The sequence below is a fragment of the Acanthochromis polyacanthus genome, chromosome 5 (genome assembly GCF_021347895.1).
Source record: "Acanthochromis polyacanthus isolate Apoly-LR-REF ecotype Palm Island chromosome 5, KAUST_Apoly_ChrSc, whole genome shotgun sequence".
In the NCBI taxonomy this organism is placed as follows: Eukaryota; Metazoa; Chordata; class Actinopteri; family Pomacentridae; genus Acanthochromis; species Acanthochromis polyacanthus.
Window position 1 is genome coordinate 20,139,328 of NC_067117.1, and position 248,298 is coordinate 20,387,625.

Below are 248,298 nucleotides of genomic sequence, written 5' to 3' on the forward strand. Positions count from 1 at the left end.
TCTTTCATTTTATTTCACACTGTTTCTTCAACTTTAATTTTCTGTAAGACTTTTATTAGTTATATCAAAATCTCAGCTTTTTGATTGAGTCTGTGTTCTTCGAAAGAAAAAGCAACGATAAGATAAGATATTACTGAACAGGTCAGTGGGGAAAATCATATTCAAATCTCTTCCTTAAGTGAAAGTAGCCAGGCCACAGTGTAACTATACTATACTATACTATGCTATGCTATGCTATGCTATGCTATGCTATGCTATGCCATGTTATGCTATGCCATGCTATGCTATGCCATGCTATGCTATGCCATGCTATACTATGCTATGCTATGCTATGCTATGCCATGTTATGCTATGCTATGCTATGCTATACTATGCTATGCTATGCTATGCTATGTTATACTATGCTATGTTATGCTATACTATGCTATGCTATACTATACTATACTAAGTCATCTGCCTTTGGTTAGAAATGTACTCAAGCAAAAGTACATACACAATTATATCTGAATATACCAAAAATGAAAACTAGTCATTAAAGTACCAGTGTCAGGGATTTATAGACGTCACAAACTTATCACAATGCATTTGTTGATAATTTGTGCTATTACTTTTAAGACATCAAAATATCCAGTAACTAAAGTCACTAAATAGACCTGGTGAATTAAAAGTGGAGTGTAAAGTGTGGCTGAACCTCATACAGAACTGGAACTGCTGTGTCTTTAAAACCCTTTGTTGGCTCATTGCCCAGAAAGTTTATTTCCCATTTCCCATCCAGCCACATGGACTAAGCTCCGCCACGCAGAGAGAACAAGAATTTTCACTCAGAGAGCAACAACTCCAACAGCAGCCTGAACACAGGACCTCTCTCTCTTTGACCGAGGAGTTTTATATCCACTGAGCCTCCCAGCTGATCTGTCACAGCCTGTCAGTCCTTGCAAAAGTGAGGTAAGTTTCACACTCTGAAACTCAAAGTGTGGCAGCTCTCTGCCAGCCATCTGAACCGTTATTCATGTTATATAGAGTATGTGTTTGCTTTTGTTAACTGTGTGTTTACTGCTATTGATCTGTTGACTTTTGGACTGTACGTCAGGTGACTCACTGAATGTGCTGCGTCGAGTTTAAAGGTCCTGCTGCCATGCGGGAGCTATTGTCTTTTGCTTGAACACAAAGCCTCTTTTCACTAATCTATAATTCCCTTCACTTTCGGTCCAGCAGTTTGCAGTGGGTGTGATGTACAGACCCGTAAAGTAGCTCTGCTCATTAAAGCGTCTCTTGTGAGGACTTACTGTAACAGAGAGGATGCTGAAAGTTTGCACACATGAGATCTTGTTTTGCCCTTGGGGAAGAATTAGTCACAAAGATTTGAATGGAAAAAGCTGAAAGTTTGGTTTGTTCAAGCTGTAAGAGACGAACAGATTATATAAATGCTCACACATTTCCACACACAGACTGATGCTGCGGTTGAATGAACAGGTCAGAGCACCACCATCTGATACTGGTGGAGTTCGCTAAGTGAGATGTTTCTCTGTAAACTGACTGGTTTGTTATTGTGGACAACATGCACCGAGGCAGCATCATGGGAGTAATTGGGCTGCTGAAGTTTCTGGAGGATTTTCTGGGAAGATGAGGTCACAGGGAGACACACCCAGAGGCTCAGACTGTGAGCAGGAAAGACCAAAGGGTGGAAGACATTCAGCAGCGGCTTTCAGTGAGTCATTTGCCGGGGGTGGGAAGCTGTAGTTTAGTTGTAATTTCCATTCAGTTTGAAGTGAAAGAATTCTGGTCTGGAAGGGATATTTAAACTGCATAGGGTCAGTTCCCATTCAAACACACAGACAGAAGCCCCATGACTGTTTTAAGAAGATTACATAATGGGCTTAAATTTACTCCAAATCATTGTTTTGCAAGAAATTTGCTTTTCTAAATAGCGTACAGAAATCTAATCTCCTTGACGTGAAATGGACAATATTGTAAGAGCTTGTTTCATTAAGTCAACAACATATTGTCTCTGGAATGTGGTTGGAATGAGGCCTATTTCCTCTTGGCCAAAAAGAAAAAAGCCGGATGACCTGGGAACATTTAAACCTCCACTCCCTGACCTCTCCTCACGTGAGCATTCACATTCAACAAGTGGAATTTCTTTAGAGGCACAAAGAGGTTTTTAAAAAGCATACAGTCTTGGTGTTTTCAGCCAGAGAGCTGTGTCGAGATTTGGAGAGGCTGCAGATTTAGTGGCGTAGACGGACGTGGCTCAGAGGGCTGGCTGAGGCGGAAGTCGGGGGGGGGGGGGGGATGTTGAGTCAACACAGGACTGTTTCTCTCAGACTTGTCACTTCTGGTCTCCTGCCTTTCAATGGACTCACAGACGCAGACTGAGATTGCGATAATGGAGTCGCAGATTAGGGCAGACAGTGGTGATGTGGCTAAAATGAATTGAAAGTGAGTTGAGTCTGGCTCTTCCTCTGGATCAAAGAGAGAGGAATCAAGTGTGAGGGGTTGAGACTTCACAAAGATTATTAATACTCTTCATAAAGAGTGGAATATGTGCAGCAATGCATCTAGAGTGGCATATAAAAGAACAGAAAGTTATTAAAAAGAACTGGGTATGCAGAATAAAAAGCATGCTTGCATCATGATTCATAGCATCTATTCAGATTATTTACATGCTGTGCTCTTTGTTCCTTTTCATCTCCTATCTGTAAATCACATTTCTGCAAATTCCTGGCTGTAGAAATGTTATGCACTGTTGTGGAGAGAGGACTCCCATGTGTTTGTGGAGCTATTGTCTTCACTTTCTAGCTGTGATCACTCATGGTGCTCACTGCTGCCTATGTCCATACATCATAATGGACTTTTACTGCTACACTGCTGTTAGAATGACTTTTTAATGTTCTGTGTGATTAAAAACATCAAACTAACTTTAAAGTCTCCTACCAGTCACTGATTGATCCCTAAAATCTTCTCTCTGTGTATAGTTCCATTTTTCCCCCATAAAATTAATCCCACAATCTAAAGGGCTTAGAGATAACTTGACATAGTTTCTCTCTCTTGAATATGATGATCTATAATGTGCGTCTCTCTTTACTCGCTGTAGCTCAAGCACACCAGCTCACCTCTGCTCAAACACTGTAAAACTACTCTGCACTACACAATAACAAGTTGTAATAGTCTAGTTATTTAGCCATACATGTTCAAATCTGAACAGATTGTGAAGGAAAAAAGGAATACAGAAAGCTCCACTCTGCAAGCAGACAGGAGTAGTTCCCAAGTTCATGATGTTGGCCACTTATTTTGCTCTTGTTGTGTCTTCTGGCATATAAAAACATGAAATGGACATAAAGCCAGTGTGACATGTCACCTATTGAAACAAATTTCTGAGATCTTTGAATGACTATGACGAGGTTCTGGCAGTGTACCAGCCTATTAGTTGATGTTCACTTCATGACAAATAATGATAACCTGTCTGGACAGCTTTTTATTTTCATTACTTGGGTGTGAGAGATTAATGACACTGTAGTTTCGCCAACTGAATTTGACTCTGACATTAAATATGTCCCCAGCAAATGCAGTAGCAAAAATATTTACAGATGGTGCTATAAATACTAGCCTGAATATCAATGTAAGTGTTTGTGTTTTCAGAGAAATTTTTTTTTCCAATTATGGAAAATGTCACTGATAGTTTTTACTTGTACAGACACAAGTCATAGTACCACTAATCTAATGGTTCCCAGTATGTTTGGCATGAACCTCACCTGGACTTCCACAGTGAATGCACAGTCATGACAGTGAAGCACAGAGGTGGGAGTGTGATGATATGGGGCTGCATGAGTGCAAAAAATTCTGGAGAGATGATGTTTATAGACTGCATGATGAATGTCAGTGGATGTGATAAAATACTGGCTGACATGATAACTCCTAGTCTGCAGAGGCCAGGCAGAAGAAGAATACTACAGCGTGATAACGATTCAAAACACACAGCCAAAAATCAGAAAGAGTTTCAGAATCAGACAAAAGTTAAAAAAAAAAAAACCTGGTGAAGTCAGTGTCCTGATTTGAATCCCAACACGTCACTGTTCAAAGAAAAAGGCAGAGCAACACAACCCCTTCAAAAAGAAAAAAATAAATAAACCAGAATCTCTGAAGAATGGCAGAGCATATTTCCAGAAGTTTGGTATTTTCCATGCCGAGAAGCATTGAGTCTGACAAAAAAAAAAGAGGAAAAATGTGATACCAAAAAAGGGGATGGACTCACTTTTGTTGTACAGTTTCTCTATCAGACTTAGAAATGAATCAACCAGCCATAGTCACAATACTCTGAGTGTGGCTGACTGTATGCGCATGGTGCGATGTGTGGTATGAAAGAGGGATTGACTTTTCTTGCTCCTTGACCCTTGACCTGCGTACAGCTCAGAGTCAGAATGGGTGGAAGACAAGGCGTCTTTATGCGAGTTGGGAATCGCAATGGCCAGTTTAAGTGAAAGTGGAAGAATGTTCCAGCTTCTAACTTTCAAAACTCTTGTGATAACCGACGCTTCTCTGATTCCATGTTGTTCCTACTACTATACCAAAGTATTCTTGAAAATGCATCTCAAACTGCCTTGCTTAACAGTGCTGCTTTCTACCTTCTTAAGTCTTAAAGTGTGTGTTTAAATATATTTGTTTTGTTGCTATGTGAGACAATGTTATTCTGAATAAATCTTCCATTGACAATAACTTGTCTGTCCTATAACCCAGATAATATTCCAGCTCCAACCTTAAAGAGAACTTGTTTCTTCTTGCTTGTTACAGTTCAGTCCAAGAGAAAACTGTTGCCTGAGGATTTATCACATTTTCTCACTGAGACGTGACAGGTGAAAATATATCGTCCTTCCAACATTGATTTGCACTGGCACTGCTCATGTTGTGCAGAATACTCAAGCTGTCTCTATTCAGTTGGAAAACTCACTTCATCCTTGCCAACAAAACAGAGCATATTTTTACTGCTGTTATTATCAGTCACGTAACAGGCCATTAATAGAACTAAAATCAACAGAATTTTTCCAGTAGCACTTTGAATCGTGTTTTGTATAATACCTACTGTAAAAATATATTCTGAATAGCCTGTACTTGATAGAACAGTAGCCCTGTGTTCCTCAGTGTCAGGAACTAGTCAAGCCAGATCTTTAACCAGCCCTGAGCCACATCCCACTTTATCTCATGACTTGCAACATTTTTTTTTTTTTTTTACGGTTGAGACTTTCTACCCCAAACAACCGGGCAGCACAGGACACAAGGTGATCCCTCCCAATTATTTGACACTGCAGTATTACAGATCCAGTGTTTACTCTCCAGTAAGTGCAGTTAGGTGTGAGGGAGGAGACTTGAGCAGAGGAGGGAGGTCCTCGAGGACACACCTGTCAAGGAGGGAGGAAATCTGACAGCAGAGCACCACTGTTACCTACTGAGCTGTTGCAGAGGAGGTCTGCAGAGTATGTCAACTAGCTAAGGGAATATCACAGTAGCCGTGGTGTCGGTCCATCGATTGGAGAGAAAAACGAAATGGGTGGCACTATAAGTCAGAAGAAGGGCAGCAGGCGAGCCAGCTCAAGGAGTTACACCAAAAGCATCACGTGAGTCGAATCGCTCACCAGCTTCATGGGGATTTTGTAGCACATTAGAAAAACTTAATGCCTTGAGACTTTTGTTTTCTTCTGAACTACTGACGAAGGCTTTCACCTCTCTCATGCTACTAGTATGCAGTTATAAGGCTGTACCAGTAAGAATATTAAAATATTCTAATGCATTTTCATATTTGATGCCATATCAACAACAGTACTTACTTTGTAGCTACATTTTCATTCTCTTTGCGTTTGGGCAGAGACTGGCCTCTGTTCAAGCGTACACTTGCACACACATGCAAATATTCACACACCCTCAAAATGAATGCATAGATAAGGCTTCACACAGATGGACAGTTAAATATGTTTGCTCACTGAAGCTCCAAGTGTGTGCATGTGGCTGTCTGTGTACTTTAAAGCAAACACAATATAGAAGATCAAAAAGAAGTGAGGCGATAAAATGTAATATAAAACAATACCAACAAGTTGAGCAAGTTCAAAATTTAATGTGCCACATTTGCACATTGTTCCAGGCCGCTGCAACTAGTTTAACACGATCAGTTATGGTGCTGTCTGAACAGATCTACAGTTGTCTCCTCACAGCGTGATCGCATTGTGAGTAATACAGCTTCACTGTGTCAATATTTGCTTTAGGTGATTCCTGTCCTCGTGTTACTGGGAGGCCCAGTGGCAGCTCTGCAGTCTGTGGGTCAAACTGCTGACACGCTGGACTGTGAAACGCTGCAGTTCAATCTGTTTTTTTTTTTTTGAATAAACATTCCAAACAAACAAAGAAAAAGACACTTTACAGAGCCGCTGCTAGTGACTTTTACAAGTTCTGTTGACATACAGCACCTAACAACCTGTTTATAGTGTTTTACAGCTTCAAAAAAAATAAAAAATCATGACGACAGCTGTGCTTCGTTCTCTTAAGTGGTACAAAGAGGTACAAAAGAAAATCAGTTCAGATTCAGCTGGTTGCTGGAGTCTTCAGCAGCGTTTGCTCATGCTGAACGCTGGGTAAACATGACATATCACAGTTCTTCAAGGACCAGAGAGACTGCTTTTAAATCCACAATATGTACATTAGGCTGTGACTCCGTCCTAACTTTGTCCACCTGTTTCAAAGCTTGTTTGTGTGGCTTCTGTCGTTTCTGATTTGACAAAGGCTTTGGGGGACATGTTCTTCTGTGCTTTGGGTGGCTGCATGTCAGGCTGGCACGAGTCAGCGAACCTCTCACGTGCTTTCTCCCAGTTCTTCTGGGACTTTGATCTGGCCATAGACATGTCATCTAGAGACATGGCGGTACCTGCCCCTAACCCGGACTGAGACTTTCTGATTTTCAGTTCAATCTGTGAAGAAAGGAATGACAGTGGAAGAAAATTAAATCATTTTGTTGCTTCAGAACTAAACCAACAGCAACAGAATCAGTAGATCATCTTACCGGAGCTTTCATTCCTGTTCCCTCTTTGCCAAGTCCCTCTCCCTTCTTCCAGCCCATTTTTTCCAGCATCTTCCGTCCTTTATTGACTTCACTGATCTCCCTTTAGGGAAACGAGACACAATGCATGTTCAGTACTTAAATCTATTATTTCCATTCTGTAGCAATTACAGTCAGTGTCCGTATACTTACTCATGAACAGAAGCGGGAGCATCATCTCTTTGGAAAACGCCCTCACTGCCCACAGTCTGTCGTCGAGACTCTGCTCTGTCCTTATATTTTGGGTTCTTCAGGGCTTTGGTCTCCTCACTGGTCTGCATACAGAAAAGCCCAGAGATAAGCAACTGCAAAAAAACAGACGGCTGAGACATATCACAACAAGCTGAAGCCAGTCTACACTCACTTGCAAGCCATATTTGGCCTTCATCTGCTTCAGCTCTTTCTGTCTCAGTGATTCTTTGTCCTCTTTGGTGAGAGCAGGACCTTTGGGAAACAACAGTGATAACTTCAGCTCTGCAGTCCTCATGTCATGTTATGTAATGACAAAGTGAGACAAACCACAACCTACTAGGATCTCACGTGAGAATGGATCTAAAAAGTTTGTCAGGATTATTCAAGCATTTGCTCATAGGTTTAGGTCCGTTTCCATCAGTATAAAGAAAATGCATTTTGCTTCTCTCTGGATGTGTTTTCTCTTGAAGTCACTCACCAGTGTTCTCCTCCCTTCTGTACTTGCTGAGGTGAGCCATCACCTGACCGGGCTCACAGCCATCACAGGTATCTGTCCCTGAATGGATATGGAAGGACAGCACAGTCTCTCCCATTTTCACCTCATCGCCATGCATCAGTGCATGTGGCTCGCATTTGGTTTTGGGCTGCGTAAAGAAAGATGAATTGACAACATCTCTGCTCTGCTGAGTTGACGTTTTTACTGTTTAACTTAACAGACGGATATAAAATGCTGACCTGTAAGATTCGATTGCCATTGATGACCGTTCCGTTCTGGCTTCCTTGGTCCACCAGCATGTAGCTCTGCTGCTCCTGGTCAAAGTAAACCTCAGCGTGGAACTGGAACCAAACACATTTAACATTTAGAAAACATCACAAAACCCTGTCTGACACCAAAGACAGAAACGAGAGGAGGTGGGAAGGGGTACCTTGCTGACTCCCATTTCTGTTATTCGGATTGCATGATCCATATCTTTCTCTCTGCAAAGAGAAATACAGCATGTCGTCTTGAAGGAGACCAACAATGATCGACTCCTCCTGTTTGTTCTGACTACTCATAGTTCCACAATGTGTACATTTCCATTCTTACATTAAGCCCTTTGAGCCATTTGGTTCAGTGCTACAGTCACAGCTCTTAGAGTTCCCACCGTGACCGTTCATTCTTAAACAACAAAAACTCAGTTTTGCTTGGTAAGAAAGAACCAACTCTTGTTGAAATGGAAGTCATGGTAGCACATGACAACAGGAGAAACAGAGCACAAACCTGCCAATGGTGGCTGGAGAGTCAGCTGTGATGATGAACAAAGTGCCCACCTGCAGCACTGGAGACCTGACCACAGTGACTCTGACACAGGGAGGCCAGACTGCAATACAAAAAACATACCGGTAATAAACCCACTGTATTGTCATGGAAACATGAGTCTCACAAAGCTACAGATGATGATGATGGAACCAGCTTCAAGTTTCTAGCAGATTAAACCAACTGGCCTAAAAACAAATTCTGAAGATGTGGGTCTTCCACATGTGCTGAATTTGGCTTGTTTTTTCTCTCACCTTCTTGACTCTGTGTTTCCATATCTGACTCTGGACTTTCCTTTGAGGGTGAGCTCGAGGATGATGACATTGAAGAAGTAGACTCCCACTCTTCTTTTTCTGACTCTGTGATCTCACCCTCCTCTGGTTCACTGTTCCCCTCTGACTCATCGCTCCGAGCCACATGCTTTTTCTTTTTACACTTTTCTGACTTAGATTTTTTCCTTGATTTTCTCTTATCATCGTGGTGTGAGCCATTTTTCTGCCTTTTCCTCTTTGATGACGATTTGTCCCTCCTTTCCCGGTGTTTAGAAGAATCTTTTCTTCGTGGAGGCGCGTCTGGACTACGAGACCTTCGGTTCGCTTTTTGTGATTCTGAGTTCCTCTTAACTGTTTGCCGTTCCACCCATTCAGTTTCTTCTTCTTCCAGCTTAACATCATCATGTTTCAGTTCCTGCCATCAGACAGTCAGCAGAGGTTATAATCCAGCAGGTGACAGCAGGTCGGTTGACTTTGTATTGTAGATCTCAATATTTCCAGCACTGAATTCTAATAGATGGTCTCAGTCTTCAAAGACAATTTTTGAACTTCACCTAATCATTTCAGGCTTCACAGGAAAGTCCTCAGTGATCCAAATGTTGTTTTGCACTCAGATTTGCACACACCAGTGACCAAATCTAAAAGTCCTTTGAGGTTTATGACACTACAGCGCAACCAAGAACCCCTCTAAGCACATACAGTTGTTTGATTACACTAACAACTTTAGGCGTTATCCCATATAACGGAACTGAATGCTGGAAACCCAGAAATGGACAAACAAAACGTTTTGCCTTCAGCTGATCTTTATAGCTGCTTTGATTCATCTTATTGTAAGGGCAGAATCATTAAACCTAAGACTCAGTTGAAAATAGTCAAAATACTTGATATATTTATAGTATACCTCTGTAGGGAGCAGTTTTCCAGTAAGAGGAAATCTTCATTTTAGCCATAGAGTTAGTCACTTCTTGCACCTAGGTCAAAGGAATATTTTTTTTAGTCAACTACCCTCAAATTAATACAAAAAGAAACAAAAATAGAGTATTTGAAGACTGAGACCAATAAAGTCATGAGGATTTTAAGTTAATCTACAAAGTGAAAAGCCAGCTGGCAGCCACCAAATACAACATTTCAAAACCACAAATCAATAAAATATCTATTGCCACATACCCCCCATTCATCCTGATGTGGTGTTTTCTTGACCCCTTTCTTGAATTTCCTGCCTTTCTTTTCAGCAGCATTCTTTTCTTGGCATGGCTCCGCACTTGTCTGTGCAGCGGGAACCTCAATCCTGGAATGAAACTGGTATCGTCCACTCTCTGCGTCGTAGTAGTAGTATATGCCCGTATTGGCATCGTAGTACAACTGACTGGCCTGAGGAAGTGAAAAAAATGTTTAAGGTCAAAAGACTACTACAAATATGTGTTAAAAGAACTTATACTGTCTCTAAAATGAATTCTGCTACAAACTTAAAAAACTGTTGACAAACCGAGTCATAGTAGAAGCCTGTGCTGTGGTCATAATACATCCCGGTCGTCTCATCAAAGACAAACCCAGTCTGTGTCATGGCCTCCTCAGCAGTGGCTCTCAACATATCAGCAATGGATCCTCCATCACCGTCCTGAAACGGACAATGTCACATAGTAGTACGAGTGTAAATTTTAGTTAATAAAATAAATTTAAACATCCACATCAGCATACATCAATCAGGGAGTTCAACAAGTGAGTAATAACTATGGCTAATTAATGATTGTATAATAAAACATGCCTCTGTTGTTTCTGGAACACTGCTGTCTGTTTGAGCGGACACGTCTTCAGCTGCTGCTTCATTTGGTGCTGAAACCTCTGCTGTTTGGCTGCAGTCTGCTGCATCCACCACTTCTGCTGTTGCTGCTTCTGCGTTCTGGCTTTCCTGAGTGTCTGCCACCTCTGGGTTCTGACTGTATCCTCCATAGTAGTAATTGTAGTAATCTGGAAAGGATTATTGAAAAATGTGTAAAACGTCTTGACAAGTGGTACGAACTATCGGCTTAACTAATGTACATATGAAAGTAACGCACCAGTTTCTGTCCATACGTATTCTTCTGTCTGAGTTTCACTGTGGACTCTGTCTTTATCCTTCTTCTTCCGTTCGTGGATCTCTGCACTCAGCTGATCAACCTGAAGCAAGACGTCATTAGATAAAATGAATGGCTACAAAATTAATAAAGCTCTGAACAGTTTGTAGGTTTGTGAGCATTAACAAATCAAAACATATTGAATTAAGAGATTTCTGTAGTATTTAGTAACAGATAACTGCCAAGCTGCTCAAAAACAATTTACACATACCATTTACATAAGAAAATCTCTGCACTTTCATTAAATAAATTTGATAATCTTAAGAGAAAAGAATGGGCAGGCCCTATTTAATGAGACAAGATAATCAGTTTTCTGGAATGAACACTGCAACATATGATCGTAATGTTATAGTACATCGTTTTAAAAGAGCAAAAATATGAAGTACATGCTTGTTACTTTACTGTATGCCAAGTTTTTATTCTGAAATAAACATTTTCAATCATATTTTGTTCCCAAACCTGATACCATCTTGGCTCTAATCACTAATTGTTCAACAGCTGTGAGAAAACTAAACTAGTGACATGTTTAACATACAATGTGTGGTGTGTAAAGTTAATACGGGTTAGTATTAGTGTGGACTGACCTGTTTCCTCAGGTCTTCGTTGTAGCTCTCGGTGCTCCTCTGCAGCCTCTCGGACTGATTTAGCTGCTTCTGTAACTTAGACAACTCGGCTCGGCACTCTTTCAGTTCCTGCTTCAACGACTCTACTTTCAGGCGGAGCTCAGCCAGGTCGCACTCCGTGTCCTTTTCTTCGTGGCCGTCCTCGCTCTCCATAAGTCAAACTGAAAACAGCAACATTTAGCGGTCAGCTAGTTTTACAACTTGGTGGTAGACACAGAAGAAACATTGGAATAGCACCATTATAGGAAGCTAGCGCGTGTGTGCTAACCATTCCTCACGGGACGTTAACGGTTCTTTTAACACAACAGTAGTTGGCTGCTAGCAAAAAGACTTAAATACGAAATATTCGACAAACCTTTACACCTTATAAACATTGAGTACACGTGTGTATTTGTGAAGTAATGTATCTTCTTACCTTTTGGCTTCGTTTTCGTCTCCTCCTCAGTGAACCTGCTCTCAGCGCGGCACTAGAACCGACCTGAAAGTTGAACATAGACATCTTGTAACTGCGCTGCATGTTGGATACAGCCGAGTACATGTTTTGATGATAATTAGACAGTTACAGTTAGAACCGTGGAAATGTTTACAGTCCACCCTGTTCGAGACCGCCATTTACTACTACCCCTATACGTCACGGCGGCAGTGATTCTTCTTCGGGCTTGGAGGACCTCGGCGCCTGCTGTCAGTCAGTTACTATGGTTACCTCCCGAAGACCTTTACCGCCACCCAGCGACCAAAATTTTCACAGTTGTAGATGAAATCTATTACGTTTATATTCCACTTTCCTTCTTAACCATTACATTTTGGGGCAGACTTTTTAAAAATGTTCCTAATGAACAGAAGTGTGTTTTTGCAAAGCCTTTCTTGTAACTGCAGAAATGTAGGTAAATAAATGACGGTTTATGGCGTGGCCGGTCATGACATTTACATTGCAGCCAAAAGTCTAATATTTTTGTCAACGTTTAAGCTACACCATGGGTTGTGGATGTCAAATATCCTTGTTTAGTCTATACTTGAAATGATTTAAGAGAATATTTATGTTAAAAAAAATCAAGACATTACCTCTTTTTCACCTGTCTCTGACTGCTCAAAAAAATAATAATTAAGGGAACATTTAATCATCACAAACCAGTTTAAATACACGTCGGGGATATTGATCTCTCCAGTTAGGAAGAGTAAGTGATGGTAACCCCTTTCAGTCCATTAATAATTTTGATTTTAACTGTCCATTACATCATTTTATTCTCAATAAATAACACAGTGTATATAAATGATTTAAGTGTTCCCTTAATTATTTTAGCTGTATATTTAAAAGGAAATCCTCATGAATGAAATCAAGTCTTTCTGATGCATTAAATAACATTTCAGTGACCGTTTGGGGGTTTCAATCACCTTTTGACAGGCGGAAAGCTGCTTTATATTAATTGAATTGGTCTTTTAAAGTTATTACAACTTGTTAGTTATAATCTAAGGAACAAAGCAGGTAAAATAATGCAGGGACATAAGAACAACTGGATCACTTTTTGGCACTCAATTCGTTTTCGACTGGTAGTGGAGACTAGATGGAAGGAGAGAAACAGTGGTTTGACTATGTATATCAAATATAATTGACTTCAGTGTTTTATTTTTTAGACTACATTGAAAGTGTTCTATGAGGTTGCTCTAGTGTCCTAAAATTTTCAGGGATGAAGTAATGACAACATTGTGAAATCAAGTGGAGTGAAAAGTAGTAAAGTTGCATTTACATCCACACAAAGCATGGCACTGTCTATGGCACCAGGACTTCAATAAGTCTAATTTTACCAGTTTACATATGCTGCTGTCTGCTGTCTACATATAGCAAAACTGAGCACAATAGGGACACTGCTGGTATTTTTTTCTTCTGTTGTCCAGGAAGCTTTAGAAATGATCTCAACTGCTTTCAGCGATGATACAAGCATTATTGTTCAAAATGCATTTATTATAACAATAAGCTTGTATATGGTTGATCAGTGTGAAATACTTGGTACTTTCAAATTTAGAGTTTATGTTGTGTGTAATAGATTAAATTTTGCCTAGATACAGTGGAAGTGAATTCAAAGGCTTTAAAAATAACATTTAACTTATATGTACAGACAACATGATGGAATCATGTGCAGCTGATGCTGTGGTGGATGTTATGGTAGGAGTCTGTATTCTGTGTTAAATCTTCTAAACAATGAAGGGCAATAGCCATATCTTTTCAGTTCTTTGTGTAAATGTTATTATGCTCTTTCACCACTAGATGCCAATGCAGTACATAGATTATCATATTTGGCAGGTCAGAGCAGCAAACTACTGAAAGAAACTGTTAATGTCACATTGTTCAGTTTGTTTCTCTTGCAGCTTCTCCATATTTACTGTTTGAGGGCTGACATGTTAGTTTCCATCACAATGCAGAAGTGGACTAACATAGACTAATCTTTGCACACATCATCTGTCAGTTGCCGTTACTCCACTTGTCCTTCCTCTCCCTCCTCTGTTCCTCAATCACACAACTATTTTTCTGGCCGCATTTTGACTCGCTTCCTTATTTCTCCTCCTCTTGTCAGCTCTTCTCCCTGTTCCCTTTTCGCCCCATTCTTCTTACATTCACTAATTTCCGGGAACGTCTGATGCATTCAGTTAGTTTGGGACTTGCCAAGACCAGGCCACACTTATTTTAGGCTCCACAGGAAGGGCTGTTATATAATCACATGGCTACTCTATTGTCTCCTACTCTATTTATGGTGAGGGTGTATTTAAAGTGTTATACTGCAGGCACAGTGTAAACATAATTTGTACATTTTTATCTCTGCATTTTTTTAGACACTTGTAAGTGCATGTTAGGTGATAAGTGACACAGAGACTAAATAAAAATGTGTCATTAGTCACCTTTGTACTGAAACAGAAAGATTTTTGACTTGCTGTTTCAGCCTAGAAAATCTTCCCAATAGAAAAGGAAGCCAGATTGTTTTTCCTTCTAGTTTAGTGACTCTGTTTTCTTAAAAATGGCCTTTCAGGTTCCTCCCACTGTGTATGAAATCTGAGCCATTGACTTGTGTTTGCATTTTGGTGGAGCTCCTTGGCAGGAGTTCTGGGGTCTGTGGTGGTGGTGGCAGAGCAGCCTTTAAGAATGGGGTGGTCTTTTATCTGGGGACACACACAGCTGCTTCACGCTGCTTACTGATGTTTATTGATGCCATTTTTAGACAAGAAAAGCTCCAGTCCTTAAGATCTCCTCTCTGAGTTCAACCTACAGCTTGGTAAAGGGAAACAGAAGACAGACGTATTCAGTTCAGTGTTCTTACTTTGTTTTTGGAAAACTGGCAACAAATAGTTCAGATTTTTTTTTCATAAGAAAGTTATAGGAACCCTTCTTAATATAATCGGCTTATCCCTGCCTACTGTGACCCTTCTGCATTGTTGGAAAGAGCCAGTTGGAATAACACTGAATCTATGTAAGACCTTAATGCCATTTCCACTCTTGGGCACCGATTTACTGTTAAAAAAAAGTCCTCTGATGCAGCAAATACAGCACAATCTCCTTCTTTTTAAGGATTCTACAGTTTCTTTACGTTGCCTGTTAATCATCAATAGTGATTTGATCAAGGATTACCATTTGCATAGTGTTGAAAGACACTAATCTGAGGGGCTTTACTTTACAATCTGTCAAACTTTCCATTTCACCAACAAAAAAACATACTAATTCCAAAATTGAGGCACAAGTTAAAGATCTCTTTGTATGATCCCCAAACTACTACATGAGTGCAGTTAATGCCTGCAGTAGTAGTCCTCATCCCTAACTCCATGCAACCACAAGCTCCTCAACACCCAGACAGTAAATAAGTGGGCAGAGAACTAACTCCACCCTTTCTGGTCAAATGTGGAAACTCTGAGTCCGACTGAGGCACGTGTGTCTCCCTTCCTTGATGGGAATTTGGGAGGAGTTTAGCTGCAGCCAAACCCTTGGGTTTTTAGCATTGGAGTAGCAGAACACAATGCACACAGGATGCATTGTAATGTTGTTTGACAAGGCTCCCAACAACAAAGGGCAATGGTTTTGTAGCAGGTGGTAGAAACGGTACAGCTAAAGGATACTGAATCAAACCTTCAAACGCTGCTGGTGCCATGGGTCCTATTAGCTATTTATAAAGACATTTGTGATTTCCCACTATGTACTGCATGCAACTTGTTTGTCAAATCACAGCTTGCGAGTGTTGTTTCTTTTTTTAGTGCAGTTAGCATTGTGATTTTTGAGGCTCTTCATAAATTCATTTACAGGTTTCTTGAGACTGAACAACCTGCAAGTGATCCAGTTAAGTTCTAATCACTGTGGAGGTGTGTTACCTTTGCTTTGTTTTCATATCTCATCCATTTTTAGGTCTATTTTATGCTTAATTATGACTGAAAAGATCAGTGAGGTTGTTCACAACTGGTAAACTACTATGATAATCAAACAATTCTTGATTCAAAAATGCTAAATATTCTCTAGTTCAAATTAAACTCCTTATTTTCAAGTTCTTATTTGGTAGTAAACAGGATGTCTTGGAGTTTTGAACCAGGAAACTGACAAATTTGGGGAACATTTTGTCAGTCTTGTGGTTCTTTGTAAATGTTAACAAATGTGATTCTTCATCATTATGTTGACATTTTATGGACTACACAATCAATCGGTTCATCAAGGATGTCAACTGCAGGTTAACTGATCATGAAAACGCTTTAGGTCGGCTTTTGTTGTTAGAAATGTGCCACCTAAATAACGGTGACTTGATAAAACTTGAACATGGGCTAATCATTATTTGCCGTCATATAGTTAATCAATGCCTGGCATTTAAATAAGAACATTGTGATTATTTTGGGCTCCTTTTCCATAAGACATTCATAATATCTAGTAGAGCTTCGTTGGGGAGGTTTAGTGAACACCTTTGGCCTTGTTGCTTTCCAAGGTATTTCAGGCACAAAGATGGAGCAATTTCACCTCTTTCCCAACTTTTAGTAGACAACATGCAGTGTGTACTCGTGTAAGATGCTACTGTGGGTTTTTGACTGTGTTGCAAGCTACTGTTCCCTCTCAGTTCAGTGGTCTGGACTGCTACTTTAGATAAATTGAATCCAGCCAGGTGACTCTCCTGGGGCCATCCAACAGAACTGGTTCCCCTGGTCATGCATGCCTGCCTGCCACTGGATGAGTGAAGCAGTTAACTGTTAAACAGCCCGAGGGGGGGCAAATAAGGCTTTAAGATCCAGCCCCAACATTCCTAACCTCTCTCTGGACTATAAAATGTGGAGCCCCCACAGTTGGGCTCCTCCTCTACCTCCACCTCCCCCTCTTCTTCCTCCTCCTCCCTCAGTGTTTGTTTTGTGACTCCCTCCCTTTGCTTCAGAGTAGAGGAACAGTCTGACAGGGACGTACCATTCATCAACCACAGGGGACGTCATCTAGTCAAGTGAAGGGAACCTGCATTCATTTTTAGAGCTTCAAGTTTCCTGCCTCCCCTGCTGCATTTTCCAGTGGTGGTTTGCTCTGAGGTGGAGGGGAGAGAGTGGACGGGGTTCAGAGGAGGAGAGAGAGTGAGCGCAGCATTTGAGAAACCAGCTGATCAGAGCTGAGGTATTCTGCCACAGAGGCAGAGGCCGAAAGAGAGAGAGAGAGAACGTGACTGGAAAAAAGAAAAGGGGAGGCCGAGAAAGCCGCACAAGTCTTTTTGATTTATAGATCAGTGATATACAGATAGGAGAAGAAAGAAGAAATGTGTGCTGCCTTTCATGGGAAACTGGGAATGAAGGGTGAAGCTCTGTGGAAAGATGTAAGAGCTGCTGGCAGGGTGGAAATCTGAAGAAGAATCACATACAAGAGGATCAGTCAAGTGTTGGAAATCAATCCTGTCAGGGCTTTGGAAGAACCCAGAGGAATAAGAAGGGATGTCCTGGCTGTCACCGGTGTCATGGGCCAAATGGACGTGGACGGCGGTGAGAGGGGGAGAAGGAGAGGAGGATGGAGAGGGGCAGGAGGCCAACGAGGAGAGGGAGCAGTGTGGAGGGAGAGAAGAGGAAGAGGAGGAGGAGGAGAGGTCTCAAAGCTGCAGGCAAGTGTTGAGCTGGAGCCCAGAAACTACTGACAGGCTGATTCACACTGTCTGGACTGGAGGGGGAGGCATTTTTACAACCTGTCAGGTTTAGGAATTGTTAATCTTATGGAGGTCAGAGGAGAAGAGGAGAAAACCATATCTGCTGTGCATCGACATTTTATTTTTTTTACATGCTGTGCCTTCGTGCAGCGCTGACACATTTCTGGTGTGGCTGTGGTTAAGACTGTGACAGCGTTGGAGCTGAATGTTTTTCTCAGCCTCAATATTGTACAGAAATGACAAACACTCTGACACTGCAGTCAGACAGCTTTTAGTTTAGTGAAGTAATCATGGTCAACAAATAGACATGACACATGCTAAAGTCATCAGGACATCTTTGTCTTGTTATCTTGGCAATTGTTCAAGTAGACAAAGATTCGCTTCATTGTGCTTCCTTCCGCCCTTAAACACTCAGGCAGATAATGCATCAGTACTCAGTAGTAATAAGTATTTAAATTACAAAATGCATGTTTACTATCTCTGGTAATCAGTAGCCAGTGATTTGTCTTCCTGGAGTTATTAGATCAAGTGAAAATCACAAATCACAGTTGAAAAGAGTGCTTTGGAGTTGCAAATTCAATTACGCTGCAGTGTTCTCTACTTGACTGAAATTGAAAGCATCATCTACAGCTCATACAGCATGGTTGCAACAGGAACAGGAAATAGTCGGCTGCCCTGCATGTGTTTTCTCTTCTTCTATATATCTTTTACTTTATCTGTACTTCACTCTCTCTCCCTCGCTGCTTCAGATAGTGTTGAAAAGGCACACACGATAGAATAGAAGATAAAGTATACATGTATTTAGGGGACTCAAAATGGAACAACCCATTGCTTATTGTTCATGCTAATAATTAAAAACATCCATGTGTGGGTTTAGTTATACACTATTCACATTCATCTCCAAAATGTCAGTGGTGATGTTCTAGTGTCTTGTAGATCAATGATGCAAACACCAAGGGCAAAATGATACAATGTTGACATGAAATGCTGGACTATTTTAGTTCTTCAGGCTTCCAAAAATCATTCAAAATGGTCAGCACTAGACTATAATGCAATGTATTTTATAGTATCTGTAATCAAATAACGTGATTAACTGCACTTGGGAATTGTTCTTTTAGTGTTTTTTACATGTTGCAGTATAATTCCAGTAAGATCTGTTGCTATGCACAGTGCTAATGCCCTCTATTCTCTCTCCTGCTCTTAGTATATGTAATATGATCTCTTCTTCTCAGTTATGTAAGGATTTTTCTGTCCTCTTGACTCATGTTTTGAATGTTTGAGAAGTTCATGCTCTATCTCTCTCTCTCTCTCTCTCGCTGACTCCCACAGCTCTGACTCAGAGGGTCACTTTGACACTCCTGAAGCAGCGACTCCTGTCCGCAACCCTCCGACCATCCCAGGAGAGCTGGAGAACAACAACACCGATGCAGTCAAAACAGGTGAGCAAAGCACCGCTGAGCAACAGCAGACAGATGGAGAGAATTGTAAAAGAGAAGCAGCTGACACACCGCCCAAGACGTAAACACTGTAACACCTCGGAGTAGCTGAAGGTTCTCATTAACAGCAGAACTGCCTGTTCACGTACACAGCACATCGACAGTATCCCTCCCTGAAGTTGCCACGGAAACAGGAGTCTTTTGATGTTGCGCTAAATGCGCAGGGATTACCTGAAGGTTTATCCTCACTGTCAACAAAGAAAGAAAATGTGGAAACTAAGTGATCTGTTTATGTTAAATTGCCCATTTTAAATAGCACATTTGGGCTTATATGAATCACTCTGTCTGAACTGAGTGCACGGTGTATCAAGTTCACCGCGTCGGAGTAATTGGAGACATATGCTGTCTGACAGTTTCAAGAATGCTCAAGAATGTACCTGCCCTCTGCATTTCAGCTTTTAGTTTCAGCTGAGCACCATGACAGGTTGTTAAAGTTTTTAGGAGTCTAATGTTTTATACAAGCACGCTATAAAATACACAATGCCGGGTTTTGTTACAGGTAATACTTATGCAGGTATTGAAACATGTCCTGGTATGCAGGCTGGTATGCACACTCAGTTTTGGGAGGGTTTTGGGCGTGATGATGGCGGAAGCACTGTCATTGTCATTTGAATCACTAAGAAGGAGGAGCCTGCGGTAGAGTGTGGGAATGGCCTTTGCTCTGGAATTCGACAGGTTCAACAAAAGCTTTGGTTTGCCGTGTTTTGTGCTGGTCACTGACAGAGGTCACAATGAGGGGAGTGACTGAACAAAGCATGTTATCAGGCTGAAAACATCACGCTGCTCGCCTTTTTAAGATGATTTTTTGTGGGTCTGTGCATTGATATGAAGGCAGTTGCTGTTTTGTTAGAAATAAATCCTTCCTGTGGAACAGCTCCAGCAACATTTTACAAGTGTAATTGTGCTCATCTATCAGTGAAGAGGGAGTTTACTTTTGCTTTTAGCTGCAAGCATCCCTTCCTGCAGGTGGTGGAGAAGTCTGAGTGTTGGCAGACTGGAGCTAAAGTGAATCTAGAAACATCTCTGAATGTGTCCGTGCCCATACAAAGTATTATAAAGTTTTAATTATTTAATAATCTAGCTATTTGACGATTGAGTTCATGAATGTGCAGTTCATTGTCAATGCTATTTCACAGAGGGACGATTTTAGAAAAACTGGAAAATATTTTGAAATTCAAGATAATCAATAATATGATACAGATCTGTATCATAAGCTATTTCAGCTTTGATAATTGTTTGACCGCTGTGACCACAGTTCTCTGCCTCTTCCTTTGCAGTTGTTGGTGGAGCTATGCTGAGTTTCTTTTTTAAGGTTGTAATTGGAAAGCTGTTTTGCTGATTGCAATCTGGTTATCGATAGCTGGGTCATTGCCATGTCTTCTTTGAAGTATTGTTGAGTGATTATTTAGTTTTGGATTATTTGCAGACTTCAAAAATAAAACTTGTGCACAAACAACAGAACTCAAAAAGTGTTTTTTTCACATCTAGTTAGAGTTTTGAAACTTACAATACATCATATTTTTTAAACAGAATTTATTGCATGTGTTAAAATATCATGAGACTTTCTTATGTCTTTTAGAACATGCTATAATTATTTATTCACTAAAGTCAAATTCCTGTTGTGTAGACTTTGCAAATGAACTCACACTGAAATTATCAAAAGCAAAATGCAAATAATTTTAAAACAGCGGATTTGATTAATCCCATTAGATGACAGGATTTGTTTATTATTGCCAACAGGCGCTGCAGCTGAGTGAAATCTGTCTTCACTGTGACAATCGTAAGACTGAGAACATTAGAGGAGTGTATTAACATGTGGATGAGGATGTGTTTGTATGGGCATGTTGAAGTGAAGCAATATTTAAAAATTATGCTCTGGTGACATGGTAGTGTGAATGGAAGTAGGTAGAAACACAGCAGGCCGTGCTTGTCTCCTAGCAACATGAAATGACATGAACACGACTGGTATGACACTCACACTGAAATATGCAGTGATGTCAAAATGTTCCCTGGAGGTAAGATTTACAACATAGCGACCGCCATCCCTGTTGTCCTCAGCACACAACACAGGATAAATCACAGCTCTCTTCATTTCTATCTTCAGATGCACTACTTGGTTTAAATGTGGTTGCCGTCATAGTAAGAAATCACCATGGTAACAGTAGCAATTGGAACAGTTGACTGGTTACCAACTTGCTTTCAGAAAGCCAATCAGATATCAGCTACATCTGAGAATTGATATGATTGGAGGGATTACCAGTGGCTTCAGGAGTCTGTGTTAAGTTTTAGATTTTCGATCATATTTTATGGTTGTTTCAGGTGTTTTTTCTTTTATTTGTTTTTCAGCCTTGGAGCAGGAGGAGAACCTCATAGTGAGTGCTCTTGTAGCGGATCAGGATATTTTCCTCAATCACAACATGGGTCAGGATGAGCCTGCAGTCCCCATGGGTGGCCCGCTCGAAATAAACATCCAGACGCTTGAAGAAGAACAAACAGAGCACCTTCCTGAAGACCTGGGCTCTGTGCCTGCTCCTGATTCACCCTCTCTGAAGGAAGAGGCTAAATTTGCAGCTCCATCCTCTGGCCCATCCCAAGACCAAACTCCCCTCCCAGCTGCAGATCCCATCCCAGATCTGGCTCCAGGTCCTGCTCCCACCCCAGAACCAGACTCAGTTTTTAACAGTGAACCTGCAACCTCCTCAGCTCCAGAGGTACCTGAGGAGAAACCTCTTGCTAAAGAAGAGATACAGTGCAATGGCCTCTCCAGCCAGGCAGAACCTACTCGAAAGACTAAAACCAATAAATCCAAACCTCCGTCTCTAAAAATGAAGGCTTCACTGGATGAGCTTGCTGAAACAAATGAGGAGCAAGAACTTCCTCTCCCCAAGGCCACATACAACTTTGACCCGGACAAGCTGGACGACAGCTTTAACCCCTTCATCAGCGGCGGATCCAAAATCCAGAACTCTCCCCCACCATGCGGCCCAGGATCTCTCCCCAGACTGGAGCCTCTTGGTAGCTCGGTTCCCACGTCTGAGGACAGCTCAGCAGCACAGGCAGACTTGGGAATGATGGATTCAGCACCAGAAGTGAAGCCTGTGTTGTTGGAGTTTGGTCTGGATGAGGGAACAGTCAGCAAACGTCCTCCAAGGAAATTAGGGGGGAAAAAGACAATCAGCAAACTTTCTGCAAAGAAGCAGAAGCCCAAAGCATCTGAGGCTTCTAGCAAACCTGCGTCAGAACCCACAGTGTCAGAAACAGATCCTCAACCAGTGTTAGAACAAATTTCTCAACCAGAACCAGTTCCTCAATCTATATCAGAACCAGTTTCAGCTCCTACTGCAGAAACGTCTTTACCAGTTTCAGACTCTTCAGCACCTCTGAACCTGGATGACGTTCCCATTCCCAAGACTGGATCCTATAACTTTGATCCCAGTCAGTGGGACGACCCAAACTTCAATCCATTTGGTGGCAGTGGCAAGATGAGCAGCTCTCCGGTGCTCCCCAAGGGTTCGTACAGCTTCGACCCGGACAATTTTGATGATTCTGTGGACCCTTTCAAACCTTCTAAAAGCCTGAACATGGAGGAGTCATCCAGTAGCGCCCCACAGCCAGAGAAAAAAGTCAAAGATGGAGGCAAACCGAAAGCAGGGCAGCCGCCTGGGGAGAAGAAAGTGAAGCAGATTCCCAAGAAAAGCAAAGAGAGGACAATCACGTAAGTCTACAGCAAAATGAGAACTTTCTTTCTCGATCCAGGAGTTTGCAGTTTGGAGGCTGTAACAATATCAACAATAAAAAAAATCTGATTCCAGTTCTTATATTTTATATTCTCTCATGTAATGTTTAGAATCTGTTCAGCTTCAAGGCATGATCATTTACATCTGCGAGTGGGCGGATGCAAAGCAACCAATAGTTTGAACACAAACACTTAACACTGCATACTGACCATTAATGCAATTCTCAGACAGGTTATATATATATAGGCTGTTTTAAGTGCTTTTAGCTGCAAGACTAATTTCAGCTAGTGTTTATGCTCAACACTTTAACCTATCTGCTCTAACATGCTGAGCTGAGCACCTTCAGTCCCTCACTCGCTCTCCTTTGTCTCCTGTCCTTTGTTCCCTTATCAAAACCTCTCTGTTCCTTGCTTTATCCCCTCCATCCTCCATCTCTCCTCCACTTGTCTGTTAATCAATCCCCAAACCTCTGCTTTCGTCCACTTCTGTTGGCCTCAGGAAATCTGAACAAGTCAAGTTTCTCTGTTTTCTGTTGTAAGTACTCTCACTATCGATGCTCTTTTTCTTTCACGCATGCTCGCTGTCCATTTTTACTTTCATTACGGCATGTGCTGTGTCAGAACTGACTTACCAAATAAAAAAGCATGTGAGGGAAAGAAATGTCTTCCTGGCTTTCACCTGAGCTAACAAGGCCGTCCCCTCGTACATCAGCAGTTTAATTTGTTCCATCTTGTGATCCCTCTTAGAAGTTGTGTTGCACCAGTATGGTTATACATGTGTGTTGCTGCACCATATCTGATATCTTTATATCTATACAAGAAGGCGCAGAAATGCTCACAGCTTTAGGTTTATAGAAAGAGAGAAGTTTGATGGATCACACATCTCTCAATGCATAGATTCTAACTTGCATTATTATTCTGTGCTTGTTTTGCAGGAATTCCTGTAAACTACAAAAATACGATGAAAGCCAGTCCCTGGTTCTTGACGTGTGTAATCAGGTAATTTAAGGATTTGTGCGTGTTTGTGTGTGTCCGTGTGTGTGAGTAGTGTTAGTGTTGCATAATGTTTCACCTTACTGCAGTGTCACTGCAATGTTCATTATTCAGCAGCTGTCCAACCACTAGGCCTCACCTCGTAACACACACACAGGCACACGCACACACACACACACACACACACACACACACACACACACACACACACACACACACACACACACACACACACACACACACACACACACACACAAAGACGTTAACAGCAGCATCAGCAGTGTCTCTGCAGTGCTAGTTTGGCAAAGTGACAGATTTGTTACTCTGCAGTCAAATATTAGTCTGCTGCCCCGATGTGCCCTCAACAAAATCACTTCCTTCATCCTCAATAGATACTTAAGACACTTTATCTTTAGTGTTCTTTCTGTCATTTCTCCTGCATTATGCATTAATTGAACACTGTGTTAGATACCTGGAACTTTTTTAAGGTTTTAAATAATGTACTGCATCCACATTTATTGATAACAGTACATGCCTGAAAACTTTGTCTTTCTTTTTGCTCAAAATACATGTACTTTACGAAACCATATATATATATATATATATATATATATATATATATATATATATATATATATATAAAACACACTAGCACAATTCCATTGTAATATTGCTCATTTCTCACTCTTTTATGTCCAGGATGAGGATGAAGTGGTGGTTCAGACCCCACAGATCACTCAGCGAGTTCATCACGCCACCGATGAGGAGAAACTGGCTTCAACATGTATGATGGGTCAGACAACAGACAGCCGGGAGGATAGAGGAGAGCCTGAATGCAACAAAGCACCAGCGAAAAAACAGCCAATCAAAGATCTATCTGCCAAGGATGGTAAGTTCAACAGTGACGTTTGTCCAGACTTGCTTATCAGAGTTGAAATTGGCAACAGCACATACTTAAAGGACAGTTTCGCAGAATCGACTGTAAGTTAAGGTCATTATTTAGTGATGAGAGTGTACTGAAGCAGCAGGCAGCCAAGCAACTCTTAAATCAAAAGTTGTTTGGAATGACTGATGGAAAACTCTTTGGCACATTTTAAATCACAGTATGCTTTTAGACAAGTAGATGTGTCCATAGGATGATTTGGAAAACAGAAAAGATGGTGGATTATGTGATTGCATAATTTTCTACACATGGGAGACTGAAAGGTTGCAACAATGTGCCAGACTCTATGAAAAAGAAAAATGGAGCAAAACTCTTACCTAGATATATCTTACCTAGATATAAGAAAGTTACAAATACTGTACTGCCAACCCTGTCAGTGGAGAAATTATCAGCTTTTCACATCGATAACAAAACAATCTAATGATATTTAGAGAAATATATGAAGTTCACTTAAGTTTTTAGCTTCTGGCACAGATAGGTCTCCTTGTTGACAGTTAGTACCATCTACAGTTGCTACTTTTTGCTAAATTATTTGTTTTATCCTCTCAAAGGTCCTGAGACCAAGATTGCAGATGACCTGGAGGAGAAGGACTGCTTCAGCCTGAAAGATGATATAGTAAGTCCTGTACAGGAACCACAGGGGGGGAGAATGAATATTTTAACATGACCGCATTGTTTTGCATGAGCTGTTCTTCATCTCAGTTTGGCAGAGGATAGATAAGCAATAATGTGCCCTTCTTTCATTTTCTCGTACTGCAACAACATGTAGTTTGTTTTGCAGTCTCAGCCCCCTCTAGCTATTTTTACCAGAAGAATCAATTACTTTTAATTCACACACTATTTGTGTAAGACAACCACACTGGCACATTTGGGCTGAACAAATATTAGATTAATAAAATCAACACGTGTATGTTTGCTCAGAGCTCTCTGCTCAAAAACATTATGCGATGAATCCAAATGTCTAAAATGAATCATTAGAACAGCGGAAATACTGATCAGTGGCATAGCATTAGTGATCTGCATGCAAATTATAAGGATCAGGGGTGTTTTAAGTCTCAACACAGAATATGTTTTCTTCCACAGAGTGAGATATCCACGAATGAAACAACAAAAATGATCTGCAGTGAGGCTCCTGACACAGTGGCCCTGTCCCAGGATGGCCTTCCTCTGAGTGAGATGGACAAAGCTGCAGTGCTGACACTGATCAGAGAAGAGGTTTGTTACTCTCATATACTCACACAGAGAGACATGATTGCACAAAATAAAACTTAAACAATAATATGGCTGTTTGGATTTGTTTATCATTTTTTATCTTACTGCACTTTTTGTTCCAAACAGATTATAACAAAAGAGATCGAGGTTAACGAGTGGAAGAGAAAATATGAGGAGAGCAGAGCAGAAGTCATGGAGATGAGGTATGAGATGCGGTTTACATTCTATTTAAGTTCACTTGTAGAAAATTGTAAATAATCTAGCAAAACAAAATTGACAGGGGACTGCTTTCTGTTCTTACCGTGACAGGAAAATAGTTGCAGAATATGAGAAAACAGTTGCACAGATGATTGGTAAGTTGCTGCCATCTGGTGGAGATTTGTTCCTCATGGTTTTGCTTGTTTTAAGAGCCTCAGCCCTTTTTTTGGCTCCAGAATGTTATTATAAGAATTTTGTGTGTTATTCATGACTGCTCCCACAATTTTGTGACGCTCTCAGGATACATTAAGTTAAAGGATACAATACATATGCAGACTTTGCACTTACAGTGGGGGTTGTTCAGAAGGTTATTGTTGAATTTAAACAATCCCTCAGTGTCAGGTTGTAGCATCATTCTGAAATTTACTCTCAGGAAATAGTTACTGACACACCCCAGACTTTTATCAAAGCAAATAAAGTAACTGGAAAACGTTTTTTCGTGAGCTTAAATGTAATATTTTTTTGTAGTCAATGACCACATAAGCAGCACAAAACTATGAATATTTGACTCTCAAGCATCAGAGGACTCTGTATCTTTCCTTGTGATGCTCCCAGTTTGACCTTTCACTTGTTTTTGTGGCCTTTTGTCTTCACTCTTATCTTTAGGGAATAAAAACACATGATTAGTTGGACGTACAAGCTGCTGACTTCAGCCAGATAAGCCCATTAAAAACTGTTGTTTGTACGATTCAGTTCACTGTCCTGCCGGATTATCCTAAGATTCAGGGTTCACCAGCAAATATAAAAACAGCTGAGAGTCTCACACTGGACTGGAACTAATCTTACAGTTACTGGTATATTTTAAGCTCAGTTTGCACTTGAAAGAGTCTTCAGAGACATTACAATGGAAAATTGTCCATACAAGATCGGAAAAGTTTTGGATCTGCTCTTGGAAATGTCTCACTACATCTTGTGATTTATGCGCCTGCATCTCAAGGCTGTATTTGGCAGTTTTCTCACACAGAAGTCTTTTGGGTATAATATACATGTACATTCTGACTCATTTGTCTCCAGAGGATGATCAGCAGCAGAAGACTCTGACCAGCAGTAAGTCAGTCAGGCAGTTGACCTTAGAGAGGGATCAGGCCCTGGCCGACCTCAACTCAGTGGAGCGGTCCTTCGCTGACCTCTTCAGGAGGTACGAGAACATGAAGGGAGTCTTGGAGGGATTCAAGAAGGTCAGTAGAGCATCAGTGTGAATCTTATGTCTAGACTGTCTCAAGTAAAAGCCAGATCACTACATATGTTTTACATGAATCTCTGCAGAATGAGGAGGTGCTGAAGAAGTGCGCCCAGGACTACCTGATGCGCATCAAACAGGAGGAGCAGCGATATCAAACCCTCAAAGTCCATGCTGAGGAGAAACTAGACAAGTAAGTGTCATTTTTCAGAACACTGATTTTTTTAAACTGAAAAGCTGTTTATATTTCAAAGCCAGACAAAATCTTTCATTTTGTCAAAACGACAAAGAGAAGGTTTTTGATGTAACTAACAAGAACACTAAAGACCAGTGTAAGATTAGCAATGGAAAAGTGATCTGTGTCTTTATGATCGGTCAGTTTTTAAACACAACAACAACGTGGCTCATATCTTTTTTGATATGATTTTAGCCTTTGGCGATTTGTTATTCCTGTGCTTCATATGGAGAAACTATCTCATGTATTCAATTTTTAAAATAATGCCTCTGCAACAATAATAATAATAATAATAAAGTAGTGTCCAGGTTCTAATCTGCTTCATTTAAGTATTGTAAAATAATAACATCGTCTGATAAATCAAACTCTTACAGAGAACTTTGTCACCTTGTATGGTACTTCTAAAGATTGTCTCCATCACTTCCTTTCTAAAAGAGCTAATGAGGAGATCGCTCAGGTACGTGGCAAGGCCAACGCTGAGGGTGTTGCTCTGAATGCCAGCCTGAGAAAGGAGCAGATGAAAGTGGAGTCACTAGAGAGAGCTGTCCTTCAAAAGGTAGGATGCCTGCAAATATGATTAAAGCTGATCCCCTGTGTTGAACTGTGCGAGTACGAGGCAGGTTGTGGTAAAAAATCTACTCAGGATAATTGAGATCGAAACCTTTTCACAGGTATGGTTGGAATTTTTTGGGGGGGTCTGAAAAGATGCTGAGCAAGCCATTTTCAGCATCAGTGTGTTACTGTTTAATGAAAGGATTGAGTAGAATTGTCCCCAGAAACAAATAAAATTGTTACAATATTTTTATCATTCAGTTGATCTATCAATGTGGGAATTTCTGCCACTGTTATCCACACTTTAATCAAACAGTTTCTACTCTTATCCATACTTTCAGAAAGCTGTTTCAAATGTTTATTTACTGTTTCATTATTATTTATCTTTGGCTGTTGATTTCTACTACCCACGACTAGCTATTCTGCTCAAACCAGTTTAGGTCCACTCAATTCTGTAATTATATTATATATTCAGTTTATCAGATGAGTTGGGCTAATCTTTCCATGTACCCGCTGCATACTGTAGAAGTACCACCTGGGGTACTTGGAGTTCTGGTTTGCAGTGATCGCACAGCCTCTGTTAGTTTATGCAGGCTTGAATGTATACTAGCAGTTTAAATGCACATCTTACACTATGACGTAACTAAACAGTAGAGGGCAGTGTTTCATTTAGCAAAACCAGAATATGTTTGAAAACCAATAAAATACTATAGGCCCAATTCCAATATCCAATTTAAATTCTGAACAGTAAACCTTCACAATTACTAACATCACCTAGAAAGTGAATGAGTGAAGATTTAATGCAAATGTATGTTTCAGACATGTTTTTGTTTTGTTTTGTTTTTTTACTATTTTGGGTTTGCTACTACTTTCACAGTGAAGGCTTAAAGGGAAAGCCCATTTGTAATTCATCATCATGCCATCAAGGACAAACAACTACACACAGTTCAGACTATGAATCATCAGCAAGTTATGTGTCTGTACTTACATGTACATCTTTTTGCTTATGAGGTTAGCTTTGGTTGCTCCCTACATGCGTGTTTGTTTGTTGTTTTTTATTTTAATTTCCGGGCCTCCCGGGTTTAATGTCACAAGGCTATGAACTGGGAGGAATTGCTTCTTCAGAAATGTCTTTGTGTACTTAGCTGGAATGCACCTCAACGTCAGTCCATGAGTGTGGACGTTGGAATTGGGCCACGGACACTCATTATTAACCCCAGAAACTTTGAAGCAGACAATAGATCATATCTTTATATACCTGTTTTTCTGCACAGACATGTCAGCCTCACTTCTCTTTTTCTCTCCGTCTCTCACAGAATCAAGAGATCGAGGAGCTCACCAAGATCTGCGACGAACTGATCGCCAAACTGGGAACAGAATAAGAGGCCTTTAATCAAACTCTGTGGCACTTGACTAAACTTTAACACATGTGCTCCCTGCAGCGTGAGCCTCAGACTTTTCTCACATCAGCACGCAACTGAAATCCTATACATGATCATACTGCAGCACATTGGAACATATGTTTTAAAAAATATATATTAAGGACATGCAGAATGGTTGCACATGCTCATTTTCTCCTTTCAGACTGAAATATGAAACTAGAACAGTAATAGTTCATTTTAATAATCTTGTCATGGCAATTGAAGAAGCACAAAATCGGTATGAGGTGTATTTTTATTATTTTGAAGAATATTTATTCATCTTTGGTTGAGGATTCAAAGTAAAAGATCTTACGTTTCAAAGACTCATTCACGTTTATTGTCAGTTGTCCTTCAAAGAATTTCCATCACCGTTTTATGCTGCACGTGTGCAGGAACTAAGGGAAAGAAGAGGTGGGCAGACAGCGCAGAATGGATTCACCACATTACATTTACACTGTAATTAAGTGTGATAATGATCCAGCCTGCAGAAAACACAATCTCTCTATTGAGTGCCTACACTGATCACAGTGTATTTGTTTTCTGACCTTTAACATAATTGTTGATGGCATTTCTTTTGTAATACAGACAGTTTAGATCAGAATGCCTTTCAGTTTGTCTCATACAGTGTGTCCTCATGTAGAGTTTGAGTTTGAAGTTAAACCACAGAGTTTTGACATAACGGCACTAAAAGTTGAGGGGACTGCTCATTATGAAAGACATTTAAGAGAACCATATTTTACATTCAGTTTAGTAACAGCTTCTTCTTTTGATGAATGCTTTGCATTGATGGGTGACTTTACTCTCATATACTGTAATATTAAACCATGTGCCATATTTCACTTTCTATCACTCTGTGTTTGAGTGTGAAAAAGTTGCCATGTAAATACATTTGGACTGTATTCATATTTTATCTGTCAATGCAAATGTTGCTGGTGTGCCTTTATTTGGTCTATTTTGTAAAAAAAAAAAAAAAAAAAAAGGAAGTTAATGTTTCCTGCACTCTGTTGCCAAAGTGTACTGTACACCGTCTATTTCATGTGTGATCAAAATATTCTGAGGAGCAGTGAGCTATCATGGGCTTGCAGTTTTAATGCTTTACCTGCGGTGATCGATCAATAAGGCCCGTGTTTTAGGGAGCAGAGGTTCATCCTGTAGTTATATCTCCTTTGCTAACATCAATATTTTCTGGTCTGGTTGAACTTGAAGGAGCACACAAGTGCATTTTTGGTCATATATATATATATATATATATATATATATATATAAAGGACAGATTTTTGTAAGGAAACCTGCTTTTACTTCAGCACAATCAATTGCCAAATGAGTAAAGTGAGAAGGGTTCCAGTGTGACCACGTGTCCCGTTGATGTCTGGCGACGTGCTTTATCAGTCAGAACGTGCTTTTCAATGCAAATCCATTGTTATAGTACAACATGTGTACATTTTATACTTTATGAAAAGAACATTCAGAATTTTGTCGCTAATATTTGTATAATTGAAGAACTAAGTATACTCAGATTGTATGTTAACTGTTATATTTTGTGCATTCCTGAATAAATGGTTGAAATTTAATTTGCTGCTTTCCTCCCAGTTATTGAAGTTGCACATAAAACAAACCAGAAACTTAAAACATCTGTGGTGAAGTGGCCTCATTGCAGTGATAAATTCGTACTGTTGGTCATTGTTCAAGCCTACAGAGACGCCATAAGCCGAGTTTCAGCACTGCTTTCTCGCACCCAATGTACTGTTGCTTTTGATAAGCAAATAAACATTGATAGATCTTCTTTGTGAGTCAAAAAATGCGTCAGTTTCTCCTTGCAGTCAGGATTTAACAATAAGAATGATGTGGTCAGAATCGTATCGACAACTCAAGTCTATCTGAGGTCAGGTGAGGTCTTACAAAAAGCTGCCAATTTTTAAACATTTAAAAATTATATTAAATATTTTTTTAATTAACATACTGTGGATGTGAAAGATCACAGTTATGGCACTTTAGTCGCTTCTGTTGGCATTTGTTTTGCTGTTGTGTGCTTCGTACACTGCAACACTCCCTGTTCGCTCACGACAGATTTTTAGATCGTGTCGTTGGAAGTGTTGTGGAAATCTGAATGAGTCGCAGCAAAAACAGTCGAGGTGCAACAATATTTATAGATAGATAGATAGATACTTTATTAATCACGAGGTAAATTCAATGGAGCTTGAACCTTAACTGGTTTGTTTCACTGGCAAGACTGCTGAAAAAAATGCATGTGAAAGAAAAACTGCTGAGCTGATACACTGATTGAATGGGTAAAGTCTCTGTATAATCCATCCCTGCAGCTTAAGTCTGAGCAAGATTTATATGTTTTTTTTGGAATGAGGAAACCAACCAGTTTTACACTTTTGTATAAACCACATTAGCAGATAGCATCTTGTCACTCGAATGAATATTTCTTTGGTGGAAACAAAAGCATTACTCACTCACATTTACACAGCGTGCATATCAAACGCAGCACTTGGGGGAAATGCAGAATGTGTTAGTCATAATTCTTCTTATCTCACATGTGTGACAGATCACATTTTAGTATATAAACCGGCCCATTACCACCTCTGTACGTTATATGCAACATCAGAATGTGCTGTCAGCTTGTTGCATAATGAAATTCAAAACACTCTATTGACCAGGGAGATCTTGCACTCCGTTTACTTATATTTACATATATTTTGTTTTCCCACTACAGGCAAACAGGCATGATGAATGTATGGCCCTGCTGGGACACAGAGCTGGTCTGAGATCAGGCAACTTCCAGGCTCTACTGTAAAGTCTGGAGAGGGAACAGAGCTTGACACCCCTGGTCTACTTGTTCATTTCCTGCATCTGAGCCTCTGGTACCTGCTCTAACATGTTTTTAACAAATATACAAATAAGAAATCATATATATATATATATATATATATATATATATATATATATATATGATTTCTTATTTCAATATACTGTATTTAAATTAAAATTTTATCTGTAATAATTCTAAGATCCAGCAGGTGTCAGCATGGATCGACACAGCAGGGGCACAGTATCAGCACAGTTGGGGGGTGGGGAGCGCGCCGCAGCGCCTCGTGACGTCTCATCTACCCATCACCAATAGATACAGACACCTGGTGATGACAGTAAGAGTCTCTGCAGCAAAAGAAACATGATTATGATATTGAGAATCGCTCATCAGCATAGACCTGTTAATAAAGGAAACCTTGATGTCATGTTACTGAATGTGTTTATTTAAAAATGTATAGTAAAATATATGTAGGGGAGAACAGGTAAGATGAGCGAACCATCCCCTTGATCTTTAAAACTATACACGAGTTGTCACGAGACCCTAAAATAAGAACACAAACATCATTTCCAACTGGCTGAGGAATTCTTTGACTTTTGTGGTATAATTATTTTTATGCTAAAGCAAATGGACCCAGGTCTAAACTTATACATTTTGCATGTTAGTGATATTCAGTGTATAGAACTATGTGAATCATTTAGCAAAAGATCAATGTGAATCATTAAATTAATTAGGTTTTATCAAAACGATGGCCATGGGGCAAGATGAACCAAAAGCCTTGGGGTAAATTGAACCAATATGAATCACAATTCATATAATGTACATAAATTATTTGTTCAGTTTAAGTTTAAAATATGTGGGTCAACTTACCCCCTTATATTTATTATATGTATTAATTAGAAATATAAAATGTCAAACTATTAAATGTTTAACATAAACACTGACGATTTAATTTCACTGTATGTGTGCAGCTATGGCAGGTAATGCTCTATTATCAACTTTTTTAATTTAATATGAAAGTCCATGGTTATGATTATCCGTAAATATGCAATAACATAACTACATCTCTGGCGTTTATAACAAAACAAACCGTTTAAAAATGGGTTGAAAATTGAGCAAGCTGTGGTTAATTAAATAGTACATGCTCCATAGGCATTAATGTTATCAGTGAGCCAGCAGCCCCGAGGTTAGATGGCCGCCGCATAGCGACGTCAGCCCTCATTGGCTCACAGCGTCTGTAAGCTATCTAGCCTTTCTATGTATATCTATGCTCCAATCTGCCTGAAACTTTACATGTGTGATCAGAGTCCAGTCCTGATGACATCAATGGGCCCAAATACACTCTCGTTCGCAACGCCACCTGGTGAACATGCGTGGATTCGCCGACCAGCAAGAATGCAAGACATTTACGTGGGTCTGATGCTTAAGTTCCATCTGATGTTAGACATATTTGTTTTAAAATTTGTCTGAAATTGTGTTTATTTAAGCATTTATTCTGCAATGTCTTGCTCAGTCTCTGCTGCCCCTTCTGTCCACTTGGTGGTGTCCTTAAACATCACAGCACTATGCTACCCTCATAGCCTGGTGGTGAAGGAAGCTACCACATAAACCAACCCAATAACCACCACGTTTCAGCCAAGAAACTGTGTGACTTACCATTCTCCACTCTCTTCACTTGTTCCTCTACCTCTATGCAGGAACAGTCCTATTTACAAAAAAGGCAAAAATAATACTAAGTGTTAAAAAAAACTGAATCAGCCTCGATGATTTATTCTAACAGACCAAGCTGTTTCATTGTCTCATTGTCAACATGATTTTTAAGTGGACACAACAACACAGAGCAAGTGAAGATGTGCTTATCAGGGTTAAAATAACAACTATACCTATTGTTGTTGCATTTTTGACCATTGTTTTGTGCTTTTACCTCACTTACACTGTCTTTCATAGAGTCACAAAGGGCTTCACTGACTAAAATGAATTATATATTACATATAAAACGACAGACATCGAGCCCAAGAGCTTTTCAATGAAGAGATACTATTAGTGTCTAGTTTAAATATTATACCAGTCTTTTGGTTGATCTTATTACTGAAATGTCTTCTTCATTGGATAAATCCGTCATTCTCTGTCTATAACTCAGTACAACTACGCTGCCATATCAATTCTACTTTTAAAATGCTTCTACGTTTTCAGTTTATCTGACATCGTCAACAAGGCGATGATTTTTCTTTATAACTTGTCTTTCCTTAATTATGCAAGTGAGATGGAAAAATGCTAGGAACACTTTAAAATATGATGTAGTCCAGGACACTACCAGGATATACCAAACATTGTGCATATGATTTTTGATAACATCAACACAAATTGAAAATGTAGATGCTTTTGACTTTAAAGACAGGCTACTCAGGCTGAGTTTAAAACCATCAACAGCAAGATGAGACAAACTTTTTAAAAGGTTTAGGGTGCTATAAATACTGAAAACATGTCAGAAAGTGGTAAAAAAGAGAGAGAGAGAGAGAGAGAGAGAGAGAGAGAGAGAGAGAGAGAGAGAGAGAAGCTTTCTACTCAATATTATATCAGACAATAATCTGTTAATTAGATGCACACATTAATTTCTTTTCTAGGTGCTTTGAAAACAACTTTGCTTATAAAACCTGTATGAAGGGACGGGCAGCATCACGTACGCAAACAAACCTGTTTCCAAGTCAACTTGCAAAACAACAGCGTTATAGAATCTGGGGGTCTTTTTGGTGTGTTTTCGTAACCCTGGTGACGGTGCTGGAGGGGGCGGGTCCAGGATGCTGAGGCGGCCTCTGATTGGCTGCTGGCAGTGGTGAGGAGTGGGCCGGGAGCGCGCTGCCAGCTGTGAGGGGAGCGGAGGAAGCAGCACCGGAGTACTAAAAGGGACAAAGAGCAGCAGCTTCACAGCTCATCCCAAGCTGCTAGAAGTTTGGAAACTTCGGAGTGTTGGAGAGGATCCTGCTGTCTGTCTGTCAAAGTAAGTCCTTTCACTTTTTAAACCTCCCTGGATGAACTTTCTCGCACTTGCAGGAACTTTGAGATATCAGAGTTGTATCTGTAAACTGTCACATAGTCATTGTGTGTTCTCTCTGAAAGTATTTCTGCACGTTTAATGATTTTTAGTTTTCATTTTTTGATTTTTCACCCAGCATTTGTTTTCATATATGTAAGTGCTAAGATCACTAAACCTCACCAGGCTGCTGTTAACATGACACTGGTCCTCTTTCTGTGGTGCTGAGTGAACACATGTGCTGTAGAAGCTGCACACTTTGTAAACATCTTCCCTTTGTTCACTCACAGTGACCATTTGGATCTTGTTGGTCACTTGAAGGTTGATTTATGCTTTTCACAAATGAACAACAGGCGATACAAGGGCTCTGGCTTTGGTTGAAGTAGTAATAAACTAAGTATATGGGACTTTCCATTTGAGCTGACAGTTCTTGGCTAAATCTCACTGACAAGCAGTTTTCAATTATTACTGTTCCTATGTGGCTGAATGGTGTAAGTTGTCTTTACAAGCACCTAATTTTATTCTCTCCATTTACATCATTGCTGCTATTGCTTGTATCACAATTTTTAACTCTTAACTGTAAACATTCTTCTAAGAAGTTTTGTAAGCAGTATCATCTATATATATATATATATGTATATATATATATGGCATGCCGTTTAGGAAATTATATATATAATGAAACTTGATATATATATAATGAAAGTCGATATATATATAACGAAACTCGATATATATATAATGAAACTTGATATATATATAATGAAAGTCGATATATATATAATGAAACTTGATATATATATAATGAAAGTTGATATATATATAATGAAACTTGATATATATATATAATGAAAGTCGATATATATATAATGAAACTTGATATATATATAATGAAACTTGATATATATATAATGAAACTTGATATATATATATAATGAAAGTCGATATATATATAACGAAACTTGATATATATATAATGAAACTTGATATATATATAATGAAAGTTGATATATATATAATGAAACTTGATATATATATATAATGAAAGTCGATATATATATAATGAAACTTGATATATATATAATGAAACTTGATATATATATATATATATCGACTTTCATTATATATATATCGACTTTCATTATATATATATCAAGTTTCATTATATATATATCAAGTTTCGTTATATATATATCGACTTTCATTATATATATATCGACTTTCATTATATATATATCAAGTTTCATTATATATATATCAAGTTTCGTTATATATATATCGACTTTCATTATATATATATCAACTTTCATTATATATATATCAAATCTTTTTTTCCTACCGAGCCCCGGAAGGGACATGTCCGTATGGCGAAGCGACAATGAAGGACACTCACCCGGACGAGAATTTTATTGAGTTTTATTTTGAAATCGGCCTGAAATACACAGACATTCAAGCAGTGCGATGCGCTAAGAGTCTGCCATGCAGACCAGCGATCCTGATAATGGTAAGTTTTATTTCTCCAACATCCTGCTGTTATCCTACTATGAATACGCTAGCTACAACAGTCCCACATCAGTATTATGAACGTTCCGCCAGCTAACGCGGTCCGGACACCGGATCACTGATTAGAGGTTGGCTTTGAACTATTGTTTGCCAGCCAGTTAGCCGCTGGTAAGCTAACAAGCTATGAAACAACTCCTTATAAAACCGGAGGAAAGCAGCAGCAATATTTCAGTCCAAGACCTGTATTCAGAACCTCCCACGCTGTTACACAATGACCCATTAATCATATTACTGAACTATATGGTTATCATTGAAATTTTCCTTGAAGAACCAGTGAACTCTTTGCGAACACATTTTAATTTATGTGTTGATTATGTTTCGTATCAGTAATACAAGTCTAAAAAACTGATTCAAATGATCAAGTTAACACAATGAAGTAAAGAGTACTGGTAATCTGCAGCTATTTTCATAATTTCAAGGTAAAATTCTGATGTGTGATTTTCTAGCTTTGCAGATGTGGAAATCCAATGCACTGATTTCTTATACACAGATGCTTTTGGTGTTTTTTGTTGTAAAATAAAACAAGGCATTTATCACTGTTGGAAATTATTACAGGTATTATTTGTAACACTTTCTAACATTGTATGGACAAAGCAATAAATCAGTTAATGGATAAAATCATTTGTATTACAGATGCTATCAACAGCATGTCTTGTTCATTTTATTAAGTTGTCGGCCTTGGATGATGAGGTCCAGTTACCAGGAGCACTAGTCTGCAGCTTACTGGTTCCGTCCTGCAGCTCCTCCACGCCGTCCTCCTCTCTACAGACCAAATCAAGTAAGATCTGTTTAGACTATGCAGACATCAACATGATCAGTATGTTATCTTTTGACCCATCCTAAAATCACAAAATAGAACATTTACTTTAAGTTAACTGTGTTTATGAAAATAGAAAATAATTACTGACAACTAGTACTTTTTGGTGCTTTTATGCAGGAAAAGGGAACCAGGAAGCTGCTTTGGATCCTCTGCAGTATCTGGAGAGGTCAGAGGAACGGTTCTTGGAACAGATCGGAAGACACCAAGACGTGACCTCTGCCATTCTCCAGAACATCCAGAAGATGAATGAAAACCTTGGTTGCACTGATGGGACGCATGGTGTCGGTGCTGGAGCAACTGTCCCAGAATTAAACTGCATTGTTGACTATTGGCTTTTCTAGAAAATAAATCTTTTTTAGTACTTCACCTGTTTTGTATTTTACTCATGCACTTTGGGTGAATAAACAGAAATTTGTGATGAGAGATGCAAATTTTGTCAATAATCTACAGAGACTTTATTCAGTGTTCAGTGCACACTTTTGTTACACACATTTTGACAGATAAGCAGTTGTGCTTTTCAAGCAGATTTTAGTCAGAAACATCAGTAGCATATGTGTTTTTTTTTACTGTTACACCAATCTAGGTAGATAAACTGCACTACTGCAGCAGACATATTATTGAAATGTGCTTCTATTATGTGTCTACATACACTGCTCACAAATAGTTATTCAACTTTTGGGTGAAATTGATGGAAAATATAAAAAGTGCATGCTTTAGTGATATATCATAAAAATAGGGTATTTAACTAGAAACATGCAATAGTGATTTCCTCATCTCAAAAAAATTTATTGAATCAAAAGCTAACAACAGTGGAGGGTATGTCACAATAAAAATGTCTCAGTTTGGACAGAACAGCATCCTTCAGCTGAAATCCAGTACAATTGTGTCCCACCAGTGGCGTGATCATGGATGTGTCCAGGCAGCAGCTGACCTCTGCCTCGTAATTAGCCTTAAGACCAGCTATAAAGATAAACATAGATATTATCATTATCATCAACATATGGTGCATGTGTTTAACCTTTAAGCTATGTAGGGATGCAAATGTAGTCGAAGCTAAGTAGCTAAGCTAATGCTAACACGTTCAGTGTTCAGAATCAAAACATCTCTAAAAAGTACCTGTTTTCTCAAACGTAGTCGCCGTTCCCTGTGACAACCATGAAGACAGATAATCACAGAAGAGCTCATCTGAAGAGCAAATGTCCAATAAGGTTCCTGTTTTTGTTTGCCATGTCCTTCCAGGGCTCAGTAGGAAAAAGTCTGAATATATGGAATGAAACTTTGAATAGATGGAATGAAAATCTGAACATTCTATATTCCGACTTTCATTATATATATATCTCAACTTTCATTATATATATATATCAACTTTCATTATATATATATCAAGTTTCATTATATATATATCAAGTTTCATTATATATATATCAAGTTTCATTATATATATATCAAGTTTCATTATATATATATCAAGTTTCATTATATATATATCGACTTTCATTATATATATATCAAGTTTCATTATATATATATATCAAGTTTCATTATATATATATCGACTTTCATTATATATATATCAAGTTTCATTATATATATATCAAGTTTCATTATATATATATATCAAGTTTCATTATATATATATCAAGTTTCATTATATATATATCAAGTTTCATTATATATATATCAAGTTTCATTATATATATATCAAGTTTCATTATATATATATCAAGTTTCATTATATATATATCAAGTTTCATTATATATATATCGACTTTCATTATATATATATCAAGTTTCATTATATATATATCAACTTTCATTATATATATATATCAAGTTTCATTATATATATATCGACTTTCATTATATATATAATTTCCTAAACGGCATGCCATATATATATATATATATATATATATATATATATATATATATATATATATAACATGCAAAGTTGAAGAGAAGAGTTATGTAATTCTTGACGTTTCCATCAAAGTCATGTCCACAAGTGCACTCTGAACTCAAATTCATGTAAAACCATCAGAGTGTGTTTTTTTCTTTCACCCTCTGGCTCGGTTTCACTGCTTTGACAAGAAACACGCTGGAGAATAAAAAGCCAAATTAAAGTATTTCCGGCCTCTTGCTGAACTCACTCCTTTCATGGAGAGATTAACCAGAAGTTTCCCTCCAATGAGCACAAGTGACGTCTCACACAGCCTGACGATTTATTGACCGTGTACTCCGGGTCGTTTTAAAAGTCTGTGCAGTTTGTCTGGCTGTTACTATGACGTCAACTCGGAAAGCACCCCCCACCTACAACCCCTGGATGTGGAGGTCTCCTCTTTCACTGTCTATCTTCCCTCCCGTTTACTCCAGTAACATTCCACACCTCGGGGCTTTTGGTCCCACCATTGATACTTTCATGGTCTGTGATGAAATATTAAGGTGGGGCCGACTTTCCCTCCTGAAGCTCAGTTATGTAGCCTCCGGGAACTGATCAGGAGATAAATGAAAGAGGTGGCAACCTTCCTGCAGGAGCCCTCATTTACTTTCCATTAGGCTGTCAGACAGACAGAGAAACCCCTGTCTCCCAACCATCAGTCTTATCCAAACATTTCCCCAAATTCTCCTTGTCTCTCTCCCTCTTATTGGCAGTCAAATCCATTTCTTGTTTTCTCAATATACTGTAAAACTGCGGTGAATTCTGTTACTGTACTTGCGGTTGTGTAGGGGCCAGTGAGGAGTCTTTAGGAGCCTGATACGACGGCCAAACCAAGCTGTTACTGCACAAGATTTTATACTGACACTGCTCACTCTCTCAAATTATGGTCAGAATGACCACACACCACAAATTGCCTGTCTGCCTCTGCCTGTCTTCAGATATCATTCAGTTTAACCCTTTGGAATTGGAAAAAGACACTTAAAAACTCAAGTTTAAAAAATAAGTTCACTGCAACAGTCTTTTGTCTCTTTATCTCCCTTTAGGTCGTCTTTTCCTCCTTCACTCGGCATCATGTTGAGTCCTGTATCTGTCCATGGTCTCTTGACCACACTGCTGTGGATGTGGGTGCTGTGTAATGCCCAGTCAGACTCCGGCAGTCCTGTAATCCAGCTACGTCTCGCGGGTGAGAAGCGGAAACACTACGAGGGCCGAGTGGAGGTTTTCTACAATGGAGAGTGGGGGACGGTCTGCGATGATGACTTCTCCATCTACGCTGCCCAAGTGGTGTGCAGAGAGCTGGGCTACATGGATGCCGAGTCCTGGGCGCCATCCAGCAAGTATGGAAGAGGAGAAGGTAAGAACAATATCACAGAATATATGAGAAGTCTGTGTTAACCCAGTACTATCCAATCAAAACCCTTCAAGGTTCAACTCAAAATCATCACAGCTGATGTGAGGGTTATTGGAAGTTTTTTGAGCAGTCTGCCCAACCCTTCACCTTCAAAGTCTGCATATCTCTGCATACACTTTCATATGTTCCATGGAAATCCTTGAATGAGGTACAGGTTTCCCCCTGTCTGGCTGCTAATGCCCCTCAGACACTGGTTTCCCCATTAGTGGACAACCGCGACACACCAATCAGTTCAGAGCATAAAAGTAAGGGGAAAACTGGAATCACTGGGTGTGTAAACCAGACATAATCTCATCTCCTTTTTTCTGAGCTGTCTTCTTTCTCCATCATGTAGGATTTCCTCCATCACTGTAAAAGCCCTGATGAGATTCCCAACCCTGTCAAAGTGATAGCTGCTGGCTGCTGGTGGTGGATGTACGTTGGTAGCTGTAAATAAAATCAGGGTTCCTTGTTAAAGATGCGTTCCTTCCCACTGGGTTGGCCACAAGCTGCCAGCCACTTCAAAAATAATGTAATTAACTCCCCAGAGCAATACAGTCATTATGGAAATTTTGAGATTCACATTTGAGAAGTTATGTGCCCCATTCATAAAACGCTTCATGCACATACTATTTTAGGAGAAGCAATTAACAGGCAGTTTGATGTATATGGGAGCAGTGGCTGTGTTGAAGGGCGACTGTTAGCACTTCATTTCAGCAGTGGCTTAGGTTCATAAAGATGGAAGCCTTTAGGATTGAGTTGGTGTCCCCCCCCCACATGCACTAGAGAGTCAACAAAATGGCACCTTTTACAGTTTAAAAATTGTGAAATTCCAGTTTTTAATGATAGAAATGGAGGAAGTTTGGTATAATCTTGATATTCATACAGAGAAAGCAAATTTTGTCACTAAACTGAAAGCGGTACAATATGAAGTTAACATTCTCTTCTAATTTGTTAAAGTAGAAGGGAAGAGTCTGTCTCATATCCTGACAATTAGATGTTTGTAGGAGAGTCAGTTTGAAGTGGCTGCATGTGTGTCATCTTGTTGTGGATGGAGACACCTGGCTATTAAAATGATAAGGAGGATTTTCCATTTCCCATCTAATGTTATGTAATGGTAAAAGAAACCACCAAGTGTTTTTAATTGAGCACACAACAGCATAATAATAAGTAGGGACATCCTTTCTGGATGCAGTGTGTTTTTCCTACAGGGATTGTGAATCAGATCCCCAGCTGCCATTGCTCAACTATTATCTGTAACCACAGCTGGTAAAAAACAGAAAATGCAACAGTTTGCAAGTTTAATGATACAGTCTGCTCAACAACTAAATCCATTTTATTCAGACTTTTTTCAGGAACATTGCCGCTCTATCCTCTTTGTTTAATCTTAAGTTTTTGGCTATGTGGTTGACTATAAATCTCAGTGCACAAACTGAAAATTAATGGCTCCTTGTTCTTTTTAGCGGCTTGTTAAATCCATGCAAGACCTCTAAATGATAGATTTAACACAGCAATCTAGATTTATCACATCTGGCAACAGCAAGTATTTGTTTGGACAAAGGTGTACTGAGACCAAGCTGGTTCTCCGTCTGCCGAACACTCAGCTCTTATAAAATGTTCCAGCGGTAGTCGTCTCTCTGCCAGGAGGAGGCTACGTGACCGTATAACATGCAGTCACGTTCCTGGTATGATCACGATGTTCCTCAGCAACATGTTGAGACTTCCAGAGTGATGAGCAGCCCCGTTCGTAGTTTCCATGGCCACAGTTAGGTGGTTTCCCTCATGGCTGGTTCAGAACAGCCAGCTGGACAGCAGATGATCCGCTTCAGCCGTGACAACATTTATTGGCTGGGTTTGACTGAAAAAATGCGTCAGGTTATGTCGAGAGACCAAACACGACTCCACGTGAGTAGCTTTACTGTCCCGATGACTAGACTTCAGTGGAAATGCTGAAATGTAGATGTCAGTATGTTGTGAATCACAGCTCACACTGTCAAAAGATGATGTTTAAACCATTCTTTCATCTGTATTTTTAAATGAAGTCATGATCTCTTATTCAGAAAAGTTACTGGAAGTTGAGAAATGTGGCCCCACGGAGCTCAGTGGGAACAAAGAGTGCTGCAGTAAAAGAAGGGAACATCAACATAACCACATTGGTTGCAGAGTAAACATACAAGAATTTACTAGGGCTACAAATGATGATTCTTTTCATTGTAGAATCATTTGCTAGTTATTTAGGTGGACAATCAATTAATGCTTGGATTAATAAAATGTTATGAAATGGTTGTCTTGTTTTCCTAAAACCATAAATTCTGTTTTCAAATTGCTCATTTTAATTAGCTGTTCAAAACCCAAAGATGTTCATTTCACTCCGATATAAGACAAAACTGAGCAACAGATAAAGAAATAAGAAGTAATATGTGATGAGTCTCTGTGCATCAACTAATAAATCAATCATCTCAGCCTCATCCATCAAAAACTAGACTGGAAGAAACAAAACAAAAGATTAAAACATGCTGGATGGATATTACACAAGAAAGTCTCCTACATCAGAACTTGTGTTTTTTTCCCTAATATCTTTTCTTTGCTTCATTCCAGGTCGAATCTGGCTGGACAATGTGCACTGTACTGGTGCAGAGAAGAGTCTGGCTCAGTGTGAGTCCAATGGCTTTGGAGTGTCTGACTGCAAACATTCAGAAGATGTTGGGGTGGTTTGCACCCAGAAGCGCATTCCAGGATTCAGATTCATCAAGAACCACGCCGGCAGTGATGAGGTACATTCACACGGAGCAACACACACACACACATTCAAAACAGAACATTTACTTTATATGAGATATATCAACTCTGCTCTGCTGTATATTCTGCTTTCACAAAGTTATACATTATCAGTTTTTGTTGGCATTGTCAAAAAGGTGATATTTCTACTTTATGTGCATCATTAAGTTATGGTGTGGTGTACTAGACAGCATTACATTGAAAACATTATATTTTGATCATCTCATGTATGTAATAAGGTGTACCAAATATGAAGAAGCTTCCAGTAAACCACCACGACCACCCGCTATAGCCAACAAAAACTGAAAACATGGAAGCTTTGTTTTACAGAGCTGTCACATTAGATTTCACAAGTGTGCCCGATAAAGTGGCCGGTGAGTGTATGTGCATATAATCTCACACAAATGTTAACGACACGGCTTGGGATCACTTGATCTCAGAATTACAAACTCTCAAGTAGTATCCACACATGGTTCAAGTACCCACATGTAACCTGAACAGATGTTCTGCGCAGTAAAATCTGAACAAAAGATAGGCTCACGATGAAAGAGAAAGTTTATCATAAAGCGCTGCTCCAAATACCTCAAAGTGAAGTATTTTCTTCAAATCCTTCCAACTCTTCAAACTGAAATTGGGTTACGCTATTAAGATGCAATAAATATCTGCTCCTGTGACAAGCAGGTTAAGTGGCTGCTAGGAGGGATTTATGGTGCCAACTAATAAAAAAAGATGTAACTTGAGCAGGAAGCCACTGAAACTAATTGGAACATAACTTCCAAAATTTATAGTTTTCAAAGACTAACAAGTGTATGAAGCTGACTTAGTTGTGGGCAAAACATTATATAAAAAGTAGCACGTACACAACCCGCTTTAATTTAGCAACACATAAATCTTCCTATTGTAAACAGTGTGTCACCACTAGGAAAAGTGAATTACAACTTGGGAAAGCTTATTTGACGGCTCCTGTGTTATGTCATCAGTATGATTAAATAGAAGTAATTGAAAAAAGGTTCCAGTGGATAGTAAATCAGCATGTCTGGACTAAATGAGATATCTGTGTAGATGGTCACATCTTCTGTGGCCTGCTGCAAGTGAAGTGATCCAGAATGGTGCATGATGTTGAGGTGTCCGCTCTAATGAATTCACCAGGCTCCTATTAGTGTATTACTGCCCACAATAGACCCCCGGCTCTCCCACCTGGGATGACTCAGAGGGCTGGAATATCACCCTGTCTGGCTGCAGAATGCGCCTCCGTACTGGATGGAAAGTCAGTGTGGGCTTGAGAGAAAGGGAAGGAGAAGATAAAGTCTCGAGGCATTCCTTCAGCTTGTCTGCAAACAAGCTAATAAAAGACCCCGCCATCGAGGGTTTTCCTATCAAAACCACGCTGATAGAGATGAAGCAACAACTGTTTGGCAGCTTAGAAGAGAGTAATTCAACATTTGCTGCTGTGCTCATATTAGAGTTTTGGTTTGTTTTTTCTGTTTTTTTTTCTTTCTGGACGTGGGGTAGATTTGGCTCCATCACGCAACTCTACAGCAGCCAGAACAGTGAATATGTTTTTTACTTTATTCGGTTAGAATAACAAGCCTGAGGAGAGCATCTGAAATCCTTGTTTGTCTTTCCAATGCCTGGATCAGTCATGGGAACGGAGGGGCAGAAGAAATGAGAAAATTAAATGTTTAATTACGGACTGCTGAATCCTACTGACAACATTCTTATTTTTATAGGTTGGATATGTAAGCAGCAGTCCCTTGTTCCCTATTTGTTCTGTGTATTTAGGGTCTCAGGCGCGTTGCTGCAGTTCATGTCCCCACCCTCTAAATATTTCCTCGGTCTGGCTGAAGCCTTTCAAGTCATGAGGGACAGGAATGGGAAAAAGGTGTAGCTACACCTCTTTAACTATGCTTGAACTGACATTAGTAATGGGCCGCTCTGTTCCTGCAATCTGTTTATTCACAGCATGAATTGACAGTTTGTGCTCAGTCTGGAAAGTTAACACTCCCCACTTCATGCACTGTAGTCTGACTGAAGGTCAGCACTTCAATGATTAAGCAACTGATATTTTTACCACAGTGTAAATACTATTAAACCTTCGAAACTGCAAGCATTTATTTGAAATCTGAAGTGTTTCCCAGCACTTTGTGTCTCCTCCAAACACTTTCAGGGAAATGCTTGTTGATTTTTATATGAAATTTGAGTCACATGCTGCAACTTGTTTTACCAGCAACTTCTTCTGGTAAGCATTTATCAGTTTTAAGCGGTGCATGTTGGGGTAATTGCGAAGGTCACAAAGTGGCTTCCAGCAGCTCTGATTTTGGTTTTGTGAAGGTTTCATCTTGAGACTGTTTTACTGTATACAGGGATATATGAGCTCTTTCTGGTGAGTTCAGCTTTGACCACAAATAATAGTCTGCTGAAAAAATCAGCTATTCTAAATGAAAACAGCAGCTTCCACTGGCACGAGCTGCTTGAGAAGAATTTTTGCAGAGTCAGTCAAAGACATATAGTCCTATAAACATGATTGATATTAGGGGCATTAGCATCTATGAATTGAAGCCATTAGGCCAAACGACTGTCAGAACCTCATTTAACCTCTGACCTTCCCAACTTCTGCTTGGTGGAAGCAAGGTGAGTCGTTTTTACAGTCTGCTACTGATCTGACCTCTGGAGACAAAAGCCACGAGTCTCGCCAGTGCAACCGTTTCTCAGCTGCTTGTGCAACACTCCTAAAACAACAACAGGACATACATTCCTCTGTGAGCGAATCACTGTCATGAATAATTTTAGTTATTTTAACATGCAGCATCTAATACTCCTCCACCATTCCAACAACAGTTCCCCCGAGTCTGTTTAGCTTGGCGTGATGCATAGTTTTGATTTTGTCCGTCAATCCCAGCACAGTCACTTTATTATTATTATCGTGTGTTTGTTTCTCACAGAGGCGGGAGATTAGGACGGATGAGAGGGGGTACAGTCAGTAGGGGGAGGCGGGGAGGGTCACATTTGTAAGCAGAACCAAGCACTACGATGCCAGGAAATTTTGTTTATTCTGTGTCAGAACAGATGATTCAACCACCATGATCAGATGTTCATGTGGGATTCACACAGTGCATTTAAGGGTAGTGTCATTTAAGGATAATTATAGGTTCATAGTAAAGTTCGATAGGAGTCTTTCAAGAACGCTCTCTCTCTGCGTTTCTAAGAACTTGGCATCGCTGTTTAGTTGTGTAATCTTTGCCATCACATTGTTTCTCATGATGCTGGAATCACTTTAATTTGTGCCTCTTTTTATTATTCACAAACCAGTGCAGGTGAAAGCAAACAGGCAATTTTCACATAAATCAGTCTTACCCCGCTGCTTGCAGAACCTCATACAGGATCATAAACAGATGACGAGTCTCACTCAGTTCATCTTCAGGAGGGAGGTGAAGTGTTCTTCCTGAAGGGATGGGAAAGAAATGATCAGCAAAAGCAGCTGCAGTCAATCACCACACCATTTAGCATGTTTACTTCAGCCGAACACTCTCAGTTAAAGTCAGCAACTCAGACGTCAAAAGCCAGTCGAAATAACAGAATGCGGCCGTTAAAAGCCTTTAGATTCTTTACACATCCAAACAGGGCAAAGGTTGCATTTCTCCATCAGGTGTGACGGTGTCTGCTTACAAGAATTTCACTTCTTCACATTCTCTGCTAAACAACAAAAGGAAACCTGAGTCAAAGCTGGACTTGCCTTCAGTATGATGTATGCAAAGGCCTGTGAGGAGGAGAGTGGTCGAGGGGAGAAAGGGTTGATGCCTGTCAGGAGGCTGAAGCCAGTTTATCTCCTGCAGACAGTCAAATGCACCACATGTTCAACATGTGTCCTCAGCTCTCCTTTTGCTGCACAGTGCCCAGCTTCTGACTTTCATTATTCCTGCATACTTTGTGATGTAAAAACTGCATATTTTGTTTATGCACTGAAGTTGTTTCATGGTATGTGAACTGCAGATCCATATCAGGCCTAAAGTATGGATATTACATGATTTAACTCTGTGTACCTGAGCATTTTCTGGGCATTTTATTGCTCCTGTCACAATTTTACTCACTGTAGGATCATTTTCCTGCACTTCAATGGAAACAGTAGCTGGAAATAGAGAAAACTGAGAAATGTATTTTCTGCAATAAAACAAAGTCATAATGCAATAAATCTTAAAAAAGGAAAAAACTAAAATTGAATTTCTTTGAATATTTCTACAACGTTTTTGCCTACAGGTGTTACCATTATTTGAAAAAATCGGCTTTACATACCATAGATAACTTATTATTTCTTTCCATGCTTGTCTCTAATCTGCTCTTTGTACACACATCCTGCAGTGCAGCCGAAAAGTCCCTAAATTTTTGTCATCTCACTGTTGGTCACAGCTGAGTCACTAATGGTTTCCACGTTGCGCTCAGGAGCACATAGATTTTTTCCTAACAAATGCTGGTTAGTGTCAATGTTTTTTTCTTGACTATTTTTTTTATATAAAAGTGATTCTGGTTGAATATTATGATTTGAAGCTTACATTTGGTTAAGTTTCTCGACATAATGGCCTGTCACAGATGAGTAGTTCAAGGATCGTCGAAGGGTTCTTTCTGTTTGACGATTTTTTTAAAGCAAGCATATCTGTCAAACCTACCTTTGGGATTCAAAGGGTCAAGTTATCCCAATGTAAGTGTTAATGAATCACTTAAAATATTCTTAGTTTTTCTATAATGCACCAACCATTCTATTGTGTCCCCAAACTACAGTTTTGTCTCGTGTGACATTTTGTAGATAATCTTAGTCATTTTCTTGTCAAGATGAAAAGATCAATAACTCTAATATCAGTCATTTATGTTTTATATGAAGCTACAGGCAGTAGATGTGTTGCTTCATCAAACTTCGCTTAAATAAGCTACCTTAGCTGCATCAAAAGGTAACAAAATCAGCCCATCCATCATCCTTCAAGCTTATCTGGGAACATTTTGCATTTTTCCAGCTTAATCTGTGCAAGTGCTAAAGTCTAAACAACGGCAGATTTTAGTTTTGCAGTGAGTTTTGTGCTGGATTTTTTTCTTGGTCGTATCACGAGTTGGTGGTCTGGAAAACACGTGCTGACGAGACTCCTACCTGTATTTGAACACATTATTCCTACATGTCAACCACAAATGATTGTTTTTGCACTTCTCCTTTGTATTGTTTAAACAAACGAGAAACAGCGTGTCAGACTGTGTTTTAGTGTCTTTATTCTAAGCTAAGCTGTCCAGCTGGTGGCTGTAGCTTCACATTAAAGGCACAGACACAGGCATGCTCTCCAAAATATGAAAAAAAAGTTCCTTCGATTAAATGAGCAGGAATTTGAATGTAGAGAGACAAATCATAGGTCTGTGTTTTAATATCTTTTTAAAATCTATTTTATCTGACACAGCCTGTTGTGCTGCAGCCATGTAAGTCCAGTTTGAGATGAGCTGTGTGCGTTTCTTTTACTTTTCACTACCACGATGGGAGCAATATACTCTAATAGATGTTCCAGATGCAAAGCACACAAACACACACACACACACACACACACACTGGGGGCCGGTGAGGCTGAACGGGGTGGGGCAGATGTGAAAGTCATTTCAAAGAGCCTCAATGTTCTCTTGCTTTTCATCTAAACTGTGCTGAGATGAGCGTTCATGCTTGCCATGTATCGTAAGCAGGGGGTAGGTGAACGGGTGGCTGTGAGGGGGCACGTGCAGACGAACGTGCAGCAGAGCTGGAAGTCTGAATAAAGTGGAAGAAATGCACAGTAGTGGAAGCATTAGTCAGACGCTGGCTAGACCACAGCCTCATGTTCACACATCTACATTCTGAGGGGGACCCAGTCAGAAAAACAAGTCTGCTCTCCAGTTGGAAACAGTTCAGTAATGCTCGGGGCTCACTTCAGAGGCTACCATTGAGGAGATCTGAATGAAGAATGTTTTCTTTTCTTTTTTTTTCCTCAGTAGCCGTTTGCAAACATGAATATGTGACTTTATTATTATTTGTAGGAGGAAAAAAAGCAGCCAAATAACCAACTCTCTGCAGTACCACAGTCAGAGAGTTACAGTAAGATGAGGTAATTTTGTAGGAATGTCCAGTTGAGGATTTACCCCTGGATGACCTGCAGGATGGAAAGACTCATTACAAATGAGTTTGTGTTCACACACATTTAGGCTGGTCTGTTTGCCAAGGCGGTCAACTGTCACACTAACCCATCCTGAATTTCAATGAACAAGTTTGAAAATTTGATTTCTTGTGAAGCATCACAGTGAAAGATTGAGTTCATCATCTTAAGGCTCATATCTCTGCACAGTAAATGTGAAGCTACTGTCAGCTGAGTATCAGTTTACTTTAGCACAGTGACTGGAAACATGCAGAAATAGCTACAGCGCTGTTCAGAGGTGACAAAATCCAGCTACCAGCAACTCTGAAGCTTATTAACCGTCTGAAGCCCATGCAGTTTCTGAGCAATTTGTGCCCATCACATTTTGACTCACAGTTGGCTAGTTTCTTACCGCAATAAAAGGTTCAGTTTCTTTGTAGAAGCAACACAACCATGGCTAGAAGTCAAGATAACTCAAAAATGTCTTGTGCAGTGTGACACAATTGTAGCATAAATCAAAAGAGAATAAAACACAAAAGCTGAAATTCTTGGATTGGCTTTTTTTTAAAAACTTGAATCAATATGTACAGCATTTCTTACTATTATTGAAAAGATAGTGCCTCTGCATACTACAGATATTTTACTACTTTTATGCATTTCCATATTTGTCCAATATGTGCTATGTGTACACACAGCCTGCAGTTCAGCCGAAAAGTCACACAATTTTTGTCACATGACGGTTGGTCACAGTAGATTTGCTAATGGCATCACAAATCTGGTTAGTGCAAGCAGTTTATTTTTGGCAGTTAAGAAAGAGATGGGTAGAAATACATGATTTTACTGAAATATTATAACTGTATCCTTAGATTTGGACCATTTTCCCAATGGACTGGCACATCATTGATGAGTAGTTCAAGAACTGTCGGAAGGTTGAAACTCTTGTGATTCTTCCTGTTTCCACAGTTTAATTTTGGTGATAACACGCCTTTCGAAGCCGGCAGTGCATTTTTTTTGGGTTCATCTAACTCTTAAAAAAGAATAAAATGTCCTTCCATGCCTCTCAGCAGCTCTGTACTTCCAGTAACGGTAAGGTAATATTATAGATTTCTTGCAGTTTTTAGTCGTGAACCTGTTCATCCTTGTTCTTTGCACTGCAGCTGGATTTTTATAGTATTTCTCTACAAAAAGTGCTAAAAAAGTGACCAGTGTGTAGGTTTGGGCTTCAGCCAAGCAGGATTATGCTGACTTTAGGTCTGGTGGTTTTGGGGCGGTGGGGGACGCCCGGACTGCTTCCAGCTGTGCATATCTGTCTTTGTCTCACACATTCAGACAACCAGTTTCCTCCCTCTGAGCCAAACACAACACCGGTCAGACCATCTCAGTGCCCCTTTCACTCTCACCTTCGAGCTGTCTAATTTGTTAATCTTCACTTTAGTAATATTTTTTTTTGGATTGCATGTTCTTTATCAGGTGTACCTTCTTGTTTCTTGTCACATGTTTGTAATTGGCTTCACGTGTTTTTTATTATACTGGATCATTTCTTCATCATTCCCATCTTGCAATTACATCGCAGCAAAGAAAACCAAAACACTAAAGATAGGTTTTAAATTGAGAACACCAGCTCCCTGCTCACGATCACGTTCCTCACCTTCCCATCCTGCCAGCCACTGACGGAAAACACTCTGTCATGCTATGGTCAGCGGGAATCTCTTCATGAAAGAGTGGTTTTTACCCGCTCTGACTGCTGCAGTCAGTGGGAGGACTGGGGTCACAGTGGAAACAGTCTTAGTGGAGACTCCTCCTGCACTTTTCGTCTTGAATGTTGAGAGACCCTGAAGCCTTGAACATTCCCTCAGGCTGACGCCATCTCAGGAAACCACCCTGTGGGCAAACATTTGATATTCTGGGAGACGTGCCTGGATGTTGAGTTTTTTCAGCGTAAAAGAAACTGGCTGTTATGAAATTACTGAGATCAGCATTTGCATTCCACACTGGAGCCCAGAGTTTGGGCTCTTCTTGGCAGCCAACAGTGCAGCTTTACACCCAGTCAGGAACTGACCGCAGCATTGGGCTCTTGGAGGGAAATGAACAATGGCATGGAGTTATTAGGGAGCTGTTTTCTCAGGTCAAAGGTCCATTTCTTCCTAAATTAGGGCTCGTCAGGACACATGATGCTAATTGCGACCCTCAGTCAGACCAGCTGACATTACAACCCTGTATAGCAGACCATGGACCACCCATAGACAATGTGTCTTCAGTTCATTTTATCTTCAGCCTCTATTTTAAGTCTCATTTTACAGAGTTTCCTGGATTCTGTTTTATTTTGAACTTCTTCTATCACTGCTTACCCTTTTCAGATAATTTGTGAAATCCAAGACGCTCGAGGTGAAATCTTTGAACAGACATTTGACCTGGATTCCACACTTCCCCGAAGGGAAAAGATTTGTGTTTTTCTTTGTATTATCTACTGGTTAGTTTCAGTTCATTGTTGCAGCAGTGAGAATACGGACATTGATACTTTATCTGAACACCCACTCACTTATCATGCATGAAACATTCCCTTTCAGCGCTTTTTCTAAGGGAATCAAAGCGCTGTTAGCTGACTTTGAAAGAACTGTGCAGGATGTATGTTGCTCACAACACAAACTTCCTATAAGTCCTTACAGCACAACTTTAAACTACGAACCCAGTGAAGATGATGGAAAAATTCCAGACATTCATCCGACCTGCTAAGGCCTCTTTGCAGTACTTAGCAAGTTGAAACAAAATTTTATCTGCAGATTTCTCAACTTGACTTGTATTGTCAAGAACAAACTGAACTGCAGAGTCCATAAAAGGCCAGAGTGTGATTCCCACACAGCACAATCCTCCTAAATGACTCATAGGCTGTTGTGTATTTACAATACATCAAGTACACGTGAACTCAACATATACAAAGAAAAGCAGAAAAAGCTTCCTGCCTTTTTGACACATGATGGTTTGTGTGACCTTATGTTCACTTCACTAATTATGTAACTGTGTTTATAAAGCAATAGCACTCTGTCAGCACACTTTATGCAAACTTCAGCTGGATCTCAGTATGTTAAATGTATTGTAGCTTTATAGGTTTCACAATCTAATTCACAGGAATGTGATCCAGAGGAAAACGCCTCCTAAGAGTGGAACAGAGAGATTCTATTGCTCAAGTGATGAAAGTACATTCTCAGGGGAAATGTGAGGGTGATGTAGCACAAATGCTGTCTAAATATTTCACATAAAACCAAAAATTTAACCTTGAAGGAAAGTCAGTTAGGATTAATCATCTAGGGAACATAAATAAATGTTACTTTTTTGCTTTAGATAGAGTTTTCGACTTCATCGTAGTGGTGGACGTTCCACCCACAGAGCCGAGAGTGCAAAAATGACATGTAAACTTAAATCATTATTGCCTACATTCGATAAGTCTAAAAAATGGAGCATCCTATTTAGTAAACTCATACACTGTGATTTATGGTGAGCACAGCTGTCTCCAACACATTCAAACTGTTTATCTGTTACCTGGGAAACAGCCATTAAACATGTCTTCTGTTCTGTCGGTCAGGGTATGACGGTGCAGGTGGAGGATGTGAGGATCAGGGCCACGTACTCTCACAGGAAAAGGATTCCCATCACTGAGGGCTTTCTGGAGGTGAAAGATGGAGGCAAATGGAGACAGATCTGCAACGAGGAGTGGACGGAGATGAACAGCAGGGTTATATGTGGCATGTATGGCTTCCCTGGGGAGAAACGCTTCAATACCCGACCTTACAAGTGAGTCAAGGCCGAGCAGCAGCAGGATTCAAACAAATCGAATTAGATGGAATGAAAGTCTCCTCAGAAATGAAATCCTAACATAAATGTTTCATGAATTCATTTCATGACCTGCTTCTTCCAGTCTTTTGGAAGTCTAAATTAAACCTATGACCACCAAAGCACACAGGTAAATGGATTAAATACACACCCCTGTTAAAAAATGGAAAACAAAGTGTAATTTAAAGTACACCACACATTTTTGTGCAATATAAAGATGTTGTTAAAGATATTGCTTTTTTGGGATGCACTTTTAAAACTGTTTTTTGATCTCAGTCCATTTAGAAATGTTTGGTTTATACCAAACCAATGCCAGAAAGCGTTACATAATTGAATTTGTTTACTCTGGTTATCACTTACGCCTTCATCCAGTTTCTACACTGAAGTTAAACAGACTTTGGTCTGTGAATTTTGACAAGGAGCCAAACATTGCCAGAGGAAGTTTTAGCAGATGAAAGATGAGCCTTGCTGGGAGGTGCAATACGAAACAGTGGCTCTTTTGGCTGGGTCTAATTGTTTCCCTCTGAGCAGGACTTTTAACATGCTGCTTTTCTTAAGTGTCAGAGGCAATATGTAGCCAAACACACTGAAGTACAGCTGTTTTGTAAAAAAAAAAAAAAAAAAAAAACTTCTGATTTGCCATTTTTATCCACTAACATGGGAACTGAAGATCCAAATCAAACAGATGCTCAATGTACATGAGAAAACAATCACATGAACAAATCCAACTTGGATGTTACAGTCTGCAAAAGCATCCTAGAACTTACATCATGTAAAAATAGTGGAATTAGAATAGATGTATGTACAAATACCAATAATCAGTGGGATGGCCATGGGTGATGTGACCAGGTCTGGATTTGTCTCTTGCTTCTGGTAAAGATCACTTTGATTAAACAACTTCTATAGTTCAAGTTTTGGTAAAAATGATGTCATTTGATTTGATACTAATCTTACATATGGATGCTTTTTAACTAAAGGAAACATTGGACACATCAAACCAGCCTTTAACTTTGTTTATCACTGGAGATCACAAAGCTTGTGTGGTTGTAAAGCTCGTGACGCTGCTGTGGTCTCACATGGTTCACTGTTTAACGGAGGTGAAAGATCACATCCAGTCTGTTTTTAATCTGAAGCAACAAAGAGCAGTTCCAAGAAAATTAAACACTCTCAATCTAAATCGGGCATCGGTTCAAATCTCCGCGGATCACAGTTTGTTCTAACCAACATTGAGCAACATGTTTACAGCACGTGAATAAGCTGCGAGGACTGAAAAGGCTGTAAATATCGCTCCCGCTGCTTTCATTACATGGTCTGCTTCTTCCAAGGCTCGGACCTGCTTCAAGGTTCGCTGTTGTTGGGTCTCCTCAGTGACCCTTAGCTGATGACTTCCATTCAAGTGTGGGGTCATGGGAATGTTAAGCTATTCTCCCAACAATACTCCTATTGTGCCTCACAGCATAGGATGAGTATTGTTTAATTCCTCACGCTAGAAAAATAAATTTCTCACTTCCCATAAAGCAGCTATTAAATATTTTGCAAAAGCGTGAGAAAGAATGGTAAAATATTTTATGTGATCTTCTACAGGATGCGGTGGTCATTTTCAAACCATTTTTGTTCATGGCATTTCTGAATGTCTTTTATTCTTACCATTCTAGTGCGGAATGAAAGTATTTCTTTTAGACATCGTACATAAAGTAGAAAGCCCTACACATCCATTCATTACCACTGTTAAGTAACTCTGTTTTGACAACTCTTTCAGTGAGTGATGACTAATGTGTGTTTAGTTCAGGGTCAGAGCCTAACACTTCTCAAAACACTCTACGTAACAGCTTTGCCATGCAGTGATGACAAACCAGAACAAAAAGACTGACTAAATATTGACTATAAAGGATCACCTTTCCAAAGCAAGTTTTAAATCTGCAGCTTTTGTTATGAACTGATACTGACAGCTTCCCAAAAAATTAGAAAAATGTCCTTTATGAGCCCTGAAAGCAATGATATGGTCTCTAATGTGGCTTGTAAGTTTTCTGAATTAATAGAAAGTTGTTTGTATTATTGTGTTCTTCCCTCTCAGACTGCTGGCCAAGCGGCGTAAGAAGAACTACTGGGGTTTCTCTGTCAACTGCACTGGGAACGAGGCCGACCTTTCTGATTGTAAACTGGGCCACGAGATAGAGCTGAAGGGCAACGACACCTGTGAGCAGGGTATGCCGGTAGTGATCAGCTGTGTGCCAGGACGGGCCTTTGCTCCGAGCGTCAGCATGGGTTTCAGGAAAGCCTACAGGGTGGAGGTTGGTCAGATTACACACACAAACACACACACACACAGGCTATCATTAGCTGCTTTAACAAAAACTATACAGAAAGGTCTTGGCGGTAATGTGGACTGATAGAACTCTTATCTAATTACTACCGGGGTGCATTTTGACATAATCAAACACAAGCATAAAATCTGAGCTTCAGTGTTGATAAATACTGTATACTGTATGTACAAATACAAAGAGCATGTCTGTGTGACTTCAGGCAGCAGATTTTGGTGCTTTTGTTCGACTAATCAGAGTCAGGCGCATGGAAAAAAAAATCAAATGTTTCTAATACAAGAGTGATTCCTTCTGGAGGACTGACTCTTCTCTTGTTGGAGGACAATTGTAAACTGAACAACATCAACACACTCCCTGACATTTCGGCACATCAGATGTGCTGCCACGTGGTTGATATTTGTGTCTCTGATCAAAACTGGGCACAGTGCAGATGCTTGTGTTTGTCTCCTGACTCAGACACCATAAATTTGTCTGTTATCCTAAAACAAAGACATGAATCTGTTGCTTTGCAAGTGCAGTATACTGTTACATCAGCTAAAGAAGAAGCACAAACACATTTATGGAAGTACAGAGTTCAGTATGCACATAATATACTATCCTATAATCATGATCTTGACATGTTTCCAGCCGTGGATTACAGCGTTTCTTGCTTATTAATCCAGCTGCCCTGTAATCAAGCATCTAGAAAACATCTGAATGGAAGAACACCAAACACTTAGGTCACGTATACATTTAAATTATCAGGATTCCTTTTATGATGTTTGTTTTGTTTGGACCGGAAAATGGTGAATATAGATGATTTTAGTTGGTGTTTTATTGACATGTGAAGTGCTGCTAGCATTATTTTGAGAGTGGTGCATTGTTTTTAGTCTTTTTAAGTGAGCTAAAATTATATCTCGTGCAGACTAAGAATGTTGCGCCAGCGGCTACTGGAGTTGAAAACACCCTTGTCGTTCGTGCATATTTTCAGAAAGTGACCAAAAAGACTTCCTTCATCTATTAATTTTATTTTATTTTACTTTTTTCTAATCCTGTTGCATTAAACAATAAGTTCTTGATTATTTTCATTCATTTTACCTTTTTGTGTGCCGTTTTAGCAACCCTTGGTGCGTCTAAAGGGTGGAGCTATGATCGGTGAAGGCCGAGTGGAGGTGCTAAAGAACGGAGAGTGGGGAACAGTGTGTGACGACAACTGGAACATTCAAGCTGCCACCGTGGTGTGTCGAGAGCTGGGGTTCGGCAGCGCTAAAGAGGCTCTGACTGGCGCCCGAATGGGGCAAGGTACCTACAGATTGATCAGCTTGCATCAAAGCACTTTTATATGTGCTTCAGTAGCGAGCAGAAAGAGTGAAGTGACCACTATCACAATAAAAATAAATGAGAAAATATTCTCAGATACAAATACACAATGAAGTGTAAAGTAAAAATGCACCAAAAAGGGTCAAATGCTAACAATAAAAATATACAATGAACGCGGAAACTAAACTTCAGCATGTGAAAATAACTCAATGAGCAGCCAAAAAGCAAAACAAAATAATAATATAATCTTTTTTTTTTTTTAAAGAAAAACTCAACATAGAAAAACAATGTTTAGGATGTGAAAGTATTACAAGTCAAAATTTAAAAGCAAATTTATATTATAAACCTTATTTTCAATGCGCCAGTTTATAAACAAAGCACAATAAAATAGCTAATCATTACTTGGTTTTGGCCTAAACACATCAAATTCAAATATCTGTATTGATTTTTTTATAGTATTTAAATATGGGGGAAAAAGTGGATTTACTTCTCTTCAAACATGGCAAAATAAATCAGTTTCAGTTTGATAAACTAGCTCGGCTTACGTTGTTGTACAGAAATGTCAAATATACTGTATTTCTGTTACACAGTCTAGTACATACCTTGGTCAAAATTCTTTTATGTCCACATTTAATTAGTCTGTACCTATTTTATTTATTTAATGAGTTTATAAAACTTTACTAAAAAAAAATCTGGCATTATCAAATTTTCTAAAACAGGTCCTCAGAAATCCAAACCAATCACAACCCTTACAGTTACACTGACACAGTTCCTCTCCACATTTTGTGTTCAACTTAAAGATGGAGTCTGTAATTCTGGATAAATATTGTTGGTATTCAGCTAATTAGCAGTTATTTAGTTAGCTAGCATGTGTCAGATCTATAATCTCGAGAACAAACAGCAAGTGAATGAACCATGAGGAGCTATTCACAGTCTTTCAAAAAGCATATTGGACTAGAATCGCTGATTCCACCTTTAATTATTCGCAGGTTTTAAGCTTTGACGACAGTTCCTATTTAAAATACAATCACTCCAACAAAACCCAACTTCAAGCAGAACTCATTCACAGCTGTGAAAACGAAAGGTGTGGACTGAAAACAGACACCTCCACCTTATCTTTGGCCTTTGCGTTACCACCTGTTTTTGTCTCACTTCAATCGGTCTAGACCTTCAGTCAGCACATAAAGGGATTAGAATGTATGGAGCAGCACATTAGTGTTTATACACTGACCCAGAGCCTGATTCTGTGAAATGCAATACAGCACAGCCTTATAAGAATCATATGTTCATTGGAACAGTTGTTTCTTTCCTCCTGCTTGGTTCTCACAGCAAAACAGAAAACCGCACAAAATGTTCCAGGACAGAAAACGGCCTTTATGGCTTTCAGAGGAGGAATTCTTTGTTGGCGAGTGAACAAGGTTATGTGAGAGATTTCTTTATGGGCTGATCCCTCTATCCAAAAATGGTGCCACAAACACACTTGAAATAGCTGATGGTGTTTGTTTACAGAAGTCGGTGAAAGAGACAAAACAAGAATGTCAGTCAGAGTTTCTAGTAAAGTAGGAGATTCCCTTATTTATATAAAAAGCTAGAAATGTGCTCCCCTACTGGTTAAAATGACACTGATTATTTTTATCTATTATAAAACTAATGTTGAGATTTTTTCATGCCCAATAGCAATTTCCTGTTGTGTTAAGTTTGAGATGCGATTCATTTAATAAAATTTGTAGTCATCTGTCAGAGCTGGATATTAACTGAGCAGTTATTGTGTTCCTCCAGCTGTGAATTTATGTTCGTCCACAGGCTCCCTGTCCATCAGTGGAGACATTCCTGCTGCTCGGTCACATGGGAGAAAACCAGCATGGAGTTAGAACTCACACATGTTATTGTGGAAACTCCTCCACACTGAGGGAATTTTTTTTATAGCTTTACGGGCCCTAAGTGTCTCATTTTCATTTGACATAGCTGACTGCTTGTTTCCTTTGCAGTGTAATTTCAGGGCACGTAATTTGTCTTTGGACAGACTTATTGTTGGAACAAAACCTCGAAGGCAGGCGCTTCTGCTGCTGTTTCAATCTGTTGTAGTGCTCAGTTCAAGTTTGTGTTCTCAGAAATCATTGTGTAAACCAGGAATCAAATTTCTTCTTTCCAGCGTTGGAAAGAGATGACGGTTCTTCAAAGATTGTTTTCTGCAATGTTCCTGACTTTAATGCTCCAGCTGTGTCATAGATCATTTTTTACGTGCCTGATGTCCACCTGCAGGAATCGGGCCGGTCCACATGAACGAGGTGATATGTTCGGGCTTTGAGAAGTCGCTGACTGATTGCTACTTTAACCGTGACGCTCTGGGCTGCAGCCATGAGGAAGACGCAGCAGTCAGGTGTAATGTTCCTGCCATGGGCTTCCACAAAAGAGTGAGTCACTGCTCCTGTCACTGGGAACAAAAGCAAAATGTACTTGCATAACAGTGGAGGAGACATCAGCATACGTTTCTGTCCTCAGCTCCGGTTAAATGGCGGTCGTAACCCCTATGAGGGCCGAGTGGAGGTCCTGGCAGAGAGGAACGGCTCTCTGGTGTGGGGGACGGTGTGTAGTGACAGCTGGGGGACCATGGAGGCCATGGTGGTGTGCAGACAGCTGGGACTAGGCTTTGCCAGCCACGCTTTCCAGGTAAAAACCTTGAATGGAGGTTAAGCCCACCTGCATCAAATCATTCTTAAAATAAGCTTATCTTTACTGCACAGACTGTCAACATAAAAAGAACTCTGTGCTCTGACAGAACATTATTTATGCCCTCATTCCATTTAATTTGAAGTACCTATAGAAAGTACTCAACGCCTTTGGAAGTTTTCCCCATTTAGTGCTTTTTAACACTGATTTGTGGTCGATTTAATTTGGCTTTTTTGACAAGAATTTACAAAAAAGACTCAGTGACAAATAATTTTCACAAGCAATGTCAAATAATTAAAAGCATAAAATATAAAATAAGCAATTTCACATGTTCACTCCCTCCTCCTTCAAATCAGTATTTAGTGGGTGCTCTTTAGGCTACAGCATTGTTTTCACTTTGATGTGAAAGAGTCTTTTGTTTACAAATTCTTGTTAAAAAAAGTCAAATAAAACTGCTCACGATTCAATGCTAAAAAGCAATAAAATGAGAAAACTTGCAAGAGGGGGTAAAGACTTTGTATACTGTAGATGTGAGTCAGTCACACATATTTTCTATCCTGAATTAATCCGTACTCTGTGTTGTAATGTTTGCAAGGGACATTTTGAAACCTTCAAGTCACTGAACCACACTAGACTGCCAGACTAGACTGTATTTGTGGAATACACTGGCCCCAGCAGAAAATAGAACTTAGTTTGTATTTGCATTTTCTAACGCATAGTGAGTATGAGTCAGTTTTTCCACCATTGTTCTTGTTTTTGTTTATTGTTGTAAAAGATTGGTAGAGCTACAGCCGCTTCTATTTTCAGTGTTCAACACTCTTTTTGTACGATGTTGATGCTGTTATAAAGTCAAAACAGATTTACCACGGAGTTAAACTCATGTCATTTTAAAGAAAAGGACACATAGATATAACAGAAGTGCCGGTTTTCAAAAAGTATAAAGGGCTCAGTCTGTACTTTGGGTCTAGCAACTGCCTCTGCTTTCTCAGCTTTCCTTTTTCCTCCCATTATAATGCCACTTTGACAAAGTTTTATTAGTAGCTTAAAAAGTATTACATTGAGATTGCCTTGAAGATAGGAGGAGCAGGAAATGATATGAAAATTACAGCCACGAGAAGCATAGATTAAATCAGCCTCGCAGCACTGCCCTGTTTGTGTGTCTCGGTGTGTGTGCATCACTGAACGCCATTAACTCTCACTTTAACAAACATGAGCTTTACTGATCCCTGGAGGCAAAATAAAGGGATCACTTGCTTGGAAACATCAAAAAACACATAGTCAGCAGGTCACTAGTGGCAAACCTGTGGCCTAAACAAGCGCTGGGCTACTCAACAGGAGCGATGAAAACGCTTTGGCTTCGTGTTTGAAGTTTAGTAGATGTTCCATCAGTAAAACCCCGTGGCAAGACTTGGCAACGTCACAGTCCTGTCCTGCTTACGTTTTTAAAGAAGACCTCAGACCTCCCTTTATATCATGAGGTGAGAGGCTAGTTAAGTTTAAGGTAGTGTCTACAGATACGGACCCGTACCCGTAGCCTGTGGCCTACGGATACGGCACTTTCCCACAGGTACGGGTCCGTACCTGTAGCATCAACCTAAGTTTAAGGCCCCCCAATTGTCTTCTTTATGTTTTTCTATTTTCAGGGGTTTAAGATGATATAAGTCTGGAAAGTATGTGTGTGAATCATGGAGGGGTGTGTTGATAACAGCAGGGGGCTATGACTGGAACTAGTCAATTTATCTGACTAAAGTGCACCTTTATGTGCCAAGTCAAATAATCAGGTGAAGTTATAGTAATAAAATGTTACTTTGTCACTACATACAGTAGGTTGTCATTACATAAGGGCTGTCATGTCGGGAGTGATAAATGTCTGGTCTTTGTTATCAGTGAGGGACCTCAGCCCCTCGAGAGGCTCTTTCCTGTCTGACGTTTTTTAAAATACTTCTCCAGGCAAACCCCCACCGCCAGATGGAACAAATGACAGTCTAAACTATACTGCTTTCTGTCTGCCCTTCTCCTCAGCCCACCAGCAAACACTCCCACATCCATATCCCTCAGCTCCATTTCTTTCTCATGCATCCTCCACTTCCTTGGAAGATGATGGAAAGTATGAGTTTCCCTCACAGAAGGTCTCCCTGTGGTCTGCCAAATGCCGTAATAAGGCTGAGTCAGGACTGTGAGCACAAGAGAGCGAGCCTCTGTCTTTGTGTGTGATAGAGTCTTTGATTAAATTGGCCTTGTGGGATAACTGGCAGTTCATGTCTGCAAATTAATTACAGGAGGAAATTTAAGATAATGTGGCTGTTCACAACAGAGTTCCCACACAAATCTTCCTTTTCACAAACACAGTCTTCATCTGTTTGGTTGCAGCTCACTTGGGTGTAAATGGACGGACCATTTATAACAAAGCTAAAGACGTGATTCGAGGTCAATGGAGAATCATGGGATTTGTTCATTTCAGAATAAACCCTTGTACGCCTTTTTTCTTAGAACAAGATGAAATGATTGATGCTACTCTCATGTCTCCATGCTAAAAATGAAGCTACAGCCAGCAGACAGTCACCACGGCTTAACACAAACACTGGAGACAGAGAAACAGCCTGGCTCTGTGAAAGGTTGTAAATCTCATATGACGATGCGAGAGGCAAAAACTACAGCTAGGTCTCACTTTAGTTTTCAACCACATCAAACACATGTAAATAGAGAGGTGGATTTTGTTAGAGCTGAATGATCCAGGATGTATGTTTCTCCATGTCTTGACTTGATGCCAAGAAACACAGCTGCTGGAATCGGCTATTAACAGTGCAGATGTGAGATTACTATCACCCTTTGTGTCCAAGTCATGATTGCTCAACTGCATAATAGGGTTTTCTATGCTTCTCTTTTATCAGGAAACATGGTACTGGCAAGGAGATGCGTCAGCTGATGCTGTGGTCATGAGTGGGGTGAGATGTTCGGGAACCGAGCTGACTCTGGATCAGTGTCTGCATCACGGAAAACACGTTCTGTGTCCAAAAGGAGGCGGACGCTTTGCTGCTGGAGTCTCTTGTACTCAGAGTAAGAAACGGCACAAAACAAAAACTATGTAAATGTAGGATCCTACATAGTTGATGAGCTTTGCTACATTTTACGGGTTGTGTAGACACATTAACCTTTTCTGCTATTTAAATGTCTCAAATGAAAAAACACAGGTATAAATAATTAAAATGAATGATCTTTGAATTCTGTTTAGCAGCTTCAGTTTTAGGGTCTTGGTATTTTGATGCCGAATGAATCTTGTGATTTCCTGTGGCACTACAAAAGAACAGAGCCATTGCAAATGTGATTAGTAACACTATAGTATGACAAATTTAAATTTACTCTAAAAAGTCAATGAATAAGAAACAATGAAGTGAAGCATTAATAAAACTGTGGTAGTATAGAGTATTTGCTTCAAATATTTTGCCAAAACAGACTTGATGCTATACAGCTAACTGGGAGAAATATCACTTTTCATTTCTATCTCTAATCACCACATCTCTTGCTGCTCTCTACCTTTCAGCGGCCCCAGACCTGGTCCTGAGCTCTCAGGTTGTGGAGCAGACCACCTACCTGGAGGACAGACCCATGTACGCCCTGCAGTGTGCCCAGGAGGAGCACTGTCTGTCCAGCAGCGCTGACAAAGCTGACCCTACTTCCTACCGCCGCCTTCTCCGCTTCTCCTCTCAGATTCACAACAACGGCCAGTCAGACTTCAGACCGCGGGCGGCACATCACTCCTGGATCTGGCATGAATGTCACAGGTGAGCCATCACCCCACCATTCAGTTTGACTTTTCCTTGTCTTATCATGGCTGGTGAATGAGTGAAACTTGATTGTAACTCTCAGTTAATTGCACAGGGGTACATATCCCTGCTAAAGCTAACCTTCCCAGGAATACCTATATTCTACTGCAAACTAAATTTTCTACCAGTACACCAGATCTTAGTGTTAAGCGAGGCAGACTTATCTGACTCAAAGGATAACCAATAGAGGAGTGGGTGATGAATAAATGCATATATATTATTGCAGAGCTCCTAAATATAGGTGTGTCTATGATGTTTCAACAGTTTTATGTCCTTGTATAATCCAGGCACTACCACAGTATGGAAGTTTTCACCCACTATGACTTGATGAGTCTGAACGGCACTAAAGTTGCAGAGGGACACAAAGCCAGCTTCTGTCTGGAGGACACACATTGTGATGAAGGTAAATACAGACACTTTCTTTTTCATTAGGTTACATATGTGGGCTTCAGAGCATATTCCGACTTTTACTTAACACAACCTTCTTATATATGAACTAAAACTATAATAAAATCTGCCATTTCATAAAAAAAAAATCTATGATCAAGTTAATTGATCATCTACAGCTTGTTGTCCAATTGATGAAATAAAGATCTGAATAAAGCTACAGTTGAGTTGGTTGATATGAAATCTAAAATGTGCTCTGAATTCAGGTATCCAGAAGAGGTACGAATGTGCAAATTTTGGTGCACAGGGCATCACAGTCGGCTGCTGGGATACCTACAGGCACGACATCGACTGTCAGTGGATCGACATCACTGACGTGAAGCCCGGCGACTACATCTTCCAGGTAAAACATCTGGTCTATTCGTCTAGCTGTAGTCGATATGGAACATCTGCCACTGGAAAGATCTGTCTCTTCTCCAGCCAGAATGTTCTTACAGACCAAACAGATATCAACAGTTTCCACATCTTTGTGTCTGCTTGTGTCTGGCATTAGGCCTAGGTATATCCCTATTTAGACTCAGAACAAGTGAACAGAGGTTGTTGAAGGACAGTGAACTTTCTGATGACATTACATTTACAGTCTCAAGGTTGAGGGTGAACTCTGATCCCATCTTTCTGAATGAGCTGCAGTAATTAAACATTTTGCTTTTGAGAAGCTACTAGCCTTTCCATTTACTGCCAGTTACTACATCCATATTTTTCTGTCCTTTGTAGTACCTTATTTACTTCATTTAAATGATTTATTAACAGTTTATAAATGTGCCAAGAGGAAATGCTTCAACATTTCTAACAAACAGTGTTTTCCTTCTTACAGATTGTGATAAATCCAAACTATGAGGTTGCAGAATCAGATTATACCAACAACATTATGAGGTGTCGCTCCCGGTACGACGGACATCGGATATGGACATACAACTGTCATATAGGTGAGACTACGACCTTCAGATGAAACAATATTTACTACAATCGCAAAAAGTTCAGTGGAGCATTAGATTGCACTGTATTCAATTTTATTTAAAGGAAAATCTACATTAAAATGCAGAGTCTGTGACATTTGAATCATCACGTCCTGAACCGGTGTGACAGCGTAGGTTCTGCACCATTATACTAAATATTCTGAGTTTATTTACGTTTCTATCCCCTGAAATGGGTGACTGTGCATAAAAATATCCATGTGATGTAAATTTAATAGCATCATATTACAGTTGAGTCATTCTTAACATTAAAGGGGAACTTCGGTTTTGTTTCAACCTGGGGTCTGTTTTCATACGTCATTTCATACATGTGAGTGATGGAGAAATGAATTTTTGACATAGCTCCAGTATTTAGCCAGGCAGGCAGCTTAGCAGCTCAGCTAGCAGCTCGGCTAGTGAAAAGTATGGGGCAACTTGCCCCCCGCATCAAAGTCCGCCCTAACGTGTTTTTTCCCCCACACTGACCGGCTTGGATAGTTTCAACGAGTGTCCCACAACATACTAGAGATGAGAAAACAGACCCCTGGTTGAAAAAAAACCAAAGTTCCCCTTTAAGACTTTTTGACAGCATGAACTGGTTCACTTTACTTTTAATTCACTGAACTACCCAACAGATGCAGCTTATTTCTACAAAAATAATGCAGAGATTCCAAAGAATAATTTCTTTCTCTCTCTTATGAGGCACTAAAATAATTTCAAGATCAAGCTATTTCAGCACAACAAAACTAAAATATTGAACATCTTTTCCAAACATTTATAATTCTTTCTGTATGGCATCTTTCACTGATTTAAGGTTGATGCTAAGTCAGTGACAAAAGGACCTTAAAATAACAGCACCATAACAAGTATAAAAGAACCGAACATTCAAGTTTCCAGAGCTCAAACTTCAGCTGTTCAAAACCGTTTTCTGTAATGTGGTGTGAAGAACATGAATACTTTGCGTAAAGTAGCTATGTGTTAAGTAAAATACTAGGAACCACTTAAAGTCTTACAATTTGTTTTAAAATAAACAAAACATTGTAAGATATGAGTTCAGAAACATTGACAGACTAGTGTTATTTTTGCACAAACAGAACTCTGTTAATAAATCTTCATTACTATTGAGATCCTGAACATTACCCGGTGGATGAATTTGTCATTAAAGGTCCCATAATATACTCATTTTAAACAAGGTAGTTTATGTGCCACATGTCTCAATAATGTGTATTTCAAGCTTAAGTTCAAAATGCTGCATATATTACTTGGTTTGGCCTTTTCACCCTGCTCTAAACGGGCTGTTTCAGTGTCGGTAGGTAGCATCTGTCTGTGCACTCTCGGCAGCTGAAGCTGGACATGTGAATATGTTTAAAAACAATAAAATTTAAATGAACCTGCATTTTGCGTAACATGGCCACACTAAGTTGGAAGGAGGAAACACTTATGCACAATTATGCAACTAACTCTGCATCACAAAGTGGAAACAAAAACACCCTGTCCGTAAATTTAACACCCCTGAAACGCACCTTAGTCTCAAGTCAACATGCAATAAAACTCAAACATTTTAAGACATTCTTCCAGTATTTCCAGTGATTTTAGAACCATCCATTCTATACCTTGTTTCTTTAACGTGGTGCTGACAGTGAGCAACAAGAACCACAACAGCAATGTCCAAAGGGAGCAGGTTCAGCTACGGGACAGCAGCTCTGAGGGTAATTGTGTCTTGCTCAAAGACACTTCAGCAGGGTGGATGTTGACGGCTGCCTTTTTCAGTGAAGAGGACATACAGTGCTGAACAGCAGCTGTACTCTTCATAATCAGTCAGCTGTTTATGACCACTGTGGCATCTTTTCAGACGGCTGGTGAATGCAGGCCAGCCACTGCGGGACCTTTCTGTAGGAGAGACAAAATAAATCATTTGCAAAAGTTAGCTGACTTTAGGCCACAGTTGGTCTCATGTTGTGTCAATAATTTGTGAATGAAATGATTTTCTGGTCATCACTTTGTCACCACATCATATGAGGAGCAGGCTTGTTCAGAAGGTGCAATTTTATCAGTTTAAAAAAGAGCGGTACTGAATTAATGACATCAGCTTCACTAAGAAACTAATAGGAATAATTTAACGATACAGAGGTTTGATCATCTCATCTCCTGTCGTTCTCACAGGTGGCACACTGAGTTCAGACACAGAGGAAACATTTCCAGGATTGCTGACCAACCAGCTTTCACACAGGTAGACCTACAATGGACAGCACACAGTCGGCATTGGAGAAGCATATGCTAATATTTGACAACCACTAGAAGAGGCTGTGCGGTTTTGCTTCCTGAAGCAGCGTGTGATTGCTGGGCTCAGCTGGTATGATAGATTACGACTCAATGGAAAAATGAATTGCTTGCTTGCTTGCTAAATCCATTAACCACATTCAGCTGTAAACAAGTGTTTCTATCTTTTAGTGTCTCTTGCCTTTCCTGTCAGTACAATGTAGGTTTGTCATGGTGCTGCTTATTGGGAGAAATGCCACACAAATGGCAGCTTAATAATTTATTAAACTGTGCAAACAGTTGCCTTCCAAACCAAAGTTTTAAGTGTTTGGGAAACGCCTCGAACAAAAACTCATTAGATGAGTCCAAGGCCTTTATGTCACGCTTGCTTTGAATGGATGAATGTTGTCTTCTGTTAAATCTGGTGCTAACTAGTCAGAATTTTGCACTGTGTGTTTTTCAGCAAATTGTTGAATTGAAAGGCAGGTGTTCAAATTACATTTGCTCCCACAGTATTAATAGTTAAAGCTATTTACTCAAAACTGAAAACAAATACTGTGCATGACTGTAACAATCACTGCAGAGCAACGTGCCACAAACTATGGCAACAACACAACTGACAAGACAAATAACCTCTGTTCTCAGAGGGTCTGTATTTAACTCCCCAAAAGTTACGAAAACTTGTAACCACATCTGTATTATGAGCATCTCAAAATAGGATTTATTGTATTTTCTGTTGGAGCACCCAACAGGCCAAATGAGACCGATGCCAACAGTTGCTTGGATTTGGTTCCTGCAGTGTTTCTGACAGTCTGTGAAGATTTTTAGTCATAAATTTGAGTCAGAATTAAACTGCATGGGAAAAAGTGTTTTTTCTCATGAATTTGTGTTCCACATGCTTGAACTATTTGTTTTTAAATGTTGTGCTTATTGATTTTTTTCTTGACTGCAGCAGTTGACACACATTTTCATCTTCATGATCTGCACATCCCCTCAGCTTCTCTCTCAGTGTCTGAGTTTCATTAAATTATTATCGTCAGGGACTATGATACCATTGTGGAAGTACTGTAACAGCCACACATTTATGTGAAAATGCCTCTTCGTGGTTTTGTAAATTAGTTTTTTTTAATGTAGCAATTCAAGGATCCTTCATTTTACAAGGGTACTTGTTAGTTGCTGTCGGTTTTTATTTTGTATGCATGAATGAATGTGGAAAAGCATTACATTTTTTAAATAAAAAAAATGGTGAAAGCAGACAAACCTTTGTTATGTTTCTTTATGTGTATTAAGCCATTTTTAAAGCAACATAGGATTTGCATCCTGATCCTAATAAAAGCCACACTTCTGGTTCAAATTCAACTTTCAGACAGATGACTTCACCTTTTCTTCAAGCACTCTTTAAAAAGAAGAATTCATAGCTGAATCAAGGACTGCAAGCTGTCCAGTCCTTGAGGCAGCAAAGCAACCACAAACCATAATATTTCCACTATTTTACAGTTGGTATGAAGTCCTGCTGAAAAGCGAAAAGTTACAGTAAAAGTAGACTTATTTGACACAGACCAAACGACTCTGTCTTCGATTTGTCTGTCCAGAGCACACCACATCAAGCGCCTATTTCTGATTACAGACGAAGTACTTGACACCAAGAGTTGCAGAGTTACTTACAGAGTGGAATGATTACTTTTTAATAAATTGGAGAAAATTTTAAATCCCTGTTTTGCAGGTATCCAAAACCATTTGGTTTTGTGATAATTAACACTTGGTGAATATTCAGAAAAAAACACAAAGAATGCTTTGTGTCACATCAGTGTGTGAATGGGTGCATGTGATGTATAATGTAAAGTGCTTTAGGCATCGTTTCAGGTATAGTAAAGTGCTATATAAATACAAAACATTTACCATTTACAAAGGATGCTTTACTTACAGAAAGCTCCTACTAGTCAACAAAAAAGACACTTCAGAACTGGCATTAAAATGTATCTCCTTGTGCATCTCCACCACTTGTGATCAGATCTCACTTCTCCAACTCTATATGCAAATAACATCATCTCTGTTTCCAAAGATCAAATGGAACAGCAAACAGCAATGACCAGAATTTAAACAGGAAGTCACCGCAATACAGACTGGGTAAAGGAAACCCAAATACAGTGATATAGCTCTATGGGCCTTTCAGAATTTTTAGACAATGTGGGCAAAGCCAGTTTATGCAATTTGAGAATAAGGATAAGTATTACACAGATGACATAAGGGGGGAAGGTAGCCCTGCAGTGCACCCCAGGATACATTTCCACACACACTTCTTAAAGAATGTGGCCATATGTGGTCCAGACCACCTCCCAAAGTGGTCTGACTGATCGTCACTCTGAACAGTTTTGGGTGCATTCACATCTGTACTCCACTAGTGTTCGGATAACCAGAGATGCATGTTAATGCCAGATGTGGAGAGAGCTACAGACAATCTGGCAAAGAATAAAGGGTAACAGGGAAGAACATGGGGTTGACTGGGAGCTAAATGATAGGCAGGCACGCATAAAATGTTGGTGAGGAGCAAAACCGTGGTCAGGTGAGCAGTAAACACACTGACGCGATACACTGACGACCTCTGGTGGATGAGAGGAGAGACACAGGGTGCAAAGAGACTGAATTAAAAAGACAGGATAAGTCCATGACAAATACTGCCAAACTGTCCTACTTAAATCACCATAACAGTGATAAATAGACAAAGACATAAAAAGTATTATTTCTAGTGATTGTAACAAGAACATGAGCACTTGGTTAGCCAGACGACAATATGCAACAGCTACTCCACAGCTATTTTTCTCTGTCCACAACAAGAAAAATCAAGCAATGGTGAGACAAGCCAATTTTCAGGTCACAGAAAATGAATTAATTTCCAGTAACTCATTCAAGTCCAAGGTGTTTGCTAGAATAACTTAAAATACCTTAAACCTGTAGCTGTTAGTTTGCTCACCTGCAGTATCTGCTAACAGCACTAGCATTTTTCTTTAATATCGCGGCACTCTGCCTTGTCCCTGTATGCCCAAGGCTCTGGTGACCATCCGCCTGGCGACAGCACAGTCCGTCCTTGGCCGTTCCTTCACTGGCTGGATAAACTCTAGAAGAAGGCACAAACAACTATCTGATCCACATCATCAGCTTTAAAATCAATTCCAAGGTTCCAGGATAGAAAGACATGAATAAAATAACAATATTGTGGCTTAAAGTATGTCCTGAACTTTCTTTGAGTAGCCACAGGACTATAAGTGAATCTCCTACCTGCTGATCTGATGGCCTTGCTTTGGGATTTTTTACTTCCATTAGCCAGTGTTCGTGTCTTCAGCAGTGGGTGGCAGACAGAGAGGGCCTGGAGTGCTGTAGATGACACAATAAACATGTTCATAATATAAATAAACATGATTTACATGCCAGCGTTTACCCTCAAACCCAAAATCAGGTTCATTGTACAGGAAAGGCTCTCACCTGCCGACTCACTGGAGAAAACGCCAAGTGCATGCGTATTGTCCACCCACTGGATCTTCATTCCACCATCGCTGAGACAGACAGAGAAGCACTTTAGGAAACTGGTGGCTGCGTAAGAAAATATCTAAGGCACGTATTAGAAAGTTGAAAAACTGAATAAAATTAAACTCAGAAGAAACCCAAGTAAAACACACCCAGGTCCCACTTTGTATTGTACAGCTGCACAAGCTCATGCGATTCAATACAACATTGACAATGTTTGTAATATATTAGAAATATTCACTTTTGTTTGGTGTATCCAAATTATAGTTAAAGGTGGCATTGTACGGACTATATTATCTTGAGTAATGTGTATGACATACAGTATTATTGAATGACCACCTAAATGACAGTGTCAAAAAAGAACATTACTGTGTTTGTAAAAGTAGGAATGTTTTGGCAGTTCGCATGTATGGAGTAAAACATCAAAGGAAGCAAAACAGCAGTAAAGAATCTCAACTCTCTGCTCTCACCTGTACTCTACGAAAGCATCGAGAAGGTCATCTGTCTTCAACATAGCTGGGAAGTCATAAATCTCAATCACATGGCGAAAGTCATCCGAGTTAAAATGCATCAACTCATAAAAAGAGTAGTCACTCTGGACATGCTCAATGAAAACAGAAACCGCCTCTTTCAGATGTGCCTTGATCTGAAAGAACACACAATACATGTATACAATGTTGCCACTACATGAAAAGGATTGTGTAATGTGCAGATTTATAAAAAAAAATCAATAATCATGGAATACCTGAATGAAGAGATGATATTATTTATATATGAGTATTAGTGAATGAAAAAAACTATAGAAAAACAATCACAACAACAAAGTTAAATGAGTGTTAACTCACCTCTTCAGTAACATCATCTGTGTCTGTACCTCTGTCTTCTGTCAGAGGACTGTTCGACACAATATCAACATCCTCCTCGTCCTTTACGGTCATGTTACCGAAGTGAGACTGAATCTCGTCCCAGACAACGGTCTCACCGTCATGCAGCCTCAGCTCCAAGTTTCGTTTCTCTTCCCGAGTACACAGTGCTGAACTGTTTGAGGAAGAGTCAAGAACACTGTCTGCTACAATGCCGAATGATCCCTGTCTGGTAGTAGATTCACTCTTTTCATTTTCTTTACTTTCAGGGCAGGAACAAGAGTCTGATGAGCTGCTAATGGAGCTACTGCTATGACAAGCCGTGGGTCCTTCTGAGTTTTGTAAAGACAGTCTCTCCCGAGCAGCCCGTGGCACGTAGAGGGGCTTATCTGGCCTTTTAGGTCTTCGGTTTTGTGTTGGGATTGAATGTTTAGATTTGACACCACTGACCACATCCCCACTGCTACTTACAGGCTCTTCACTCAAGCTGCTGCCCAAGTCACTGCCATCCTCAACCTGACCCCTACAGAAAAACACACAAAAACATAAAATGTCTGTACAAAAATTAAAGAATTTTCAATAGTAGCAGAATGACATGAGTGCAATGTTAAATATTAAAAACCAACTACTCTGCCTTCAATCACTTTGGAGGACTTTTCTCCCTTTCAGTATCCTGCACTCAATCAAATTTTAAAATACTATTGAAAAAAACAGAGGTTTAACACCATAACATGTCTAAATTACATGTACCAAAGGTGCCTTTACACCTTCTTAGATAAGTCAGTTCCTTGCAGTTTATAAAATACATAACAGACGGTTAGGTGTGACCAGCAATGCGTTTAGTACCTGAGCTCAGAGTGGCAAACCACCACCCTGCGACACCAGCTCTCCCCTACAGAGAAGGTGCTGAGGTCTGGCAGGTCCTCTGCGGTCTTGTGAATCAGGTATCGCAGTCTGCTGGGTAAAGGGGGAAACAGGAGCACACTGGAGAGGGACACAGGAGGGAACAACAGAGATAGACAGTCAGCAGTTGGGTTTTTTTGGATGTACAAAAACAACATAATTTTTTAATAATTGAAATACAAAACTGAGGCTTAGTAGATAACATACGGAAGTCTCAATGAGATCAAGATCTTTTTGCTACAGACACAATAAACATACTCAGTCACACAAATGGACATATAAAAGGCTTCAGAAACAATCACATCTCTTTAAATAGACCTAAGTTAACAATTACAATTAAAACGAGCCCTTCTTGTGTTTAAACTATCTGTTTCAAGAGTTGGCCAAACCTGAGATCTGGTCTGGTGAAGAACAAATGTAAATTTGAAAGACAGTATAAGTTATTCATGCTGCTTTTGGTTACAATACATTTTTAGTGAACAAATGGCGTGGGGTCAGCAGAGGACCAATGTAGCTGTTCATAAATATAATATTTACTACAATCAGTGTATCTATGATTGCAAGACTTTACACACGTCACACTGGTGGCTTCATTACTCTGTTAGACTGACAATAATCTGTCAATCAGACAAAGATTGCTTTAACCCTAATGTTCCTCACAGCTGTATTCTGACAGACCCTCCCTCAGTGATGGAGACAAGTTAACTTTTCATGCTTATGAGCTTGGACAGTACATTGAGTGACGAAGCTATAATACGTACTAATGAATAGTAAACAAATGTCTAACTCTAAACTAATAGCAAGCTTATCACACAGTCAATATGACTAGCAGCCTAGTTTATTTATAAACTACTAACAAGGAAAGGTCTATTCATTACCACTCGCTGAGTAAAAATGTCCTGACAGCTGTGATGGAGCTCAGGACTCAACCCACGGATGGCTGCTATGTAACAAATGATTAAACTGAAGCTTTTCAACGGTGACTTCGAGTATGTGAATTAGATCCTGACTGATTCTGTCCCCTTGTCAGGATAATGCAGAAGTAATTAATGAAGTTATTGCTGTTGTTCCAAGTGTGTAAATGCTTGCAGCTGTCCACCATTGGAGATACTGATATTGATTCTGCTGCTGTCTAATGCTGCAGACATTTAATAAACTCAGTGTAAAGACTCCTACAAACAGCTGAAAGCGACAAATTCAACCACAACTCCCATTACGTTTTGTCAAAAATCCTGATACATTTATTACTGATTACTCTCATTCGTCTAGGCTGCAAATTTTACTTGAACGTGACCAGGGTGCTCATTAAATTAACGAGTAGAAGCGTTACCTCTCTCGGTTGCTCTTCTTTCTGTATGCCCACAGCTCATTCTTCACACAATGCACGAATTTACACTCATCCTTCGCAGGAAGCATGTTGTCGCCAGGGTGGATAGAGAAGAGCTGGTGCTGTGGACAGTAATGTTAAGTTCACTTTTAGCTCATCTAACCAGCCGTAACATCAAAACCAATCAGCCACATGCTGAAGGCAAATTCATGTTTACTAGCAACGTTAGCTAGCAGGTACGGCTAGCTACGTTAAAGAAAGGACCACCACCTTTACTGGTTAAAGAAGGGTAGAAGACTAATTGGTTTTTCAGTATTAGTGTCCTCAAACAGGAGTTAAATTCACAACACATCTTACTTTGCCTGGTGTACACACACACGTGGCCGTTAAATGTCACTTTAGCAGATGCTACTTGAAGCTAGCAGTAAGCAGGTGGTCTTATCGTTGAGGTTGGAGCTTCATTGAGATGTTGTGGACGAAGTGTCGCAGGTGAACACAGTTAAACTCACCGCCAGCAGAGCTCCAGCAACTATCAAACAGCGGCTAGCCTCCGTATGTGTTTTATTCAACGTCGACATCCGCTCTGACCTCTTCAGAATTAAAGTCGCTTTTAACGTCAGCTAAGCCACGCCGGGGTGCTCAATGGGTTAAGCAGGCGACCCATGTATAGGGGCTGGTCTCCGACGCAGCGGCCCGGGTTCGATCCCTGCTCACGGCCCTTTGCTGCATGTCTTCCCCCAACTCTTCTCCCCATTTCCTGTCTGTCTCTATATGTCTCCTGTCAAATAAAGCCTAGAAAAGGCCAAAAGATAATATTTAAAAAAAAAAGCTAAGCTGTAAAAATACTATTTTAGCTTTATTATTTATATAGCAGCGATTATTTAAAACCAAATGGCCCCTTTCACATTACGGAAATTCCAAGTTTGGAAAACCAAATTTTAATTTAATATAACCCACTCTTCCCTATAAGTTGGGTAAATTTTAGATAACATTTTGTCAGTACAAAATAAGGCTCTGTTTTATTTTATTACAATACACATACACAAACTTTTTCTGTTGTTACTTTTTTTTAAGTTATATGGAATGATGAAGTGAATAAAAAGTTTTGACCCCAATATATTTGGGCTTTTTTTTTTAACAAGAATGTCTAAAATAGATTGATAAATACTTTATTTAGGGAAATTGAAGACTCTTTTAAGTTAAAGCGAAAACAGATTTCTACAAATCGATGTCAATTCATAAAGAAAAATGTAAATACTTGATTGCATAAGTATTCACTCTCTTCAAATCAGTAGACACACCACTGAGCCTGTGTGGATGGGTCTGCGTCAGCTTTGCACATCTGGACACTTCTATTTTACCCCACTCACCTCAGCAAAACTGCTCAAGCTCTGTCATGTTGCATGGGGACTATGAGTGAACAGCCCCTTTTAAGTACAGTCACAGATTCTAGATCGGATTGAGGTCTGGGCTTCGCCACTTCAGAACATTCGCTTTGTAGTTTTTAAAGCAATTCTCTATAGCTCTGGCTGTATGTTTTGGGTCATTGTTATGCTGGAAAACAGTCTTCACCCAAGACACAGTTCTCTTGCAGACTACATGAGGTTGTCTTCCAGGATGTTCCTGTACAATCCTAAGATTCATTTCACCCTCTGTCTTCACAAGCCTTCCAAGACCTGTTATTGGGTAGCACCTCTACGTCATGATGCTGCCGCCACCATGCACCACAGTGGGCATGGTGTGTTTGTGATGATGGGCAGTGTTTGGTGTCCACCAAACATCGCATCGAAGCAGATGGCCAAGATTTTAATTTTGATCTCATCACACCAAGTAACTTTCTTCCAGCTGATTTCTCCCACGTCTTATTGCAAAATTCAGATTTAATATTGGGCTCCCCCCTAAACAGTGACTTTCTCTTTGCCACTCTCCCATAAAGCTTTGACAGGTGAAGAAGCTGGGAAACAGCTCTTGTATGCATATGTAAGCTTGTAATTTCTTCAGATGAGTCATATGTGTCATGGTGGCCTCATTCGTTAGTCTCTTTCTACCATGGTCACTCACTTTTGGTTGATCAATTTGCACATGTACCATACTCTTCCATTTCGCAATGATGGATTTAAAGGAGCCAATAGTGCTTCTTTATAATCGTGTAGCAGACACCTGTTTGGTTTTTACCCCTTACGTTCTTTCATGGCTGTCTTGAAATGTTTTACTGACCCTGGAAAATCCAGTTCTACTCACTACACACCTACCTGAAATAACCTGCAGAACAATCTAAAGCTTGACTCATTTCTATTCTTAGGACAATTACGATTTTTCAATTTCATTTTATTTCACTTCCACTTTTTCTTGTTAGAGTTGATCAATTTGTCTTAACATCTTCCAAAGAATCTATATTATTTTATTAGATTTGCTTTTAAATATTCTAATTGCTATTCAAGATTCTTTCATTTGTATACCTACAGCTTTTACTTTCCTTCTTGGCTACAATCTAAATGAGGCCTCCATACTTTAATGTATTCCGAGTTAAAATAAGGGTTGAATAAGTGAAAAAATGAACTTCTCTCTCTCTTTAAAGCCTTTTGTACTTTGAGGTTTGAAAAAAGGACCCAGCACTATTGGAAGTCAAAAGATTTCAGCAAACAACTATTTATTTAGATAAAACATAAGAGTAATTGTAAGAAAAGAAGACCAGTTGTATCAAACACCATCTACAACAATCATCTGTGGAGGGTTTACAATGTCCGTGATGTTTGGCGATAATGAAAACAGGGATGACATTTGCAACATAGATAGTAAACCTTTTGAGAAACCTGTAGCACGACTGTTAAACATGATTTGGGAGATTTAGTGCACCTGCTGTATGTCACAGAGGAGAGGGACATTTCTCAAAGAGCACTAGGTGTTGTTTTTTAGTGATGCGCTTATTAACGGTGAACATGCTTCATCTCAGAAGTCACAAAAATCTCCCACAAGATATGATTCCCCATAAAAAAAAGTCACAGTCATGCACAGAGAAGAAAACATTTGCCTCAACAAAGGCCACAACCATCATGGCAATACTGTTGAGAACTACCCATACTGTTTACACACTGTGCCAACATCTGCAACCCAACCAGTTTCTTTCTAAATTCTTGGCGACTACACAGTATTTGACCGTACATCATTTGTTTTACGACACACACGTCAAGTCACTCACAATTACGGTGGTCAAAAAGTGGCATTTGACACGATGGCACTAATCGTAAAGACTGGTCTTGATCAACTAGGTCCCGATTTATACATCGCCTCGTGTATAAAAAGACATGAAAAACACATTTACAAACATATTAGGATAGGCCGACATTTGAGTACTTATAAATAAACAGAGAAAAGGAAGAATAAAATTATATACATAATTCGGGTGGAGCAGAAGTCTGAATATGTGCTGTCAGATAGATGAGGAATATCTGGTGAGAGTCATCAGCCTGTACAGTAAAGGAAGAGCAGAAGCAAAATTCTGTCAGACAAATAAACAAAGGTAAAAGCAAATTAAATTTCAGTGTTGCTTTGGCTCATCAAGTGTTTGCAGTCATTATGAAGTTACAGAATTACAAGTGCTTACACATGATTAACAATGCAGTTAAAAGACAACATACCCTGAGATTATTTTATCTTCCAGAGCCAATACTTCTGTCTTCAAAGATAGTCACTTCAACCTGGAAAAGAGCAAATTAAGGAAAGTACAGAATACTACATGTGTATATTCTCATATACCCACATTGTGTTATAACAGTACTGTTTGATTAATAGAAATAAACTAATCCCCGCTGTGTCCGTTTGTTCATATGACAGAGAATTGCCTAAAGCTGAGTAAATCAACAAGAAATTATCCTGATCAAACATGTAGGCACAAATATTTTGGGGTGGGTCAGACAGAAAAATATACAGATACGGCTTATTTGATCGAAGTTCCAAAATATTCCTTCCCAGCAGTGAATTTCCATATCTAGGTTGATGAGCAGACGGGTCATAACCAAGACCACAAAAACCTACAAGAATAGAAAATAGATGGTTAAGTCTTGGGCAACAACTGCTGCATATTCTGTAGACATCTATGTCAGTTAGCCCCAGTAATCATGCCGATTTTCTGACTTTTGCCAGCTTAAGGATACAACTCGGAGGCCTCGCTCAATGGGGTCAGTCAGCAGCAAGCCCCTGGGAGCATATATCTTCTCATTCTGATCTTTAATGTATCTGGCAATCTTCTTTAACACCTGTACACAGAAAGACAGAGAGCAGGACACAACTATGAGCTATTGCTGATGCAAAGGTCAGCCCATAAATAAAGGGTGAAACTAAATGTTGATTGATTTGGGAAAAATATGCAATATAAAGCCTTTTTAAAGTTAATTTTAAGCTGAATAATCATTGTGTATTAAATTTAAAGCATGTAATGGAGCATTAACACTTGAGATAACATCTAATTGTTTAGAGAAAGAGGATGTCATGATTTGGTAAAACTATTTACACAACAGTTTAATCTCTGGGTCTGACAGGCTGTAGGATTATTTTAAAATTATATTTCAATATAAAATGAACTGTTCAGCCCTGGTGAAAATGACCACTGATGCTACACACAGCATAACACTGAGGCAATGTTACCTTCTCATAGTGCGTCTCCATACAGAGGAAGATGGTGTAAGCTGTTAGACAAGCCAAACAACCCTCCAGGTACGACTTCCCTCCTAACTTCTCTGCCTCTGCATACAGGTTGTTCAGAGCCTGGATCGTCTCCTCAAACTGCTGCTTATCAAGCTGAAACCACAACAACAGTTCATACCCATAATCTCGGAGTACTGAAAAAACTAATTATCAGCGATAACTCGGTACACACCCTTGACTCCAGCTCAGAGGGGAACTTGGTCTGGAACCTGCATATGGTTCCTGAACTGTAGTCTCTCTGGACAAACACCTTGGAGGAGACAGCTGGCTGCTGGAGGTCCTGTAAGCTGTGGGTCTAGACAAGAATTGAAATTTTACACGACCGGTTTACTAAAAAAGTATATGTCGGAATGATTACAACAGCAGCACTTATTATCAAGCTCGCTAGCATTTGAACTCTGAGGGAAATGAAGACGCCAATATTATAACGCTAGCCAGATATAACTTATTCATACTCAGGTTACTATAAGGCTAATACCACAACACGAATTATGTTTCCTTTTACCAACCTAATCTGATGACAACTGCCACCTATGTAATGTTGACTCTATGGAGAATTAGTAAAATATTACTCCACCCTATGATCCTGTTCTGTTATGAGCTAACGTTAGCTAATAACACGCTAGCTTACGTTTGCTGAGCCATCAACGCCGCTGTTAAATATGGCAATGTCACTATTTACTATCGCCCACAACAAGAAGAAACCATAAACGGGTGAATTATTTACATATCTACATACATGCCAATCTTTAAAAAGCGAAATAAACTGAAAAACTTACCTCAGCCATAGCGGACGTGTCTCCTGAAGCTGCTGCGCATCTGACTGCCACTGCTGCACCAGGCCCACTGCTTTCAAAATAAAAGCCGCTATCTACAGCAGTAGCTCATATTTAGCAGCTCAGTGTGAAATTTATTTATATCTTTATGGTTTTTTTTATCCTTACCTAAATATTCTCTCTGCGTTCGAGCTTTTAGTGGACGAGGGGCAGATTTTGAAATAAAAAAAAAAGTTAAAATGAGTAAGCCATATCAGTCAAACTTTTCAATGCAACAAACTCAACTAGACAAAAAGTACTGGCAGTACTTCAATTAAGAAATATTTAAACTCAAGGTGACACTTCCAAATTCCAACCGTTGAGCTCTAATGATTTTTAATACAATGTCTGCCAAAATTGGTGCTCCTTCTCATGCTATGGGTCATTTCATGAAAAAAAAATCTTTAAATTTTAGTATATATAAAATAACCATGTCACATTTTACCTTAAAACTAGCATGGCATCATCATGAGGTACATTTGCACATGCTGTATACATGGATATACATGCACAGGGCTTATTCACCCAGTGTCGTCATGATTTTAATTCCTTGATTAAATAGAATCTCAAGATTCAAATTTTGCAAATGTCAAAATATAACTATATTAGAAAATCATTTTGACATGCAAGGAAGTATGGATGAAAGATGAGCCTGGTGTCAAAATGCAGGTACAAAATCTTCACTTTTTGACCAATCACCTGTCCCACATGGTGATATGACTTTGGAAATTTACCCTAAAGTTTTTTTCAATACATCCAGGGCACCAGTGTTTGCTTCTATTACTCTCTGTCATTGACATTAAACTGGTGCAGTTTTGCTATTGAAACTACAATAGCTCCCATGCTACTGTTGCTCAAAGATGAAATTGTGACATCTGAAATAGATTTTAAAATTATTTTTATTTTTAAATTGAATGTCTATCCCCTGTAACTATGGAATTATATAGGCTGAAAAATGCTAGAAAAAGCACAAGAATTATGTACCTCAAATAATGTAAATGTAAAAAATCTTGCAGGACTTCATTTTATATACTAAAAGTTACTGAACAAAAAAAAAAAAACATGGTGACGCTGGGGGCCAGGTATAAACTGTTTCTACATTGGTTTAATCTTACAACCTCATTAATGACCTCATAAGTGAAACAAATTTAAAAAGTAATCATCTGCTGAATATATATTTTACAATATGATCCATTATAGTTTAGTGCCGCAAATAGCTGAAACATCTACAAATACCATATTTTGTCATGCCAGTCCTTTATGCATTATGATCATTTGCAAATATATCTGGGTCATAAAATTGGCCAAATGCCAACACTGTTCTGCATTTTGAAAGAGGACACACCCAAACAGGAAGTGTTCAATGCTCTGGTTTGACCAACTTCCTGAGGAAAAACATTTGATGTTATATAAAGGTTTATCTCCAGTACAGACTTAGTCTAAGGTCTAAATCAATAAATGCTCTGATTATTGTTAAAAATATATATTACACTACAATGTCTGTGCCTTTCATAGCCTCCAGTTTCTTAAGTGAACCAGCATGAAGAACAAAACCTCCTTAAGGGAGTACAATAATTTATACAACTGCTTTCCCTGTGCCGTGCCAAAATACACAACTTGACAAGGAATGTGGACTTTAGGATGGTTTTTATTGAATCATGGTGTCATTTGACTCAAATCTGGTTCTGCTCGCTGTATTTTATTAGTCGAACAGACCGAAGCCCATGTCGTCGTCTGATTCCTCAGACTCTTCCTTCGCCTCCTCCTTAGCAGCAGCTGGAGCTGCAGCGGTCTCAGCAGCTGCTGCAGGTGCTGCAACAGCAAAAGCAGATGGATCAGCCAGGTAGGCTTTGACCTGCGGGGACAAAACGGGTACAAGATTAGTTTTCCATCTATACCAAGTAGTTTCCCGGGAACACAAAACTCAGATTAAAGTCTGAGTTGGGTATTACAGATAACATTTGGAATTTAAGGGCTGTTTGCAACAAAGTGTCTCTGACTGACCAGAAATCAAGACATACAGATAATGTAACATCTTTATAGGGTGAGTGACAATGCAGCGCTACACAAGCTGCACCAAAACCAGTCCTGTAAGTTAGCTTAGGGTATAATTTATTATATAATAACGTGCAAAGAAGTCATACTTTGTCTGCCAGAGGGAAGGAGTAGTCCGTCTCCACAGCGACAGCCAGGACTCTCTTGTATCCATTGATGACGGAGTGGGGGACAGAGGCCAAAGTGGGGTAGCCGATCTCCAGACACACACTAGCGATGTTCCTCACACCCTGGGGAATTCACAAGTTTGGTGAACTGATAATTTATAGATGCAACCAAAATCATGTGATTGTAATTGATTTAGCTGTGAGAATGTTTTGTAGATCACCGAGTCTCACCTCCAAGAACCTGACATGCAGAGAAGCCTCTGTGATGTCGAGCACCTCGGGACTGTAAACACTGCCATTATCATACACTTGCTGGATGATAAGTCCGAAGGAGAAGGGCGAGATGTTCAACATGTTGAGCAGCGTGGCCTCGCTGGCACCAACCTTGTCACCAGTCTTGATCAGACCGACATCACTCTGGAGAGAAAGAAAGGTAGGTTGGTTGGTTACCATCTGCAAATAATCTGGTGTATATTCAGTTTGGTACAAAGCTTACAATTTCAAAAACTTCAAGTGCCCATGTGGAATTAGAAATAATCTAACATGAATCAAATGCTTCTGTCAATCAAGCACATATTCCTGCTTAAGTACAGTTTAACTCACCAAGATTTCAATGGTTCCTCTGGAGATTTTGGTGGTGATACCAAGAGCCTGGAAGAAAGAGGTCTTCTCTGGACCCAGACCAGTGTTCTGGGCTGGCACAGTCACATCACAGGGAGCGATGGCTCCAGCACGGGCAGCTGCAGGTACCTGTGATATTTTACAGTGGAACTTTTAGTACTTTGTAGAGCAAAATCTTAAAGTGCAGGTTTGAACATGGCCAACATTTGTCAATGTTTACATTTTAGTTTGTGAATGTCTGAAACCTTACGTCCCTGGCAGTCAAGAGATGCTGACAGACAGGGATAGCGAGGAAACAGTTTACTGTTTGCAGGGGGAACGACAATACAGTACTACACAAGCTGTATTGTAACTAATCCTGCATGTTGACAATAAAAGTGGTACTGTAATCATCTAGATTTTTTCTACTTTGTTGATTATAGCTGTAAATAACATTAAAATCATCTGCTAGCACTGACTATTGAATGCAAACTCCAGTTACCATTAATTTCTATACCTAAAAGTTATTCATTTGTTTCAAAGTGTACAACACAGGTGTACTTGCCAAACTACAATTTAAGTTTGTACTTCAAGTGTTTTACAGGTTGTAAAGGTAAACTTGTAAGACATCTTACCCTCATGAAAGCTATTCTACTTTGAAATTTGCAAGCTCAAATATGTGGCGATTTCAGAGTATGAGGTGGATGTAGTCTACAACCACATGACCCTCACCATGTGGTTGTTTCTGTTCTAAACACTTTACTCCAGTCTCGTTTAAACTCTTACCTTATTGGCCAGCAGCATGTCCCTGACCTCAGTCAGATCCTCCTTGGTGAAGACAAAGCCCACATTTCCCTTAATGTGAGGCAGGAGCCTGTAAAATCATACGATTGTGTCAAATATACGAGCAAGTAATTCATTCTACAAAAGTGAAGTAGCTACCAAGTGTCTGAAACCTTGCGTCCCTGGTTGTCGGAGGAAGTAGACAGACAGGGATAGCTGGAAACATGTTACTGTTAGCAGGGGGAACGACAATACAGCACCACACAAGCTGCACTGTAACTATCCTGCTACACAACTACAGGTCCCTCACAATTATTACATAAATTGCCTGAACACAATTACTTGAGATGCCTCACTTCTAATATTTGATGAAATGTATTGCAATGCGCATTTGACATCATGGAAATATTAGGAATGTCATTGGCCAAATTTGGTAATGAGCCCAGTAAAAATGGAGCATCCATTACCTTAGAGGGGAGATTTGTCAGATGTGGAGTAAATGAGTGGTCAAAGGCATCAATACCACTAATCTAAACCTAATAAAGGCAACAACAAACAAAAACAGACAAACTGTTAACTGAAATCTACTTAGTAAACAATAACCTCTTGAAGCTGATGGCTCGAAGTAGCAGAAGAATTGTAAACTCACTTCTCCAGGGCAGGATTGTTCTCCAGGTGGCCACGGATGGCTTTGCGCATCATGGTGTTTTTGCCCATCAGCACCACAGCCTTTCCACGCAGAGACAGACGGATGGTCTGCATCTGCTTGGATCCCACATTGTCTGCACCCACAATGAAGCATTTTGGATAGTCATCCAGGAGTTGCTGCAAACACACCACTGTATGTCAGCCTAATTTCAACAGAGGAGAGTCTACAGTGTAACATTTGCAAAGAAAAAAAATGAGATGCACAAATCTTTGACTCAAAGATTACAAAAATAGCCGAATCAAATAGGTCGTAAACAGAACACATTATCATTTTTGTCTATAATCACATTACATTAAGTTCGTTTAGCAAAATACGACTGAGCTTGTGTCCTTAGATATTTCTACATGCATATTATACATGGGAAATCGTGAGTGAACACAGATGCATACGTGCCAATCACACTTACGATGATTTTCATAAAATAGTTGGACTTCCACGTGGCCCTGTCTTCCCTGGGCATCTTTGCAGTGCTTCCAAGGATCGCTTAGGAGCTGGTTTAAAGACAAGGTAGTATCTAAAGCAAGAAAATAAAATAATTGGTAAACATACTTTAAAGATAGAATATAGAAGCCCAATTCATCTCTTTACATGTGGCCGCCAGCTAACATTAGCCGGCTAGTAACAAGCTAGCGGCTAGCCAGCTAGCTATTTTAACAGGCCACACTTGGAGAAACCGCATTACGGGACCTTTACGAGACCCAAAATACATATCAGTAAATAGTACATGTGTTTATCTAGTGTGTTCACAAATCATATACAGTGTAATTCCAATAATTAACAGTTAACTTTCGTTAAACTGCGGAGAAAATAATTCCTTACCGCGCGTTAGGGTCGCGTGAAAGAAAGAGGAAAAGGAAGGGCATCGTTAGAATTTATACCAAACAAGTAACCAATCACAGCAGAGCAAAGGGCGTCAGCTTCACTGCTATTGGATAGTTTCTGTGTCGATCATATCTGTCACTTCCGCGTTAACTTCAGGAAACTGGCGTGGTGTAAATGGTGATTTTTCTGACTTTCTGTAACGGCGAAATTGATGGTTGTGTTATCAAACTGGCTAACAAAACTATTAGCAGAGCAGAAAAATGGCACAGCTGCATCTACAGCTTCCGTCTGAAGTCTGGAATCACATTTTTGGCTACCTGTCAGTGGCAGACAAGTTCAACGTCCGAGCATCCTGCAAGTATTTCATGAGACTTGTTGACCACGCGTCTCTTTGGAAAGGCTGGACAATAGTTCTGGGTTTTAAAAAAGGCTCGTACAACAGTAGGTTCTGGGCCACTCTTCGTCGCAGAAAACTTTCCAGTGTTGCGGTGAGAAGCAGCAAAGCGAAGGACTTGAGGAAGCTCGCCTTATGCCTCCCTGATCTCACCACAGTAGAGATGGATCCAAGCTCCCAGGAGACCCTCAACTGCTTGAAGGACTTTCCAAATGTGAAGCGTCTCGTAATAAGAAACAGCCGCACTGCTCTTTTGCTAGATGCTTCCACAATGTCTCAACCCCAGCAGCTGACTCACCTTAACATGTGCGGTGTTACATTTCCCACCACATCGCTGGGCAGCTTCGTTTCTATGATCTCCCAGTTTACAAATCTTACATCACTGGTTTGTCATCGGATGGGAATCTTTGGAGAAGCAGTTCCGGTCATTCATTCCATACGAAGCTGCCTGCCCAAACTGAAGCACCTCTCCTTGTCTGTTGTGCATATATTTTGTGCCTTTCACAGGGCGATCTCTTATCCGTTAGGAGGAGCACAGGAACAAGCTTCTACCTTATCCAGTTTGGAACTCATTGACTGCACAGATCATGCCATGCCAGATAATGCGATGAGGCTTATGTCTGGTTTGAACAGTCTTGCTGTTTTCTACAAGAAGGAAATATGGCCATCACCTGTGTGTCACCTGAAAACTTGGCTGCATGACCTCCCTCAGCTGTCAGCCCTGGTCGTTGTCCACGGCCCACCTGTGAACATGTATGTCGCCTCCATTCCAGCCACCGTGACCAGTCTGACGCTGTGTGTTGCAGGACTATCCTCAGAGGACATGGAAGCTGTTGCAGTGCAGCTACCCAATCTCCTCCACCTCCACATAGACCCCTGGCCCTCACATCTGGGACCTCACACTGCTGAAATCCCAAAACTGTTTAGGAAGCTCAAAAGTCTCAAACTTCGACATAAACATGTGCCAGAGAAAGATTTCTTACACCTTCACCAACTGCAGGACCTGGAGGACTTGGAGATTTTGGATCCCGAGCCACATCTCTCAGAGCTTACTGGCAAACTTCAGGCTCTCACAGAGTACAGACTTCGGGTCACGACCTGTCGTCGCCACAAAGATGTGTTGTCCTGTCCTTGTGTTTGTCGAGTGTATTGAATTATTTTGCCAGTTGGACTGTTGGCAGATTTCAGTTTGACATGAAGACTCAGGATGAAAGTAATGGTTTGATGTAAAATGTTATTGTAAAGTAATTTGGATGGGCATCACATTGTTCACTGAGCTTTAGAACTTCAACAAATATTTGATTAGTTGTGAACTAATAACTGCCAACTATTTTGAGAACTGGTTAATCATTTTAAGAAATAAAAAAAAAAACATTTAAATGCTGTTATTCCACCTTCTAAAATGTGAATTTTTATGGTTTCCATCCTCTATGACAGTAAACTAAATATCTTTGGGTTGTGGACAAAACAAGACATTTTAGAAAGTCGTCTTGGGCTTTGAAACACCGATTGGCATTTTTCACCATTTTCTGATACTTCATAGATCAAATTAGTAATTAAATGAGAGGATTATCAGTAGATTAATCAACAGTGAAAGTAATGTTTATAGTTATACTTAATATCAGACATATTTGGACAGATACGTTGCCTTGCCATTCTTGTCAATATCAGACTAAACCAGTTGTTCTCAACCTGAGGTCCTCCGCTGACCAAGGTCACAAGAGCCACATGAGGGTTCATGACATGATAAACAAGAAAGGAAATCACACAGAACATATTTCTATTTTCTTTTGAATTACTTGGCGACATTGGATGACAATGTTGTATAATAATTCTGTAATTGAAAGTGCTTCTTATGACTTCTTTGGAACCGATATGATGATATTGTATCTTTTTGTTAAAGTCCATGCCAGGCATTTCTTTAGCATCCGACTCATAAAAATGTTTACAGCTCTTTGAAAGTGTGTGCCAAATATCAGATTTCATGCCAAAGAAACTGAATAAAAACAATTTGTATGAAAAGTGATGACACAATACCAGAAATAAATACTTTATATTTTATTTGCAGAAGTAATATTCATCAGTGAGTAATCATCACCCACATAGGCTTACACCCCATCCACATTTAGAGCCAGAAAAAGTTATGGCTCATGGGTAAATTCAAATAGGAAAAGATCACATGAATATGTCTCCATTTACAAAGTTCACTTAATCACATTAACTGTAAAAGGCTGTGATTTTTTTTCATGAATTCTTTGACAAAAGCAGAAACTATAAGGCAATAAGAAGATACATATACATGATCAAAATGAACTTAATTCCTGTTTAATTTTGCCACAGGCGTACACAGTTGAACTGATGAAGCAAATGCTGAAGTCTTTTCCGACACCCACATTTCCCCTGCTACATGCCGTTAAATCTGAATCCGCTACAAGTGAACACGACGCTGTCTGCTGAATGACTCAGTACAGCGGGTTTCTCATTGGCTTGTCTATTACAGTGTATAGTTTGGAGTTAAAATGCATCACAGCAGATGAAGCCTCTCCCAGAGCTCAGCCCGAAAAGAGTCAAATCACAGGAAAGGCTGAGAGCTCCACAGTGTATAAGACCTTATTGCATTGACACATTTGGCACAAGAGCACAAGAAATATCTTCTCAAATTCAAAACAATCTGAATGTGGATATTGTGTATTAACTCCTTGCACACACAGGGATCAAAATTAAAGACAAGCATCGTTCCAAAAAAAAAAAAAAAAAAAACCCACGCAATGTATCGTATAAGGCAAAAACAGAGCTACAAGTCAAAGGAAGATGAGTTATTGATATATTTTGCTAAAGGCTTGGCCCTGGCTTGGTGTCATATTGTGATTCCTGACCAGCTAACACTAACATCCAGCTTCTGTCAGTGAGCTTTACACTGACACCATTCAGACAGCAGGATCACAGCTCATGATTCATAGTAAAAAATACCCAAGGGTGCGTTTCCTTGGACATCTGACACACCGGAATCTAAGCTGGTACATGTGTGAGAGTGTGAAGGAATGAGACCAGGGTAAACTATTGTTAGGCTACATGCCAATAGAGCCAGCTCTTTGCATATCAGTGTACAGCTCAAAAATATATAAATTTTCATCAAAACAGTGACAAAACACAGTTCTGTCACACAGTTGAGTGTATTACAGGTATACAAATTTAGATTTTGATTGTAACAGCAACTGGCAGCTGGTGCTGATAAAACTCCACATAAAAGAAATTGGCATGCTTCTATTTCAAAAAGCATAAACACATTTTATATCTTTAAGCAGCCTCATTGATAGATTGAATACAGTGATAAATGTACATAAGTAGCAACAGTAAAAACGAAAGGATGTTGAAATGAAGTATATTTTTTTTCTGAATAAAATTAGTTTGAATTTACTCTGTGATAACTGTGGGTAGATACAGCAGTAAAATCTCCACTTTAAAACTGGAGTAAAGACAAACACCTTTGTTTTGGCTTGTTTTTCTCATAAATTGCACCAAAAGCTGAAAACATTTCTAACAATAGCACATTAATTATTCTTATTGACCTACATTTTGATAGAATTAGTTGCAGCAGTTCAATTTTATTTGAACATTATTAATGTAAATAACACATTTAAGTCGCAGTAGTGAAGTAAAAACAAAGTTACAACAGGTAAAAAGATTTGGATTTGATTTCACTTTCAGCGGGAAGTAATTGAGATACAAATGTGAATGAAATGTGAGCTGAAACGGAGAAAACATCCGAGTTCATTTTCATAGGAAAACCGTAGAAAAATAAGAATTAATGTCTTGATGACACTAACTTAGAAAATGCACCTTAAGATGGTCTCATCAAGAGATCTGTTGTCAGAGTGTGCAAAGAGGTTGAACTAGTAGAAGTGAAGGAAGGGTTCAATGTGTACGTATGGAGCGTTTCCATGGTTATTTTAAATGGCACCTTAATAGTTTCCAGAGCTACAAAAATACATTTTTTTTCAACACTCATTGGCCAAGCACTGAGTATTCAACACTCAACATATTTTAAAACTGTTTAAGTCAACTCTCCATGGTCCATGCAATCAAGCAACTGTCTCATATCTGCATAAAACTATGTCAACATAGGCTCACCACCATGTGATGCAAGGTCTTGCCCTGCAATGGGGGAATAAAACAATGTACAGATCAGGGCTCTTAACTTGATTCTCATATGCTTTGTTATGTACACACACACAAGGGCAAAGTAGCATCTTCTCTTTCCTGTTCCTGTTGCACGCAGGAATAAAACTCTAAATAAAAATCTCTTTGGGCTCTGTTAAAAATGTCTTTAGTAAAAGTGTGAAATGCCAAGCCTGAGAGGTTGGGAAGTCCCTTCAGTGTCAAGAGTTAATAATCAGAGACATCTCTCACCCTTTTTCTGATGCGATCGAAAAGACGCCCTCTGTCTGAAAAACCACTGATTCACATAGACATGTAAGTGCACATACATCCACGTGTGCATTTAGACATTTAAATCAATGTGTAGACGCATGTAGACACATATTGGCACACAGACATGCAGTCTAACTGAAGAGCTTGATAAAGCAGCCGTGGCAGTAGGGCTTGTCGTTCTGCTCTTTGAAGGTGCCCTTGTTGAGCTGCTTGAGGCAGAAAGCGCACACAAAGTGCTCTGGGTGGAACTTCTTGCCCATGGCGGTGATGCAGCGGCCGGTGATTGGTTTCTGGCAGCCGGAGCACAGCGAGCCACGCCGCTCGTGGTAGTGCGCCTCACAGTAGGGCTGGCCGTCGTGGTCAAAGAAGCTGCCATTGATGAACGGCGTGAAGCACTCCTGGAAAACACATAAAATAAAAATGCACGATGATGGGTTGACATGTAATAACCCAAATAAATGACTCCTTTTTCAGTCAGATTAACTGCAGACACATCCAGCGACTCACCCTGCACACAAAGCATTCAGGGTGCCAAAGGGAATTGAGGGCAGAGATGTAATTCTCGAGGATGGCACGGGCACAACCACCACATTTAGGGGCAAACATATCAAAGTAGTCCTTCCTGCAGAAAGCCTTTCCATCCTTCTCATGGAAACCTAGAGGGCAGCAAAGACACACGCTATGTCACACTGCTCACCTATTAATACAATACATAAAACAACTCTGATTAAACACAACAGAGATCGTAGCTGCTACCTTCTGGTCCAAAAAAGGCTCCACACTGGGCGCAGAAGAAATGCTCCGGATGCCAAGTCTTGTCCAAAGCCGTCACTACTTTCTGTGGAACGAAGGACAAGCAAATGGTCAATCTTTCACAGTCTCCTGAAGTTATGATCAACTAGTGGAGGAAAAAGGTAATTTTTCATGATACTCTGACATGAAATCAGTACATAGGCATCTATATCTGTCACTATGGGAGAAATGAACACACGAGTGATTCAGAGGCCAGGAGAGGGCAGGCAAGGTCCACAGAGGCAGTGTGTTAGTGGAAGTGCTGGAATGTTAACACTGATAGCTCATGTTTTCCAGGGCTGATATCATTTCTTCAGCTGGAAATGCGATGTCCATGCAACACAAGATTTTAAAACATCCACAACTGCTCAACCAGAGCAACAATGACTCACTGCAAACCTCCGTTACACATTTCTGGGCATTTCAGAGCAGAAGTGATTCACTGCTTTGCCACCAGGGGGTGAGATGTTGAAGAGGGCCGTTTCAAAGGCTTAACTATCTGCATGAGTGGATGCAGACACAAATTCACTAAAATGAAAAATATTACAGCAGCAGCAATATTACAAAATAAATGTATGCGACTGAGCATTACCAAATTAAATCAGAATCTAGAAATGAACAATTCACAATCAGCTCTGACAGTTTAATATAAAAATGCACATACTTTATAAAGTCCAACATTATGTATTTTTTAGAATTTTCTTTTCTGAAAGATGAAAATTTCTGTGGTCTCCCTTACATCTAAAGAGGATGAAGTAATACACAGGTGGAATACTTATGCATAACTAAAAGCCAGCCAAGTTCAAAAATCACTTATTAAATAAAGAGGAAAGAAAGGAAGGAAGAAGTGACACATCAACTAGATGTCAAGCAGTGCATGAGGAAGCCTTGGCAGTGACTCATGTTGGCCTTTCCCCTGGCTGAGGTCCACTGTGCTCCGTCTGCCTGCCTCCCAGTACATCTGGCATTGCGTGTTGTGTGAGTGTGAGTGTGTGTGTATGGTTGTGTGAGTGTGTATGAGCAGTGGCTGGAAAAAAACCCCAATGGGAGTGTGTCACCATGTAGATAAGACTGAGTGTTGAAAAGAAAGAGAGAAGAGTCTGTTCGCATCAGTGTTGGACAAATTACTGAAAACTGTAATTAGTTACTCATTAAAAAAGTAATCACATTACTTTTCTAATTACAAAGCATCAACAGTTATACATTTCATTGTAATTTTAATTGGCTGAGAACAACTTGAAGTAGTCCACCTCCATTTTTTATATGTCACATGGAGATTAAACACGATGTTGCAGTTGAACAGGGAGGTAGGCCAATAAATTTGAGAATTTTACAGACTGTTCTGCATCTAGTTTAGCCTCTGGAACTGCAACATTCTGCCAAGAACATGCAAATTATCATCTGAACTGCATTTCTATCAGTTATTCTACACCTCATCTATATCTCAGGCTGGATTGCCCACTGAACGCAGACACAAAACTGATAACGGCTCTCCATCAAACTCTCAGAACAACAAGCAGCGGTTTCATAATTAGGGGTGGTAACTGGAATGTAAATGTTTGCATGCCAAAGAAAAGCAGAAGTCACTTTGCTTATCTGCTTCTAGGGCCATATGTGCGTGCACACATGTATGCATGTCAGTATCTGCATGTTGGAGAGAAAAGCAATTTCCAATTTGTGAATGTTTTTACAGTAAGGCATCCATAATGGCATCCTAATCCATTAGGTTATGAATAAATAAATATCATTATCAGCCCATTAACTGTGTACATGAGTGTGTGCGTGTGCTTGTATGTTAATGTATGCATTACTAACATCCAGTATGGGTCCATTACAGTAGTGGCATCTCGGGGAGAACAGGCTGTGGTAGTCTTTCTCGCAGTAAGGCTGCCCCTCACGCTCAAAGAAGTTCCTGGAGCCGATCTCCTCCTGACAGTGGGTGCACACAAAGTGCTCAGGGTGCCATGTTCTGCCCATGGCAGTCACCACCTGGTGTGGGGAGACACAGTGCATTAATAAGGAATGAACTGCAAAGAGAAAGACCTGGCTCAGCAGAGAGAGTCACTGGAGCACAGTAAGATGCACAGGGAATACTGTAAAGAGCAGCAGATGTAGATCTCACAACCCAAAGTTTAAAAGAAACAACAACCATTTAATGCTTCGTATTTGTCCAACTTCATTTGAGTTCAATCTTACTTCTGGTGAAAAAACAAATCTATACGCTGCTTGTGAACATATGTGCTTTCATCGGTCCGTCATCGGTATCTTTAAATTTGAAGCAGAGTTTTATCAAGTTGCTGATGAAAATGTGCAGGGAAAATAAATAATAGTAAGGCAATTACTCTAAAATAGCATTGCCAGTTAAATAAGTCACATACATCACACAAAAAAGGTCTGTTTGATTACATATAATTTGTGGTTGCGATAAAGTCTTCACACAAATGCCTTCACAAAGTAAAATTCTAATATAGACACACAGTGCCTGCTGCACTTTTATATTACTCCAGTTATTGGCTGTCATCTAAATAAAAGCTGAATTATTGATAGACTGAGTGGCTTTGACGTTAAGCAATCAGCACAGGCCGAGATAAGTGAAACATGAGCCAACACTGCACAAGCCATCTAACTTGGGCAAATAAATCTGGAGGGCAATCTTCTTTTCACCACACCATTAACAGAAAACTGCTACCAGGACGTTTTATAAGCCTCTTGGGTATTCTGTGCGTAAACATCACAGAATGTGTGTCTAAAAGTAGGCAAGTTCCAGTTTTGTATGTGTACTTCATCTGAGCTTTCATGTTTGTTTAAATGCGGGTGATTCTGTGTCACTACCTGTCCAGCAATCGGTTTCTTGCAGGCACCACAGACGCCTTTAGCCACCGTCTGGACTCCGAGTCTGTTGAGGTCGGACTGCAGGCTTCCCAGCATGTTGTCGAGCTTGTTGGCTGGTTTGGGGGGAGCAGTGGGAGAAGTCTTTCCCTGCGACTGGATCTGACAGAGATGGAAGACCAAAGTGGTTTCACTATACTATGTTCGGGGGGGTCAACGATAGAACAGAAACACTTATATTAATTGTATGCAGTAAATACTTCAATGGAAGACCTGATAATAATCAGTCTGAGCCGTTTATTCAGCTCTGGGCAGTCCTGTGTACGTAGTTTGTCATGCTATTGTTGGTGCTCTCTTTGCTCATTCAATTCTTCTGTGTTCCGCATGCAGCATGTTGTCATCATGTTGGACTTACCTACTGTCATGACATTACTTCACAAACCAAATTGAATTACCTCATGTAGCTGTCTTTGTAACTGTGATTTACAGTGGTCTCTGTCTGTATTGCTGGTAGCATCAGGTGAGCAATTTAATAGACACCACATATAATCTGTCACTACACAGCAAACACAGATCTACTAACTCTTCAGAGCTCTAGAACTGAATCTGTGCCATGATTTACAACTAAGTGGATGAAAGACGTGTAGTGAATCTAGATGGTGGTCATCTGTGTGCTTCTCTTTCAGGTACACAAAGATAAGAGAGACAAAGCACCAAAACAAGCTAACAACATATCAACCACAACAAAAAAAAAAGAGTTCTGATCAACTCTAATCCATGTCTGCAGACCTGCATGATGACTCTCTAATATCAACATTGTGTGTGACTGTGTCCGGCTACTGTAATGTAAGCAAACACAGACCTTCTCAGATGGTGTGGTTATTGGAGCTTCATGACTCCTACATTCCTCTGAGAGAAAAAATAGCAACTCTGCTCCATGTATTCTCTCTTACACCGTTTCCCACACAACCCCCACACTCAAATAACCTCTTTACCTTTAACTAAATAAAGTAAGAATTTGACTCAGATGCATATTTAACACTACTTGCCTCAATCTACAACCCCATAGCTTCATCACTCAAAAAAGACATTGTGGGTTCTTAAAGATGTGGTGGTACAACAGGCCGGTATCTAACTTAATGGGACCTGTTGGCTTAAGTCCTGTGAGACATGCTATAATTGTGGTGGTAACTGTGCTGTCATGTGGCAGATTAGGTTACGGTTGCACTGTGAGTCTCCCATTCCTGTGCATGGCAGGACACTTAGTGTAACGGGAACATCGGGGAGTTACACTCTGCTCTCCCCTAAGCTCTTAAATTCTCCACTGCTCTCTGAACACACGGCTCTTGGCGCCATCAGATGTCAAAATTAGAAAAGGGGCTCAGTCTCTCTGGTCTGAATGTCAGCACCCCTCATAACCTGGACTGACTGGATTTCAGACAAAGCTTTAAAAGAGGTTACTCGTTTCAACACCGAGGGCCAAAAACAGCCAGGAACCAGACAAGCTCTACAACACCCATGAATAACTGAATAATCCACAAACATGCTCAAGTAAAACAAGCGTAAAAGAGAGTGTGTGATAGAAAATGGAAAGAAAGTATGAGATGAGACAGAGGAAGACAGGCAGAGATGAAGAGGTGATCCATGCCTGCATCGGTGGGAAGACGGGGTCATAGTCTGTCTGACAGCCCACTGATACAAAGACCTTGGGAGGCGGCGGAGGCGTGACGGGCTTGGGTGGGGGGCTAGGCGATGGAGGGGGCTGGATGGGGGGAGGTGTGGGCTCCCTGGGAGGAGGAGGAGGAGTAGGCTCCTTTGGGGGTGGAGGGGTAGGTTCTTGAGGTGGAGGGGGAGTCGGAGGGGGAGGAGGTAGCGGCGGAGGAGTCTGCTTGACTGGGGGTGGCTTTTTGGGTGCTGGGGGAGATTGGGGAGGGGGGAGGACTTTTCTCTGTGGGGCAGGAGATTCAGGGGGGATGATGATCTGGGAGGAAGAAAAAGGAAACAGCACAGAAAGGAGAGCATAAAGACAAGATACGAAGACAAAGTCAGAATGAAAAATAGGTAAAGGTGAAACTAAATTGGCACAGGAACTCCAACTGTGTAAAATGACTGCCAAAAATAGATGCAAATTTATGGCAAAGTGATGAAACTTTTTAAATATTTTACTTTTGCCAGTTAATCATGGGCCAAACAGATAAAAGCTAAACCATGACTGGGAAATTTTATGTCCAGCTTGACCTGACGTGGTCCGGCTATGAACCTCTGGTGTCTACCTTATCCACAGATGGCTGAATCCCCTCTTCCCGTGTTCGCTGAGGGTTGGACATAACGATGACTCCCTCTGTCATCCAATCATCTGGCTGTTGTTTACGCCTGCGCTCCACTCGTCCAATCCCCAGTTTTCCCTGCAGCTCTTCAATAAGTCGATCTTGTGAGTTGCTTTTATTCACAATGATTGGTCCCATTTTCCGTCTCAACAATCCCTCCCTAAACATCGGATGCACATTGGAAGTCTCTTTGGTGCGCCGGATAACCGACTTGAGCTGGAAAGTGGACGATAAGGAGGTGTGGGAAGCTCAGATTGTGCCATTCAGCAGAAAATCCATTTTGGGTTACAAGCACAAGCAGGACGGGGCCCAGCACTGGACGTCTCAGCCAAGTGGCAAAAACACTCAAGCAGCGGCTTCAGAGTAGGACTGTCAAAATGTTATGCAGTGTTTTTCAGGCACGCACATGTTTCTTCCTTTTTGTCTGCAGAAGCCAAGCACAGAAGCACAGCCTTCTGTTTGAGTTCATTCCTTGCTATCAAATCTATGTAACACTAGCTACGAATCTTTGGCGGAGCATGCTGGACAGCTGAAGTCAAGACAACACAAGTCTATCACAAAATGCTTCTCCAAATGTCTGCACATGCCAAAGCAAGGGAAAGGACAAAAGAAACAAAATTCTTGTATTTTCTTTAAATTCATGTGCAGTCTTGGTGTGTATATGCATTAGCAAACAGGAAAAAATATCTCCTCTACTATGGACTCCTGGCATGTTTTTGTATTGATACAGTCAACTTGAATAAACGCAAAACTTGAATAAACATGATAGGCCAGGTCCAATGACTAACACAGCAATGCCAAGGAAGCAAGTGGGAACGTGCGTCGACATCCTTTCAGCAGAGCTTACAACATCAGCCATGCACGATGTCTACGGAGAGACTTCTCCCTCAAGTCATTTCATAATTGCTATATGACACCACATGCATCACATCACAGAGGTTGAGGAATTTCTCTACATGTCGACATGTTCCTACTATTGCACAGCTCCTCAAGCACTCGCAGGAGCTGCTCTCCCAAAATAAGTTTGTTTCAGAATGGAGAGATTATCTGTTTGAGCAATTACCTGACAGCCATTGTCTCATTAGAGTCACAGATTATTTATATCTTAGGCCTCATTGCCAAATAACAAAAAGACCTTGAAGACATTCAGTCGTAAATCCTCTATAGTTTCAAGCCAGCAGCTTATTTTGGGAGAGTCAAGGTGAGCTTCCTACTTGACCAGAAGCAGATAGTCGCTCAACAGCAGAGGGCTGCTGTAGAGGCAGGTCCAGCGTTGCATCTGGTGTCCCGGGGCAGGTGGAGGGGGTGAAGCATTCGTCGATCCAGCTGGACTCTGTCATGGGTGTCAGGGTTCCCTCTCGGCTGAGATAAGGGTAAATTCCATCTTCTTCCTCCCAAGATCTGTCCTCATCTCCAGATGTAACCGAAGCTGGTGGCTGGTTCTCACTCAGTCGACTGGCGTCGGGGGTTAAGAGCTTGTCTAAAGCATCATCCAGTAAAGGCTCCCGGCAAGGCCATGTTAAATCCAGTACTTCGCCTCCCTGATTATCGGTAGGAGTGGTATACAGGCTCGTTGACTGGATGGCAGGAAGTGAAACTGGAGAAGCTCTAGGACTACTGGTGCCTGGAACTGTGTACGTTTTTTTAATGACAGAAGCAGGACTCTTAGGAACTGCAGTTTCACTTTTTGGAACTGTTACTGGACTTGAAAGCCGTGGAAGTATTGTTGGGGTTGTATTATTTGGCACTGCTTCAGGACTAGATCTTTTAGGTACTGGAGAGCTAGAAATGCTAGGAACTGTTACAGGACTTGCAATCTTTGAAAGTGGACTTGAAAGTATTGGAATCGTCACTGGACTAGCACACTTTGGAACTCTTTCTGGACTAGCATTCTTTGGGACAGTTACTGGACTAGAGATAATGGGGACTGTCACAGGACTTGCACTTTTTGGAATTGGGCTTGAAAGCCTCGGAACTGTTACAGGACTAGTGGTCTTTCGCACAACTTCTGTCGTGGTCGACACGGTCACTGGACTATCGCTCTTTGTAGATCCGTGTGGACTATGACTTATGGGAGCAGGACTGAGACTTTTAGGGACCGAACTTTTAGGTTTGATGTCATGAGAACTGGGAGTCTTTGCTCTAAGAATGGGACTGGGGTTTTTAGACACAGTAACTGGACTCTTGGAAACAAGTGCTGGACTGGAACTCCTGGTAGCAGGATCTGGACTAGATGTTCGGCCAACAGTCACTGGACTTAAGCTCTTCCCCGGTGGACTTGAGACTTCACTAGTAGACACTTTATTAGCTGACATGTGTGTCGGGCTGTTGGCTTCAGTTTGACTAGGAGGTTTTACAGGACTGGAGACAGTAACCCTCTCCACATGTGAGATCTCAGAAGTGACAGTGTCACCATCATCCTTCTGTTGGATGTGGGAGTACTGAAGGCTCTTAGATGATGTAATTACTACAGTGGAACTGCGTGACGATGCGGGGGCTGAACAACCATCTTCATCTATGTGGAGTTCCAGTGGTAGAGGTGTACAGGAGGGAGTAGTGTAACTCGAGGGTGGTAGAGTATCCACTGAACCAATATGAGGAGTTACAGATGGTTCGGCTACTGCTTGGACAAGTGGTGAACCAGCAACCAACAAAGGGTCTACTGCATCTTGATTCACAGACAGCTGAGAGTCAGACTGAATCAGATGATGTAATGAATGCAATATACAAAGAAAGACAGGACATACAGAGTGGTAGAGAAAAAAAAACGAAATCAGGAAAATAGAGAATGAAGGAAAAGAACAGTAAAGAGTTTCAGACACAGCAAAACTAGGGTAGAGTTATTACGCCACAAAAATGAACTTAAAATTAATGCAATAAACTTAATTTAGGTATTTGAACAGAAGTCTTGATAGTTGTCCTCGGAGATACAAGGGTTAGGAACCATCACTTCAAATTTAACACATCGCCTTCATTTCTTTAGTATCACAAAAACTGAATGCTGTAATACACAGCATGTTGCATTAAGACAAATAAACCACTGTAACATTGCAAAAATGTATGTTTCTGATTGAAACCCCATTAACTAAAGATGAAATATGAAATAGAAAAAGCAGCAGAATATAGGAAAACACCACCATTTCTGTTGTGGAACCATACCGGCAGCAGCAATCCATGCAACAATTACAAAACCACAAAAATGGTTACAAAACCCAAGAAAACTTGTTTGATTCAAAATGTTTCTGCCCCTAATGCAGCATTCTCATAAACAGTCACATAATGTCAAAAATAACTACTTTCAATCAAACACGCAAACCCCAAATGCCCAAACTCAGCCCACTTCTTCTGAGCCACACTCACATTGCTTTGGATTTTGAAGTCAGACAAGGAGGCCATGAGCTCATCCAGTTCTCTGGTGGCAGAGGAAGCAGACATTCTGGCCTGTTGTTGTGATAGTGTTTCCTCTTGTCCATCTGTTTGTTCATCTGACACCACCAAAGGTGTGGGACTACAGAAAGATATCACAATCCATAAAATGAGTAGATTCTTACAATGAAATATAAAACTGTAAAACAATCATCTTAACATATGTGAGCTCTAAATTATCCCCCACATATATTAGTACAACTCCTTTCCTGCTGTGTTGTTTTTCTCTTACATGGGTGAGGGCACAGAGCTTTCCAGCTCATCCAGAAGGCTCTCTACGCTTGGTCGTACATCCTCTATTCCTCGAGCTGCTGCACCACGTTTAGGCTTATCCAGTGTTGGTGGGGCGGCTTTGCCAGCATTGGAGACTCCATTTTCCTGGATGTGGTGGATGATGCTGCTGGCAGGCAGTGGTGGAGCTGCTTCTTCTACAACAGAGAAGAAAGATATACATATGTCTTTTATGGATTAACCCCCAGCACAACAACAGAACAGAAACAAAATACAGTGGAGAGAATGAGATCACAGTGTAACACTACAAAAACAGAAGTGCCAGATTTAGAAAGTGACGTGCATCCCTTCAGAGAAACCTGAGAGAGGATGTTTCATAAACTGTAAAGTAATCCCTGTATGCACCTTCTGTGGGGAAGGCCGGGGTGTTTTGCTGGACAGCGTTGAGCTCCAACAGCAGGCGGTCCAGCTCAGACAGGTTGCTGCCCAACGATGAGTTCATGGCAACAGCTGATGACTCACTACTCTTCTGCTTATTAGGGAAACTGTGGAAAGACAACAAATACTCAAGGCTCCCTTTTGTGAAAATCAAGTTTTTATTCATTGTTAACCTGACCATATGGATATGGATGGAGATAGAGGCTAGGACTTCAAGGATCTGCAGATTCTAAAGGCAGCAATGATGTAGACATCGGAATCATTCTAGGGCAGGAAGAGATTATTTTTTTAAAGAAAAAAAGATTTTTAAATATGTCATTTTGATACACAAGGATGTGTTTTCAAAAGGTTTCATCAATGACTGGAGAGGGACTTCACCTTCAGAACAAGAAAACATACCAGCAGGTTTGAAAGGCATGGTATTTATTTGTTTAATCAACAAAATAATATTATTTATCAGATCTAGAAACTATAAAAACAGGAAGATTGATCAAATTTTCATTTTCCAACAGTCCTTGAACAATTTGTATGTTACGGTTTTACTGGGAAAAAACATCTGAGCTAAGAATGTGGATATTTAATTAACATCATTTTATTCTATATGTCTCATTTAAGAATATTCCCAAACTCAGTAACATATTTTGTAAAAAAACAAAAATTGTGGCACTCCTCAGTGCAACAGAGAAGTCATTACTGATTGAATTTGACGTGACAAAAATTCTGGGACTTTTTGGCTGACATATTGCACAGAGCAGATAGTGGATGTGTACGGAAACATAATAAAATATTAGTACAAAAGTATCTATAGTATGAAGAGTCACCATTTATTTCCAGTAATGGTATCACCTTTGGGCTCTTGGAACAATGTTTTTCAAGTTTTGTGAAATGAGTAGAAATCCAACTTTTTTCTATTTTGCTTTGACAGATGGCATTATAACTTAGTAACACTGAACAAAAAGGATTTTTGAGGTTTCCCTAATTCTAGCAGTCGTGGTGCAGTTTCCATAGAATTGCAGAACTTTATGTGGCAGTGAATGAATGAAGTGAAATGAGAACACAGTGAGTAAAAATGTGAAAGGAGCAGGAAATGCTGAGAAATTGCTTGAGGTTCAGACTATAAACACTAGCCAGTTTTTCAAAGATTTTAGTTCATTGTTTCTAGCTTAGAGTCAGGTGGAGGTTGCAGAGCTTTTACACATATATTGTACCATGCAAACACATTTACATACAGTATCCAGAAAGTTATAGTGTGCTGTAATAGACCATCCATCTGACATGGCCTCAGTTCTGACCTGTATACGTGGTCCTCTTCACCAACGGGTTGGCTCGGACTGCTGCTGTCTCTAGACCAGGGACTTCTCTGAGCTGAGCTGAAGGACTGAGGAGAGAAAAAAGTCACTACCAATTATTCACCCCTGAATAAATCAAACTGTGTCTTTAATTGAGTCATCTAAGTTCAATGCCCCCGAGGACGTATTTATAATGTATGCATTTACCTCTGTTTCATCTAGTCCGTTCAGAGTTCGCTCAGAGGGAGTTGGTGGTGCTTGGGGAGGAGAGCAGATTTCTGGCTGGCCCTGACTCCCAACAGGGAAGGAGTAGGCGGTCTCGTCAGACAGAAAAAGTGGGCGCTTGGAGATGTGGGATGTTGTGGACTCAAGGTCCGCCAACAAAGCATCTGTGGAAAAACAAAACACAGACTGATAAGCATAACTATTAAAACTCAGCTGTGATCCGATCTGGTCAGGTCACATCCACTTTGATTTTAGCTTCTGCTGTTTACTTATGTGCGGCGTCACTCTTTGATGTACAATAAGGTGTCCTTGGCAGAAAGAAGTAATACTGATTACTATTCAGCCTTTGATATTTTCACTACAGCTCCGGAAATTACTACACATTCAGAAAGAATTAGGAGATATGACGATACACTGAGGTAAAAGATTCAGCCATACAATTTCTACCAAGGTTCCTAATCCTTTCAAATCTTTCTAAATTAATGCGCGGAAAGTTTCATAGCCATTTTACAGGATTGTTTGTATTGCAACAGCAGTGTATTAACCTAAAACAGATATTCATATCTGGTAAGTTTATCTACACAGTTTCTCTGTTGAAATTCCAAAAAATTATTAGATCACTACATTAATCACCAAATAACATTGTGTAAACCAATGGTAGATGTGATCCATACCATCAGACACTAGTAAAAGGTTAAAATTCTCATGAACAATGCTCGACTCATCACATATTCTGTTTGCATATACCGTCACTAAGTAATTACTGCTTATTTCGCAACCTGTTAAAGACCCATGCACACTGACATCAGAAGAGGTGGAGTTGTAAAAGTTGAATCATGTTGGCTGTCATGACCACTCCTTTAGTTACTCATTTACCCTCAACTGCATGCAATCTTCTGGACAAGTTTTAAATCCAACACCTGCAGTAAAATCTGCTACCAGGTATGTGTGGTCATGTTCACCATGTACACACCAGACAGCTACCAAATCTGAGCCCGGGGGTTATTTGGTATTTTGAGAGGAAAGCGATCCAGGAGAACAACTACTAATTTAGCAGCTCTAACAAGTAGGTAGAGGGACACATAACATTATAGGGGATTTAATGAAGAGCACAGGCTGTATTACCGAGCACTTGGGCTTATTTTAGCGCACTCACTCACCAGAGCAGGGTTTAGTTTCTCTTTTAGAATTTCACAAGTCCTAAAAAATAAAATCCTAAATGCAAAAACAAGCTTGTTCTAAAACGAAATGTCTCATATGAATAAAATATCTGTTAAGAGTTTCTGCTACAAACTCATGTTAGTAGATCAACATAATATCAGCAAGGAAAGACATTGGTGTTGCAGGGTTCAAGATAGTACACTAACAGAAAATTTCAGTATAAATAACCACAACGGTAAATGAATAAGGGTTGCTATCATAGCTATCATTTTGTATACTCAAACTGTAATATTCTTTAAGAAATTCTGATGATATTACCACTACTGCAAAGGTATGTTCAATAGCAGAAACTCCACAGAGGTTCCAGCCTAAAATTAACCACTGGGTCAAGACAGAGACACTTATAGCTTAAGTAAAAAGGAGATGAGACATACCTTAAAAAAAACAAAGCAGAACACTCGGGGAAGTGAAGAAGAGATAATGCAGAGAAAGAAGAAGTAGAGGAGGAAGAGGGCAACCTAAACACACTGTCTGCCAGGCAGGAACTGCCTTTCTTAACTCTACCATCAGCACTAGAGACAAGGAGGAGGAGGGGGGAGCAAGTGAGAGCAGAGGAGAGGGTTACAATTAATAGCATAGAGTTAGGATCACCTCCCCAAAGCCATGCCTGCTCCGAACTAGCTGCCTGAAAGCTCAAGTAAGAGATACTACTCACGCAAACCACTGAAAACCTTCTCTGAGGCAGAAGCTGTCTGATTTTAGGAGGCCAAGCGAGTAGGAGAGGATGACGGAGTACACAACGTGGTGAAATGAGGAACGTTGAGAGCAATCAGAGCTCTTATCAACAGAGGCATGCCCAACTGAGGGAGTGGTATCACAAAGGTATAAAAGGGGTATAATCAGCCCCTCCTTCATGCTGTCAGTGCAGGCTCTGCTTGGGTTACTCATGACTCACATTTATTTTACCACATTTAATGTTACATTAGATTAAATCTTTTAAGTACGGTTATATTTCTAGTTTCTGAGTTTTTTGTAAGGCCAAGTTTCTAACCACTACAAAGAGTTAACAGGAAACTAATTACAAACCTAAAAATGAATGTTTGGTATACCATAGTATCATGAGCACAGTGGTAACTTGGAACTCCAATGTTTTCCAGACAGAGAGGAGACACAGCAGAAGCCGAGCCAGATCAATACCGGATCCACTTGGACTGACTTAGCATTAGCATAGTTAGCATGGCTAGCATCGCTAGCATGCCAGTTGACTGGGTTTCACAGCAGAGACTCTTCTGGACACAGAAGCCCGGCTACATTCCTCGGAGTTTCATTATGGACACAGCAGAGCTCGGTGTTTACACTACTGGAGCCAGCTCCTAGTGTGTCTTCATCACTTACTAGGTAGTAACAACAACAAAAAATATATACACACTCCCATAAAAGTGAAGAGGCAGAAACAATGAAAGTGTCAGTCTTTACAGTGAATACCAAGTATGGTGTGTGATAAAAGGCAGGTGCATGTGAAGCTCAACACTGCAGCTCTTCTTCTGGTCCACTAGAAGAGGAAGTCAACACAACCGTGAACTTATTTTAAGTAGGTTTCCTGTGTCAAAACTGGAGAGGTTAAGACTTCTTCTTTACAACGTTTCTCACGATTAGAGCTAAAATTAAACTGGACCCAATATTCAGCAGTTTTTTGTTGTTGTTTTTAATTATTTATGCAATTATATTATTATCATTAATATTAATGGGGGTGCAGGGACTTTGATACTACAGTGAAGACAGAGAGGATGTAGGGGAATGCAGTATGTGATACATTACCAGGGTTCCTCTGTTCAGCGTGCTTGTGCCCATATGGTGTGTTACGGCATTGTTAAAAAAATGATAAATTAATCTAAAAATGCACTACTTTGGCTTTGATGTAGCATCCTCTATCTGGAGTCACTCTGTGGTCTTGAACAATGTCCAGCCCAGAGTGCCTCAATCTGATTGGTTACATGTCACAAGTAACAACCAGGATAAATGTTGAAAAGTCCTATTAATGAAACACATAGAAAACATATAAAAATACGCTACATTATATATTACAACACATATATTATAACACCTGGATTTCAATTTTTACTTCAGATCTTAGGTATCATCTGTTTTTTATCCTGATGACATGAAGGAACATTGAATAAACATTAATAAGACTGTGCTTTTAAAGGTCACTACAGACACACTGCTCTCTCCACAGACTACCCCAGATTCTAAATTTTTGGCCAATACTTCATTGTTTCATAGATGTACACATTCAGAAGCACAAACCACAGAAAAAAAGACAAGATCCAGGAAAGTCCACACATTAATCCAGTGAAAACAGGCCAACACATAATTTAGTTTTCATCAGATACTTCTCTGAAATACTGCATAAATAAATGGTGAGGGTATCTGCAAAGCTCCGTATGTATCTCTTACTGATGTCAGAACAAAGTTTTACTGCAGCTGGTGGAGACCTCAGTCAACAGATGATAGTCCAGATGGTTTACACAAGAGATGTTAATCAACTTAGCTCTGGAGCTGAACTAGATTTAACCCTGGTTATAAGGAACCTGCTGCACTAAAACACAGTTACTGCTCAAACATTCCCCCTCAGGCTACATGAAACATATTCTCTTTGGCTTTGGCTTGTGTGAGTGTAGTACTTTTAATGACTGATTTAATGTCTCTTATCAAAACTAAGCAAGTTAATTAAATTCAACAGCTCATTTCCCTTCACTATATGGTTAGAGTGTAGTCCCAGTTATCAGGATATAGTTTAATTCAGTTTCAGGGTTGTCTTTGTTCACTGAGTGCTGCATGCGAGGCGTGCTCTGACCCATCCACAAACTACACAAACACACAGAGGTGTGTCAGCCTCCTCTGCCAAGGGAACATACCGTGATACACAGACTGCACTGTGAAGCACAGACTAGTTCCCCAGTGACCAAAAATGGAACAACAGTAAAACGAGGAACTCATGAGACATGAGCGCTACTCATGAGATGAGCCTTGTGAATCGTTATCCCTGAAAAAGGGAGGCAAAACCTTCTGAAGTTAACTGTAGCTGAGCATATTTTTAGAGGAAAACATCTATTTCACATGTTCTAAGGGCAAAGTTATGCCAAGTCTTAAGTTACCGAAGTTCCTGGGAAGCAGGAGGTTGTAAGATCTGCTCTTCTCCACCTGCAGTAAAATAGGTTACATGCAGATCTAACAAACTGCATGCATCTATTAAACACAGTTCTCCGTCTTCATTTGCAGCTGATAAACACAGGAAAACCTCAGCATTTGGTTGGCTCCTGTGTGCACAACACTAACAGTGACATGGCAGGGCGCAGCTGGGCTCAAACAATGAGGAATGGAGGTGGGAGTGTCGAGAGAGATAGCGAGTGAAACTGGGAAGTGTGTGTGCGTGGCGCGCAGCAGGCAAATCCTCAGAGGCTAAAATGTGGGTTGACGCAGATTATGGAGACTCCCTTCCTCCCAGATGAATGGTGTGCATTTTAATTACATGAGCACTGCTTCACACGGGGCTCATTACAGGAACGAGAGAGAGAGGGAGATAAAAAGGGGACTGGGAAGACTGGGGTGACAGAAGAAGGGATGAAAAAGGCAGGAAAATTGGAAATGAAGGGAGGAGGGGGGAAGCAGGAAGAGGGTAGGGAGGATGTGGAAAGGAAACCGTTTGAAGAGTGAAGTATGCTGGCAGTGAAGGCCTGGACAGATGTTGGATCAGCACCTAAATCACTACCTTTTCACAGCGACACACTGCATAAAAATAAATGGAATCTAATTAGGCAAAGCAGTCCAAGAGCACTAATCTCCTGACAATTTTGATCATGATAAGTCCTGGATGTTGACAGAGGCAAGCCTCCATTATCCCTGACAGGACATCCTGCCTGCATGAGCCCCCATCACTGCTGACCACTGCATGGAGTGAATCAATGCTGTTGACTACCTAACACATCCACTCTTGTTTATTTAGCCCTGCTGGTCGCGAGTCATTTCAGGAAATTGGTCCCATCAGATGTAATGCAACTGAACAACAGCATAAAACAACCTGCAGGGGGCGATGTTGAGTTGTGTGTAAGCGCTGGGCTCACCTTCTAGCTTTTTCCTCTCAGGGTTGGTGCTCAGTAAAGGCTTCTTTATCTGTAAGGTTCACAAATCCCGTGGCACTTACTGAGATATGAGCTGACACCAAAGTGAAAACCAACAGGGTGAACATTACCGGTCTGTGCAGCAACTTTACCTGTGTTCCCTGACCTCCTTTCTACATCTCCCTGCTCTCATTCCTTTCATTTCTTCCCTCCCATATTTGAAGTGCTGCAAGGTGGAAGCTGGCTGATATGAATTCCTAACATGCCACAGCTCGTCCTCCATATATGCGAGAAAGGGGGAGAGATGGAGAGAAATGTGAGGCACACACCAACTCAACAAGATGGTGTGATAAGACAGAAAAGACAAGATAGGACAGATGAAGGGAAACAAAGAAGTCAGATATTACACAAAGACATTTTGTTTCCAATCTGTTTTAAGTAAAAGGGGGTGTCATAAATGCAATTTTTAATAATGAAATACAGTGCCACAGCAATTTCTATTGTAAGAAACAATCTGCAGTGACTTCTCTGCTGGTGTGAAGCTTAAGCGTACATCGACACAAAGCGACAGTCTTTCATGTTCTGCTGTGAGAGAGATGGCCTCTCAATGTGACACCAGCTGACAGAACGTCCCAGCAATGATGAATCCTTCTCTTTGCTTGCACCAGTAGCGGGAGAAGAAAAAAATCAGGACAAGATGGGTGCACATGCACTTATGCATTACACCCCTCTGGGCTTGTGTTAGACAGCAGAAGGCCTGTGCCTGTGCTCATTTGGAGCGCTTCAGCAGGCACACAAGGCAAAATTAAATCACACAAGAAACACACACACACACACAGGTGCAACAGTAGACGACAATACTGCACACAGGTGCCTCTCAGGATGGCTGCCCACGCATACCAGAGACAGACGGAGGCATCTAGGAGCACTATAAATACTTTCTTGTCTGACCCTGACCTGAGGGAGAAGAGACGTACGGTAGATGATGGATGACCGTGCTGGTCAAAGCAGTAGCACGACATTACAGACCAACCAACCAGCCTACACAGGCAAATTACATTACATTTGCTGTTCCATGTCATAAACTTGAACACTGTATAAAGAAGAGTCTGGATGAAGTTTCCGTATGTCAAGATCGATTAAGTGCTACAGAGGATGTTATACATGGAAATGGCACCACAGCCCACACTTACAATTAAATCACAGAATACAGCTGCTTACACAGCAGCAATCCACTCCACACTCCACTCAGAATAAATTCTGTTAATCAAAGTGTATGGCAGCACAAACTCACTGAATTCTCTGCTAAACAGAGAGAATCATTACTGTGCAAACACACTATTAGTGAGGTTATTACAGCCTCGCATTGTCTCATGACTATTGTTAAATTATCGAAGCACTACAATGTGTTTATAGGGAGAAGACATCTGTAAACAGAGCAGGGAGACACACATTTTCAGCCTATGACAAATAATGTGACACAAAAAACATCGTCATCATAGAGCAGGAGCCATCCTGGGCGGTAAAGACACAAACATAGCTCACGGCACAACACTATCACCATACACTGCACACACTAATGATTGTATCACAACATAAAAGATGCATAACATTATCAGTGTAACCAAAGAAGTAAAAAAATACCCCTCTGAAAAGACAAAAAGCAGGAATCACGCATGTATCGCATGGGCTCATTTTGATTCAATTTTAATCATTTCAATTGGATTAATTATCTCTCCGATTTGCTTTCTCCTGCTGTCCACACTATCTGCCATTTTCCACAGATCATAAAGTGAAACTGTTGGCGGGAATCATTTTAGAGTCCCTGTAAGTTTTAATAAAAATATGACTATGTGGCACCAGTGAATTAATGTCATATAATATATTGGTGCATATATATTTTCTTCTAACCCTGCTCTACACTGTGAGCACAAGCAAGTCTCTGGTCTAATTCCACTAATTCCATTGACCTTTGTTGTAATGCCATGCTGAGAATCACAGCAGTGAATGACTGAACTAACAGGAAATTAATTGGCTTCTATTTTTGTATTGATTAATAATTTCATTTAATGGCTCCAGCTTCTCAAATGTCAGGATGCAATGCTTGAGGGGTTTTGTGCCCTCTTCGTTATAAGAAACAAGTCATCAAAAGAGATCACCATGTTCTCACATTTTCTAAATAAAGCAAGTAATGAATTAAAAAATAACCCGTTGATTAATCAAAGATGCAAACAATCAAACTCGCAGTTCAGACTCTCATATTTTATTTCTCCATCTACATACCACCACCTAATGAGCAATGTCAAAGGAAGGTAAGATCAATTTATTTATCTTGATAATTTATTATGTGACTAGGACTTTATAGTTTTCTTATGGCAACTACGCTTTGCTGAACTGGAGATCAGGTTGCAAACACAAATGTGGCGCGACTGAGATAAGGGTCACCACATCCATGTCTGAGGCTTTGGTTCGCTACCAGAAACCACTGCATTGCTCCCTCTGGGTTGGGGTGACTTGCTGTCTAAGACGAAGTTTAAATATCTCAGGAACTTGGAAATTGAGATGAAAAGACGGACTGGTGCAGCACTGGCTGTAATGCGGGCGTTGTACTGGAACATTGTGGTGAAGACGGAGAACAGCTGGTAAGCAGGGCTCCTTATTTATGCTCCAACCCTCACCTTTGGTCATGAACTCTGGATAATGAATACAAGCGACCAAAATTAGTTTCCTCCGTAGGGTGGTTGAGAAAAAGTGAGGACCTCGGACATCAGGAGGGAGCTCAGACTAAAGTTGCTTCTACTTTATGCCAAGAGAAGCTGGTTGAGGTGGTTTGAGGTGGTTTGGGTATCTAAATAGGATGAGGAGGATACCAGGAACTCGCTGAACTGAATACATATCTCATCTGGCCTGGAAATGCCTTTGGATCCCCCAGGAGAAGCTACAACATGTTGCAGGGGAAGGAAATGCTTGGAACAACCTGCTTAACGTTCTGCCACCATGATCCAACCCCGAGTAAGAGGAAGAAAGTTGATGGATGGAATGGGTGGATTGTTGCACACAGTTTGCAGATGGTGCCAGCATCCCATTTCAAAAACAACTCCCACTCTGAAATTGCACATAAATTTAGGAGTTTTACAGTCCACCCCCATGATCATGCACGGATTGCAAACGTGGTGATAAATTGGTGAATTTTAAAGTGCCAAAATGAACAAAGCAGACGTTGAGCTCATGCTCCAACCAGCAGTTTGCATTTTGCAAATTTCATGAAAGGGACCCCAGGCTGCACCTTTGCTGTTTTGCCTCACTCTTACATTAGCATTTTCAGCCTCAGCGGGCAGCTAATTTTTGGCAAATGCTCAGACACCCATCAAACACAACCTTCCCAACACTAAACAGCAGAGAGACAAAGTTAGCTAGTCTAACATTGTGCCAAATGTGTGTTTATTCTTCTTCTTGCTGAGAGTTAGATGCCACTGCAAACATTATGTTTGCAAAGAGGTGATTAATCTAGTTTAGGATGACCAGAAGCCAGGGTAAAGAGCTTGGGCAGCTCTTTAAATAAGCTTTTTCTCAAACTGCTCATATAGCACTTGAAGCTATCATCTGAGGAGGTGTGTGCAACCACGACAGCAGAGTGACAGTTGACCACAGAAGCCACTGATACCTCGTCTCCACCCCATCTCTGTTCATTTCCACCTTGAAAGTGCAACCCTTTCAGGCTGCTGATGAGAATGCTTTACCAGAAACCCGTGTATGTTCGACCTCAGCAAATGCAGGAAGTCCACAAGGTATAAAAGTACGGCTAAGGAAGGTCTAACCAATATAACCCCAACGGCCCTCAGTAAAAAACAAGTTCTTAAAGGGGTATGACGGAGATAAAGAAAGTGCTAATGTACAAACAAAATCCTGTATATATACACAGCATATAGTTTTATAGCATTATCTGCATATATCTTCAGTTCAGTCTAACGATAATACTAATAATAATACATTTTATTTGTAATGCACTTTTCATTTCAGCAAAATCTGAAAGTGCTAAGTCTATTTTTGAGAGCTTTCAGTTGAGAAATACACTCCAGCTGTGACTGCTGGTATTCCTTTTCAAAGGTTTTGTTACTCTGCACGTTTCATTCTAGCATCTCTAACCGCATTTATTCTAAATAGTCTGACATCAAACCATAAAGTCAGCACCAATTTGAAATGGTTACATTTTCTTTTGTATTGTCATTATTATTAATATTCTCACACTGCGGCACTGGCAGTTCTGAATGTTCACTTCCCACTTCTCTTGCCTGTCTTAACGTCACTTCTGATTCTGCTGCTTTCTAACATGTTTGCTTTTCTTTATTTTGGCTGCTTTTGCTGTTCTGTCATGACTTGTGGGCTGTGTTTCTACATTTTTTTTAAATCCTTGCTGCAAACCTATTACCCACAGGAGTCAATATATATCTACTGAGCGGAATAATTTCATTTGAAGAGAGAGAGAGTAATATAATTAAAGGATTTTTGAATGTATGAATAATGTATCAACCTCTACATTGAAAAAAAAAATGAAACGGGAGTATCTGTAACTAAAATAATACCAGTCAAAAGATGAAACACTCTCTTTCTTGCTGTCTCCCACCTACCCACCCTCTTTCTGTTTTTGCCCACAGTCAAAGGCTTACAGAGGAAGACAGAGGTAGTTTGTGGGCGCGAAAGCTTTCCTGGGGTTTATACGTTGCCCCTGTGGTTATTTTGGGCCTCTGTGTGCTTGCAACAGTGGTGAAAGCACTTTGAAAATGCTTCAGCAGTACTGTGGGTGCATTTATTGAAGGCAACAGGAAGAAAATGGTAGAGACGCTCATTTTAAGCATTTTGTTGAATTGCACACGAGCTGAATGTGCGCTTGTATTTGAGTGAAAATAACCTAAGGGGACGGATGCACACTACAGAGCCCCAAGCAAAGTAAAAGACAGGCACAATGTTCCTAAATGGCTGCACAGAGATTACTCCTTTAGTCAGGTTTTAAAATAGTAAAAAAAAAAAACTACCTGGCTGCCTTTATAAAATACAATTATAGTCAAATTTAAGACATCTCACTATTCACTCAAACACCTTCTTATTGCCAACAGAAAATCCTCAGCGTTTGTTCTGAGGTAAAGCCACAACACTTATTGAATAAGAGTGTAATTGAGGGCACACTAGAGGTTACATGCCTAGACCAGAGTTAAAGTAATTGCATTGTCTCAACTGCCATGTATATAAACACATACATAAATTGATAAACTGCAATTTACTGTTCTGATTTTTTTTTAAATAGTTGATTTTTCTCTGATATATGTGAAAATACACTGGAGTACACCATGAATCTACCACATACTGGCTGTTTACATACATACTACTGTTTACATACAGAAAGGAATCTGATACTATGTATTTACTAGAAGCAGAAGCTACACTGGAACAGAGGTGCTTGGAGCCGCATAGTAATGTCGTTATCACAGCCACAATACCAACACGCTGGTTCTGTTTAGGTAGTATTACTATGACTTAATTGTAATCATTCATTGACACAGATTAAAAGCTACAAAAAAAGCCTTTCATTTAAGCTTGAGCTACCAATTTTTTTGTCGGGCCATGAATTATTTTTGAGCTGCTTTGCATAGCTCGAAAATGTCATAAACCAGATCCCGATAAGCGTCAGAAAGTAGATAGCTGGGTGGATAGACAGAGGGATGGATGGACAATTCCCGCTTCTCTTAATAATCAGTTCTGTCTAGTTCTGCATTTTCTGGGTTGAAGTAGGTCACAGCACCAGAAACAAGCAGCTCTTTGTCCCCCCTCCAGCAGGACAAGGACAGACGAAAGAGGATGGAGAGGAGGGATAGTGAGGTCTGTGAAACAGGCCAAAAAATCATCTCACTGGAAAACAATCAGCTCCATCCATGTGCCAGAACCCACACACCCTAGTGTGTGTGTGTGTGTGTGTGTGTGTGTGTGTGTGTGTGTGTGTGTGTGTGTGTGTGTGTGTGTGTGTGTGTGTGTGTGTGTGTGTGTGTGTGTGTGTGTGTGTGTGTGAGAGAGGCCTTGTTAAGCCTACACCCTTATAAACCTGTGGAGTGGTAATCCCAGCATCAATACTGTCATTAACTCAAATGGGGTCTAGATCACTCTTCCTGAATGATCCTCTTTAAACAAGCCAGATGCTGATTGTAAATGCAGATGAAGCTCAAGCAATCTGAAACACACACTAATGCTCGCTCTCGCCTCTCCTCCACCCTCCCAACTTCCCAATTCATCAAAGGCTTGCATTGTGGTGGCGTTATAGCCCAAATAGGGCAGCACCAGCAGCCTCTTTATGACTATTTAAACCTGCTCTAAGGCCAGAGGAAACCTGCTGGGCACACACTCATTTCCTAATAAAACAGCGATGTGTTATCTCAGCCTGCAGCCACACCAGCAATACACCCTCCTAGAAATATGACATTCAGGACCCAATTAGGGGAAAGTCTGAAAAAGTGTGCAGGTGCATTTGAAAGGCCATCTGACACTGTGAGAGCTCTAATTGTGATTCATTACACTGAAGCAGAGGAACAGCATTTCAGCAGCAGTTGAACTCCTTTGGAAACACAATCGTTCCTTTTGGTGCAATTATATTTTTATCTTCAATACAAAACTGTAACACCAGCTGTTCTCCGGCTCGCTTCAGCTGAGCTGTCAGTCACAGACAGACTGGCAGGGATGAGAATCTCACAACAAAGTCATTGGGAGGCAGAATCCCCCAGAGCACAGCAGGATGGAGGAAGGCTGATAACGGTTTAGGCACACACACACATGCACTTAATACATAACACAAAATGTGCTACAACTGCACCACACTTTCCCCTCATTTTGCCTCATTTCTTTGCCGACACCAGGTTACCATATCAAGCTAATGAGCTGCCCTGGTTGCTAGGAAACACAACAAAGAGTCAGAACTTTAAGAAGAAGAAGGCAAACCACTGAGGAAGTCGACGAAATAGGACAGGATGATGAATGTCCACAAGTTGCAATGACTAACACTACATCTGTGACCTTCAAGGATGTTGGATAGCAGCAAAGGAGACTCATAACCGCCACTACAACTGAGGTTACTAAGGGCACTTCCTGTCATGAAACATGTGTCAAGCTGGATGTGAAGCTGCCCAATAAAGCAGCTCAGTGAGCTCAGCTGGCAAAAAGCAGGACACGACTGGTGCGTGCAGTAAATACACTGTATGACTTGCAGGGAGACTGAAACTACACAGATCCTAAGGATGGAGAGATTCTGCTTGCATCCCACTGAGCCTAAATATGTTTTTCAGCTCGAGGGCCTCCTCCCACTATAACCCCTGTTCTGAAAACCCACAGCAGTTGCTCAAATATCGACCCTGCAGGCTGCTGTTGTGGTGCGCTGGGCCCATGAGAGATGACAGGACGGTTGGCTGAGTGTCGAGCTGTCGCTGCTTAGTCAGCTTCCCATTCAGAGCTGTCTGTCCATACCAGTAGTCTGAGATCAGGGGCGGGCCTAAGTTTTGTTGTATGTGTGTTTGTGTGCGTACACCATATGTTTCAAAGTCCTGCAGGCATTTTTATTTTAAAGTCAAACAGATGGACAAACCCAGGAGGAGATACGGGGGATTCTCTCAAGCGTTTGGCTGCTTCACTGACTGTATTTGTGATTTATGTGCCCGTGTCAAGCACAAGAGAGTTATCATCCAGTGTAGACTTGTCCCCTGTTGCATCAAGCCAAGGGTCACTAAAGATGCTTGTTTTTTTTTTAGCTTTGGTGAAGAGGAAGTTAAGCGGAGGGGATTTCTGACAATGGGAACTTCCAAGATTGAACTGTCTTTACAGTTAGGAGTACTCCAGTGATTTAGAACTGCACTTCAGTAAAGGTGGGTGGCCATATTCAAAAAGAAGAGTAATATCTGACACAACACAGGAACATATAGCTTCACTTTCTGTCCCAATTGTAAGTCAGACCCCAAAAAACACTGGATCAACACTTCCTCTGATGCAACTCAATGGAATTTTTTGTTATTCCGTCCATGAAAAATCCACACCCAGGTTTGTAACACAATCTTTTAGTTAGAATATGGAGACTTCTAATCTGAGGCAACATATATTTAAAGGCATAGTTCAACATTTTGACAAATATTTGCTCTCTTGGCAAAAGTTATAAGAGAATATTGATAACACTTATATTTAATTGACAAATATTTAACTACAGCCTGCAGCTTGCTAGCTTAGCACTAAAACTGGAAGCAGGAGGAAACAGCCAACCAACTTCTGTCCAAAGATTAAACAATTCAACAACCCGCAAAGGCTAAATTATTTAGGGAAAATATGGAATTGTGATATTTATGACAAATATTGTGATTTGAATTGTAATATTTTTATAAGTCCTGCTTTGGTTAAATATTCACATCAGCAAAACTATGACTGCTATAAAAGTAGCACAGTACAAATTTGTAAAACCACTGACAACAGATCAAAATCTGGTTTAATTCAATCATGCAATTTATGCGTCTGTAAAATCATCGGTAAAACTATCCTTCACACATCAATTATTACGCTACAAGTTAACATAGAGCAGTTACTAATGCATCACTACACCATAATTCAAACAACAGCTGATGGAAACAAGTGACCAACATAAGACAAAATAAACTGCATCCTTGATAGAGTGAAAAAAACTATCATTAAGGCATAAACAACATCTATGTCACAATCTGAGAGCACGAAGAAAAACTGACAAATGTTCACGTGAGAGCCGTCTGATGTGTCTTTTGGTCTATAAACAAAGAAAAAAACTAAATTTAGTCTTAGCTGAGTATCTAGGCTACATCACATCTCATTTGGACTAAGCAAAGAGCTACTTTGCCCACGCCCACTCTGTGAGTGACATATCCAACGCTGCAGCTGCGCTGACAGGGCTCTGGGGAATCACTTCACTTCAAATGATGCCACTAAAGTGACAGTGAAACAAATCAGTGAGAGAGAAAGACGGCGGTTAGTGTGTTTGCAGAGATAAAAAGGAAACACTGAAAGGTACAGTGCATCACAGGCAGTAAAACGAAGTTAACTTTGGAGGCTATTTGACATTCATGTCTTGTTGGTGCAGGCCCAGAGCAGTGAGGCACGGAGCAAACGCTTGGCAACGCTGATAGCTGAGGAGGGGAGGTCAATGAAAGTTTGCCTCAGAACACAGCACAGCATCTAAACTGCAAAGACTGCACAAATAAAATCAGTCACAAATAATACTAATACATGTCTAGAATAATAAATCAAACCTCTGGCAAAAAAAAAGAAGAGAAAAGCTGATAATTGCCAGCGATCAAGCTTTACAATCTGCCTCGATCCAAATCTTCCTAAAGGCTAATCTGCTCCTGCAAACTCAGCCAGCTCTAAACTGTCAATAGATTGTAGCCTGCAGTTTCCTATGTGGTTCACCACAGGAATGGTGGGGAGTGGGAAGAGAGAGGGTGGGGCAGTGCAGTGTTTAAGGAGGATAAATTTTGGCTGAGGCCCAATCCCTGCATGTGGGCCTGATCCCTCCCTGACGCCCCGCCTGAGATCAGCGCTGCTCTGCTCTCATGGCCGCTGCTGAGGGAAGCACTGGTGATATAACAAACTCAGTGTGTGTGGACATGTGAGGATCACAGGAAAAATGCTTTTAGGGTGTCTGTCAGGAGCAGTGCTTTCATAAGAGGGGTGTTGGGAGGATACGAGGAGAGGGAAGGCTGTTAGAAATGAACAAATAAAGTGAGAAACAGCAGGAAGGAGTGAGGTTGGTGAAAGGTTTCTAGGTGCTGCTGGCTCAGCTCTGGAGAAGGAGGACTCTCCTGTGCTAAAAATACCTGCAGGTTTCGTTGTCCTCTCTGGGCGCCGAGATAGACGGATCACCACAGCGCCTCACTTAAACTCTGCTTCCTTAGAGTCCCCCACCATACCTAATTTTCATAAACAGGTGGAGGTAAAATTTCCCCCGCGGCGGCTGCAATCCCAGTGCCAGAGCCGGTGAGCAGCTGGTGAGGACACTTCTTTACGTTTGTGTGCCACATTTTTACACGTCTCTGCTAAAAGGATGACAGAATTTACAACCCTGTGACACGGTAATTACACAGGGTTGTGTGACGCTCCTTTTTCTGAGCAGCTACTTTAAGGAAAGCCCTTCACCCATGTAAGCCGAGATGGTATCCATAAATATTGACTAGATATAGAGTGACCGATCTTCTGCCACCACCAACTCGTCAACCAGAGAACTTTAACCCAAATTGGATCCAGGTGCTATTTAGGACGCTGCTTTTCAGGGGTAATAAAGACAGCAGGTATAATTTTCTAATTATACCTGAAAACAGAGCCTGCGTGCATATCCTCCCCCTACCTGGAGTTGTGTCTTGTTTGATAGCAAGTCCACCTGCACTTCACAGGGGGCGGCAATACTTTTTGGACAGCTTTCGCAAGACATTTATCATCTTTGACTCCACAAATGCATTCCCGATGAACCCGACTCCTTCGATGCATTTCACGGATGTCCTGCTAAACTTAACCTTACAGTCACTGAGGGAGAAAAAAAACAGCATTACTCTCTATTAGTTGCATGTGTAAATGATTCTAATGCTATTTTAAATAAACTTCAGAAACTCCCAGAAGGCTAGTCTCATTATAAGCATGCTGCCCCCAGGCTTTACATTTTTTCAGCTGTCACACAGAGTGCTGCAGTTCACTGAGTTAAAATAAATCCTTGCAGGCAGAGCAGCTCGGGATTCATCTGCTGCATTGGAGCTGCTGTTCAAATGTGACTTTCCAGAGGTCCTGATCAAACCAACTCAGAGTGATTGTTTCCCCCCCAAAGCCCCCTGGTGTGATCCCACCTGCAGCAAAAAAGGCACTTATGTAATCCTGACACTCACCGGGAGGGGCTCGGTGTCCCATCAGATGTCAGAGGGTTTGATTTAGAGGGAAAGTTAAGGCAGCAATGCACTGGTGTGTGTGTTAATTAAGTGTAATGAAGCGGGTCTCATGGACGACAGTGAACGCAGCATCAAGTGGACTTAAATGTTCAGCAGCTGATTATTAAATTAATCCTGATGCCTCCTTGTGCCAGCAGCACGCGGGGCCCTTTCTGATCATTTAAGCTCGCGCTCTCTCAGCTGAACCCGGATAACTTCAAACACAAACACCGACGAGGGTCCAACACGGACCGCAGCCACCGACAGACCGACCGACCGACCAGAGGCAGAAAAACCTCCCTTTACCCCGCGGAAACACCTCCATTGTGCGTTTGACGGTAGCCGCACTCACTCTCACACGCTTTAATGCCGCGTTCACGGCGAGCGAACTTACCTAAATCATCCATGTTGGCGGAAATGGTTCCAGTGCTGAGAACCGGACCGGTCCTTCTCTGGCGGTCAACAAGCTGCCTGCTGCTTCGGCTCCGGGAGAGGAAAAAAAATTCGGCCAAATTCTCCGGTGGAAGGTCTCCAGCTGAAGGCGGTGAAGTTTTCAAGTCCTCCTGCTGCTCGACGAGTCAAGAACACACTCAAGAAAAAAAATACGCACAGCTGCCTCTCTCCCCCCCTCAAGAGTCTCCACCAGCCCTCATCCAGCCCCCCGACAGCCCACCAGCTGCAACACGCAGGGACCAGCGACACCTGGCGGCTTAGAGAGATGCTGCAGACAGTGACAACCAACCAACCCATCAGTCAATCAGAATGTCAAAGCACTTTTAATACGAACAAAAATGCAACAAAGTGCTTTATAAAAATAATTATCAATAAAGGACTCTAAAACACAGCGATTGAGGAACTGAGGAAACACCATATAAGATAAAATGAAATAAAATAAGCGAGATACATAGCTACATTAAAAATAAATGAAATAACACGTCTATTGTTAAAGTAAACGTGTCCTGAGTTTGGGTGCATTGAGTTCCTACTGTTAAAATCAGTGTCTCTGTGTTACATCCTTTATTTCTCAATGGTGAACATAGACTGAATGCCACTGAAGCGCTGTATTAAATCTCAAAAGAAGCTCTGTAGACATCCTCAGCAACTTCTACAGATGCATCGTTGAGAGCGTCTTGACCAGCTTCATTCCTGCGTAGTATGGCTGCACTACTGCTAAGGGCCACAAATGTCTGCAAAGAGTGGTGAAGAGTGCTGAGAAGATCCTCCACCACCCTCTCTGAAGACCATATACCACCTCAGAGTGCACAGGAGAGCTTCCTCCATCCTCAAGGATCCTCATGGAATTGCACTTTTCTTTTTTTCCAGATCAGTGCCTTTTCTTTCGACATCTTCCTGAATGCAGGTATTCCAAAAGATAAGATCCGTTACATGATTCTTGGTCTTGCAGTCGCTGAAATCATCACCTCCTTCTCCAGTGTGAGCAAATTCCTCAGTCTGTACCTGAGCTTCTCTGTATTTATTGCTACTGTTCAACTTCTCCAACTGATCTGTTCATTAAAGCTAATGCTAGTATATGTTTTAAAACTTTATCAGTGTTTTTAACTTTCCTCCCTGTCAGAGACTTCTGATTAAGCACAGAGAAAGGAAGCCATGTCTGACCATGTCTGTCATCTGGGTGTTGGTCAACTAGAAGGTAAACTTCAAATATATTTCATGCCTCAAGTATTTGTCTGTTTGATCTTACAGGAACTATATTTCAACTGGCCACAATTGAAGGGATGTTTTTCTGCGCTTCACAGAAAAATGTCAATGAGAAAGTTGCATGTATAAGATAATGAAGGTGGGAGCAGTAGAAGGCTATACTGACAAGCTGTAAGTGATGAGTAACTGTGATGTAATTATTGGATTTGGGAACAGCAAAATGTTACACGACTGTGTTACAGACAAATGCAGTGTGTTTGCAATAGTTTACAATATGTTACCTCTTTACTCAGTTAATCAGTGGCAAGATTTAACGGAGTGGTAGACAAGTGTCCAAACATTTGAAGATGTCATTAGGAGAGATGAGACTAAAACTGCCTTTCCTCTTCTTTTTTTTCTTTTTTTTTAAAATGTGCACATTATACTTAGCTCCTTGGAATTTCAGACAAATGTGTGAAAAAAAGTCCCTTGTTTAAGTTTTTGTAACTTTCAGTGCTCAATGAGTAAGGATGTTACTGTGCCTTTGCTGTTTTGAAGTCAAGTGCAAATGTATACGTTTAGGCAATATTAGAGAAATGTTTCCCACAAATACAAATATCTGTCCATTCATAACAATGCATTCTGAAACTGAACCTCTGAGCCTGTATGAACATCAAATTCATGTGTCAGATGAGTTTGATATGTACTGTGAATATAAACAAAGTGTGTCTTCAGTAAAATACAAATGTGAGAATATCTTTTCTTGAAGGACTTTTCCAACTATTTTGTCAACACACGATAATAGAATTGGAGTAAAAACAGCCAACTTATAAATCTGGTCATCTGAATGCAGACAGTACATTCACATTACTGAATGAAGACAGATCTTACTCCCAACCCAGTTCCCTGGTGGCTTAATGAAGCCTCCTTTAAACAGACACACTCAGCACAAATCCACAGTTCTCCCAGAAAAAAATTCTCCTTTTTTTTCTCAATGGTGAATATAGACTAAATGCCACTTAAGCACTATATTAAATCTCAATAAGAACCTCTGTAGAGAGTGTTAATTGCACCTTCAGCACACTGTGAAAGACTCTACTGACAAATGACTGTCTTAATATTACGGCAGGGAGTTAGTGTGTGTGATGTTCAGCAGTGAGATTATTTCAGGTTTTCGTGTAATCTCATCTGGATTTCTATTAGTGCCTGAAGAGTTGAGATTTATCAGGCTTGTAAATGTTTCATTAGGGCATGTAAGGAGCCTTTGTTTATCATTATGGACACCCATTTGATTTAATTCATCTTTCATTTTCTTCATCGGCCACTAGAGGGTATTCACAGACAAAGTTTTACAGAAATTCAGATTAAGTCACAGTTATCACAGGGAGAAAAATCCTAAATAATGCTTTTGTCAAGTTTCATTTTAGAGCATCCAGTAGTGCTTGGCATGGCATAATATTTAATATAATTTTACTGTCACATTTTTTGTCTATTGTGGAGTATAATTCATACCACTGTGGTGCACTGCTGGCTGCTTTTCAGGGGTAATAAAGATTGCCTTAAACTTTAGAATAAGAATAATATACAGTATACAGAAGAAATGTGACAATATTTTGACCGGTGAAACAACAATTTCGTCTTCAGGTCCATTTTAGACAAATATTGAAATAAACAAGCATTAAAAGTAGAATTTAAGAGTTTTCACAGGTTTATGTTTGAAACTGGGAAACGGTCTGTAGTTTAATGTGGAACAACTAAGTCTATAACAATATTTATTCTCCTTGGTTCAAAATTTTATTAAAATTTCATTCCATGTTTGGCAGGAAGGTTCTTGTCCTAAGAAATGGTACTTACATATACTAGGGTAAAACATTTCTGAGAGAAACTCAACAGACAGTTGACCTACAGTAAAATATACAGAGCAGAAGTCCTTAACCTCCTAACACAGGTAAATTTGTGAGCATGTGGTGAACTGGTATGGGCAGAGTTGAGACGTGATATCTGATATGTGTTTGTGACCCTGAGATCAGAGGAAGTTACAGAATGTTCTGCCTGCAAAAGAGGGTTGAGATTTTAAGAAGAGAGGATGATTCACACAGGAGTTATTTGCTCCACAGCAAACTTTGTCACCACCACCACCATCATCATCATCATCATCATCAAGCAAACATCTTTTTATTTTTTTCTTGAAGCAAGAACATTCTGCCAAACCACGGATCCCTAAAAATCTGAAAGTACCCAAATGTGGAGAAGTAAAGGTTTCTGCCTGACATGAAGTATTTATAATTTATCTGCCTGTCAGATGAGTTCAGCTATCTGTAGTTTATACATAGCTGCCTTTGAATCAGATAACAAAAAAATAAAAATAAGAGTCTTTCATTCTTACAGTATTCACTTTTAAATGACATCAGTTCAGTATCTGGTTACTGTCTGACATTAACTTTTTACTACTAACTGACAGTATATCATTACATATGTTATATTTTCAGCCTTCTTATGTAAAGTGTCAGTGTCAGTCAATGTTTTCAATCTACTATAATATTAGCATGTTCTGCTTATAAATGTACAGCAATTTATACCCCAGTTTTAGGGACGCACCTCAAAGACAAAGCTTCATTCAAGATACATATATATTTCTATTCTATATCTAAATAAACTGACTACAATACATGATGTGATTTTTCCTGTCTTTTTGTGGGCTGTAATCTGATTTCAGAAATAGTTACCTGAGAAAGGAGTGCATCAGGGTTCAGGGGACTTTAGATCAGTTGATTGATGCTCTCAGTGGCCTTTTAGAGGGGATAATGCAAGAAGATGTCATTGTTCAGGTCTCAATTTTTGTAAACTAGCCTTATAATGTTTTAGGGAATTGTGGAAAATCTCATTTTAAAAGAAGACTCCAACAAATTTCTGATGGTAAACAACATATTGCACCATCACACTGTGGTGCTTGACTGCATGCAGCTTATAAGGCACTATTTAAAATAAAGTCAGGACTGGCCTAAGGGCAGAGTTTTTATATCAAAGATAAAGAAACTGGGGCACAACATGGGCTGAGAAGTTACATACAGTAAGTCATGCTAAGATAGTCTGCTGCATCTGATTTGAGAACATAAAAAATAAAGGTGCATTAATTACCATGCTTTTCTTGCACATTTGGGGGCAAAACATGACTGTCTGAAAACAACATCTGGCATATTATCACCTTGTGTAATTAATGTTAACAAATGATTCCTAATTTACACACCCTGCAGACATAGCATTTAATTAGCATCATGATTCAGGCAACTTGATAAATTTATTCCAATATGCAGTTTTTTGTAGTTCTGTTTTGGTCTCCACTCACAGTTTGGCTCTAACTGCTCCATTATATAGTTCAGCCTCGAGTTACTAACTTTGTCTACCTTTTGTTGCAGGACTTCCAGTGTAGATCCCATGCGGGGGGTTGAACGAAAAATGTGTTTAAGTCTCCTGTCGCTCAGTGGCTACAGTCTGTACTTAGAGACAGTTAAAGCAGGACACTAGCCTAGCCACGCTAGACCCATGTTTCTGAAGGCACAAGGGTCTAGGGAAGCTCGACAGGGAGGGAGGCGGGCTAAAAGGTTGTCTATCAAATCCCTCTGCAGCAATTGGGTAGGTATACAACCAATCAACGCAACGAATAGGCTGACGTAGTTCAGAGAGCACCGGCGGATTGTGGCTAAGTCCCATTAGCTTCCCAACCAGCGGAGCCAACTGGTATATTAAGGATTTGCCATATCCCGTCGGCATAAGTCCAAATACGTCTTTCTTCTCAATGAAACACTTCAGCGCCGTCCTTTGTTTATCTTTCAAGTTGAATTTTAGCTTCAAATCTTTAAGGGCTGTGGCCAAAGCCGAGTCAAAAGATAACTGTTTTTTGTGCGCTGGTTGTTTCTGTCAGAATCGTCACGCCTCTGTCACTTTGTTACGCCTGCCTTCTGACTCTGCACTTCATGGTGATTCGTCCGGCCAGTTTTAGGAGCATCCAGTCTCAAGCCTCATGGAGGGTAACTAGACCCACCCTGGCAGAGAATTAAATTTGTTGCCGTGGGTTGTCTCGCGCGGCTAGGCTAGCAGGACACATGATACAGGCTCAAATTCTGGGCTGATCCAAACACTCATCGCTCACCATTCCCCACGTAGTTCGTCTCCTCTGCACCACACAGGACTTTAATGTGGAGTTTGTGGACGCTCCAGCTGGAACAACCAGGGATTTTCACGCCCCGCATCACCCCCGCCAAGGTCTGACAAGCGGGGTAGGTGAGGGTGCTGAGGATCACTGGGTGGCTTCCTTTAGTGAGCCTCCACGGTATAGCATTACCCTCCTCACATCAGCACAGCACTAAAATAACAGCAGGGCTTTGTTTCACTAAAGCCCTTTGTTCCAGTAGCCAAACATTTTCATGTGCGCACAGCAGACACACTGGTCTATTTCGTACACCGGTTGGTTTAGACTGAGCTTAGGGGGGGTTTAGAGGGTCACCAAAAGCACATCCGCCATTCTCAAGTTCCCTACCTAACATGGAATATGTGGTATAGTCATGCAGCAATCCTATGATCCCATAAACATATGACAACCATTCACATGAATAGACCTTCTTTTACTGTCTTCTCGGATAAAATATTTTAAAAATTTGAATAAAAAAAAGCAGATAGCCATCGACTGTTTTCAAAAACTTTTATTAGACTGACATGCACAGACCGAAAAAGTGAATTAGACAAAAACAGGCGAGTAGTTTTTAGTGTATAAAATAAGGAAAAATAATTTAATAAGGTCAATGTGGAAATATACTGTGGAGAAAGCAGAAAGAGAACAAGACAGCTCATTATGCTGATGCTGTCAAATATCCATTTTTTTGCAAAACACTTTGTCAGGATCCTTCTGTGGTCTCGAGAGAAAGAAAACGGCCCAGAAACACTGAAGCGGACATAAAAGTTGAGTAAATAGTCCATATCTCCTTCATGGGCGGCAGGTTTGAATCATTAAAGAGTAAAGAGACTGACTTTCTAGCTGATGAATACATTGATATAAAGGTTCACTCCTGGTCCTTCTCCTCGCCGTGAGTGATGATATGAACCAGGTTCTTGTAGTCCAGGTTTCCCGCCACATCTGGGGGGAAGGCCGCAAACATCTGCTCCATCTATCCAACAAAAAGGCACATATTACCCCCACTGCTCAGTCTGCACTAGAGTGTAATGATGATTCACACAGTTGTTTTTTTGTTGTGCGTGTGTCTGCTGTGGACATAAAAAGGTGGTCGTCACTGTGACGTTCGTGCCTGTATTTTTTTGGACTCTCCCACACACTCCTAGCAATCTGTTGTAATTATTATAATTAGTGTACAAAGAGTGCAATGTACCTCTTCGGCTGAGAATCGGTCGGCTTGTGTTGTGAGCATCTGTGTCACACTGGAGGGAGAAAGGAAAAAACAACAGGGTATGAGATGACGTGTTCACACCAGCAGGAAATGTTCAGGTCATAATGGTCTTCGCTCATTGTGAAGTTGTGCTGGGATGAATGATCGCAGTGGCACTGAGTCATAAATTGTGAGTGAAAGCTCAGCCAGGCTTCCAACCGATCTGCATATTGCAAATTGATATGATGTGAGAAATGCGCTAAAGCACTTACTAGTCCTTCCTCAGCACCCCTTTCCCCTCAGGGTCAAAGACTTTAAAAGCGTTGAGGATGGTCTCCTCTGGATCAGCACCTGGAAGCATTAGAGCAGCCATTACACATTATTACATTAACACATTTAGATTCATGATCTGTTTGCATGGCTCAGATGTAATTTCTCTGCTTAAATTAGCATCTTCAGCCGACGCGTTCTCACCTTTCAGCTTCTCGCCAAACATGGTGAGGAAGACGGTGAAGTTGATGGGGCCGGGAGCCTCTTTGAGCATGTCGTCTATCTCCTCCTGCTTCACATTCAGACGTCCTGTGGCGGTAAATATTCAACATGAACATATGGCACGAGCAGACTGAGTAGATTCAGATGTGGCACATGAGGGCAAATGTGGACTCTGGGTGCTGATGATTTGCTGTTTTGCGTTCTAGCTCATGACTAATCCTCACAGTCACCACACTGGAGGCCATAAACATAATACAGTGTGTTATACGGCTGAATGTGAGCGATGTGGGAGTACCTAGAGCAGCAAATGTGTCCCTCAGATCATTCTTGTCGATGAAGCCATCTCTGTTCTGGTCCATGATGGTGAAGGCCTGAGATAAAGACACAGGAATGACACTCTCTATGCTGAAAAAGATGCAAACAGATTGAAACCACGTGTTCTGAGCCCATTCAGAACTCATTTTTTAAATTCTCTTTTCTCCCCTTGAATATTTCATGTGCCATCTTTATAGATGAATACTGCTAAGTATTTATAACGCACAAGCCCCCTCGGATTCAGCGTGGCATCCAGGGCATGCCCAGCAGTTCATCTGCAGCCTAATCACTGATGACACAGTCTGGATGTCTCACCGCTGAGCCTCATACCAGCATACCATGAGCCTCACTGCTGTCAAGCCAGCGACAGGGAAATAGACAGGTGGGCATACTGTAACAATGAACAATGGAAAGGGAAAGGCATGGAGGGGAAAGTGGAGACCTCCATCTGTATCGCTTTTGTATTTTCAGCGCAGAAACACTTGGATCACAATCCCTGACATGGTGAGCTGGCTTGCACATTCTTACACCATTTTAACATTTTTTTATGTCACTCTCAGCCAAATGCAAATCAGTGAAATAAAAATTGGTTCAGCAGCTTTCACCTCTTTGAATTCCTGGATCTGTGCCTGCTCGAACATGGAGAACACGTTGGAGTTGGCTCCCTCCGCTGCCCTCTTCTTGGCTTTCTTGGGGGCCTTCAGTGGCGTGAAGGAAGGAGGAGAGATGATGCAGAAAGGATATGCTAGTTAAGGTGAAGCTACGTGTCAGACAACGGGAATAAAAGCAGGCTGTGCGGCTTAATAAGAGAAAACAACGCTGTAATGGGTGAAAATAGCTTTTGAACAGCAACACAAGTGCATAAGTTATACTCAAGCTGAAGATCGAAATCTGCTGAGACATTTTAGGCTTTAAGCACTTTAACTGGTATTAAAGGAATCTTATAAATCATCGCAGAAAATGCTGGGATATTAGTTATCCAATATATTCATCTATCCAAAACAAAAGCAGCATCCTTGAAGCAAACAACCCACACCTGTCCTCGCACAAACTAACAACACACACACAAACACACACACAGACACTGACTTACCATGGCTGAGCAGCTGGGAGGTCAGACCAACAATGATGCCAGTGAACAATGGGAAGATTGTGGGTGGCTTTTTGTAGCCCCAACCCTCAGCTCCACTGGATGATATTTATAAACTATGTCCTCTTTAGGAAGTGACAGGTAAATGATGCTTCATACAGCACATACAGTATTGAGCACTCGCCAACAACACACACACACACACACACCTCTCAGTAGCTGCAGCTCTCCCTGTGCGGTCACAATGGACACTGGACAAAGAGAGTGGAATAACTGGTCTAGAATATCAACAGCAAGCTGAAGGTTAAAGCACTTAATCTGTCTACAGACCATTGTCTTGACTGTCTAAATGTTAGACAGCAGTGGTTTTAAGTGAATGGAAGGGATGTAAAGTCAAAAACAAAAGGCAGAACATGAAATCTGTCAGATTGGTCGGTCCGTTGTCCAGGTTTTTCTTTGCCTATCGAAGACAAATGATGTCATTTTTACTGAAAGTTGAACAGACTTCTGCTCGAAGTGGAATAAAGAGACAGAACAGTTTATAGTTAGAACATCAGAAAACTCTTTAGACTGCATCTGGGGATTTTAAAGCAGAATATTTGGACCATGTTTGATGTGGATCATTCAGGTTCATCTTGTCTGTTGGTTTTGAAAACTTAAAATTGAGCAAAGTGGAAGCTGAACGTTAGAGACAAGCCAAAAGCTTTGCACATAATCAGCGGTATGCGACTTGTACTATAGAGGTGAAACACACTGACCATTTCTAAATATAGAAATAAAAGTTCTTATTGAATAAACAGAGCTTCATATAGGCTGATAAATGCAGCAGTGCCTCAATAAAAGATGAACTTGGGAACTCTTTACCTTCAAACAGGCTCTCAGATTAAGAAATACAGTTTGTTTATGCAGTATATACATTTTGCATTTAATCCAGAAAGGAAAAAAAAGGAAACACTAGTTCAGCTGATGCCAGAAACACTCCATTTGAGAAACATTTAAGAAGTTGGGATATTTCTGACTCATAATTTACGCTCAGAAAACCAGGTATCAAAGCCAACATCCTGATGTAGTAAAACAACCGGAGCATGGCGCATGAATTCAGATGCTCTCACCAATAAAATCTTCAGCAACTCTTGATTTGATATTCAATGATTTCTTGGGCCCATTTGATAAAAAGTACTTGGAAACCCCATCACCATGGCGCTTACGATGGTTGTTACATAGAACATAACACAGCTACTCTGTCCATAGTCTCTAAGTTCTTAAAACCGATAATGAGGAAACAATATCCAGGCAAAGGGAGCAACAGCTTCAAATCATGTCCTTCAGTCTTCTGCTTGCATTACAGAGCTCGTGAAACTAAGCTCAGGGATGTCAACAGCAGTAGGTGTGACATAGTGAAGTGTGACACTGAACACATCCTTACAATGTGCCATGTCTCCGCACCATTAACCAGCCATGCAGCGTGACTTGTGGCTCCCAGGTCAACAAAGGCAACAATGTGTGAAAATGAGTTGAACGGGCCGAGGGTAGGAGGTGAGGCCACAGGTGTGTGATCTATATAAAGAGAGACGCTGAAAGCCTCCTTACACGCTTTACTGTCAAAGTAAGAGCACGTCATCGGTGTCATTTCACAGCATGTCGCATACAAGGAGGTCAGAATTAGACGAGTTATTGTTAACCGAGGCAGATGCTACTGTCGAAAACTTCTCTGCTTCGGCTCTGAGCAGCCGCTGCAGCTACTGGAATGGCAGGCTATTGTGTCACTGGCTGAGTGCTGCGATCAGACGCCTATAAATAGACTAACCTCTTCGAACACAATGGACATGGACAAATGGCCAATTCACTGGCACTTTTAAAAAGTCTAGAAGCACAAGATAAGAGAGAAAATGGCCTCAAATACGACTATTTTCTCTCTTTTTCACCTTGTGCAGAGCATAACAACTTTATCTGGAACATCTAAACAGGCACACAAGCACTCAATAAGGAGGCAAATTCAAAGTGAAAGACAATGATTATAATATTTAATATTCTGTGACAAAATCTCTACAGGGAACGCTAATAAATCATTTGTTAGCAGACATCAATATCATATCCAGCGTTACAGCATTATGATTCAGGATCATGTGAAAGCAAATCCATTTTTAAAAGAATATAAAAATAAAATCAAACAGGATGGAAAACCCTTTTGTACAGAGTCCTATAGAGGCCAGCTGAAAACGTGTGCAATCTGTAGCATCGGATGCTTTTTTGATAAAACCAGAGAATCAGCTCCAATCTTCTTGGCTAAAATACATTCAGGACGTGTTTTTTTCTGTCTCACAAGAACCATAGTGGAGTCAAAATAGAAGAAATGTCTTCTTAACAAGTCTTCTTACTATTGACAAACACTAGGCAAGTTAAAGTGTGGCTTCTCATCTGCTTACATTCAAAAAACATCACTAAAAAACCAAGAAAATATTGTGTTTCCATAGATCAGATTACGATATAAAGAAATAAAATCTCCTCAGCCAAGTGAAATAAATAAATTTAAATGGATTTTAGCGTATTTTCAGAATGGACTGGATGTTTTAACTTGCCGAGAGAGCCTTAATAAGAGAAAAAGAAGAGATTTAGCAATCATGTCATGAATTCACTGTGCAAATAGGTAACAGCTAAAAGAAAGGAGATATAATTCACGTGCTTCGCTTTTAAGTTGTGGAATAAAAATATAACCCAAATGAGGCAGAAGCAGAAGACAACACTCCGTTTCATTTCAGATATACATATCCATGCCATTTACGAATCAGGAAAAAAAACAAGGATTATTTTCATCTTCACCTTGAACAGTTTTGGGTTATATACAATAATAAGGGACATTGTACAAAAAGAAATGCTCAAGTACTATGTTGTAAGCTTCAAACATGATCTTTTTTTTGCCTCCCATCATTTAAATCAGCACTGAGGTTTTGCCTTTGACACATGGAAGTGCATACACGAGTTTGATCCAGATACAATCACTCACTTGATAAAGGACGTTTGGACATATTAAAAGAATACTCATCGGACATTCAAGAGGACACGTTATCACTTTTTTCTTTAACAAAAATAGACATGGCTTATCCAGCCTTGAAATTCCTTCTCAATATATATAAAATTATGTCTCGTCTATTTACAGTCAGATAGCGTTCTGGAGGATTAGAAAGGTCCTGCTCCATTGCTGCTGGGGATTGTGGGTAGTGCAGTTTTAGTGTCAACCTATTTGAGGGCAGACAATCGTTATCTGTTGTGTGGTTCTACGGGGCGGATTGTTGAGGGAAGGTTCATTTAATTTTTATTCTGTTACTTTGTGCTCCAGCCAAGTCCTGCCAGCATAGCTGATCAAAGTGTCGACAGACGACTGAGCTGAAAATGATTGTAATTAGCCGATAATGATTGTGTGTTGACAAGTGAACGCAGGGTTGGAGCCAGAAGTATGAGTAGATGTACAATACGTGACCTGCTACACATCTGCCCTGATCTATAGCTACTGTGGACAGAGCTGAGTGTGGAAAGGAGCCAGTTGTGTTAATGTTATTCTGAGTGAACCTCTGCCACTGGTGACTTTGTAATCATCTAGGCATGACCCGCAAGATACAGTTGCTACGGCTGTGCTTATCTAGTGTCATCACTGCTGTCTGGAATTAAGTGAAGCTAGCAAAAACCCACCAAGTCAAGTCGAAACTTGAGCTCTCATATCTCAGATTTTCTTTGTATAAGAACAAATCATATCTAACTACTAATCCCTTCTCAGAGGAGAGAATACATGCTCAAATACATTGGAAAAAACCCTGCTCAAGTTGTTAATATGGCATTTTGTTGACCTTTATTGAAAAAGATAACCTGACTCTAATGACATCTCTTTATTTTTCTAGTTTCTCTATGTTCTGACAGCTACAGGTGTTTCCCTCTGTGGGGTTTTCAGTTTGGATTTCAGGCAAAACAGATGTGTGGCAGTGTTTCATCATGAGTTGGTGACTTTCTCACTGGTTCTCTGCTCCTTCGTTTCTCATTCCAAAGATGACTTTGCTGTTTGTTCATTATGGGTATGAGGCTCTGCGGCTTCTCAAACAGATGACTGGTCCCACACCTAAAGGGAAAAGTCAAAAACGTAAAGTCAATTAACACACAGAGAAGCAAAGTCCATAATGTAGAGAACTGTAATGATTTGACATATGTCCATTGAAAGTCACTCATACAACAATGAGACAAGGAATCTACAGTGATGTAACCTTTCCCCGCCAATTAACTCAGCACGCCAACATGTTTAGCAAATAATATACATTGGATTTAAAAGTTTAGTTTCACCTCTTATCATGAAACCATCTAATTAACTCAGTGCAGGTCAGGTTGAGAAAAATGATAGTTATAAACCAAACAACTGGTACAGATCTTACTTAAAGACCTGTGGCTTATTTCCCAGCAATCCATCCAAAAAGTTGACAAGATATTCCACTAAAAACTGGAAATGTCAACCTGATACCACTGGATCAATCATCAGGGATCCATGAAAGTTTGAGTTAAGCCAACCTATCTACTACAGGTTCATTTAACAGTTGACAATACACGTCACTTAAAAACAAAAACTAAGCAGAGAGCGGTACATGTACAGTCAGTGATCACAGAAGTTGTTGAGATAGCTCCTCATCATTGTAATTAAGTAGTAACTGTAGTGTATTCAGCTGCAGACAACAACTGTGGGGATATAAATAGAGAGCATCAGACAGAAATGACTGACGAACCTTGTTGACAGGATTTATGGGTGTGCGTCCAGAGCCAGTATGAAGCCTTTGGCGTTCTTCAAATCGTCCAGGGGACCTCTCCCTACGAACGTCCATCATACGGCCAGGAGAGCGGTCCATGCGTGGGTCTGCCATGGCTCTGCCCGGGGAGCGTTCCAACCGGGGGTCAGCCAGGGCCCTGCCAGGAGACCCCACTATCCGGCTCTCCAGCATTCTGCCAGGAGACTTCTCTCTCTCCAGTGGACGGCTGGGGGACTTGTCCCTCCTGAACTCTGTGCGAGCCTCTCGGTAGCGGTGAGGAGTACCAGGATCTCCATGGACCAGAGGATTGGCTGCCAGCCTTTTAGAGATGTGCTCATTGTAGGAAGGAGGCCCACGCTTGTTCGGACTGTAGGGAAGAACCGACGAATAAAGACGAGCACGCAGCACTGGTAATAATAAAAAGTTATTTTGTGTTTCAGGTCATAGGCTTTGCTTGGCACTGAGGGAGTCAGGTCGCTCAGAGGATGTGGTGAGACAGATGGACTCGCAATCAGGCTCATTCAGTAAGCTAACAAACACAACATTACAGTATGTAATTAGAAGAGACTGAACCCATCAACTCCATTTAGTTTGCTAAATGAGAGTAGAGTCAGTAGCTGACAACAATAACTGAAGAACAAAGCTGACAGGCTTGCAAAGCGCAGTTGTTAGTGAGCTTCAAATTGCAATAGACCAGTCTCGGGACACAAAAGAAATCAGTCTTTATTCAACGCTTTTCTTTCTACAGTTGACAGGAGGCATTCTTAAAAGCAACTTTAACAGGATCAAGAAAAAGAAATTAAAAAAAGGACAAATTTTAAGATTTGTTACAGAAAAAAAATGGACTCCTGCAGAAAAACAAAATGAAGGTATTACTCTACTGTTTTATAACCAGATCAGTCATTAAAGGCAGGTTTTTCCCATCACCAGCAGTGGATGACAACCTGTGCCCTTCAGTGCCAGCCAGCTATGCCCAGTGACCTGTCCACAAGACCAGTGTACCAGGAATAAAAGAGTGCAGTCTCTAATCTAGTAGAAGACAAAATCTCATCGAACAATAAAGTAATGAATCAATCGTGTGCTCAAATAAATAAATAAGCCAATGAAATGTGTGTTTTTTAATCTTATCCTTTACTTTTACTTAAAGATTGATTCTCTATCCACAGAATTATTACTATTTACCATCGACTTTATATACTTTGAATAAAGAAATGAAGGAATGAACATAACTTATCTCTCTGCATGCCTAAACAAAATTGCTTAAAAATCATAAAATGTATGTGATTTATGTCAGGCAGTTGTTGGTCAAAGAAGTACAACAACAACATTACAAATGTGGCCACACAATCAATCCAGCTTTCAGAACTTGACAGTTTTTGATACTCGGTGCCTCATACACATTTCAGTCAATAACAAAATAAACTATTCCTCACATAGCATAAATAAAAATAAACAGAAATTTAAAGGCACCTTGTGGGTCAGATATGCTACTAACATAACACCAAATTGAACCATAGACAAGAGAAGGTGACGGTGAACTCGAGCAGATTAAACAAATAGTGTTTGTCCTAACCTGCGTCCGGAGCCGTTACGCTGCAGATCTCCTCCACCTTCTTGGCTCTGGACCAGGTTTCCCTTGCAGCAAATGACCCGGAGTTTGTTCTGGTAGGACGAGGCCAGGTATATGGCCCCAGAGGAGATAGCTGGGCCAAGGTAGCGTGGGTTTGGGATATCCAGGTGTGCGTATGAGTGAGGCCTGAAAAGAGAGAAGAAAATCAGACACTTTCAGTACACAGTGACTGAAATGGATGATTTCTCTCAAAGTTTCTCCTGAGTCATGGCAGTAATGGAACCTTAGAAATGTGTGAAACAAAAAAAAAAAGAAGAAGAAGAAGAAAACAATCTTACCCAAGAGCAGCATGTCCCTGAATCTCAATTACGTCCAGTGAGTTGAAATAGGTCACAAAAAGGTAGGGCTCTCTGTAGGCTGAAATAACAAAATACCACTCAAAATCAATTTACAGGTTTACATATAAATAACTAGAAAATAAAGAGAAATTTCCAAGCATCACTAAGAACATGCTGATTTACACGAACCAAATGAGAGAGGCAGGCGGCTCCACTTGATGTCATCAGTTCTACTCCTGCGGCCGTATGAATCCACAAACACACCAAACTCTGGAAGAAAATTTGCACTTGTCATTCAAACCCATCTTCTTGTGAACACAAATAAAAACAGTTTTGTTAGAACTAAGCAGAAATTGTACGCCAACAAAAACTATTCACTGGTTGCAGATTCTCACACAAACTGTTAAAAATGTTGGCTTCTGCACAGGTGGATGTGCTCCAGTGTATACAGAATGCACCGTACATGTATGCCCACACAGATAAATAGCTAACCATGGAAACATAGCAGGTATTCATCCTTCTGTGGAGCTGTCGTGACCTGGATGATGGAGATGGGAAAGCTGTGGGAGGACGCGGCAAAGACAGCTGAAGCGAGCGTCACATCGTTTTTATCCAGGAACTCTGTAGAAAAAAGGATCGTCAGGATCAGTGAGCTCGTTCAGGTGTGAATGTTGAAGCCACACAGTGAGAGAATCACACTGTCGCAGACTTTGGGTTGCCAAGAAACAATATTAAGACACAATAATACTATCAGTAGAGGATTTGACCTACCTTCCAGCACATACTGCTTCATCTCAATCTCATAGAACTTGTTGGTGCCAATGATGATGCTGTAGCCAGTGAAGTGGATACAGCTGCAGGGCTCGGATGTTTCAATTTCCTGCAAATACGAACAAAAGTTTGTAACTGTGACTGTGCCACTTTTTCAAACAGAACATCAACACTGATACAGCAGTCTCCCTTATAACATCATCTATTAGCGGTTCACATTTAAGGCTCGTTCACCTTTCTGATGCAGAACTTGTTGAGGCTTTCATTATGTCGCAGAATTGTAATCTTATTGGGCATAGCGGCACAGATACAGGTCCCATTATCAATCTGTAAAGAAAGAACAACTCCGCAATCAGGACAGCAGTAAATATCTGCAATCAGACAGCGCACTGCAATGCTATTACTGTGATGTGATGTGAGCTCATTAACTCTGACTGAATCACAGTCTGGAGGGATTCTGTTTGGTGTAAGCAACAGCAACCTGGTTCACCTTTCCAGAGGAGAAGAGGTGGCATCCCTTCACCGTTTCAAAGATGAAGGGGTTGAGGTCAGGCTGAGCTGGGAGATGGGACTGTGACAAAGACTGTTTCACCTTCTTGATCTCCACCAAACACAGAGCCCTCTCCTCCCCTGAATGACACATCAAATGTACAATGATATATACATAAGCAATCTGTTGCTTACTTCAGTACATTCATACACAATTATTCCCAGGTACGTGTGACAGTTTCTAAAAATACTAAGCCATAATGTTCAAATAAATCTAAGGGTTATCAGATTTCAAAGGAAAATCAGCTGTGCATTTACAATAATCGCTTATTACAGAGAAACACGAAGTATAGCGAAATAAATGATCTGGTACTATAGTAAAAACCTTACTGAAATAAGAAATTATTTTAAGAATCCAAATGATCTGCAATGACTTGTAATGTTATTTAAATAGCCTCCGCTTACTGACCAGTGATCATTAGCAGCTTGTCAAGCTCCTTCAGGATCTGGATCTGGAAGACGGAGGTCAGTCCAGGGATGTGGGTCAAAGAGTTCTTTATGACGTTCAGCGCATACAAACCCTCCTCAGAGCCAACCAAGACAATCTGAGAGGAAGACATAGGAATTAAAAAGTGAAGTGGTTGTACAGCAGTCAGAGGACAGATAACTATTCAGATTCCTTGTTTGCTGTAAGTTTTTATGTTTGTACCTGGTCAGTGAGAGGCAGAGTGCAGTTGATGTCCAAACGGTCGTCTCCCTCCAGCTTTAGCAAAGAATTGCCCAGAAGTTTCTATCGAGGCAAGAAAAACAAAGAGAGAGACACAGAGCAGGGGAAGGAGGCTGGTTAAGATGATTTCCTGCAGACCAGTTGCTTAAAAGCAAGACAAGCTAACCCAGCAAGGATGGCAGCCAGAAAGCCTTCACAAACACCAAATTAATCCATGATCGTTATTAGGTTGAGTTGGCGCTACGTCTGATCCAGAAAATTGACATATATCCTCCAAAGACGCAATAAAATCACAATTTTTTAGGCTGGGCAAAATATTGTTTGATATTTTTCACGACAGTTAGGGATGAACACAATGAATTCTATTTTATTTAACAAAGTAACTCACTCATTTGCTTCGTGTTTTTATACCACGGTCAATAAAAATCCTAGATTCTGTTGAGTGGAAGGTGTGGAATAACTTTTAGTTCCTTAGCACCTTTAATTTATAATGTAGTAAATTCTTTTGCCAGCATTTAACTGCAGATTTAGAATCTGGAGTTATGGATTATTTGTGTAACAAAAAACAAACAAAAACAACAGATAAAGAGCTTAATGGTGAGAACCATGGCAACATCATTTTACATGTGTATCATATTTGAGTGAATCTGGAAGTCCAAATGACCCAACAATAGGAGGAAGAAAGAGGCTGCTGAAAAGCTGTAGGGGAGATTTGAGCAGACTGGGGAGGAAATCCAACCAAACTTAACAGAAAATAAAGAAATGTGGAGACGCAGGAAGTGAGAGAGACATCGAGAGTGCAACTATCTGAGTGTCCGTGACAGAAAGATGGAGAGGGAGACAGAGAGAGATACAGAGAGAGAGAGAGTGAGACAGAGACATAAAGAGAGACAGAGAGAGAGAGAGAGAGAGAGAGAGAGAGAGAGAGTGAGACAGAGACATAAAGAGAGACAGAGAGAGAGAGAGAGAGAGAGAGTGAGACAGAGACAGAGACAGAAAGAGAGACAGAGAGAGAGAGAGAGACACAGAAAGAGAGACAGAGAGAGAGAGAGACAGAGAGCTCTACGTAACTTTTTCCCTGCTGGACATACAGTTTTATTCACTATGCATTGCTATTTTTTCTTGACAAGTTTTAAATCTTGTCAGGGTTATATAACTTCAGTTAGAGCCTTGCAGACTCCTTTTTGTTCAGCTAGATGTTGACTAAAAAAACCAGCAGAAAATCTGAGACTCAGGTATATTAACTGTATATTAACAACTTGCATTTTTAGTTTGATTAAATGTAATATTTCAATGGCAAAAGGTCATGGTATTGGAACATTTATATGTTCCATGGCTGTAATGAATTCAATGGAACGTAGCTCTTAGCCAACACATCACTCATTACAACCAAACAATCAAGCACAAACTCTGTGAATACCACAGGAATAGCAAATATGGTTTAGGGGCTTTATCCCCAAACATCAGTGTCTGACCACACTAATGTCCTTGTGGTTAAATGGAAATAAAATTCTTCAGCTATCCTGCACAATCTTGTGCATAGCCTTTCTAAAAAAGCGGAGGCTGTTAGAGAAACATATTATTGCCTGTGGTTATGAAAAGAGATGTTCACACATTGGTGAAATATTCGGTTGCAGTGTGGTGCTTCCAGGCAAAAAAAGCTGTGTTTTAAACTTTTAAATGCATATTTGCATTGGAAACACAACTAATCAAGGAGAAATGTTGACACATAGTTCAGGAAAAAATGTAACATAATTTTTAAGGGTCATTTGGCACATAATGTAGGAGAGACTAAAATCCTCTTCTAAAACTATAACAGACACATACACACCAACAGCAGTTGCCTGCACACTTAAGTAAAGCTCAATTTGCGAGGTGTGTGTGTGTGTGTGTGTGTGTGTTCAAGCATCTGCCATGTTTCAGTGAAGGGGGTTTAAGCAGTGCACGGCCTTTGCAGAAGCATGCATGATGTAGCAAAGGACACCAAGTCAAAGGTGCACAGCAGTCTGTTCACATCCATGCACTATGTAGCTTTATGTGTGAATGCAGCCGTTTTTAGGGGCAGCTATTCCCACACATCATATTCAGTAACCGACTCAGACTGTGTTGACCTGCACTAAAGAGCATCTGTGTCGTATGTGCAGAGGTGTATGGCTACTGCATGCTCAGTCGGTCGGTCGACTGAAGCCCAAGCGTTCGTGCAGCTGCTTACTGTACCTGAACCAGAGGGGAAAGGTTCTTCTGTCTTTTAGAAACACCTGCCTATAATATGATTCACACAACCGAGTTGAATGGATTTACACACGCACAGTATAATCACATAAACAAAGACAATGACAACAAATACAAGACGTGGATGTTGAGAACATGCAGAGAGAGAAAGAACAGGGAGGGGGAGAAAAAGAAGTGAAGGCACTGGCTGATGTTTAATGGAGGCATTCAATATATTTCTCCCAATTTTCACACCAAAGTTACCATTTGAAATGGGCTGATTAACCAAGCTTGCATTGTATGAAGGAGGCATTGGGCTTTTGTTACACCTCAGATACACTTAAGCTTCAATTTTGAGAGCTTGAAACAAAAAGAAACATCTAATACGCCACATATGATACTTACAGCATCAGCATCCACTTTGTCTCTAGATCCACGGCTACCGGCCACAACAGACTCTAGTACCGCCACCCAGCGCTGCTTGTCAGGGAAGCTGGGAGCCATGAAGTAGAGGGACTGGCCTGGCCAACATGTGGTGTGGGGATGTGATTCCAGCTTCAACACGTAGGAGATGTCTGTGTGCAGGCACAGGAGATGGACCGATTGGCTACTCTGCAAGCGGCTTAATATCACAGCTGAGCAGAACTGTCAACATTTTACTGTATTTTGGGATTAAAAGTATGGAAGGGACAGGAGAATTCAATTTAAAATTTGGGGAGAAGATGATCCACTTAAATCCCACAATAGTCTGAGTGTAGCAGGATTAGCAGGTATTGATCCAGTACCTGACTTGGCAGTGTTGATGAGCTCAGAAGCTCCAACAGCTCCGTGAACGGTCACCTCTCCATCAGGCAGACAGAGCTCAAACTCCTCCTCAGCCTTTATGCAGTCTGGAGAAAGATATAGCTTGATTTCTATTGGATTCTGCAGTATTGATCTACATGCCAACATATACAGTTAAATATGACCAAACTACCTCATTAAAGATTGGATGAGCAATTTCTGTCAAGTTTAAAATTATTGCTTCTATTATAAATGAATATGCAGTAATTAAAAAACAGTGCAGACCTTCTCTGGGCTCAGTGTCATAGATGGACACTTTGGTTCCATCAAGAACCACATATTTCCTCTCCCAGCCCTGCTGGCCACGCTTGCCGTTTCTATGTAAGCAAATACGCACATACACACACTCAGTGTTGCTTATGCAATGTATTACACATGTTCAATATGGCAAGAAAGGACCAAAATGGTTACCTAGGCTGCTTCATCCATCCCTCCAAGCGAACATGCCCACTGGCCTCTTTGACCTGTAGTGCAGGTGAGTTTGCCTTTTCTCGGCACAAAGCCTCTGAAAAGTGAGTGGCATACTCAGCTGGCAGACCACAGGTGGCCGGAAGACATGGTGAGCATTTAGGGTGGCACAGGGTGTGGCACTCTACAATAAGACAGAGAGAGGGCTCAACAATTCTCACTCAGCTCATTACACACTATTGTAATAGAGTCCTGTCATTTCTAAGGTGGTTAAAATGTCACAATCAAGAGTTTTTCAAAGACTCATGTTTGAGAGAGCATAGGCACTGAGTGGTAGGGACTATTACAATGAAAATATCCAAAAATCTGTCATCATTTCTTCTACACTTGTTATCACAATAAATGCCAATAACAATAGAAGGTTATTGTGTTTTTTTCTCATTACTATGTGTGCTTTTACACTGCCTCAACACTATTGGCATGTAAATGCATCAAACTTGCACATTTTTCTTTTCTATGACTCATAACAGTGGGAATTTAGACGACAGCCAAAACAAGAAAATCTGATTCCACCATGTGAAGGAAACTAATGTGATGGCTGTGCTACAAGAATTGCTTCCAGTATTTTTGTTAAGGCTGGCCAGTAATGTGTCCTCTGAAATATTTTAATATTTTCACATTCAGTCTGCCCAGCTACAGTGCAGGATACAGACCTAGACAAGTAGCAGCCTGCCGTCCAAAATGCACAGTGTCCAGGCAGACGGCACACTTGGCAGCCCTCATGTTGAGGCCCACAGTGAAACGATGAGGGATGTTGTGATGCATTCTTTCTTTCACACGACGCCCAAATTCTACAATGTAAAAAGAGAAGTAGAAGTGGGCAGTGATAGGAATTACTGAAGTGAGGAAAATGTGGCACCATAATATTTTGTTACAGGCTTAATCACTGTGGTAGTCAGCAACAGCTGAATGAGATCCAGTTTTTAAGCCATATGGGTCAATTTGAATAATGAATTTTAATTGCAGATAAATGGTATATATGAATGTTCTTGTATTCCAAAATAGTCAATCAGAATCGGATTGTGCATGCCAATGAGCATGGGATGTAAGAAAATGTTTCTAGGTGAAAAGCTGCTTATGCTACCATATGCTATCTAAATTATGACTCCAGGAATGATGGTACAAAAAGAGACAAGAACCTTGTTCTTGACCAATAAGAAAAAAGTTTTTGGTCAAGTCACAGGTAGCCAACAGACAATAAAACAGATGTACAGTGTGATAATGAGCATGTCTGCACAAAGTATAGCATGCATGTACAGTAGATGAGCTCCTAACTGTTTCACGAGACACTATGGTGACTGCTAACTTACTTTCAAACGTGACCCTCCTCTTTTCTGTGAGGAGCAAGAGGAAAGAGACAGAAAGGAGAGAGCAGTCTAACAATAGCTAAGTGAAAACAACAGAACACAAACATTTAGGAGCCTGACTCACAAAGCAAGTCTAACTATACCATCCAAATATTTTCATTTGGGCTTCTAAAGATTATAGCTGGAGATTTGATTGGTCTGTTAAGCTTTTCACTTCCATATGAATGCAGTGCTTTCAGAACTGTCATTAGATTTTTTTACACAGAGCTTAATAGGCAATGGGTTGTTTACACTTTTGGATGTGATCTACTGAACAGGCTACGCAGCTGTGAAATATGCTGCAAGGTTCAGTTTCCATGGTGATCAACTCCATAAAAATTGCAATTTAGCTTTGTGATAGTGGAAGGTTTGGATTTAAACCAATGTTACCTGGCTAATCCACTGTTGCTTCACTTTGTGAGACAGGCCCAAGCAGGATTACAGCGTTAGCTGGATAAATGCACAGTGAATAAAACCCAAAACTGTCTGTCTGTGTTTTTTTTTAACTTTAGTTCACGTTTCAGGTTCGGAATGAGTTCCAGGCTTAAATGCACTGAGCATAGTTATCCATTTTATTTCACTTCATAATCCTGTTTTGTAAAACTGGCCATTGAGAGAACACACATAAAACACACCACATAAACAAAACAAGTGACTAGGGAGTCCATTTGTTAGCATAAGGTCGAATGCTCCTGTGAGGAAAAGTATACAGCCTCAAAACAGGAAATCCATGGTTTGAATTCAGGCTGATGTGCTAGAGGTTGCACTGGATTTATCTATGTGAGTTTATTACACTAACCTTCTGGTGTAGAAGTCTCCTTGCAGCGAGTGGAGGGGTTGAGCAGGCTGCTGGGGTTGGGTTGATGTTCTGGGGATTTGACGATGGCCGACATGAGGATCTGATGCCGAGCCTGGGCTGGTGTGGAAGGACCCACATGTTCCTGGGCTTTGAAATGAGCCGCTGCATCAACAGAAGCAAATAAAGCAGCCTAATATTAGATCAGTAGCTATTAAGCTGGAAATATTTGCCTCCATTACCAAAAAAACTAATAGATTCTGAAATGAACCTCATAGGACCTGGCAGGTAATGGAGCAAGATGCTGCCATGGTAACTCTGTTAAAACATGTCTGGGAACAGATAAGGGATGAAGCATAAAACAGAATTTCCTGAGCTGACTGCTGTAATTTCTCAGATGGCAGACTTCAATTTTTGGTGGTTCAGAAGAAAAAATATGATTGAAGGAGTTAAATCAATATCTCTCTGATTTAGTGTTGACAACAGTTTAAAAACAGGTTTTCAGAGACTCAGATATTTAATACAGGATTGTTGTATTTGACACATCTGCCCTTTTCTGTAGGAGGATCAGAATCTTGGCTTGGCCACAGACTACATTTGTGAAGTTGACAGAGATTTGCCGTCTTACTCCTGGACATTTTGGGACTCAGCTTGTCTACAGATGCTATTAGGATATAAACTCTAAGAGACTCTGTTATATCTATCTGTAAGAGGGCTGTCCTTACCTTCTTCTCTGAGGGATCGCAGTTCTATTCTCATCTTCTGCAGAGCTTCTTCCAGCTCTGAACACCTTGAACGCTCCTTCTCCAAAGCCATTTTCATGTCACTGTACTGCATGGGAACCGCTGGCTGTGGCTGTGGAGCCAGCGCCCCGTTAGTTGTGGTGCCTACATCCTCCCGCCGTCGACCAAATATACCCTGTTCATAGAGGGAACGGTACTGAACCTCAATTATAAATATGCACAGTTGACAATGTTAATATTACACATAAACAACACTGCACACCTTGAAGCTGATTATCAATCTAATATAGCTTTTACATAGTTATCATCAAAATACCTTCTTTTTTTTGGTGGGTTGGTCCATTTTGGCCTGAAGGAAGTCAATTAGTTTGGTCTGTTGGGAGATTGTCCCCTCCATTTTCACCTTCTCATGGGAGTACACCGCCTGCGGGAAGGAAAACAAGAGCTCAGAGAAGGAAATACCTCTGAAGAAAACCTTAAAAAGAATTCTCTTTGGGAACACATGAATGAAAATTTCTTTATCCTTTTAGTCCCACTGAGATACCTTGTTACTTGCCAACATCAGTAGCACTATTTTAATATCTAACTAGGTCTCTCTTTCTCCCCAGAGACAACTGTATTTCATTTAATTGCAAAAGCATTGCATCGAGCACCTGTATATTCTCCAGCTGGTACTCCAGATCGGTCCTCTCAGTCTTGAGCATGTCAGTTTGGTCCAGGGCATCCTGCAGCCCCTGGGTCAAACGGAAAATATGGCTCTTCTGGAGGTCCATCTGCTGCTGGAGTTTCCCTTGCTGTGTGGAACACCATCACACAAATATTTAAATAAGAAAATCATATTTAAAAAAACAGTCACATTTAAAGTGGACACAAATATAATTAATCCGCATAAACAGATATGTATCCCAAACAGATGTCTTAAACATAGGCATAAAAAATAATTAAAAAAGGATTTTAAGCATATTTTTTAGCTAAAAAATAGTCTGAATGTGTATGAGTGGGTTATAGTGAACAACATGTCAATTAAATTTAATAAAATGAAAGTTATGTGTAGGTATTTTATGTAGGTGGTTGCATTTCATTTTCTACCTCCTCCATCAGCCTCTGTTTCAGTTCTCTCTCTGTCTCCAGTTTCTGTTGTAAACTGCGGGCATTCATCTCCAGCATGGCGTGCTTCTTCTCCAGATCATTGAGCTGTGAGAACATGTGAACACATGTTAAATGGCAACACAACCCACAGTGTTGATTTTCCATTTTAATAAAATGCATATTGGTTGATTGTGGCAAGGCCAGACGCTTATTTTAAAGGAGTGACGATAGTTAAAGTTAGACTATAGAGAACAGACTCACAGTATCAGACAGACTTTCAGCCTTCAGTCTTTGCTCCTTCAAAGCCTGCTGTAATGCCAGTATCTCAGCTTTATGCTCTTTGACTGCCAGTTCCACTGCCTGGCGAGACTCACTGCTGCGCTGGTCTGCACGCAGCCTTTGAACAGCACAACAACAAGTCATAATGGTTAAACATGTAATGTATAAATATAATGGCATACAATATCATTTTCTATGTACATGTACATATATAGATGCTCTAGTGTTACCTGTTCTGCTTCTCATTGTCCAGCAGTCTCTGCAGGTCCCTGGTGCGTCTCTCAGCTTGGCTTTTTTCATCTTCCAAAGCTCCTCTCCAAGCCTCCCACTGCCTCTCCTTCTCCAGCAACTCGTCATTTAGAGATTCCAGCTCCACCACCTGCTCCTCCAACATGCTGCATGTGGTCTTCAGCGTCTCAATGTTCTGAGAGCATAAATGAAAGAACAGACTGAAAAGAACGTCTTTCACAGCTTTTGGTGAGACCACGTGATTGTTGTCTCTGAATTTTCACTGACAGCACATGGTCCAAGTATTATTAGGCTAAATTATTACAGCACCATTTCTGTGGCTGTGACAATGAGTATCTCAGGTTAAAAAAACAAACAAAAAGAAGGCCAGGTCAAACATTGATGGTAATCAGCTACTCTTATATCACTTGCAATATCTGAATAATATCATTTTAATAATGTAATATATCTTTCCACCTTATCTTTCAATCTGAGGGTAGCAGCTAATGCACTTTAACTGCTCTGATTTGTAAGTGTGTGTTACCTGTTTCTGATTGTTGAGGTGCATCTCACGGTCAGCCACCTCCCTCCTCAGGCGGTCCACTTCATGGCTGAGCTGCAGCTGATCCTCCCTCTCATCTGATGCTTCGTCGAGCTGTTTGGACAGGTAGAAGTTCTGCCGGTTCAACTCGGCATTCTCCTGACTCAGCTGTGTAAGCTGCTCCTCCAGGTCAGTGATCACCTGAGGCAACACAAACAGGCAGAGGTGTTAGCCTTGCTTGTGGAAGTGAGAAGATATTTTAAGGTTTTGGCAACAAAAGCCTGGGGTGGTGGGGAATAATTGTCTTAACAATTTAAGTCATCGGGCTGCTGTTTCTTTTGTGGATAAACTACAGCTACAATATGTACATTAAAAATATAGTTAATTATAGCGCCACTAGTAACAAAGCAGTTTGTCTGTGTTACAAACTTATCAAATAAGATATAATAGATGTTCAAATGGCAATGAGCAATGAGGCAAAGAACCAAAGTAACAGCAGCATCAAAGAAAATAGTTGATGTGCCTAAAGTTCTTCATGTTTGCAAAGTCGCACAATGCACAGTGTGTAACTGGAATAATGTGTTACACTACAAATCAGTGCATTAAAAACGATTCATGTCTGTGACATCTGTAACAACAACAAGTGTATGTATTAAACAATCTTGGAATCAAATGCTCATAAAAAGTTGAAAAATGTTCTGTAATAGCTACATTTTGATGCCTGACACATGATTCAGTGGACAACATTGCTAGATTCATATGAACTTTTGGAGTTGCACATGAATCACCATACATCCAAAGGTCTTAGAAAACCATTTGACAAATTATTCTTCTGCCACTGAAAGCAGAGACAAAAGCCTATGGCAGCACTTACTGAGCAACTGTCTCTCAAGGCATCAAATTTGCGCTGAATGTCGTCTCTGTGATTCTGTGAGAAACAAGAACAAATGAAGAGCAAAAATACACCCAAATCTGAGTACCAGAAACTATAATGAGGAGCGACGTATTGCTGACGGCATTATTTAAAATAGATTGTGTAAAAATGTAACACGAACTTTCCTTCTTACTGCCTTTATAATACAGACTTAAATCAAAATGTACTGAATGCATCTGCACCTGCATTTCTGAATGACTGATTGCACACATATGTGCTTGTTTGTCTTACCCTGAGGGCTGTGATCTCCTCCTCAGCCTCAGCAGTGGTCTCTTCCAGCTCAGTCTTAGCTTGCTGCAGCTGACTCTCCAGGGCAAGACGTGCAGCCTGCAGACTGCTGATCTGGGACTCGCGCTCCTGCAGGGACAGGGTCAACTCTGACACCTGCCTCTTGATCTCCAGTTTCTCTTCTTCATGTTCTAAGCCCATCTACAAGGAAGACAGTGTTAGGGCGAATACTGTGTTCATATTATAGTAACTCGGACCTGTAACAGATTGCATTTATATATATATATTCTAACCGTCATAGAGCACCAAACTGTAGGTGTAAAGCAGGAAAATAGTAATTAAATGAAAAAGCTAGACAAAGTAAGCCATTTTAATTAATCTTAGGTTGTGCAAGTCAAATGGGGATAGCAAAAAGCACGAAAGAAGATTAATTACTTGATTTCAGGACAAGTTCAACTATCAGATACAGAAATACAAACTATATGAAACATGAATAGAAATGAGTGCATTCAGGTTTTCTATAGAGTACTGAGAAGGAACAGGCAATCAGAACTAAATGTATGTATTTGTATGTATGTGTGTTTGCAAGTGGGGGTGCTGAGAGGTCTGCAATTAGTGCCAATCTGTGTATCACGTCTTAGTAGGGAAGAGTGTGGAGGTAGAGATATGACATCCAATCAGCAAGCTGTCCAACAGGAACATCGGCAGACAGCTCACCAGGGGGTGAGAGCTCTCAGGAGAAAGCGGACATTGTGGTCCTCAATTATGTCAAAACTTCTTTTTATAACGCAGGCTTTCACTGAATGTACAAACAAACAATGTATTTAGAGGTGTCTTTCTCAGCGTGGTGGAGAAACATTATGTACTTAAACCTAATGCTACATTAAATATTTAGATGATTATCAAACAGTCTTCCACTTTTGGAGTAAAGTGGTGACTGCAACAAATTCCTGCTTTGGTTTTTTTTTTGTATGGTTATCGAAAATTCTCTCAGCTTTTGTCAGCCACGCAACAACATAGTTCCGGAGATAACAAAGGAAAAAAGCCACTGGCAATTTTGCAAAGAGTGCCATTACAGACCTGTATTTAATTAGCTGTTTATCTGAACGGTATCTGTGCTTGCTTGCTGATCAGCTGCTTTAATCCCTTTTGTGGATGGTAATGATGTAAAGCTACACTGTGTGCTGGTTAAAGTGAATTACTTAATCTTGAGCTAACAGATTTTGCACTGTCTCTCTGCCTCCTGTTGCCTCACCTCCCGCAGCCGGCTCTCCAGCTCCAGCAGTCGGGTTCTCTTGGTCTGCTCTTGCTGACTCATCTTCTCCAGGTGCTCCTCCAGTTTGGCATTTTGGGCTTCGAGTTTGCCTGCCTGAGACTCCAAATAGAACTTTTGCTGTCGAAGCTCTGAGATCATCTCCTCCTGGGCTTTCCTGACAAAAATATACACACAGATTCCTATTATAGTCCCTGTTTAGAAGCAGTCATCTTTCAAAATGCTCTTGAGTAGCACAGCATTTATCTAATATATAAAAAATCTTAGAATTACCAGTCCAAGTCAAATACATCCTGTAGTAGCTATGAGAGTCAAAAGTTAGAACAAACCTCAGCTGTTCTTAGTGCAATGTACTGCAGCTAATTCATTTTAGGAAAGATAAGCTTGAAAATTTGGTTGACAACATCATAGCAACAAATGAATGTTAAAATTCCTGAAGTACATTCCGTCATTAATATTAGTTAAGACTGCATTTCCAATATTAAACCTATGAGACGACACAGTTTATGCACAAGGCAACATATCAGCCATTGCTCATGTTGATATGAGTGCACACTAATGAAGCAACTGGAGACAGAGGGAGTGTGCACGGGGGCTCTCATGAAAGCACAGTGTGGGCAGAGTTTCTAGTTAACTCACATATTCTTCTGGGTGTAGATGCTGCTGTTAGCAGCCAGCTTGTTAGCCTCTGACAGCTCAGCAATACGCTGCTCCAGGTTCTTCATCTTGGAATCCATAGCATTAATGGTCTGTAAGAGGGAGGCACAACAACATACTGTAAATCGCATCCAAACAGAGTCAAATGCAAGGATATGTTCTTCTTTGATTGATAACTAAGTCCTACCAAGAATCATGGGACACACATATTTCAGCAGGAAGATTTTTTATAGGCAACAGAATGTTGTACTTCAGCAAAATCCCGTTAGAGTCCATTAAGGTGTTACCTGAATCGTTGACTGTCAATGTCAGATGACTACCTCTAAAAGCTTCTTAACAGCCTCGATTCTATCACATTAACCAGATTAGAATTTAAGCCCAGGCTTTATAGTGCAACATGAAGCATACTGCAATTTAATCTCTCTTCTTTAACTGTACTTTCCAATACATCTGAACTACTATAACAAATTACCGTGTAAAGAAGTAGAAATGAAAAACATGGATTGAGTCTGGCTGTCATATTCTCAGAAGAAATTCTGAGGAAAATATTATTTTTACAAACATGTCTCAACTTCACTGACATTTATGCATTTAGTGCTTTGGACATTCATAGTACAAATGAGGTAAAAACAAGCAAACAAAAAAAAACAACAGCAGAAAATTTTAAGTCAGACAATTGTATATACTGCTCCTGCTCTAATATTGCAAAATTACTCTGAGTTGGTTTAAATCAAGCTTCCTGTAGACCTCAATAAATAATACACGAGCAAATCCCAGAAAGGAATATGACTTTCAAAAACTGCTGATGTGTTGCCTTACTGCTTTCTGTTCGCTGATAAGTTTGCAGTTCTCCCTCGACTCCTCCTCCTGCTGCGCCCTTCTGGCCTCAAGGCTCTCCTTGTCAGCCAGATCTGCCTTCATTTGGGCCTCCAGAACCTTGAGTCACAACCCGTGAATATTAGACTTGGCAGTTTTGATTCGGCAAATTCGTATTTAGGTTTAAGCCTGTAATCTGCTATGTGATAAAGCAATCATTCACGACATGGTTGTAAATGCACAACCTGGTGTGGAAACATTAATTAGTGCGGTGTCAGATCTCACCATAAAACATGTGACAGCTCTGCCTTACATCCACAACAACACTGATTTAAAATGTCAGCACTGACTCAGAGACTACTGCAAAAATACATATAAACATTTTAAAAATATCCTCAGTGGTCTGGAAAATATTAAACCTATGCACCTTGATCTTGTCTTCATAAAGCCTCTCCTTTTGAACCAGTTGGGTTTCCATTCTTTGAGCTGTTGACTGGGCATCCCTCAGGTTCTCCTCCAGTTCCTGGAGAATTTACAAGTACAGTTGGATATATCTAACACCAAAACCATAAACACAAAATTATACTACAAGCTGTAATGTAGAAAAACCTTTCTCGTGTATTCCATACAAAAACAACACCCAGATGATATACAAGTCTGGGTGTTTACTTAAGTAGCCTAAAACAGGATTTACAGAACACAATATGGCACAATCTACTGAAAAACAAAGCAAAAACTATTCCAACAAGTTTTCTCTCACACCAAATACAAAAAAACAAAAGAAAAAAATGGAACTTGCATTGAAAAGCTGGAAATCCATCAGTCGACTGAAGCGTTGCCTGCTCATGTTGACACTGGTTATTTAATCTATGTCAAAATCTATGTACACACTCACACTGGATGACTAGTAGTCATTTGTGAGGGCTCAGTTCCCTAAAGAAAAGTGTACATAGTATAGACATGTGATAGCTGATGAGGATAGATTGGAAGTGGGCTAGATCAGTGGGAGGAGTGGGCACCGGGCAGTGGGGTGAAATTAGGGGTGGAGCGCTGCAGAGTATTAGCAAGCATTATCTGTAGCTCTCTCACCAGGATCTTTTCAGCCATCTGCTGGATCTGCTGGGATTTGGTCTGAATGTCATCCTTCAGCTTATTCTCCCGCCGCTCAACCATCTCCAGCCTCTTTACCTGGTTCTCCAGGGTTTTCCTGCCCTCCTGCTTACACAGCCAAAAAGATCACATAAGACAAGTTGCAAGGAGAAGTTCCTAGTAGTGACCTGTGCTGAAATGGTCCATTTACCAAAAAAAATATATTTAACAAAGAAGCAATCTTTAACAAATCTGCATGATTTAGCATAGTCGGTTTAGTCTGGTACCTCTGTCTCTCTCAGGCGGCGCTTTAATGTGTCACTCGAGTCGGTTTTGCCTCGCAAGCGCTCCAGATCTCGTTCCAGCCGCTCTTTGGCCTGCCGGACATTTTGCAGCAGCTCAGTGGCTTCTGTGCTCGCCTTCACTGCCTGGGGAAAAATCAAAAGGTCAAAGGCTGTTAGTGAGTCCCAAGACAAACATCTCGATATGCTTGGACAAATTCTACCCAGAGAGACAGTAGGAGAAAAAAAAGCTATACTGGAGAATAAATGTGGAACTATAGCAGGCTGTAAAAATGACAAAAGTGTTAAATGCTTTTTCAGATGACTAGGAAAGACAGCAGATCAAAAGGCTTTAGCAATTTAAAGAAGAACAAATCTTTTTGGAAACTAGGAAATTAAAAAATGACAGTGAAGAATTACCTTAGACAGTTTGTCCTGGAGCTCTTGGATTTTCACCTGCTGCTCAGAGTTAGTCTTTAGAAAGAAAACAAAGTAAGCTCACACAAAAAAAAACTTTGGGAAAATCACAGCTCCGACAGTATATTTGACAAAGAGCAACAGTCTGGTCTTTCCTTTACCTTTTCAAGTTTGGAGAGAAGCTCCTCCACTTCAGCTTTCCCCTGCTCTTTGGCCTGAAAAATAAATAACATAATAGTGATCGATCAATAATTTTCTCCCTGAAACCCCTGTTTCACCTGAATAAAAACAGCCTGACTCTAGAATCTACAAATGATGGATTTATAAATCAAAACTTATTGACTGCAAAAAACTGCCAAAACAAGTGTGCATTGTGTTGTTCCTGCTGTGACTGTTGAATTTATAGGATGCATTTTACAATTCATTCATTCATTCTTCAGCAAAAGGGCGAACACAGCAGCCCAGACAGCACTTTTCATCCTAAACCACTTCGAGTTCCTCCGGAAAGACCCCCCAAGAGCTTCCAGGCCGTCAGGGAGATGTTATCACCACAGCAGTGTGCCCCAAGTCTGCTCCTGGGTTTAAGTCTGGCATGTTTAGATCACTTCTAAAGAGAGGCATTCAGTGGGTTTCCAGACCATGTGACACCATTTCAACTGAGATCCACACAACTACTAAATGCTGAACTCTTCAAACAAAACTGACAGCTTGCTGTATTGTGAAAGGAACTCACACTTGACTCGCACTTAATTCGTGTGATGTAGTCTGAGAAACAAACAAAATAAGCTGTACTTTTGATTTGCTTCACAAAGATTTGAAAGGTTTATAAAGGATACAAACATTCCTTAAGGACAAAAACGGATTAATCAGCCTGCTATTTGACACACATCTGCATTACGTGAACTATAAACATTTGTAGTGCAAAACATACCTTTTGGATTCTCTGCTGGTATTCCACGGCTTTCCTCTTGAGCTCCTCACTTGTTTGTCTTGAGTCTCTAAGTTCAGCTTCATAGAGGTCGCTGCGACGGCGGGCAGCTGACAAGTCCTCCTCCAGCTGCCTGATGGTCACCTGCATCTCCTCTAGCTGGGCATGGTACTCCTGGGGACAATGAACAGCACAAAGTGGTCAACAATTTATGTGTGACATGTATGTTTACAGTTTATTTTTCTATAATAGTATAATGTAATACTCTCAAGTGATGTCATAACAAGTATTATCATTGTGATCATGGTTATATATACCGTACATCTAAACCAAATTTCTGAACACATTGTCACATACCGTGAAACTATGAAATTTTAAAACTTTAAAAACAGAGGGCGTTAACTACAAAACTAGTCTGACACATGCCTGCTTTCTCTGTATTAGCTGGCTCAAAAAAAAAACTAAAAACATTTGTAAATGATGTGTTTCACAATGGTGGTTAGGAACTTTTTTTTTGTTAATCTATTTTTTTATCAAGCTCTGTGCATGCTGCCATAATGGGGGGACCTCTGACTCCTCTTCCGCACCAAATAGACTGATTGTGTGCCGCCTACATCAGTCAAGGTGAAGCATTTGTTATAATGGAGAGTTTTCAGGAATCAAAAAATGCATTACTATTTGCAACTGCGAATGAATTACAGGGATGCTAGTGCAAAATTGTTAATCGTGGAAGTTAATATGTTTGTTTTAACAATAACTGCACTCTCAATGCACCTGTTTTTTCCTAATGTGACAGCTGCACATTAGAGCTTTTAAGCTTTATATTTCGCAAACTGATAGTTTAACATGATATTCTACAAGTTCCACCAAGTGCATTTAGATCAGCCACTGTCACATAAGGAAAGATATGTGGAAATCATTTTATTTTTTTTGCCAAATCAAAGTGAAACTAATGTTATTGATTGAATATTCTTTATGATAAATACCAATAGACTAATTACATTTCTAATCTGTGTTCTATTAGCTGCAATTGCAGCAGCGTAAAACAGACTTGGCAGCAAATCAGAACCATGCATAGAATATTAATCTTTTTTTTTTGCTCTCTCTGGAGCAGTTTAAGTGTGCAGCATGAGTTATCATTGTGATCTAGCAGGCTAAAAGAGAGCCACCCTCATGACATTACAACATCTTATTCTAGGTTCAATATACCTCGCTAAAAATTCTGTACAAACTAAAGACAAGTCACTATTATAGTCTTTGTTTGAAGAAACATTTTTGAATCAATAAAGAAATACACGGAAGTCTTGGCTGTTCTTTGGTTTTTCGAATAAGGTACTGTATTCTGGCTTTTCCCAAAACAAAATCAATCAGCAGATTTTTACATTGCATGTTTCATCACAATGCAATAGCAACAGCAGTAAAGGTTTGTTTGGTGAAGTCTGAATAGGGGCTGAGCTGTTAGTGTGGGCAGCATTTGCAGCCAGTGGCATACAGACAAAGATATACTTCACGGATCTGCTGACACGGTTTCATTGTGCAGTGATCTATAGAACCTGCAGTGCACCGTAGCAATGACCATTTATCACCAAAACTGTCAAAATCAAGGATAACAACTCGAGAATTACCACTTTAAAGTTATAGTTGCCAGCTTTGGACTATGGAGGTCCAAGTGAAAGGAAAAACAACTTAAAATTTGTCAAAATCTTTGTAGACAAATCAGGTTACATTGATGTTGGTAAACTCTTAAAACTCTATTTTTTTGATGAGTCACTTCAAATGAACCAAGATTTTCAACCAGTCACCACCTCAGGATACTCAAATAGGCAGGAATGACAACTGTTGTTCAGCATGTTTCATAAATTAGATTAAGGGGTTTTGGCTTTAGAAACAAGTTTTATTTATTAATATTATTTCTGACATCATTGTGTATTAAAATACCGTGAATACTACATGTCATTCCCCTGAGTGGAGGGTGAGTGGATCTCTTGACTAATGATCAAAGTCTCCACTTTTGTACCTTGCAGGGATGCCATCTGCAGGGATGACCTTTATGAGCACTGAGGACAAGGGAGTCCTCAGAGGGAAAGCCCTGTCAGTGTGACCGGGACACACCGAGAAGTAGCACAATCTCACCGCTTCTCCAGTGGCTCCACTATCAGCTATTATCGTATAAAGATGACACTTTAGAAAATAGCAGAATATCCTTAAATAAGACAACAGCTTTTGGATTGCATTTTTTTAAAGTGCTTTGGACAAAAGCGCTATATAAATACAACCATTTACCATTTATTTTTTCCCATTTGACTATACATTGTTGGTATAAATACCTTTAAGTGTTTATAAAAAAAATCTTCAACTGCACCACATCATTACTGTGATGAGGAGGAGGAGACGGGATCATTTGAATGAGGACATTTACATACTTGCTCCTTAATTTCTTGCAGCTTGTTGCTCTGTTCGCGTATGTCGTGCAGCAGCTGCATGGCCTTGTCATCCTCTCTGGAGACCTCAACACGTGCCTCCTCCAAGCTTCGCTTTAGGCTCTGCAAACACACAAATGCACATGAACTCAAGGCTGTTGTTGGTCCAACTCGATGCTGATTTTTTGAAGTGTTGAAGGTCAGTATTAAAAAAGTTCACAAATACTAACTTCTGCTCGAGTGTTTTTTGTAAAAACATGCAAATTGACAAAGCTGGTAGTATGACTCACACTACACTCAGTAATGTAGGTGGCGAGGTCCTGCTCCAGGATGCTCCTCTGAGTCTCAGAGGCCTTCAGCTCCACATCCTTCTGGTGGAGCACTGACTCCAGGTCAGTCATTTTACGCTGGAACCTGGAGATTTCCTGTTCCATCTGTAAATAACAAGAAGGAACCATCAAGCATAGATTCAAATCATAAATGCTTTCTCTGATGTATCACTCAACAAAGAATGCTCTAAAACATGCAGCTGTAATGTTCCTCTAATGCACACAACATTAACTTGGCTTTTTACAGCAGCATCGGAAGCTTCCTTGATCTGCGTTATGTCAGCTGGAACAAACATAAGGAAGCTGGTAATAAAACGCAAAATGATGGACTGATTTTTTTCAATGCAAAGTTCCTAAATATGGAAGCACAATTTGACAGTTTCCAGTATGCAAATAGCCAATTTAGTGTCTCCTCAAACACAGATTAATCCCAGATATTGCTTGGTATTTATTTATAAGTCAACATATTGAGCAGTGCCAATAATAAGTAGAAACAGAAAAAATACTGGACTTTACTAAAGTCTGTCAGAGAACAAATAGTGTGAACGAAAGCAGAAAGAGACTGTACACCCTTACCTTGTGACATTTGTCTTGAGTTTCTTGTAGTTCTTTGCTTTTAAGGTGCAGTTTCTTTTCCATGGAGTTGGTCTTAGCAGGAGAGTTGAGGCCTGCAGACACCGATCTGGAGAAGCAACATTACAAAAGCTCTTTAGTACTATCTAAACAAATCTAAAACAACTACTTCATACATTTCAGTATACTGTAAAATTTATGAAATGTGCACTGCAATAACTAAATGTTTACTTGAATTTGTAACTGTCATTTTCAAATGACATAAGCTACTCAGAATGAGGATGACTAACATTATTGTTTAATAACATAGACACACGTAACACAGCAGCAGTCCTTAACATTATTGTAAATGTAATTAAGTCATATACAATGCAGACACAACACCCACACATCACAAATGAGCAGTGAGAGCATAAAGGTCTGCATTGACTCAACTTTCCTTTATAAGAAGAGTACGTCAAAGAGTGATAACAATAAAGCTCCTGATAACATTCAAGAGAGCATTTTGGAAAAGAGAAAGAGCTAACTATATTATATTCATTGTGGTGTACTCAGGACAAAACAGACTACATGAACAAAACAGTCATGTAGAACTGGGAATATCTGCCGTTTGCCTGACAAAATAATGCGACAGGAGAATTTGGGCTATGTTGTTGCTTGGGGTTGGTTTGCACAGAGCTCTGTAGTGAGTCCAGTGCACTCATTTTTCTTGTTTATGTAAGGTGATGCCCTATTTTGTTTCCCATCTTTTGGAATAATTCAGACGGAAAAGTCAGATTTCACCCTTTTGTTGACCAGAGACAACACCACTCTGAGTAGAAGTCTTCTGAACAATTGAATGGGTTTGTATGAATGAGTTCACAAATACCGCAGAGGGATCTTTAATAAAGTTGACTCACACTGAGTCACTGTGTTAAAAATAATCACGAAGCACGGCTCCCTTTGCATCTCTGCACTGAGAAATGTCCCCCGGAAACACAGAAATACATGGTACATGTGTACATATATATCTGTATATACATATACTGTATACTAAAGACTGAATGTAGAGGAACTACAGACACATTTGACTCATGCCATAAACAAAAACAGCCAAGTACAATCCATTTTTTTTATACAGGAATCAAGATTTAGTAAAGAACGTGTTCCAGCTAGCTGAATGTGCTGCCAATAAAAAATTGATGTCCAACATCAAAATTCATAAAGTTCTCCAGTGCCTAGCTGAACAGTTTAGCGGGGCTGGTGTACAGATAATGTGGCTATTTAAGTCATCAGTCAGAGGTTTCTGTATTGAGTTGCATTGTTTCTAACATCTTTTTTAAAATTTAAAACTATGGAGGGTTTTCGGGATTTCTTCTTCACAATCTTCCTCTGATTTCTCCTACTTCTTGCTGTGTCTGCTTTAAATTGAAAATGGGAACACAACAAGAATGTTTTGAAGGTAGCATATGTAATATGTTTAGAATTCTAAGCATCATGTCGGCAAAAGAGAAATCTTGTTTTTTTACAACAGAGAAAATGCAAGGCCACTCTTTTCATAGCTGAGGAATCGGGTAGTTGTCATGTCTTTGAACCGTGGAGGAAAAATAAATGAGTAGCCAGTGCAGACTGCATTATTGAAGAGAATCAAAGAAAGACAGGAACACAAGGAAAAGATGCAAGTAAAAAGCTTAGCAGCACTGACCTGATACAAAGAAGAACATAGTTCAAACAATGACACATGTACTCTGAGAAAAATGCAAACAAACACACATTATTCTGAACACATGCAATTAGTTTACACACAAAAAACTAAACAAAACAAGTCCAACACACCTTTTACACACCTGCATTAAAATGTGAACAAAATTGCGAGGATGAGTGCACTCAAGTCATTCCAGATGGATTCTAAACAAGGTGGGTAAAATATGACCACCAGATCACACAATGCAAAGTAAAACACTTCTTGTTTGCTTTCATCTAAATGCAGCTTCTAAAAACAATCATTCAAAATTGACAGATATACACTCATAGACATTTCTCCCTAAAGTTGTGTAGAAATGGGTCCACTTGCATTTGAAAAGTCTAAATCGACTAATAAAACTCAAACTATCTGAAAGTACTGAACAGAAGCAACAACACATTGATTATTTTCCATTCTTGTCAGTAATGGTGGTAAATAAAACATTTCAAATAGGTGGCACTGAAGGACCTGGGTCACTTTGTTCAAAAGGGTTTATCTCTTGTGGAAATTTTTTGTTTTGTGTGTGTGTGTGTTCAAATGGGGCATTTGTCCTGATGGTGGCACTACAAGGAAGCTCGGGGCTCAGTGAACACATTAGAAACCATTCTCTAAGCCTGCGAATGTCCTCAACAGATTTCCTGAAAATGTGGCCATTTGTTGCTAAGATGGCTTGTCAAACTGAAACCATAAACCATATGATAGCACTAGATAAAAGATGAGAAAGTCACCTAAATTATCAGCCATTATCTTCTGGAGACTATAAATATCCACATATGCCCACTATAGCCATTTGCAGTAATCATTCTGATCGGATCAGTAGTTGTTTAAGTATCTCTTCTTGACTAAAGTGTTAGATGACTGACAGACAAACAGCTGACACTGTCATGTCCAATCACTAGTAGGCAAAAAACTGACAGATACTCACAATTTCTAAAAAAAAAATATTTGTACATTTTCTAAAACACCAAAACTTCCTCAAAAAGGTTTATTTTCCTGGATATTTATGAGTCTACATTAAAACCGCACAGCGAAGATGATTTTCTGACACTAAACCCCAGACTGCTTATACATTTGAGGCAAGCTGTTAAGGGGATTTTGTTGTTTAGTTTTCCTAATGAGGAGTCAGACAGACAAGTTCAAAAAGAATGAAAATCCCCTCCACAACACCAGGAAGCTCTAAAACACATGATTGGTATTTCATTATGCTTTGCTCTGCGTTCATTTCTTTTTCCTATTTGGCATTGTAATGAGGAATGTGTACACACATATGCATGCACCCACACACAACTGACATTCTATGAGCTCGGAGCTCGTCTTAATCAAATGCAGCAAAGAAAAGGACTGGCTTCACTAAAAAAAAAAAAACATGAACAGATGACTGACGGTATAACAGCAAGGGACAGAGACATTAGAAGAGGGAGAAAATAAGAGGAGGAGATGAGACGGGTAAAGATGGGGGTGGGGATTGGGAAAAAAAAAACATCACTGTAGTAACCATAGAAATAGATTCTCTTCCCGAATCTGAGGTCTCATTCTTTTTCCTGTCTAATCTGCTAACGCTTTTTCCTCCCTTTCTGCTGCTGCTGCTGTCATGATCCGCAGTCTCCAGCACCATTAACCTGCTAGAGCACCGGCATGGGGCTATAGAAATGAAACCCATCCTCTTGCTTTATTATCAGAGGTTAAGAAGCCAAACACCATTAGGCATAATTACAGTCCCAGAACCCATGCTATAAAAGTCAGGAGCCCATTATGCTTCACAGTAACAGAGAAAGCACAATAACAGCAGCGAGGGTGGGAGTGTGTCTATGTGTGGGGTTCCTCTTCTCAGCAAACCTCATTGACACACTCAGCCGCATACCAATCAGTGTCGATGGCAAGATAACGCCAGCTCACATCCTCTGGCCCATTCATTTGTTCTATCTATGCATTGGATAAACTAGTGTGATCTCAAGGCATAAAAACAGGAATCGGATCAAGAGAGCACCAGAGAACAGGGGGATCCCTCCCCTCCCTCATTCCTTGTCTGACACAGCATATGGCCAAACCCATTTTAGCCCTAGCAGGTACAACACTAATGACAGGGACAACACCAACTGCCCAGGACATCATGCTAGGTCACCTGAAACAAGACTACCTGGAAATTGTTGCCATGATAATGAGAAGTCTAGAGGCAGAACAGCAGCCAGTGCTAGTATGGGGTCTTTACCGACAAAGGTGTTACAGAGGGGTATATAGGAGGTCTCTGCATTGACTAGAGAAAAACAGGGGTTCGACTTGGAAAAAAAAGCCCTACAATGCCAAGTAAACAGGTAGAACTTACTCAGTTTTGGCCAAAATTGTCAACGCTCTGCTGAAGAACCACCCTAGAAAGGGCAGATCCTGGCCCTGGAAGCCCGCTGGCGGAGCTCCTCGCTGGGCTGCTGAGGATGGCCAGGGGGCAGCCTGCTCCGGCTCCTCAAAATTAGAGGTGTCATCTTCAGCATGCAACGCAGGAACGAAAGGCGGGAGAACTGCAGGAGAAGAGGATGAGAGGAGGGAATAAGAGGGCAAGGGGGAAAAAAGGAAGCGGCGATGAACAAGGTAGTAAAAAAAAAAAAACGTAAAAATAAAAAAAAAACACAACAAGGAGAAAGGGGGAAGAAAGGAAGGGAGGAGGAACAGAGCAGAGCGGTGGGAGCCTAGAGTGCGGTAAGTCGCGCGTTGATGCACATGCTGCCTCTGTCCCTCCCTCCTCTCCTCTCCTCTCTCTCACACATGCTCACTCACTCTCTCCCTCACTGCAGCAGAGCAAGCTAATCAGCTGGAGCCACTGCTGTAGCATAAAGCTCTATCTGTGCTCAAGTGTCAATAAAGCAGGGCCGCATTTAAAACACAAACATTTATACACGTGACGCTCCTACTTATGTGGCATTTTACAGCTTTACCTCAAAGATAACTGATTAACATTAAGAAAATTGCTTTAAAAATGTCTAAAAATCCAAGCAATTCTAATGTGGTTTTAAAATAAGTTTCATTATTATTCAGTGTTGATAGGAGCATCATAACTAGAAAACAGCTCAGAGGAAATGACGGGCGTAGCAATGTTTGATAATCGCTTCAGAAGAGGAGGGTTTATTCATCTGGAGAGAGACGCTATTCTGAAGAGAAAAATAAACACTCATCGCCCTGCAGCTGTATACTTGTGAATTACAGAACCACTGTAGGGATGTGGTTCTTCAATATGACCATCCTTTGCTTAAAATGTCTACCAATTTGAGTTTTCTGGGTGTGTTTTCTAACAGAAGGCAAGCTGAAAATGCCAAACTCAGTGGCAACAATGACGTTCAACAAATGCACATGTATTCCTGCCACAGAAAGCGTGTCTGGTGTCGCCTGCGTAAAAGATTTGTGCTGCGTCTGTTGAGCAGCAGATGAGTTGCAGATCTTTACTCTGTCTGCCTTGCTTCTCGTCTCTGCCTCCCTCCCATTCTCCTCCTCGGGAAAGAGCTGGCCTGCTGCCAACGGCTCACAGAATCTCATTATTTTACTACCGACAGCACCACTGGCAATGCAATGGCTGTCTGTTGTCTATGTGCACCCGCACAAGCTCACACACAGTACACTTGAATATAAACAAACCTTAATAGCCATATATCATCTGTCCACAAACATGATTGCAGCAAATCTTTGTCATTTCAAACCAAAATGAGCATTTTTACCAGAAAGACAGAAAACCAGAGTCTCAGGGGAGAGGAATCTCCTCACCTTGTCTTAAGTTGTTCCAGTCTACACTGGAGAAGAAAGAGTGACAGCGGAGTCCCTGGAAACCCAGTCGCTCTTTCGCTCCACACAGCAAGCTTTGCACCAAGTCTACAAACTGCTTACTGGCCCGTGATTCCTCTGGAAACTTCAGATAGCGCTGTGGGCACACAGCACGAACAAGAATTTGTTACATAATATATAGACTGATCAGATATTACTTAATTCGGACTGCATATTTTATGTACTATACTGGGAATACTAAGCGGACAGTTTATTTTTTCAGTCTTCTGGAGTTCGAAGTTACAAACAGCTTCAGATCAGACCAAATCAAGTACCAAACCAGAAGTAATTCACACCTGGAAGTTTAGGATGTTATGGATTGTCTTGCTAGAAGTGCCTTCAGAAAAAGGTGACCTGCCATAGATCATCTCATAGGCAATAACTCCAAGGGACCACCAGTCACACTCAACTCCATAGGTGCTTTGAGAGCCTCCATTCATGGCTGCCAGGACCTCAGGGGAGAGGAAGTCCTGGGTCCCAACAGGCACTGTGGGAGCAGCCACCTGGAGAAACATTAATAAAACACAATGATGTCACTGCCAAGAACACTGAAGTTAATACATAAAGCAAACTCTGTAATCCACTCACTGTTTTGCTAGTAGTCAGCCTGGCAGCTGATCCAAAGTCTGCCAGCTTAATGTGACCGGTCCGATCGATGAGAATGTTCTCTGGTTTGACATCTCTGCAAGTGGATAGTTTGGAAGACATTTGATAATGCTTTTACTGAGCTGTTTGTTGTCTGAGTACTTCAGAAGTCTATTGCTCTGATGATAATGGAATACATTTGTAAAACTGCAGCAATATTTTCTATAATATACCATCATACGTTGTACTCTGTGCTAAATTACAGTGATGTATATATATATATATATATATATATATATATATATATATATATATATATCTCATTTAGACTTTGTATTATCCTGAATCAGAGTCTGCATTCAGTAACCAGTGTCTTACCTGTGAACATAGCCCAGCTGGTGGACAGCATGAATGGCCTCTACCAGCTCAGCCAAGTAAAACTGTGCCATGGACTCATCAAACTGATCCTCATATCGGTTTAGCAGAGACATCAGGTCACCACCTGGCAAATACTCCATCGCCTAAAGACATGTTTGTATACAGTGAGGAACTGGGAGAATAAAACCATAACCAGCACGTGGGATTCTGAAGGGCTGTGTGTTTGAATTTGATTGGTCTGGTACCAAATGCTGCTGAAACATTTATGAAGGTCTATAAATATTTCTATATTTAGAAGGAAAAACAAAGCAACAAGTGCAAATCCACATGTGATTGAGCTTACATCAAAGCTGTGTTCAGCTTAAGCTTATAGGGTGGTTCTCCTCATTACAGATTCAGTTATGTAACGCTGGTTACTATTGCAGATTTATCAGTGATACTGCAGTCAAAGCACTGGTCTTTAATTGCTAAAAATACACCATGAATAACTGCAACATCCCCATGTAGCTTGTGAATCTGTGATCATAGGGTGTAAAAGACGGTATGTTTTCAGTCAAATGCCACAACAAAAACAACCTTTTTTCAAAGACATCTAGTTTTGAAAGTTTGGAAACAAAAAACAACCTTGTTCCTGATGACTCAATGTTTTCTGCTGTATGCACCCTGAGATTAAAGGCAACGGTCAAGTTGATTTGAGCTATATGGTTGCAGCCATACAGCTATAACAGGCGAGAGCCCCTGGCGCATGAATGGTCGGCGAGTCTGAATGAACGGGAGCATTCTCCAGTGTTACCTAGCAACAGGGAGACTGGGTGCCTCTCTGACACACGGATGAAGATGGATGCTTTGTATTTTCCTCCATGCTCAGTTAGGGAGCAGGGTGAGACAGAGGAGGAGTGAAAAGGGAGGAGGAGGAAGAATTGAGACAGACATGCAGGGGGCATGAGGGAAGGTATATAGAGGGCAAGAAAGAAAACAAAGGGTAGTACACAATATAAGGCTTGGCTGACCAGGAAAGGCTTTCTCCTTAAACCTAAGCCAGTCTGGGTCATCAGGGGAAAAATAGATTGTATATGAGGTTAACAGCCATCACAATGATTACACAGGATGTTCTCCGTGAGGAGTAAATTGAGTGTTTTGCAGCTGAGGATGAGACCAATAAAGGGCCGAACATTATGGGAAATGTATCTCTTTTCCCTCCTTAACAGTGTCAAATCACTCACTCATTCTATGAATACACATTAAGTGCAGAGATCCACGGGGGGTTTAATCTATATGGGAAAAGCTTGTGGAAACAGTGAGCTCTGGCCTTGATTTTTTTTCTCCTCACTTTTCCCACAGTGGTAATTTATAGAATGTGACATTGTGATTTTAGTTCAGTTGGACAACAAATCACATCAAGGCAAGCCCTAAGATTGCCCCCAGCACCAAGAGGCTGTGTCCAACAGAGAAGCTAGCATTGAATTATGTTACTAATCTGAACAAAATCCTGAAGGCTATTGAATGTACTGGTGGTTAACCAGCAGGCCAACAAGATGCCACAACAAAACTTGAAAGTTGCTGTGAGGCGATCTGTTTTCACTTTAAAAGAAGACTTACTATTCCTCTTTGATTCAGAGCCCTTCCTTATTTCTTTCATTGCTCACTTCAGATTCCTTTGCTGTAACAACTAATGTACTATTCTGTCAGATCCCACTGTATTATCAGTCACATTCGGGAAACCACCGTTGAAAGGGAAAAAGGGTGCAGGAACCAACCAGTGCAGTTTTCTTTTACATCATGTTACATTGAAAAAAAGAATACATTGTATTCTGTGTATAAAATGTAGGAAGAGTAAACAAGACAATGTAGGGGTTTTATCGGGCAGGTAACTTGTACACAATGAAGTCACTGAACAAACAATGACATGCAAGAAAGCAAATTCCCCTGAATTCGTTTTTGTTTCTGTTTTGATGATGAAAACGCTAAAAAATACTAACTCAAAGAACTAACAACAAATTTGAACATAATACCAAGTAAAATTTCTTCAAAGATGCTATATGCAAATATTTCATTTTTAAAGTTCCGTCACTGCTAACCAGCTAGCCTCTGGCCGTTCTCAATGTCATTCAGCTGCCTCTCCAGTGAGTCTTCCATCCTGCAGAAGGACTCCAACTCCACCATCTTGGACTGTAGTTGGCGAAGACAGTCAAATGTTTTTTCCCGGGCAGACATTATCGCATTCTTGTTCTGCTTTGCAGCCTTGGTGAGCTTGGCATGAACCAGTTCTCCAACTGCTGCAAATTCTGATAGAAGTTGCCCTCCAGCTAATGGTAGATATTCCAGAGAGCAGAGCTTCGTCAACTGCACCCCAAGATGCTGAGGTTAGTATCTGTCAACAAGACAAGACACTCACCGAGGAGGCAGCTAAATGATTAAGACAATCGCCACAACGGTGACCTGTCTTGCTAACAGGTAGAGAAACACAGACACAGTGTAGTTGACCTTTTTATGCCACTGCTAATACACAGGTTTTGGCTCAGTTCAAAAGATGCTGTTAAAGCTTTTGTGTGAATATACCAACAACTCAAAATTAAATACAAATATAACTACTTTAAATATTTGTAACTCTCTGTGCAAGGACACCAAATCTAGATAAAAAAATATATGGTTATTCAATTTAACTTCTACAACAAATAATGTCAAACTTCTGCTACTGAATATAAATTTAACAACTTTAGAACATTTCTTTTTTTGTCAGTGGATTGGACATGGGTGAACCAACAACAGGTTTGGTTATTAAACTTAAATCTGCAGTTAAAACAAACTCTCGCAAACAATCACTGAGCTGTGGAATACAGTGGTGTTGATTTTTGTAATTTTCATAACTCAGTCAAAAAGACTACATCCAGGCCTGTACTGCAACAAAACGGACCTGCACTTTATGCACATTTTATAGAATGTATATTACATCAGCAAGCACATTGTATGTGCCATTTGCTCTGGATTTCTATTACTCAGTAATCCTCTTTGGTATACTTACATTTACAAAACATTCTTAAAACAGAGATATGTATGAAAAATATACATGTGAGTTCATCTTTAAGATAAAAAATATGCTGCAGCCTCACCAGGTAGACATTATCTTTATCCTGGAAGGCATACAGAAGCTGTGGGATCCATGGACTGCTGTTCAGAGACAAGATCCTCCGTTCCTCTTCATGAAAAATCACCTGAAGAAGAATTGAAAAGGCATCCAATCAGCATATGTACATGTAATGTAAGTAACATCAATGTCACAGAAACTGCTATTGTGAGCAGTGTTTAAAACACAGAAAACTTACTGCCATGAGTAATTTAATGTGGCTTAAATGCGATCTGACAATAACCTTAATAAAAATATCATAACCTTTTTATGATTATAATTTATGCTCTCCTTTTCTTGCTTCAGTTTGTGCTGTTGTTGTATTAGTGAGACGTTATTTATATTAAGCAAAATAGTCACAGGTGGCACAAATAAAATGTTTGTTGTTCGTTCAAATTGTTCACATGAAATCCCTTCTTGTCACAGCTCATGTACTATTCTCAATGAGATCTGGTCTGTTAGTCATATGCAAAAGAACACAGCTGTGAAATAACATATTCAAATTTTATCTTTTGTTTTTAACCCTACAGCACACTCCAGTGGTCCTTTTTAACATTACAACTTAGGAGTACCAAGTGGATTAATGCAGGCTTAAAATTTTTGCAAGAATTCCAACAATATAAAATAACAATATTCTTGAAATACACTCTTGGTCTAACATATATAAAGGTTAGAAAATAATTTTAGTGCAGCAGCCTTGTACATACTTCTCATTCTCTCTAAATATTCATCTCCTGCGAATACGAAACATGTCTAAAGTCATTACTGAACCTTTATAATCCCATAACTGCAGCTTGGCTTTCATTCTTGATACTGCCTGAAATCTGAAATTCTCAGACAAAATGGGCTGTTTTCATAGCAGATATTTTGATTTGTCATAGCAGGAAAAGCGCAAGTGTTACTAATAACATTTACAATGGCTGTGTGTCCCAGTCAGCCATGGCAATGTGCCAGTGAGTCAGCATGCACTTGAACCCTCAAAGTGGAGCTTAGTGGAACCCAGCCATCACTGACTTTAATATTTCCACCTGAGCTTTTCCTGTTGTCACATATTAAATATCCAGTTTGTGGTAAAGTCAAGTCAACAAATGAAAAAATAAATAAATAAATAGAAATCCACTATTCTGTTACAGTATTGAACATGAACAAGTCGTATAAAGCTTACATTTTCTTGAGTGCGTAGCACTGTCTTGCTCATGACTTTAAGTGCACAAACATCTCCGGTAGACTTCTCTCGGACAACTTGAACTTCAGCGAAGCGGCCACGACCCACCACTGCTCGAAGCTCAAAGTCATGAGGCACAGGTTGAAGGGCCTGCAGCTCTGAGACCACTTCAGAAACTGTTTCACAGACACACATTCAAACAAAACTATTATTAGGATGTAAACCTCTTAACATACCATCAACACAACATCTTATTCTATCAGAAGTACACAGTTTTATGGACATACTAATAGTATAGGTGTTAAATAAAGTGAATATATGAACATAACATGGCTTCAGTCCACTATTATGTTTATGGTCAATATTTGCCAATTGTGTAATTCTAGTGGCTTCAGTCACACTGATGCCAGGTGAGACCGCAAAAAACAAAACAAAACCTAGAAACAGAATAAAAGTACCATAGTCTTCATAAACAATTCAGTTATTATAAAAAAAAAAGCTTGTCTTAAAAGCTAAACTAATCACATCAACTGATACTATCAGGTTGTATTAGAACAGAGTGGACGTATCAGATAAACACAGAACTCTTACACATGTGTGTAAAATGTATTCTTACATTTATTGACAAAGTTAGCCACATGACGTATCTTCATGAGCTCTGGGGATGTGCACTCCTGGTAGAGCAGCAGCAGAGCCTCCACAAACTCCTCCCGGCCGAGAGAGCACCCTGTCTGCTGCCCACACAGACTGACTCGGCCCTGGGGACAATACACAAACACAGGGCAGGAAGGTAAGCTACTGACAGTTTCCGCTTCTGGTTACAAACGGTTTAAAGTGTGTGAGAAAGTACACATGTGGGGTTATTAGTATGAGAACACCTAAGCTACATATCACTTCACCTGAAACACCAGGTTGAGTCGCGAACTGCGGCTGGTGATGGGGTCAGCGGAGGACGACAGCGTTTTCAGGCTGCCTTGATTCGCGTATTTGAACTTCAACATGGCTTCTAAACGGTAGATACTCTGAGAGAACAACACAGTGCGAGTCAAAACAAAAATCCAGCGCCTTAACGGAACACTAACAGCTACGGAACAAGGCACCGAACTGTCAACAGTACGTCCCGTTAGCTTGCTAAGCTAACGGTTGCTGACGTTCATTTTCTGACTTCGTTAACAAACAGGAACGTTAAACGCAACACGCACAAGTGTCTTTCATTCATATCTATAAACGCAGAACGATGTGGTATAAGATTACTCACCAGACTGCCATGCAGGTATTTATAATCATTATTTTAGTTTACACAAACACTAATGAACTGAAGGGCACATTGTTTTCCTCTCGGTCTTCTTGGTTCCGGTCAACTTTCAAATTTTGCGCGTTCCCCGCCCTCCTCACGAGCCTAATGAATGAAGACGGTGTTTGATTGGCTGATCGCGTCTTTATGGGCGGGACTAGCTGTAGTTTGGACCAATGACTAAGGATGGAGCGTAAGTAAAGCTTCTTCTGAAAGGCTCTTATATGACAAGTCAATATGTGTTTACGTAGAGAGCAAAAAGAAGAAGCTGACCAAAGTGCTGTGAATTATATATAGCAATCAGCAACGAAAATATGTATTTGTAAAACAAAAATAAACAAATATAAAATACTAAAAAACTAAAACAAAACAAGGCTAAACAGGAAAACAACTTGTAATATTAAATTCTGAAATCAATGCAAAATACTAAATACTAATTTAATATACAAGTAAGAGCACCCAAAAGCCGTTGAGAGCATGTGCATTTTTGATTGTTGTCAAAAATGTCAGGAAAGGAAAAAATATTTAACTGAAAGAGGAAGATTGCTTTAAATTTTTGAAGCTGCCACCACTAAGACTCTCTTTTACCCCCTAGCCTTATAGTGGACATTTAAAAGGGGTTGTTGGGAGGATCTAAGAGGCCTTGAGATAGAGTAGGGGCAGAAAACAAGTATGAACTCATGCATGGCCTTATAAATAAATAAAAAACCTTAAAATCAATTCCATTTTTAACTGACAGGTAGTCAGTACAGGAATGCTAAAAACAGGTGTAATACTTTCCATTTTTGGTACCAGTTAGGAGCCTTGCAGCAGCATTCTGCACCAGCTGCAGATGAGACAGAAAGGTCTGGCTGTTGCCTAGGTACAGAGACCTACAGTGATTTAGCCTTAAGGAAATGATTCCAGTGGTCACAGTTTTATGAAAATTTAGACAGTGGATGGATTTCACTGTGTTAATGTTCTTCATTTGAAACTGACACCCTTTTAGTTTTTGATATTGGTCAAGCCCTGAGAATCACTTACCCTATATTTTCCATTTATTAAGAACTCTCTGTAACCCAGCCTGTTCCTCACAAATTTGTTTCCAAGCTCAAGCCAAGATAATCTCGATCCCGATATCAGTAAATGTATTTTCCCATACAAATACATCATAAAACTTTTCTTTCTCCCAAAATAAGTGCCTCTTAAACCGACCTCAATTACTGCAATTGTTTTGCTGCTGTGTTTTCCAGTTTAAATTATCTTTTCTCCTCATATTTGCTTGCTTAAACAATATCACAGGCTATTGTAATACTCTAATTGCCACATGTTCCTTGTAGTGATTTGTACATGATAAAAAAGAAAACCAAAATCAGGGCCAAAACCTTTATTTCCGACAGAGATGCATGTTTCATTGTTGTCAGTTCTTGTTTTCCAAAGTTGCAGGTTAAGATTGCCTAAACTAATAAGGAGCATGGAGGAGAGACTGGGGCCCGGTCAGCTGCTTTCAGCGTTCCCCAGTGACTGTGGGAGGTGCTAGAGGTGTGGTGTTAAGGCTGGGGTTGAGCTTGGGATTTGGGGTTAGGAGCGGGGTTGGGATTGGGTTTGGGATTGGGTGGTGCAGGGACAGGAGCTGGGGTCGGGGCTGGGGCAGGGGCGGGGGTAGGGGCAGGGGTGGGGGCAGGTGCAGGGGCAATATAGCACCCTCTCTTATGCCACTGCATGTCCCGCACACGTCGGACGGACTGGATCTGAGGTGCAGTGGCTCCCCAATCGTTCCAGTGCTTGAAGTCTCCATGCTCAAACACATACTGGCGCCCTCTGTAGCCTGGATACATGTATCCCACCCACCTTCAGAGGAGAGATTTTGACTTTGACCGAATGGAAGCCACGTTAACATTTACTGTAACATTTATGACTGAGAAGGTTTCCTCTTACGTTCCGCTGACAGCCTTAGCACTGGCCACACGGTCCTGGAAACCATGAGCCCACAGACTGGGGACATCATCATCAACAATCTCCATCTTTCTGCCTTCAAAGCCTGCATTCTCAAACAGGAACAGCTTGTGATCCGCACTATCCTGGATGGAGAAACAGCTTGTTTACATGTGATCAGCAGAAATCTGCAATATGACCCTGATTGTTTGCATAGATGCCTTTGCAAAACTGTCAATCTACAGTCGGTGTCGTGGCAGGTACTGACCACTTTCAGAGGCCTGAAGGAGCTCAGATTGTAGTTTGTCTGCCAGTTGGTCCAGGTGCTCCAGCGAGGATACTCTCCTTTCTCAAGCACGTACTGCTCTCCCGCAAAACCTGGACGCTCAAACCCCACCCATCTGACGATATGGAGAAATTGCAATGCACACATTCAAGCTAAGTGATTAAACAACTAGAAAACATGATTCAAATGGCGTAACAACTGATTTGATGAAGGATAACTGAGTCACTCACGGTCCCGACTCCACAATGACTGAGCCAACTCTTTGTGCTTTCTCATACACATCTTTACATTCACCAGACCACTCCATCTTTTTGCCACGGAAGTTCTCATATTCAAATACTGCCAGCTGGAAGACAGGAACAGGTGGAGAGGAGAATAACACAGTCTAAATCTCATGTTGTCTCTGAGGTCTTTTCAGTTCAACCCAAACATGTATCTGTTGGTATGATGCGCAAAGTTTATAAAAAGCTCTTCTTGTTAATTCTGGTACCTTATATGTGGCTCCAGCTCCTCCTTGGCCCTTCTCTGCAGGCAGCTGGTCAGGGGTTCCCTGCTGTTCTGTCATTTTTATCTCCACAAAGCACAGAAATTTAATTGTTTAGTGTTATATCTATGACACATTTTGTAAGCTGTACAAAGTTTTTTCAAGCTTAAGCAAAAAGGATTTCAGAAATAGGTTTTTAACAGTTATACATGAAGGAAATTTACCTCTTTACAATGCTGGAAGCTTTTTATAACTTTAAAATATGGTCACAGTTAGGACTTTAAACAGCTAGTGAGACAAAAAACTATATTTCTTGTCAGAACTCCTTGGTTATAATTTTGTTCTGCACAAATCAAGAAGACATTTGCACACTTGCTACTTTCACTCATATCCTACTTGTGTAAGTTGTATTTGTAGGAATATTACAGCCGCAGTTCACTCACAGAATGCTACTTAAGAAGCAAAAAATTTGGATGAAATACAAAAAACAAGAGATAACAGGGACAGAGCAGAAGAGAAAGGCCTGTCTGAAAAGGAGGATGATTTCATTATTATTATTATTTTTATTTTTACCTGGATGGCTTGTGCTTCACTGCACCCCGTACAAGCCAAGCTCTCCGTCTTTCCTCTTTCTTTTCTTTCTCTTTCCTGTCTGTCTCAGTGTGAGGGTGTGTGCGGTTGTGGAGGCCTGGCGAGCGGTTGGTGGATGCCAGTGGGGGTATTTATGGTTTATTTCTGGCCACAGCAGCAAAAAGCCTGTTGATGCAGCAAGTCTGTCGCACCCATTGTGTCCATCACACTGCTTCTCAATAGGCTTGCCCTCTGTCCCTGGCACACTGGCAAACGCTGCCTAGCTCTGCCCATGCTGCCATCCTGACCATTATCCTATAGTGGGCACACGCACTGACTGCCAGCCAAGAGAATGAACAGAGATCAGTCTCACTCAGCACTATTGGCCCCACCCAGTTATCTTGCTCTCCACTCTCTAGTCTTCTACCTGTTTCTTTACCTTTCTATTTATCCACCATCCAAAAATTTGCATCCAAGTTTCTGCTTTCTTGTGTGCCAATTTAAAAAAATATATATATAATTCAGAATATTAATTACATTTAAGTTGACAAAAAAGTATGGCGGAAGCAGAAAAGATTGTAAAAACACAAATGTGAAACAAAAAATTTCTCCATGCTCCACTTTCAAAAACAAACACCCAACTTCATTTCATAGAAAAAAAGTTTTAATAAAATTCCCTCAATTTCCTCTTAACATACAGTATGTTGATCATAAATGATTACAGAATTCATGACAGTCATTTGTGCACATTAAAAAGACACATAAAAGAATCTGGAACAGATTACTGCATTTTTCTAGAATTAAAAAATGTACAAACCGAACATCTGGATTCCATTTTTACAACCCAAATATCTCATCTTGCTGTTGATTTTCCAACCAGCTAATGAGTGTATTAGTAAAATCAGGTAGTACTTATTTAAGTCCTGAGGAATCTTTTTTAAAGATAAACTAGACAAAAAAAAAATCATCTCTTGACATAATGGATTATTCTATTGCTCGAATGTATTGTATGGACGGTAATCTGTTATAATTTCTCTTAAAGTGCTTGAAGCTTTACTTGAGACGATTTGTGATTGGTTATAATATGTAAAAGACATTTGTACAATTTAAACTAAACACACATTTTTATACTCAGTATTTATGTACATATCTGCATGCTTATACATGTCTTTCTATACTTATGTGGACACATTTAAGTTTAAAACCACTGTGGGGGTTTTGGTTGTCTATTCAGGGTTCTTAGAGGGTTATCTTAAGGTCTAGGGTTTTACGAGATTTAAATCAGGGGTTAGATATTAAGTTGTGATGTATGAGAGTTAGAATAAGGAGCAAATGAATATTTTATATTAATGAGTGTCCTCACAAGTATATAAATACATGTGTATGAATGTAGATTCCCTGCTGAAGGCTTCCTGTCATCAGTCCTTGTCAATGTGTGACAGATACACTGAAACAATAAGACAGTCCATGGCTTTGCTCTGAAGTCCACTGGCATCCCACTGAGCCTCAATACAACAGCTGAAAAAACATGTACTTGGCATTGACACATCACAGTCTGGGCACACAGCCTTGGCACCATATTTCATTTACAAGCTGTAAAAAGTTCTTGATTGCCTCTGTGTTTAGCAGAAGCCTGAATTCTCAGCAAAGGTCCAAAATAAGGCACTCGAAGCGCAGAATGCAGCAATCACGTCAAGGTGTCTGTCAGCAGCAGGAGCAGCAGCAGAAGTGGACTGGTTCCGGCTGAACAGCAGCAGCACAGTGTCTCCTAAAGGCAACAAAAGATGAGCTCAAATGTAAGTTTCAACCCACATCTCATTCCTGTCATATATTTAGCTTTTATAGCATGACATTTGCTGGATATGTTTATAAGTAGTCTGCACTACTTTGAGTGCATTCCTTTTTAGCATGTGCCTAAAATTTTAGGAGCAAAATATGGCTGTGAGTTGCACTTTCACAGGCGAGTAAAAGTGCACCAAGCAGAGTAAAGTGCATTCTGGTACGCTGAAGGTGGAGAAAATGTTGCAGGGATAATGGCCTGCTTCCTGTTTTTGTCTTTGCTGTCACCAGCTGAAATTAAATAATCTGAATGTTCCTGACAGTAATGCCAGAAAATTTTACCCATTCATTTATGACACATGAAAATCTGTCCTTTTGAATAATGCCTCCACTTCTACAATATTACAGTAATGCATTGCAGAAGCCAAATGTCAAAACTTTCATGCTTAATGTTCACCTACTGCTCATTCTGTTCAGTCTGTTAATACTCTGCAAGCTCGCCTTAAAATATAATATCGACACAAAAAGAACAATGACGAGCTAAAAGTTTACAGTGATATTTTAAAAAGTTATATATAAACAAATATGGCATGTTTTACGCACTCATTTTTGCTATATGAAAAGCATTGTATTTTTGTCTGTATCTACCAATGGGCCATCATCATCAGAGCTGGCGTAATAAAATGGTAATTTCACTACACGAGAGACCTAATATTCTCTGCAATTAGGTGGATGAATTATGTGCTTGTATTGGCACTGACAATTGGCCAAAATGTGCTGGAAAATATCAGCATATCAGATGTTGGCAAAAATCTAATAGCATGTATCCCTATCAAGCAAAAATCTGCTCAAATAGAAGTCATCCAAAAGATGCTTTTTTGCATATAATGACCATATGGTTGATTTAAATGAGAAAAGACTTAAAATGTGTGTTTGGCAAAATCAGAAGAAAATGATAAAAAGGCCAAAAAAGAAAGAGAATGCATTAAAAAAAATTTATGTTATTAAAATGCAAATAAAGTGAGTGGAGTGATGTTGTTACACTGATTATGTGAAAACAGTATGATAGAGAAAAGCCCAAAACAATAAGTGTTTGATCTCCTGTTGACGTTTATTAGTAGGATTCTGACTGTCCATTATTTCAGCCGAAAAAATGTGTCCAGCAAGATACTTTATAAAATTTAATTATAATATGAGTGTCGCTGCTTTTTAAATAATATGAAATTACTCACCTGACTAAGAATCACCACCATGCTGACTCATACGCTTCTTAGACTTCAACTCTTTCAGCCAAGCGGGAGACGAGATGGCGCTAAACGACACATTGAGTCAATACGTCAGTAACGCTGGTGTGGTTCTCAGCATTTATACGATCCTGATAATATTTGCTGTCAGCCTCTGCTCTTACCCTCCGTCCTTGCCGCCTATGGGTGGCAGTACCCGTGCAGCCCCTGCGAGATGTGCAGCAGAGCGAGGAGAGCGCGAGAGCTGTGAGGGAGAGGGTGCTGCTTCCTCATTTGGAATTTCTTTCTCCTCTCTGGCCTTTTCTTCATGTGGTAAAGTTGCTCCTTCACTTGTTCGTTTCTTACGCCGAGCCTTAAACAGCGAGCATGTACATTTTACTTGCTGCCACTCATTTGCGTAATATTACCCACAATGAAGTTATGTAGGCTGAGTGCTGAGAGAGCTTACAAGTAAAGCTGCAGGGTTCACACCAGGAAACACAGGGACTCTGTGGGAAGCGGGAGGAAGAGAACTGACTGTCTTCGGTGGAGGCTGATCCTCCTCAGAATCAGACTCCCTTTGTTTCAAAGTTGCCTCCTTTGGGTCTAAAAACACAGAAGTGGCAGATCAGTCAAAACATGCAATAAATCAACATTGCCAGATGTCCTTTTAGGAGTGGAGGCGTGTGGTCAAGACATGGCTTTTATCATCGAACCTAAAAGAATCACTGATTAGCAGCTCTTCATATACACTACCGTTCAAAAGTTTGGGGTCACCCACGCTATTCCATGTTTTCCATAAAAACTCACCTCTATTCATGTGCTAACATAACTGCACAAAGGTTTTCTAATCATCAGTTAGCCTTTCAACGCCATTAGCTAACACAATGTAGCATTAGAACACAGGAGTGATGGTTGCTGGAAATGTTCCTCTGTACCTCTATGTACATATTTCATTAAAAATTATCTGTTTCCAGCTAGAATAGTCATTTAACACATTAACAATGTCTAGACTGTATTTCGGATTAATTCAATGTTATCTTCATTGGAAAAAAAAGCTTTTCTTTTAAAAGAAGTGATCCCAAACTTTTGAATGGTAGTGTAGATTAGATAACACTACAGACAGTGTTATAACCTGTGGAGTCATGAGCTCTCCAGTCGAGTCCTTCCGTCTGTGCCATCCCTGTGCGGACCGAGCGTGACGGACGCGATCGGATTCGCCTCTTACCCAGGTCTGCCCTGGATCTCTGTGCGCTGGTGTCAAGGAGAGGAGTGGAGTTCTGTGCAGAGACACACAAACTGAATCTAGCAAGCAATAAATCAAATACACCGCATTTACCTGTGTGTGTTAACACAGTGTCGCAATGTTAAAATGCAGATACAAGAACAGTGGTTTTCCCGGGCAAGTTTACATTAGCAAGTAACAAGCACATTGTGTGTTAACTTTATAGGAGATGACTCAGACATTAACTGTAATTATTTTAGAGGAGAAAAACTGAGAAACAAAAAGTGACCAACCTCAGGGAACGGAGCAAACTCTGGCTCTTTGTGCAAATCAGTGGTATCAACATCTTCAGGGGAGACGTCAGGGACTCGGTCAGGAACAAGCTTCGAACTGAATACAATGAAAGTTACTTAGAATCATGTGTCACAGGTGGAGTTCAGTTCAGCTTTTGGTTCAGTTAATTTTTTTGTGTTGTGTTCTGTTAACCACAAGGGGGCACAGGGAGCTCAAGTTTTGCAAATACTTAATGGCACATTTTACTGTGCAGCTGCACTTGGTTATACTTCCACAGGATTTATGTCTCTAAATTGCATGTTTTATTAAGTTGGATGATTTAGTTTGGCATCTGAACCACATATTTGGTCAACAAAAATTGCAGCAAGAAAAAGAAATTTACTACAGTTTTGCAAGCATGTGTTTTATTATTGGTTACACAGCATGCCTCACTGATAAAACGGCTAAATCTGGCCCTCCAACTCACACCCCCAGGCTACTTACTTTAGGACTTCAGTCTCAGATAGCTATAGGGCTTCTATTTTTCAGGTGTGCACAGTCTTAATCAAATCACTTCAGTCTGAAGCCACTCCTTCATCAGAATGACAAGATGACACTTAAACCTGTCCAGTCCCGTCTGCGAATATTAGAGTAGATGAGGCAAATGTTAAAGTTACAACAGGGTTTGTTCTGTAATGCAATCTCTTTCCTACCTGCCGGTTTCAGATGGTAGCTCACAGACTCTATCCTGCAGGTCTGGTTCACTGCTTATCAAAGCATCAGTGTCTTTGTGGTCATCAGTTATGGAGAAACTGTTAACTTGCACCTGTGAAGTGGACACCAAAGTTCATTTAAACTAGAAAAGAAAAAGAAAAACATGCAACAGAGTAAAATAAAATGAAGCTTTTTATATTTTCAGACATATTTGCTAAATCCAACCCCAATGTCTAAATCAAATCTATACTGTTTTGGATTAGGTGCTTTATCATGAAGGATATGTTTGCCTTTGATTTGCAAATCAGCATATTAGAACTTCATATTGTGGAGCTGAGACAGGGAGAAAATGGACTGTGTGCTGAGCCAAGATCACTAACTACAGAGGGAGAGAGGACGAAGGACCAGCCAAGCATGCGTCTTTTAATGAGCTGGTCACAGAGACTGGGCTGTCCTCAATAAACACCAGGAGCATGTGCATGCACGCACACACACCTATATGCCGACACACAGACACACCAAACACACTGTCGTTGTCACGCCCACATGCTGGAATGCATGGGTGCACACACACACACACACACACACACACACACACACACACACACACACACACAGTGCAACTTCCTCACAAACATTCCTTTAAGCTCACTTCACATTTTACCAAGAGGCACTTCCCAGTGTTGTGTTGCCTGATACTGTCACCTGGATACAACACAACACTCAAATAAACACTCGTGCCATCGTCTCATCTCCCATGGGCCCATTTATAACTCAAGACTCACAGAGCAGCTTCATTTGCACAATTCCTGTTATCTGGCAGCATCACAGCATGAATGAAAAGGCTACTAGTGATTTTCCTATAACCGCAGTCTGCGTTCAGATGCAGAGAAATAAACAAAGTTGGCCCTAATGGAGAGATAGTTGATACAATTCTACTGCCATTCCTCCTGAATCTGCACTACCTTTACCACAGAAATCGCCAGTTATGCTCAAATAGTTTTTATTGTTGTTTTTTTTTCACCACTTTAAAATCTAGTCCTATCCATTTTCTGCTATTTAAAATAGCTACAATTTCTACACTTACAATTTCATTTAGCAGATGCTTTTTCCAAAGTGACATACATCTGAGAGTAGATACAACACAAGCAAGGATCTAGTCAGGAGAAAACAACCTGGATAAGTGCCATGAAACAAGTTCAATAGGACCGTGGCGCCTTCTTGCAAATTCAAAAAGAAACTAAATTAATTTTAAAACTATTTCCTGTTTGGCAAAGATGCATTTTTGCAACAATCAATGAGACAATAGGCGAGTGCATCTCAGTATGATTTGCATAGTGACATGAAACAGATCTAAAGTCTGTGTTTTACAAACATCACTCTGCCACAAAAAATGACAACTTCTCTTCAAGTACACTGGAAAGAAAATGTTTTTGTCTTAAAGTAGTAAAGTATGTCTCTTGAATGCGGTAGAACAAGTTGAACACGTGAGATATATTAGATGTCAGCCAGCTATTCACACACTCAGCAAACACAGAGCAAAATTAGCAATGTTTAAGAGTTGTGTTTGTTGCAAACTGACAAATATATACAATAATCATTTTCCTATGATGCCTGTTTTGGTCTCTACCAACTCTTGAGACAAATTTACCCATCAGCAGCAACATTTAAATCCTATGTAGTGTAGTGAATAGCAATGATAATCTTGCTACAGTGGCACCTGTTAAAGGATGGGATTTTTTAGGTAGCAAGTGAACAGTCATTTCTTGAAGTAGATGTGTTGGAAGCATGTGAGTAACTTTGACAAGGGTAACATTTTGATTGCTACACAATTGGGTGAGAGCATCTCCAAAACACCAGGTCTTGTAGGAGTCCCGTTGTGCAGCGGATACCAAAAGTGGTCCACGGAAGGACAAGCAGCGAACCAGCAGCAGGTTCATGTGGGCCCAAAGCTCAATAATACACTTGGGAGGAAAGGCTGCCATGTGTGGTCACATCCCACACAGGAGCTAGTGTAGCAGAAACTGCTCAAAACCTTAATAGTATGACAGAAACCCAGATCAGAACAAAAGCAATGGAGGAAGGTGGCCTGGTCTTATGAATCACATGTTCTTTGACATCATGTGGACGGTAGAGCATGCATTATCTACCTGGAGAAGAGATGGCAGGGGGATGCACTACGGAAAGAAGGCAGGCCAACAAAGGCAGTGTGATGCTCTTGGATCCCTGCAGTTATGTAGATGCTAAGTTGATTCGTATCACCTAAATAAGCATTCTTGCAGACCACACATATTCCTTCATGGTAACAGCATCCCTGCTGACAGAAATCTCTTTTAGCAGGATCATGTATTGTGCCACACAGCAAAATTATTTAGGAATGATTTGAAGAACAGCACGAAGAGTTCAAGGTGCTGTCTAGGCCGCCCAAATTCCCAGCTTTCAATCCTATCTAGCATCTTTGGGATCTGCTGGATAACTCCATGGAGGCTCCACCTCGCAACTTCCAGGACTTAAAGAATCTGAAGCTAACATCTTGGTGCAGGACACCATCAGAGGTCTTGTAGAGTTCAGGCCTTGATGGGTCAGAACTGTAAAGGTGGAACACACCTGTAGACTTGGATTGGCTTAAATGTGGTGGTTGATAAATGTATTTATGTCTATAGCGGCCAAGCAGGCTTTTTTGTTTTGTTTTGTGTTTTTTTTTTAACTAAAATAGCTGTTGCAGCTCAAAACAAAGATGATGCAATGAGACTGGAAATAAAACTAAAACAATAAGCTTAAACTTGTTAAATCCTTTCTAAAACTGAAGAGAACTATTTCCTCTACCTGTATTTCCACTGTAGAAACCACAGTTTAAATAAAGTACCAGGGAGATGGTTTCAACCCCTCAAATGCTTGGGGGACAGTTCTTTATAAAACATGAAGAAAATTCACGATGGGACTTGCCAACTGGTCAAGTATTGTAGTGTTTCTCTCTGCATTTTACAACAACATTTTAAAAACAAGCCTGCTATGGCAAAAAAAAATGATTTAGTTTTTGTTCAGTGAGCTACAATGCAAAAACATAGTGCTACCAGAACCAGTGTGAATCGGAGGCACCGATCTATCTTGAAATTTTAATAACATTAGGATAACATCGTTTTGCGCTGTCACATGAAAAAACAACGTAGTAAAACAGTTGTCCCTTTATGATCAGCTGACTAATTTTCCTAATATTCACAGGACTTTAGACTGTGTTGGAAACACAAATAACAAAGATTTAAAGGAGCCTTTAGTTCAGTTTCTGGAAATACTGAACTAAAGGCTATGGGTGATTTGGGTGGAATCAAGGTTTTTGAGTAGCCTTTTTAACTTTTAGTGACTGTAAGTATAAAATACATGTTAGTGCTGCTTTAATCAAAACATGCACAGAGATTCATATAGACTGTGGAAACTCTATTGGAGCATGCATGCTTGCAGACTGCTTATTCTACTGGTAACAACTGAACATTTAAGGCAAGAACTTTTATACCAGCCTCGACATACCTACCATATAAGCTGAAAAGTAGACTTCTGTGTGTGCCAGGACAGTATGTGCTTGTAAAGGTGGAGGATGTGCTGTACAAGTTAGGACAGAGTCTGCTTCATTACAGTTTACCTGCATCAGATTTTTGTCCGTCAATGGAATGTGTTAGAGAGCTTGTTTACGCTTAAGTGGAGAGGAAAACATCCTAAAGGCGCCACAAGCACAACTAACCGAGACTGTATAAGTCTCTGATGCAGGATAGCTGTCAACAAAGCATCAGCTGAATCAGCATAGATTATTACATTAGGAGTGGAGATAGGCTACAGGTTCTTTTCTCCCTTTTGGCCTCTGAGTCTCCTGCACACCCACATGCATAGACACACACATTTACACTCGTGTGCAAGCTGCAGCCATAATGTGCACATTTCACAAATACAAAGACTATAATAGACTTTTCGTTGCTCAAATTTTTCAAATTTTCTGTAAAATGAAAGGCTATACTCTGATGTAATGGGCACTTATGTCATGAAATATAGTGGAAAAAATGCAAATAATGAGCATGAAGTGAGACAGCGAGTAGGTTGAGCATAAAGCAGAAGCACATTTTGTGGGCAGAGGCACAGAGCCAGTGTCGAACAAACCCGAATGTGTGTTATACTTTGTTATTTTCCTCTGCTTTATCTCTGACACACACCACAGACAGAGAGGGAAAGGGCATGCATGTACACTGATAAAACACTACATTCAGACAACTTTATCAGATAACTCCGCCCTTCCTGAAACAAACTGCCACTGTCAGCTGCACTCCCTATTTAGATTTGCATACTTATCTGCTAACACATGTGGAAGTGTTGGACTAGGAAATTAGATGCATGGAATCCAAGGAGTTTTGCAGCAAACCAGTTAAAAATGCCTCAGTTGGGTGTTACTTTGAAGAGCCCAGGCCTCAAAAGCTGCTATGTTCATTCATCATTGTATCGCACATAAACGCAAACAGACTGTCAATGCAGCGTCTGTCTAATAATTAGATTTGACCTGAGTATGTGGAGTGCAGAACATTTCACAGTATTTAGTTGTCGTATGCTAATATCTGTTCTTACAGAGCAGGTTTCCGTGGTTCTCCTCTGCACAGTCTGCCGACTCCTCACGGAGAAGCGACGCAGAGATCTCCTGCTTCGTCTGGCGAAGCTACGCAGCGGTGACATGGCTCTCTGAAATCGTCCTCCTCCACTTTCTTCCTCTTCTTCTTGATCATCCTCTTCCTCGTCCTGCTTCTCCTCCGAGGGGCCCCACACCAGCTCCAGAGCCCCATGCAAGGACCGTCGCACGCTGCCCACCCAACCTGCCACCTGCAGCTGGGCGGCCGACAGTTTCCCTCCCAAGTACTGCATGGTTGAAAAGCTCACACAGCTGCTCGTCCTGACGCTCGGGTCACCATGGGAACTGGGTCACCGGAGAAACTGAGGTTCAGCTTTGTTAGAGATGAAGGGATTTTGTGGGTGAGTCACAAAGCTGGGTCTGTCATCTGCCGTTTGGTCATCATTTTAGGCCAGCAGAAGTTACAGGCAGCACAGATGAAAGGGTTCTGATGTCATACAAAACAAGATATAGTCCATCTTTCATTTGGGCAGGATCCTTCTTCTTTCGACATATTTTTATGGTTCAGCTCACACAAACTTCCTGGAACAGTCAATTATTTGCTCTCAGTAAAGAAGCAAATAGTCCGGCCGGCCATGTGTTTGCACTGTGACGGCACTATTCCACTGCAGCATGAACTACGATGGACGTGACATCCCAAACAGCAGCATCCCAAAGACAGGTCTTATCATCATCGCATTATCATTCATTTAAATGGGCAGAAGTCTGCATCAAAAACTCCTCTTCATTCCAACTTTGGAACCAAGACAAGACTGATGAAGTTTAAATTTGAAGATTTACCTCTTCATGCAGCCTCTTTCTCTCTTTGGCTAAAGCTTGTTCTGCCACAGTCAAGCTTGTTTGCTTGCTTGCTACATCCCAGTTTACAAGAAGAGGGGGGAAAAAAAACAGCATGGGAAATATCTGCCACTCCAAACATCCAATGCCAAAGTACAAGAAGGCAGATCACCCCTTTATCTCCTGTCGACCTGAGTGGTTTCAAAGCACGTCAAAACAAAGCGAAGGTCTGTGCTCGGATGTGGAAAATCCCGAGGGAAGGAAGGAAGGTGCGGCAGGCTGGGCCAAGGTGCTTTCTGTACCTCCCTCCACTGCTCTCTTCCCGTAGGTAAATGCAGCCAGTGAATGAACCAGGTCTTTGTGAGGCGAGAGAGGCAGAGGGAACAGAAAACAGGAAGACTTGTGGATGGCTGAGAGAACATTGGAGCAACTGGGATGACTGGATGAAAGAATGGACAGCAGACATGTGAACTTTCTTGTCTGTGGACTAGCCCATCCTCTTTTGTGTGCATGTGTGCTGGAAAGAGTGTGTGTGTGTGTGTGTGTGTGTGTGTGTGTGTGTGTGTGTGTGTGTGTGTGTGTGTGTGTGTGTGTGTGTGTGTGTGTGTGTGTGTGTGGGTGGGTGGGTGGGTGGGTGGGAGGGGGGGGGGCGGTGATGGGCTCATTCTCTGAAAACAGGGTGGACAGATTCAGAGAGAGAAAATGAGAGCAGATAGGGGCACCATGTATGGTCATTCTGACATGCTGGAGATCCAAATGAGGCCATGCTGACCACATAACACCAAGAGGGCCTTCCTTACTAGAAGATCCATCCATCTGTCTGTCTTTAAGTCAGTAGTCTGAATGAGGGGGCACGGTCGGCTGCAGACCTTGTGTTTGCTCAGTAAACATATTCTTCCCTCTGCCCTGTCAAAATGTAAAGCTTCTCTCTGCCACTCTGCTGGTTTTCTTGCAACATGGGAACAAAACATTTCATTCATAAAACTCTGCTGCTTAGAGTAAATGTGATCTTATCATGGGAGTGTAAGGTGCTTCTGCATGAGATAAACTTGATGGTTTCTGTGGTGTCGAATAAGGAAGTGTGAGTTCTAAGAGCAGCAGCGCCACCCAGAGGAGAAGATAAGGATTAGCTCTCACAGACGAGACAAACAAAGCAACAAAGTCTTTACAGCACACATATAATTTTGTACAGCGCCTCCTCAAAGTACATTTCTAGGTTTTATCTGTTGTGGTTTGTTTGTTAAGGCACATATACAGCAGACAGAGACATAATATCACTAAAAACAACCTTGTTGCATGCCCAAACAAGTGGTTTATTTTATATTTTAGGATGCAATCTTCACTTTGGTATGCTATCTATTACACACCATAAGGCTAACAAAGCTCAGGCCACGAAAAATTAAACATAGCTGACTATTATACTCCACCCAGCTGATTGGCACAACACTGTGTAGTGGTGACATGTATTTGTGGATCCACCCAGTTGTTAGTTCAGACACGGTTTGTTGACTGCATCAGAACTTCAATGGGTTGCAAATTCTCTCAATCAGAAAATACACTGTAAGTTTCTTGTATTTTATAATATGAGATAATCTGCACTGCTTTAATAATTAATAGTCAGAGTCTTCAGCATTCAGTAGGTCTCCAGCTTCATGCTAAACTACTGACACCCCAGCTTTAGACTTAGAATAAAACAAATATTGATGGCAAATTACATAAAGATGGTTGAACATAAAACAGCCTAACATGATGAGCCTTTTGTTTTAAGTTATACAATGCATATATATCGTTAAATCGTTAAAATAAACTATTATTTATCGTTTATTTCAAATAATCTCAATATAGTACATTATTTTTAAACCAACTGAGACGCTAATAATGGGGGAAAAAAACAGACATGAAGGTTTTGACAAAGATGCACAGAGAAAATATTCACTTGCTTTCATGCTGAAAGTTAGATTAGAAGATCAATTCAACTGTCATGCCAAATACGAATCTTCTGCCATCTTCCAGCACTCTCTGTCCAAACAAGATATAGCTTGTTATTTGCTGAACTGTTATGGTGCTGGTTTGTGGTGTAGTTTGTTGTGAACATAATCGGGCTTCCTCATTTGTTGCTGATTCAGCAATCATGTCAAATTTCTTTTCGTACTCTCTGCTAAACAGTAAATAAACATTTTACTGAAAAAGATGAACTATCCCTCTGGAAAGCTGACAAATCAGAGTACTTCATAACACTTCGTTTTACTATCACCGAGTCGCAGTTATCGATGTGCAAAATTGTTTACAATGTACTACTAGAACAAGAGATGTTAAAAGAAATGATATGACAAAATCTGTGATGGTCAAGTCTCGTGGTATATCATCATATGACCCAGCCATAATACTAGAAACCTGTCTACACATGCCTCAGAGACAGACTTTGATTCCAACATTTTAGCAAAACCTCTTTCAAATCACAATCTTCTTAACATGTGGAAGCTCAAAGCCACACTGCCGCATTCTCGGGATACATCACATTCACATGCTGCATTTAACAGTTCTGCTGATGGAGCCTTAGCAGGTGACTTTATGTTCAAGTAGTTCACTACAGTGTTGGAAAATTCAAGGTGACGACACGACATCAAATCCAAAACATATCAGGCAAAACTTGCTGACGTGGCTTTGCGATACATTGCACAACCAGAAGCACTTGTGAGGTAACATTTCAGTATGGAAAGCCTCACCATTAGCAGTTAGACATGACCCATTCAAGGTGAAAATGTGAAATAATCCATCTCTCCTTTACATGTAATACCAAGTCTTCTTCTTTGGCATTGCTTTTTAGATTGATTTAAAATCATTTTCTTCACCCTCATTATAATCAAAACTACTGCATCATGTCGACTTGTTTTTTGTCACCAAAAAAGTAGCCGGGTGCCTACTTTCTGACACCGTTTGAGATAAATGCCACCACATTTTTTTCCATTTTCACAATTCCATACTTTTTCAGAGTCACTTCCAGATGTCTTGATATTTTTTTAAGCTCATATCTCACATTTAAGTACAACAGTCAAAATGTTTATTATGTAAATTAATGGTTTTACAATTCAACTTTTGTTGCCAAATAACTTCCAGAATATCGTATCTCTAAGTACTGCAACAAGCAACACCAACGACATCTCTGCCCTAAGAATTATTAATAGCACTTCAATGCTAAATCATTTCAAAAGTGTAGTCTTGTTTATTTACTGCCCATGGAAATGGTGACAAATGTAGCCATAAATGTGTGTTTTCTGACGCAGAAAAGATTGTAAGTTTACTTCTCTGAAAACTACATCAGTGCTACTAAAGAAACTTAACAAATGTTCAGAAAAACAGAGCATTTGGTTATCTGTGATGCAATGGATGTATGCAATTCCAAATGATTTGTTGTTCAATGTCTAGATTTGGTCCAGTTCAAAGGTGAACTTGTCGGCTGTTTGCTCAAAATGAGGTGAAAAACATTCCACTTGAATGACTCATATATAGTTAGAAATTCAGAATTTTACATTTTCCAATAAAAAATAACAGGGAAAATAGCCTGGACACAAACATCTTACTGTAATATTTAGGAGTTTGAGAGGCAAACACTCTCCTTACTTTTAAGATTAAGCTTAAAACTTTTTAATAAAGATTAAAGTTATTTCCTCATACTTATCCAAGCCTGGAAATGACTAAAATCAAAATCCATGCTTTTCTAAACTGCATACAAACCATGTGAGTAATAAAGTACACATGAACACATACCATGCACACAGTCACAAGTTCTTAAGCTGTGACTTAATCATGCAGAAGCAAGTAGGACAGGATATTTTCCTTGTGTTACAGGAATGGCAATGTGTTGGGGCAGGTGAGGTGTGTGTGCTGCCAGGCTGGTGTGATTCAGCGGTGAAATTAATACATTTACATGTACACTCCTGCCTCTGTTCCTAACCTCACCCTTTCTGCATAATTGAACAATTAACCTGTTCATGTAACCACGGCGACGATCGGAAAAGAAAACTTCGTAGAAAACTAAGTATGACAGCAAATACAAGTCAAGCCTTTTACCTCCTGCTGGTGGTCTTCTTCCTCCCTCTCCGTCTCCTCCTCTTCTTCCTCCTCCACAGAGATGAGCTCTTCCTCCTCTGGCTTCTCTTTCTCCTCCTCAGCTTCCACCTCTTCCTCCTCTGGTCTCTGCTTCACCTCCTCCACCTCCGCCTGTTCTTCCTCTGCCTCCTCCTGAGTCGGTGTGGGTTCGGGGCTGTCTGGTTTGTCCACCTGCTCTGATATGTTGTATTCCTGAGATGTGACATTATCCTCTTCCTCCTCCTCCTCTTCCTCCTCCTCCTCTTCCTCCTCCTCCTCCTCTTCATCCATGAGATCAACTGCCCATCTATAGGTAGTAGTTTCTGGTTTCGCCTCAAAGGCCCTTTTCCTCGGTTTGACTGAAAAATCATCAAAGTCCACATCGATTTGAGGCTTTTTCACTGAGAAGTCATCATAAACAACATCTAGGACACTCTCTGAAGGCTCATAGAATTTTGTTGAGGGGGACTGCGGTGCTTCTGACTTCTGAACCAAATCATCATCAAAACTGATTAAACTTTGCTCTTCTTTGTTTGCTGCCAACTCTTGCTCCCTGCTGGCCAACTCAGGTTCTTCTCTTCTTCTCTCCTCCTCTACTCTAAGCTGTTCTTTGAGTTCATCTGCTTGCTTTCTTTCCAGTTCCTCTCGCATCCTCCTCTCCAGCTCCTCCACTCTTTCTTTTTCTATTTGCCTCATTCTCTCCATCTCTTCCTCTTGTTCCTGCAGCTCTCTTCTTTTTCTCTCTTCTTCCTCCTGTCTCTGTCTTTCCCTCGCTCTCTCCTCCTCTTTCTGTTTTTCCATTTGCCTCATTCTCTCCATCTCTTCCTCTTGTTCCTGCTGCATTTTCCTCTCAAGCTCCCGTCTTTTTCTGTCCTCTTCCTCCTGTCTCTGTCTTTCCCTCATCCTCTCCTCTTCTTCCAGCCTCCATCGCTTCTCCCTTTCCACCGCCTCCTCTCTTAATCTTTCTTTCTCCCTCTCCTCTTTCTGTCTTTCCCTCGCTCTCTCCTCCTCTTTCTGTTTTTCCATTTGCCTCATTCTCTCCATCTCTTCCTCTTGTTCCTGCTGCATTTTCCTCTCAAGCTCCCTTCTTTTTCTCTCTTCTTCCTCCTGTCTCTGTCTTTCCCTCGCTCTCTCCTCCTCTTTCTGTTTTTCCACTTGCCTCATTCTCTCCATTTCTTCCTCCTGTTCCTGCTGCATTTTCCTCTCAAGCTCCCTTCTTTTTCTGTCCTCTTCCTCCTGTCTCTGCCTTTCCCTCATCCTCTCCTCCTCTTTCTCTCTCTCCTTACTTCTTTCATCTCCATTCAACCTCTCTGTCTTCTTCAGCCATTCTTTCTCCCACTCCTCCTCTCTTTGTTTCTCTAGATTCATTTCCTCCTCCATCAGTTTCCTCTCCAATCTGTACTCTTCTTGTTTGTGAATCAGTCTCTCCTCCTCTTCTCTTAGCCTCTGTCTTTCTCTTTCCTCCCTCAATCTCTCCTCTTTCCTCTTCTCTTCCTTCAGTCTCTCTTTTTCCTTCTCTTCCTGCTCTTGTTTAAGTCTTTCTTCCTCCTGCTTTGCCCTCTCTCTTTCCTCCTCTCTCTGTCTCTGTAACATCGCCGCCATCTGCTTTTCCCTTTCCATCTGTTCTTCTCTCATTCTCTTCTTTTCTCTTTCCTCTTCTTCTAACCGTTCTCTCTCCCATTCCTCCTTTCTCCGTTTCTCCATCTCCTCCTGCAACAGCGCCTCCCTTTGTTTCTCCTCTTCCCTCTGTCTCACTTTTTCTTTCTCCCTCTCTTCTTCTTCCCGTTTCTGCTCTTCTTCTAACTGAAGCTTTGCCTGCTCATGCTCTTCTGCTCTTCGCCTTTTCTCAAATTCCAGATGTTTCAATCTTTCCTCTTCTTCTTCTTTTTGGATCTCATCATCCTTCCTCTGAAGAATTCCGGCTCTTTTATAGACAGGCACTGAAACGGGGACTTCCTCATCAATTTCATCCCCCTGAGCCTCTTCTTCTTCTTCTGAACTGGATTCAGACGCTGAGCCCAGGATGAGTGGAGGCCCGCCATCATCTCTCTCCACGATACCAAAGTGAACAGAGCGACGTTTGACGTTGTTCCTCTTTAGTGCAGGTTCGCCGCTTTCACTTGCTGCTGAGTCACCCTCATCGTTGGCAGTGTTGGTCGTAGATGGGATACAACTTCGTGGCTGGACATCACCTTCTGGTGATTTGCTTTGCTCTTTTGGTGTCTCTGTTGTGCTTTCCAGTGATTTATCTTCACTCGGAGTGTCTTTTGATATTTCCAGTGGGGTCTCTGTTGGTTGTTCAGCAGGTGACACCTTTGAAATCGGATCCACAGGCTGAGAAGCTGATGTCTCTGCTGCAGGACGTTCAGTTGGGATTTTTGGGGTTTCCTGTGCTGTTGGAGCAGCTGCAGGCTCAGAGCTGCAGAAGAGATATCAATCATTCATTGTGAAAAACAAGAGTTTAATGATGATGCTTGCTTTAAAAAATGTTTACAGATTCATTGCAGTGCTTAGGCATGTCTCAACACACCCAAGCAAATCTGATCACAGAGTGTTAAGAGTTTGACAGCTTGTATCGGGAGATGGATACCAGCCTGTTTGCACGACTTAATACAAAGCAACAGCCTGCAGTTAATGCTAGCATAGCTTAGCACAAAGGCTGAATGTGGGGGGAAACACCTAGCAGAGCAGCACCTTGGAAGCTTCACTGAGCAACACTTCATATCTTTGTGACATAAATGTAATGCAGACCAGCTACAAGTTTACAAAGAGTTATGTTCAAAAAATATTTTCTCATCAGATTAATGACTTCTTGGAGTCTCCAGTAATATTCCAGCACATAACATATCATCATTTGCAGCATACAGACATAAACATGAATCAATCTGATCCACGAGCCAGAAAGAAAATAAATTAAACAAATATGCTTAATTATTTCTTTAAAAGGTCAGTTTTCTATCCAATTAGCATTTTTTTAAAAAAACGATCTCTTTAGTAAATAGTCATTTGGATGTTTTAACTTCATTTACACACAGTTAACAGTTTTCATACTTGACCTTGTATCTTCAGTACACACAGTAGTAGGTCCAATGAAAACGACTGACAGTGAAAACTTTCTCCAAAACAGCAAAGACGCTGATTTTCTCAAAGATACATTGCTGTTAAACTGTCAACACTGTGACTAGTTGGAATAGCAGCAGAAATCTAGCAGTTTAACATCTGAATGTCATCCAAACTTCCTGCAAGTGAGGCAACAGAAAGACATAGGTGAATTGATCCTTCATTTTTCTGTGCGTGCACTCGTGCAGTAACTTGTACATCTAATCTCTATATTCACACATTCGTCGGTGGCCTAGTTTGCGCTCTTATCTAACCTCAGTTATTTAAGGACAGAAATCTGGCCACAATATTGATATAACAAGCAGCAATGTTCATTTACCACACCCATGCTGTCCAGATACATCAAACATGAAAGGAAAAAAGATGATGCTTGAAACTTTCCTGCCTCAACAGCTCTAGACTTGCACTCTTCACAACAGAAACTGGAAGCTGCCACACAAAACATTACAAGAATCTTCTTTTCTGCAAACATGGTGTCCCAAATGGCAATTGCAACCTAGAAATCCTAAAGACACTTGGGTTCAAATAATATATGTCTGATTATATTTTCAAATCCCAGCTCCAGTTAAGAAAAAAATTAGCACGCCTGTACAAAAATATATGAGAGGAAAGAACACATAATCTAAATTCACATTAAAGGATTGGTAAAAACAACATTAAACACACACAAAGATTGGTCAAAAATGAATAGAAAAGAAAAATCGCCTATATCAGCCAATCACAATATGCTACAACTTTAAATAAATCTCTTGCTTCATTGCACTTGCAAGTTAATGCTCCTCTCTTTTGATTCATGTCTGGTCTTATCACCAAACACAACAGATGAACTCACCTCTTGGAGCGAGTTCGGGGTGCAACCTGAGGCTTCTTCTCTGTCTTTGGGCCCTCAGAACTTGATTCTACGGCCCAGTTTTTGATTCGTTCCTTCACACCTCCTGCACCGTTTATTATTTCTGGCTCCTCTCTCTTCGTCATGACCTCCGGCCTCGAAGACGAGTCAAACAGAAGACTGATTCTGCGTTTTATACTTTCTCCTCCATGGTATTCCTCTGTTTTTTCTGCGTCATCACTCTCTCTGTTTACCGGCTCTGGTGTTGCCTTGCTCGGCTCTGGTTGTGACTTTTTTGACTGATCTTTGGTGTTGCTTGTAGAGATGGCTTTAGTAGGTTGAGGGGGCAGAGACAGACCACCTAATTCAAACTTTGAGGTAAGCTCCATGGAGAGACGTTTCCTCGTGCTGCCCTTTCGAAATACTGGGCTGGCTGCGGAGGAACCATCACTGCCTGACTCCTCAACCTTCTGGACAACAGATAATTGAGTTTCTTCTTTATGTTTTCCATCTTTCTGCTCTGAGCGAGTTGCAATATCTGCAGATGCTTCGTGGTTCGTTTGGACGCCGTCTGTCTGGACTGGCTGAGATTTGGTTGCCTGCTTGGGTGGAGTGATTTGTGGAACTGGATCAGATTTTTCTGCACTAGAATCAAGAGTACCATCTTTGTGGAGGCCTGCTTCACTTGTTTTGTTTGTTTCTGGTTGAGTTTTGATGGGCACACTTACAGAGCTTGGTTTGGGTTCTGAGGTGGAAGCTGATTTAGCTACAATATCTAGAGATTCTTTGTGGTTCGCTTGGATGACATCGTCTTTCTGGATTGGCTCAGATTTGGGAGTCTCCTTGGATGGAGTGGTTTGTGAGACTGGATCAGATTTTTGAGTGCCCTCTTCATGGAGGCTTGCTTCATTTGTTTTGGTTGTTTCTGGTCGAGTTTTGGTCGGAACGCTTACAGAGCTTGGTTTGGGGAGTGAGGTGGAAGCTGGTTGAGGCGGTTTTTGAGCAGGGCTGGTCAAAGTTGGTTTGGGGACACCTGTGGCCTCTAATTTTCCTGTCTGGTCCGGTTTTGACTTCGACACAGCGGGGACTGTCTTTGGAGCATGAATGGAGCGAATGGCGGTGTTCTTCTGCAGAGAGAAGGGCTTGGGAGTGAGCCGAGGTTTGGGGGCCAGACCTGGCTTGGGTTTTGAGGCGCCTCCAGTCTGAGAAGCCTGAACGGTGCCCTCCATAGGTGAGTCGCTGAAAGAAAAGAGCAGAGAAGAAGAAGACCTGTTTAAATACAACAAGACACATATTTACATTAGTAAAACATTATCACTCTCAGCTGGGACTAAGCCAGTTGGTTACGTTGTCACAAGGAAGACTGGACAAGTCTGGTTAGTCGAGATTTTTTAAAAGTGCATTACTACGGCAAGGGTGAAGAGAAAGTACTCAATGACACTGAATAAACAACAGAAACTCCAAAAGGTCTTCCTGCTAGTCTCAGTTTCTTTACTCAAGGCAATATTAAGAAGATTAATGTGATACAGATAAGTCTGCATGATAACATTTACAGATGTGAAGGGTTCTATCGTTAGAAAAACCAAAACCGACAGTGGAAGTGAGCTGCCCTTCAGTGCTGTCACTTCACACTGCACTTAGGAGGAAAAACTGCTCAAATAGGACTGAAAACAGGCAGGTGGGAGGCTTTGTCAGAGACGGGCCTGATGAGTCATCACACGTACCTGCAACACGATCTACAGAAATGACAAAGTCTCACCAGATCTCCCCCCGAACCGAAACCACTGAAGTATAAACAAACTACAACCATCTTGAAACTGTCATAAGATCAACCTGGGCCTATAAAAATGTCTTTCACCAAAAGAAGAGCCAATTTGTAAACCATGTGAAAAAAAGTAACAGTTGTGTTTCCTAATCGGACACACTGAATACCACAGGCATTGTACGCGGCATGTATCTCGTTTGGCCTGTAAGAGTTTTGCCCAAACCGGTAACTCCACGCCCAGCAGACTGATACTGTGCTACACTCATAGCATCAGCACTGTCATGTTATCAATCTGCAGCTGGCTTGCATGGACTGTTTTGATTCCAAACAACAGTCAGTATGCACATTTACTTTCCTTTTTTTTTTTTTTTTTTTTTACTTTTTTGCATGTTGTTGTTATTTTACTACATTGCTTAAACACACATCAGCCCTGGGCGTGCATGAAATTGTGTAATGGGATCAAAGCTGTGCACACCTCCCAGTGAGGTTAAATGATGTGTCCTGGTTGTTCCATCCTCTAAATTCCTAAGAAACAAACACTGTCCCGCGGATAAAGCTGCAGCAGATGGACAAGGATTGCTTGTTTAATGGATTTCATGGGTGGCAGGAGTCAGTGAGAATCATTTTTGTGTGTGTGTGTGTGTGCAGTAGCACTTTGCTTGCAGGCTTCTCTTTATCTTTGTTTGCTTTTAGAGCCTGTTTCCCTGCCAAGGCTAGCGTTACACTGGCTGCCTTTCGATTTGGATGTTTAGGTTTTGGTCATTTAGTTCTCCTGCTTTGAGTGATGCTGCGAGACAAGCCCTTAGTTTGGGTAATTATGTCTCAAACGACCAAACATCGCGATAAAAATGACATTAGACAGTTGAATGAACATTTTTCTATCTGTATGTTTCATTTCGTTTTGTTAATAAGTTACTAACAAACGCGTCAACAATGAACTCCAAGTCGTTGAACCAGCCTCTGAAAGTGGACAAAGGAGGATAAATTAATATAACTTTTCGTGTGAACCAAACTGGAGACGTTGTATGCGGATATTCGGGCTTACAACACAGTAATACGGAGTGTGCACCTGCTGCGAAACTTCACATTTCCCATCATTACCAAATCAACGTGTACAAAGTTTGTTTTTCTACCTTTCGTCTTCACGCAGTCATACAGGTGGAGGGAGGATGGAAGCGGGAAGAAGTTCCGAAAGAAAAACTGCTCCACAGCTTTCCGTGATCGCCTCGCCTGCTGAGCTGTTGTCAGACTGTTTCTTTTAAGTCATTCACACCAACAAGACGTCAGGCTGCTCCTGAGCCCAGCAGACACTCCCTCCGCCCGCCTAAAGACGCACAAACAAACACAAGGGAAGACGTCCAATCCTGTCAAAATAAAGCAACACATGCAGAAATACTCAGCATGTTATCAAATTATGCTTACAGGTATGTAAATGTAAACTAAAAACTAAATATATAAAAACAAAAATCAATCAATGAATAAAAACCAAGACAAGATAATTAAAACATAGAAATTAAACAAATTCAAATAGAAATAAATAAATGGAGCTTGAAGTCAGTCTGTAAAGTGTTCAAAAGTGATATTAAAGATAACTGCAGTATTTGGTTCACTGTTTTGCAGCAAAAATGTCTTTCGCCAACCATATAGCATTTATAAATAAAATATAGTTAATGCAATTTGTAGAAAACATCTTACACGCAGCGGTTTTTCAAAGTATTTTACAAGCAAAGGGAAGAAAACTAAACTTGAAAAATATAAAATACTCAATACTGCAGGATAAAATTAAAGTAATTAGATTTTTTTAAAAAAATCCAAAACAGTACAAATTTCACAGAATAATTAAAACTGATCGACTAAAACAGCAGAAAAGGATTTTTAAAAAATCTACTTTAATAAAGCTGAAAAATCAAAAGCAGTAAGGGAGAAAAAATGTCTCGAGCTTTTTAATATAAATTTGGGGCAAATCTAAGTTTCAAGGGGAACTTGGTCAACATAATGACCAGACCTGAGAGACCTTCCAGGCTTCAACAACCACATATCTGATATATTTTAATCCCTGACCTTTCAGAGACTTTTTTTTGGCAATAATTAGGATCTTAAATTCAGTTCTATATTGACCAGGAAGCAAGAGCAGATAACTAAGAATTGGAGTAATGTGATCTCTCTTCTTGGTGTTTGTCAGTATTGTGGCAACAGCATTTTGAATAGTTCAGTAACAGATGTAAAACAGTTCACTCTCAAGGTAGCTAACGCCCGAATTTAAAAATCTTGCTTGGACACAAAGTTTCTCAGTTTCTGAAGAGGACGTTACACTGAAAATTTGCTAATAATTTAAAAGGGAAGTAAATTATGTCTCTTTGATTCTTTGGATGCTCCTCTGTTTAGTTTGCGTTGCTTGTTTTTTAGCATTCCACTTTTGTTCAGCCACTGTGACTGAATGTATCAAATATGAAAATGAGCTCCACGGTGCAAAGTCTAGGAATAAAACTTGTGCTGGTTTATAGTGGTTCATACAAAGTGAGCACTACAGTGAAAGGCTGGGCCTATCTGTAAGGTTTACATACAGCTGAGGATGTAAAAGAAATATATCTACTGAAGTGAAGCTGTGAAAATTTGGACAGGAAGTTGTCTCTCGTTGTGTCTGACTTGACTGCAGTTTGCTGCTCAATGGACTGGATAAACAGGTTCTGACTGAGATGAAAAGGCACTTTACTGAGAGTGGAAAGCAATAAGGATCCATGCAGCTCTCACTGCTTTATGGACAGAGCTGAGGCTACCTGGGGCTTCTTCACAGCAGGAACTGCCCATCACTGCATTTGCATAACACCTGGTCCTCTACAACGGTAATTTGCGTTGACTCAGAGCAGGAAACAACACACAAGTGAAGTCTCAGCAAAAAAAGGCTTCTCAGAGCTTAACTTCTTAGGTCATTTAGTTCCTTGTGTGATGTGTGAGTTTGCAGTCATATAGCATAGGTAGAATATATCTTGAATGTATTTATTAACCACAGAAGAAAATCTATTCAAATTAAACAAATAAAGGGGAATATTAACATTTGGTGTTACTTTATATGCCTTTTCAGAGTGAAATATAACAATTTTCATCTTTTCTGCATCACTTTGTGGTATTACTGTCTTTAAAGGAAGACATGAAATTCTAACACAGTGAGTAAATGGTAGACTTTTAATTCTTTCATGTTTTTATTGGGGAGACAAATGCACATGTTCTAAATACTAAGCGGGACCTTTCCCATGCATTCCTCTTTAAATCAACGCCTATGGCCATTTATGTAAAGAAAAATTCAGGCACCGCAGGTGGCAATTTAAGATATAATGAAATGTAGTTCATGCAGTATAACTCAAAAGCACTCTGGTTTGCTCTCAAATATTTATTTTCTTGTAGATCAACTTTTCTCCTCGAATAAGCTTATTCAACACATATTTACTCTTCTGTCCTCCTTTGTGACCTTTGTTTGGGGAAGTAGTAAACCACTGTAAGTGTTCAGGCAGCACCTTTTCATGTCATTTTGACTAATTTATAACCCTCTGGACTTAAATAGCTCATAGATATTTCAAGGACAAGGTTTTTGCACCACTTTGACAAATTTGATATGCTAGGAAAAATATCCTACTAAATAGGAGGCATTGTTGTAGAGATTGCAGCCTATATTCAGCATTTTTTCAAATGATGGTGTAAATTTTTAATAAATTAGTTTCTGATGCGGCCAAATCTTTCTATCAGTAGTCACTGCCTTGTGGCCTCAGGAAATGCCCCCAACCACAGCCATGTCTGCCTGGTTACATGTAATTAGTAATAGTCTGAAAAGTTCTCTTTTAATCTTATATAAGTAATCAATATACAACAGCATCACAAGGCTTTTTGTAAATTTTCACCGCAAGATTTTATTCCAAATGTATATTCTTTGAAAAATATTGGTTATCAGTCTCTGTTGAAACAAATAATTTATATTAGTGCTGAAAGAAATTTCTAACTGTTCAACCCCTAAAATATTGTGTGTCCATGGGTAACTGTTAAACCAGTTCCTTGTTTCTTTCATGTTTTTATTACAGGGGTCAAATGCTTTAAATATGGAGGAGGACATTATGCATCTCCCTGAAATATATGCCTATGTTTGCAAAATAACATTCTATGACTTTAGAATTAGATGTCCTGTATTTTAGGGCTTGTAGGACTGAGTGAATGTCTACCCCCAGAAAGCAGAAACCTGCAAGGAACATTCCCTGTGGTTCCCTGTAGGTTTCTGTTTTCTGGGCTGTGTTTACAACAAACTGCAATTGTAAAATTTCACAAAAGCCAACCATCAGAGAACCATTGAGAAACGTCCTCTGGAGTTCCCCATGGGTTTCCTGAAGGTTCCTGTTTTGTTTTTTTACAACAAGCTACAATTTTCTTGTAAATTTCTACAAATGTCAACCATTGGGACACCTTTGGGGAATGATCCTTGAAGGTTCCTGTTTGTGTACAACAAACTGCAACTTTATTTTAAAAATCCTACAAAACAATCAAGGAACTTTTAGGGAACACTTCCTAAAAGTTCCTGTTTCTTTACAACCTTTAGGGAAAGTTAAACATTCACTGAAGGATTCAGTTTTCTGGGGTGTGTTTAAAACAAACAGCAACTTCCTTATTGCAAACAATTCTACAAAACTCAACCATCAGGGAACCTTTTGGAAGTATTCTCTGAAGATTCCCTGGAAGTTCCTGTTTGTTTACAACAAATGGCAACTTTCTTGTAAAGTTCTACAAATGCCAACCATCAGGGCAGCTTCAAGGAACATTCCCTGAAGGTTTCTGTTTGTTTACAACGATTAGTGAATGTTCACTGAATGTTCACTGAAGGTTTGAGTTTTGTGGGGTGTTTAAAACAAGATGCATTTTTTTTGTCGCAAAAAATTCAACAAAAGCCAACAATCAGGAAACCTTTAGAAAACATTCCCTGTAGGTTCCCTGATGTTTCCTGTTTCTTGAAAAACAAATAGCAAATGTCTTGTAAAGTTCTACAAAAAACAATGATTGACGAACTTTTAGGGAACATTCCCTGGAGGTTCCTGTTTGTTTACAACAAAGTACAACTTTCTTGTAAAGTTCTACATAAGCCAACCATCAGGGAACCTTTAGGGAAAATTCCTTGAAGATCCTCTGGAAGTTCCTGTTTGTTTACAACAGACTGCAACTTTCTTGTACAATTCTACAAAAGTCAACTATGCGGGAACCTCTGCGGGACCTTAGGTAACGTTCTCTGGAGGTTCCCTGAAGGTTCCTGTTGGTTCGGTCGCCCCCTGCTGGACGTTGCGACTCCTTCCCCTGGCTCACAGAACAAGTTGTCATGGCAACTGTACAGCATGTGCTCACAAAAACAAGAGCTTGACCGTTTCACCGACACTTCTACCTCCACTCGACATCCACGACGCCATCTTCGTCTTCTTCCTTTTATTCTTCTGCTTCGTCTCCCAGCGTTTACCGGAGAGACAGACGCGAGGGAAGCCGAGGAAGGTGAGCGATGAGCGGAGCCAAAGCCCGCAGCGACGCGCCTGTTGCTGAAAATGTCTCCGGCGGCGGCGGCGGCGGCGGCGGCGGGCACGGCACTGCGGCTCCTCCACGGGACCGCAAGCCCGGTGGAGGGGTTCTGAAGAGGCTCAAGTCCCGGAGGAGCCAGGTGGACAGCAGGCCGGTGACGGAGGACGACCTGCGGACACAGAGCGGACACATCACGCCGGAGGATGTGCTCGGACTGAGAGTAGCTACCCGAGGTTTGAGTCTCTCTGTGGCTTCTTGTTGTTTGCTGCTTTAACGCAATGTAACCAAGTTCAGTACATTTACATTGAAAATACAGAAATGAGCTAAACTATACAAGCTAACACAACTGTCCCACGAAAATGGAGGTACTAAGTATCACATATGTTATAATTGCAAGGAAAATAGGCCTGCATATTTGACAACGCAAACAATTCTTAGTCATTCACAGTTTTTAAGCAGCTCATTTGGCACGGGCAGTGTAATATTAGGAGTTTTGTGACATGATGACTTCAGCTAACTTCAAACTGACACAAATCTGAGAGCACCATTGAGATACTAAAACCAGAACTCACCACACAGGCCTTTTTATGGGCTGTATTAAATAACAGGAGCAACACAGCATGCCAGATTCCCTATTTGTGTCACAGCCTACATTTACAGCTTTTCAGCCAGCATATAAAATATGAAATGAAATTAAACTAAATAAAAAGCTTCATTTCTTTCTTAAGGTATCATTGATGCTTTCAGTCTAATTCTTAAAACCAGAATATATAGTGAGATATACTATGTTTAGCTCTGTCATGATACTGTAGCCCTGTACAGTAGTTTTTCCCTATCTTATTTTCATGGTTATATACTGCCATGTATGCATGCAAAGTTGTGTGCACGAGCAAAAAGACATCATTAGAATTTTTTTTACCTGTCTGGACCAGGTTCTTGTCATAACAATCTGTTTGGTTAATAGTGTACAAATTAACTGCAAAGTCTTGAAGATGATTTCTAACTCATGTCTGTCACTGTTGCAGGGTACCTCTGTAAACCTGAGGAAAATATTTATAACATCGACTTTGTTCGCTTTAAAATCAGAGACCTGGAGACTGACACGGTCCTATTTGAGATTGCCAAACCACCACATACAGGTACTGCATATGAGCCTGCTCCTTGTCATGTTTTGTTTCTGTGTTTGTCCTGCAATGTGAGTGCAGCTGTGAAGTATGTGTTTGCTAAACCTTTAAACAAGAATGTCTTGACTTTGCTGACAGCTGCATCTTAGCGGCTTAAAATAAGCAGGCTGCTTGGTTTGGAAGCATCCATCACCGGTTGTTTTGATTAAAAATAGTCTGCAGTGTGAATCATGCTAAATGTCTTCATCGTCTTCACCTGCGTTTGTCAGATGATGATGAGGAGAACAGAGAGGCAGATGCCAGTGCAGGTAGATTTGTACGCTACCAGTTCACTCCAGCCTTCCTGCGGCTGCGGACTGTGGGAGCTACGTGAGTGACTCACACCTCATCAACACACACCTGACCTGTTCCATGCACAAACAATGAAAGCAAACGCAGTATTATCTTTTATCAACTACACACCCACACTGATTATTTTTATCGCTGCCACTGACTGCAGCAATGTTAGAATCACACATGAACACCAGACCTAAAATTGTAACACCTTGATCTGCTTTTTCCTTTCTTTGTACAATCAGGGTGGAATTCACAGTTGGCAACCGGCCTCTAAACAATTTCCGCATGATCGAGAGGCACTACTTCCGTGATCACCTGCTGAAGAGCTTCGACTTTGACTTTGGCTTCTGTATCCCAAACAGCCGAAATACCTGTGAACATATCTATGAGTTTCCTCAGCTGTCTGAGAGCCTCGGTGAGTCATCTGTCCAAAACCCAAAACCATTACAGAACCTACAAATGCCCAAACTCCCTGTCATGAGTGTATCAAGGTATACTGGAGCCTGGGTGAGACTGTCACATTTTTGTGTCCAGTGTTGTTTGTCTAGGGAAAGACCGCTCAGATTGACGCATTTGTCTGCCATGTGCATACCATAGGAACAGATCAGCAGTTCTTACCAGTGATATTTCCTGAAAGGGCATCTTTGATTCCTTCTGAGTCATGTGTCAAAGTAGAGTAAATGTAACATTATCTAAAATATTTATCAAGCATGTGGTGAGATGATCATTTTGAAGTGAGGCTTTGGGTGATGAAGGCACCAGCAACCCACATCACGAACAAAATCTTTCATCTCTTACACCAGCCACATGCAGTTTTGTTCAACGTAGTCCGAGTCACCAGATGTAGACTGCAGGTTTAAGCCAGCCAGTGGAGGTGCATCTCACATGCTTTCTCCTTCTCTGCTGCTATTTACATTTTACTGTTTTTAAAATCACCTTCACGAAAGGAAACAACAACCTCCGGGCAGCAGCCCACGTGCTGAAAATTTCAAGTATTGCTGAAGATTTGTATTGTGCAATAAAAAGCCCTGCTAGTTAGGGAATTATCCATTTTAATGGCAGTGCTTATCTCACTGTTCTCAAATGTTGACAATCATTCCTGTGACATTTTTTTGAATTAACGCCGTCAATGCATCCTGTTCTTAGCCCTGCCCAAGATGACTGTTTGAAGAAATACAAACTAGAAAAGCACTCGGAGAGCGCATACCTCCGCCAGGCCATCTGTCTGTCTGTCCGTCTGTCTGTCTGTCTGTCCGTCTGTCTGTCTGTCTGTCTGTCTGTCCGTCCGTCTGTCTGTCCGTCTGTCTGTCTGTCCGTCCGTCTGTCTGTCTGTCTGTCTGTCCGTCTGTCTGTCTGTCCGTCTGTCCGTCCGTCCGTCTGTCCGTCCGTCTGTCTGTCTGTCTGTCTGTCTGTCTGTCTGTCTGTCTGTCTGTCTGTCTGTCTGTCTGTCTGTCTGTCTGTCTGTCCGTCTGTCTGTTAACAGCATAACTCAAAAAGTCATGGATGGATTTTCACCAAATTTTTACAGGATGTCCGGAAGAGACTTTTTGAGTTATGCTGTTAACAGACAAACAGACAAACAGACAAATGGACAAACTCCGGTGATTACATAACCTCCTGGCAGAGATAATAAGCCAGAGCATGTCTTCCATATTGCACAACAATGGGATGCAGCCAGACCATTCTACACCAGCACTGTCAGACATAGAGATCGGTCTGCTGAGACTATGTTCAACCTGACACTGGATCCTGCCAATCGAATAATTTAATTAATTTGTGCATTTATAGACCCTAATTTATGAGACAGTGTGTCATAATGTAGATGAAATAGCCGATACTTAGACCACTGGTTGCCATTATATAGTAGAGGATCTGATTCTGTTTTAGAATATATGACAGCATAAATGTACATATTATTAATAAAAAAATCATGGGATGTCTGTAACTTTTAAAAGAATAAGTTTAGATTTTCAAGCCTGTTTTATTACTATACATACGATACTAAACCTGCAATTCTTCCACATGTCCACAGTGGTCTTTCTAATGCAAAAGCACTGTAAAAAAAAAAAAATCAACACTTTGCTACAGTCTGGTTCTGTTTAAAATAAAAAACATAGTTTAAAGTTCTGCCAATGCTAATATGAGGCTTCAATGGTTTGAATTAGCCAAATCAAGTGATTATCTAAACCCTGACAGTCTGTGAAAGTTTCTTGCCAGTGAATCTACATGTGATTACCACCAAGTACTGCTCTGCTAAGGCACATGAAACAAAATGAGAGAATTTGGGGGGGGAAAAGACCCAAACTTTGGAAGATACCAAATTTAATTTGGCTATTCGCGCTAACTTAGACAAATCTTCTGCATATGTCACTGTACATAATGCAAATTTCAGTACTGTATTAAGACAGACTGGAAAAATCTGAACCATTTGTGTTGTTTACAAAATAATACATTATGTTACTTGTCAAACGCCTGGCTAACATAACATGTTGTGAGTTCTTCCTAGTGAGCAAAAGAACTTCATAACCATTTGGACATTTCAGTTGCTTAATCAGTACTGACCCAATTTTTAAAGTTTTTTCTATTTTCTGTACGTATCTATGCTGTTGTAATTGCATGCATGTCAGATAGCCTTTGCTGGGTCACTGACATGCTTTATTGTGTGTTTTGCAGTCCGTCAGATGGTGGAGTGTCCTTATGAGACCCGGTCAGACAGCTTCTACTTCGTGGAGAACAGACTGGTCATGCACAACAAGGCAGACTATGCTTATAACGGAGGACAGTGATATCAGCCTGCTCACACACGCACACACACACACACACACACACACACACAGACGCGCATACACTCATGTATTCTCTCACTTATTGCTCTACACGGACACACATGCTTACAGCTCAAACACTCATGCACACACACGCAACTGCAGTCACAGTTAAGTTGCCTCTTTAGTTTGTAAGGATGAATTGGCATTAATTGCAACCATTTTCAGGTGATTTGTTTTATATTGATGTAGGTTTGTGTCAGTCTCTGACATACAAATAGGAAGCTGCTGTTGGAAGGAGGCTTGAAATCAGTTAATTTATCTTGCTTTTATTTGTCGATAGATCTCTTTGCTACCAAAAGAGGACTCATAGCTAGTAGCCATGGAACATGTGTCTCAAACAGACCAAATGGCTGTCAGATAGATGGTTAGTCTCCTCTTTGCAAAGTGTCCTACCACCCATTCAACACACACACACACACACACACACACACACACACACACACACACACACACACACACACACACACACACACACACACTCAATCCCCAAGTGACACACATAGTGTTTACGCAGTGTTTGTCAGAAGCAGCTGTTCTCAGAGCTACCGCCTCCACAATCCACTCCAGACAATATCGGGGGAGAAAGAGAGAATCCATCCACAAAAACACTCCTGTCAAACACACATGGTCACTCCTCACTTTTGCAGCCCCCTCCCCACCTCCCCCTCCTCCCTCGCTTTCATACCCAAAGAAACACATCAACAATAGCACCGTATAAGAGTTTGATCCGAGGCCTCTGAGATCATCGCTGTTTTTTTTTTTTTTTATTTTACAGTTTTGTCTGGTGGATAGTGAAGTGAAAAAAATCAGGTTACAGCCATTTATAATGTAATTATGACCATCCACTGCAAGCCGACAAAAGATGGTAACCCCATCTAATGAGCAGTTTTTAAAAAATCAAGTCGATAATCCTCATGAATTCTGAGAGAGGCAGAAATGATCTAATATCATGATGCATGTTATGGTAATAATAGATTCAATGTGGATAAAAAGAAAAGTATTTGGGCTCCTGTATTTTAATGTGACATCACACATTTGTCTTTCCCATCTCGGTTTATTTAGCTGATTTCTTTCAATCCTTACCTCATGACACACGTCTAAAAGCATTAGAATCAAGTTGGAATATGTGTGGAAACTGAGTGATCTTCCTTCTAGGTAATGTACCTCCTCTTTGTACTTTGTAAACTTTTAAAGGTGGTGTTTGTAAAATATATACATATACATATACATATATATATATATATAGTTTGTAAAAATTGAAATGAGAAAATAAATGGACATTTTGGGATATAAAATATGTGACATTTGGTTCATTTCTGAGGAAGGAAACAGTTAAATGAAGTTGAGTGGATTTTTTGAGGACAAAAAAGTCCCACATGTGGCCACTAGGAGGAGTTCTACCATAACGAAGTCGTAAATGAGCGCCACTGGCTCTCTTTAGTTCAGTTGATTCATGTTTTATTGGGAAAAAGGATCCCATCGATGTTTTTTTATTATTATTATTGTGCCAGGACATGTTGACATTAATCTCTGGTATTTGCTTAAAACTCCAGATGAGGTCATGATCTGATGTCTTAATATCCGTCTGTGGCTTTGGTTTCACTGCAGAGGCGACATAACGCTGATAAAAATCATTTTAATTCCATATCATTACTCTCTCTATAGGCCACATGTGATAAGTTAGCATAGCATGCAATAAATTTTGAAATTTGTTCAGGATTGTTACACTTTGATCATCCATTTTTGGAGTCTGGTGGGATTTAAATCAAATCTCTCTGTTTATTCTTTCTCAGGCTGTTTCTCCCTATCTCTGTGTTCATCTCTTCATCTCTCACAGCCTCTCTCAGTTTCCGTCTCTCTTTCCAGCTCCCATGCCTAAAATCTCATGGTCTCCTTTTCTATTTCTCTCTCCGCACCTTTGCTGCTCTCACTCGCTCGCTCTCCGGCTCTGTTTTTTCCCTTTTCTTTCCTCCTCTCTCACCTGGTAACCAGACCTCTGGAGAGGAGTGTTGAGTTTCCACTTTCCCAGAGAAGAGGACAATCTGAGCCACACAGAAACCCACAATGGACCCCCTCTGCTCTCTCCTCCCTTCACTCTGTCATGGCACAGCTGCACACACACAAGCACACACTGAGATATGTAAGAATACATACACAATCTGCTTTTTATTTTTGCTCTTTCCTCCTCGTTTGATTTCTGCTCGTATTCTTTGTATGGCGTTTTCCTTCATCTTTTCTAAACTGAACTCTCTCACTGTAATTCCCGCATTCATTCTTTCTCTCTATGCCACTTGGTGTTCTCACACATTCATGAATTCTTTGTCAAGCAGTATCAATTTTCACCTTCGTCTGTTCCTTGACTACACTCTTAATATACCTTGTAAGATTACATCAGGTTGGAGTTGTGAGATAATGGACGCTTAGAAAGCTGCAGACGGCCTGCTGGGGTCTCCCATCATCTTTAAATATTATTGTGAATTTTTGTTTTTTCAGCTGTGGCAGTGAAGCTCTGCAGGCAGGATGTGGTCAAAGGTTTTCAATTTCTGGACACTATGGAGCTGCAGAATTTAGGTGTAAAACACAACACTAACATGGTGAAAAGTCTTAGAAGGTGTAAGCAAACCTTTTTAGCTCTTTTCTTTTTTTTCTGCAGCCTTTTTCTGCTAAATGTTTCAACATGCACAGTATAGTCTAATGCTGTGCTTCAGTACAATTCTGAGGTGCTCTGCTTGTGTATTTCCATTTTATTCCACTTATGTTTCCCCTCAACTACTTTCAGTGTGAAATATTGCACTTTCCACTCCACTATGTTTATCTGACAGCTTTAGTTTGCTAGTTACTTATAAAGTGAAAAGTGCAAACAATGATAATATAACAAGCTTTTAAAATATAACACATTGTTACAAAAAAGTAGTGTGTCGTTGAGGTCGTATTTCAGATTTCTATGAGATGTTAACGGCTTCTGACTTGGTTTTATTTCAGTTGGTGTTCAAATTATTCTATATTTCACCAAAAATGTTCAAAAACATTAGAGAAAAGTTCAAAAAGCTGACAACAGGTTTGTGCACCAGAACTTCCTTTTTTTCTTCTTTTATTTCTCAATAATTGCCTCATAACTGTCTTAGATTTATCTACTGTCCCTGCATATACACCTTTATATAACAGTTTAAACTAGCTCCATCTCATAGTTAGAACAGTAAAATGTTGCTCACACACTGGGGCTTCACTCTTAATATTCTAATACTGGCACATATGATAATAGATCAGTCAGAGAAGCAAAACCAGTGCTTTTACTTCAATGCTGCTAATGATAATCTACTTATACTTAAGCAGGATTTTTCATGCCTTTATTGGAGCATTTCTACATTGCTGTATTGATACATTTATTTAAGTAAAGGATCTGAGTACTTTGCCCGCCTCTGCTACAATGATTACCTGTAAGTTTCTCACTTTAACTACCTGCTCAAAAGGGCAGTGAAAAGCAGTGGCCCACAGGCTCTAAATGGAAAACACTGAGCTCTCAGATAATAAAATGCATCACACTGTGTTGTCACTATTTACTCCCTTTTGCTTACAACAAATAACTTGATCCGCTGTACATCAGTATAAATATATTGTTGAACAAATTTAGCAATGTAACAAACAAATACAATCCAAAGTGCAGTGTTTTTGAAGAATTTATTGAAGATTTTTGAAGGTGTATTATTTTTTCTATCTACATGATCCAATAGATGCTCAGTAGCACAGCTGAGATCAGCCAGTCCCATTATTCATCACAAATACCTTCAAACAACCTGCAGGTTCAAAAGGCATCAGTGACTTTACCCAACTTGCAATTTCCCCCCGCCTAAAACTAAAACATTCCTTTAAATTGGTGTGAGTCACAAATGGTGAATGGCGTCATAAATCAATACCCACAGCCTTCCATCAGGCTGTAGGGCCTGAACACTGCAGCACACGAGTGAAGCAGCTGTGCTCTACTAAACCATGTGTTGGTAAAGCAGAAATCCCAATATATCCAGTTGAACTCTGTACAATTAACATATGCGTCCGTTCTGACACGTTCTCAGTAATAAATACACACTCTTTCCAGGGATGATTTGTGGGTTCTCAGGCCTTCGCGGAATACATTTCAGCAGTCAGTCGTGGATCGACACACACACACACACCGGAAACAATTGGACAGGTAGGATAAATCAAGCTCATTCACCCCTCCCCCTACACACACACACACACACACACACACACACACACACACACAAGTGCACACATCTATCTTTGTAACTGGCTTCCCCATATATTCTATTCGGTGAATCACACCACATTGAGATTAGGAGTGAGAAGCACAGGTTTATTGAGGTTCTCCTGAAACACACACTCTCACACACACACATGGAGACCTACACACAGGCAGGGGGACGGTGGTGGTGGTGGGGACAGTGGTCTCCTATAAATAGCAACTAGGAATGGCGTTGATAGGTCCTGTGAAAAGAAATGGAGGGGGAGTGGAAAAAGGATTAAAAGAGATACGGGGACACACTGTAACTCCACTTGTTCACGTGTGTGTGTGTGTGTGTGTGTGTGTGTGTGTGTGTGTGTGTGTGTGTGTGTGTGTGTGTGTGTGTGTGTGTGTGTGTGTGTGTGTGTGTGTGTTTATGGAAGGTACTTTGGTTAGAGGTAGTAGATTTCCTTCTTGAACCCCCTCCAAAATAAGACCCCCTCCATCCGCTCCTTCATGCTCTCTCTTGTGCTTCCTCTTTTTTCTTTCTCATTCTCACTCTCCCTTTCTTGTTTCATTTCTTCCGTTCTTTTTTTGCCCCGTCTTTCTCTCGTCCTGCTCCGAGGACCCGGTGTGAAATCCATCACATGTTAACACTATATTACCCGCAAAGAAGTGATGAGTCACTGTACAGCCGTCTCTTTTAAGTCGGCACCAGGATGGTCTCAGAGATGATCGTGACTCCATCCGTATGTGTCATTGTGTCATTTCCAGCTATTGCTCCGTGACATCATCTCACCCCCGCAAGAGGTCAGGACAGACGTAAAAACATGTTGGACGGTGCATCTACTGTAAACATGATAAAACATTGTTTTTTTTAAAAGCCGATTCATCATCACAGCTACTTTTTGAAATGCTTGCAGTGACAACTAAGAAAAAAGAGACATTATACGTGTCACTTTTGAATAAACTTTTTATTTCAAACTGAATAGATGCTGTAATTTAATGTCATGCCTAGTAAAGCTGCGTAGATGTGACAAGACATAGCAGATAATTACTTATTTGAGAGTTAATAATGCACTCAGCACAGCGGTGATGGATAGACGGTCCTTTAACAAACTGTGAGTCCCATACCAATTTCCATGGTGGCAAGTGCGGTATTGACAATCTGTCTTTAAGTGTTAGGCCTCCGCTGATTTGCAACCAGAAGCCTTTGTGCGGCGTCTGTGTTGTGTGTTGTTGTGTTGCGTTGTTCCTGCATTCGTCCACCCAGCAGCCTGTGTGGTATTACAGCGCAGATTTCCGTCACACAGAAATAGTCCTGTGTCATCAAGGTAAACAGGCTGCGGTGTGTTTGCGCTCACAGGAAGCCCACAGCCACCTTTGGAAGCCTCTCAGAGCTCTCAGTCCAGTTTGTTTTGTGTGTGCACGATTAATAAAAGGTTAACTCAACCCTCAGTCAACTGTTGAAGAGGCATGAAAATCTCCCCCACAATCTCTTCCTTCCTCTGCCTTTCTCTCCTCCCTTTGTCTCTTTCCCTTTGCCACACCTTCCCCTGGGGGATGCAGGGATTGTGATTGGAGAATGGAGGTGGGGCTCCTGGCACAGTCACAGGTGTGCTTGCTTCCTCCCTTCTCCTCTCTCATGTAATGATTTCTTCAGCCCCGCCACCTGCCAGGTGGGAAAAACACCCACAGCAAATGGAGCGCTTTAAAATGCCCTCCTGGCTTCCGCTTAAAAGGAGTTGCTTGTTCAAACATTCCATTTTTTTTTTAATCCTTTTTCATTATCCATTGACTGCGTTTGATTCAGTGGAGTCTTCCTCGAACTACTTGTTGCTTGTGTACATTTTGCATCACATTCAAATGATGGCTGCCTTTTCTATAAGCAGCTGCTGAGTGAACAGCCAATGGAGACACTTTTTCAGATGATCACAAGTTGGCTTTCCAAGTCTTTTCCCCCTTTCAGCTCTTTTTTAAACTGCCTCGAGGGTGGTGGAGAGCAGGTCCCAGGCCCTGACGGGTCAGAGGTCGCCTGGAGACAAAAGCATCCCACTCTGGGTCAGCTGTGGTCAAGGAAACAAAAAGCGACGAAGACCTGAAGTGGACAAACTGCTGCCGTGTGTTGAGGTGGCAGCAAACCAGAGAGATGGAAACAGAGTAGAGCAAAGGCAGAAATGAGAATGAGTGCACAGAAAACCTTTCTCACACGCTGACCCGACCACCCACACACACAAACACACACACCTACATGCACAGTTGTGTAAATTTTGCTTTCACACATACTTTACAAGATTTTCAAATCTGCCAAAACTGTTGCTTAAGCTCGTAAAACGAGTCGGTCAAAGTTTCTCCAACTGCAAAAAAAATCTCTGATTCTCTCCACTTCATGTATTTGTTGGATCTAAATTAATAATCCAACAAAGCCGAATAAGTTCGCTGTAATCTATCTGTATCTTTTCACGTTGCTCCAACTTGTTCCTTCCCCTCCCCCATCCCGCTTGTCTTTCTCCTCTCTTTTTTATTCGGTGCCATTGATCATGCATGCAGAAATTCAGCACGCCCAACCATGGCTCCAGCCAGGATAGGTTAGCTAGAGCAAGGCCCTGTCCTACATACTGTTCTCTCGCTATGGTCCACCAGGCCACAGTCACACCCTCCCCCTGACCTGCCTCTGCTCACTGACTTCCACAACTGCCAAACACACAAACACCCTGCGGCCCATCGCACAACCGGCACATGGACAGATCATCGTGTGCTGCTTTGGAACTTTAGCTGATCACAGCTGATAACTTTTAGTAAGGTGCAGAAAGAATGTCTCTTTTTGGGGCTTGTTTCTGTCCTCACTTGTTCTTTCTTTTGCTATGTTACGTAGACACAGACAAGAGGCTGTGTGATTTGAATACATTGTTCAGATTTACAGAAGACTGATCAATCTCAGCTGGATTTGTTGCAAAAAATGTGCTGTTAGCTACTTTTTTTTGTGTCAGGTAACTAAGTGCATTTCACACAACTTTGTTTGTGGTTCACTTGTTTCATTTTTTTGTCAGAAGCAGCTATAAAGTATGTGATGAAGCTGCTCAGCTGACCAGGCTCGCCAAGAGAATGGCTGACTTAGAGGTAATGCTGCTAATCTGCCACTTAGCTGGTTAGGACGGCCTGTCACATGGGGAGGAGAGAGAAGGGTGACTGGGTAAGATCAGGTTTGAACTGTGATTGGATGAGGGATATGAAATGGTGATCACAGCTGCTTTGGATGTGATGAATCAGGCTTGATGTTGTGCAGGAGGAACAGGTGGGCTGAGGGTTGGATGAGAGGAACTCAAAGAGTTGTTGCATGATGTTTTCAAAGACTTCCTTCACATGTAGAACCACAAAACCACACCATATAATATCATATTACATCGTATTAGATCAGCGATGACTCAGATCACATCAGATATAAGATCAAATCACATTACATCAGATCATGTCATTAATAGAGGAAGGAATATGTCTGTCTCCGTGTGTCTGTCTTCTCATATCTCACAAGCTGTACATCTAATCTACTTCAAACATGGCAGGTGTATCTCTGTGAAGAAGTGCAGTGTAGAGTTTGATGTAGATCGGATGAGCAGTGGCTGTTTTCGGGGGTCCTCAGTTGGCTTTTGACTCCCTGCGGACTGGGCCTAAGTCGCCCCTGTTGCTAAGCAACCCTGCCAAAAGGCAAATGCGTGATGTCGCGCAAAGATTGGCGTGGCATGCGACCACACAGATGATGTCACAGTTCAGATCTGTGAGGTCAGAGAAGACGTCTGAGAGGGCGTCAGGCCTAATTACGTTGTATATCGTGGGCCTTTAAGTTTAAGTGACATCACGTGTGATCACAACACGGTTAGATCAAAGCATGACTCACATCACTGACAGATCAAATAACACAATAACTAAGGCAGAAAACAGAATTTCACTGACATGTGCAATCTGAAAACACCAGAGTGACTTCACAGCCAGCCAGCCAGCTAGCTGCCTCACACAGAGTTGGGATTCTGGTTACAGACGCCTCATTTCACCTGAGGCCGAACATGGCACTACAGGATGACATCGTTTTCCTTCATGTCGTCCTCTGGTCCAAAACCGGCTCATACATTTCAAGTGGAAGGACTACCAATGAGGGGGCAAGGTCTAGGGAAATAATTCAAAAACTTGTGCATGTGTGATGGATTTTTTTTTTAATCCTGCATGTCTTCTAATTCTCCCCCACCTCTTTTTATGGAAACATATTCTTAACATAGAGTGTGCCTACTGTGGACTTCCAAATCATTCAGTATGCTTTAATGGGCCATGCTGTTGTGATCAGCCAATGACAAGAACGGCGGGGAAACACTACAGAGAGAGAGAGAGAGAGAGAGAGAGAGAGAGAGAGAGAGAGAGAGAGAGAGAGAGAGAGAGAGAGAGAGAGAGAGAGAGAGCCAGTGGCAGCATGAATAAAGGCAGGCAATGTGCAGGAGGGGAGGGAGCGAGGGAGGGAGGGAGGTCCGAGGCTGGGGGAGGCTACAGGAAAAACGAGGTAAGAGGCGGAGTCTCTCTCTCTCTCTCTCTTTGCGCGTACATGCATTTGTCTGCTTCCTCGCTCACCCCTCCTCTATTTTTTTTTAATTCCGAACCACCCCACCCCCACCTCTGCTGCCTCCCCCCCTCCACCACCACCTCTTCCTCACCCTCCCTCACCCCGCCTCCCTCCCTCCCATCGTGCTTGCCCGCCCCTGAGTCTGGAGCAGCAGCAGCAGCAGCAGCAGTGGAGCCTCGCTGCCTCTCCTCGCCTTCACAGTGCGGGAATATACCAGAGCGGAGAGCGGAATGGATACGGAAGGGAGCCAGAGCAGCCTGTCCTCCGGCACGGACAACTCCCCCCACGACCCCTGGTAACAGCCTCGGTCCGGCTCGGCTCTCTCCTCTCTTTCTCTCTCGCTCTCTCTCTCTTTCTGTGTCCCTCTCTCTCTGCCTTTCCCCTCTCTCCTCTCTCTCTCCTCCGTGTCGCCTCTCGGCCCGGTTTGAGTTCACCTTGGACTTTAGTTTGGAGTTCAGTGCGGGAGCGGAGCCGCGCCGAGACAAAAGACGAGCACGCTGCCGTGTGTTGTGTTGTGTTGTGCGTAATGTGCTCCCTCTCTCTCTGTCTGTGCGTGTGTGTGTGTGTGTGTGTGTGTGTGTGTGTGTGTGTGTCTGTGTGTCTGTGTGTCTGTATGTATGTATGTGTGGGATGGATCCACTCAGCGGAGGAGACTCAGACGCACCGCTGCTTTTTTCCGCCTGTCCTCCCCCCTTCCTCACCACCACCTCATCTCCAACACCAACCCCCCCCCTCCTCCCCCAACCTCCTCTTCTTATTTGTTTATTTATCCCTCGCTTTTATTTATTTCTTTCTCTCCCCATCCGCAAGGGCCACCACATTGCAACTTCTTCCTCGCATCATCTGGAAAATCCTCTCCTTTTATTTTTCTTCTTCCTCCCTCCTCTAGGGGATTATAACGGCCCGACTGGCCCGATTGGTGACTTCGCAACATGGCCGATGCTTTTCTTCTTTTACTTTATTGATGCTCATAATGCAACATAAATCCTCCAGATCTCCCTCCTCTTCTCTCTCCCTCTCTCTCCATGTCTCTTTTGAATGTTTGCCCTTTTGTTGTGCTTGAATGACGCGTATTTTTTTTGTTTTGTTTTTTCTTCTCCTTCCATTCTCTCATTCAGCAAAATGTTCATCGGGGGTCTGAGTTGGCAGACAACACAAGGTGAGCTGTCCCGCACGCTACTTTAATAAGTCTGGATGCATTTACTCCCCTGCATGCATGTGTCCTCATAAATAACCCCTCGTTGTTACCCGAAGTTAAGCAAAAAACAGAAAAAGCACACTTTAAATCAAAGCCTCCTATTCATTCACGGATCACGCTCTTAGGATTTGGAGATTAACACTGGAAATAGTGCACATGCAACCCCTTTTTTCTTTCCCCTCGCTGTTAATAAGCGAGGAAGATATTTTTTTTTTAAAAAGTGATCGATTAAAGTAGAAGTTGATGTTTTCCTTAATGTTGCGCTGCGCTGCGCTCGATCCATTCATTTATTTTAGGAGCGCAGACAGACGCGTGGATACAGTTTATTCTTGTTATTATTATCCGGCTGCTGCTGCTGTGTCAAAACAGCCATCGTCACCAAGTGTAGCTTTGTTTGTGGTCCGCAGGGCCTAATGGGCTGTTATGCTGAATGGCCAGATAGGCAGCCGTAGTACAATCTCTGAAGGACCGGAGGGACGCAAACACAACGTGGTCCACCCGCCCCCATTGTCTCTCTCCGGCCATCCTCACCTCCTCGCCGGGGCCTGTAGGACACCTCTCCCTCACCCCTTTACCCGTTTAACCCCCAATTCTCCCTCTCTTCTCACCTCCCCAGAGGGCTTGAAGGAGTACTTCTGTAAATTTGGCGAGGTGAAGGAGTGCATGGTGATGCGGGATCCCGTTACCAAGCGGTCGAGGTAAGAAGGAGGCGTGTGCGCACCGCCGTCCTATCACCGGATAGCAGCTACCTCATGCTCCTCCATGAGCGAGTTTGAGTTTGCGTTCTGATTTCTCATGTTCTCTGGTCATGTTTTTTTACCCTCGTCATTTTACAGGGGGTTCGGCTTTGTAACATACGCGGAACAAGCTGGCGTGGAGAAGGTTTTGGCGCAAAACAGACACGAGCTGGATTCCAAAACGGTGAGTTGTGTTTTTTTTTTTTTTTTGGAGAGCTGGATTTGGGTAACTTTTCCTATTTCGAGTCTGTGTTGCATGTTTTTTTTTTAACTTCCCCTTCGGTGCATTTTGCCTCCCACCGTATGGCTTGTAAAGTTGAGGAGTGCGTTTAGGAGCTGCCCCCTCCTCCTCCTCCTCTCTGCTCATTTCCCCCTCTAAATCCCGGTTCAGGGCGCCAACATGAAAGCGTTCTTTCTTGGTCTTCATTGCCATGGTTACCTGGGGACCTGAATGGGGTAGGAGACCCTGTGCAAAACCCTCACAGGTTTTTACGCACAGCAGAGAGAAGTTTTTTTTCTTCTCATAGAAAGCAACAGCACCCATTTTTTGTGTGTAAGTGGCAGCTTTCAGAGTTTGAGGATCTCAAACTGATGCAGGGGGAAGTCTGTGAGGTCAAGATGAGATGAAATGAAATGTTGCTGTAAACTCTTGAGGTTTGTAGAGTTTAAAAAGCTGCTCTGATTGAGGACTCCTGTGTAATTTCCCCTCCTACACTACTGACACATGAACATTCAAATGTGGGTAAATAGGACAAGTCACAGAAGCCAGGCTGCGTGTTTGTAGTTAATTCTACCAGTGACGTTAAAAATGTGCGTGAACCTTTTGATGGTTTGTTTGGTGAGACTCAGAGATGCTGCTGACTTGGATTTGAATATCTATGAAGGTGTGAATGTTGCTGTCATGGTCATGTAGATCGGTTGCAGGAATGGGTGACTGGGTGTGTCTTCGTCAGCTTGTGGTCCTTCCTAACCACACACACACACACACACACACACACACACACACACACAATAGGATCATTTGAGAGTAAAAATCGGTGGCACAGACAGGCAGCAGAAGCCCAGGGGTGGAGAAAAGGTAGAGCTGGTTAGTTGTTGGAGCAAGCCTGTTGCCGGGGGTGACGCCAGCCTCAGGAGACGGTGCTGTAACTGCACAGCCCAATGGGATTTATGTCTCCATAACAACTTCTCAGCTATTTTGCATTAACTTAAGACACTAGGCTTGCCCGGGTAGCAGAGCTCTGACACACAAAAACACACACAGATAATGTCAGGTCATGACATTTATGCTCTACGTGTGTGCAAGATTGTATCATCTGCTTAGATGTGATGATTGTACAATTAGGAAGTCATTATAAATATTTGAAACAAACACGGTTTAGTTCAAAATGAGTGTCTCCTACTGTCATTTTTTTATTCGGGTTGCTTGGAAGTAGCTTCTAAGCAACTCGAAAGTGTAACCCAGTGAGTAATATTACCTCTTAAAACTAGGTACAGCCGGAGTCTATAAGAGCCAGACCCTGTGTATATGTGTGTGTGTGTGTGTGTGTGTGTGAGTGTGTGTGTGATGTGAACACTGGTTTGGACGCTTTTGGAAGCTCAGCTTGGCAGGCCACTGGTGGGTTGAGGCGTTTCCCTATTATAAACCAAAATACAGCATAAGGCTAAACAATAATAATGTTAATGACTCAAATGCAGCTTTGGTTGTTGTGGCAGCAGTCTGCGGGGGTAAGCACGCCATGGTACCATTTATCCATCCAGGCGTTTTAAACGGCGGGTATGGTTGCCATTTTGTCGTTCCGTTTTGGAAATAAGGCCCCAGATTTTTCTGTTTTAAAATTTGTCTGCTTGGAAATGCCATTTTCGCCAAGGCTAAACTGTAATAACTTTAGTATTTCTTCTCGCTTGTGGCCTAATTCTTGAAATGCTATATAAGCTGTAATTGATGAAAAATGGATAAATGTGGTGTAGCTAGAAAGCCACTGTTTTCATAAATACTTCTAAATACAGTCACTTTTCTGTATTTGTTCTTATCTATATTTTCCATGGACCATGTTTGTGTATCACACCTGGGGCTGTCTTTCATACTATTGTTTAATCAGCATGATAAAGATATTCTTCTCTGGAACGAGGAAGTATATTCGATGCTCTGACATTTCTGTATTTGGTTTGTGAGAAAAGAGGAGCCATTAAGCAGGAAAAAGACACAGAGCACCATGAAACAGAGCAACAGGAGCTTTGTAAGAAGTAAACTACATTAACTGGTGCAAGGTCCATAGCACTGGTTACACGTGGTATTAAACATTTACAGTCCTGTTACATCCGGCGTTGTTTTATCTGCCCCCTGGAGAAGACGAGTTGCAAGCCCGAATATCAGTTCAGCATTATAATCGTCAGTACCTGTGTTGCTAAAAAATCTAAGCACAACAAATGGGAGGTTATCTTTTGTTTTCAGACCGAGGTCTGTTGAGGTTGTTGTTTTGGTTGGAGGTTAGATTTCCTGTTGGGGCAGAGTATGGCCTCGGGGCAGTGGTGTGCTGCTGTATTTCTCTGGACAGAGAAGAAGGGCACAACTGGTATTTGTTTTCTCGGAGAAATGCTTTACTGGAACCAGTTACGGGAAGAAGAAAAGACGAGACGAGATATTCTCTGAAAGACGGCTGCTTCTGCCTTCCCTCGGCTTAAGCACGGAGTGATTTTAGATTATGGTGTTATTATTTTGTGGTGATGCATTGTTGTGCGCTTTATTATTATTTCTTTAGCCATATTCATAGTGAGGTTGGCTGTGCTTATGAATTATGTATTCGATGATGATGTATCAATAATGTGTGCTAATAAAGCATTGTTATTTCTTTAAAGGTTACTGTCCTAAAGTAACCTCTGGAAATCTAAGTGTAATGTGAAACTAGCAACCTAAAGGGGAGCCAATTTTTCATAGAAAGGAAAATATTGATGGTACAGATGATTCTTTATTTTCCTTTCATGTTGCAGTGAATAAACCAGACTGCCCTTCTCCAGAGTGTGTTACAGTAAGTGGTAATTGCTGCTTTTGGCACAACTGTCAATGAAGGTCCAGCAGCGGTCGTCAGCAAGGTGCTAATATAGCAGCTCTAGCATATGTTAGCAACAGCCTCTGTGGATCATCGGCACCACAGTCTGCAGTGGCTACTGGTCCGACACCTGGCTCCTGGAGAGTTTAGATGCTAGCTGTGGCTCCTCGCTCCTGACTGGAAGATTAGCTGTTAATGCTGACGTGGACAAAACTGGTGAGGGGGGGTGGAGAAGGTGGAGAATGGGAGAGAGAGAGAGAGAGAGAGAGAGAGGGAGGCCCGGCTCCTGTGCTGTAATTAGTATGGATCTGAAAAGCAGCTAATCGGATTGAAGGAAACAAACTGGATTGGGCTTCCGAGGTCCATGCGTGGCTTCAGATCCGGGGATAAAGCTCGGACCTGCTCTGGAGGTGGACGCTCTCGCTCATGCTACATTTGTGCAACCCCACCACCCATCACCCCCACTACCTCTGGTCGGGTGCTCATGGAGGGTTAGAGATGGGGTTGGGTTGGAGGTCCTCATTAGTGAGCTTCGTTAACTAATTACTGTGCCATTGTTGAGCTGTGCAGATTGACCCTGCTGGCCTGAGCCCAAACTAAGTCTCTCACTGTGTCTCTCTGTGTGTGTGTGTGCATGTATTGACATGCCAGCTCCTTTTGTCTCCTCTTGTGTTTATGGCTTTTTGTTTAGCTTATATTGATTATAGCACCATAATGGGGTTGCCTGTGGCGTCTTTTTAACAGTGTGGGCGTTTGCCATTTCGCTGCAAGAATGTCTTGGCAGGTCAGCCAGTGTGTCAGAGCCTGAATGTGTCTACATATGAAGAGGAGCCTTAATATTTATATATGGAAGAGTTGACGTCTGTGTTTCTTTTAATTGCATATATATGTCACTTGTGTCGGTGTTACATGTGTGCTACATTATGTGAGTGCTCGTGAGTGTGTGTAAATGTATGTGTGCCTGTGGGGGTAGCACAGGAGCTCTAGTTCCTCTACGGGCCCATCTGTTTTGTAGTCTTTGTCCTGTTAATTAATGAAATCAGAGGGGCTGCCTGCTGGGACGGCCCCACTGCACCGCTACACTGGACAGGCCCACTTTCTCATGGGCTGCCTGTTTTCCAAATGAATGCCTTTTCTTTCTCCCTGTGCTTTCTCTCTTTCACCTCTTCTCTCTCCCTCTCTCTCTTTCTGCTCTCCATCTATCCATCTATTGATTTGACATTCTCATTTATTTATTTTCATAATTTTTTTTTTGTTTTCCAGTTTGTAACAATGGTGGATGCGCTGCGCCACGTGAGGTGACTATTTAGTCGTAGATTAGCGTATAGTCTTAAAAGCTAAACCACTAAAATCATATTGTAGGCTCTGCTGTCACTATGCTGCTTAGATGGAAGCGGAGGTTGGATGTCATGAAGCAGGATGTTAGTCAGACCATTTCACAAACACTCAGTTATAACTCTTCCCTGGCAGTCAGCGGAGAGCAACTTTTTTTTCCTCTTCCTAGAAAGGTTTTTTAACATTTTTCATGAGCGGTTGCATTTTCACACCGGTCTGATTGGGCCTGTTCCATGGCCGAGCCTCTTCTCAAATGTCAAGCCTCTGAAGAGCTATTTCTGAGTGTTGCAAACTGTGACCTGGCTAAGTCATTTTACTTTTTGCTTTGTGGCCTATCTGTCTTCCTTGAGGCTAATCTGCCAGTCTGATAGATGCTTTATTTTTCATTTATTATTGCCTCCTTCCGAGCACAGTCAGATGTAGAAATTACATGTTAGATACTGTTATTTCACTGGAGTGGAATGATTTTTTAACAGCATGGCATGACTGTAGCCGTAGTAGCACTACTACAGATTTTGCATTAGGCCTAACCTAGTCTAGCTGGTAACCTTCAGTCTTTTTAGGCTGTTTTACAAGAGCTCATGATGATTTGAAAGCTATGAAACATTGGTACTTTGTCAAAATGTGAAGTCTGGGTGGGCAATGTGACAAAATGCCACTACACGTGTTACATTTGTCAACCTTTATATCATGGTGTGTGTTTTCCATGTCTCTGATTGCATTGTGTTGTATTAACAAGGTTGCTGCATCGATGGAATGCCATATCTTGATTTGCCAGGGATTTAATTAACTGGATAAAGTCAAAAAAAAAAAAGAGAGAGAAAAGACACATAACGATCTGCTCACATGAGAACGACTGTGTTTCCAAGCAGCTCCAGAGGAAGAAACTGATCTTACAAAGACATATTGACAGGAAATTGATTTTCAAAATCTCCTCATGCTCCTAATTTAATGAAAAGGCTGTTCGACATTTGCGTGTAGCTTTTTTTTTTTCTTTCTTTCTTTATTCTGTGGTACTCGTTATGTGACTGCAGTGTTCTGTCAGATATGAGGTGGTTTCTGACTGCTGTCATTGTCAGCCCGTGGTCTGTGTCGCTGCCACATAATGGCCTCGAGGCAGCTCCTGTCCTCTAGTTTGTGTTAAAACAGTTTAAGGCAGGTGGGCCGACCAGAACAGGAGAGGCTCTTAGCTCTCAGCACTGTGAGGTCAGAAGAAGCACATGGACATGCTGCCTACATTTCGCAGTCAGTCTACACCAGGATTACTGTGTATGATATGGGTTGACTGATTATCTGAGACAATTTTTAGCATTTTTCCTATTATGGGTAGTGTTATTTTTCAACAAATTCCCCATAAATTATTTCAAAAATGCACCACTCTGGCTATAATGGCGCCGCCCCTCTCCATGTGTAGTCACGAATAGTAGCTAATCAACACTGAAGCACAAACGGGGACAGCTTCTCTGAAAATGAATTAAAACATGAAAAAACAAGCATTTGAACATTTTTTTTTACTGAAAAGTTTGTCATTTTAAATCTTGGCACCAAGATTTTCATTTTTACTGCAAATGTAAATTGGTCCAAAATATTGGTCATCAGTCTCCTTGGATCAGCCTTTAAAAAGCACATTAGTCGACCCTTAATGTGTAATTAGAAAAATATATATTTACAGGAAAATATAACCCCACACAACATTGAATAATTAGGTTCAGTTCTGCCTCTTGTAGTTGTTTGATTTTCTTATTGTGTTGTGTTATAGATATTGTTTGCTTGTCATATTTTTTCCATAAAATGATTTTTCAGTAGCACAAGTGGACTCTTACTTGTACTATATTGGTTATAGTAAACAGTGAGACAGTGAGAAAAATGGATACATCAGCACTTGTTATTTGCAGTATTTGTGGCCTCTATTGTTTTCTGTTCTTCTAAAATCCTGGGCAGGCCAAAAGATCATACTGTGTGTGTAGTTGTTACATAAAGTCGCCGTAATCACACATCGATAATGTTGCATTTGGTCCACTAAGCAGAGACCCTGTAAGAAACGCTGTGTTGTCATTGTTTGTGAGTGCACTCTGTTGTTGTACTGCTGTTGCCGATGGTCGCTGGTGGCTTTGCGTGTCCTTGTCACCTTTGTCTTTGTGCTTAGACCAGCTGGAGGTGACATGACTCTTCTCATCTTTGCGTCCCACTTCAAGGTGCAAAGTCCTTCTGCAATCCCTTCCAAGGACGCTGCAGCTGCATCTTAGTTACACAGCGTTGCGCTCTCGAAGCCCCGGTAAATCTGAGGCACTTAAAGGTCCTCGTAGGCTATATCGCAGGGAAGAGATGAAAGGATTGTTTGAATACGGAATGAACAGCCTGCCTTATATCGTGTGTACTGTTCACATTATAAGTAATTATTTCTTGCCTGTTCGATAGGCTCTTTTTTATTTGCCAATATCAATTCAATACCTCTGATAGCGGCGGTGTGAGGCACAAGGGGTTTTGCTTCACACATCTAATTATTAGAACAAAGATGGAACTCTAAGACCATAATACACTACAAGGTCCTGTGACCTAAAATCATCTCTCTTGCTGGCTTGAGTGAGAATAACATGAGATTCCACACAAATTTAAAATGCCAGGCCAGGCTTTGCATATTTAGCATTATTAAAGGCCAGCTCATTCAAAGCTCATTTACTTCTAATTTTATCTGTAACCTTGACCACTGCTGAGACATTCCAGTGGGGAGAAATATGGATACAGTCAAATCTAGCTAATCCAAAATGGTGGTTGTCAGGATTTGTGAGATTTAGAAAAAAATGTATCCATCTGAAATGTATTCAGAATATTAAATGCTCATTTTGGATTCCAGACTGCCCTGCGCTGTCTAGTTTGTGGCTAAGATGCATTTAGTTGTGTCTCAGCACACAATTCGGAGAAAGTACGTATTCATGTCTGGCTGTGTATTTTGTTCCTTTTGCCTGTTTGTTTGGCCTGTGTGTTTGGATTTTTGGGGGCTTGCATAAACAAGGGTCTACTATACATATTCGCGGATTAGCATACGTTCTATTTCTGGACTGGTAGTCCTTCAGATGGGTTCAGACTTAGAGGCTCTGTGTTGTAACTAATTCGGGTTAGTTAACAGTGTGATAATTCATTGATACCCAGAGGGATATTGACTTTACACAAGCGTGGGATCAGCTACCGAACAACATATCCGGAGCAGGTAGAGATTTGGTGTCTTTTCCCAAAGAAACATAAGCTGGGTGGATGCATTTTAATGGTGGGTGCTGCCTAACAGGCTTCCTCCCAGAAGAGACACGAGAAATATTAGTTTACTGTTTCACCCCTTTTTAGCCTCAGAACTAAAATCTTAGCGCAAATGACATGTTTGAGTCTGGATTACTCATGTTTGTGTTGTCACAGGCCCTGAAATTAAAACATAGTTAAGCCCAGTGGATTTCATATGTTCTTTGTCTGTGACTGATGTTAAGAGCACTTTATGTACAAATCTATGTACTCCACATATACCGAATTAAGTATTTGGAGTTCTGTTATTGGAGTTGTACCACAGATTGACCTCTATGGAGTTGCATTGTCTCTAAACATAAATAACTTGTAGACACTATGCAGTCTGTACATGACCTTTGGTCAGCTATATAGCATACAATTCATTGTAAATGTATGTATTTGTTGTACAAATAATGCCTTTATGGCCAATCAAGTATACTAGGTTATCACTTCAATGCTTTTCTTAATATTGATTTAAAAAAACATCTACTCAAATTCACATCAGAGCGTTTGCTATGTTTTAAAACTCATCCCAACCCTTGTCTTCCCTACAGATCGACCCAAAGGTGGCGTTTCCCCGCCGGGCTCAGCCGAAGGTGAGTGCACCCTGAAGGAGTTAACAGCAAGGAGGAGCAGTGATGATGTCATGTGTCACCCCTAATCATCGGGCCCTGGTTGGCTGGGATTAGAGTTGGACACGTGACTGCGCAGGAGCTGCAATCCACTTGTCTAGCCTGACACCGTAACCCTATTCCCTGTTCCCTGACCCCTGAACTGCCCCCTACACGCACACACACACACACACACACACACACACACACACACACACACACACACACACACACAAACACACACACACACACACACACACACACACACACACACACACACACACACACACACACACACACAGACGCATATATATCCATTCATTCAACTCACACATAAATGAAGCCACACACATGTTACTAACCTGTACACACACAGTAACACACACTCAGAGGTCTTAAACTGAAATAGCTTTAATGCCCACAAGAGCTTTCAGGAACCTTTGAGATTAGATAAATACCAACCAGCACAAAGTCTCTTTATCACAGGCATCTACCCCCCTACCTAATGTTATTAGTGATAAATGATGCCTCCTTCTTCTTCTTTTTCTGTGCTGCTAGCTGGTGACCAGAACAAAGAAGATCTTTGTCGGAGGACTGTCAGTCAATACCACCATCGAAGATGTGAAGCAATACTTCGACCAGTTTGGAAAGGTAAACTGTACACAAACCTGCTATCTGTTTGTAGCCATCACACTGGAGCCACCGCAGTGAAAAGCTGCTGTCTTTCAGATTGTCTAATGCACTGCTTTTCCCTGTCTGAGCCCGGTGTACCCTGCACAGACGCCACACATAATCTTACACATGTGGACATTTGCACTGATTTTAACCTGGATATAAAAAATGGATGTGATGATGTTTTTCCCAGCATTGAACTGACAGTATTTAGTTGCATACTGCTTTTCCTTTGGGTTTAAATGATAATTTCAGCTCTTTATACATTAGACATGTCAGTCTAAACAGTTTTGATTTTTTACAATTTAATTTAAAGCTGTTTCAAGTGTTTACTGCTGTCAATTACTTTAAGCAGAATTCTTCAACATTTCCATTTTAGCTGTTTACACTACATTAACTCTTGGCTCCTTTGTCCACTCACTAACTAGTTTTCAGACTCTCAGTGGCGACTTGTGATGTTCAGGTGTTAAAGCTGACTCAATATGTGGACCAGGCCAAGTAATTAAAATTACTAGCTCGAGTAGAGCCTGCAATCTTTCCGTGTACCTTGTGAAGTACACCCTGGGGTCCAAGTACCTCTGGTAGGAAATAACTGCTCTAATGAACTGTATACCTTTTGATAGATTATTTTTCATCAGTTGGTCCTTATGACACCTTTCAGCTTCTCTTTAAAACATGTTGCTTGCTTCTCGCCTCTTGTTTTTACTCCTTTCCCCTTATGAGTCAAGACACCACAAAAAAAGACGTCATTTCAGAGAACGCTGAAAGTGAAAGAGAGAAAGCTAAATGAAAAAAGAAAAAAAAAATCTGGTTCTGCTCTGTTGGCGACACTCTTACTTAGTTTGTTAGTTTTCCCCCTTTGTTTGCTATTTTGCTCTTTTCTGATCACATTTTAGTGTCTTCGGCTCCTGCATTTGGTCCTGCTCAGCTCCCTTTGAATGAAATTTGGTGAAAGGCAAACACATGCTGTGGAGACAGATGAGTGGCCGGGGGAGAGGGAGGAAGGAAAAAAAAGCAGGAGGGGAAGAGAAGAGGGAGATGGCAGGGGACTGAAAGGGAAGAAGCAACCCCCCATAGAGAGAGAGGAGGGGGAACTCAGAAAAGGTTGAAGGGCAGAGAAAAGGAGGAATGTTGAGATGGTGAGCAGCAAATGTGACCGTTACATGGAAAGAAAAATGGAAGGAGCGCTAAATGTATGAAAGTAATGCAGGACATGTCGGGTTACTTTTCGGCTAACTACACTTTGGGGGTTTTCCGAGTGTGTTTGAGTCGAGCTCAGGCTCTTCAGTATTAACTAATCAAATGCAACAGCTGCTCCTGTAATAGCCCCCCACCTCACCCAAAATCAGTACTTCAGACACCCTCCCATCTCGTGCACACACCCTGCTCCAGTCCCTCTCTGCTTGTTGCCGTGGTGACCTGCCTTCGCCCATTGTCCCAGTATAATCCAGTGTTGTTTTTTTTGTTTCCTTTAAAAAAATGTGTGAGAAGTGTGCATTTGCATGAATGGAAAGACGGGTGTGTGTGTGTGTGTGTGTGTGCGCATGAAAGTGTGACAGTGGCATCGCGGCGGCTGCAGAGGGAGGCGAGCCTGCATACATTTGTCCACATCCCGACAGACAGACAGATAGCAAGACTCACAGCCAGCGATCCAGTTGTCACAAACATTAAGTGTGCGGTTCTGCTGCCGTTTGGTGAGCAGGACGGTCAGTAAATGAGCATTGCTTCAGGATGTAGGCCTAATGGCTTGGAAGAAATTAACAGCACGAAGCTCCTTCTGCCTCCTGTCTGGCTGAATTTTCTCTCAGTTGGCCTCTGACTCATGCTCAGGGTATTACTGTATTTTAGGTGCTGGTTCAAATTTAGATAACGTCTCTTAATTCGGAGTTGCGGATCCTGGTAGGCCGGGAATTACGTGTGTGACCATCACACTCATTCAGGTGGATGTTGTGACATGTGTCATGTTTCCTGACTGAGCTTTCCAAAATGGCTGTTTGCAGCTCTGTGCCGAATCAGTTCTCCCTGGTGATTACAGACACTCATATCTAAGACAACACTCCCTCCGCAGGATGAGGGAATATTTGGACTGTTTGGACACGTGAGACCAAAGCTGTATCATGGATAGCGGCAATCCCACAGTGCATTCCTGCTGAGCGGGAGGTATTTCTTGTTTATTATCTGAGCCTGGTTACAAGGTGCAGGTTTGGATGGAGCAGGACTCAGTGTCCTGTTTATTTTCATACTGTGGCCCCGCCTTGCAGGGAAAACACAGAATGCACTATGCATTTTATGCAACTCTTTGATATGTGCTGAAGTTTATTTTTTTGGAGTCCGCTTCTGAAAGCGCACCTACGCAAACTTCATTAAGCTGGACTGGAATGGCTGCTGGGTTGACACGTCAGGTGTTAGGACCAACACGAGGAGTCAGAGGCATGTGTTTATGTGTGGTTTCCTAACTGAACAAATCTGAGCTCCTTTTGCTAAATGTCCATAGGCCAATAAGGCTGCAGTAGCCATGTTTGTATGAAATAAGTCTGAATCCTGAGGTGAAGGTCTCCTAATCCCCTTCAACCTGGCGGAGTGGACAACACTCCCCTTCATTTCGGCCGAGGCTGAATATAGAACCTGTGTGCATCACAGAAATGTGTTTTAAACTGTAAGTCGGGCATGGAGGTAGATAATTTGATAATTAGCATTTCAGGCATTTCAGCCTTACAGTAAATTATGTTTAGTCCAGAGGAAATCCCTGGTTTCATGCCTGTTTATCCTGCCTCCCTGTACTGCGTTCCTTAAAGTACCTTACATGAAAAACTAGGATTTATATTCTCCCTTTTTAGGTCTTTTTTTTAGAGCTCTAAGCAAACGAAGTAGTGGATAAGATGAAAAATGCAGCATGGACAGGGCAGACGGGAAAAGTTGGGACTCCACTCACCCATGTGAGCTGGCGATTAGAAGGCTTGACTGAACACTTTGTCTGCTGGCCTGTTTAGAGAGAGATGGCCGGAGAGAGAGGGAGCCAGAATGAAAGAGGGAGATGTGAGGAGACAGCAGGGAAAAAATGTGAATGCCACCTTTCATAATCTCGCAAAAAAGTGTAATGGACTTGTCAGCAAACACTTGTTCTTCAGACAATAGCTGTACGCTTCACTAAGAACTGGATATTTTTAATGCTGTGCTCCGAAAGCTGGATCTCAGTTGACCCTTGCTTCGGTGCATCTGAGAATGTCAGAACTGGAGAATATGACCTTAACTTTTCTTTACTCTCTGCTTGCATGCTGAGTAGTTAGCGACTGAGCCACTGCTAAGCCAGTCTCAGACCCCCACAGCTATCCAATCAGATTGTCTTACAGCACCCTGGGCAGTGGACATCGTGAGATCGTCTCGTTATTGGTTTTGGCAAGGGCAAGGGGCTGGTGTGCGACCACGGCATAAGCACACACACACGTGACAGAACTGCTTGCACATCAATGTATTCTCATGGTAGACAATTGATTAAACCCTATTAGCACGACTGTACACCGTATGATTCCCCCCCTTCGTCCCCCTTTGCTTCAGAAATTTGCAATGAGAGCAGCAGAGCAGCTCCAAAATCTCCTGCAGCGTTAACCGTCGGTCATCTCTTCCAGAATAGATGCCGCTAATGCTAACAGGAGGGCTAGCTGTGCGTGTAACTCTACTCTTATGATAACATGTTGGCTTGCAGCTGTCTACTTACTGTCCTGTTCCCTGGGCTCTCTGCTGTGTCATTGAGTTTGGACGACCGGAAGGGTGGAAGATGTAAGGGGGGAGAGGAGAGGAGGGGAGGGACGGAATAAAAACTGAATGAAGGACAGAAAGGGGGGGGGGTCTGATTGTGTGTCAATGCTATATGCTGGGTGAGAGTTACAGGAGGCAGGAATCTTGTAGAGGCAGCCTTGATCCTCCCTGTATTTGCCATTTCTCGTGGTACAAACACTTGCACAGACTTAATCTCAGGCTAGAAGACGAAGCATGTGGGCTTTTCATCTGCGATAAGTGTTAGAAATCAGATGGCCTGACCATCCAGAGGCTTCTGACACTCATGTTACACTGGTTTGAGTTTCAGTGCTTACCGGCTCATGAAAATAGCCATGGAGTCATACTCCCCATGTGTCCTCGTGTGATGTAGGAGAGCAGCGATGTGAAGATTCTTGGGGAATCGCGTTTTGTGTAAAGACAGAAAAGTTTGATTTCCACACTGATCCCAGGCCTCGGCTTCCCCTCGTGCCGTCAGAGCTCGAGCAGAAGCTGCTAACTTTTCTGCCAGTGAAGGACAAGTGAGGGAGGAGGAGGTGGAATATGAATAGGGCAGTGGAGTGAGTGCAAAAAGGAAAGTGGAGGGAGAAGGAGAATAAAAGGAGAGCGTTTTGACAAAGACCCCAGCTCACGTTGTTCTCCGCTCTATAATCCAAGAATGTTCACAAACACGTTTTCCAGCCTTCATCCAAACTTTACCCACTATTGATTTTGTTTTTATCATTCCATGATCTGTCCCCCGTTTCCCCCTTTTCCTTCTTTTTCTCTCACATGCTTTCTCTCCCTCTCTTTTTCTCCCTTTTCTCTCCATCCTATTCATTGAATTGAGTTGAGGAGGGGGGCAATCTCTTCTAATTGAAATTCTTTACAGGGTCTCCATGGGAATAGTAAACTTTGCAGAGAGGGAAAGAAAGAGGGCGAGGGTGAACGAATGAAAGAAAAAAGAGAGAGAGAGCGAGAGCGGGACAGAGTTTGTGAGAACTCAGGCAAGACAGAGCGCAGAATTTGAAAGAATTTCCTCCAGCACCTCATGAACGAGGAACATTCACTTCTTTTCTCACATTGATAGATTGTATGTCATTTTATTTTTATACAGCCCCCTCCCTCCCTCTCTTTACCTCCCTCTTTTTCCCTGATTTCCCCATCGCTCTCTTCCTTTCTCACCCTTTCATTCTTTCTTTTTCTTTTCTCCTTTGTCACCTGTCAGCCCTCCCTCTCTCCCCTCCACCCTCTCCATCTGTTTTCCCCTCTTACTCCAATGCTAAAGAGGGACAATGGCACCCCATGCTGTGTAATGATGTGTGTATGTGTGTGCGTGCTAATATGTCGAAGCTCATCTATTCTTTGCTTTGTTCTCACAGGTCGATGATGCCATGCTTATGTTTGACAAAACAACCAACAGACACAGAGGTACGAACACAGCGCTGCACTCATATTCACACACACATTATGTTAATATGTGTTGACATACTAAGTGGGACATCTCGAAACGCGTCCTCGTAAATGAGAGGAGAAACAGCGTGATAGAGTCATTAGGTGAACCTCCATAAAGAAGGCAGAATTTCTCTCAAATCACATTCTTTTGTCTTTCGTCTGCTCGCTTCCCCTGTTTCATTTATCTCTGTCCTCTGTGTGGGCTGGGAGGGCAGCGCCCGCTGAGGGGTCGTGATTCAGAGTCAGGAGGGTTAAAGGAAAGGATCTAACTTCACAAGACAAGGGAAGAGAAAGGGAGAAGGGTGTGGGGGTGTTTGAGAAATTGGTCACGATAAAGTGGGCTCAGTTTTTGGTGGACCGCGCCTCGTTCTCTTTCCTCCACCATGTTAGCACCTGATTGACAAGCAAGCCATGCGAGGCTTCATCTCTCGGCTCTCTGTGATGATGATGAAGGCAGAGGACGAGGCTGAAGCGACCACTTGTCTTCTGTCATGTAATCAGGCCCGACATTCTCATCCTTCCCTGCAAGATATGATGGTGTGATTGTCTTACTGTATGAAATCCAGAGCAGGTACAGAGCTTTTAACAGTATGTCAGATACTCCACATGGTCAGCTGTTGGAATCTATGCATGTAGAGTCGATACTAGACACAACAGGCTGTGAAAAATACAGATGAATCAGCCACTGAAGCATTTCTTTAAGAGTTTGTTCTGGTCTTTTCCAGGTTTTGGATTTGTTACCTTTGAAAATGAAGATGTGGTGGAGAAAGTGTGTGAGATCCACTTCCATGAGATCAACAATAAAATGGTACGGATGTGAGCATTATTTACTCAGTGATATGAGGATTTGTTTGAAGTGCATTTAGTTCTGACTGCTTTTATGAAGCAGATTTTTGCTGAACACCGGTTTGCTTTGCTGTAGGTTGAGTGTAAGAAAGCTCAACCCAAGGAGGTGATGACGCCGACCGGCTCAGCCAGAGGCCGCTCCAGAGTGATGCCTTATGGGATGGACGCCTTCATGCTGGGCATCGGCATGTTAGGTAAGCTCCGAATTTAAATACAGAAAGCAGACATATAAATTAGCCGTATGTTGACATTCAGGTGTTACCAAAGTGTTTGGACCTAACTTGCAACTTATCTGCCATAGCTTGATTAGGAGATAGTATTAGTAATAGTACCCTGAAACCTACATTTAAATAGGAGTGTTTTTAGTTGTATAACAGGTGGGGAAAAGCACGATAAATGACATAATACTGAACCTTTCATTCGGCTTGAAAGGCATTTATCAGTTACTTATCTGTGAAGTGTCTTTGCATGTGGAAAACTGCCCAAATCTAAGCTTAAATCAAAAAAAGCAATATGACTTTGTTCTTATTTTCATTCAACACGTTGTCATAAATATATCACTTACCAGATAAAAAGAAAAAACATCTGTGCTTGTCATGAAACTGTGAAGCTAGACCCAACAGTCATGTGACCAAAAGTTAAAGATTTTTGGTGGAACTAGTTTGAACTGCAGGCTGTGCTTATGCAGCCATGATAAAAGACAAAAATCCAGATAGTTAATATGTATATGCAGAGCCAACATCTTTACTGCATTAATAAATACACCTTAGGGCACTTATTGTATTCATGACAATTCTAGGTTTTTTTCAGTTTTTGTAAAATATTAATTGAAAAAATCCAACTTTTATTTTTGGCATGGTTGTGCTGTGTCCATAGGGGTGCAGAACTTTATATTGCAGTGAAAAATTAGCCCAGAGTGACTTTTAAACGTCAAAGGAGCAGAAAACATCCAGAGACTACTCAGGATACAGAGGGTCAAAATGTGACAAACACAGTAGTGACTTGGACTAAGCTTATCTCCCTTGTTAAGCTGATATTATTCTCTGTGAGGCATCTAATATTTAGAGGTCACAGCCTGAAGGGCTCTACATACTGGAGTGAAACAGTGTTTGAAAAGATTCTCATTGAGAAAACCAACTGAGGGCTACATGTTTGGTGGTTGTTTGGCTCCCTCTAGTGGCCACGTGAGATTGTGCCACACTCTAGAATGTAATTCAATGAACATTTTACTATATTATACCTTATGCCAGAAAAAGATTTTGTATGGCCCGAAGAGTATTGTGGACGCCCAAAATGTACAAACCAAAATGCTTTCAATTTGGGCCCACAATCCTGAATTCTCTGTGCAGCAAAGTATATGTCACATGTCACAGTGTTTTGAAAGACTATAAACAAGCTTGAGACACAGAGAGTGGACCGACAGCTCATTTCACACTGCAGACTCTGGTGGTTATATGACCCAGACACTCCAAGCTTATGGTGCAATATTATGACAAAGTAGAGTCTCCCATTTTTGTGCATACCACATATAACTGCATGTACTTGTTGCTTTATGTGCAGGAGGTAAAAGGATCGCAGAAACAGTCGAACACTTGTACGATCCGGTCCTCTAATTGTTAAAGAAATACAGAGATTAACTTGTATGTTATGATAAAATAGTAACTCAGTGACCTGGAGCTTTACTGTAAAGTTCAAATATTTAGCAGCTGGTGAAAATGAGCCCAGGATGAGAGACGGAGCAGCAAAACAAGGAAATCACCTAAAATACTTGAAACATAACAATGGTTGTCATTGTTTGTTCTTTTTTTTTATTGTTTTTTTTTTTTTTTACTGATAACAAGTAGTTCCAAAAATAAACCTGCATAGATCACATGTCTAGATCTGTCTGTGTGTATTTGCATTACTTTTATTATTATATGAGTCTCCTCTGAGTCTATAAGTTTGTCTTCATGCTTTTCATAAGCTCAGCCAAGTCAACTAAACTGATTTTTTTCTCTCTTTCTAACAGGCTACCCAGGTTTTCAAACTACTACCTACACCAGCCGCAGTTACTCTGGCATTGCGCCCGGATACACTTACCAGTTTCCAGGTAAGACTGTGTAAACCTAATACACAATTAACCCACTATAGGTCTACAGGCGGGGACAGAAGAGAGGCTAAATGATACAGGCTGTGGCATGTAGCTGGTTCAACTGTGGGTGCAGAGGACATGAAACATGTATGAACAACAGCAGCCACGTAGACGGCTCTGTTTCACCCTCATGGACACACAAACATTCATGGTTAATAGTGGCTGCTTGTGGATTCATGTGTGATTTAAATGTTCCTATCTGTTCTTTCAAACCCTCAATTCTGTCTCAGATATGACCGGCTGATGTTTTACCTTTGATTTGTGGTTTTTCTTTTGATATTCTTCTGTTTATTTGATCTGCTTATGTAAGCCCCATTCATTTGGCTGTTTTGCCCCTCCTCTTCCTTTGCTCCCACCTTCCTGCCTCGTCCTCGCTGTAGTTTTTTTTCTTTTTTTCTTTTTTGATTTTCTGTGCTTGTGCATCCACGTTGGCGTTGTCTCCGTCTGTGTGTTTGTGTGTCTTTGTAGTCTGGCTGGTGACTGTATTTACAAAGCGCTCTCTCTCATCCTTCTCTGTTTCTAGAATTCCATTTAGAGAGGACCCCCCTCCTGACATCATCCCACCCCCCTGAGCTGACAGGTCAGTGGCTCCTCATTCCTCCAAGGGCCCAGAGAGAAAAACAAAGCTATTCCACAGCAGAAAGCCAAATTAAACAGTCTGTATTTGATTTCTAAGCTGCTAAATAACCCAGGATCGTTTTAGTTCTGTCAAGAAAAAGCTACACTGTCCAAGGATCAGTTTGGCTTCATTTTGTATGAGGCTTCGGTTTAAAGAAATTGTCTTTTCTGTCAGTTCCCTCACCTTAATACGTAAGTACTGAAAATAGGGGAAAACTGCAAGCCTGACTCGACTCCAAGGTGATAAAATCCACCCACAAGTAGCTCCAGTGTTCACCAATTAGCATTTGTGGTTCAATAAACTATTTCACTTAGATGAAAATATGCTAGTTTTAGGCAATTATTCCAGTCAAATGCTCTTTTCAGCCGTTGTGAAAACAAATCTCTAGAAAAGTGTTAGATCCTCTGTCTCTACAAGTGAACTTTTATCTTCAAAAGAAGATTTCTGTCTTTGAATCTGGGGGTGGTATTCAGAAATTTACATTAAGAATCCTCCTGCATGACTTTCCACATAAGAACCACTCATAGCCCTGAGAAAACCTAAGCCAAGAGAAAGTAAGGGGTTATTACATTGAAAATAAAATACAGTAGAAGTCAAGGTTAATTCAGTCGTATTGACAGTGATTGAATTTGAATTTAAAAGTAAAAGCAAATTATTAAAAAAATACTGAATACATTTTTTGTCACAGCACATCTTCATTTCTTACTGGGGTAATGTTATATGCAGTCCTTACTGGAAATCTCTATATTTAATTATTTTATATATAGTAAACTGAATAACAAACCAACATGAATATAAAGGGGTGTTTTTGGTTTGAGGAATATTTTGTACAGAAACTCACCTGCCATCAAAACTTGATTTAAAAATGACATTATTCTGATGCTGGCTGTTGCTGCCTGTGAGCTGGTCTTTGTCTCTTCTCAGTCCACTCAGTCTAGCATCTCTTAGGCTTAAGAGGACCTGTTTTTGTGCAGAAATGCTTTGTGAATCACACTTAGACTGAAAACTTGCATTTTCTTTCAAAGTGGATCCTGATTCAGCCAGTTCAGAGAAACCTTTAGCCTTTGGATATTTAGTGCATCTGGTCCCTGATCTACAAGCAGCTCTGCCTGTACACTGACATCTAGTGGCTCGGAGTTGTCCTCGCATCTTTACATGGAAGCGTTGTCCTCCTTGTCCTTATTACAAGCATTATTTTCTTATTTAATGAACCTGAAGCCAGATGCTTTTGGATGCTATATCACCGGTTCAGTTGCTGTTTCAGTGTTGCTCACTCTGCTAGTTGGATTTAAATGATGTGACAGATGTGTGAGCAGATGCCAATTCAACCACACCGAGCTGTAGATTATTACTTATGATGTGATACGACAGTGAGCCACAATGACTTGTTTGTGCAATAATTTGATTTGCTGTGTAATCCACAGCCATTCCCCTGACTGCATATGGACCAATGGCAGCAGCTGCAGCAGCAGTAGTTAGAGGTACGTGTGTGTGTGTGTGTGTGTGTGTGTGTGTGTGTGTGTGTGTGTGTGTGTGTGTGTGTGTGTGTGTGTGTGTGTGTGTGTGTGTGTGTGGCATAGTGAGACACAGAGTGGCTGCATTTTTGTATATTTGTACGCCTGCCTCAGATTGAATGTGTGCACAATGGCCTGCTTGGACAAATAAAAGAATATTTTTAGATGTGTGTGTGTGTGTGTGTGTGTGTGTGTGTGTGTGCGCAGCCCTCCGGTGTTGCAGCCTGACTCGTCCTCTCCTGCCTTTCAGGCTCCACCCCTTCACGCACAGCTGGCTTCCTGGGCACGAGCAGCCCTGGACCAATGGCTGACCTGTATGCTGCAGCCAATCAGGACTCAGGAGTCAGCAGCTACATCAGTGCCGCGAGCCCAGCCCCCAGCACAGGGTTCGGCCATGGTCTCGGGGTAGGTCGCAGACCCCCTCTGTCTCCCACACACACACTTTAGTACATGCAAGAACGCACTCACTGACAGAGCCAATGAAACGTGTATTCATTCTTGTTTATGTCTCCTCAGGGTCCTCTGATTGCTACTGCGTTCACTAATGGCTACCACTGAGAAGACTCAGGTCACAGAAGATGGGAGGGTTTCTCCTCTGCTGATGAGCCAATCACAATGCTGGCTGCCCATTGATGGCACAACCTGATTGGCTGGCCACAGGCTCTACCAGGCTCTCCTGGCTCCATGTGGCTCACCCACCGACTGAATATCTTTTTAAATCCAGAACTCTTGTTTTGCTGTACTAATCTCACTTCAACATAACGTCCCGGTTTCTCCTCTTTTGTCCTCATGTAGTGTAAGAACTAGATTCCCCCCTCAGTTATCTGTTTTTCCTTTTTTTTTCTTTTGAAGCTGAGAAAAGAAAAACTGCAAAAAAAATCTCTGAGGAAACACTTGTCACCTTTGACAAAGACACAGAGAACTATTTTGAGGTTTTTTTATTAATTATTATTTTATTTCAATCTGATATGTCATTTTATCACGAAATCCTTCAACGCTGTTACTGATGTGAACAGAAAGAGAAAAAGCCGTGCGAGATGGGTCTTTGTCTGAAAACCATTTTTAACAAAGGAAGAACAAATCCAACAAAGTCCTTTTTTAACTCAAGTGTCACGGAAACATGGAAAAAAAACCTAAAATGTATATTTTGGTAGTCTTTAAAAACAAAACCTTTGTAATATTGTTATTAATATTGACATAATAATGATAATCTGTAAGGTATTTTATTCTGTAATTGGTTTTAAAGCAATGTTTTTATGTCTTCCTGTAAGATATTGTACATAGACGTGGGGTGGGGGTGGGGTCTAGGGGGGTGGATGGGTTACTGAACCGGCTGGCATGTCATTGGTTGGTTTGGAAAAGGGTTAACAGCTGACTGGATGTCATTTACTACTATCTGCGGTCATCTCACTACTTTTATCAGTATGCATATGGTATATGTGTACACTGTGGGCCAGTCCACTCTAGCGTCACTTCAGCGCAGCGCCATCGACGGTAGCGGCTGACAAATAAACTTCCGGGAGTTTGTCTGGCATATTTGTTCAGTTAATTAACCGTTTTTGTTACAAAGTCATCCCCTCGTTTGCTTTTCATCTTGAAAAAGCAGATTTGTCCCCTTGCATCTTCATGAATTTCAGATAAACATGACAGACTATGGATGAATAACAACCTTAAACAGGAGAAATCAGGGGTTCATGGGATCTGGGGGGGGTTTGACTTGACTTCCTCTTTTTTGAAAATATTATATATATTTTTTGCGCAATTCACTTCTTAATGTTTTTTTGTTTGTTTATTGTTTTCTTTTTTAAAAAAGTTTCTTTTATGCGGTGTTCTCCGCCGTGAAAACAAATGAAGGACATTCTCAGAGAAGCAGTTGTAGAAACTCACGATCATGTTCTGTCCTTTTATCACTATTGAAGGTGCATGTGATTGTGTCTGAGTGTGTGTGAGTGAGTGTTTGTGCGCATACATCAAGGTGTAATATGGAACTACTTTTGGCATCGAAGGAGCATTTTGATTGCCTTTTTTTCTTTGGTACTGAACAAAAAAAAAAAAAAGGTCACCCTGTTCCACTTTGGTTCATCTGCTCTTCTCCACTGACTCTCTCCCATTTCATATTTAGTTTTTAATAAATTTGCGCTCCTCTGGAACCAACATATTATTGTTTATATATAGTTGCTGCTCCGTGTAGTGGTGAACAGACAGGGTTTTGGGCAGGGAACCAGAAATGGAACAGGGTCTCGCTCTCAGTCGACTCTGATACAGGACCTCAGTACAAGACGACACTGGCTGGCAGGAAAAGTCAAGAAGCTGGAACAAATTCAACATTTGCAAAAACAAGTAGCCTGTTTGTTCAAGCCTTCTTGCTGCAGCCTGTTTGATGTTCAGCACAGCAGAAAACTTCCTGATCCAGCCAGTAGTTCCTCTGTCAGACAGGCTGGGACATGATAAAAAAAAAAAAAAACTACTGCTGGACACCAACACTGTAACTTTTTAACTTACAATAAAGCAATAAGTTATTTTTTACCTTACAAATGAAAATAGTACTATTATTGGTAATGGCAGGCGACAAGTGGATAATTCTGCGGCATTAAGACTTATTTTCAGAAAAAAAAGAATCTATATTTTTCTGTTTTGAGATCTTGTTCCCCTTGTATATTGATTTTAATGATGTATTTTGTTGTGTTGATGTAAAGAAAAGGGCCAACGCTTCGAGTGGAGCTGGTAGCTCCACGTGAGCTCGGTTAAAGTTAAAGATTTGAGCTGTCCCCCGCCAAGCTTTACAGCAATGCTTTCCTTGTTTGTTTTTTTTCTGACAATTTCAATTTGAAAATCCTAATAAATTATTCTAAAGCGTTTGTGATTGTTGTTTTATTTTGCTCACACTGATGTTATATATTCATGCAGACTCAGATAGAACTTGCACACATGGAGTTCACCCAGATCACCTCGAGCCGTCCTGATTTTGGTGACTCCTAGTGGAGTTATCAGAAAAGACATCCCTCCCCGAGCAGATATGAACAAGTGACACGTAGCTTTTACACCAAAAGTGCAAGGTCACGCAGAGCAGGGCCATTATTTCCAGTGCAGAGTGTCTGTGCTCCCCCAGGCCGCAGCGTTGCATGAAAAATGACTTAAAATAAACTGAAGTGCCAAATTTATGGAGCGAAACGCTTCAATGACGAGACAAACTCACTGTGCATGGATGACATGTTCATATATGCGGCCTTATAGTATGAACTGCTACAACCTGTGTCAGATTTTTACCACACAAACAAATACAAAAAAAAACAAAAAAACATGGTGCAGTAGATTTCCTGACTGCCATCTACACTCTGCTGTGTTAACATTCACACATGTGACATGGCTCTGACTGTGGAGAGTGTTTTTGTGTTGGGTGCCAGCAGCAGTAAGCAGAGTCTGATCCCTCACACTTGTAGTCAGGGCAGAGTCCTGGATGGATTCCAGCAGGGTTAGTGATCCTCTCCCCTCTCTCACCTCTCTCCCTACAAACTTCACTTTTTTCCAGCTTTCAAACAGGATTAGACCCAACGGACAACATCAGACTTATCAAGCAGACTTTTGAGCCTGTGGTTTAAAACATTATCTAGATTAAAGATTGGATTTCAACTTCTCAAGTTGGATTTACGTTCTTTCAGGTTCTCCTTTTATTCCCTTTTTTTTTTGGCAGCTGTTTTGTAACTTTTCACCTCATTTAATTTGCGTGTTTTTTACCCCCTGACTGTTTCGTTGCTGCCAGGTTCAATGGCACTTGGAGCACTAAATACTCAAGTGAAAAGCTCCCTAAGTGGGAGTGCGTTTTTGGACCGCGGTTCTTTAGAGGAGCAGGAACCTCCACCTCCACTCCGCAGCTACCTTTGTTTGACTATTCTCGCTTGCTTTTGTCCTGCGTACCCTGTCAACATCGTGGCTCTGGTTTTCTCTATTATGGTAAGAATGGACTGCGCAGATCGGCTCAGCTGATGAGTCATCTTACAGTACACATGTAACATTAAGGGAAATAATATCAGAGAGAAAATGAATGTGCTCTCATTTACGCTACAGTAACACAGTGTTCTGATGTGTTGGACAACAAGATGTAACCGAGTCACACACACCTGCTCTGCCCATCAAACAAACTTACATGATCTTTCCTTGTGGAAAACGAATAAATGTTTCCATGTTGCATATTGATGAATGTAAACTTTCAGTCAGACTGAAGAGAGAATGTTAACTTTGTATTCTGTTTTACCAAAAATGCAAGAAAAAGTTGTATTTTAGCCATTTAAGCATGAATTTAACACGTTAGAAAGCAGGAGCTGCCACTTAAATGGACCAGATCTGTTTATTTTGGGGGGCTGGTTCAGTTGGCTTAGTAGAAGGAGGGTTCTCTATGCATCTGCCAGCAAAATGCATCTGAAACTGGTACTTTTCATCTTGAATACGGCAAATTTCCAGAGCATTAAAAAGGTGATTGGAGCCTTCTTTTTGCTCAATAACAGTGTGTGAATTAAACAGTGTGCCACCAGCCCCCGTTTTTTTGTACTTTGGAGGTTTGTCAAACATTCAGAGGTAAAATCCTAAACTGTGTCGATGAAATATTTGGTTTTACAGTGATTTCTCATTCCCCAGTCTAGAAACAGTTATTTCCATGGCGACTACGACGGCTCCAGGCGATTGGGCAGGAACGCTCTCTACGTTGCTGTAGCTTCCATCATCATCGGCCTCCTCCTCATCACCATCACCTGCATTGTTCATTTTACCACAGTAAGGCCAGACTCATCGGGCTGCTCAGCTTGGAAGGGTATATTCTGTGAGGCGTCTAAATTGAATTTCCAGAAGATGTATTTCGAAATATGTCACTTTGATTTGAGACATACACCTACACGCCGCTACTTGAAGGTGTTTTTTGTGGTGCTTTTGAAAAATCAAACTGTCACTCTCAGCATCAGAAGCAGCAAGTCAGACACAAGCATAAAAAATGTTTCTGTTCTATATTTAATAATGCGGAGAATAAGCATGTTTTGTTGTTGTTGTTTGTTAAATAATGTGCCTTCAAGGCTATTTTGGGGCAAATGTGAAATACAAATGGTGCATGAGGCTGCAGAGATCTTGCTTGAAATCATTTTTATGGAAGACAAACGCGATGCCATTTTACAGATGTTCTTTAATGGTGCACTTCTGTTTATGTTGCAGATGGAATTTTAGTGCTGTGGAAGTGGAGAAGAGAAGTAAGACACTTTAATAAATACGCTCTGGATGGACTGAGCTGATTGGTTCACAACATCTGCCAGTGAAAGGATTCTGATTCGACTCATGTTTACTTCAATCTGTACGTCATGTTTCCTGTTTTTCATATGGACATCTCAATAATGAATGTCACAGATGCTTTGAATGAAGATGGCAGCTTTCAACAAATTTAAAGGGAATCCGTGGTTTACAGCAAGTTTTTGCCAGGCTGTGACCCTGGTGGGGAAATTATAACGGTTGCTTTTAGCTTATTGACAGAAAGAGTCATGATAATAAACTATAGTGACAAAACCAACTTAACCCATAGATGACAAATTTTGTGCTCAGTTAAGGATATCCCAATCTACTATGCTGTTATTTTAAAGCTTCATCAATTATACTGATGAATGACGTTGAAATTTTGTGCTAAAACATTGAGATTCATTATTATCATAGTGAGTCTATAGCTGGTAACAATAATAAAGTACCTAGCATGAACTGTGTGGCTTTTTTTCTCATTTGTAAGAGAGAAGTTGAGAATTCACGCTCTTAATGACAACAGCATAGTATTTGTTAACTTATTGTAGATAATTCCCTGCTGTAGATCAAGCTCGTGTCCAAAAGCTATTGTATAAAAAAACTGTCTTTGATTCATGTTGTTCTATCATTCCTGTTGACCAGAGCTCAGCATGTCCAAACAGTTATAGTTCAGTGCAGTGTCTCCTGTGGCTCAAAATCACAGTTTTTCCAAGTGAGACTATGTAACCTTTATCAGGAGAATTAACACATTTTCCTTCCAAAGAACAAAAGTTAAATTTTTGGACATGATTGTTCAGTTTATTACAATAATTTGGTTTGCTGCCATAACCTTATTTGTTCTGGAATGAACTGTCAGCCGGTATTAAAAACTAAATAAAGGCTACATGAAGAAGTATCTTGAATTTTAACTGTTTGGCACATATTTGTTCCTGAGGTTGAAGAGATGCTGTCATTTATCAGACGTCACGGGTCAAATGACACATGCTACTCAGCTGCATTGTGGGAAATGAAGTTTCTAGTGTTCATCCATATTTGCAAGTGAAAGTCAGAATAGTTTGGGCTTTTGCTGCTTCAGTTTTGACCATTCAGATCTGTCTGTTTGGGCAGTCTCCTAACCACGAGACAAAAATACAGACGCAACATATAATATTTCATTGAATTCTATCCTTTGCTTTTCACATAAGGGAATAAGTATGGAACGCCATGATACAACCAAGTACTGTATTGGAAGTGATAATGAATAGATCGAGAGTGGGGTCAAAGATCAGAAATCACAAGCCACTAATGAGCCACACATACAACACATAGAGCAAATTAAGTTGATGCTGCTGCTAGTATGTTGTCCTTTAGACACGATTCCATAGACAACTTACAGTGCAGCTGTAGAGATTTACATGTCAGCATCCAACATGTCAACAGCCTGCTCTTGCCTTTGTTCTTGTTATCTGTGGCATCATGTCATTGAATAAAGCTGCATTTTAAGGTGGTCTTTCATAGTCACTGCTTAAAAGAAGTCTGTGTTCTGGTAATGTTACCTGATCGTCCTTTGAAAACACGCTTGACCAGAGTGTGTGGACTAATTCTACGGTCAAAGAGCTGAAAAACATTTGGAGTACAGTCAGCTAAACTGAATCATTTTCCGGCCAAATCAAAATAAATGAGAATGTTTAACTTCTCAGAAAAGAAGACCATATGTATGTTGCATTTATATCTGAGTCCAGTTTAAACTGGTCCTGCAGAGCAAACTAAAAACTATTTATTGGCTGTCTTTTAATTAATTCCAATGTGTTAATGACAGAGCTATTCCTGCAGCCATGCTAGCCGACACTGTTTCCTGTGTGGACCGACGTGCGACGGCGTGGCACTAGACTCTGTTAAATTTGGCATCAAAGCCATTATGTAAAAGCACACTCAAACTAGACGATCATGTTACATATTTCAGATCTCTACACCTGTTGCCTTTTAGACATCATGCAGCAATCAGACACTAACTTACCCTTTCAACTGTGGTTCAAATGAGAATTTTTAATTGTGTTATGTAGAAATTACAACAATTACAAACATCTATAGAAACGGACCAGCGTGGTTTTTTTTTTATCTTAAGATCACTCAGAAATCTCCCTGAGCCCTGAATTCCATCCTGCCTTGCTGGTACATTTTCTTGTATTTTGATATGTCATAGTACACCCTCAACTAAATATAGCAGTTTTCCCCTCCATGTTGCAGATTGCCCAGCCGGTCACATGCTCAAACAAACCTGACCCGGTTGCGAGGTGACTAAAACATACGAACAGCGGCCTTAAAGGTGGGAGGAAATAAAGTGAGAGCTTCCAAGTGGAGAGTTAAGATCCTGTACATCCAGTTCAGTCTCATCTCATGACTCATCTCAGTTTTCTTAATGCTGCCATTGAAAAACAACCCTTTCAGGCTATTCTCTTACATTTTCCTCTTCTCCGTGGGGTAAAAATGTGCTGCATGAGCCCCAAGAAAATATATGTCAAACATGAAACAAAATAAAAAAAATATATTGTTTACGTCTCTACATCTGATTTCTGTCAAACTCGTCTCCTGTATGTAGGTGTAATTGTGTAATTCAAAGCAGCCCCTCTGAAGTAAGATGCCCTCTGCCAAGTTTCAGCAGTTATTTTAATGCACTTGGACAAATCACTTTTGGCAGTAATCTTGTACTATTATCTCCCATTACTTGAAAGAGAAAGGCAGCGTGATTGTAGTGTTACCCCTTTGATGTCACACCAAAGCAAAACTCAGGAGGACGGGATGAAAAATGAAATGAGTGCAGGGATTAGGTGACTTGAAAGCACTTAGTAAGACTATCAAGGGATCGAGGTAGACTCTGCGACAGGAAACTGATTGCTGCGCTGGGCAATGAAGAAAATTTCACACAAACAAAATTAATTAAAGGAGCTTTCCTTCAGTTTCTCATGCTACACTGAAAAGAGATTCTGATTTCCATCTCCATGCGACAGCTGCTTTTATTCTTTGGTACAAGGAGAGTGAATCATGTTATTTTTCGGTTTGGATTCACAGCAACACCTGAAGCTGCTGCTGTTGTGTTGTTAGCCGAACTGAAGCCAATGCATTTGGAGAGCACACCGTGACTCACATGAAGTGCTCATAAATAGGCCACTCAAACAAGTTGCTTCTATTAGCACCAGAAAGATCCTCCATGCAAACATATCCCATGACACATTCCTCCTGTTGGGCAGCAGTTTGATCCAGTTGGAATAAATGAAAGAGGATAACTGTGGGAATGGTGCAGAGCAAGCAGAGAAACAGAAACACGCTTTCAGATACCTGTTATCAAAGAAACTAAATGTCCCCAGGGATTCAGTTTTACATACTGCACCCCCCATGTTTAGTCTTTTATTCAGCATATTCTGTTGTAGTTTCAGTAAAGCTACCGATTCATCATTTTGATCCATTGACTTTTTGCAATGGATCGAGATGTAGACACGACATGACATATTAGAATCCTTCTCTGTTCATTAAATAGACCTCTAAAAGCCCATCTCTGTGTATCAGAATGACATATTTAGAAGTTGTTTCGGCAAAATATCCACTTTAAAAGGACTCACAAGTAACTCCACACTAGCTCCAACAGCATAAAACTAACATGAGCTATCAGGTGTTACACAAACTTGTGGAATGCTGATGTCATTGAAGCAAAATGCTAAGATATTTTCAAAGGCATGTTTACGTTTAAGATCCCCGGTTCAAATCCTGGGGTGGGGCTGGGATCTTTCTGCATGGAGTTTGCATGTTCTCCCTGTGCATGTGTGGGTTTTCTCCAGGCACTCCGGCTTCCTCCCACAGTCCAAAAATATGCTGAGGTTAATTGATGACTATAAATTGCCCGTAGGTGTGAATGCGAGTGTGATTGTTTGTTTGCATATGTAGCCCTGCGACAGACTGGTGACCTGTCCAGGGTGGCCCCTGCCTTCGCCCGAGTCAGCTGGGATAGGCTCCAGCACCCCCCGCGACCCTAGTGAGCATAAAGCGGTGTATAGAGAATGGATGGATGGATGGATGTTTACTTTTCAGAGATTCAGAATGTTTGAATATGAGACAAATGTAAGATGGAAGTATCTTCACTAGTGTACCCACACTTTTGGACTCCACTGAACATGTAGGATACTGTATATTGCTAGCTCTGTTCAAATAAGAAAAACTGGTCAGCTGCATTTCAGCAAAATGCCATTTCAATAAACACACAAGAAACTTAAAGGGGCACCGAGGAAGATTTTAGCGGAAATGTAGCGTTGCCTACATTTCCCGTGAGCCTCGGCGCGCACTGTCGCAAACCGTCGTAAACGAGCGAGTGAGCCTCAGGAAAGCCGGTGGAGTTGAAATCATTGTTGAACAATAACGTGTGTAAATGACTCCGCGGTCTAATGTTGTAAAACCGAGTTGTCAAAGCTGCTCCGAGCTACGAAGTTAACCGAGCTAACGTTACATTAGCCAATACCCACACAGTGTTTTTGCCACAAAGTTAGTCAACTAAACCAGTCACAGTCAAACGAATCCCATAGTCTACTAACCACACATCGCAAGCAACACACACAAAAGACAAAAGAATTGTATCAAACTTACAAAGAGCTAAAGTTACGTACCTGTCTAGGAGAAGCACAGCCAGCTTGGCATCTGTTTTGATTCCTTTTTGCTCCCGGAATTCTCTCCACCTCTGAAATGTCTGTCCAAGATGAACTTTTCTTTTGCTTCGTTGTCGATCTGACAACCTTTTTGCTTGCAGACTTTGCTCCGTTCGCTTCCTTTTGTGCTCCATGTGTTCCGTCTTCTCAACCAACTCTCCGCTCTGCTACTGCTAAAAACAACTAGCTCTGCTCTGCTACGCTCCGTCAGCGCACGCGCACCGTATTTGCTGTAAATCGCTCCGTCTCTCACAGGAAATTCTAGACGCGTCTACAAAAAATTAATAAAATACAAATATTTACAAACCCAAAATGATTCGTGAATCGAAAATGGGGGCATTAATAAGTGTAAATAACGAAGATTCATCCACATTAATATGAGACTTTGTTACGAGCATAAAAATCTTCCTCGATGCCCCTTTAATTAATAAAGCAAATATACAAACTACACACACTTGTATGACAAAACTACAACAGCCCAATAAAACAAAGTCACCGTTGTTAAGTGTTACCTCTAATACCTGTGATATAATAACCTAATGGGATGAAATGCGCGCATCATCACACTGATATCTATAAACCAGCTGTGACTGATGTGATGACCGAACAGTAGGTGTGTCTGTTCCAGTCGTCACCTGATTGAGCCACACCCGCGATCTAGTGGCTCAGCTACACTTAGTCTCTCCCACTTCCATTCAACCCGGCTCTCTGACAGGAGCTGCTGCCATGTGCAGCTCCAGCAGCATGATTCTGGGTTTTGAATGCCCATTTGGTTGTTTTGCATGGCAATAAACCGTTTTTAGTCATTACACCATTGCTGTGACTTTTGGACCCAAGTGGTAACAAATGGTGGCTCGTCCAAACCAGTGTAAACAACGGTAGCTTTTCTGGGAGTACTGTTGTGAGCGTAGACTGTTTTTGTGAAAAAAGACAGCTGTTTGGCCTGTTCATTCACTGGTTAATGAGGAACGGAACATCCTGGTTGTTCTGAGACAGCGTGTGGTGAGCATCTTCTGAAGTGAGCACTCAGCTCCTGGAATATTGTGTTTAGTTGCTCAGAGGAAGTTTGTCGCCAGGTTGTGTTGCCGGTGGTTGTTTGTCTGAGTTCTTCAGCTGTACAGCGTTGGTAAGTTGCTGTGGTTCTGTCCCTGTTAGGCTTCAGAGCGGTCTCCCTTGGAGTCCGTTGGGGGTCGGTAGTGTGGTGTGAAAATGGTTGGAGCGGTTGTCTCGGGAGCACGTCTGAGGCTGCAGGTAGAGTGGCAGATCCTCGGTTGCTTCACCGGGCCTGCGGGAGTTGGTGCTTAAAAACCCACCACAAGTAGCACCTGAAGACTCGGGGGGAGTCCAGGTAGATTCTGGTTGAGGCAGTCAGAGGGACGGAGTCACGGTGACCAGTCAGCTATTTTAGCTGCAGAGGTTTTGCTGCTGGAGATCAGCTGTGTTAAGCCGGTTTGTATCAGTTTGTTTATTCAGGCGGGTTGACTCATGATTTCTGTTGAGGCCGGGTTAGACTCCTGTGAGGCTGCTGCTGTTACAGTTGAGCTAAAAAGACTTGAGCTGGAGGAGCGCAGACTGAGTTCTGCTGGTGTTGTGGGTCAGACTCCTGGAAGTTTGTCTTTCCCCCCACATTCGTTTGTGTACTGTCATGTATTACTTTGCTGTTCTTTGTTCAATTCGCAACATCAAAATAAATGAAGTGAAAAATGTATGTCCTTTGATTCCTCAGTTTACTAACTTGTTGACATCTTGTTGCTTCAGAATTTATACAAACAAAACACATACCCTTGTATTCTATTTTTCCATTTGTGTGTATGTAGGTTGACTGTACAGTTGGTGCCTACAGTTGCCTCCAGCCAGCCACCGACCCAGTGATGCAGTCGTTATGTTTGCAGCACATCCAACCATGCGATAACTTACAGCTCCACTATTCTGGAAAAGTTTGGAGACGTATGTGAACATTAGTCATAGACTAGAGCCAAAGGGCATTTTATTATTGTTTATTTTTCAGGTTAAACATAGAATCTGCATGAGTGTACCACTCCCACCACCCTTCATAACTGACCCAGTGGGTTTGTGTGGGTTTGTGTGTGCCTGTTTGTGTAATGATATAAATCCTGAAATAGCTGAAGCCTTTAAGTCAGACTTTGTAGATGAATAAATAAGTTACATAAACAAATGTAACTATATTTAACTAATAATGTTACAATGCAGGTTTGCCAGTAAAAGGCTACATTAACCTACCTAATGGCCAACATGTAGTGTTACTGTGTAATTATTGCATACAAATGCACTATATATTATTAAATGTGTTTGTGCGACTCAGTCTCTGGCTGTACACTTCCTCAGAAACTAATAGATACTCCAAGTGCATTACACAGAAATGTAATACTCAAATTCCCAAGCAACAATTCCAACAAGATCAATTAAAAATTAAGCTGTCGGACAATTATCCATTAGTGAAGTAATGGAGCAAGATAATGAAAGTTTCAGACCCACGTTTCAGTTGATTCCTTTCGATAGTGAAAACTCAACAAAGAGCTGCAAAGTGCCACATGGACCCTACGGTTTTTTAGTTCCGTTCTGATAAGTTCTGCTTATTAACTTTACATGGATGTGTGTGTTTCAGCTGGATGAGTTGCTTCCAGCAGCCCCTGGTATCTGCAGCACTGTGGTGTGGTGCAAACTAGAGGAAATTACAACCATGAGACTGTGTTTTTGAATTTAGACAAAAATATGCCAAGGATCGGGTTCAAATTTGAGAATGAAATTTAAGTTAAGATGCCAATAATGAGGAAGTAATGCACACATTGCGTGACAGAAGGTTTTAAGGATTTCAGAACGTTGGTGCTTAACTGTTTCACTGCATAATAAACCGTTGGAAACATGAGACACAGCAATCACAAATCACCATGGTTAAAAATTATTTCATACATGTGATAATAAGCAACCAAATGCACATCAACACTAGTTTTTAAGCATTATATGTTCACTAGACAGAGGTTAAATTATAAATGAAAGGTAAATATTATGTTTTAGATATTTTGTTGATAAATGTAATGCTCTTATAATGAAAATGTCATATTCATTCAAGTATAGGTACAATTAAGCTGTTAGGAACAGATAAAAATCACTGAACCATGAAGAGCACCAAAAAGAGCACTTTAGTAGCAATATATAAGCCTTTAATGAGCCACAGTGAAGGTGGTAGTCTGAGTCTGAGGGACAGTGGCTGGGAAGAAGAGAGGCAACTGTACAGAAAAAAAACAATGTGGAGAAGCCACAGGTTTCAGGACAACGTGAGAGAGAGAGAGAGAGAGAGGACGTTATGTAACCTTATCTCCACTGAACAAATTTAATAACATCGTGTAGCATTGCTCTTCTCTGTTCTCAAGATTAACAACGGGCAGCAATATAAAGTGCGGAAATTCGCAGACTCAGGAACTAAATGTCATGTCGGGTCAAAATGAGCACTATGTGTGAATTATTGACCAATATTTATAGTTGGAGTACATGTGGCACACTGTTGGCAAGTGGCCATGCTCTGTGAAGGATAACAGGAAAAAACATCTGGTATTAGATTGAAAGGACGCAATATTTCAGCCCTACTGGTTTTTCATTAGGCAAAGGGCCAATGTGACAAAAGCAAGGCATGTATAGACAGTAAATGAGTGAGGTTATGCTGATGTCTTTGTATTCACGGTAAAACTCAAAAACACTTCTATGGACAGTCTACAAAGTTAGTTCAATGTTACACCCTCAAACTGGTCTGCACTGACATTAATAATGCTTTTAATAGTGTAATAATGTGTTTCGCCTGCAGAGGGGCCTCAAGCAAAGTGCTCTAGTGTCCCTAGTATTGAACAGTCAGCAGGGAGTAAATTAAACAGTTTGATTTATTTTAAAAAAAATATATTCAGAATTAAAGACATATTTACATCCTCTTTTCAGCTGATTGCAGGTCATTAACTTGTCAAGACTAGCATCTGGCAGTTTGGTGCTTACTCCTGTGTATTTTGTCTGTCAGCGACTATGTAAATGAACAAAATCCTCCATAGTAAACAAGAAAAATAGGTTTTGACCTGTTTCATCTGCACTTGTAACACAGTTGCTCCTATTTTTTTTCTCAGAGGACTGTGCTTTTCCTAAAATCTAGATTAAACCTCACATATACATTTTATTAGTCCCAATCATTTTCAATTTAGAATGATCTGAACAACAAAATATCACACAAAAGACATCCATTTCACTGAATCTACCACAAAAACCCCAGATGAAAACATTACATAGTTTTTAATATGCAACTACTTGAGGAATTTCCCGTGGCTGTGACACCAATTGTTCCATTCTTTTCTTCGTCATGTGCTTTTGACTCTTGACTACATCTCTGTGCTAAGGCGGATCATTTGATAGGGGAAGCTCGGCAACAGTGATGACTCTGCAGCGCACTTCAGATTGTAGTATTGATCTAAGAAGTTAAAGAGCAGAGCTTATGTCCTGACTTGACAGTTCAAGCATGCTCCCTACTTTATTTTTTTAATTTGTGAGTTTGTAACAAAGCCAATTCATCATGTAAACCCTTCCGTAATATGATAAAAATCCATCTGCAAATTACATTAGAACTACATTAGGGATGTGCAATCATGGAGCACTATCGCACTCCAAAGGGTACATCATTACTAGGATCAAAGGAGACAGGGTGGGGCATAGGGAAATAGAAGAAGGATAAAACAGAAGAGAAACAACTGCAGGACAAGTTCCAATTTTGGAAACTGGCTTTGTGCTGAGAGTGCCATTAGTAGAAATAAGCTAAATATCTCTGTTAATTTGGGTTCTTCCCATAATAGCTCAGTGTGATTCCTTCTGTGTTCTGCCCTGTTTTGAACAGCTACAATTATTTGTTAAGCCATACTCCGCACTGCAATGCAAGGCTGAAGTCATTGTTTTGTCTGACAGGCGGCTTTGCTTGTTCTCGGTAACAACCTCTCCTCCTCCTGTCTGCAGCAGGAGCCCTGTGTAATTACATCCAAAGCGTTCCCTTCTCCCCTACGCTTGATATCACTGCTGACATCCACTAGCTCAGCCCCTTCTCTCTCTCTTTCTCTCTCTGTTGCTGCTTTTCGGCTGTTGGAGAGCTCTCACTCTCTGGCAGTCCTGCCTTGTCTTCGGTCATGTGTGCAGTGCAGCGAAGCAGATGGAGGAGGGAAGGAAGAGAGGGAGACAGAGATGAGAGATGAGAGAAGAGGGAAGAGGACGGTAGTCAGCTGAAGAGGGAACTGTTAAAATGAGTGAACAGAAACGGAGAATGGATGAATCATACAGTGGGGTTTTCATTAAAGGAACAAGCTGCGGGCTGAGTCTGTTGGGTAAGTGTGCAACTAGTATAAATGCAAGACTTTGCTCTGCCATTTGACAGCATACTACGATAAAACAAACTCAAAAGTCTTAACGTCCCTGTGGTGTGAAGTTGTTACTAGAATGATGTGCTTCCTAAAATGTGACTTTATCAGGCAGCGAGAGATCTCTGGTTGTGAATGCTGCATCCTCTAATCACCCGAGAGTGAAAACAACAGAGGTGCTGTCCACCTGAGGGTTGAAGGCTGCACCAAAGCCAGATGAAATGCTCAGTGACTCTATCAGATCCACCTGTCATACTCTGTGGGCTGGCAGATCTCCCATTACAGCTGTAGGAATATGAAATTCACTGAGGCAGGAGAATCTGATTCAAAGATGAAACCCATTGATAAGAGCAGATTCCAAGTCTGTGTGTGACTGTGCTCTCACTTACATGCATATATAAGATTGTGTGTGCGCTTTTTAAAGCGGTGATCTAAAGCTTTGTGTGTGTCACCCAGCAAGGGAAAGAGACAGATTTAAGATCGACTGATTCAACGGAGTCAAGTGATTAATTCACTTGGGGTTATATCCCTGTGATTCACGAGGCTTGTAGAGGCGATTTTTTCACGGGAAGTGACTGGTCTCATGCTGTTTAGCACTTACTTGAGAATGCAGAGCAAAGATCAGGAGAAACAGATGAATAATTATGCTGCATTATGTCCATTACTTGACCACTGTAAGCAACACGTTGCCTTTTTATGGCATTAGCGCTCATAGTAAACAAAACGAAATGGCAGGTGTTCAAGTGGTTCTTCTTTGAACAAAGAAGATTGTAAATGGACATGTTCTTCTCTAAATACGTCTTGTTTGGATGCTTTTATGGATTCAACATGATGATACCAAATAGACAGTTTCCAGGAAAACACCACTCACTCTCTGCAACATGAGTTCATTAATTATTCACACTTCTAAGTGCTACCCTATGTAAATTTATTGATATGCAAATTATCCAAATGGGAAAATAATTGGAGCAAATTTTCAGTCCAGTTCCTCATATTGTGCATCTGCATAAGCATGTAGCCTGTCTGTGCAACAGATGCTAATTTGAAGGATTAAGATGAAAAATGAGTTCATCAAGTATGCACAAATGCTAATCTATGGCACAAACATGTCAAAGAGTACATGTACAACAAAAGTCCAGCAGCGTGTGATTTGACATATAACATAAATGTAAATGCATCTTGTAAGGTGTACTTACACGTGTGATGTATAACATGTTTGCAGCACATTAGTGTTGTGCTGGGAGCGGCTTAACGGAAACCATTATCAGTGGTTGTGTGAGGAAATGGTTTGGTGCTTGTAACACTAATAGAAATGACAATATCGCTTCAAAAGCAGCACATACTGACAGTTGTGGGAATGTAGCGGGGTCCAGATCAGCATCTTTTGAAAGGAAAAGCGTATTTTTGTGTGTGAGAGTTGCACATGTGAAAATACAGCAGCCTGTGAATAGTGGGTGACTATAATGCAGCTGCCTAACAGCAATTGTGCAAAATTTACCAAAGGTGCCCACAATGTCTCTAGAGTGCATAACTCTGTATTGAAAATTCACATTACTCTAAATACAAACTACAAATGGAGCATACAGTATCCTGCCTCTGGCCGGTTGAATAGCAGGCAGGGAAGGCATAGGTGAGGAATTAAAGGAAAAAACCCACCACAGAGTGTCTTAGTGATGTGTTCAACCACTTTACAATAATGTAGGTTTCTGGAACTTTATCTTTTCTATATTCCTCTAAAAGACATTCCCTCTTTAGACAGTGGTAGAGAGTGCTGTCTAACACAACGTACACACTTGTCTGCTCTGCCTGAATGGCAATCTAACTTTGCCAGTTTGTGTGCCAACATTATTCTTCAAGTAAAGTGGAAAAAGTCACGAGTAAAATTACACGGTGACCAGTTTATGTTTAACTGTAAGCAAGTTCTTTTTGTTTGAAAGAAAACCGATGTGTGTAAGAATGATAGAACAGTAAAATGAAATAAAATTACACACCCATAGACTGCATATGAAAGATGGACGTAGTCTGAGGCTCTAAAAATTGAAGCTATCAAGCAAAAGTGCATAAAACTTGCGTTCTTTCTAACAGTCAGCAGGGGCCTATGACAAAATGACTTTACTTCTCACTTGCTTTGCTGCCTCAGTAAATATTTTCCTAATGAGTTTATGGTCCTAAATGTTGCTTTAAAGACTTTTTGAATACAGCATGATCATTTTGTAAATTATGGGTCCATTTATAGAAGATAAAGATAAGAGCAAGACTACCTTGTGATTGATAAAGTCGCTACAGTGTATCGTATCTCCTCGGGTTCTCACCCTTGCTTGTTATGTTTAATTTCAAAACAGCAAGACGACAGTCCAGACTTGAGGCTTCAGAACAGTAGCCCACAAACTAGTAGGTGATATAACAGTTTCTACGTCCACCTTTTATCTTTAATCTTTATACAAACTAAGGAATAGGAGCAAGAGTCCTGTTGCATCCCCTGCTGGCAAAAGTGTACAAGTGCATAGAGTTGTAATCATGGATGGCATTTTTAAGTGCCAATGTATATCAAATATGATATTAATCTATTAACATATACTGTAGAATAAAACAAGTACAAAACACAAAGCAGAGGGGAAAATAATGTAATTTATGATCACATCTGAAAAGATTGACATGCTACATAGCCTGTTCCTACATCTCATTTCATACTCTGTTCAATTATGTGTAATTGTTCTGTTCGTTCTTTTTTTTTTTTTTTTACAGACACTGGCAGGAACTTCCTGAAATAGCAAGCAGCATTTTGTTACTGCAGACTATTGTGAAATCATCACTAGCGGAGAGTGCTGTGAGGCTCATCTGTATGGTGGAGAGTTGATGTGTCACCCTAAAGAAGCTATCAAGAAAAGCAGCGCCTTGAGGAGAACACATTCATCTCTGCAGTGAGACATACGGGCAGACTGCTTCCTGCTGCTGTCTTATCTAAATATTCGACAGTACGTGCACTGTGTTTTTTCGTCTCCCAATATCTGTGGGCATGAAAAATCGTAGATGGTGATGCTCAGTCTCACTTGCCAAATAACTAAAGAAAATAATGGAACCAACTTAAAAATCAATATTTAAGTTGACTGACATCGGACTCTACAATCCAGTCTTCATTATGGAATCTGAAGGAAGCACAACAGGACTGTCCACAGCTGCGCTCGTGGCCATTGCCTGCAATACATTTGTTGCCATCCTTCTTCTTCTCCTCTGTCTAATCATCTACCGAGCCTGCAGGGTCCCATCTAGCCCAGAGAGGCTACCAGTGCTGGCTCCGAGTGAAGCAGAAACCCAGCAGATCAACGAGCACAAGTACCTGCTGACCTCCTGACTGCACAAAGATGAGTCCAATGTAGCAACAAGTGATGGCCTCAGTGCGCTCTTCCACAGGAGAGAGGATCGATGGAACAGTGAGACTGACTGCAAGCAATAATACTAATTAGACTTGTCCTTCCCTAGTCTTCAAGGTCAGCTGCCGATCTGGTGTCAGCTGTGGCTGTCCCTCACACAAGACATAGCAAGGACGAATTGTAGTGGAGTGAGGAAACTATTTTTAAGCAGCCATCACTTGTCAAATCTGGTTCTGGGTTTGACAAAGGACATGGAGGA

The 248,298-nt window shown here is 40.8% G+C and overlaps 14 protein-coding genes and 1 non-coding gene across 32 annotated transcripts; 5 read left to right on the forward strand and 10 right to left on the reverse strand.

Moving 5' to 3' along the window:
* Nucleotides 1-812: 812 nt before the first annotated feature.
* On the forward strand, nucleotides 813-31,301 carry tacc1 (transforming, acidic coiled-coil containing protein 1). Of its 3 annotated transcripts, none has more exons than XM_022200337.2 (14): nucleotides 813-945; nucleotides 19,034-19,143; nucleotides 21,547-22,915; nucleotides 23,436-23,471; nucleotides 23,872-23,935; nucleotides 24,629-24,818; nucleotides 25,424-25,488; nucleotides 25,956-26,087; nucleotides 26,211-26,287; nucleotides 26,394-26,437; nucleotides 27,357-27,520; nucleotides 27,609-27,715; nucleotides 28,193-28,313; nucleotides 29,626-31,301. In XM_022200337.2, the coding sequence occupies exons 3-14, from the start codon at nucleotides 21,618-21,620 to the stop codon at nucleotides 29,689-29,691; spliced, it is 2,364 nt and encodes a 787-aa protein (XP_022056029.2). In that variant the 5' UTR covers nucleotides 813-945; nucleotides 19,034-19,143; nucleotides 21,547-21,617; the 3' UTR covers nucleotides 29,692-31,301. The 3 variants fall into 3 exon arrangements, with proteins under 3 accessions (XP_022056029.2, XP_022056011.2, XP_022056020.2); XM_022200319.2 differs by lacking the exon at nucleotides 813-945 and adding an exon at nucleotides 17,132-17,662; XM_022200328.2 differs by lacking the exons at nucleotides 813-945; nucleotides 23,436-23,471 and adding an exon at nucleotides 17,132-17,662.
* aggf1 (angiogenic factor with G patch and FHA domains 1) lies at nucleotides 6,084-12,257 on the reverse strand. Of its 3 annotated transcripts, XM_022200357.2 has the most exons (16): nucleotides 12,140-12,257; nucleotides 11,992-12,054; nucleotides 11,538-11,737; nucleotides 10,897-10,996; nucleotides 10,605-10,807; nucleotides 10,326-10,457; nucleotides 10,007-10,210; nucleotides 8,822-9,254; nucleotides 8,532-8,631; nucleotides 8,197-8,248; nucleotides 8,006-8,107; nucleotides 7,749-7,914; nucleotides 7,443-7,522; nucleotides 7,232-7,353; nucleotides 7,043-7,142; nucleotides 6,084-6,950 (listed from the first exon to the last, which is right to left on the reverse strand). In XM_022200357.2, exons 3-16 carry the CDS (start codon nucleotides 11,727-11,729, stop codon nucleotides 6,702-6,704), a joined length of 2,235 nt encoding a protein of 744 aa, XP_022056049.1. In that variant the 5' UTR covers nucleotides 11,730-11,737; nucleotides 11,992-12,054; nucleotides 12,140-12,257; the 3' UTR covers nucleotides 6,084-6,701. The 3 variants fall into 3 exon arrangements, with proteins under 3 accessions (XP_022056049.1, XP_022056058.1, XP_022056040.1); XM_022200366.2 differs by lacking the exon at nucleotides 8,822-9,254 and adding an exon at nucleotides 9,741-9,810 and having other exon boundaries at nucleotides 11,992-12,225; XM_022200348.2 differs by having other exon boundaries at nucleotides 11,992-12,224.
* A 4,098-nt stretch (nucleotides 31,302-35,399) lies between the features above and the next one.
* Nucleotides 35,400-68,465, forward strand: loxl2a (lysyl oxidase-like 2a). Its single transcript, XM_022200375.2, has 14 exons — nucleotides 35,400-35,540; nucleotides 40,939-41,249; nucleotides 43,884-44,059; nucleotides 53,775-53,983; nucleotides 56,097-56,313; nucleotides 57,441-57,624; nucleotides 59,905-60,056; nucleotides 60,145-60,312; nucleotides 63,204-63,369; nucleotides 63,854-64,094; nucleotides 64,424-64,539; nucleotides 64,790-64,926; nucleotides 65,398-65,509; nucleotides 67,700-68,465. Exons 2-14 carry the CDS (start codon nucleotides 40,967-40,969, stop codon nucleotides 67,768-67,770), a joined length of 2,232 nt encoding a protein of 743 aa, XP_022056067.2. The 5' UTR covers nucleotides 35,400-35,540; nucleotides 40,939-40,966; the 3' UTR covers nucleotides 67,771-68,465.
* On the reverse strand, nucleotides 65,577-75,176 carry r3hcc1 (R3H domain and coiled-coil containing 1). 2 transcript variants are annotated; one of them, XM_022200390.2, is made up of 9 exons: nucleotides 74,920-75,176; nucleotides 74,414-74,532; nucleotides 73,027-73,164; nucleotides 72,163-72,703; nucleotides 71,788-71,963; nucleotides 71,276-71,346; nucleotides 71,072-71,167; nucleotides 70,767-70,910; nucleotides 65,577-67,426 (listed from the first exon to the last, which is right to left on the reverse strand). In XM_022200390.2, exons 1-8 carry the CDS (start codon nucleotides 74,986-74,988, stop codon nucleotides 70,801-70,803), a joined length of 1,320 nt encoding a protein of 439 aa, XP_022056082.1. In that variant the 5' UTR covers nucleotides 74,989-75,176; the 3' UTR covers nucleotides 65,577-67,426; nucleotides 70,767-70,800. The 2 variants fall into 2 exon arrangements, with proteins under 2 accessions (XP_022056082.1, XP_022056090.1); XM_022200398.2 differs by lacking the exon at nucleotides 74,920-75,176 and adding an exon at nucleotides 74,768-74,913.
* Nucleotides 75,177-77,035: 1,859 nt separating this feature from the next.
* On the reverse strand, nucleotides 77,036-80,019 carry golga7 (golgin A7). Of its 2 annotated transcripts, XM_022200446.2 has the most exons (6): nucleotides 79,894-80,018; nucleotides 79,287-79,409; nucleotides 79,055-79,207; nucleotides 78,565-78,666; nucleotides 78,049-78,108; nucleotides 77,036-77,877 (listed from the first exon to the last, which is right to left on the reverse strand). In XM_022200446.2, exons 1-5 carry the CDS (start codon nucleotides 79,900-79,902, stop codon nucleotides 78,061-78,063), a joined length of 435 nt encoding a protein of 144 aa, XP_022056138.1. In that variant the 5' UTR covers nucleotides 79,903-80,018; the 3' UTR covers nucleotides 77,036-77,877; nucleotides 78,049-78,060. The 2 variants fall into 2 exon arrangements, with proteins under 2 accessions (XP_022056138.1, XP_051804709.1); XM_051948749.1 differs by lacking the exons at nucleotides 77,036-77,877; nucleotides 78,049-78,108 and adding an exon at nucleotides 78,164-78,441 and having other exon boundaries at nucleotides 78,545-78,666; nucleotides 79,894-80,019.
* A 1,540-nt stretch (nucleotides 80,020-81,559) lies between these two features.
* On the reverse strand, nucleotides 81,560-85,103 carry rplp0 (ribosomal protein, large, P0). 2 transcript variants are annotated; one of them, XM_022200434.2, is made up of 8 exons: nucleotides 85,003-85,103; nucleotides 84,590-84,697; nucleotides 84,124-84,299; nucleotides 83,478-83,565; nucleotides 82,695-82,841; nucleotides 82,323-82,508; nucleotides 82,074-82,214; nucleotides 81,560-81,784 (listed from the first exon to the last, which is right to left on the reverse strand). In XM_022200434.2, the coding sequence occupies exons 2-8, from the start codon at nucleotides 84,641-84,643 to the stop codon at nucleotides 81,632-81,634; spliced, it is 945 nt and encodes a 314-aa protein (XP_022056126.1). In that variant the 5' UTR covers nucleotides 84,644-84,697; nucleotides 85,003-85,103; the 3' UTR covers nucleotides 81,560-81,631. The 2 variants fall into 2 exon arrangements, with proteins under 2 accessions (XP_022056126.1, XP_051804708.1); XM_051948748.1 differs by lacking the exon at nucleotides 85,003-85,103 and having other exon boundaries at nucleotides 84,124-84,325; nucleotides 84,590-84,703.
* LOC127534257 (small nucleolar RNA SNORA63) lies at nucleotides 82,947-83,076 on the reverse strand. Its single transcript, XR_007942289.1, has one exon. It is a non-coding gene; the product is annotated as a small nucleolar RNA SNORA63 (small nucleolar RNA).
* Nucleotides 85,104-87,442: 2,339 nt separating the features above from the next.
* On the reverse strand, nucleotides 87,443-118,322 carry LOC110955417 (paxillin). Of its 2 annotated transcripts, XM_022200411.2 has the most exons (11): nucleotides 118,022-118,291; nucleotides 101,370-101,551; nucleotides 101,166-101,251; nucleotides 99,841-99,980; nucleotides 99,437-99,632; nucleotides 99,139-99,286; nucleotides 93,455-93,613; nucleotides 92,438-92,611; nucleotides 90,587-90,668; nucleotides 90,338-90,486; nucleotides 87,443-90,228 (listed from the first exon to the last, which is right to left on the reverse strand). In XM_022200411.2, exons 1-11 carry the CDS (start codon nucleotides 118,032-118,034, stop codon nucleotides 89,962-89,964), a joined length of 1,596 nt encoding a protein of 531 aa, XP_022056103.1. In that variant the 5' UTR covers nucleotides 118,035-118,291; the 3' UTR covers nucleotides 87,443-89,961. The 2 variants fall into 2 exon arrangements, with proteins under 2 accessions (XP_022056103.1, XP_051804705.1); XM_051948745.1 differs by lacking the exons at nucleotides 87,443-90,228; nucleotides 90,338-90,486; nucleotides 90,587-90,668; nucleotides 92,438-92,611; nucleotides 93,455-93,613 and adding an exon at nucleotides 95,793-98,474 and having other exon boundaries at nucleotides 118,022-118,322.
* Nucleotides 118,323-123,950: 5,628 nt separating this feature from the next.
* Nucleotides 123,951-127,300, reverse strand: myl2a (myosin, light chain 2a, regulatory, cardiac, slow). Its single transcript, XM_022200175.2, has 7 exons — nucleotides 126,544-127,300; nucleotides 126,056-126,148; nucleotides 125,431-125,506; nucleotides 125,118-125,222; nucleotides 124,916-124,994; nucleotides 124,647-124,695; nucleotides 123,951-124,427 (listed from the first exon to the last, which is right to left on the reverse strand). Exons 1-7 carry the CDS (start codon nucleotides 126,544-126,546, stop codon nucleotides 124,323-124,325), a joined length of 510 nt encoding a protein of 169 aa, XP_022055867.1. The 5' UTR covers nucleotides 126,547-127,300; the 3' UTR covers nucleotides 123,951-124,322.
* A 1,247-nt stretch (nucleotides 127,301-128,547) lies between these two features.
* On the reverse strand, nucleotides 128,548-165,859 carry cita (citron rho-interacting serine/threonine kinase a). 8 transcript variants are annotated; one of them, XM_022200474.2, is made up of 50 exons: nucleotides 165,743-165,859; nucleotides 165,384-165,506; nucleotides 165,101-165,242; nucleotides 164,485-164,660; nucleotides 163,306-163,407; nucleotides 160,196-160,338; nucleotides 159,821-159,914; nucleotides 159,529-159,735; nucleotides 159,176-159,329; nucleotides 157,752-157,941; nucleotides 153,709-153,814; nucleotides 153,094-153,237; nucleotides 152,807-152,926; nucleotides 150,387-150,557; nucleotides 149,617-149,670; nucleotides 149,459-149,512; nucleotides 149,045-149,185; nucleotides 148,758-148,883; nucleotides 148,096-148,191; nucleotides 147,672-147,788; nucleotides 146,835-146,944; nucleotides 146,178-146,352; nucleotides 144,926-145,123; nucleotides 144,635-144,688; nucleotides 143,764-143,961; nucleotides 143,222-143,415; nucleotides 142,974-143,109; nucleotides 142,713-142,817; nucleotides 142,277-142,417; nucleotides 141,940-142,047; nucleotides 141,606-141,798; nucleotides 140,884-141,045; nucleotides 140,049-140,072; nucleotides 139,392-139,529; nucleotides 138,682-138,862; nucleotides 138,496-138,587; nucleotides 138,213-138,317; nucleotides 137,833-138,002; nucleotides 137,434-137,478; nucleotides 135,199-135,279; nucleotides 134,959-135,094; nucleotides 134,491-134,630; nucleotides 134,235-134,327; nucleotides 134,001-134,109; nucleotides 133,722-133,850; nucleotides 133,419-133,499; nucleotides 133,230-133,308; nucleotides 132,895-133,077; nucleotides 131,301-131,688; nucleotides 128,548-130,648 (listed from the first exon to the last, which is right to left on the reverse strand). In XM_022200474.2, exons 2-50 carry the CDS (start codon nucleotides 165,483-165,485, stop codon nucleotides 130,625-130,627), a joined length of 6,411 nt encoding a protein of 2,136 aa, XP_022056166.2. In that variant the 5' UTR covers nucleotides 165,486-165,506; nucleotides 165,743-165,859; the 3' UTR covers nucleotides 128,548-130,624. The 8 variants fall into 8 exon arrangements, with proteins under 8 accessions (XP_022056166.2, XP_051804206.1, XP_022056158.2 ...); XM_051948246.1 differs by having other exon boundaries at nucleotides 148,758-148,886; XM_022200466.2 differs by lacking the exon at nucleotides 137,434-137,478.
* A 1,270-nt stretch (nucleotides 165,860-167,129) lies between these two features.
* On the reverse strand, nucleotides 167,130-169,145 carry LOC110955190 (beta-crystallin B3-like). Its single transcript, XM_051948625.1, has 6 exons — nucleotides 169,036-169,145; nucleotides 168,469-168,549; nucleotides 168,209-168,324; nucleotides 167,961-168,093; nucleotides 167,696-167,838; nucleotides 167,130-167,608 (listed from the first exon to the last, which is right to left on the reverse strand). The coding sequence occupies exons 2-6, from the start codon at nucleotides 168,541-168,543 to the stop codon at nucleotides 167,308-167,310; spliced, it is 768 nt and encodes a 255-aa protein (XP_051804585.1). The 5' UTR covers nucleotides 168,544-168,549; nucleotides 169,036-169,145; the 3' UTR covers nucleotides 167,130-167,307.
* A 533-nt stretch (nucleotides 169,146-169,678) lies between these two features.
* On the reverse strand, nucleotides 169,679-190,806 carry LOC110955197 (trichohyalin-like). Of its 2 annotated transcripts, XM_051948624.1 has the most exons (10): nucleotides 190,623-190,806; nucleotides 187,728-188,963; nucleotides 183,758-186,194; nucleotides 174,246-174,358; nucleotides 173,553-173,649; nucleotides 173,170-173,314; nucleotides 172,504-172,640; nucleotides 172,220-172,407; nucleotides 172,044-172,123; nucleotides 169,679-170,800 (listed from the first exon to the last, which is right to left on the reverse strand). In XM_051948624.1, exons 2-9 carry the CDS (start codon nucleotides 188,951-188,953, stop codon nucleotides 172,048-172,050), a joined length of 4,419 nt encoding a protein of 1,472 aa, XP_051804584.1. In that variant the 5' UTR covers nucleotides 188,954-188,963; nucleotides 190,623-190,806; the 3' UTR covers nucleotides 169,679-170,800; nucleotides 172,044-172,047. The 2 variants fall into 2 exon arrangements, with proteins under 2 accessions (XP_051804584.1, XP_022055785.2); XM_022200093.2 differs by lacking the exons at nucleotides 183,758-186,194; nucleotides 187,728-188,963; nucleotides 190,623-190,806 and adding an exon at nucleotides 178,852-180,127.
* Nucleotides 190,807-194,648: 3,842 nt separating this feature from the next.
* On the forward strand, nucleotides 194,649-200,610 carry LOC110955479 (protein unc-119 homolog B-like). Its single transcript, XM_022200495.2, has 5 exons — nucleotides 194,649-195,260; nucleotides 196,053-196,166; nucleotides 196,421-196,520; nucleotides 196,730-196,902; nucleotides 199,161-200,610. The coding sequence occupies exons 1-5, from the start codon at nucleotides 195,011-195,013 to the stop codon at nucleotides 199,271-199,273; spliced, it is 750 nt and encodes a 249-aa protein (XP_022056187.2). The 5' UTR covers nucleotides 194,649-195,010; the 3' UTR covers nucleotides 199,274-200,610.
* A 7,646-nt stretch (nucleotides 200,611-208,256) lies between these two features.
* Nucleotides 208,257-232,192, forward strand: LOC110955488 (RNA-binding protein Musashi homolog 1). 2 transcript variants are annotated; one of them, XM_022200506.2, is made up of 14 exons: nucleotides 208,257-208,435; nucleotides 209,259-209,299; nucleotides 209,955-210,036; nucleotides 210,175-210,259; nucleotides 218,288-218,329; nucleotides 218,903-218,995; nucleotides 224,152-224,200; nucleotides 224,950-225,032; nucleotides 225,147-225,264; nucleotides 227,079-227,159; nucleotides 227,725-227,781; nucleotides 229,245-229,301; nucleotides 229,585-229,739; nucleotides 229,851-232,192. In XM_022200506.2, exons 1-14 carry the CDS (start codon nucleotides 208,371-208,373, stop codon nucleotides 229,890-229,892), a joined length of 1,050 nt encoding a protein of 349 aa, XP_022056198.1. In that variant the 5' UTR covers nucleotides 208,257-208,370; the 3' UTR covers nucleotides 229,893-232,192. The 2 variants fall into 2 exon arrangements, with proteins under 2 accessions (XP_022056198.1, XP_051804821.1); XM_051948861.1 differs by lacking the exon at nucleotides 208,257-208,435 and adding an exon at nucleotides 208,500-208,659.
* Nucleotides 232,193-232,779: 587 nt separating this feature from the next.
* Nucleotides 232,780-236,088, forward strand: LOC110955506 (transmembrane protein 233). The gene is made up of 3 exons (XM_022200529.2): nucleotides 232,780-233,285; nucleotides 233,967-234,101; nucleotides 234,531-236,088. The coding sequence occupies exons 1-3, from the start codon at nucleotides 233,100-233,102 to the stop codon at nucleotides 234,540-234,542; spliced, it is 333 nt and encodes a 110-aa protein (XP_022056221.1). The 5' UTR covers nucleotides 232,780-233,099; the 3' UTR covers nucleotides 234,543-236,088.
* The last annotated feature ends 12,210 nt before the right edge of the window (nucleotides 236,089-248,298 follow it).

Bases quoted from the DNA above. Each gene is read 5' to 3' on its own strand.
- aggf1 (XM_022200357.2), bottom strand. From the start codon at position 11,729: ATGGAGAGCGAGGACGGCCACGAAGAAAAGGACACGGAGTGCGACCTG. The intron at 10,997-11,537 runs GTCAGTCCACAC...GTCTTGCTTCAG, and splicing joins ACGAAGACCTGAGGAAACAG to GTTGATCAGCTGAGTGCAGA. The intron at 8,108-8,196 runs GTACCCCTTCCC...GTTTGGTTCCAG, and splicing joins CAGAAATGGGAGTCAGCAAG to TTCCACGCTGAGGTTTACTT.
- tacc1 (XM_022200319.2), top strand. From the start codon at position 17,499: ATGTCCTGGCTGTCACCGGTGTCATGGGCCAAATGGACGTGGACGGCG. The intron at 22,916-23,435 runs GTAAGTCTACAG...TGTTGGCCTCAG, and splicing joins AGCAAAGAGAGGACAATCAC to GAAATCTGAACAAGTCAAGT. The intron at 24,819-25,423 runs GTAAGTTCAACA...ATCCTCTCAAAG, and splicing joins AGATCTATCTGCCAAGGATG to GTCCTGAGACCAAGATTGCA.
- loxl2a (XM_022200375.2), top strand. From the start codon at position 40,967: ATGTTGAGTCCTGTATCTGTCCATGGTCTCTTGACCACACTGCTGTGG. The intron at 56,314-57,440 runs GTTGGTCAGATT...GTGCCGTTTTAG, and splicing joins GGAAAGCCTACAGGGTGGAG to CAACCCTTGGTGCGTCTAAA. The intron at 63,370-63,853 runs GTAAGAAACGGC...TCTACCTTTCAG, and splicing joins TGGAGTCTCTTGTACTCAGA to CGGCCCCAGACCTGGTCCTG.
- r3hcc1 (XM_022200390.2), bottom strand. From the start codon at position 74,988: ATGTCGACGTTGAATAAAACACATACGGAGGCTAGCCGCTGTTTGATA. The intron at 73,165-74,413 runs GTAACGCTTCTA...GTCCCTCTCCAG, and splicing joins AAGAAGAGCAACCGAGAGAG to TGTGCTCCTGTTTCCCCCTT. The intron at 70,911-71,071 runs GTAGGAGATTCA...GCCTTCTTCTAG, and splicing joins CAAGGCCATCAGATCAGCAG to AGTTTATCCAGCCAGTGAAG.
- golga7 (XM_022200446.2), bottom strand. The intron at 79,208-79,286 runs GTGTGTACCGAG...TTGTGGTTTCAG, and splicing joins CCTCTGAGCTGGAGTCAAGG to CTTGATAAGCAGCAGTTTGA. The intron at 78,109-78,564 runs GTATCCTTAAGC...GCTCTTTTCCAG, and splicing joins TTGAGCGAGGCCTCCGAGTT to GTTGAAGTGACTATCTTTGA.
- rplp0 (XM_022200434.2), bottom strand. From the start codon at position 84,643: ATGCCCAGGGAAGACAGGGCCACGTGGAAGTCCAACTATTTTATGAAA. The intron at 84,300-84,589 runs GTAAGTGTGATT...GTGTGTTTGCAG, and splicing joins ACTATTTTATGAAAATCATC to CAACTCCTGGATGACTATCC. The intron at 82,842-83,477 runs GTAAGAGTTTAA...AAAATATCACAG, and splicing joins ACATGCTGCTGGCCAATAAG to GTACCTGCAGCTGCCCGTGC.
- LOC110955417 (XM_051948745.1), bottom strand. The intron at 99,633-99,840 runs GTGCATACAGGG...TCTCTGTTGTAG, and splicing joins CCCGGCCTTCCCCACAGAAG to AAGAAGCAGCTCCACCACTG. The intron at 98,475-99,138 runs GTGAGTGTGGCT...CATCTGATTCAG, and splicing joins ACTTCAAAATCCAAAGCAAT to TCTGACTCTCAGCTGTCTGT.
- myl2a (XM_022200175.2), bottom strand. The intron at 125,507-126,055 runs GTGAAAGCTGCT...TCTTTATCTCAG, and splicing joins AGATCCAGGAATTCAAAGAG to GCCTTCACCATCATGGACCA. The intron at 124,995-125,117 runs GTGAGAACGCGT...TAATGCTTCCAG, and splicing joins GTTTGGCGAGAAGCTGAAAG to GTGCTGATCCAGAGGAGACC.
- cita (XM_051948246.1), bottom strand. From the start codon at position 165,485: ATGTTGAAGTTCAAATACGCGAATCAAGGCAGCCTGAAAACGCTGTCG. The intron at 159,330-159,528 runs GTGTGAATTACT...GTGTGCCCACAG, and splicing joins ATAACATCCTAAACTTCCAG to CGCTATCTGAAGTTTCCAGA. The intron at 139,530-140,048 runs GTAAGTTAGCAG...TTTACATTGTAG, and splicing joins GAGGAGGGTCACGTTTGAAA to AATTTGGGCGTCGTGTGAAA.
- LOC110955190 (XM_051948625.1), bottom strand. From the start codon at position 168,543: ATGACAGAACAGCAGGGAACCCCTGACCAGCTGCCTGCAGAGAAGGGC. The intron at 168,325-168,468 runs GTACCAGAATTA...CCTGTCTTCCAG, and splicing joins GAGCTGGAGCCACATATAAG to CTGGCAGTATTTGAATATGA. The intron at 167,609-167,695 runs GTAAGAGGAAAC...TCTCCTCTGAAG, and splicing joins GCTAAGGCTGTCAGCGGAAC to GTGGGTGGGATACATGTATC.
- LOC110955197 (XM_051948624.1), bottom strand. From the start codon at position 188,953: ATGGAGGGCACCGTTCAGGCTTCTCAGACTGGAGGCGCCTCAAAACCC. The intron at 173,650-174,245 runs GTAGGAAAGAGA...CATTGTATTCAG, and splicing joins CTACCATCTGAAACCGGCAG to TTCGAAGCTTGTTCCTGACC. The intron at 173,315-173,552 runs GTTGGTCACTTT...GTCTCTGCACAG, and splicing joins AGTTTGCTCCGTTCCCTGAG to AACTCCACTCCTCTCCTTGA.
- LOC110955479 (XM_022200495.2), top strand. From the start codon at position 195,011: ATGAGCGGAGCCAAAGCCCGCAGCGACGCGCCTGTTGCTGAAAATGTC. The intron at 195,261-196,052 runs GTTTGAGTCTCT...TCACTGTTGCAG, and splicing joins ACTGAGAGTAGCTACCCGAG to GGTACCTCTGTAAACCTGAG. The intron at 196,521-196,729 runs GTGAGTGACTCA...TTGTACAATCAG, and splicing joins CTGCGGACTGTGGGAGCTAC to GGTGGAATTCACAGTTGGCA.
- LOC110955488 (XM_022200506.2), top strand. From the start codon at position 208,371: ATGGATACGGAAGGGAGCCAGAGCAGCCTGTCCTCCGGCACGGACAAC. The intron at 209,300-209,954 runs GTGAGCTGTCCC...TCACCTCCCCAG, and splicing joins GAGTTGGCAGACAACACAAG to AGGGCTTGAAGGAGTACTTC. The intron at 210,037-210,174 runs GTAAGAAGGAGG...GTCATTTTACAG, and splicing joins CCCGTTACCAAGCGGTCGAG to GGGGTTCGGCTTTGTAACAT.
- LOC110955506 (XM_022200529.2), top strand. From the start codon at position 233,100: ATGGCACTTGGAGCACTAAATACTCAAGTGAAAAGCTCCCTAAGTGGG. The intron at 233,286-233,966 runs GTAAGAATGGAC...CTCATTCCCCAG, and splicing joins CTCTGGTTTTCTCTATTATG to TCTAGAAACAGTTATTTCCA.